This window comes from Callithrix jacchus, chromosome 4, assembly GCF_049354715.1.
Source record: "Callithrix jacchus isolate 240 chromosome 4, calJac240_pri, whole genome shotgun sequence".
In the NCBI taxonomy this organism is placed as follows: Eukaryota; Metazoa; Chordata; class Mammalia; order Primates; family Cebidae; genus Callithrix; species Callithrix jacchus.
Window position 1 is genome coordinate 166,765,207 of NC_133505.1, and position 263,285 is coordinate 167,028,491.

At 45.3% G+C, this 263,285-nt stretch overlaps 2 protein-coding genes and 1 pseudogene across 4 annotated transcripts; all 3 read left to right on the forward strand.

Annotated features, from left to right (window-relative positions):
- The first annotated feature begins 36,030 nt into the window (after positions 1-36,030).
- Positions 36,031-158,964, forward strand: IGF2R (insulin like growth factor 2 receptor). Its single transcript, XM_078370419.1, has 48 exons — positions 36,031-36,353; positions 60,031-60,170; positions 76,353-76,477; positions 78,042-78,140; positions 85,468-85,600; positions 88,068-88,197; positions 90,417-90,522; positions 93,415-93,577; positions 93,808-93,973; positions 95,264-95,367; positions 99,269-99,433; positions 102,055-102,195; positions 103,433-103,576; positions 104,650-104,787; positions 105,403-105,550; positions 106,060-106,237; positions 107,002-107,117; positions 107,583-107,751; positions 109,620-109,799; positions 114,429-114,530; positions 116,129-116,230; positions 116,985-117,177; positions 118,312-118,482; positions 119,262-119,405; positions 119,512-119,687; positions 119,976-120,063; positions 120,531-120,746; positions 121,495-121,625; positions 121,898-121,995; positions 125,216-125,352; positions 126,522-126,712; positions 128,682-128,808; positions 129,559-129,678; positions 130,008-130,264; positions 130,556-130,774; positions 132,745-132,894; positions 135,115-135,276; positions 136,520-136,727; positions 137,074-137,220; positions 138,299-138,533; positions 139,341-139,477; positions 142,056-142,170; positions 143,132-143,278; positions 143,955-144,142; positions 149,370-149,556; positions 155,053-155,205; positions 156,216-156,285; positions 157,146-158,964. The coding sequence occupies exons 1-48, from the start codon at positions 36,208-36,210 to the stop codon at positions 157,560-157,562; spliced, it is 7,479 nt and encodes a 2,492-aa protein (XP_078226545.1). The 5' UTR covers positions 36,031-36,207; the 3' UTR covers positions 157,563-158,964.
- LOC144582235 (calcineurin B homologous protein 1 pseudogene) lies at positions 147,157-148,175 on the forward strand (annotated as a pseudogene).
- A 14,208-nt stretch (positions 158,965-173,172) lies between the features above and the next one.
- SLC22A1 (solute carrier family 22 member 1) lies at positions 173,173-209,157 on the forward strand. Of its 3 annotated transcripts, XM_003732769.6 has the most exons (11): positions 173,173-173,628; positions 180,588-180,691; positions 182,467-182,621; positions 184,267-184,435; positions 186,280-186,394; positions 186,596-186,702; positions 189,656-189,870; positions 193,641-193,749; positions 205,243-205,355; positions 206,417-206,516; positions 208,957-209,157. In XM_003732769.6, the coding sequence occupies exons 1-11, from the start codon at positions 173,218-173,220 to the stop codon at positions 209,021-209,023; spliced, it is 1,665 nt and encodes a 554-aa protein (XP_003732817.4). In that variant the 5' UTR covers positions 173,173-173,217; the 3' UTR covers positions 209,024-209,157. The 3 variants fall into 3 exon arrangements, with proteins under 3 accessions (XP_003732817.4, XP_078226546.1, XP_002747211.4); XM_078370420.1 differs by lacking the exon at positions 206,417-206,516; XM_002747165.6 differs by lacking the exon at positions 205,243-205,355 and having other exon boundaries at positions 208,957-209,110.
- Positions 209,158-263,285: the final 54,128 nt, after the last annotated feature.

Genomic DNA, 263,285 nt, shown 5'->3' on the forward strand with positions numbered 1-263,285 from the left:
ATTTATATTAAGTCAGAAAATTCCCTCTAATCTATGGGGACAGAAGGCAGACCAGTGGTTGTTCACAGCAGGCAGAAAGGTATAGAAAGGAGGGACAAAGGACAGTTTTGCGGGGGATGGATGTACTCACTATCTCATGGTGCTGACAGTTTTGTGGGTGTATGCATATGTCAAAACTTACCAAGGTGTTCAGTTTAAATGGACAATGAATTGTTTGTCAATAAGCAATTCATCGCATGTTAATGATACCCCAGTAAAGCTTTCTAAATTTAAAAAATCCCTTACTGAACCATTGCCAAGAGCTTTTCAGCAAAGCTCCCTTTATCAAAATCAGAGATAAGGCCGTGCCAAAACTGCAAATAAAACGGAGTCATTTGTGCTAAATAAGAGGAAGTTTTCCAGTCACATGAGTTTTCTCTGGAGGGATTCAGTCAGTGGGACTGGGCAAGGGTGAAAGTAGGGCTGGCAGGTCAACAGGTCCAAGAGGCTTCTCATCGCTAAGATGGCAGCCTTGGATAAGGTAACCTTTAGTACTGAGACTTCATGGCGGTGGAAACACTGAGCATTTTCTATTGGTCTGACTTGGGTTCATTCTCCACTGGGCTCTTGTGTTGGCCTGCATGTCCTTAGGGTCAACACCGGAGGTTATTAGCCCCTCGCACCTGAGGGGAGGATTCATGGAGTGGTGTTGAAGAGTGTCTGGCTTGTTTTCTTCCTTTTCCTTATTCTAGTGGGAATAAAGTTCCGTCCAAGTCAGACATGCCAGAAATTGATTTTTTTCTTCACTTTTCTGGTACTGAATTTAATTTCTACTTTGAGCCATCGACCCACTGTTGAGTAGAAATCGATTAATTTGGTTGGTGCCCTTCCTCAGAGTAACTTCTAAGTTGAGGAGGATTCATGTAGGGGCCTCTGGGCATGATGCTCGCTGGGGTACGTTCCTCACTGGGGGATACTCAGCAGTCGTTGCCCCCGACCTTCCTCTGGCTGACCTCCCGTGGCTCACGATTCTGTCTTCCCTGTGCAGTTTCAAGCCTCTTCAGGCTCAGCTCTCTTTGGCATCTTCCACTCACCGAAGTCAGAGGCATGTGACCCAGTGAGTGGCTCAGGCCTGTAATCCCAGCACTTTGGGAGGCTGAGGCAGGTGGGTTGCTTAGGGCCAGGAGTTTGCGACCAGCCTGGGAAATATAGGGAGACTCTATATCTATAAAAATTAAAAATAGATAAAAGAAGTTAGAGGCGTGGACTTCAGAGACTGTTTGGATGGGAGGAAGGTCCCACATTTCCCAGCGAAGGCAGGAACTTTGTTTTTGCATGTGAAAACAGCAGTGGACATTAATTTAAAATAGTTTGACTCAGGCCAGGCATGGTAACTCATGCTTGTAATCCCAGCACTCTGGGAGGCTGAGAGAATCACCTGAGGTCAGGAGATCGAGACCAGCCTGGCCAACATGGTAAACCCATCCCTACTAAAAATACAAAAATTAGCTGGGCATGGCGATGCACACCTGTAATCCCAGCTACTCTGGAGGCTGAGGCAGAAGAATCGCTTGCATCCAGGAGATGGAGACTGCAGTGATCTGAGATCACACCACTGCACTCCAGCGTGGGCGACAGAGCAAGACTTAGTCTCAAAAAAAAAAAAAGTTTGACTCATAGGGTTCTTGTGAAATGGAAAGGAATTAGTACTTAGAGCAGTGCCTGAATACAGAGAGTCTTCAGTAAGTGACATTTATTTTGTCACACTGGAGTCAGGGGAGCTTGTCTGCCTTTATTCCTGGGCTCCTGGTTCCTTCAGGCTCTACCCAGGAAAGGTGGCTCTTGTGCCTCTGATCCTTTCTCTTCAAAATGATCCGGGGATTCTCGGGATGGAGTGGGCAGGGCCTGGGGCCTCATCACAATCTACGTGCTTACAGCTTCCATCTTTAGAGAGGTCTAGCCCCAGAAATCTTCATCTAGACTTGGGGAGAAAGTGTAACAGCAGAAAGCCTTGCTACTCCTTATCGTGCATTCTCTGAAAAAAATACATTAAAAAATATCTTCACCAGTCTCTTAAAATGCAAGGCCAATTACTACTCCTTTTCTGTCTGCATTCTGCTCTACCACCCTTTGAGTGAGCCACAGGTGGGCATGCCCTGGGTGACTGCATGTGGGTGGCTCAAGGGCACAGGGATATGGAGGGGGAAGCCCCGGCCAATAGGTCCAAATGTTAACTTCCACCTGGTTCTCTGTGGGCTAAGAAGAGGCAGTGCTGAGAAGGTGCCGGCAGAAGATGCCCTGCCACCCTGACCACCCACAAATCCTGACACTCAGATGGCGACAGTCTGCTCCTCCTGCAGGAGACAGGACGTACTGCATCTGAATGTCTTCTGGCAGGTGCTCTGGAGATGAGCATTACCTGTTCATCTACTGCCCTTTGCAAAGATCGGGGGACACAGGTGAGGATGGCCTGGAAGTCTAATCAACTTCTCTTCTGTTTTCTCCTGCGGACATGCGATGTGCTCTAATAGCAGCTTAGTGGGCAGGCTACCAATGTTTTGGAAGATAATTCAAACCAAAAATGTTATATTGAAGAGCGATGTCATTCTGCCATCTTGTGGCAGTGTCATTCTCCGGGTTCTCTGGTGATTGTGGTCTGTGGCTGTTAGAGACATGGAATTGTCCTGATGTGGACAAGTGCTTAACCCTGCTTGATGTCTTACTAACTACCATTATGCTTTCTATGAAGAATGGATTATTTAAATAGGAAAGCCATCGTTAAGATGAATCTTTGAGGTGTATGATACTTTGAATATTCATTCAGCAAACTTTTATCTTCCTATATGCGTAGAGCAATCCTAGGCTCTGGTGAAAAATATAATTATAGTTTATGTCTTCAATGAGCTTAAAATATGCTAGAGAATGAGGACAGTTGACACACATACCTGTATTACAAGACACACAAAAAATAAGTGTGTGTTATATGAGGAGCTCTGGATAAATGGAAAGAAGTGAACAGCATTGGAAACTGGGAAGGGTGATGAAGAAACGGGTGTTTGAGTCCAGGGAGTCACCAAATATGAGTAAAGGAGGGACGTAAGAAGATCTGTGTGGCAGGAAGGTCACGGGGCAAGTCGCACAGAGCAGTGATCTGGAGACTTTGTGATTATGCACCTCTAACAAGCCAACCAGCCAAGCAAAGTGAGCATGTATCCAACCAAAGTATTTTACTCCTAAAATGTAAGCAGTTAGGAATCTAGCATGTACAACTTAAGACATATATTAAAAGAAAGAGACTAGGCCAGGTGTGGTGGCTCACACCTGTAATCCCAGCATTTTGGAAGGTGGATCACCTGAGGTCAGGAGTTCAAGACCAGCCTGGCCAACATGGTGAAACCTCATCTCTTAAAAAAAAAAAAAAAGTGGGAGAAAAAAAAAGAAAGAGACTAAAGTGATTAAAAAAAAAAAGTAGCCTGAGTATTTTCTTCTTGCATCCTATTGGACATCAGGCCCCCCTGATTTTGAAGATTGCTGTTGTAGACCAGTATGGGCAGAAAAATGGAGAAAAGAGAATCAGACAGACTCTTGCAGGCCATGATGATAGTGCAGACAAGAGATCACCCGGACTCAGGTAAGGTGGGGAGGAAGGGAATGTAAGGAAATGGACAGACATTCAGAGATAGAAGTAGAGAATTGCCAGGAGTTTAGGGAGAAAAAACTGTTCAAGGTCATTCTGGGTTTGAGGTTTTTGTTTTGTTTTAAAGTCTTATGCTGTTGGAAAGATGATGATTCAGTTTAGAGAAAGGACAGGGAGAAAAGGCAGGTTTGTGAAGAAGATGGTGAGTTTGTTTTGTTTAAGGTGAGTTTTATGTACCGGTGAAATCTATTTTTCTGTCCCCAGAGATCTGGAGATTTAGAATTGGACTCAGAAAAGGAGTCCCGAGTGGAGCAGTGTCATCTGATTTAGACATGATGTCAAACTGCAGGAATGTGAGGGCACCAAGGGCAAGAGTACAGAGTGAGAAGAAAACAGAGCCAAGGACGAACCCACAAGGACGCTGGCATCTAAGTGTGTGATAGTTCAGGTTCCTTGAGAAGTAGACTATGAGATGGAAACTTACAAGCAGGAAGTGTACCGGGGGGTGTTCCAGAATCAACACCTGTAAGGAGGGAGCAATGCTGGGTGGGGTGGAGAAAGGAGTGGAAGTCTGATATGGTTTCAACAGGGGCCTCAACTGATCTTGTAAGCAGCTCTGAAACCAAGATGGCTCTTCGAGGGTTGGCTGTGGTGTGCTGAGCTGGGTTCCCACAAGCTGGGATCCTGAGTCAGCTGTGTGCATCTCCTCCCAACTCCTCATTCAGTCATGTCAGGTTGATCTTGACATTGGCATGGTGGGAATACTTACACCGTGAAAGTTGCCCAGTATTACAAACCAGGACTTCCCCCCTGCACCAGGAACAATTTGTTAAATATTTACCAGTATACACATTTACATCCCTAATGAAGAGGGGAAGTAAGCCTCTGCATCTTTGCATCACCTGATCGTTGGATGCAGGCTGCCCCTGGGGAGAAGATGTTACCTTGGATGGGGCAGGCCCATTCAGCTGAGGACTGTAGAGAAGATCACAGATGTGAAGCAGAAAACATTTGCTAAATCTGGAGAAGTTAGTGCCTTTGAACGTGAAGGGTGAGTATGAACAGCATACCACAGCATCCACTACAGCCCACCTTTTGCCCAACTGCTTCCTATAGTAATTTCATCTCATCTAGAAACAGCTACTCCAGGATCTCAGTTACTCTCTTTTCCTAGGTAAACTTGCGACCATAATGTTGGTTGCTATGGTTTGAATGTCCTCTCCAAAACTCATATTAAAATTTAATTGCCATTATAACAATATTAAGAGGTGGGGCCTTTAAGAAGCTATTAGGACATAAGGGCTCTGCCCTCATAAATGAATTAATGCTGTTATTACAGAAGTGGTTTTACTATTGCAGGAGTTTGGCCCTCTTTCCCTCTTTTTTCACATGCACCCACCCTTCCATTTTCTGCCATGGGGTGACACAGAATGCCCTCGCCAAATGTGGGCCACTTAACCTTGGGCTTCCCAGCTTCCAGAACTGTGATAAATAAATCTGTGTTCATTTAAATTACCTAGCCTGTGGTATTCCATTATGTCAGCATAAAACAAAACAAAACAAAACAAATAAATGAAAATTGGTGCCAGAAGTGGGGTTATTGCTGTAACAAATACCTGAAAATGTAGAAGTGGCTTTGGAACTGGATATTGGGTAGAGACTGGAAGAATTGGATAATGGGTAAAGGCTGAAAGAATTGGGAGGAGAAGGCTAGAAAAAGCCTAGATTGCCATGAATGTAGTACTAAGGGCAAATCTAGTGAGGGCTCACAGGAAGACCCCAGAACTAGAGAGAGCCTAAATATTAGAGATTACTTAATTGGTTATGATCAGAATGTTGGTAGAAACAAAGATGGTAAAGGCCATTCTGATGAGATCTCAGATGGTATTGGGAAGTAGAGTAAAGGCTATATGACTGCAAAGAACTTGGTAGGATGGCCGGGCTCGGTGGCTCACGCCTATGTTCCCAGCACTTTGGGAGGCCGAGGCGGGTGGATCACGAGGCCAAGAGATCGAGACCATCCTGGTCAACAAGGTGAAACCCTGTCTCTACTAAAAATACAAAAATTAGCTGGGCATGGTGGTACGCACCTGTAGTCCCAGCTACTCGGGAGGCTGAGGTAGGAGAATTGCCTGAATGCAGGAGGCAGAGGTTGTGGTAAGCTGAGATCACGCCACTGCACTCCAGCCTGGGTAACAAGAGTGAAACTCTGTCTCAAAAATAAAAAAAAGCACGTTGCAGGGTTATGTTCTTGTCCTAGGACTTTATGGAATGCAGAACTTAAGAGTGATGAACTAAGATATTTGGTAGAAGAAACTTCTAAGCAACTGAGCATCAGCTTGCTGTGTAGCTACTTTTAAACACATACAGTGAGATGTGACAGGCAAGAAATGACTTAAAGACAGGCTTTTGTAATGAAAAGAAAAGAAGAATGGAAAGATTTGGAAAATTTGCAGCATGGCTATGTGAAGAGTAAAAAGACATTTGGGAGAGCAAACCAAGGGTGTGGTCCAGCAACTGTTTGCTTGAGAGAGTAGTATGAATAGGAAGGAAGCCAGGTGCTATTTATTCATCAAGACAATGGGAGCAATATCTCAAAGGCATTTCAAAGATCTTTGAGGCTGCCCCTCCCATCACAGGCCTAGGGCATCTAGGAGGGCAGAATGGTTTCACAGGACAGGCCCAGGGCACCCTCAATGGGCTCTGCCTAGGACCACTTCAGGACTCTGCTCTCTGCATTCCAATATAATACCCCTCATCTGTCTCAGCTGTGACTCAAGCAGACTCAGGCACAGCCTTTGCAAGGGGCAAGCAGTAAACCTTGGTGGCATTCACATGGTGTTAAGTCTGCAGGTTTACAGAAGCAAGACATGTGGGAGCATGGCAACCTTCACTTAGGTTTCAAAGGATGTTCAGACAACATGAGGGCCTGGGCAGAAACTTGTTTCAGGAATAGAGCTACTACAGAGAGTGCCTACTAGTGGAGCCATTGGAACAAGGCCAACAGAGAGATTCCTCACAAGGGTAATGCCTGATGGGAGTGGAATTACCACTGAGACCCCAGAACTGTACCTACCAGTGTGCAACACCAGGCTGGAAGAGCTGCAGGCATGAGACTCCAACCTGAGAGAGCTGAAGTGTGGACTGAACTCAGCAAAGCCATGGGGGTGAGGCTGCCTGCAGCCTTGGGGGCTCAATCTCCCACCCTCTGTGCTCTCTGTCTTGCCTGCTCATTCACCCTTTCATCTTCTGTTATTAGAGATACAGCAAGAAGGCCCTCACCAGATGCTGGTACCTCAATTTTGGATTGCCCTAATGTAGCATTCCCAACCTCGAGATCTGTGAGGAATGAATTTCTTTTCTTTACCATTTACCCAGTCTGTGGTATTCTGTCACAGCAGCACAAAGCAGACCAAGACATGAGTCTCCTTTGCTGCAGGTGAGCCATGATCACTATTCATCATGTCTCTTCTTTACTGGCTATTCTAGATCTCCCGTCCCTCGGCCAGCACCTCTGCTGATCTGGTTACCTTACCTGACCTTGGTAGGTTGATCTAAACCCTCATCTCTAGGGGTTGGAAATCTCAGTCATCACGCCCCTCTCAGGCTATGGCAGTTACATGATGTCTAATCACTGTTAGAATTGGGCAAAGAAATACCGAGAGACACCCTCGTGAACTGCCAGTATACAAATAATTCTTCCACAACCTTGCCATGTAAGGGCCGACCCTCCTGCTGGTCTGATGAATCCTTTTCTTTCCAGCAGCTCTCTTGGCACCAAGAGACCTGATGGTAGCTGTGGCCTGGGTGAAAGCATTCCTTCTCTGGGAGCCAGGGCCTCTCACTCCACAGATATAGGATCCTCTTGGAGTTCATTCATCCAAACTTTAGGAAGTGTGTTCCATGCACAGCGCTCTTCAGGCTATTAGAAAATGAGCCTGGGATCTGTTTGGCAGGAGTTGACCCATTAGGATGTGGTTTGGACTCAGAACAGACACACTAAAGTATGCCCCCAAAGTGTTGCCTGTGTTGAGCGTAGATTCTCCTCTCTCACTAAGAAGACTAAGAAAAGGAGCATGAAATATGTGATTTCTTCTGTCCCAACAGGGCCTAGAAGGGAGGTATTGGGCCTGCTCTAGAATTAACATCACTGCATGTAAAATTAGGGATTTTCAAACAATCCTGCCTAGGTAAAATGCTTCCTTTTCCATTAGTAAGTAAAGCATATTCTCTTAAGTAAGCTCTATCTTGGATACTATGGAATTTTTGTCATAAGCCTTCCCTGTTCATCATACTCCCCAACCCTGTTTTAGATCTTCTAGTCCTGCTTTTCAGATAATTCAAGGTGCACTATCTCAGAGGTGTAAAAATTCCCCAAATGAAATTAATTTTAATTCATTTAAAATGCCACACCACGTAGCTATTAAGGATGGAGAAGATTAGAGAGGAAAGAGGAAAATTATCTGCATATACCAGAGAAAGGTGCCATAATTTCCAAAATATTGGGAATGATAATGCTTTGTACTCCCTAATTGCAATTTCCCAGGAGCTGTTATTTTTAACTCTGTAAGTGAATTGTTGATTCTTTAGTGCTTCCCCGTGACTTTCCATGGTGTTTACCATAACTTAGGAATGGTAAGGGGCTGGCGAATAACAAATGATGAATTGAATCACTTGATCCGAGAAAAGGTCACAGAGAACTTGCTGTATGAACTTGATTTTCAGCTCTATGATGAATAGGCCACACGATAGATTATCCTACGGTATGATCCAATCTTGATGTTAGGCCATGTAACAAATGCCTAATTTAAAAATTTTCTCCTGGCATTTCTCTCTCTGTGCTCAGGAAAAGTGATAAATAATCATTCATTGGACATTATCTTCTTAATTTCATTGACTTATTATTTCAATGAATTCCTCATGCACATATTACACTAGGCATTTGCTTATAATCTCATGAACCAAACATATAGTAAATAAACAAGTAACTATAAAGTGTGAAATGCTATGAAGTTAAAAAAAAAGAGTGATAAAAAATGAGATTTTGCCAGAACAACTATTTAAACCATTTGTAACCGACCTCACCAAACCTGAGAAGGAGCTGGTACAGGAAATAGCAGTTTTGCCAGAAGAAACTACACACATAAGCCCCAAAGTAGGAAAGGGCTTGGCAAGTGTGCCCGTCAAAAAGGAGACCCAGTGGGACAAAAGCTTTGTCAGAGATGGGGAGGTGGAACCAGAGCCTTAAAAGCCAGAGGCCAGAGTTTGGATTAATTTTCAAGTGCAAAGGAAACAATTACAGTATTTTTAGCAGGAGATTGCTAAGAACCCACAAAAGGCATAAATTTCTCCATCCACAAACTCAGGTGTGCAGAAATGTGACTTCTCTAAAACGGAATCAATTTAGCCAACAACGGTTTGTTTTTTCTTCTGAGGGAGGAGACCTATGTCGCACCATGCTTCGATTGCCTCCAGTTTACTAGAGTCTCTTTTGAGAAGCCACTTGGCTAACCCAGGATTCTTCCCAACTTCTGCCCCTTCTTTGTTTTATCCCAGGTGGTGCCTGAGTTCAGGTGATGTGACTACAAAGGGACCTGAAATGAACCTCCAGAGATACCCTTGTTTTGTCAACAATCAGGGCCTTGGAGCCAACATGAACACATTTGTGTTCATTCAACCTCACCAAGTGAGCGGGAGCCTCTGTGGAGTCTCTTCTCAAATTTTGAATCTCCCTGATTTTTGGTTTGAAATTCAAACTTTATTCAAGTGACCTGACTTCACACTTGACAGAGCTGGAACTGGAGCTCTACTTCAAGGCTTTAAGGGGGAGTTTTGCTTCTTAACCTCTAGAAATTCTGCTGACTGCTGTTTGTGCTGTTCTCTTTTCTCTGAGCTTCAGGTTTTGTTTGTCTTACTCATTGAAGTTGACAGCGTTTACTCCGATTCAAAATGTGGTCAAACAGAAAATGTTTTCTCTGAAAAGCGAAAGTGATATCCTTGTAAGCGTAAGTGAAAATTTTGTAATATTGGAAACTGGCCAGATTTTGAGAGCTGTCAGTTCTCAGGGTGCAACTGACACATGTAAAATTTCATCTGGAGTGACCGAAATTCCTCCCACTAGGTCTTTGTGGTCTTTCAAAGGAAAATCGAGATTATGGACAATTGTACAACTAAAGGAGAGATCTGCCTTCAGAAAAGCTACCTGGATGCATGAACAATAGTAATGACACCTCTTCCTGCATATATTTAGAAAAATGGTCTCAGATCTTATGAAGACCCCAAGTTACAATGGCCAAAATGGGGTATCTTTAAAATACCTAAAGTAATTTATCTGTGCACTCAATCAGAAAATGCTGGCCAAGATGAAACAAAATGACTGACAGAGCTATCTTCAATGTACTTAGAAGCTTTTAGGCCAGGTGCGATGGCTCACACCTGTAATCTCAGCATTTTGGGAGGTTGAGATGGGAAGATCGCTTAAGCCCAGGAGTTCGAGACCAGCCTGGGCAACATAGTGAGACTCCATCTCTATTTTAAAAAGGCTCTAATAAAGTCATTTCTATTGCAAGAGGAAAACAATTATCTACAATAATTTCTGAATTGAAAAAAGACTGCCAAAATTGATTTGTAGTTAGGTTCTCTGTTGGGAACATATTTTTCTCTTGATTCTCTCAGCTCCTATCCACCTAATAGGCAGAGAGTTTTTTTTTGAGATGGAGTCTTGCTATGTCACCCAGGCTGGAGTGCAATGGCGCCATCTCCGCTTACCACAACCTCCACCTCCTGAGTTCAAGCGATTATCCTGCCTCAGCCTCCCAAGTAGCTGGGATTACAGGTGTGTGCCACCATGCCAGGCTACTTTTTCTATTTTTGGTAGAGACAGGGTCTCACCATGTTAGCCAGTCTGGTCTCGAACTCCTGACCTCATGATCCGCCTACCTCAGCCTCCCAAAGTGCTGGGATTACAGATGTGAGCCACCGCACCCAGCTGAGACTTTAAAAAATTATACAATACCCCTATCTTTCTCTCCAAAGGGGAATAGTTATCACCTGTGTGGATGTTAATAAATTGCAGGCCACTCCCCTCATTAATCTCTTTTTGTGAGTTGATGTTTTTCAGTGAACATTCACAGGGTGAGGGGAAAGCTTTGCCTTGGCCCCTACAGCCTTAGCGCTATGAGCAGAGTACCCAAGCTGCTCTGCTTAAAGCCACAGCGAAGAGAACTCAGGACCTGACAGGCCAGCAGAAGGGTAAGAACTTCTTACCAGCCAGCCTCCCTATCTCTCATTTTGTGGAATCTGGTTGAGTGGACAATAAACCATGTTTGTCTCTTTTTCTCTGCAAAATTTTGACCAACGGGAGAAAAGGATTTGTATGACTAGTCTTGGGTAGAGCAACCTTGGTGTACTTCTTGGTATACAAATTGAGATCAAGCTGCTTTTAGAATAAGTACACCATTAAATGGATCCTTTGAATTAGAATAACTTCTAGATTTATCTATATCTATATCTATATCTAGATATACACACATATTTATTTATTTATATTTTAAAGATCTCTCATTCTAAACAAATTGCCTTATTTGTATTTAAGGGAAGATCAGTTTCTTTTTTTTTTTCGTTTTTGAGACCGAGTCTAGCTCTGTTGCCCAGCCTAGAGTGCAGTGGCATGATCTCAGCTCACTGCAATCCCCACCTCCCAGGTTCTAGTGATCCTCCTGCCTCAGTGCCACTAGTAGCTGGGATTACAGGCACATGCCTGGCTCATTTTTGTACTTTTAATAGAGACGGGATTTTATTATTTTGGCCAGGCTGGTGTTGAATTTCTGACCTCAGGTGATCTGCCCACCTCAGCCTCCCAATGTCCTTGGATTACAGGCGTGAGCCACCACACCCAGCCAAGATCAAATTTTCTAAAAGATACATAATGGTATCACAGCCAGCCTTCGAAGTGCTCTTAACAAAAGTAAAGAGCAAAATTTGACCAAAAAGAAAGTTAAAATCCTTTGTAAGCTCAAGGTGCCCGCTTCAGACGCCCTGTGGGATTCACAGTGAAGGCTGCTCCACCTGGAATTCTGGTAGGTAAAATCCTGTACCTTCACTGCCACGGCCTGGGTTTGGTCCCTGGTCAGAGAACCATGCCTTTGGTTTGGTATTGTGTGACTTTTGGCTTTGGGGATTCCTGTTTGTTATTGATGCTGTTCCCTTTCATAGGCAGCTTTTGGTTTCCCTACTTTCCATCGGTGGGATATGTGAGGGCCTTGAGGCCTTCAGGTGTCGGTGCTCAGCTGTGTACATGGCTGGACAGAAATGTGAGTTGTACTCCGTTTGTGGTTATTGAAAGTATCCTTTCATTGAGCTGTCTTTGGAGTGGTTCTGAGTCTTTTGAGGACTGCTTCACACCTCTTTGGAGATACCACATGTGTTCTCGATTAAATCACAACATTGGTTAAGCCTTAGTGGTTTTGGTGATTCACTTGGGAGGGTACCTGGGTGAAAAAAAAAAGCTCAAAAGCCAGTAATCTCATCTGTTTGTCTCAACAATAATCTGATAATAAGAGATTTAAAAGAGTTTTTTAAAAAGGAGCTCTGGTCAGATGCAGTGGTTCATACCTGTAGTCCCAGCACTCTGGGAGGCTGAGGTGAGAGGATTGCTTAAATCCACGAGTTCGAGTTCAGCCTGGGTAATATAGTAAGACCTGTCTCAAAAAAAAAAAAAAAAAGTTTAAAAATTAGCCCTGTGTGGTGGTGTATGCTTCTGGTCCTACATACTCAGGAGGCTGAATGGGAAGGATGATTGAAGCTGCAATGGGTTGTGATCATGTCACTGCACTACAGCCTGAGTGACAGAGTAAGACTCTGTCAAGAGAAAGAAAGAAGGAAAGAAAGAGCTGTCTGGAAATTCAAACTGGGGCAAAGTCCACCACAAGTTGGCAAAGCCTCTGTAGCCAGTCTGCCTCTGTAGATTCCTCCTCTCTGGGAAGGGCATCTCTGAAAGAAAGGCAGTAGCCCCAGTCAGAGGCTTATAGATAAAACCTCCATCACCCTGGGACAGAGCACCTGGGGGAGGGTGTGGCTGTGGGCACAGCGTCAGCAGACTTAAACGTTCCTGCCTCTGGAGCAGTGGATCACCCAAGACAGCGCTCAAGTTCTGCTAAGGGATGGACCACCTCCTTAAGTGGGTCCCTGACCCCCATGCCTGCTGACTGGGAAACACCTCCCAGCAGGGGTTGACAGACACTCATACAGGAGAATTCTGGCTGGCATCTGGCAGGTGCCCCTCTGGGATGAAGCTTCCAGAGGAAGAACCAGGCAGCAATTTTGCTGTTCTGCAGTCTCTGCTGATGATACCCAGGCAAACAGGGTCTGGAGTGGACCTCCAGCAAACCCCAGCAAACTTGCAGCTGAGGGCCCTGACTGTTAGAAGAACAAACAGAGAGCAATAGCATCAATAAGAACAACAAGAACGTTCACACAAAAACCCCATCTGAAGGTCACCAACATTAAAGACCAAATAAATCCACGACCAGGTAAATCCATGAAGATGAGGAAAAACACGTGCAGAAAGACTGAAAATTCCAAAACCAGAATACCTCTTTTCCTACAAAGGATCACAACTCCTCACCAGCAAGGGAACAAAACTGAACAAAAATGAGTTTGACAAATTGACAGAAGTAGGCTTCAGAATGTGGGTAATAACAAACTCCTCTGAGCTAAAGGGGGATGTTCTAACCTAATGCAAGGAAGCTAAGAACTTTGAAAAAAGGTTAGAGGAATTGCTAACTAGAATAACCAGTTTAGAGAAGAATATAAGTCACCTGATGGAGCTGAAAAACACAGCACGAGAACTTTGTGAAGCATACAGAAATATCAATAGCCAAACCAATCAAGCAGAGGAAAGGATATCAGAGACTGAAGGATCAAATTAATAAAATAAAATGTGGAGACAAGAATAGAGAAAAAAAAAATGAAAAGGAACAAACAGAGCTTCCAAGAAAAGACCAAACCTACATTTGATTGGTGTACCTGAAAGTGATGGAGAGAATGGAACCAAGTTGGAAAACGCTTTTCAGGATTTTATCCAGAGAACTTCCCCAACCTGGCAGGACAGGCCAACATTCAAATTCAGGAAATACAGAGAACACAACAAAGATACTCCTTGAGAAGAGCAACCCCAAGACACATAATAGTCAGATTCACTAAGGTTGAAATGAAGAAAAAATGTTAAAGGCAGCCAGACAGAAAGGTCGGGTAATCCACAAAGGGAAGCCCATCAGACTAACAGCAGATCTATTTGCAGAAACCTTACAAGCCAGAAAAGAGTGGGGGCCAATATTCAACATTCTTAAAGAAAAGAATTTTTAGCCCAGAATTTCATATCTAGCCGAAATAAGCTTCGTAAGAGAAGTAGAAATAAAATCCTTTAAGAACAAGTAAATGCTAAGAGATTTTGTCACCATCAGGCATGCCTTACAAGAGCTCCTGCAGGAAGCACTAAATACAGACAGGAAAAACCAGTACCAGCCCCTGCAAAAACATACCACATTGTAAAGACCATCGACACAATGAAGAAACTGTATCAACAAACAAAATAACCAGATAGCATCATAATGACAGGATCAAATTCACACATAATAATATTAACCTTAAATGTAAATGGGCTAAATGCCCCAATTAAAAGATCCAGACTGGCAAATTGGATAAAGAGTCAAGATCCATTGGTGTGCTGTATTCAGGAGACCCAACTCACATGGAAAGACACATAGGCTAAAAAAAAAAAGGGATGGAGAAATACTTACCAAGCAAAAAAAAAAAAAAAAAAAAAGCAGGGGTTGCAATCCTAGTCTCTGATAAAACAGACTTTAAACCTACAAAGATCAAAAGGGAACAAAGAAGGGCATTATATAATGGTAAAGGGATCAATGCAACAAGAAGAGCTAACTATCATAAATATATATGCACCCAATACAGGAGCACTCAGATTCGTAAGGCAAGTTCTTAGAGACCTACGAAGAGACTTAGACTCCCACACAATAATAGTGGGAGACATTAATAATAATAGTGGGAGACTTTAATACTCCACTGTCAATATTAGACAGATCAACAAGACAGAAAATTAACAAGGATATTCAGGACTTGAACTCAGCTCTGGACCAAGTGGACCTAATAGACATCTATAGAACTCTCCACCCCAAATCAATAGAATATACATTCTTCTTAGCACCACATAGCACTTATTTTAAAATTGACCACATAATTGTAAGTAAAACACTCCTCAGCAAATGCAAATGAATGGAAATCATAACAGTCTCTCAGACCAGAGTGCAATCCAAGACAATCCTAAGCAAAAAGAACAAAGTTGGAGGCATCACACTACCTGACTTCAAACCACACTATAAGACTACAGTAATCAAAACAGCATGGTACTGTAGCAGGAGTGGCCATGGGAAATGGATCCCTTAGACACCGAATGCAGGAGGAAGGAATTTATTCGTCTGTGAGCAAGGTGATATAGTTGCCTAACAGCCAAGCTCGCCTAACAAAAGAAGGTTCCATCTTTATATAGACTTATACTTTAGATGTTACACGTGGAAGAATCGTAGGTTTATATCTTAACATATAAAAAGGGTCTCAGTTTACAGTCTTAGGAATTACATATGAAAACGGTTTCAGTTTACAGTCTCAGGAATTACATATGAAAAGGGGAAGTTGATCTGAGATGCCTGGGTCTCCCTCTTCAGTACTGGTGCCATAACAGAGATATAGACCAATGGAACAGAACAGAGGTCTCAGAAATAATGCCACACATTTACAACCATCGGATCTTTGAAAAACCTGATAAAATTCAAGCAATAGGGGAAAGGATTCCCTATTTAATAAATGGTATTGGGAAAATGGGCTAGCAATATGCAGAAAACTGAAACTGGACCACTTACTACACCTTATACAAAAATTAACTTAAGGTGGATTAAAGATTTAAACGTAAGACCTAAAAACTATAAAAACCCTAGAAGAAAACCTAGGCAATACCATTCAGGAAATAGGCATGGGCAAAGACTTTTTGACTAAAACACCAAAAGCAATGGCAACAAAAGCCAAAATTGACAAATGATATATAATTAAACTAAAGAGCTTCTGCACAGCAAAAGAAAATATGACCAGAGTGAATAGGCAACCTACAGAATGAGAGAAAATTTTTGATATCTATCCATCTGACAAAAGTCTAATATCCAGAATCTTCGAGGAACTTAAACAAATTTACAAGAAAAAAATAACTTCATCAAAAAGTGGGCAAAGGATATGAACAGACACTTCTCAAAAAAAGACATTTATGTGGCCAAGAAACATATGAAAAAAAGTTCATCATCACTGGTCATAAGAGAAATGCAAATCAAAACCACAATGAGATACATCTCATGTCAGTTACAATGGTGATAATTAAAAAGACAGGAAACAACAGATGCTGGAGAGGATGTGGAGAAATAGGAATGCTTTTACACTGTTGGTGGGAGTGTAAATTAGTTCAACCATTGTGAAGACAGTGTGGCAATTCCTCAAGGATCTAGAACCAGATATACCATTTGACCCAGCAATCCCATTACTGGATATATACCCAAAGGATTATAAATCATTCTATTATAAAGACACATGCACATGTTTGTTTATCACAGCACTATTCACAATAGCAAAGACTTGGAACCAACCCAAAGGCCCATCAAAGATAGACTAGATAAAGAAAATGTGGCACATATACACCATGGAATACTATGCAGCCATGAAAATTTCATGTCCACTGGGCCCGGTGGCTCACACCTGTAATCCCAGCACTTTGGGAGGCCAAGGCAGGTGAATCACGAGGTCAAGAGATCGAAACCATCCTGGTCAACATGGTGAAACCCTGTCTCTACTAAAAATACAAAAAATTAGCTGGGCATGGTGGCGTGTGCCTGTAATCCCAGCTATTCAGGAGGCTGAGGCAGGAGAATTGCCTGAACCCAGGAGGCGGAGGTTGTGGTGAGCCAAGATTGCGCAATTGCACTCCAGCCTGGGTAACAAGATTGAAACTCTGTCTCAAAAAAAAAAACAGAAAAGTTCATGTCCTTTGCAGGGACCCGGATGAAGCTGGAAACCATCATTCACAGCAAACTAACACAGGAACAGAAAACCAAGCACCCCTTATTCTCACTCATAAGTGAGAGTTGAACAATGAGAACACATGGACATGGAGAGGGGAACATCATATACCTGTCAGGGGGTGAGGGGCTAGGGGAGGGATAGCATTAGGAGAAATGCCTCAGGTAAATGATGGGTTGATGGGTGCAGGAAACTGTCATGGCATATGTATACCTATGTAACAAACCTGCACGTTCTGCACATGTACCCCAGAACTTAACATACAAACAAAACAAAACAAAAAGCTCAGAGGTCAAAGTCAACTGAATTAAAAGCTGATTTTTAGCTACTGTTTCATCTTGCTGTCTTCGGTAGCATATGAAGAAATCTAGAGGGGGATTCTAGCAACTCAGACCCCTAAAAAACACAGAAAAAAAGTGTGATTTACCCCCTTTCTGGGATCTTCTGTCTTCCTGTGGAGTCTGAGGAGTCGTGGACAGGTAGATTCCTCTTAGGCCTAAAGCTGGGCTTTCTTTTGCATCACGTGACCTGATCTCTTTGGCTTTTGGGGTACCAGGGATCACTTTGTACTGTGAGAGAATTACCCTCATGTGTTCATATTCAGGGCAACTTGAAGCTTTGCTCCTGGGTGGCTATTGTCAACCACTGTGCTTGAATAAACTTTTTAAACCGGGTTCTGACCTTTTTGATTATTTTAGGTTGAAACCTCCAAAGACATGCACTGCCCTGCAGGACATACATTACTGGGGAAATTTTATTGGTCCTCTTTGTCCCAGTTGGAAGAGCCTCTTCAGGACCACTGGCCCCCCAGGTACTGTAGTCATGTCCTTTCCCCTCCGATCCTCCTCCACCCCCATCCTCCTCCACCCCCATGCGAAGCCTCTCTCAAGCCCATCTGCCAGAGCACCTCAGGACTGGTGCTACCCAACCACTCAGATGCTCTGTGGGTGTGGGAATTCTCTTTGGGGTTTCCAGCCTCAAGAGCTAAGCACTCTTGAATTTTCCTGAAGTTTCTATCTAGTGTTTATTCTCCCCACACAGCCTTGGAAGGTAGGGGGCTGGACTCCTTCCCCAGAACTTCCTGCAACTATATTCCGAATGACCCTCAGGTTCCCTCATCACACTTACAGGGTGAGCGCTGCCTTGTGGTGGAAAATGACTCTGATCGTTATACACATTTCCCACGCTGAAGGTGGAGTTTCCCCATTCCACAGGGGGATGTGTAACTCTGCACTTTCCTGCTGGGAGTTAAACACTGCTTCCAGCTAAGCTCATCTTGGACAAAGCTGAGGTTTCCCCTCCTCCTGCACAACCTTCTTCCCCAGAAGTTCATTTCCACAAGCACCTCTGTCTTCTGCCCTAGGGGGATTTTGGAGCATTTTGGGCTCTTGGGTGATGGACTGGAAAGTCTTGAGGCACAGGCTGAGTCAACTAAAGCCAGAGGATTGTCAGGCAACGGGCTGAGTCAACTAAAACCAGAGGATTGTCAGGCAACAGGCTGGGCATACTCCCCAGGGGGCTAGAAGTGGGTCTCTCTGCCAGCTGGTTCCTTCACCCCTTTCAGACAGGGGACTGCCTGACCCTCGCTCTGTGCTCTCTCAATCTTTCACTTCCTGTAGAACAGACTTCTTCCTCCTATCCTCCTCTTGTACCAGTGCTAGGAGCAGCAAACCTGCTCTGTGAATCTGCATCTGAATCTTCTATCTGGCCCTGAGGCCTGTGGCTTCTGGGCCACATCACCAAGTATTTGCCAACTCTCTGGTCTTCGAGGAGGAGCCCTCAGATTACAAGTGAAGGACTTTTGGGTGGGGTTGGGTTGGAGAGCTGAGTGAGGAAATTCACTGATGAAAGCTTTGAAAACCTGACTCTAAAGCATCCAAACGCTATAAAACGTGCCCGGAGGCTGCAGTGTAGGTGAGGCATAGAGAAAGGCGGAAGGTCGTCAGGAGGCTGGAGCTGATGGAGACCTGGCCTGGGGGCGGCTTTGAAGTCTGGAAAGAGCAGAACTGTAAAGACTTGTTTTGTCTCTGGAGACTCTGGTGTTCTGTGTGTGCTCTAAGTTAAGGACCTCATTTCATCATTTCGAGGACCCTCCCAGACTAGTTCTGCACATTTGTGTGACTTAAAAATTCTGTTTCAGTCCATACACATTTTTCAACCTTTCGGGGTCATCTGCTTTTGTTTGTGTTCTGCCGAGGACTAGCCATCCCACAAAATCTTGATGAATGGTAACAGCAAGGGAAAGAAAGCAGATGTCTTCTCTCAACAGACCCGGGATCCCTCTTGTCTGCTAACAGTAATCCCCAGGGGGAGACTCCCAGGAAGGGGGTCCCATTTATAAATGATCAAACAGTTAATGACACCTGTACAGGTAAAGGGAAGTGTGCATTTGCTGTTCATTTGTAAAATGCATCTGAATTCTCTCCTAGCCTAAAGGGAGCAAGTTCCAGCGATGGGAACCCCTGAGCCCGATTCGCCTTGGCAGAGGCCACACAAGCTGCCTTCCTCATTCACCAAAAAGGCGAGATTTGCTGGAGGGGCGCCAAGGTCAGTTGGGGGACACACCCCTGGTGCCCATGTGCCTCCCGCCAAGATTTCCTGTCCCTTTGATGGCAAATCTGCCCCCGCTGTGTGAACAATCACACCATCTGCACGGAGTCTGTGGGACAGAAAATGTAAGGCAATAATCCACAGATAATTAGCCCCCCTTCACTGCCTCTGGCCCTTTGCAACTTCCGTGACCACAACTCCTATAGTATACTCTTGGGAAACAGGAAATCCTTGTAAGAGCTGCTCAGTAATCATACTGGAGCTATTTCGCAAATGCGAGAACTGAATTGCTTAACAGCAAAGCACAGCTTTAAGGTTCAAAGTCAAATGAAGAGCACAGGGGCAGTTAGAAACAACTACCTTTCAGGGACCATTTTCTGGAGTAGTAGCTGTAACCAAAGACTTTTTCTTTTATAACCTAAAGAGATTGATACTTCCTTGAGAGTGTCTGTGAGCTTGGCATGCTGGGAAGACCTTGTTCCTGCTTCTTTGCCAGCTGTTGTTTTAATTAGGAAGGTTGGTAGGACTGACTTAAACAGACCCATCAGAAAAATGTGTCATAAAATCAAAGGGCACCCTCCTTGCTGCTCAAATGGTTTTGTCACAAAGATTATGGGGACGGTGGAGTGACTTATGGATATAGTTGAGCTGATGTCGAGTGACGCTAAGTTCAGGGAGGCACAGGAGCTTCCAGGTCCAGGGTTCCCACACCTTTTGGTTTCAGGACCGCTTTGTACTCTTAAAATCAAAGAGCTTTTTAAAGGTGTGAGTTGTATCTTGACAATTACCATAGTCAAAATTATAATGGAGAAAATATCAACACACAGGAATAAGCCTGTGTGCCATTAGTGGAGAGGTGACATCATTACACATCAGATTGCCTCTGGGAAACAACCCTGTTCATATACCTGCAAATGAGAGTGAAGAAAGCAAAAGATGTCTTACAGTACTATAAAAATAGCTTTGATCTCACAGATGCCTTGAAAGGGTCCCGAAGACCCTGAGTGTCCCCAGAGGATACTTTTCTTTTTTTCTTTTTTTTGAGTTGAAGTTTCGCTCTTGTTACCCAGGCTGGAGTGCAATGGCACGATCTCGGCTCACCGCAACCTCCTAGGTTCAGGCAATTCTCCTGCCTCAGCCTCCTGAGTAGCTGGGATTACAGGCATGCACCACTGTGCCCAGCTAATTTTTTGTATTTTTGGTAGAGACGGGGTTTCACCATGTTAACCAGGATGGTCTCAATCTCTTGACCTTGTGATCCACCTGCCTCGGCCTCCCATAGTGCTGGGATTACAGGTGTGAGCCACCATGCCCTGCCCAGAGGACACTTTTCTATGTCAGTCAACATCTAGCACTCCAGCCGGGGCAACATCGTGAGTGTCCTTGGCACTTGGAACAGCAGCCACTGGGGCCTAAGGGGGGGCAAGCAAGGTATCTAGGAGAAGGAGAGTTTTGTGCTGGGCTTGAAGGAAAGATAGCTGGTTTATGGGAAAGAATGGAATTGGAGTCAGAAACTAGGATTCCCCTAGGTCCCAGTTCTGTCATTAATCAAATGTGTAAACTGGAGCCCAGTTCTGCCATTAATCAAATGTGTGACTTCCTTGGATGCAAAAGCAGCTGTGACATTTCCAGGTGGCTAATCCCAGGTTGAGTTTACCCCTCTCCCTGGCAGACAGCTTGCTGTCCCTTTGCCCGCTCGTGGTCCAACGTGCACTTCCCCAGGGCCCTGCCTGCCTCCCCCAGTGTGGCATGTCCCACCCTGGAACTCAGCACTGCAGCCAGTAGCACTGGATAAGCACAAACTCCTGACAGGTGCACACTTCCTGTTGTTTCCAAACTGAGGGGTTCTCTCTGTAAATGCCTTTGACTTCTTGCAGACCTGGATATAAGTTCAGGCCCCTCCACTTCTTTGTTCTATAACCTTAGGCAAGTTGCTTAGCCACTTCTTTTTTTTTTTTTTTTGAGACAGAGTCTTGCCGTGTTGCCAGGTGCCGGGCTGGAGTGTAGTGGCGTGATCTTGGCTCACTGCAACCTCTGTCTCCCAGGTTCAAGCAATTCTCATGCCTCAAGCTCCTGAGTAGCTGGGATTACAGGCACACGCCACCACACCCAGCTAATTTTTTTTTTTTTTTGTATTTTTAGTAGAGACGGGGTTTCACCATGTTGGCCAGGATGGTCTCGATCTCTTGACCTCGTGATCTGCCCACCTTGGCCTCCCAAAGTGCTGGGATTACAGGCTTGAGCCACCACACCCAGCTGCTTAGCCACTTCTGAACCTCAATTTGTTTATGTGTGAAATAAAGGGATTAATACCTTACAGGGTTGTGGGGAGGGTTGATTGTCAATCACTCAGTCCAAGACATATTGCAGTGCGGAGACTTCCAAGTGAGGCCCGCAATGTATCATCCATCTCTGGTAGGCTGTACGTACAACATAGTTGCAAGCAACATAAGTTATGAAATGTGATATTGAATTATTTTATTTCTTTGTTTCAAATTTTAAATCATGACAGAACTGGGTCATCAGAGAACGATAAAAAATAGGTAGAAAAACAAATACTACTGATCCTACTAAACCTCCCTAGGAAGAGAGAAGGCAAGAGAGAGAAAAAGACTGAGTGTTGTAACTTTATAAGGTTTTCAGCACTTTTTGATTTTAATAAATAACCACAAATCCTTATGTATGCCTTTTTTTGATACTATGGAATATTACTCATGAGAACTAGTAATACCCGGTATGTCATGATTTACTCAGAAGCCGAAGTTGGAAAGTCACAAAAGACCTGTTTTTATTACAGGCCCACATTCCTTAAACTCAACTTTACCCATTGCTATTTTTCAGAAAAGAAAGATAAAAAGGAAGGAGGGAATGGAGAATGGAAGGAAGGAATGAGGAAAGAATGAAGAAAAAAGGAAGGAAGAAAAGAAGAAAGAAGGAAAAGAAAGAGAAGAAAGGGAGAAAGGAAGGAAGGAAAGAAGGAAGCAAGGGAAGAAGGAAGGAAAACAAAGAGAAGAAAGGGAGAAAGGAAGGAAGGAGGAAGGGAGAAAGGAAGAAAGAAAGGAAGGAAGGGAGAAAGGAAGGAAGCAAGGGAAGAAGGAAGGAAAACAAAGAAGAAAAGGAGAAAGGAAGAAAGGAAGGAGGAAGGGAGGGGAGGGAAGGAAGGAAGGAAGGAAGGAGGAAGGGAGGGGAGGGAAGGAAGGAAGGAAGGAAGGAAGGAAGGAAGGAAGGAGGAAGGGAGGGGAGGGAAGGAAGGAAGGAAGGAAGGAAGGAAGGAAGGAAGGAAGGAAGGAAGGAAGGAAGGAAGGAAGGAAGCCACAGAATGGCTTAGGCAGGCCTGTTTCTATACTAATATGGCCCAGGGGTTAGATATCTTGATTGCCTTAGACTCATTTGTTGGGTTACAATAGATATTGAGCATTCAACCACAATGTCGTCTACATATGTCACTTTCTAGATCAGAGGTTGGCAAACTATAATCTTTGCACCAAATCTGGCCAGCTGCCTGTTTTTGTAAATAAAATTGTATTGGAGCACAGCCATGTTCACATGCTTACGTATTGTTTATAACTGTTCTCCTGCTACGATCGCAGATTGAGTGGTTGTAATGGAGACCATATGGTCCACAAAGCCTGAGACAAGTATGATCTGTCCCTTTACAGAAAGTTTGTTGACCCTTGTTCAAGATGAAGAAAGTGGAGTCACGGTTAAACAACCTGTCCAATGTCATCGAGCTGGTAGGCAGAGGCTAGAGTCTAAGCCGGAAGCCCAAAGCTCTCTCTCCTACCAGCTCCACTGGGAGAATGTCTTGGGCTAGGCTTGCATGTTTCGTGATGTGTGCCAATGCTACCTTTTACACAGAGCAACACTGACATAGGCCTGCTGAAATTAATAAGTCCATAATGATGATTTCAGTCCTTAGGAGCTGCAATTCTACATGCTAATGTGAATAGAGGGGTGAGGAGGAGCATGAGAAAATGGAAGGGATATTGTATAATTTGTCATAAAACATTGGACACTCCATTTTATTTATTTATTTGAGATGTTTCACTCTTATTGCCCATGATCTCAGCTCAGCAAAACCTCCACCGGCCAGGTTCAAGTGATTCTCCTGTCTCAGCCTCTCAATTAGCTGGGATTATAGGCATGCGCCACTACACCTGGCTAATTTTGTATTTTTAGTAGAGACCGGGTTTGTCCATGTTGGTCAAGCTGGTCTCGAACTCCTGACCTCAGGCGATCCACCTGCCCTTGGCCTCCCAAAGTGCTTGGATTACAGGCGTGAGCCACCATGCTCGGCCAGACACTCCACTTTAAAAAGACATACAAACAACAACTACAATAGGATTTAATAAGCACTGGGATTAAATTACAGATTTTCTTTCTTTCTTTCTCTTTCTTTCTTTCTTTCTTTCTTTCTTTCTTTCTTTCTTTCTTTCTTTCTTTCTTTCCTTTTCTTTCTTTCTTTCTTTTCTTTTGAGGCAGAGTCTCACTCTGTCTGGAGGACAGTGCAGCGATCTCAGTTCACTGCAAACTTCACCTCCCAGGTTCAAGTGCTTCTCCTGCCTTAGCCTCCCAGTAGCTGGGATTACAGGTGCCAGCCACCACACCTGGCTAATTTTGTCTTTTTCATAGAGAGGGTTTTGCTATGTTAACCAGGCTGGTCTTGAACCCTTGACATCAGGTGATCTGTCCACATTGACCTCCCAAAGTGCTGGGATTACTGAGCAACCATGCCCTGCCAAAATTATGGATATTCAACAGAAAACTTCACACCGATGAAATGTTGATTCATGTTTACTTTGACGAGTTTAATTCACAGAAAGTTTTTTAAATGAAGTTTAAAAATGTGAAATGAATATAGAATCACAAAAAGGACACACCTGTAATGTCTGTTGCTCCTTTTGCTCCCCACTTGTTCTTCTTCGGCCCTTCACCTACCCCTCATCTTTCTGTGGTACTTCACCTCCAAGGTGGGCCAAGTCCCTCTGGCCTTCTGGAATTCCTTCTGTCATAGAGTTTCCTCCCACATCATCTAAGAGTTGGTCTATGACCAATGGAATATGGCTGACATGATGACCTGCAACCTCTTAAAAGACATCACAGAGTCCACTTTAGTTTCCTGGCTTGCTGGCTCTGGGGAAATTCAGTCACCATGCTGCGAGGATACTCAGGTAGCCCAGTGGAGAGTCCCCACGGAAAGGCACTGAGACCTCCCACCAGCAGCTGCACTAACTTGCCAGCCATGTGATTGAGCTCGCAGAAGCAGTTCCTTCAGCCCCAGTCAAGCCTTCAGGTTACAGCAACCTTGGCTCCCCAAAGATAGTGTGAGAGATGATAAGTGCTTACTGTCATTTTAGTCATGTTTTGGGGGTAATTTCTTATGCTGCAATAGGTAACTAATATTGATATGCCTGCCTCTTATATGATGCTCTTTTTCTTTCATTTTTGGTCAAAAGTGATGGTGGAGGAGGCAGGCAGTTCTGAAGGAAGAGTTAGGGATGAAATGAAGGACAAAAGAGGGAGCCAAAAAGATGTCAAATGAAGGGAAAAAAGTGTCCCAGATTTTTCAGAATAGCACACATTCAATTCTTCTGATAACAATAACAATAGGTAGCTTTTACTGAGCACTTAGTAGGTGCTAGGGACTGTGGTGGTATCTATAATTTTCTTTAAGGGGTCATGGGTCCTGTGTTTTGACTTAAAATATGCACCTTAGAGGGAGGGAGTAATAAACATGAGAAATAAAAGCTGGACAATGGAGAACATTACAAATAAGGCTATACAGAAAAAAATATATATGGAACTTTTTTTTCTTTTGAGATGGAGTCTCACTCTGTCACCAGGCTGGAGTGCAGCAGCCCAATCTTGGCTCACTATAACCTCTGCCTCCCAGTTCAAGAAATTCTCCTGCCTCAGCCTCCTGAGCAGCTGGGACTACAGGCACATACTACTATGCCTGGCTAATTTTTGTATTTTTAGTAGAGATGGGGTTTCACCATGTTGACCAGGATGGTCTTGATCTCCTGACCTTGTGATTCACCTGCCTCAGCCTCCCAAAGACCTGGGATTACAGACGTGAGACACTGCACCCAGCCAACTTTAAAACTTGGTAGGGAAAGGGGAAACTTGAAAAGATCTATGTTTATGTTATGGATATAAAAAAGATATTCTTCCTCTTTTCTGTCTTTTAGTCATTTTTCATTCATTCAATAAATATTTGTTCTAGGTACCAGGATCCAGTAGTGGGAAAAACGCAATAATAGAGCTTGCACTCTGGGGCCATTTCCTCTTTTCCAGAGGATGGCATCACCAAATAATCATGTTTCCAGAAACCTGAGAGTCATCCTAACTCCTCTTTCTCCCTGCCTCCACCACCAATCAACCCTGGGGTCCTGGCGAGTGCCTCTTGCTGTTTTCTGTCCCGTTGCTGCTCCCTCTCCTTCACTGGGCACTCATCATTTCTCCCCTGCTGCACCACTTCACAGGGCTGCTGTAACAATGTGCCACTAACTGGGTGGCTTAGAGCAACTGACATTTATTGTCTCACAGGTCTAGAGGCCAAAAGTCCAAAATTGAGGTCTGAGTAGGGCAATGCCTCCTCTGAAGGCATAGGGGAAGAATTTACTCCAGGCTTCTCTCCTGGATCCTGGGAGTTTCCTGGCTTGTGGGAGCCCAACTCCAGTCTTCATTCACATGGCTCTCTCACTGTGCATGTGCCTGCCTCATCATGTGATGCTCTTTTTTTAGGGACACCTGTCATGTGGGATTAAGGACCCTCTTTAGAATCACCCCATCTGAACTATTATATCTGCAACAACCCTATTTCCAAATAGGGTCACATTCTGGGCTCCTAGAGATTAAGACCTCAACATCTTTTGCGGGGAGTGGTCACAATTGAACCCATACCACCTGGGTTTTGGCACAGTCTATCGGCCCCCGTCTCTTGAGTCCCTACCTCTGGTCATCCTCTCACTGCTCCCCACACCTGTCCTGCACATGGTGGTCAGTGTGATCCGCCTAAAATGAAAACTGGATTCTGTGATTACTCAGCTAAAAAGCCTCTGTAGTTTCATTTGTCTTTAGCAAAACACAAAGTTCCCTCACTAGCTCCACCTCCCCACCTCTCTCACTTTTACCTGTATTTTAGCCACATAGAACCAGATACATTTCCCAAAATCTATCACAGGCCCCATTCCAAGGCAAGCTTTCTCTCATTTTCATGCTGTTCTTTTAAACTAAGTTCCCTCCCCGCAACCTCCACCCCTGCCAAACACTCCTCTTCACAAGACTCCACTTAGATCATTTACTTTGGGAATTCCACTCAGATTCCTCCAGATTGAGCTAGAATTAAAGGTATTCTCTGTTTCCCTTAATGGCCAACCTACTAATCACACTGAGTTGTGAATAATCTATTTGTCTCTCTGTCTGTCAGTCCCTCCAGGGAGGGACTGTGCATCCCTTGTATTCCTGTGCCTTCTTGTCTTCGGCTCCCTAGTACCAAGTATAACATTGTCTTAGTCTGTTTGTGCAGCTATAACAGAATAACTGAGACAGGGTCATTTATAAAGAACAGAAATGTATTGGCTCACAGTCCTGGAGGCTGTGAAGTCCAAAAGCAAGGTGTCAGCTTTGGGTGAGGGCTCTCTTACTGCATCATCCCATGGCTTAAGGCAGAAGAGCAAGAGAGAGTGAGAGCAAAAGATTATGAGGTCAGACTTGCAGCCTCTGACCCTTTTAGAATTGGTATTATTCCATTCATGAGGGTGATGGCCTCATGACCTAAACACCTCTCCTTAGGCCCCGTCTCCCAACACTGCTGCATCGTGGTTTAAGTTTCCAACATATGAACTTTGGGAGAGTTCATACGTTAGAAACCTGACATACGAACATGGCAAGTATCAATTAAAAATAAATATTAAAGGCCAGGCGCGGTGGCTCAAGCCTGTAATCCCAGCACTTTGGGAGGCTGAAGCTGGTGGATCATGAGGTCAAGAGATCGAGACCATCCTGGTCAACCTGGTGAAACCCCGTCTCTACTAAAAATACAAAAGGTGGCGCGTGCCTGTAATCCCAGCTACTCAGGAGGCTGAGGCAGGAGAATTGCCTGAACCCAGGAGGCAGAGGTTGCGGTGAGCTGAGATTGCGCCATTGCACTCCAGCCTGGGTAACAAGAGCGAAACTCTGTCTCAAAGAAAAAATAAATAAATAAATAAATATTCAGTATATGTTTGTTGAACGAACTTTACTGCCTTCTCTTTGAAGTGTGCCTTTTGCAGAGTGCAAATAGAAGAGAGAAAGGTGGTGGTTCGATAAGCCACCTTGTTCTTGTTATGGTTTCATGAAGGAACTTAAACTAAATCTTGCAGACAGAGATCTAACGGGCTCTATTTATTCTGAGCTCTTTGACTCTACTGGTATGAAACTTTAAAAATAAGGAACCTGAGGCACACATCTTGAGTTAGATAAGAGTCTGTTTTAAAAGACACTGTATCTTTCCCTAGCTTCTCACTTACATGAGGTGGTCTTGGCTCCCCAGCTGGAGAATTTAAGTAATGATTGTCTCTAATTAATCTGGGGGCTTTTCTTGAAAACCACCAACCTAAAAGTGGCATTTTTGCTGGTATTGTTCACATCATGGCCACCACCATCTTTTTCACATGTTTCTCATAACTGAGCTCCACGCGGTCCCCAAATGTCTCTTCACCAAAACTTCCTCTTTCCTCTTGGCTCCTGTAAATCCCCTTGGTTCTCTTTCTATGTCTCTGCTCTTTTTCTAGCTCATTTTCTCTTCCCCATAACTGTGGTGCTCTTCGAGTGTGGCAAGTTGTGCTTTCCAAAGATAGCCACACCTGGATATTTATTCCATTCCACATTTTCTTATGATGTGAATGACCCTCCCCCATTGAGAGCTAGAGTCTATATTTCCTTTTTTTTTTGTTTTTTTTAGACAGAGTCTTGCTCTGTTGTCCAGGCTGGAGTGCAGCAGCATGATCTCAGCTCATTGCAACCTCTGCTGCCTAGGTTCAAGCAATTCTCTTGCCTCAGCCTCCCGAGTAGCTGGGATTACAGGTGCATGCCACCATGCCCAGCTAATTTTTGTATTCTTAGAGACGGGCTTTCAGTATCTTGGCCAGGCTGGTCTTGAACTCCTGACCTCATGATCCACCGATCTCGGCCTCCCAAAGTGCTGGGATCACAGCCGTGAACCACCACACCTGGTCAGGTTTTCTCTTCTTGAAGCTGGGTAGGGCTTGGTGACTGCCCTAATTATAATGGCAAAATTGGTATCCTGTGATCCAAGGCTGAGGATCACATAGAAGGATGCAGCTTCCACCTTGCTTACTCTCCTTCTCTCTCTTCTTGCTTGACTTAGAACCCAGTGACCACAGTTGAAGAAACTCAGCCCATATGTGAAGCCTACATGTAGGCATTTCAGCTAAGGTCTCAGCTGACAGCCAGCACCAACCATCAAATATGCAAGTGAAAAGCTTTCAGATGATACCAGTTTCCAGCCTTCAAGTCTTCCAGCTGTGGGCCCAGAAGTCATAAAGCAGAAATGAGCCATTCCTACTGGGCCCTGTCTAAATTCCTGACCCACAGAAACTAGTGAGAATAAATGATGGTGGTTGTGTTACACCACTAGATTTGGGGGTAATTTATTACACACCGATAGGTAATACCAAGGGTCTCTTATCTCTTTTGTTCTCTCCCTGGCAATGTCTTTCACTACGACAACGTCTAGTTATCTTTCTCATCACCTTCCTCCCAGTGTCAACCCTCCCATCCTGGCCAGTGCCTCCCTGTAATTACTTTCCACCACAGCTTCCCGCCTATGTTCAGTGTTGCATTAGCAGTTGTCTAGTGGTCACCTCTGAATACTCAGACTTGCTACTGCACAAAAGATACTTAGCATCTTGCTCCTCAAATTCATCTCTCTTCTGTTCTCTGGAACCAACCTACCTATCTAGAAGCGTTGATTATCATTGACTCTTTCTTTCCTGTCTGTGCTACCCAACAAGTTGCTAAGTGCTGCACTGAGTCAGTTGGTATGATTTTGGCTGCAAGCAATACACAAGCCAGCTAAACATGGTGTGGCAGTTTGGGGCCAATCAGGATGTAGAAACGGAGGAGGTTTTTTTTTTTTTTTTTTTTTTTTCTGAGATGGAGTCTTGCTCTGTCACCCAGGCTGGAGTGCAGGGGTGTGATTTTGGCTCACTGAAACCTCTGCTTCCCGGGTTCAAGCAATTCTCCTGCCTCAGCCTCCCAAGTAGCTTGGAATATAGGTACACACCACCATGCCTAGCTAATTTTTGTATTTTTTTTAGTAGAGACCAGGTTTCACTATATTGGCTAGGCTGCTCTTGACCTTGTGATCCACCTGCCTTGGCCTCCCAAAGTGCTGAGATTACAGGTGTGAGCTACCACACCCAGCTCAGAGAAGTTTTAATATAGTTACTATGATAAAGGAGTAACTATAAGACATAAGAAAATTCTATATAGTCCATCAGGCTGATGGAAAGGACCCAAGGAAGGACAAGCATTTAGATCTCAAGGCATTCAGATCTCATGGGAAAAGGGGTGGTTCAGCTTGTTGGTTAGCAGACTGGCCAGTCTGGAGCTGGTCTGCAGTAGTATGCAGATTGGGGAGCAGGTGGTCAGCACCTCATGGTATGGATATCCTGGGAACAGCAGGAGAATCTCTTCTGCAGTTTCTCTCCAGCATCTTCTGCTCAAAAAGCTCAATATCACTTAGCAGAAAGGAGAACTGCCTAAAGGAATTCCTTTGTTTATCATAGAGCATATACTAGAAGGTGCATTCAAAGCAGAGAGGCAATAAAGTAATAACACACGCTCATGGCTGAGGCAAATTTATTTATTTTGTCACAAAACAAAAGATCAGATACTAGAGTTTTGGTGAAGTGGTCCAGAGTCATTGAGGAGCCTGATGTGGGCCACACATTCCCTCACAGTTATGGGGGGATAGCAGTTTGGTATGGAAATTACTGCATCCAGAAAACAAACACAAAAAACAAAAAAGGGGGAAGGGATTTCTGCTTTGCATCTATTATTGAAGAGGAAACATTTTGCAGAAGATCTCAGGAGACTTCCCATTGAGTTTCATCATCAGGATCGGGTCGTATGCCCTTGCTCTGGCTGTAAGAATGTCTGGGAAGTGGGAATCTCACACCTGCAGCCTCTGGTGGAGGTCGGCTTTGCCAGCAACCAAGGGCATCAGATGCCTGCAGGATGGCAGCCAACCACACTGGCCTCATGACTCTAACCCCATTCCCTTCTAAATTCCCATGCCAAAGCCTTAGGGCATTATATTTGATAGTTAACCTGGCCAGGTATTAACTAACTGGGAACTGGGTGCTTTTGAAGGACACAAGGCTTTCTGTTGTTGATTTTGTCACCTTAATTCTGATACTTGTAATAAATTAGCTTCCAGTCTATCTTAAAACCGGATAGAGTTTCCTGATGTGTCACCGAGAACATCTCTCTCTCATTCTTCAAATCTCTCAATGAGGAGGCAGTTTATGAGTTAACAGCATGGGCTTTGGTCCCAGGTCATACAGCTCACATCCAAGCTCTGTCACTTACTAACAGCATGACCTTCGGCAAGGTACGTAATTTCTTTATGATTGAAATTTTCATCTTTTCAATGAGGGTAATAAAATTACCTATTCTGTGGGATTACTATTAAGAGTAAATGACATAATACAGGAATGATATTGACAGAGCGAGCCTTCAGTATGTATTATTGCATCTGCTGTTACTGTTCCCTACTTCATATCTGGTCACATCTAAGCTTATTAGATGACCATTTAAGAGCCTCTAGGAGCTGGGCACAATAAAAAATTTCAAACTTACGTAAGAATTGACTATCTCCTAAACTGGAGCTCCTTGAGGGGAGGGATTAAATTTCATAAACCCATGATCTAGCTGTAGCACAGTTTTTGGCCAAAAGTAGTTTCTCTCTATTCTCATGTGACTTTTGCTCAAGCAAAAGGACTTACATAGCAAATACAGCTTCTATATTTTACCATGGCCTTGCCCTTGCTCTTCTTTTTGCCTGCAACATCCTTTCCCTAAATTTCCACCTATCCTTCCAGGTTCACTCAAAAGCAATCTCTTTCATGATGAGGTCTCTCTCCCAATTCTCATTTTGAAAAATGTCAAACCTACAGAAAAGTCGAAAGGATAGCACAAGATGCACTCTTCACCTACATTTGCGATTGCTAATTTTTTTTTTTTTTTTTTGAGACGGAGTTTCGCTCTTGTTACCCAGGCTGGAGTGCAATGGCGTGATCTCGGCTCACCGCAACTTCTGCCTCCTGGGTTCAGGCAATTCTCCTGCCTCAGCCTCCTGAGTAGCTGGGATTATAGGCATGCGCCACCATGCCCAGCTAATTTTTTGTATTTTTAGTAGAGATGGGGTTTCACCATGTTGACAGGATGGTCTTGATCTCTTGACCTCGTGATCCACCAGCTTCGGCCTCCCAAAGTGCTGGGATTACAGGCGTGAGCCACCGTGCCCGGCGATTGTTAATATTTTTAATGTGCTTGCTGTCTATACATATATTCTTTTTTCCCCCTCAAATCATTTGAAAGTTGCCAACATCATGACACTTCACTTTCAGCATGTATCACATAAGAACAAGCTCACTGTCCTATATAATCACAGCAGCTTTGTCTTACGCATGGAATTTAACATTGATTCAGTATTAGCTACTGTACATTTTTTCTTGGCAGTTTATTTGTGATCTAAGGAATCAAGAAATGCCCCAAATGAATCACAACGTGTTTGAGGGTCTTTTGGTAGGTTCATACTCCCTTCTGGGTGTTCTAAAAAGTCCTGGATCTTTGGGGTGAGACTCTGGGTTTCAGAACAATATGTCATGCCATCAGTTTGATAGCTCATGGTTTGTGTTCCAAAGGGGCAGCTATTAGTGTCACCTGCCCCTGCTATTGTTGACACCATGCAGGGACATCGTCAGTAGCTGCTATTTCTGTTCTTGAGCTTGTGTGTCAAAAGTCAGACCATATGTCATGTGCAGGAAGAATGGGTCATGACAATAGAGCAGTGGTTGGAGCACCTGGATGCCAAGCCTGGATCTGTACTATCAGTTGAGGGTCATTTGTGTTCTTGGCTATTTGTGTTCTAGGCTGCCATAACAAAGTACCTATGGGTGGCTTAAAATGACAGATATTGTCTTACACAGTTCTGGAGGCTAGAAGTCCAAAACCAAGGCATTGGCAGGGCCACCCTTCCTCTGAAGGCTCTAGGGGAGAATCTGTTCCATGACTTTGTGCCAGCTTCTGGTGTTGCTGGCAAGCCTTGGTGTTCCTTGGCTTGCAGATGCATGGCATCTCCGTTCTCACAGGGCTGCGTTCTCCTTGTGTGTCTCCTGCCCCTTCTTATAAGTACACCAGTTGTCCTGGATTAAGAACCCACTCTACTCTAGTATAACTGCATCCTAATTAATCTATAAGGAATGACCCTATTTTCAAATAAGGTCACACTTGAAGTACTGGGGGTTATGAGTTGAACATATCCTTTTAGGGGACACAATTCAACCTATAACAGGGGGTCTAAGGCTGACATCTGTGAGTCTCTGTTTCCTCACAGGTTTTCCAGAAAATTTAAATGAAATACAGGAAAATTATGTCCCACAGTATTTGACTTTAGAGCAGGGGTCCCCCAACCCTCCAGGCCATGGACTGGTACTGGTTAGTGGCCTATTAGGAACCTGGCCACACAGCAGGAGGTGAATGAGGGCATTACCGCTGAGCTCCGCCTCCTGTTAGATAAGTGGTGGTGTTCGATTCTCATAGGAGTGTGAACCCTAGTGTGAACTGTTCATGCGAGGGGTCTAGTAGGCACCATCCTTGTGATGCCTGGTGCAACCATCCCCCACAACGCCCTCCATCAACCGTAGAAAAGTTGTCTTCCACGAAACTGGTGCCTGGTGCCAAAAGGTTGGGGATTGCTGCTTTGAAGTCTCTTACATATGATTTATATTAAACATTTTCCAGTGGTCTCCAAATGTTCCTTATACCTTCTATTTTTGGGTCTAGGCTCCAACTAAGAATCAGGCATTGCATTTTGTTGTCATGCCTTTTCAGTCTTCCTTAATTTAGGACCATGGTTCTCAAACTTCCACGTGTATGAGACTCTCCTGCAGAGCTTGTTAGAGAAATCTCCTGGGGCCCATCTCCAGAGATTTTGATTCAACAGGTTGGGGCAGACCCATGCCTTGGCATTTCTAACAAGCTGGCAGGTGACACAAAAGCTGCCAGCCTAAGGACCACATGTTTGAAACCACTAATCTAGAACAGAGGTTGGCAAGCTTTTTCTGTGGAGGGCCATTTGGCAAAATACATTAGGATTTTCAAGTCATACAGCCTCTGTGGCAACTATTCAACTTCGTCATTGCAGGCAAAAGCAGCCATAGACAATACAGAAACACGGGTGTGTCCATATTCCCACAAAACTTTATTTACAATACGGCTGCCTTACCAGGTTTGACCCGAGGGTTATTGCTTGCTACATTGATCTAGAATAGCACTTCCACTTTTTTATTTTGGAAGAGGATTGTTTTTCAGAGCATTAATGTTTTGCAATCGTCCAGTTCAGTTTTCCTGTTGTATCTTTCACAATTTGAATGTGATTGTTTTATCTCAATTAGATTTAAGTTAAACTTCTTGGCAAGACTACCACATAAGTGATAGTGTGTACCACAGGGAACAACTATGAAAGACTTTGAAATGGACCAAAAGTATCAGTGGTCAACTGTAATGGAACGCTAGGTGTCTAGTACATTCTTTTGGGTTATCTGACTTTATGGGGTCTTGTGCCTCCATTGTTTTTGAGGTATTTTCCAACTCTGTATATTGTAGAATACTGATCGTAATATATATGATTTTTGTCTTTAGAAATGCAAATTGTGTCCATTGGGTATGCAGTTGTTTTCTGACGTATGGCTACTGACCAATTTTCCATCTATCAGGCAACCTTATTTCAGCATTCCTAACTGCCTGGATATTTGCTGGATTCTCTTTGGATTTTCCTTTGAACCAGCTGTGACACGTTACTGTTCTCACATTATTGAATGAGTAAGGAATACCTTTGACACATGTTCATTCTACATCTGAGTCATGATTATACCATCTTTTAAATATTATCCTTTAGCACTATTTTTTATTGCATCACTTTAGAAACCAGAAAATGCTAGTGTTTAAAAAATTGGTGTTACTAACTTTAATCACTTGATTAAGGTGGTTCTACCATATCTTTCCACTGTGAACATATATTTTGTCTTTATTAAGGAAATAAACATACTTTAAAGGTGATACTATGAGACAAAGTGAATATTCTGGTTCACAATAATTGTTCACCAGATGGTTTTAGTATTCACTGATGGTCCTTGCCATCAGTGTTGTATCTATTACAACACTGGAGTTGCAAACCACAACCCTTTTTTGATGTGCAGTTTACACCTGAGCTCTCCTTTGAACCACTACAATACTTTCGTTTCTTGGGCAATATATTAATAGCACAGTGCTTAGGTCACAGGCTTGTGACTGGCTTTGCCTCAAACCTAGCTTTTTCACTTACTAGCTGCAAGACTAGCTAGTTATTTAATTTCTCCATTCCTCACTTTCCTTATCTGTAAAATGGGTGCAATAAAGGTACCCCTCTTACAGGACTGTGTTAGGATTAAATGAACTAAATCAGTGTCAGAACACTTCAGTACTTGGCGCATAATTACGTGCTCAAGAAATATTAGCTATTATTGGGTCACGATTATCTGTATGTGTTTGAATCCCAGCTCTGCCACATCCCAGAGTGTCTCTGAGTACCTTACTCAATATCTTTGTGCCTCAGTTCCTCATCTATAAGTCAGTTCCCACCTCATAGGTTTTTGCAGATTCATGCTTAAATGCTTAGCAGTGTTTGGTATGGAATAAGCACTAAAAAAAGATGAGCTTTTATGATGATGATGATTACTATTTTCAGTAATGATTATTTTGTATCTGTTTGCTCTAAAAGAAAGTAAATTTTTTTAGTTGAAGCCGTTTAGATTTATCGTTCTACTTTCATTGTGGCTAGCTCATGACCATCCACACAGCGAGTTAATAGAGCTTTGCTGAGCGGCACTTAGCGACACTTCGGTCCACTCTTTCACCTTGCTGTACTTGTGTTGCCTTCCTTGCCGTAGGAAGCCCACGCTTGGGAAATAACATTCCCACAGAAGGTCTGAGAGGCTCTGATGGGCCAAGGTTGGAAACCTCCATGATGTGACTCCACTGGGCAGGAAAAGTGTGTTCCCACCCCCCTACGGATCCGCTGGCACGCGGCTATGCCAAGGTATTTACCGCCCGGGCACTTCGATCCAAGTTCCCTATTTTTCCCTACCCGTCGGTCGAGATTTGGAACAGTTGCGGTAAGCTGGTAAGCGCCCGCCACGATCCAGCAGGGCGCGGTGGGAGGGAAAACTGAGGCCCGGCTCGGCATCCCCATCGCGCCCAGCCCTCCGAGGGGACTCAGGCCCCGGGAGTCACCTGGAGCCCGCGCCCCGCCCGCGCTGCTTCCAGTCCGGCGCGTGCTGCGCTCACGTGACCCGGGCCTGGGCGGAGCCGGGGCGGGCGGGGGTCACCTGAACACGAGAGTCACGTGAGCGGGGGGCGGGGGTGGGGGGCGGTGCCGGGCGGCGGTCACGTGACGCGATTCCGGGGCCGCCGCTGCCGCTGTCGCCGAGCCCAGCCGAGCCGCTCTCACCTCGGGCTCCCGCTCCGCCTCCGCCTCCGCCTTTGCCCTCGCGGCACGACCCCTTCTCGGGCGCTGCCCGCAGCAGTCGCGCGCCGCCAGCCCCGTGCCCGCCGCGCAGCCCGGGCCCTGCGAGATGGGGGCCGCCGCCGGCCGGAGCTCCCACCTGGGGCCCGCGCCCTCCCGCCGCCCGCAGCGCTCCCTGTTCCTGCTGCAGCTGCTGCTGGTCGCGGCCCCGGGGGCCACGCAGTCCCAGACCGCCCCGTTCCCCGAGCTGTGCAGGTGGGTGGTCGGCTGGGGCGCAGGCTCGGCTCCGGTGCCCGGGGCGAGCGGCCGGCGTGGGGGGCGGGGAGAGCTTAGGGAGCTCCCGGGTCTCCTAGTCGCCTCGGGTCCGCGCCGGGGTCCGCCCCGTCCCCGAGGGAAAGTTGCCTGCTTGGTGGTCGGGAGTCCCGCGGGGTCTGGTGTGTGGGCAGGGGGCGCGGGGGCACGCGCGGTCCTGGCGGTCCTGGAGCCCCGCGCCCGGCCACTTGTGGCTGTCACGGAGTCGAGGGCGGCTTTGTGCGGAGCGGCGGCCCCCGGCCCTCGGGGTCGGCGCCTGCCCTCGCGCGGCCGGGCGGCGGGGAAAGTTGGAGGCACGAACTCCACGTCGCTTTGTTCCCGCTGCGCGTTTGCAGAAGAGTTTCGCCAGCGGGGCACCGGTGAGGCCCCTCGGTGTGGAGAGGCTCGCCAGGGCGTCGGAGCCCGCAGGAATGGCCCTGAAGTTGGGTGTTCTTGGTTTCATTTGCTGATTTATTTCTTCTTCTTCCCTGTGGGTTCACTTTCTCTTTAAGGTAGTTTTTTTTTTTTCCGCTGGCGGTGACTTTTGTCTTCTTTAGATTGGGGGCCAGGGGTTGTCCTCCAGGGTGAGCTTTCAAGACTTGACCCTTCACTTCTCTGAGCCCAACTTCCTGCCTGGTTGCTCACATGATGTCATTGTCTCCGGGCCGGATTATTCTAGTGGATCTTGCTCTGGGAACCATGATTGTATAACCCATCATCCCACCGAAGGTTGTTCCCGTCCTGCGGCTGCTAGCAGTCCAGGACCTGGGGAACTTCGAATTTCAGGAATTTTCTGACCTTTTGTGGACTGTTTAGGATAATGGAAAATCCAGCTTTTATTTACTTTTTTTAAAACTTTGGTAAGAAGGAATCAGGATGAAAAGTTCTCAACAGTCATCAGTTTGTCCCTTGGCAACAAAAAGTTACTTTTCAGATTGAAACAAAGTTGAACCTATTTTGGGCTCAATTTGGAGTTCGCGGTTGGGTTTATGGCGGTTCTTATTTTTCCCTTGCATCAGAGATAGTTTTATTAGCACCGTGTGTTCAGAACACGCAGAAATTATTCTTAGGAGGGTGAGATCGATCTCATAATAGAAACTCCTTAGAAAGGCCTGCATTTTTTATTCTCCCTTTGATGGAGAGTTATGTAGTTTATAGACCAATTGGCTACCCTAAGATACGTAGTTACTCCAGTAATTAGCATGATACAGAGAAATGGTGGCAACTTAAACGAGGTCAGGCTGCGACCAGCATTTAGAGGAAGGCATTTTGGAGTAATGGCTGCTGGGACCAAAAGTAAGAAATTAACTTGCCTGGGTGTGGTGGCTCATGCCTGGAATCCAGCACTTTGGAAGGCCGAGGTGGGTGGGTCACTTGAGCCCAGGAGTTGGAGATCAGCCTGGGCAGCATGGTGAAACCCCGTCTCTACAAAAACTATGAAAATCAGGGCCGGGTGTGGTGGCCCACTCCTGTACTCCCAGGTAAGGAAGGCTGAGTTGGGAGGATAGCATGAGCTTGGGAAGTCAAGGCTGCAGTGAGTTGTGATCGAGTCAAGTTTCACTCTAGTCTGGGGGACAGAGCGGGACCCTGCCTCAAATAAATAGAATAAGAAATTAACCCAGCTGGCCTAGTGAGGTTGAAGTCTTGGTCTTGTTAACAAATTGAAATTTATTTATTTATTTATTTTGAGATGGAGTTTTGCTGTTGTTACCCAGACTGGAGTGCAATGGCACGATCTCGGCTCACTGCAACCTCTGCCTTCTGGGTTCAAGCAATTCTCCTGCCTCAGCCTCCCGAGTAGCTGGGACTACAGGCGCACACCACCATGCCCAGCTAATTTTTGTATTTTTAATAGAGACGGTGTTTCACCTTGTTGACCAGGATGGTCTTGATCTCTTGACCTCGTGATCTACCCGCCTCAGCCTCCCAAAGTGCTGGGATTATAGGTGTGAGCCATCGCGCCCGGCTGTGAAATTTATTTCTTAACGCTTAAGATTAAGGTTGGCTTCAAGGGCAGACTGATAACTCTGGCTGATTCATGGGGCCCTTTTGCGTTAGGTAAGTCATGGCAGTGCCTTGAATCTGTGTTCACTAACCTCATCTCCCGGTGGAACACAGCCTCTTGGTCCAGTAGGAATGGCTTTTGTGTCTTTACATATTTTTGGCCACTGTCCCATGTGCGCATATTAGTGCATGCTGAAGAGGTTTCTGAGGTTGATATGCATTGTGAATATAATAAGATGTGCCCTCTGTAGTCTAGAATATCTTTAAATTTGTGTTGAATTTTTCTGCCAGATTTCCTTAGGACAGCAAACCTGTTGGTCATTTCAGAGGTGGATTTTCGTCCACCTCTTCCCCTATCTGTTACTTTCCTGTAGTTGCACATGTAGACTTCTCCAGAGCCATTCACAATCTCTACTTTAAACCCAACATGTGCAAAGTGAACTTCCTATCTGTTCCTGTATTGTAATTTTTTGAGGCAGGATCTCACTGCATTGGCCGGGCAGGAGTGCAGTGGTGCAATCATAGCTCACTGCAGTCGTGAACTCCTGGGCTTGGGCAGTCCTTCCGCCTCAGCCTTCTGTGTAGCTGGAATTACCAGTGCGCACCACCCGACTTGGCTCATTTTTATTTTTTTATTTTTTGAGATGGAGTTTCACTCTTGTTGCCCAGGCTGGAGTGCAATGGTGCAATCTCGGCTCACCGCAACCTCTGCCTCCTGGGTTCAAGCAATTCTCCTGCCTCAGCCTTCCCAGTGGCAGGGACTACAGGCATGTGCCACCATGCCCAGCTAATTTTTGTATTTTTAGTAGAGACGGGGTTTCACCATGTTGACCAGGATGGTGTCGATCTCTTGACCTCGTGATCCACCTGCCTCGGCCTCCCAAAGTGCTGAGATTATAGGCGTGAGCCATGTGCCTGGCCTTTTTAAAATTTTTAATAGAGATGAGTTCTTGCTATGTTGCCCATGCTGGCCTCAAACTCCTATTCTCAAGCAATCCTCCTGCTTTCAGCCTCCCAAAGTGTTGGGATTACAGGCATAAACCACCATGCCAGGTTTATGTTCCTGTTTTAAATTGATAGACTTTCCTTAAATAGTTTTATTTTTTATTTTTTGAGATGGAGTCTCACTCTGTCGCCAGGCTGGAGTGCAGTGGCATGATCTTGGGTCACTGCAACCTCCACCTCCTGGGTTCAAGCAATTCCCCTGCCTCAGCCTCTGGAGTAGCTGGGACCATGCCCAGCTAATTTTTTGTATTTTAGTAGAGACAGGGTTTTACCCTGTTGGCCAAGATGATCTCCTGACCTTGTGATCCACCTGTCTTGGCCTCCCAAAGTGCTGGAATTGCAGGTGTGAGCCACCATGCCTGGCCTTCTTAAATAGGTTTTTAAAAATCTTCTTGGGGCAGGGATGGCGTCAATCATCTGTACTTATGAGATAAAACTGGCTAAAATTTCCTTAATTGTATCATGTAGTTGAGGAATAGAAATATAAGTCGATTTTTTAAAATTTGAAACAAAAAGTTCTACCATGTGTCACCAACGTGTGAAGCTACATTTTAATTTTGTTCCTGGGCAACAGTTTGCTGAAATGTAAATAACTCGGCGAGGTCTCCACTGTGAGCCTGAAAAGTCGAGTCCTACAAACATCCCCATTTGTTTTTGCTGCTTGGTCACATGGAGGCAGTCCCAATGTACAGAAGGATCCCATTTCAAATGTTTGTAAATTGACCATTTTACAAACGTGTTCCACGTTTTTCCATTGATAGTGTTCTCATTCATTGTTGTACGGTCCCTAGAAAGTCATTATCCTTGCAAAGGTTTTGGAGTGCCCAGACACCATATGGCTTTAACAGAATTCTAGCAGTAAATTCTCATTGTCTCTAAAAGATGGAGTTGGATTTCCAGAGAAACAACCTCTCCTCCTAAGCCCAGCTCTGTAGAACCTAGAGAGAATATTTTTTTGTCTGCAGTCCCTTATACCAGTAAAGGGGACACCCGGGCCTGCTTTGGGGGTACCTGTCAGGCACCTTGTGAGGACAAAGCTTTCAGGTGACCTTTGGCTCTGAGCACTCCTGGGATGGGATGCAGCTCCTGGTGCAATTAGTTATTGGGAGGGATGAAAGAGAGCACCGTTTCAGCAACCGCTTTGACTATGTTTATGCACGTGGAGGGGCCTGCCCTCTGTGAGTTGGGCATTGAACAGCAGGCACAACAAAGGCAAGTTTCCCAAAGTGTATCTGGCTTGAAGCAGCATTTTAAATAAGTGCTTGGTTTTTGGAGAGACTAAGCAAAGCGTTTTTTAAGTGTCAAGTACTGTGCCAGGTGATCCCTGAGCTGAGTTAGAAGTTAGTGATTCTTATGCAGGTATTTCTTGGGAGGTGATATGTGAGTGTAAAGTTAGTAGAAAACTTGTTTCCTGAGGCCACTGTGATAGACTTTAGGACTGGCCTGTAGAGGAGGCCTGGGGCAGGAAGGAGTGTCTGAAGGTCAGTGGGACAGGGCCAGTGAGCAAGAAGAGAGGGCATTCAGGAGGAGAGGAGCAGAGGCCAGGCCATGCAAAACCAGCAACAGTGTCTGACATGATCTCCGCTTGGCACTGATAGTGTTCTCATTCATTGTAAAGCTTGTCAGTAGCTTTACTTATTACCATATGCTTTAAACTTTGTAAAATGTTGTTTTATATATGTAATATCCAAGTTTACACCCTTTATTTACTTATGTGTTAGCAAGATGCTTAATGGGGGAGGTCTTAACAGTGTGCATTAATTATAAAATAATGCATTGGGATGGCTAGATTTAGGTAGTTAAGAACTTTACAATTTATATAGAAGAAGTTTTCCCCAGATTGTTTAGGTATAAATGCTAGAAAGTTTTTATTATATTGAGGACAAGAGAATAATGAAGCCAGCTGGGAGTTGAGGTTGGTTTAGTTACTATCTCTGAGGAAATTTTTTCCCCTGTAATTTTCCCAAAGGAACAGTGCATGTATGCCTAATTTGGGCCACATGTTAAACCTGGATCACATCCATTTATGTGTGTGCATTTCTTTCAACAGTAAGTGTATGTGGAAGCCTAAGGTTAATTATGGTTACATTAGATCTCATGCATTAATTTCTTAGAGCAGCATCCTGACAGATTCCCAGGAAATGAATCTGCATTTTATAGAGAGAATGATTTTTATCAGCATTTTATAGAGAGAATGATTTTTAAAAGATGGGGCTGAGAGAAATAATTGAGATGTTTCCTCTATTTTGATCTTGGTGTATAAATTGTTATATTGCGCAGAGAGAATTGAGCGGGCGCTAGAACTGAGGATAGTGGCAGAGAGGAAGTAGCTCATCACTTTGCAGGGGCCATTCTTTTTCTTTTTCCTTTTCTTCTTTTGATTGTCCTAGTCATGGAGAGCTCTCACTAATGCCCTAGCTGGTCATGAGTGGCATTTGAGGGGGTACACAGAGCTGTTTGACTTTATGGGAATGGCCAAACGATAATGCTGAATTACCATTTTGCATTTCCACCAGTGATGAATGGGAGTTCCAGTTCTACATCCTTGTCAACGCCTGCCAATCTTAGTTTTAGCCGTTCAGGTGGGGTTGAAATGGTATCTCAGTGTGGTTTCAGTTTTCATCTCTCTGCTGACTCATGACATTGAGCACGAAGGGAACGTCTTTTCTTGTATTTGTTGAAATCCTGGTGATGTGTGCTTTATTGACTGTTTGGGTATTTTTTTTTTTTTTTTTTTTGAGACGGAGTTTCTCTCTTGTTACCCAGGCTGGAGTGCGATGGCACGATCTCGGCTCACCGCAACCTCCGCCTCCTGGGATCAGGCAATTCTCCTGTCTCAGCCTCCCGAGTAGCTGGGATTACAGGCACGCGCCACCATGCCCAGCTAATTTTTTGTATTTTTAGTAGAGATGGGGTTTCACCATGTTGACCAGGATGGTCTCGATCTCTTGACCTCGTGATCCACCCGCCTCGGCCTCCCAAGGTATTTTTTTGTAGTGTCTTTTAAAAATCATATTTTGCCCCTCTTACCCCTTAAAAATTGTTTTTGGGGTCTTCTCCTTATTGAGCTTTAAGAGTTCCTCATGTCTTCTGGGTACAAGTTCTTTCTTAGATATGTGTAAGGTATGAATATTTTCTTTCAGTCTTTGCCTTGCCTTTTAATTTTCTCAGTGATATCCTTTGAAGAACAGATTTTTAAAAAATTTGATGGACTATAACTTTTTATGGCTTGTGCTTTTGGTAGCTTAAGAAATCAACCCTAGAACGAATGATATTTGACCTGGGTAATTTTTTGTTTTGAGAAATGTCCTGGGCATTGTAGGATGTCAGCCAGCATTCCTGACCTCTACCCTAGATGCCAAGACTATATTCCACCTCTCCCCCTCCCCCAGCTGTGACAAATAAAAATGTTCCAGACATATCAAAGGTCCTGGCAGAGAGGGGGCAAAATCACACCCAGTTGAGAACCACTGGCCTACCCCCAAGATCACAAAAATTTTCTCTTATGTCTGCTTCTAGAAGTTTATAGTTTTAACTTTGATTCCTTAACTCTAGGATCAAATTTTGATTTAATTTTTAAGTATGATATTGTTTCCAAAAAACTCAAACCGCATTTTCCCTTTGCTCTCATTCCATCACAACGGTCATCAACACAGAAGACTTCTGTGATCAACTGTGTTGTTTTTTCCCCAGGCACCAAGCAGTGACCACTGGCCTGCTGTCCTCCCATTCAATTCCCCACCCTGTCTACCTGGAGATAGTGTCAGGTTTCAGGCTTAGTTTCCAAGACCTCTCTCCACCCCACACCAGTCACAAGTCCGGGCCTCTGGAACTTCTGACCAACCGGCTTCAATTTGGGGTTCTCACTGTGCTTCTTTGGGTCTGATTAATTTGCTAGAGTGATTCACAGAACTCAGGAAACACTTACTCATGATTAACAGTTTATAAGGATATAGTACAAGGGATACAGATGAAGAGATGTGTAGGGCAAGGAATAGGGGAACGGAGCTTCTGAGACCTCCCTGGCTCACTGCCCTCCAGGGGCTTCCATGCACTCATCTATTTGGAAGCTCCCCCAACCCAGTTTTTATGGAAGCTTCAGGAGGTCAGCATTTCTTCTCCTAGGGTGTAGGGTGGGACTCTCACTGGGGAGGATCTTAAGACCCACAGGGAAAGTGGGGAAGATGAGAGTCCTGCCTTGGGGCAGGTGGAAGATTGTTTCCTGAGGCCTCACACACCCAATATTATAACGAAAGGCTGTCATGAGGACTGTGGGAGTTGCCAGCCAGGAACCAGATGGAAACATTATATATACAAATATATGTTATAGATAGATAAGCAACACCACAAAAAGGACTATGGTTTTTTTCCCCATGAATATATCTAGTTCTGTTTACTAATATTTTATGAAATGTGCTTGCAGCTCTGTTTTTTAAGTGAGATTGGCTACAGTTTTTTTTTTTTTTTTTTTTTTTCCTGCTGTGCTGTTCTTGGCTGATTTTGTTATCAAGAATATGTTTGCTTTGTGGAAGGAGCTAGTTAGCTTTTAGTATTCTTGTATGTGGTAAAACAGTTGGTATATAAGATGGACATTTTCTGTTTCTTAAAGTTTGGTGGAACTCACCAATAAAACCATGTGGGCCTGGTGCTTTGGGGAGGTAGAATATCACTGGGGAGGTGTTTTGATTATGGTTTCAGTTTTATCTACTTTATTTTTCTATTCAGATTTTCTACTTTTTCTTGGGCCAGTTTTGGTAATTATTTTCCTAGAAAATTGTCATTTTGATTTTATAGTCATATATAAATAAGTAGCATGCTACTCTTCTTTTTGATATGCTATAGCTCTAGGTGAATTTAAAATATTCCTGATGTATACTTGTGTACTATTTTCTTAATTATGTTTACTAAAGATTTATTTGCCTTTTTAGAGTCTTTTCAGAAGAACTAGTGTTTTGTTTTTTCATCATCTTTATCACCATGTATTTGTAATTTTATTAATTTATCCACTCAGTAATTTCTATATCATTTTTCTGTTTCTAGTTTGAATTGAAAGCACTTTTATTTTAAATCATTTTGCATAATTAAGAAATTATTTAAAGCTTCATGTTTCTTCGGAGTACCATACTACTCTCATGGATTCTGATTTTTTTTTCTTTTCTGTATTTCAATTCTGCATATTTCCCTTTTGAATTCAGAAGTTCTGTCTGTTTCAACTTCCTGGACCCACTAAATTTTTAGATTTTTATTTTTTTCAAGTAAATGGACTTTGGGGTTTTTTAAATTTCTTTTTTCCATTGTGCTAGTAAATGTGGTGGAACTTACTGACATTTCCCTTGTGGCCTAACACCTAGTCAGGTTGGGAGTGCATTATGTGTTTAGAAAAATGTTCTCCGTTTGGGTCAGAGTTACTCATGGTGCTGTTCAGCTTTCGTTTGTCCTAACCCTTCTTGTACTGCTTGATTTGTCTGCCGCTTTTATTCTTTGTATCTGGCTGCCGCTGTGGACAGGGATGTAGGCGGATGTCGTTTGCCCCCGTTGCCCAGCTTACCGAGTTCTCCTGATGTTCAGACGCTCTTCCACTTCCCTGTTATCTTGTTTCAGGATCTCAGCTGATGTGTAGTCACAGCTGCCTGTTCTTTCTGCGTGGACGCTATAGCTTCTGTCATCCCACTGAAGATCTGTCTTAAAGTTCTGCTCTGATTTTTCTAGTAATTATTTTTCAGGGCTGGGCATGGTGGTTCATGCCTGTAATCCCAGCACTTACAGGAGGTGGGATTACCTCGCCTCACAGGGGAGGCTGGGGCGGGTCAATCACAAGGTCAGGCATTCGAGACCAGCCTGGCCAACATAGTGAAACCCCATCTCTAATAAAAATACAAAAAATTAGCCAGGTGTGGTGGCGGGCGCCTCTAATCCCAGCTACTCGGGAGGCTGAGGCAAGAGAATCACTTGGACTCAGGAGGCGGAGGTTTTGGCGTGTGGAGATCGCACCATTGCACTCCAGCCTGGGTGGCAGAGCAAGACTCCGTCTCAAAAAAAATTTTTTTTTTCCTTGGGCTCAGTGTCTTTGGTTTGAGTTTGTCACCTCGATTTCGTGGTGCTGGTGCCCTTGCAGTGACAGGGGACTCCTGATCGTACTCCCTGCGGTGGGTCTCCACCCGGCCTTGGCTGCCTCCTTGTGCAGCTGCACGGGGTTGGGCTGTGAGCTGTTGTTGGAATTTGGCTGTAAATTGTTCTTTGGGAGCCCGGGGGATGGGCAGAATGTGCCTCTGTGGCTGATCTTGGCACCTTAGGTCCTTTCCACCCTCCCGATGTCACCCCCAGGCGCTGTTCCTGCCAAGAGACAGCTGGTAAACCCCTGGTGATTGCTGCTGGCCGCGTGTGGCCTGGGACGGGGGATCTGGATTGTTGAGTTGGCTGTGTCCAGTCACTTCTTTTCTCTGGATCTCATTTTCCTCCTCCAGAGAGGTGGGACTTAGTTTTCTTTCTCTTTTTCTTGCTTGAAAGCCTCTCATTAGGGAGTTAGTTTTGGAAGTCACCTTCCTGGTTTTGAATCCAGACTCTTCCCCTCACAGGCCTTGGGCAAGTCACAGACCCTCTGAGGTCTTCCTTTCTGTGTGTGTCCAATCAGGATGATAACCACGTGTGTAGGTAGGTGTGGGAATTAGGAGGCTTTCCAAAGTCTGGCACGTCCGCGGTGTTCATCGGTGCTATGGTGGTAGCAGTCGCTTTATCTGTAAGTTACAGACGCTGTAATAAATCAGGGATGTATTTCTGTAGCCTGTTTCTCTACCTCCCAGAGCGCTCCATTAGTGTCTTGGGGTTTCTGCCTCAACCAGAGAGCATTTCTTCTTCATCAATTTCATGTTTTCACTCCATGTAAGCTTCCTCATGAGGAAGAAAGGTTTCCACTGTTAAACAGTTTCAAAACCACTGGGTTCTGTGGTTTCCAGGTCTATTTTGTATCCCAAATTCTGCCATTCTGAGGTCTGCAGCCTTGAGGAGTCCTTCCTGGCTCAATGCTAGGTGTGGAGTTCGGGCGGGGGCCGGGGGTCACCCTCCTTCCTGCAGTGGCTTGGTCTGAGGCTGGGAGCAAGGGAGCTGTCGTGGTTCCAGGGTAAGAAGAGGCGTCCTCCCTGTTTCCCTATGGTGGGATCAGGACATCTCAGCTAACTTCTGCACACGATTCGGGGGCTCCTGTCCTCAGTTAGACCTCCCCAGACCCCCCTGGAGGGTGGAGGAATGGGTGCTATTGTAGGTGGGAACAGAACGAGTGTGCTGGCCAGTTGCTTGGGTGTCAAAGTGCTTCATAAATTCCACCTTGCTGTGCAACTTAAAAAAAAAAGTACTGTGGCTTAGGTTTTCGAGGTGCCAAAAGCAGTATGTCATAAGCCTATTTTTGTCTCTGTGTTAGCCAGGGAAGAGGGGCACTTCCCTGTGAATCATCCAGGGTGGGGAAAATCCCAGGCGCTCTGTGAACCTGGCCTTTTAGCCAGCTGCAGACCATTGGTGGGATTTTCTCATTTTTTGTGTGTGTTCGAGGTTTTAGATTCCCTGGGGTCAACCATTGTTCAGTAAGTTGTCCAGGATGAGGAAGCCGATCCTAGGAACTGGCTTCACCTGGAGAGGTGTAGGAAATGAGGGAGATTGTGGAAATACTGGCCGGAGCTCTGTTTTCAGGAATGTGTGGCAGGGAAAACTGGCCTTTGCAGTTCAGTTGCCCGTGGGCAGTGGGTGGCTTAGAGGGGAAGTCAGGAGGGTCTTCCAGTCAGGGCTGCCGCCTTCTTCACACCTGCTGTGTGCTGGGAGGAGGAGAGCGCTCCTTCAGAGCGGATGACCGTTGGATTTTGAGTGCATGTAAAATTAACTTGTTGCCATCTGTATGGTTGTCTCTCCTCCAGAGTCAGTTATACATTTTAAAACAGCTGTTTAGTACTTGAAAAACTCCCCCACCACTCCCTTCGTCCCACCCTGGCTGGCGAATCAGAGTAAGCCACCAGAATAGAAATGCTGAAGAAGTGGGTTTCCTAGAAGTGGCAAGCCTATGACTCCAGTGTGTCACCCGCATTGTTCCCCTGAGGCACCCTCCCTCAACCTGGCCTCTGCTCCTGAAGTGTCAGTTATGCCAGCACTTCTCCCTTTTCTGTCTTTTTAGTCACCCCTTTAGAGCAGGCAGCATGAGTTCATGGCCTTGACTTTGCTGGGTGTGTAGAGGGAGAGGAGAGCTGGTGGCAGAGTCCGGGGGCGGCGGGGGGAGGGGTTGCACGTGGTCGCACCTGTCCTGTCTTCTGCTGGAAGCTCTGGACTCACCCATCTCTGCTGTGGTTGGTGCAGGGTGGGTGGGCCCAGAGTTGTGTGCCTGTCCGGAGAAGTTCCAGGAGGCAGTTGAGTGTGTGTGTGTGTGTATGTGTGTGTGTGTATATGTGGGGGGGTGGCGGGCGTGCATATGTGTGAATGCAAGCGTGTGTATCTGAGTGTGTGGCTGAGTGCATGTGTCTCTGTCTTCATCAGCTCCATGGAGATTCCTCCAGACAGGGCCCTGCCCGCCTCTCCCTCCAGTTCCTTGTTAGTGTCATGCGACACTCCTTTCAGAGGCCCCTGCCTCCCAGCCAACTCACTGTTTTTTGTAAACTTAGTTTTTAAGCAGTCCAGATCTCTCTCTTGATTCAGATAAAAGCTTTAGATCATGGTCTGTCTTGAAAGCTCTATGTTCCTGTTGGTGTTTTTTTCCTCACAGTGACCTTGTGGGCTAGCTAAGTTTTGTGGAGGAAGTTGAACTGGGAGAGACTGTGAGCTGAGAGACAGCCTGTTGGTCAGTGCTAGGGCAGGAACTGGGCCTAGGTGCCTTCATGGCACTTTTCGTAGGATAGCGTGCCCCTCTCTATTTCAGGTCACCTCTGTTGCTTTCACTCATGGTGCTGGCTTTAAAAGCACTGTTGAGTCCCCATTGCCTGCCCTGGTTCCCTAGGCTCTGACATCGACTTAGATGCCATGTTTGACTTAGAACTTCCAGCTGGGTCTCTCTCCATGCCCCGAGTTTCCTTCCAGACTCTGCATACCTCTCAGGGAAAACCAAAGGCTGACGTCTGTCACTTCCCTGATTGTATTTATTTATATTTGAAGGCCCTGTATCTTTGTCCACAGCTTTGTGGGTTTGTTAGAATAGGAAGTGAAGTACTTCCTATATAAGATCTGGCCGTGCTGTGTCAAACTCATGTGCTTCCCCAGCCTTCAGCTTGGGGTAGGAATCTTCATGCAAATCAGATTGTTTCTCTTCTCTTCTTTTTTTTTTTTTTGAGACGGAGCTTCGCTCTTGTTACCCAAAGTGGAGTGCAATGGCACGATCTTGGCTCACCGCAACCTCCACCTCCTGGGATCAGGCAATTGTCCTGCCTCAGCCTCCTGAGTAGCTGGGATTACAGGCACGGGCCACCATGTCCAGCTAATTTTTTGTATTTTTAGTAGAGACGGGGTTTCACCATGTTGACCAGGATGGTCTCGATCTCTTGACCTCGGCCTGCCTTGGCCTCCCAAAGTGCTGGGATTACAGGCTTGAGCCACTGCGCCCGGCCGTTTCTCTTCTTTTTTTATGGAGACGGAGTCTTGCTCTGTCGCCCAGGTTGGAGTGTGATGGTGCAATCTTGGCTCACTGCAACCTCTGCCTCCCAGGTTCAAGCAAGTCCCTTCCTCAGCCTCCCATGTAGCTGTGACTACCGACCACCATGCCCGGCTAATTTTTGTATTTTTAGTAGAGACAGGGTTTCACCATCTTGGCCAGGCTGGTCTTGAACTCCTGACTTCGTGATCCTCCTGCCTTGGCTTCCCAAAGTGCTGGGATTACAGGCATGAGCCACAGCGCTGGCCGGATTGTTTCTCTTTTAGTGTGGGCAACAGAAAGTTGTTGATGACAGTGGCTCTTGACATTCTGCTGCCAAGGTCCAGTGTGGGAACCCTGCCTCTTCCTTGCTCCTCTTCCTTGCTGTTTTTTTCCTTGATCCTTAGTTTAGGAGACTGGTCTGGATTTCTGAAGGTTACTATGATGGATGTATGAGCTGAAACACTGTCTGATTCCAATAAGGGGGAGTAGTGAGGCAGGTGATTTCTTGAATATTCTGTTAGAGGACTTGGATGCATGCCAAAAGTAGGAAAATCTTTTTTGGATATTCAAGTTGGAAAGACTTCACATTCTCTCCATCTCCAACATGTTAGATTTGTTGCTTGCTATAGACTCCGAAAAACATTTCTCTAGCTAGTGACCACATATGTTGTTATGTGAATCTCCCTTATATGTCACCAATTGGGTTTCTATTCTTTAAGGAAACCAAACTACCGATTCACACAGGCTTACTTATGTTATTACTGATTCCATCCTGCCTTTATCTTGCTTTATATGCAGGCCAGTAATAAAATATTTAATAGTTAAATGAGCATTAGTATAACCCCAAGATTTGCAGGGACTGAGGAAACTAAGGTATATTTTAAAAGAGTTTGGATATATGGCAGTAAGGGAAGGGACAGAGTGAGGGTTGGTGGAGATGTTTTGTGTTGAAGAGAAGGAACCCAGTTTTCTAAGATTTTTTTTCTTTAAGAGATTGAGCATACCATATATTTTGATCAGAGAATTTTGCATACTGTAGATGCTAGCTATTTTTAAAATGAAAGAACTCCGAATTACATCTTGCAAGGTATTGTGGTTTTGCAGGCATTCAGTAATGGCATATGTGAAAACTCTGAGAGGTGTCATATTAAGATACCAATGTCAGCTTAAAGATATAGCTGTATTCCTATGACATTGTATTTTGAATTTTTTCTTTTTCTTTTTTGGATAGATAAAAAAAGAAATTTAAAAAAAAATCTCAGTGGAGATGGCTCTGCATCTCTCTGTATTAAGCTTTTTGAGCTCCAGGCAGCCATGTCCCCTGGAATTAGATTCACGTCTTCATTACTGCCCCTTGATTGGTTTCGTCTTGACCAGGGTGGGTTTTGATTGCAGCCCTTGCTGGGACAGTAGCAGGAAAGTTGAAATATCCTCCTGTCTCTGGGTTGGCCGACAGTCTGTTACTTGTGTGCTTCCTTCTCATTGGTAATATGCCAACACCTTTCAGGATATTATGAAATTTCAAGCAAATGAGGTTAAAATGGAGCCTCTGTGCTGCTGAACAGACGTGGACTGACTGCAGTTCTCCAGGATCGTTTCAGCAGAAGCAGTGAGATTACAGTCGGGAGCAAAACAGTATTTGAGCTTTCTTTATGCGGAAGATTCCGATTAGGTGCTTGGTTTAAATGGTTAAATTAATTGCACTTGTTAAATTAAAAAAAATAGGGTATGTTTCAGCCACAGACTTCGCTTTAAAATCAGAAATCTTCTGAAGTCATTTGCCTCGTGGGTGACTTCTGCTCCTCCCTGTTTCCTGCTGGGCCTGATGGTCTGATTGTAGAACGTTTCTGAGTTGTGAATAACACTTCCTGTTGGACTCTGCTGAGCTGAGTAGTCCGATTAAAGGAGAGTGTGCATCTGAGCTGAGGAAGATAATATAGATGTGGTCCTTGTTTGTGGAGTTCACAACCTGCTTGGATAGAAACAGCCAGTGGGAAGGAGCGGGCTGAGGGAATTGATATTATTTCCATGGAAACCAGTTGGGTGTGGGGAGAGAGGTTGTGGAAGGCAATGCTCTGGTGTTTGGCAATTCACACCGTGCAGAAGAGAAAGCAGAACTGGACTGGGAGTAAAGAGTAGCAGAAGTGTACGCTTGGGGAAGAAGTTGAGCAAGGAAAAGCATGTGATCTCTTCATCAGCGTGATGTGATGTGGTCTGAATCTTCAGACAGTTCACAGCTTTTTCATAGAGGCTGTCCTCAGATGGGTGTAACCACTCTGAGAATTTTGCCTTTACTAAGTATCCATGACATTAAAAATGAGAAGAGAAGCATTTTGGTCAATGGTGGACTGCATAAACTACAGTCTGCATGAATGACCTTCGTCCCAGCGGATGATGATGATGATGAAGCTGAACAGTTCCTATTGCCTACTGATGCTGTAGCCATTGTAACGCTGTAGCACGGTGCTTAGTCACGTCTGTGGTAATGCTGGTGAAAATGAAGCCACTGCGCTACCAGTCTTATAAAAGTGTCACGTCATGTCCGAGGCCTTTACACCCACTCACCTCACTCACTGACTCACCCAGAGCCACTTCCAGTCCTGCCGGCTTCATTCATTGCCTTAGGCAAGTATGCCATGTTAATCTTTTATACTGCACCTTTTACATGTTTAGATATGTTCAGGTACACGTACTTACCGTGTGTTACAGTTGCCTGTGGTATTCCGTGCAGCATCATGCTCTGCAGGTTTGTAGCCTAGGCGCCATAGGAATTACCATATAGCCTAGGTGTGTAGCAGGTGACACCATTTATGTGTGTGTGAATACACTCGATGATGTTTGTGCAGTGACAGAATCTCCTCATAACACATTTCTGACAGTGTATCCCCATTATTAAATGAGTGACTGTAAACCAGTCCTCCCATCAGCAGTTACACCTCCCAAGGTTTTAGTCTTATGAAAGTGGTCATCTGAAGTCTGAACATACTAAAAGATTTTGAGAGAGAGATGCCACATTCACATACCTTTTATTACAGTTATTGTCCCATTTTATTATTAGTTGCTGTTAATCTTTTACGACAACTAATTTATAAATTAAACTTACATAGGTTTGTATGAAGAAAAACCATACTTCTGGTTTCAGGCATCTACTGGGGGTCTTGTATCTGTTATTACGAGGTGCTGTGAAGGGATGACTTTAATTTTTCTGTATAATTAACATTTTATTGAATCAAATTGTATGGATGGTTGGCAACACAATGTAATAGGAACTCAGAGATCTTCGTGCCATACAGAATATGTCATTTTAATGGCATTTATTGTGACAAGATTTAAACTAAAGTTTTGTGGAGTGTTTTGCCAGTTTTTGTGTTGTAACTGAAACTAAATGTTTTCTGAAAAGTTAAAACCATTTCTTTCAATGGAAAAATCAATGAAGCCGTTTACCTGAGTGGTTAGGGACTCACCGCTGGGTCTCACACTGCCTGGGTTTTAGTCTTCACTTTGTTACTCTGAGATGTCGGGCAAGTTCTTCATCTCCCAAGCCCTGGGATCTTTGGCTTCAAGCTGAGGAACTACGGAGGGTCGGATAATGGTGCCGAGCTCTGCGGGGAGATTTGGCTCCCACATTAGCTGTGTGGGTGAGAGCCTTGCTGTCATGCATTCTTAGCCACTGGCCAGTTTCCTTCTGAAGCCATCCATAGGTGCTGATCCTGCATCTGACAGTCGTTGATCCAGGGAGGGCGTTCCTGTCCCAGAGTGATGGTGTTGTTGGGGATAACAGACACCTCAGAATATGCCACCACTGACCTATAGGAAGTGCCACTGCAGCTAGTAATCTAGCTCTGCAGTCTAGTGCCAGAGCTGTGGACTCGGCGGGGGAGCACGGTCTGGAAGACTTGCTGCCACATGTGTGTGTATCTCCACCTGTCAGGCCGGCTGCAGAATGCATTTGGATTTTTTGAGAATTAGAGAGGGACCATTGCCTAGCTGTTTTACACTCTGAAAAATGACATAGAATAGCAAGGATTTTACCTACTTTTGCTAGTTTTCTAGAAAAGTCTCTGTCTCAGAGCGACGGTTTTGAAGAATGAATGGTTTTGAGGAACCAAGGTTCTTGCACAGATGGTTTTGCATCCAGAAGAGCGATTCTGACTGAAATCAGGCTGCCTCCCTTGAGGATGGTAACTGAATTTTGCAAGGCTGGGACAATGAGCAGGGATCCTGGGTTGTTTCCAGTGGACAGGACGCTTTTGTGGGCCTTTCAGTTCTCCCGGCTCCACCTCCTGTGTCCCCTGTGTCCTGCTGGTTTCCTTCAGTCGAGATAGAATACGTTTCTTACCTGTCCTGCTAAAGAAGGTTTTTTTTTTTTGAGGCAGAGTCTCACTCTGTCACCCAGATTGGAGTACAGTGGTGGGATCTCGGCTCACTGCAATCTCTACCTCCTGAATTCAAGCTATTCTTGTGCCTCAGTCTCCTGAGTAGCTGGACTATAGGCACACGCCACCACGCCTGGCTAATTTTTGTATTTTTTAAGTAGATACAGGGTTTCACTATGTTGGCCAGACTGGTCTCAAACTCTTGACCTCAAATGATCCTTCCACTTTGGCCGCCCAAACTGCTGGAATTACAGGCATGAGCCACTGCTCCTGGCCTGAAGTTCTTTCTTTCAGCAAATGTATTCACATTCGTGTGTGTGTGTGTGTGTGTGTGTGTTTGGGTGAAGACTGCGTTTCCACACAGCTCGCAGATACTTTCTTCCAGAAGCTTGTTTGTTGCTAACATTTAAAGTCTTAATATTACAGCTTAGTTTTCTCTTTGATTGAATATGTTGATCTCTTTTTTTCTTGTTGTTTTTTTTTCTTAAGTCTTTACCTGTGTAAGCTCAGATAATTTAGTCTGGAATGTAAGCTTGTTCTGAGAATCTCAGCTGAATGGTTTCATTTGCTTGACGGTTAAATGAACCATACTGTTGTGGAATAGTTTCCTAATTCTGGCTGTACATGTTCACTTCAGGTAGAGAATTTTCTCATAGAAAAACTTTCAGACAAAAAAATTATTGTTCCTCAAAGATATCATTACATTTTATTTAGGCTGTAATATTTTCACTGCTTCTGAAGCTGTTCTCCAGTTCTATAATGTGATCATGGTGCTTTTAAACTTTAATATCAATTTAGTTTTAAGAATGATTTTAGCTTAGGCCATGCTGGTGGCTTGGCCTTTAATCTGGAAAGAAATTTAGAATCATTTAGTTTCAAACATGTGATTTCTTAAAACTTGATATCAGGTAATTGTACGATTTTCAAGTTTGTTATGAAATAGTCTTTAAAAATGCTTAGTGGAAGCATATCTAGATGATCATTTAACCAGGGTGCATGCCAGAGTACATAGTAGTTTTGGGAATGCTCCTATAAATTTTCAGAGAGATTATTTCAACCGCGTGACTGTTTATGAACTCTTACCAATAATAGAGGCTAGGTGTATTAGTTTTTTTTTTTGAGATGGAGTTTCGCTCTTGGTTACCCAGGCTGGAGTGCAATGGTGCGATCTCGGCTCACCGCAACCTCCACCTCCTGGGTTCAGGCAATTCTCCTGCATCAGCCTCCTGAGTAGCTGGGATTACAGGCACGCACCACCGTGCCCAGCTAATTTTTTGTATTTTTAGTAGAGACGGGGTTTCACCATGTTGACCAGGATGGTCTCGATCTCTAGACCTTGTGATCCACCTGCCTCTGCCTCCCAAAGTAGTTTTTTTTTTTTTTTTAAGATGGAGTCTTGGAGAGAGATCCAAGATGGCTGATCGCTAACAGCTCGGGATTGTAGCTCCCAGTGAAAGCGCAGAGAATGAGAGGATGCCACACTTTCAGACGAATTTTCGTCACTCAAGGACCAGAAGATTCCCAGTGGAGGAGCCCCACGGGTCTCCAGTGCGACTCTGTGGCTGGCGCAGCGGTTTTGCCGATGCCTTGGCGCGGCAGCTCTTGGTGCAGAGTAAGTAAAAGGGACTGGTTCCCCTTCTGACCGATGTTTGGAGCTCTGGGAAGGCAGAGCCACTTATTACGGACTCAAGAAGAAAGCCAGACTGGAGATTCCCGGGCAGAAGAGCACCATTAGTCTTAACACTGCTGTTTTGGCTGGCGCAGCGGGTTGCTCGGATTCCAGCACTGGGAATCAATAAATTGGACGTCCACTCAGAAACCTAATTAGAAAGGTGGTAATTGTAAAGATGACAGATGGATAAATGTAAAACAAAGGGAAGAAACCAGCCTAAAAAGGCCGAGAATACCCAAAATCAGAACCCCTCTCCCAATACAGGGGATTACAGTTCCTCATCAGCAACAGAACAAGCTCTGATGGAAAAGGACTGTGTTCCATTAACAGAAGTAGGCTTCAGAAGGTGGATGATAAGAAACTTCTGGGAGTTAAAAGAACTTGTTCTAACCCAATGTAAAGAAACTAAAAACTTTGAAAAAAGGTTTGACGAAATGCTAACAAGAATAGACAATATAGAGAGGAATAGAAATGAACTAACGGAGTTGAAAAACATGACACGAGAACTTAGCAAAATATGCACAAGTTCGAATAGCCGAATTGATCAAGCAGAAGAAAGGATATCAGAGGTCGAAGACCTACTTAATGAAATAAAACGAGAAGACAAGAATAGAGAAAAAAGGATAAAAAGGAAGGAGCAAAGTCTCTAAGAAATATGGGACTATGTGAAAAGATCTAATTTACGTTTGATAGGTGTACCTGAATGTGACAGAGAGAATGAATCCAAGTTGGAAAATACTCTTCAGGATATTATTCAGGAAAACTTTCTCAATCTAGCAAAGCAGGACAATATTCAACCCCAGGTAATACAGAGACACAAAGATATTCCTCAAGAAGAGCAACTCCAAGGCACATAATCGTTAGATTCACCAGGGTTGAAACGAAGGAGAAAATACTAAGGGCAGCCAGAGAGAAAGGTCAGGTTACCCACAAAGGCAAGCCTATCAGACTTACAGCAGATCTCTCAGCAGAAACTCTACAAGCCAGAATAGAGTGGGGGCCAATATTCAACATCCTTAAGGAACAGAACTTTCAGCCCAGAATTTCATATCCTGCCAAACTAAGCTTCACAATTGAAGGAAAAATAAAATCTTTTATGAACAAGCAAGTACTCAGAGATTTTATTATCACCAGGCCTGCTTTACAAGAACTTCTGAAAGAAGCATTACACATAGAAAGGAACAACCAGTATTAGCCTTTCTAAAAATATACCAAAAAGTAAAGAGCATCAACATAAAGAAGAATTTACATCAACAAATGGATAAAATAGCCATTTAACATCAAATGGCAGTAACCCTAAATTTAAATCGACTGAATCCCCCAATCAAAAGATACAGCCAAAACCTAACGATATGCTACATCCAGACCCATTTCACATCCAAAGATACACCAAGACTCAAAACAAAGGGATGGAGAAAGATTTGCCAACCAAATGGAGAGCAAAAATAAATAAATAAAAATGCAGGAGTTGCAATTCTCACATCTGATAAAATAGATTTTAAAGCAACAAAGATATGGTGGTAAAAGGATCAATGCAACGATAAGAGCTAACGATCCTAATACCCAGATACATGAGACCAATAAAGAGATTTTGACTCTACGAGATTGAAAATTAATAAGGATATCCAGGACTTGAACTCAGATCCGGAACAAGTAAACTTAATAAATATTTATAGAGGTCTCCACTTTAAATACACAAAATATCGATTGGCCATTATTAATACCCATTTTTAGAATAAAGCAGTATTCCCATTCTCCCTCTTTTTCTTCCTCTTTCTTCCTCTCCTTCACTCCTTTTTGTTTCTTTCTTAACTTCAAAAAAAAAGAGATTATGTCTTAAGTTAACTTGTATTTCTGTTTGAAAAAAAAGATGGAGTCTTGTTTTGTCACCGAGGCTGGAATGGCACTGCAGCCTTCACATCCCCAGTTCAAGCGATTCTCCTGCCTCAGCCTCCCAAGTAGTTGGGACTACAGGTGCATGCCACCATGCCCGGCTCATTTTTGTATTTTCACTAGAGACAGGGTTTCACCATATTGGTCAGGCTGGTCTTGAACTCCTGACCTCAAGTGATCGGCCTGCCTCAGCCTCCCAAAACGTTGGGATTACAGACATGAGACATTAGCTTGTTTTAAAGGAGACATAATTTCCATGGAAACATCAGCATGTTTCAAGTACTGACAGCTTGCAGGTGTCTTTGTAGTGAAGTTTAGAAACCTGCTGTGACCATTCTTCATTCTAAAGTTGTGACTGAGAACTCAGATATTGGTGCCTTCAACCCCAAGTGCTGCTGATGGATTTGAATGGCATTGAGGTTGCCAGGCCTGGAGGAGGGCTGCCTTGTGTTGAGTGGTTCAATCAACCCCCTGAAAAGTCAGTGTTCAAGTACTTCCATAGGATCCTCCTTTCCTACTCCCATAACCACCTACCTTTGATAAATCTTGACAAAACAAGTATGCAATTCAAATAGAGGAAAGAATATAATTGAGTAGAGCAACAGCTTTTCTTTCTAGCAACCCTGACTTCCAGGTTATCAGGACAGTATACCTCATTTTATTCTTTTTTTTTTAGTGTTGTTTCTGCTCCCCAAGTACACACACTTTTTACATTTACCTTATTTAAATATCCCCTTTGCAAAAACGGTGGATTTCTGTTAAAAAAAAGGATAGCGTTTTAGGTCCTGTGTGGATCTCTTTAGTGTTGATTCCTACCAGTTAACTCATTTGGAATGACACCTCTATGCGCCACTGTCATGCACGTTAGGATTGTGACATACTTTAATCATGCCACTGCTGCGTCTTGAAGCTTGTCTCCGGTATCCTGGAGAAACTAGTCGTGGCTCCTGAATAAGAGATTAGCATTTTTCCCGAGTGAGCCAAGTCTTTGTTTACTTGTTTATCTTGTATCCTGCAACCTGGAATATACACTCCAGGAGGGCAGGGCCTCTTCGTCTGTTTTGTTCATGGCTGTACTCTCCTGTGCCTCCCGCAGTACGTACTTAAGAAATACCTGTGAAACACATGCATAGAGGGTAATGAAGGGCAAGGGAAACAAGGCTTTACTGATGATTTCTCTCTGTGCCCACTAATACTTGGGTTATTTTCTCATGTCCTTGAACCGTCCTGACTCTAGGAGATAACCCTTCCCATGTTCTTGAAGAAGCTGAGTCGAGGATTAACACCCCAAGGGTGTCACCCAAAGGCTGGGCCCCTGGGTACCCCAGCCTGTTGTTCAGGTCTGTAGCCGCCTAGTGGCCATCAGACCTTCCAGGTCTCCCTGCTTTTGAAGGCCTATGTATGCGATTTGGTTTCTTGGCAGGTGGGTCTGATGGGTTCCCAGACCTAGGAGTTCTTGGCATCTTGTCTTCCAGTGACCCCAGCAGGGCTGCTATGGCTCCTCCATTGCTGGAACTAGTTCAGAGTCATGGAAGACAGGCATGTTGTGGGCGGCCTGGTGGTTGGTTTTGTGCTGAGTCATTGTCTTGGTGCACTGTGGAAGGGAGCTGTGGGAAGTGGACGGCTCCTTCTGTGAGGGAGTGCTTCTGCCCTCAAGGGAGTACTGCATAGGGTAGATAACACTGTTTGATAGATAAATATGGTGGTCTTGCCCCTAGGCACTCCATGACTCCTGTGGGCCTAGCCTAAGCAGTTCTCATTTAACTTGTTGTCCCTCCTTTTACTAATACTGTTGAGTTAAATAACAGTGTTTGCATTTAAAATTAAATTTTTTTTTTTAAATTTTGGTAGAGATATGCGATCTTGCTATGTTGCTCAGGCTGGCCTCAAGCTCCTGGCTTCAAGTGGTCCTCTGGCCTCAGCCTCTCAAAGTGGGATTACAGGCATGAACCACTGGCCTGGCCTTTATTTTTGCATTTTGCAAGGACATTTAAGTCACTTCCTTCTTTGTTTTTACTCTTGCTGAGGAGATGATCCTCATTTTACAAAATGAACGAAACATTCGTCAAGGGAAGAGCAGACATTGGGGATAATTGTTTTCACAGAACTGGCAAACTACCTCCTTTGTCCCAACTATACTGCTTGGTGCATTAGCAATTACTCACTGTCTGCTTTGCCGGAGGTTTGGACAATGAGTGTTAATGCTTGGTGTGGTGAATTTTGTGTAATTTGGAATCTGATGGTTGACTCATTGCACAGCCCTGTCTTGCAGGTTGAGATCTAAACTGTAGCTATACAAGGTAAAAGCAGAAGTGGAGCTGCCTTTCATGCCATTGCATGAGTTTTTTAATAAAATAGTTAAAAGTCCTTTGGCTTCAGCATTTTGGTGTGATTGGAAAGGCTATTGCTATCTTATATTCAGCATGAATTTTGAGCAATTACTGATTGATATGGTTTGGCTGTGTCTCCACCCACATCTCATCTTGAATTGTAGTTCCCATAATCCTATATGTCATGGGAGGGGCCTGGTGGGAGGTAATTGAATCATGAGGGCAGTTAACCCTCATGCTGTTCTCGTAATCATGAGTGAGTTCTCACCGGATCCAAGTGTTTTAAGGGGCTTTTCCCCCTTTTGCTCTGCACATCTCCTTGCTGAAAAAGGACACGTTTGCTTCCCCTTCTGCCATGATTGTAAGTTTCCTGAGGCCTCCCCAGCCAGCCTGAACTATGAGTCAAACCTCTTTTATAAATTACCCAGTCTTGAGTATGTCTTTATTAGCAGTATGAGAACAGACTAATACACTGATCTGAGTTGATATTCTTAAATTAATGGTAGGATTTTTTTTTTATTTTAATGATCTTTGAGTCCTGAGGTGGCTTCAGAGTGGATTTAACAAGAGACAGATGGTGTTAGTAGTTTCTGCCCTGGCTTCTTTGCAACTTAACATACTTGAATTTTAGTGTTTTTGGCTAAGGAAAGTGTATCTTCTAGTTCGTGGTAGTTTTAAGCAAATGTGGCTTGAGTAAAACTAGAGAGGAGTTTAATTATTGGTAAATCAATGACAGTGACAAGTTGTTTTTCTTCCTTTCCAGTTATACATGGGAAGCTGTTGATACCAAAAATAATGTTCTTTATAAAATCAACATCTGTGGAAGTATGGATATTGCCCAGTGTGGGTCATCAAGTGCTGTTTGTATGCATGACCTGAAGACAGACAACTTTCATTCAGTGGGTAAGTAAAACTACCCTTAACTTACTGGATTGGCAATATAATTCCCCAATTTTGCAAAAATGACTGTGTCTAGCTATATGTATATACCTATACAAAAATCATAAATGTTTAGAAATTGTAAATGTTTATAATACATAATACACATTTTTTTAGTGGTTAAAAATGATAACAATTTGAATGTGTAGTATGAGCTAAAAGTAGGTTAGCTCTGTCTAGTGGATTCTGTGCAGGCAGTCATTATGAAGAATTATGTAGATGTGTATTTGATATTGAAAGATGTTTCTTAGATGACTCTCCCTTCTCACATTTTTCTTAAACCCTGTTTTTACATTCCCTCCCAGCCCTGCATTTCCTTTAGTGCTCCCCCCACTCCCACTCCTTTGTACTTTCCAGTTTTTGCTGTGGTTCCAAACACAGCGTGTCTGCATAGTCCAAGATAGTCACTGGCGTTAGGCTTACATTAAAGGGTTAAATAGTCCTGAGGATTGGCAGCCTCAGAGAAAAAGGTGCAGCCCCTTCTTTCCTAGGTTTCATTTAGTTTCCTCAAATGTGTACCTTTTGGGTCAGGATCGCTTGCCTTCTGTGAAGAATTTGAGTCCAAGTGGATTGATAGCACCAGGTTACATGGAGTGGGGTCAGCGAAGCTGCCAGAAGGAGGGGATGCAGGGCAGACAGAAAAGCAGAACGCATTGCCCTTGGGTTTGGCAACATGGATGTCTGTGGTGACCTTTCACTAAGGCAGTTGGAATAATGCGATTTGACCACAGTGGATGCTCATGACATGGAGATGATATGACTGGGGACTGTCTGGTAACTAGAAGAGGATGCTAGCTAGGCTTTTGAGTTTGTGAGGGAAGCTTATTGTGGTAGTTCTCTCTGTCATTTTGATTTGTGTTTTAGAAATTTTTATGTTTTTATAGATTTGGCAGTTCATGTACAGTTTTGTTACGTGGATATATTGCTTAGTCGTAAATCTGAGTTTTTAGTCACCCAGATAATGCACCTTGTACTCAGTAGGTAATTTCTAATTCCTCACTCCCGAACCGTTCTGAGTCTCCAGTATCTATTATTCCACTGTCCCTGTCCATATGTATATATTATTTAGTTCGTACTAATAAATGAGAACATGGTATTTGATGTTCTCTTTCTGAGTTATTTCACTTAGATAATGGTCTGTTGTTCAATTCATGTTGCTGCAAAACATGTGATTTGATTCTTTTTTATGGCCAAGACGTGGAATTCGGCCATAAAAAAGAATGAAATGGCAAAGATATCCCCCCCCACACCCACACACACATTTTTGTTACCCAGTCATCCATTGATGGACACTTAGGTTTATTCCATGTCTTTGCAATTTTGAATAGTGCTGTGATCAACATATGAGTGCAGGTGTCTTTCTGATGTGACTGTTTTTCCTTCAGGTGTATAGTCAGTAGTGGGATTGATTGCTGGATGGAATGGTAGTTTTGTTTTTAGTTCTTTGGTAGATCTCTATACTGTTCTCCATAGAGGATGTCCTAATTTACATTCCCACCAACAGTGTCTAAGTGTTCCCATTTTTCTCCATTCTTGCCAACATCTTTTGCTTTTTGACTTTTTAATGATTGCCATTTCAGTGGGTATAAGTCGGGATCTCATGGAGGTTTTAATTTGCATTTCTCTGATGATTAGTGACCTGGAACATTTTTACATATGCTTGTTGGCCATTTGTATGTCTTTAGAGAAATGTTGGTTTATGTCCTTTGCCCTCTTTTTAAAGGGGTTCTTTTTTTCTTACTGAATTGTTTGAGTTCCTTGTAGATTCTAGATGTTAGCCCTTTGTCAGATGCACAGTTGGCAAATATTTTCACCCATTCTGTAGGTTTTCTGTTTGCTCTGCTATGCAGAAGCTGTTTAGGTTAATTAAATCTTATTTGTCTATTTCTGTTTTGTTGCATTTGCTTTTGAGGTTTTAGTTATGAAATCTTTGTCTAGGCCAGTGTCCAGGAGAGTGTTTCCTGGGTTTTTTCCTAGAATATTCATAGTTTCAGATCTTATGTTTAAGTCTCCAAGTTTTGTATATGGTGAGAGATATGGATCTAGTTTCATCCTGCATATAGCTGCCCAGTTTTCGCAGCACCATTTATTGAATAGGGTATCCCTTCCCCAGTGTTATGTTTTTGTCAACTTTGTCAAAGATTAATTGGTTTCAAGTATGTGGCGTTGACTCTGGATTCACTATTCTTCTGTTCCATTGATCTTCGCACCTGTTTTTATATCAGTACCATGCTGTTTGATTACTATAGCCTTCAGAATAATTTGAAGTCAAGTAACATGGTGCCTCCAGCTTTGCCCTTTTCATTTAGTATTGCTTTTACTATTCAGGCTCTGGATATTTATATGGCTCCATATGAATTTTAGGATTGTTTTTCTAATTCTGTGAAAAATGACACTGGTACTTTGACAAGAATTGCATTTTATCTGCAGATTGCTTTGGGCAGTACGGTCATGTTAACAATACTAAATCTTCTAGGCCATGATTTTCGCATCTGTATTCATTAGGGATATTGGCCTGCAGTTTTCCTTTTTTGTGTGTCCTTGCCTCTCTTTGGTATCAAGGTGTTACTGGCTTCATAGAGCAAGTTAGGGAGGATTCCCTCCTCCTTGATCTTTTTTTCTTTCTTTCAGGGAACAGTTTCAGTGGGATTGGTACCAGTTCTTTATGCCTTTGGTGGAATTTGGCTGTGAATCTGTCTGGCCCTGTGCTTTTTCTTGGGATATTTTAAAATTACTTGTTAAATCTCACTGCTTTTTATTGGACTTTTCAGGATTTCTGTTTTTTCCAATTCAATATTGGGAGGTTTTATGTTTCCAAGAATATATTCCAGTTTTGGAATGTAGAGATGTTTATAGTAGCCTGTGATGATCTTTTGTCTCTCTGTAGTATCAGTTGTAATGTCTGCTTTCATTTGTGAATGTGTTTATCTGAATTGTTTCTCTTTTTTTTTTTTGAGTAGTGGTTAATCTGAGTAGTGGTCCATTAATTTTATCTTTTCAAAGAACTGACTTTGTTTTATTGATTCGTTGCTTTTTTTTTTTTGGTCTCAGTTTCATTTAGTTCTGCTCTGATCCTTGTTGTTTTCTTCTGTGAGGTTTCAGTTTGGTTTGTTCTTTTTTTTCTAGTGCCTTGAGGGTTACATTAGGTCATTAATTTGTGATCTTTCTTTTTTACGTAGGCATTTAGTGCTATAAATTTCCCTCTTCCCGCTGCTCTGCTGTATTCCAGAGGTTTTGGTCTATGGTGTCTCCGTTTATATTCGTTCCAAAAATATTTTATATTTTCATCCTAACTCTGTCATTGACCCAATGGTTATTCAGGTGCAGGTTGCTTAATGTTCATGTGTTTGCGTAATTTTGAGAGCGCCTCTTGGAATTGATTTCTAGTTTTATTCCTCCGTCATCTGGGAAGATAGTTGATATGATTTCAGTTTTAAAAAAATGTATTGAGACTTGTTTTGTGGCCTAACATATGGTGTATCCTGGAGAGTGTTCCATGCACTAAGAGGAATGTATATCCTGTGGTTGTTGAGTAGAATGTTCTTTAAATGTCTTTTAGGCCCATCTAATCCTAAAAGTTCAGTGTTTTATTGTTGATTTTCCGTCTCGATCTTTCTAGTGGTATCAGTGAAGTGTTGAAGTCTCTCATTATTATTATATTGCTGTCTGCCTCTTCTTAGGTCTAGTGGTAATTATTTTATGAATCTGAGTATTTTGGTGTGCATTTATATTTAGGATGGTTATATCTTGTTGAATTGATCTCTTTATCATTATTTAATGGTCTTTTTTAACAACGATTATTGATTTAGAAGGGTATTTTATCTCAGTATTGCTTCTCCTGCTCACTTTTGGTTTCTTTTTGCATAGACTTTCTTTTACTACCTCTTTACCTGGAGTCCTTGTTTTTATCAGTTAAGTAATTTTCTATGAACAACATATGGTTGTATCTTTTTTTTAAAAAAATCTACAGTTCACCAATCTGTATCTTTTATGTAAAGGATTTAATCTATTTATGTTCAAAGTTAATATTGATATGTGAGATTTTGTTCCTGTCATAGTGTTGTTAACTAGTTGCTTTTTAGTGCCAATTGTGTAATTGTTTTATGAGATCTGTGAGTTTCATACCTTTTGTCTGACTGGGTTAATTCAAACCCGTCTTTAAGCTCTTAGATTCTCTTTTCTGCTTGTCTAATCTGCTGTTAAAGCATTCAGCTGTATTTTGTAATTTCTACAATGAATTTTTCATTTCTAGAAGTTCTGTCTGGTTTTCTAAAAAATAACTACTTCTAGTAAAATTTTAATTTAGATCCTGTGTTGTTGTTCTGATTTCTTTGCATGGGTTTTCCACTTTCTCTTAGATCATATTGAGATTATCTAAAATCAGTATTTTGTATTCTTTATCTGGTATTTCAAGGGTTTCATTTTGATTAGGATCTACTGCTACAGAGTTAGTGTGAACCTTTGGGGATGTTGCAGCGCTTTCTTTGTTTTTTTTTTTTTAAATGCTTCTAGAGTTGTTACTCTGCTTCCTTCCCATCTGGATAAGCTATCTCTTTTATTTTTGAATCTACTTTAGCTTGGCAGAATTTTTTTTCCCTTGAGAATGTGGATATAATGTATGTTGTATTTGGTTGTTTGACTTCAGTTCTGGGTGCTTTCAGTGGCAAAGACTGAGTTTCTTGGTTATAGACGGCCTGTTTGTGATAGCTTTCTCAAATGCTTGTCACAGTAGTGATGTGCTGGGTGTGTGGGCAGGCTCCTCACTGTCTCCCGCTGGCCTGGAATGCAGACTTCTCAGGAAGTTCATCTTGTTCTCTGTTGATTTGCACTTGTGGCAGCCGAATTCATGTCGGGTTGTGCAGGACAGCAGATGATATTTATGGGTAAAAGCCAGCTGCAGTGGAATTCGATGGATCTATGCGTGACCTTTGTTTATGGATGAAGCTCTGCTGCTTTCAGGCAGTAGAGTTGTCTCTGTGGAATGTGCAGTGGCCTGAGCTCCCTGCTCAGCCCCTGAGTGGGGGACTAAGCTGGACAGAATTGAACTGCCAGTTCTGCTCTTGGATACTCCAGTGGCTCAAGCAGCCCTAACGGGGGCATAGGGGGAGCCCTTTAGAAGGTGCCAAGGTGTCCATGGGGAGGCGTGGGGGCTGCCCCAACTCCATGGCCTGGGCAGGTGGGAGCACACGCCACCTGTCAAAGCTGCCTTTCACAGGGTTCCACCTCCAAAATCTGCCTCTTTGTCACAACCCCTGTCCTGGTGCTGGGGACATTCGGAACACAAGAATATTGCTGTCTGTCTCAGGCTGCAGTGTAGTGAGTGCCATGAGAGACACCTGTCCCATGGCTTACCACCAGCATGTCTTCCTCAGGGAGTCTCTTCCCTCCGCCAAAGCACACAGATGTGCAGCTCTCCTGCTCTTTGCCGCAGAAATGCTGTGGCTTTGTGTAGAGAGGTTGGGGCGCCCACCTTTCATGCAAGTCCTGGCCCAGTGGGCACACTGCCAGTGGAAATGCAGCTGCCCCTAATAGACCCAGAATGGCCACTGTCCGGTGTGCATGTGCCAACCTATGGAAGTAGCCACGACTCTGCCCACAGTAGTGGGTGGAGGGTGGGGGAGGAGTAGTCCCACTCTCCACATCCGTGCCCAAGCATTGAGACCACCTGGGTCCTGGGGTGGAACCATACACCTCCCTTGCAGAGCTGAGTACAGCACCCCTGTCTCCCCTGGAGGTGGCACAGTCACTCTCAGCCCACAAGCCTGTTTTTGGGCACAAGAAAGTGCATGCTCTGGTCTCCTTTGTCCCAAGGGCTGTCCCCTTGATGTGCTGCACTCTTTCTTCCCTTAGGAGCAGCACTCCCCAAGGGTAGGTCTCTGAGAACCCTGCAGCTCCCCTGGGTCCAGCGAGCCTTGTGTGGCGGCCGCAGTCCCAGCAGGTGCCAAGGAAGGTCTGCAGGGGCTCTGGCGATATGGAGACATCAGTGCTGAGCTTCCCCAGGCAATCCTCCAAGGGCTGTGCTCTTAGTATGATGCCACCCAGGTCCATGGGAAGGTGAGCAACCTGGCACAAGTGGTAGTCTGATGTAATGCCCTCAGGAAGTCCCCAAATTGCTGCCTCCACCCAGTGTTTGGGTTTGTGAGGGCAGAAAAGCTCTCCCACAGTTTGTGTACCAGCAGTCGGCCACAGGGGCAAGGGATGGTAGCAGCATTCCCGCCGCTCCTTTCAAGTAATACCAGGTCTCTCAGGGCTCCTAGCTGCTCTCTGCCAGCTTCTTGTTTCCTTCTTTTTTTTTTTTTTTTGCCCTGGCGTCATCCCAGGGGTTCTCCGCTAGGCTCCAGTGCTCTCTACTTGATACTCCATTCCAGCGATGGTTGCTCACCTGTCACTCGGGTTCTTCTTTCTGAGAACTGGCCTCAGACAACCCTGTTGAGCTGTCTCGAAACAAAAGAAACTCCCACTTGTCATTCTGCATGGAAATTCCTAAACGCAGCTAAAAGAGCTTTGTAGAAAGCAGTGTCTAGACTAAGAAGATAAGGCAGTGCAATGTCTGCTGGTTGAGGCCCACTTCCTGTTTGATTTCCCTCTCTTTCTAGAGATGGTCCAGACCGAAAAACCTGGCGAGAGGGATTTGAGGCCTAGGATTGAGATCTGAGAAAGCATCGGGTTGTTGTGAATTTGTGGGTCTGACAAATGTTATCCTTTGGTGATATACATAGGAAACTGACAGGTGAGGTGGCCAGTTTCCTTGTGATGCTCTTTTGAGAACTCATAGAGAAAGGCCACAAGTAAGCCTGTTGTTGGCCAGTGTTACGTAGGTGTTCAGAAAGAAGGAAAAGCAGCTTTCTTCTCGATTTTATTATAATACTTTAATATATTTGGTGGACTAAAGTGTGTCTTGAGTTTATGGTAGCATAGTATAGTATAATACCACATAGACTGATGCCAGATGGAGTCAAGGACTTGAAGAATAATTTGTGAGCTTGGCCTCACTGGACAAAGTTTGAGTTTGACCAAGTTCTGTGGGCTTTGAAAGCCAGGGAGGAGGAGAGTTGGTATATTCTGGTAGGGAGTGGATTCATTACAGACCTTTGGTGATGGTAACGGGGGAGGTGATGTGGTGGAAGGTGTTTGGGGAAGCTGGCCCCATGGAACAGGAAAGGATGCTTACAGGGGAGATACCAAAGGTAATTAGATGACTAAAAACTAACTTACAGGTTAAGTTGATGATGATACTATTATAAACCAGCAGTTTCCAATCTCATTTTTCCCCCCAGATACACATGATAGATCCCTTTCCCAGAGCTTGAAACTTCCAGAGGGGGTCATCATAAATACTTTCAGGACTATCAGTAATGGCTCCATTTCTTCAACTGGAGAGAGCAAATTGTATGAGTGAATGAGGGTAACATTGACAGTAGCATAGGGATAATCCTGAATCAAATTTAATTTGCATATACAATAAAAATACCTAAATTTGTTGCACATTCATGTGCAAGGCCTAATGTTTTAAAGTAAAATATCTCATTTAATTCACTGGGCAATCCTTTAAAGTAGGTGATTTCATTTCCCTCATTTTATAAATGAAGAAACTGAAGCACAAAATGAGTCTGTGTTCCGCAATGGGCAGGTCTCTGCAAATCTGCCCTCGAAGTCTGAGAAAGTTGAGAGGCCAAAAAAAGAGGCTGACACCCAGTTTCTCAGAAAGAAACATTTTCTAGGAACTTACAAATTTAGAAGCCACATCTCAAGAAGTCATGAGATGAGATCGATCCCTGCATCATTACCCCACCCCAGACCAAGGGCTCATATAGGAAGGGGTGGTTTAGAAGGGATGTGTAGGACAAATGAAGTCGGTTTTTTGACCTAAGGGGAGGATTCATGATAAGTACCTTCTATTACACAAGGAACAGTAGATAAACTGAAAATCTTGAGGGCCTTTCTGGAACTGGGGTTAATCAGAAGTCAGAAGGGCTGATAGGCCTCCAGAATGGAGTTACTTCAGCTTCCACAATGAGCATCTTGCCAGAAGTGGTGTGGTTATAGATTTGAATGCAGACAGGCCAGCTCCAGAGCCTGTGTACTCACTCAGGGCTGTGTGGTTAATGTGAGTCATGGGGTCACATCAGACAGATTGGAGCTGAAATGGAGACCAGCATAGGAGATCTGAATGTGTGGCTCTGAGAGGATATCTGAGAAACGAACTTCTTTTGATCTTGCTAGAAAGGAAAAAATGTGAACCTTCAAAACAACCACAAGAACTGGAGCTCCCAGCAGATCAGAGGAACAGAAGAGCTAGTATAGCAATAGATCCAAATATAGATGGGACCTTAAGATAACTTAAGGGAACTTACAACCAAAAAATTGGGTGTAAGTAGCCGTTGTCTCTTATGAAACTAAGTTCAGTCCTAGATCACATACAGAAATTACAGCTCAGTTAAGATTTGAAAGTAAAAAGACAATAGAACATTGAAAAAAAATTAGTAACAGAGATATAATCTGGAAGAGCCTTCCTTCAGGAAGCCTGGAAGCCATACAGGAGAAGAGGAACATTTATGACTACATATCTTTTTTTTTTTTTTGAGATGGAGTTTCGTTCTTGTTACCCAGGCTGGAGTGAAATCTCGGCTCACCACAACCTCTGCCTCCTGGGTTCAGGCAATTCTCCTGCCTCAGCCTCCTGAGTAGCTGGGATTACAGGCATGCGCCACCATGCCCAGCTCATTTTTTGTATTTTTAGTAGAGATGGGGTTTCACCATGTTGACCAGGATGGTCTCGATCTCTTGACCTCGTGATCCACCGGCCACAGCCTCCCAAAGTGCTGTGATTACAGGCGTGAGCCACCGCATCCGGCTGTATCTTTTAATGCTAAGAGTTGTTCTAAAGACAAAAGACATATGCTAGACTGGGAAACTATTTTCAGCATGTGTGCCAATGTACTATTAGGGTGAGAGCTTTTCTTAGAAATTGATAAGAAAGACAACCTAGGAGAAAAATGGCAAAGTTAAAGAACAGGCAGTTCACAAAGGAAGAAATCTAGATGGTCAATACAACTTCAATAGTAAGCCAGGTGTCTTAGTCCTTTCTCATATTGCTATAAAGAACTACCTGGTACTTGGGAATTTATGAAGAAGAGAGGTTGGATTCACAGTTCCAAAGGCTGTATAGGAAGCATGGCTGGGGAGGCCTCAGGAAACTTAAAATCATGGCAGCAGGTGAAGGGGAAGCAGGCAGCTTCTTCGCATGGCAACAGGAGCGGGGTGGGGAGATGCTACACACTTAAACAAGCACATCTCGTGAGAACTCTGTCATGAAGCAGCACTTGGGGATGGTGCTGAGGTAGGAGGATCACTTGAGCCCAGAAGTTTAAGACCAGCTTGGAAAACATAGTAGAACTCTGTCTCTGCAAAAAATAAAAAAATTAGCCAAGCATAGTGGTGCATGCCTGTAGTCCCAGCTACTTGGGTGGTTGAGGCAGGAGGATCACTTGAGCCCAGGAGGTTGAGGCTGCAGTGAGCTGTGATCGGGCTACTATACTCCCCCACCTAGGTAAGAGACCCTGTCTCAGGGAAAAAAAAATCATAAGGAAGAGAAAATATGTTTATTATTCATTAAGTAGAGGCAGATCATCATATAAAGGTCTTCATCCTCATTGTCTTCACATTGTATAAGGTGAGTAGGAGGAAGAGAAGGGACTGGTTTTGCTGTTCTGGGGTTCCAGAGGTGAAAGAAAATCTGTGTGTAAGTGGAGCTGTGAAGTTCAGACTTGTGTAGTTCAGGGGTCAGCTGTATTTGATTTCCTTTCTAAGTACCTCAGATGTCTGGTTTAACAGTTAAAATTTCAGTGTAACAATAATTCTTACACATTTATCAGTATTATTATAGATTTAATCTTATATATTTACTAGTTACGATAAATCTAAAATTCTCTTAGAAGTTCTAAATCAATTGCTGAGTTATAAACTTTGAATTGGGGTTTATATTAAGCATTGCAGTAAAAATACCAAATATGTTCACATTCCAACACACCAAATATTAATATGATTTTAATTTAATTAATCTGAGGTTTAAAGCTCTATATCCTCTTCAGGAAGCCTGTTACCAGCCCGTTTGACTTGCGGTAATATACTCACCAGGGAACAGTGTTAATAGAGGTTACCACCAGAGCCTGGAATTCTGTTTGGCTTTTTGTTAGTGACCAGGTAGGTCACAGTGAGTCCCAATGTAGTTGCTGTTTCAGGTGATTCGTTTACTCCAAAGAGCCTGGCCCCTGACTTCCAGTGATTTTTATAATGTCTGATTCTTGTATGTACTCACAGAAATCTACAGCAGGAATCTGGATTGATCATTGGACTGTGTTTTTCATCTCTTTGATAGGATGTGAAACTGTCTTTTCCTCTTAAGTCTTTTGTTCTTTTATTTTCTTAAAACCTAGAATTCTGTTGGATATTTGAGTTGCTACCTGGTTGAGTTTTGGATAAACTCATGTTTTTATCTGATTTATGATCTCTCCTGATATTCTGGCAATACCTGTAACATTTTAAAACATATATTCACATAATCTTTTGTGACTCAAACCAATAGAAGAAATAGTACTATATGTAGATGTTTGTACAAAAGGTTTTTTGTAGTATTGTTTATTGTGGCAAATATGCTGGAACAATCTACTGTATGGGTATGGTTCAGTAATTTATAGTGTATTTTCTTATTTACTTGGTTAAATCATATCTAAAATTTTATGTATACATTTTATTAAAACATAGCCAACAGTTAATGTTTATAATAAATATTTGACTACCAGACATGTGTAGGTACTGGTTTAGGTACTGGAATTGAATCAGTTGCTACAACAGTCAAGAATCTCTTTTTTCATGGAGCTTACATTTTAGTAGGGTGGGAGACATGAAAAAAATAAGCTAAGTAGTATGTTAAACTGTGATGACTGCCGTGAAAAAGGAAAGAAAAGGTAGTCAGGAGTACTGGGGCTCAGGGGTATGTGGGCAAGGACATTAAATAGGATAAGTGTCACTGAGAATGTGACATGTAAGTAAAGACCTAGAGTTGAGGGAGTGAGCTGTGTGTCTCTGGGGGGGAACAGCCAGTTCAGGGGACAAGAGGGGTAGCCAAGGAGTGTGTTGGTGATAGCAAGAAAATAAATCTCTTTTTAAGAGAGTGTCCATATAGAGAAGCAGATAGCTGGAGGTAAAAAAATTGGATTTTTTTTTTTAATTTGTCAAAATAGCGTGAATAGTGTATACTGAAGGAAAGAATAAGTGGGTGGTGCAGGGAAAAGAGGAGAAACTTGCTTGAGCCCATCAGGAAGTAGCATAGGAAGGGTTCTCTGTCTGCCTCATAGGTTCTAATTGCTGTGTCAGGAGGGCTGCCTGTGAAGTCAGATCACCAGGCTTTGTAGCTTCAAGGAGGCGGAGTCACTGTGGGGCTTGGAGGTTCGAGTTGGTGGTCTGACTGAGCTGCATCTGTGGGCCCGTGCAGCCAGGCATGGTGGTACAGGTGAGAGCGTGGCCTGGAGGGCTCCAAGGTGCAGCCTGGCCAGCGAGGTGTGGAAGGCCCTGGCAAGCGCTCTCTGGAGTTTTCGGAGGTGTGGCCTGGGAGTCCGGGAGGGTCTAGTGAGTGCGGCTTGGAATGCTGGGCGGTGTGGCCTGGCTGGCACCGAGGTCCCTGCGGGGGTTCTGGAGAACCTGAAGCGGCGGCCCCGGGGGTGCGGCCAGTGTGGCGTGAAGGTCGGCGTGTGCAGCCTGGCCTTCCTGTGAGCATGGTTTGGAGGACCTGGTGAGTGTGTCCTGGCGGGCCCTGTGAGCATGGCCTAGAGTGTCACCAAATCAAACTGGACTCATCTACCTGTGCGCCAGGGAAGGCCAAACACCGAAGCGTAGGGGGTTTGCTGGAGAGTGGACCACGAGGAGACAGGAGGAATGTTCAAACCTGTCTACCTAAGCTTGGGGCTGACTCAGGTTTTATAAGCTTAGGGTAATGAGTGCGTTCTGATTGGATCTTGCAATGAGGTGGACACCAGGGCTCTATCTGATTGGATCATGGATCTTGATCTGATTGGATATTGGATCCGGCCCCGCCGTGTGTGCTTCTTAATTCAGTCCCGCTCCTCAGTTCGGTTCGAGCGCTTAGGTTCCGCCCCTGTTGCGAGCTTGGTTCATCGGGTGACATGACCTCAAACTGGGAGCCATGGCTGCCGAAAGACAGCGAACATCTTTGTACACGCAAGAGGATCCAGCTTGGTCGAATGTGGTTCTATTCAGGCTCTGCCAGCGAGTCTTAGGGGGTTCTTCTAGCGGGCAGCCCCGTGGGCTTGGAGCCTGGGGTCAGCAGTGCTGGGAGGCTGAGGCTTGGCCTGTTGGGCACAGGCCTTGGAAGCTGGCTGGGGGCCAGTCCTGCCCGGCCCTTCTCTGGGAGGCCGCGGTTCTCTGTAGTCTCTCACCGATGTCTGCTCTTGGCCGCTGGGCTGCGAGGAATCCTCAGAGGGCTGGGTGCGCGCCCTGCCTGGGATCTGCCAGCAAGGGCTGCAGTGGCTACCCACATGGCTGTGCGGCTGGGTCCCTCTTCCCGCTTCCATGGCCTGTTACAGCGTCCTTTTCAGGATGTGCTCCGTACATTATGAGGGACCCACAGGAGCTCTTGGCACCCTGTATGTGAACAGGACACGAGGTTTGGGACTTGGCCTGTGAAGCTGCCAGGAGATGCCGCATCCCTCTGGCTGCTGCGGCTGATCCCATCCCCCACCCGAACTTATTCCCCTCCCCATTCCCCTCGCCCTGCAGCCCTCTCCGCCTCCTGGGCTTCTCGAGTCTCCCCGGGTCCCTCACGCCTCCTGGACCTCTCGTGCCTCCCTAGGACCCCTTGCCTCCTGGGCTTGTCGCGCCTCCTGGGTGGCGCCTCGCGCCTCCTGCCGCCCCCCACGGCGTCTCCTGCCCCCTCCCCCAACGCCTCTTGGGTCTCTCGAGTCTACCCGGTCCTCTGCGTGTCCCCGCGCCCTTCGAGCCTCCTTGGTCCCCGCGCCTCCCCGCGCCTCCCCGCGCCTCTGCGCCTTCGGGGCTCTGCGCCTACTGCGCTCCGCGCCTACCAAGCCTCCTGTGCCCTCGCCCCGCCCCATCGCTTTTCTTCTCATGCTCCTCCACTCCCCACGCCTTCCTACCCTTGTGCCTCCCTGCTTTTCCCCTCACCACCTGGCGCCCTTCGCGCCCTCCTGCACCATGCACTCTGCATGCCCCGTGCGCCTGCTGCACCCCCCCCCCCACGCTTTCCGCGTCTTCAGCCCTCGTGCACCCTCAGCTGCGAATCGCCCCAGGCGGGCACCTCGGACGCGGGCACCGCTGAGTCTGCCCCGCCCTGCCCCTGCTCAACGCCTCCCAGACACGCCTACTGCGGGCGGAACTTGGGGAGCTGTCCAGGCATGGGAACTGTCCAGGCCCGCAGGAGCTGTCCAGGCGCACGGGAGCTGTCCAGGCGCGCGGGAGCTGTCCAGGCGCGCAAGAGCTGTCCAGGCGCACAGGAGCTGTCCAGGAGCGCAGGAACTGCCCACGGGGCGCTGTCCATGGGGGCACTGTCCTTGGTCCTAGCGCCTCTGCAGGGCTTCTGTGTCCTTTTGGCTGAGCCGAGTTTAAGTCCGAGGGGGAAAGGTTTTAGAAAAGACTCTGGGCGTTGCAGATTGCAAAGGATGATCCTGGCCGACCTTTGCACGTAGGCAGAAGAACCACCGGACCGTCAGCCTAGTGCTGTGGAACAGCCCTGACTTCTGGTCCACTCCTGCCCTTCTTCTGCTCCTGTCCCAAGACTTCAGGTGTATATGGAATTACAGTGATCCATGTGTTAATCCATGGACTAACCTTTTTCCTTTTAAAAATTTAGTTGTTTTGTATAATGTAGTGAGCCCTGTTTTCGACAGAAATCTAGAATCTTGGCGGTAACCACGATCTGACTATTTTACTCTTCTCTCTTTCACTTTCTACTAGAAGTAATCATTAGCCCACTTTTATATTAATTTTTTTTAACTCCGTCTAATTTCCAAAATAAATCTGTGCATATACAACTAGCTTTATTAAAGTGTATATCTTCCTTTGTATAGCTTTTTGGGACCAAAGTCATAACAGCAGTATTACTAAAAATCAACCATATTGTTGTTTTTCATTGTAGTTTATTCCTAGTTTATTGTGTGGACCTGCCAGAGTTAATTGATCCACTCTTCTGTTGATGGGCTTTTGGCTATTTCCAGGTTTTTGCGCTTATGAAGAGCATGAGATATTCTTTCACGTTTTTTGCAGTGCATGTTTCATGTGTGCATAGTTTTCTCTTGTGTGTAGACCTGAGTGGAATAACTAGGTCACAGGGCACACAAGTATTCAATTTTAGGGCATAATGTCCTGCTGACTTAAATAGTTGTTGAACCAGTTAACATATCACTAGCAACACAGGAGAGCTCTGACCCATCTCACCTCTGACACTTGGTATTCAGTTTTTTGCCAGAGGGATGACTGTAAATGGTGTACCATTTTGGTCTTGATTTGAAATTCCTTGATTACCAATAACATTGAACATCTGTTAGCATATTTATTGATGTACATTTTTCTTCAGTTTACTTGATCGTGTTTTGTTCATTTTATATTGGGTTATCTATTACATGTGACCTAGATTAGAATTTTTTCTTTTTATTGGATATTAAAATCCACCGTTATGTAGGTAGGTGTGGGTTTTTCGTTTTCTCTTTTTTCTGGCATGGTGTGTGCTTTCTCAGTCAGAGGTAATTTATCGTCCTTTATTTCCTGGAATTATATATAAAAAATTCTTATTTGTTTGCATGTGAATGTATGTAGAGATTCTTGATGGTGGTTCTTTGCCAGTTCTGTGTTTTTCCCAGTTTATAACTTACTCCATTTTCTTGAAGCTATTTTCTGTTGAGTATGAACCCTTAAATTGAAGAGGTTAACCTTATTAATCTTTTTAGTTTTAAGAAATATTTTCTATGTTAATATTTCTACCGTGACTTGAAGTTTGGATTTTGTTGTTTACATCTTGAATCCATTTAGGCAGAGGTGTCTAATCTTTTGGCTTTCCTGGGCCACACTGGAAGAAGAATGCTGTCTTTGGCCACACATAAAATACACTGACGCTAATGATACATAGTGAGCCCCCCCCTTTCTCTCTCTCTCTTTATTTCTCTCTCTCTCTCTCTTTCTCTCTCTCTCTCACACACACACACACACACACACACACAATGCTTTAAGAAAGTTTACAAGTTTGTGTTGGGCTGCATTCAAAGCCATTCCGGACTGTATGTGGCCCAGGTCCGTGGGTTGGACAAGCTTGCATTTAGAGTTGATTTTCGTACCTAGTTCCAGGATAGGGATCAAATTTTATCTTTTTCCATATGGATAAGCATTTTATTTCTAGTTCTGTTTTGTTTATTGAACAACCTCCTCTTTTCCCTGACTATTACTTCTGCCGTAATCAAAGTTTAATTCATACTTGTGTCTCTGTGCTCTCTCTTCTAGTTGATTGGTCTCTTTTCTAGCCTTTGATCAGTTTATTCCTGTGCCAACCCCTATCATGTTGATTTTTATATAGATTTTTAAATTCTGGACTGTTATAGTAATGTCCCAGAGAAACAGAGATGTGGTTACTCTACTTGTGGGCCTTTCTTAGAGAATGTTGATTTTGTAGCATATGTGATGGGAAATATTGACAAATTTCAGTGGCTGAGTTATATATTCTGATTTATATTTTTGAAGATCACACTGGTACAATATGGTTGAGGAAATGGGGCTGGTGAGGGGTGAGACTAGCATGGAGACAGGGGGATGAGTTAGGTGGCCAGTGCTGGAGTGCAGGTAGTAGTTTTAGTGGGAGTAGAGGTGGAGAAATGTGGACAGATTTGAGATGGGTGCACAGCTGTGGACCTTTCTGATGTATAGAATGCAGCAGACAAGGGAAAGATGGCGCTCAATGTAATGTAATGAGGATGCCACTCCTGAGATGGAAAATTCTGGGAAAGGACAGTTTCATAAATTTATAAGCTATCAGATACATTGTAATGCACTTCTTATTTGCTTTCCTTGGAAATAGCTTTCTGGTTATGTATGTTTTATAGCCTGTTCACTCTATTTTCTCTCAAATAGGTGACTATCCTCTGAGAAGTGCAACCAGATCTCTTCTGGAATTCAACACAACAGTGAGCTGTGACCAGCAAGGCACAAATCACAGAGTCCAGAGCAGCATTGCCTTCCTGTGTGGGAAAACCCTGGTGAGTCCACAAAGCCACTTTATGTATTTCTTAAAAAAAAAAAAAAAAAAAAAAGTCTGCTTCTTGGTGCTCTGGCTGTAGAGGTATTCCAGGAAGAATCAGTGAGCAAACTTAGAAACACAAATAAGAAAAACCCTACCAAATCACTGTCACCATCAAGAACCAATAAGTAAACAAAGTCTAAACTCGTTACAGCTTTTAAGTAAAACACAGACCACATCTTTCGTAAAACTGCAATTCAAAGTGATTAGTGTGTTAGAAATCAGAGTACTGTTTAATGTTTATTTTGTAGGCATTTTTTTCTCCTAAAACCTCTTTTAGCATTTCATTTTGATAGGCTTTAGGGCATTGTATTTAATTCTTTTTAAAAATATTTTTCTTTCCTCATTTGTGTTAAATTAGAGATACCCACATCTGCTTAGGAGAAGTCTTGGCCCGTGGGTATGGGATTCTCAAGTTTTTTGGATATTACTTGGTGTTTAAAGGGGACATCATGTGTAAATTATTATGATTGTTCTTATATTGTAGGTAATTTGTTGATTTTAATCTTTAGTTTTGTAAAGGAAGTTGCAGTAAATAATTGTTTTAGCTCTTGGGAGAAGGAATTGGTATACAAATTCTACTAATGTTCTTGAATCAGAGTAAGAATCCAGTCTTTAGGAAAATCAGGTTGAGTGAAAGTCTATGGCTACTAAATTGCTTTAAAATATCATTTTAGAGTTTGAGGCTATGACTGTTGCATCTTTAGGTCTACTTTGAAAATGAAACTAATATTGTTAATTTTGGATCAGCCTATGAATTGCATCGCTGTGCATATTGAGATCTTTAAAAAAATAAATCTGTAGCAGCATGAAATGAGAAGATTTATATTTCAGAATAAAATATATCGCTGCTATTTTTAACTTGAACTAATTTCCTTTGTGAATTCTGTGTTCACCATTCCGAAAATAGAACTGTGAAGGATAACTCCCTAGACTTGCATGTGGGAGGGCAGAGGCCAGTGCCTGCTGTGCCCGTGTCATCCTGCGATGCTGTGGTCGACTAGTTTGTCTAGTCAACCTACTCTAATGTCCTTTTCTAATGTCCTCTAGTCCACTCTGGTTGTGGTTAACAGGAGGGGCTGCCTTGGAGACTGGGTGTCTGGTGGGTGTTCTGACTTGGTCAGATGTGGATGTGCTCCTCCTGGGAGCCTTTTCACGGGGAGCGTGAGGTCACGTTTTCTGGCTTTGGTTTGCTGGCATGTGCTTGAGAACATTTGGAGTTTGAAAGGAGAATGACTGAGGATTTCTTCCCATGAACTCACTCACTATGCTCGCATAGCTGAGGCGGTAGAACACTTTTGGATTAGTTACACTAAAATCCCAGCATGATTTTATGAAGCTTTTGTCTCAGAATTTTCAGATTTGGGAACCTCTCAATGACCCCATTTAATTAAAGCAGTTGTATCCCCTGCCCTTCTTGCTGCTGCTTTCTTTGAATTTTAGTAGCCTTTACTGCATTCTAATTTTAAAGAAGAATTTTTAAAAATATGTGGTATGGTAACTTATAATTTTTTTTTTAATAGGGAACTCCTGAATTTGTAACTGCAACAGAGTGTGTGCACTACTTTGAGTGGAGGACCACTGCAGCCTGCAAGAAAGACATATTTAAAGCAAATAAGGAGGTAACATGGGAACTTCAAACTTACGTGCTTATGAAATATACACTGGGGACCTTTATCTTTCAAATACTGATTCTAATCTTTTGGGGTGAAAATCTTTTTTAGCTTTCAAATTGCATTTGAGCAGATAAACCATGTGAATTTAATTTTTAAAACTTTTCTGAGTCGTTCTTATTTTTAGGACAGGGCATTTAAAATATCATAGGATGTGATTTTTGGTCCAGATTGGAAATAGAATGGCTCATCCATATAGGGCAAGTTAGTTTTTGGTTTCTGGTGCTATGCAGCTCAGTAAACTAAGTGACATGGTTGGACTTGGGCTTAGAGTATTCACTATACCTGCGGGAGAGATCTGTTTCTGACCTTGACTGCTTCATCTTCCTTTGCAACTGGCTTTCCACCTGTGCTGCACCCGCTCTTGGAAGTCTCCTTTACCTGTTTGTATTGTTAAATCTCTCTGTCCCTCTCCGCAGCCTGGGGTTGACTTCTGGCTGCAGTGTGAGTCCAGGCCAGGTGACCCTTAAATTCTTTTCCAGCTCACCTCAGAGACGGGATTGCTAGATTTCTGTTATTGTTATGTCTGCTGCTTGTTATTTGAACCCAGAATTCCTTGGTCAAGATATATATAAACCTACACACACCTATATGTGTTTGTTATGTGCCCCATGATGTTTTGAAATAGGTATACATTGTGGAATGGCTACCTCGGGCTAATTATGTGTGCATTATGTCACATACTTACAGTTTTTGTGTTGTGAGGACACTTAAAATCTACTCTTTTAGTGATATGCAAGAACACATTACGTTGTTATTAACTTGTGGTGTTTAATGGATCTCTCGGGCAGGTCATTCTTGTGGAATAATGAAATGTCCTCTTCCCCAGCGTGGGCACTCTGATGTTGCTCTGCTACTTGATTCTCCCTGGCCCTGGGGAAGATCAGACTGTTTCTTCTGCCACTTCTCCATGCCCACCACCCTAGATCCTAAAGGGAGTTTCCTGTTCTCACCTTGATAACAATCTTAGTTAATTATCTCTATTCTGTTTTTAAGAATTTTCAAAGATTGTAAGGATTCAGGAACTACTGAATGGTTGTAATGAGTAATTTTTACTGGTAGCTTAATACCATGCAGTTTAATAAAGCAAAAGGAAATACTTATTTTTAAAAAATTAATTCAAATTTAATTTTGAATAATAACTCACTAATTTTTTCGAATATGGTCATCTGTAAAGGGAAAAGCAATTTCATATGGAAGTGGAAGTGGAAAAATATTGCCTCCCAGAAAAAGACATAAGGAGCAGTCTATGAAAAATAAAAGTTTAAAGTGGTAAGAATTAAGGCTGATATTTAGAAAGTAGTGTCAAACGTCAACTTTCATTTAAAAACTTAGGTAAAGCTGTTAGATGACATTGTTAGCTGTAGGAAAAGCATCTCAAAGCAGACATCTGTTTCAGGGGTGGGAGTGAGGGTGGGAGTACTGTGTGTTCATTCTCACATTGCTATGAAGAAACACCTGAGGCTGGGTAATTTATAAAGAAAAGAGGTTTAATTGGCTCACTGTTCTGCAAGTTGTACAGGAAGCATGGCAGCATCTGCTTCTGGAGAGGCCTCAGGAAACTTACTGTTTGGCTGGAAGGCAAAAGAGTATCGAACACCTCATGTGGCCAGAGCCCAAGGGAGTGAGTGGGAGGGGGAGGTGCCACCTACTTTTAAATGGCCACATCTCAGAAGAACTCACTGTCATGAGAACAAGCAAGGAGGGGTACGTGGTATCTGCCCCCATGATCCAGTCACCTCCTCAGGCCCCGCCTCCAACGTTGAGGATTACAATTTGACACGAAATTTGGGTGAGGACACACAGTCACGCTTAAGTGTCCATTTGGCCAAATCTGAGTTTGCTTCCTGTGAGAGGTTGGAGGCTGCAACCACAGCGGTGCCCTCTGCTCTCCTGTTAGACCCCAGACCTTTCAGTCCCACAGATATTCTTCTGGGCTCTGATTTTCCGACCTGATCATGATACCCTTTTTTTTTTCTGTTTTATCTGAGTATACCTCTTACCTCACGTTGCTGAATTGGCAGTTGTGTCTTCTACCACCTAGGAAAAAATTGCTTTAAAAATAAATGAATAGCAGTTTGTTTTCTCTGGGTCAGAAATCACCAACTACAGCCCATGGGTCAAAGCCTGCCCTGGCCCTTTTTTGTACAACCCCAGGACTAAGAATGATTTTCACATTTTTACAGGATTGTTACAAAACAAAGAGGAATATGCCACAGGGACCTATGTGACCTACAAAACCCAAAATGTAGATACCATATAGCTCTTCGTTTAAAAAAAAAAAAATGTGTTGATTTGTGTTCTAAATAGTTTTTGGGGTGGGAGTGGGGAGGTATAGTCTGTGGTTTTCTCAAAACGAGGACATTTAATTTCTCTTAGGAGCAGATGGAAGATGCATGAGAAATGTTTGTAATTTGTTCTCTTATCTCTTCAGGTGTAGTTGGCAGCTGGTGCTTTATTCATTGAGTTTTCACTTATTGAGAGCCTATTGTGAGCTAAGCAGTAGGAATTTTGTTAAGTTTTGGATTGCTTTCAGAGAGCCCATAGACTAATGGTGTGGAGGACATAGCCATATTCACTAACTCAGTTTTTTTTTTTTTTGCCTTAGGGATAGATTAATTAAATAGAAAGAACTGAAAAGCATGATGACTGCTAAAAATGTAGTGCTGTCACTGTTAGCAAATCTTAATAAAGTATATGCCCTTTTTTCTGTTTTCAGTTTGATTTGATTACACCTTACGGGTGATGGTATGGTAACTTTAAAACATATTAAGGGTTTATTTACTTACAAAACGCTCATTCCCTAAGAAAAAATATCTCAGTTTGGTTTAGTGTCAGTATAGTCTTGCTTTCTACAATGTCTACAGTTTTTACTGATGTCTCATTTATTTATTAGTTTTGCTCTGTCACATTTAGAATGATCTTGATTGGCAAAAATTATGTTAGTTCCAAATAGCACCTTTAAACTTATTGTTATAGTTTGTTCAGTGGATTCTGGTAGGGGCCTGTAAGATAATTATTTTTTTAAAGCATTGTGTAAATATACCTCCTACCATAGTGCCCTTGGGAGCAGGCAAAATTCAGAACTAGCCTGCTGGTAGTCTTACCAGGGTTATAAAAGTAAGATTATTATATAAAAAACAGCATTAACTCAATGTGGGTGTGTTGCAGCTGGCAAACAACCTCGCTCCCCAGGCTGCTAAATTCCTGGTCTTATGAATGTCTCCATTGCTGTGTTTGCCGTAACAGGAAGTGGGAGGACGTTCCGCAGTAGCCTTGACTGTTTTTCCGATGCATACTCCAATCTGTGGAGTGTGGTATGAGGCATGTCTTCTCTTCCTTTTTGGAGTAGGGAGACAGCCAGAAGTTACTACCTGCCCCAAGCAGGGTGCCTGCCAATCTTGCCAACTTGGAATCCTCTAAGTGTCTTGGTGAAATGGAGCTATTTTCAGAGTGAAGAGGTCTTTGACTTTCCCTTCTTGCCATATGCCGTCTTGCTCCCTTGCCATCATAGCCTTTCATTTTGCCGGCTAGAGAGTTGCATCTTTTCTTGCGTCTTAGTGCACTGACTCAGTTCTTGGTTAATGTTTTTGTATAAACTTGCTGGGGATGACAAGCTTTAGATTTGCAGGATAATGGGCACTTCTGGCTTTTTACTGTAACCCAATTATAGTCTGTGGCAATAACTTTCTTTTATTTTCATTGCCTTTCTGTGTCAGGGTGGTTGGTGGTAGGCTTAAGCTCCGTGCGCCGATACCCTCTGAGCACTAGAGGTTCCAGCCTCCTCCATTATTAGTAGAAACACTTAGGTGTCTGAGAAGTATTTTAGGCGACACGCGACTTCGCTTTGAGGATATGGTGCCCCTGAGGCTTGTGAGCAGGTGTAGGTCCTTTGTTCACTCTGTTAGCTCTCCACGAATCTCTGACAGCAGGACTGGGAAAAAGGTTAGTGGATTACAGCATCCATGCAGATTTGATAGCCTATTTCTAAGAGAAATTTGAAAGCTAAATATGAAGCAGTTAACTTTTGTAAATAGACCTATCTGTGAATTGCTTCAGTCTAAAAGATAACATTTTAGGAAATTTATCCATGGAAAATAAGAAAACTGCTTTGAAATGATTGCAGAGAACATGAAATTTTAGAATATTCTTTGGAAGAGGTAGTTAAAATGATGCGTGTATTATTTTGGAAATAAGACTTATAGGGATGTTTCACATAGTCATGGTTCACTTGGTGACCAGGGCCTTTTTCACTGTGGGAGGGTTCATTCTTGGGCTTGAGTTCTTACTGTGATGTGGAAGTTGGGTGCCCCCACTTCATGAAACTGTACCGCAAAGATGTGGCCTCAGAGCCATGGTTTCTGTCCAGGGCAGGGAGTCTTGCAGTCTGGGGCAGTTTCACCATCTGAGCACAGATCCTGATATAGTTTGGATTTTTTCCCTGTCCAAATCTCATGTTGAATTTTAATCTCTAATGTTGGAGGTGGGGCTTGGTGGAAAGTGATGAAATCAAGGGGGTAGTCCCTCATGAATGGTTTAGCACCATCCCCTTGGTGCTGTCCTCATGATTGTGAGTGAATCCTCTTGAGATGTGATTGTTTCAAAGTGTGTGGCATCTCACTTTGCTCCTGCCTTTGCTGGGTGACATGCTTACTCCCACATCACTTTCTGCCATGAGTAAATGCTTCTTGAGGCCTCCCTAGAAGCTGAGCTATGCTCAGCTAGATGACTAGATAAAGAACGCATACACACACACACACACACACACACGTGTGTGCGCGTGCACACACGTATACCTTGGAATACCATTCAGCCTTAAGACAAAATGAAATCCTGTGTTTTGCAGTAATATTGATGGAACTTAAGGCCATTATCTTGAGTGAAATAACTTAGTCAAATACCACATACTCTCATTTATAAGTGGGAGCTAAATAATACATACATATGGACATAGTGACTGAAATAATAAATATTGGAGCTTCAGAAAGGTGAGAAGGTGGGACGGTGGTAAGTGATGAGAAATGAGAAATTCCCTAATGGGTACAATATATGGTATTCCAGTGTTGGTTACACTAAAAGCACAGACTTCACTACTGTGTCCTATCCATGTAATACAACTGCACTTGTTCCTCTTAAATCTATGTAAAACAAAGAAAGAGGCGCCCTCTTAAAGTGCAGGGTCTTACCAACTCTAACAATGGACTTTCTTGATGTTTTTAAAAAGACTGTTAGTTCATAGGTATGAGAGACTGGTCATAAATTAGAACCGGGTAAGGATGGATTGAAATACCCAGAGGAGGAACTCATCTTCACGGTTTATGGAACCAATATTTACTGAGCTCTCACTATGTTCTAGGCATCGTCCTTAGCCTTCAGTGACAAACCCATGTCCTCAAGGAGCCCCATTCTAGTGGGGGGAAACTGACAAGTCAACGGATAGCAGTACCTGGTATCATATATCACAGCACTGTAAACAAAAGTGAGGCTGAGTATGGGAGACAGAGAGAAGTGGAGAGTGCTGTTTCAGGTAAAGGTGTCAGAAAAGGCCTCACTACGAGTGGTGTTTCATCAGAGACCTGAATGAAGTAAGGGAAAGGGCCATGTGTATATCTGGGGAAGCACATCTCAGGTAGAGAGGACTTTGAATTTCAGTGGGGCAGAACTGCATCAAGAGGTATGTGTGGCTGCATAGAGTGAGGAGAGGGTAGGGCGGTGAGGGCGGTGTCATGAAGTAGTTTGAATTTCCTTCTCAGTGTAATGGGAAGCTGCTTTGTACAGGGAGATTTAATTCTAAACGGCCAGTCCTGTGCTTGTGGAGACATGGGCTGAGGTAGTAGGGCATTGAAGATAGAACTGGCGGGGGGCAGTGAAGATGCTATTGCAGGCAAGAGATTACGGTACCTTGGACAGGGTGGCAATGGTGGAGGTGGTAAGAAGAGAGTGGATCCAGGATTTAGTCTGAAGGGAGAGCTGGTGAGACTTGCTGCTGGTTGGATGTAGACTGTAAGAGAAAGTGGCAGTGGGGCAGGGGGACCTTAAGGTTTTGCCCAAGTGACTGGTTGAATGATGGTGCCATTTGTTGAGATGAGGAACACGGGGGAAACAGTAGGTTTTGGAGGAGAAATCAAAGGCTCATTTTAAGTATCTTACATTTGAGATGGTTTTGTATACCCAAGTGATGATGATAAACAGCAATAAACAGCCCTTATGCCAGCCAGCCAGGAGCTGTACCTCAAGCTTCATATACATTAGCTCACTCAGGCCTTACAGAAGCCCCATGAAGGAATAACTGCCATTATTCCAGTGTGACATGTAGGGAAGCCGAGGCACAGAGGTTAACTTCATTCATGGTCATGCTAAGTGTTCATGCCAGAGTTTGAACCCCAGGCTTTCTGCTTTGAGTCTGTGCTTATAAACATAGCTTCTGCTATTATTGGCTATGCAAGCCTACAGTTCTGTGGAAAGGTCAAGGCTAGTGACATGAATTTGGGAGTCACTGGCAGACATTTATAACCATGCATGAGGTCACCAAGGGACTGAGCATAGACAGGAAAGAGGGCTGCTCAGTAAGCTGTGGCACACTTTTGCATTTAGAGTCAGTCAGAGGGAAGGCAAGAGGTGTTTCCAGGAGGCTGAGAAAGAGCAGGAAGTGAGGCAGAAGAAAACTAGGAGCCTGTGGATGTGAGCCACAGGAAGAAGGGGTTTCAGATGCGGAATGATCAGTAGCATCCAAAGCCACGAGAGACCATGTAAGGGGAAGGCTGGCACATGAGTGCTGGATGTGTCAGCAGAAATGTTGTGGGTGACCTGGTAAGTGGGGTTTTGAAGGAGTGGGAGACAGCAGGCCGATGTGACTGTGTTCAAGAGAGAAGGGAAGGTCGGAAGAGGAGGAGATGTGTAAGGACAGTTGAAGGATTTTTGCTCTAAGTTGCAGAGACATGAGATGATAGCTGGGGGAAGTAGGGACCCAGAAGGACATTTGTGAGGTAGTCAGTCTTCTGGCATGCTGATGGAGATGATCCAGTGGAGAGGGAAAACCTGGTGATGCAAGTGGGAGGAGACGATTGCAGTCCTCATGTAGGTGAGAAGAGATACTGAAAACACAGAGGAGCGAAGGCATTTATTGACCTTGGCCTGGGTACTTTTGTTATTAGGGGACACCATGGCATGATAGTCCCTAAGGAATGAAGAGCGGTATTGTGTGACATTGGCTATAAACTTTTCTGATTGACCAAGATGTATATTGAAGACTTGTTTTTCTCTTCCTCCCTTTCAGGTGCCATGCTATGCATTTGATACAGAGTTGAAGAAGCATGATCTCAATCCTCTGATCAAGCTTAGTGGTGCCTACTTGGTGGATGACTCTGATCCGGACACTTCTCTATTCATCAATGTTTGTAGAGACATAGGTATGAATCTTTGTGGAGCTGAAGGGGTGATGGTGAGGGATTTCTTATATGGCTTCAATATCTTTGCCCTTCTACCTTTATTTCTCTTTGCATGTCCATGTTACTGATGAGGTCCTCTAAGAAAGCTTTTGTCCCAAAAGATGTTCTCTTTGCACAACCCACCTCTTCTCCCCTAATAGATTCCATGCCTCCTCCCCAACCCTTGCACATTCTGTACAAACTGTTGGTCCGTTCCATGTGGGTGTTCTCTCGGCCAGACACCTTGGGTTTCAAGATTCTATAGTAGTGAGGGTTGGTCTTGTTCTCTGTGTGTGCCCGAATCACTTGGCTCTGAGTCACAGGCTGGGTCAAAAAGAAGAAGGGATGATCAAAGACTTGAGTACTTGATCAGGATGCATATTTTGACCGAAGCTGACTTTTTCCTGACTTTTTCTGTACTTGCCGGAACTGGTGTGAGTAGCTTTAGCATCTTTGATAAATTAACGGAAGGCTGTAAATAAATGCTCTTTATCTAAAAAGGGCCATGAAAAGTTTTACTAAGCCTTTTACTGGCCTTTAGTTGGTTTTGCTAAGCCAGGTTTCTAATACCTGGCTTGATGTTTCCCTCAAGCTCTGTGAATTGTTAAGTCCTGTAGGCCAGGACTTTCCTTCTACAGTGCTAGCCATGAGTAAATTCTGCTAGTGATTAACTAATCAAAAGGTCATTTTTAGTGTTTTTCTTTGGTTTTTATTTCTCAAGTAGTACATAATGCTTTGCCCTTAGAAAAGTTTAGAGAAAATTCTAAAAAACTCAGTATGTGGAAGTCTTGCTGGATAGTAGATGAGGGTTAACTTATAATTATTCTTTAAATTGTACATATACATTATACTATCTTGTTTGTGTATTATTTCTAAACAGTTAAAAACAGTAAATATACCCCATTCTGGGCTCACCAAAAGTAACCAGTGATAACTAGATTTTTTGGGGGGTTAGAGTATTACATCTTTCTTTTGTTCTCCAAGGGTAACTTTTATGGGTCTTTGGAAAAAGACTAATACAGTCTTTGTCATAAAAGGGGTCTGTAACTCAAGTTTGGTTATAAAGTCGATGAGCTGTGGATTATTGATTTCTGAATTAATATGCTATTTTGATTTGGAAAACATTTAGGTTTCTGGTCTTTTAACATTTTGCAGATCATCTAAATTTGCTGGATATTTTCTTATAAAAGTTTTTTCTTTGCAATTTACTGGCAATTGGAGCTGAGCTTGAATGACTTTGATTCATAGGAAAGGTGCCCCAGTTTTGACTGAGACATTCTCCATTCCCCAGAAATTGCCCCAAATCTCAAGCCGAGATTGCATGTGACCCTCAAAACCTCATGGATAGTTTCGGTCTTGCCACCACGAACTTACCTCCTTGCATTCTCAGGGTGCTTACTGTATATTATGCCTTTGGTATACCAAGTGGTTTGTCTGAAATTGAGTCCCCTTGAGGGCAAGGAGCCTGTGGCACAGCAGATACAATAGGTGGAACAAAGCAGCCCATTTGTGAAATTTCATAATTCCACCCTGTGTTTGGAGGGCTTGGGAGTTAAAGATTTGCTTACCTCTTCACTAGCTGGTGCCTCCTTACTGCAGAAGGTAGATAACTCTTCCCATCTTTGATTGATATGGCAGATAAAACTGAAGAGAGGTGAGATTATTCACACACTCATTCGTGGGAAAAGGGTTTTTTGAATCCCTCCTATGCGCTAGGCACTCATCCAGGCACTGAATTATAGCACTGAACACACCACAGTTCCTGTTTTCCTGGAGCTTTAGTTAGATAGGAGAAAAGATGCATAGTAAACAGGTAAATCCCGAAGTATACTATTATGTAAGGTATTGGGTCATGACCATAGAAATGTGTGGTAGAGAGCAACCCAGCTGTAATCATAGCTGTTGCTACTGCCAGTCTCTCAAGCCTGCGTGGTGTTCGGGACATAGTCTCGGTATGTTCTCATCTTTAATCTTCCCGAAGACCTGTGCAGTAGCACGCTGGCAATTGGATAGTTTTGTAGTTAGACCGATGTTATAGGGATAGTAAGTGGTTGATTTAGGATTTGAACCCAGAGCTGTGGTTTCTTTAATCTCCTGATTGTTCCAGTGATCTGTGGAGTGCCTGCATTTTCTAGTCTCTGTAGCTTGAAAGAGGATAATGCTAACATTGTAGCTCAAGCCAGAGGATGGGTACATCTCTTAACTACAAACAACATAATAGCCTGTTTCCTGGACACCTCTTCTATACCCGTGCAGACCCAGTACTTTACATTCCTTCATCCTGAGCTTTGTTTGGGGAGGGTTAGTGGTTTGCCCAAGATTTCAGAATGGTTACTTAGGGAGACTTTTAGGAATTCAATAATTTATTTAAAGGGACCCCAGATCTAAGGGTACATGTGATTACCACTCCTGACACTTAATCTGATTTAATGTAATACGTGATTTTCAGACACACTACGGGACCCAGGTTCACAGCTGCGGGCCTGTCCCCCTGGCACTGCTGCCTGCCTGGTAAGAGGAGACCAGGCGTTCGATGTTGGCCAACCCCAGGAGGGACTGAAGCTGGTGCGCAAGGACAGGTCAGTTGAGGCTGCCACTGCTGTTGGCGTTTTTAATCTCCAGCAAGGACCTGACTTTCAGGGAGCTGCAGGAACATCTTTTGTAGCAGGTCTTGAGATAGTCCCTGCAGTTACTGCTTTGCATGTGCTTGTGAGATCATTGGTCATTGCTGTGAGTCAAATATGCTGGTGTGCTTGATGTCTACTTTCTAATCATTCGTCTCTCACAGCAGTAAAAATACATCTCATGATCCAGTCCATACTACATATCTTCATTTGCCTCACGAAATAATGCCTGTCTTGAGGTGCCTTCTGATATTTTTCATTCTGTGGCACCCGTGAAATTGATTTTGTGTCTCTTGTTTTCTCATCTTGGGAGGGCAAGGGACAGGAGGGACAGTTTGCTGGTGACCTTCACTGAACATGACAGACACCCCCATTCCCAGCGGGAAATGGCATTCCTTTTAATCTGCTGTGCAGTTTACATATGCTCTGGTACTGCCTTTGTAGCTCGACTTGGCAGACATCTGCCTTACCCCAGTGTGTTGCACGTGACCATATACTGAACTTAGATGAAGCATTTACATTTTCTCCCCATTTAGGGGCCTGTGGTAGGCACCTTGTTGTGCTTACTCTACTCTGGAGCTCATGGCATGTCTGGGTGGTTATAGGGTGCACTCTGTCCAAAGAAGTGTCTGCATGTGCACTCTGTCCAAAGAAAATACTTGAGCATAACCTAAGGAGAAAAATGTTTGAAATTTTCTATATGTGTGTCTGTATTAGTTTGCTCAGCCTCCATAAGAAAATATGACAGACTGGGTAGCTTAAACCACAGAAATTTATTTCCTACACAGTCTAGAGGCTGCATGTCTGAAGAAGGTGGCACCAGGGCTGCTTTGTTCTGAGGCCTCTCTCCTTGGCTCGTTAGACGGCCATCTTCTTTTTATGTCTTCACATGGGCTTCCCTCTGTGGGGGTCTGTGTCCTGATCTCCTCTTCGGATAAGGACAAGTCATTTTGGATTGAGGCCCACCCACATGACCTCCTTTTTCCTTGTTTACCTCTTTAAAGGCCCTGTCTCCAAATAGAGTCACATGCTGAGCTGTTGCTTAGGGCTTCAACATACCAATTCTGAGGGGAAACAGTTCAGTCCATAACAGTGTCTTTACGTGATACACTGGCAATTCTTAAAACAAATGAGTGTGAGTGACGATTTAGTAATGTGGGACACTGAGCAAAAGTGTGAGCTTTGCTTGTTGGAAAAGGCAGGTCATCTGTGATGAGCTGTTCTCTAGTGGGCAGCCAGAGGCACTGGGCTCATTCCCCACTGAGTGCAGTAAACCCTGGTGGTGGGGGCTGTGTTGGATCGCGGTTTGGGTGCTGGAAGAGAACCCTAGTTCCGCAACTGCCAGGCAGGTGCTGTGGGGTTAAGACAAAACAAAACTTTGGCTTGCACTTAGGATTTGTTGTATAAAGAGGAATGATTGACTATACTTGTGAGCAAAAATGCACTTGGCTTGCTTGTGTGCTTTTTTTAAAAAAATTAATTTTGTTATCTCACAACATTTTTTTGTTTATTTTACTCAAACGGTGTTTCTTCCTTTCTTTTTTTTAGAAATAATTTTTATATTCCTTTTTTTCTTTCCTTCTTCTGGGACATGAAGCAGATCAAACAGGTTTGCTTTTTCCTTTTTTTAAATGTTTTTGAGACGGGGTCTCACTCTGTTGCCCAGGCTAGAGTGCAGGGGTGCAATCTCAGCTCACTGCAACCTCTGCCTCCCAGGTTCAAATGATTCTCCTGCCTCAGCTCCCTGAGTAGCTGGGATTACAGGTGCACACCACCATGCCCAGCTGATTTTTGTATTTGCAGTAGAGATGGGTTTTGTTATGTTGGTGGTCTCGAATTCTGACCTCAGATGATCCATCCACCTTGGCCTCACAAAGTGTTGGGAGTACAGGCGTGAGCCACTGCACCCAGCCAGCTATTCCTAATATATCATATTTATTTGCTGGTTACTTTATTTGATTTTTAACAAGATAACACTCATTGGAGTTTACTTAAAACTTTTTTTTCAAATGGAAATGAAATGAAATCATTTTATACCATAGCTTCTTTTATCTGTTAATATTTTTTCTGTACCCTCTCCCCCTAAGTGAATGTGCTGGATGCTCAGGGCAACACCTAAATTTGGAGGCACTTTCTACTTTTGTAATGCTTGTCTCTCAATGTGGCTCTCCCAGGCTTGTCCTGAGTTACGCGAGGGAAGAGGCGGGAAAGCTAGACTTCTGTGACGGTCACAGCCCCGCAGTGACTATTACGTTTGTTTGCCCATCGGAGCGCAGAGAGGTAAGTAGCTTGTCTTCTGGTGACTTTAGAGGGGCACACATCGGCCTGGGTTGTGCATGCGAGTGTCTGGGCTTTGCACAGGGTGGGCCTGGATGCAGGAAGCTGGGAGCCATGACGGAGGTACTGGTGGGCTCTCAGGAAAACATGAGCTTCCTGGAATAGCTTCTGTCACATGAGGCTCACTCAGGGAGAGCCGTTTTCATTTTGCCTTTTGCTTTTTTACACCAACCCAGAGGGGCCTCCCATATAGTGGGATGGTGTTTTGTTCTAGTCTCTGTGAGATGATTTTAGGTGGTTCATGGACAGGTATTTTTATTTTTGTAGTTTGGTTGATTTTAGTGAACAGTGGAAAAACGAAGTATAATTTCAGGCCTGTGATTTCTTATGAGGAGCATTTCCCTTCCTGTCTCTTCCCAATCTGCCCCTAAATCCCCCCACCTGTGCCTTTCCCCTGACCCCCATGAAAGGCCGATTTATTGCTGTGCACTCTGCTTTTGATGAAATCTCCAGCAAAGTTGTAAACTCTTTGAATGTGGCTGCTGAGACTTACTTGTCTTTGAGTCTCCAGTGCCTCTTTAAGTGTTTTAACCAGGGGTAGGTGCTGATGGAAAGGAGGTGTCCCCCAGGAAGGAATGGGTAGGGCATGGCTTTCCTTTAGTTTATTTCTGCCTTCTCAGTAGTCTGGCGAAGTAGGGAGGGGCTGAATTCTTTTGCCAGAGAACCACACTCCCCTGCCCCCAAGCAAATGTGGAATGTGCTCTGATGTCAGACTGGCAGCTGGCCTAGTGTGTGTGGGATATGGAGACAGTGCAGGGCTCAGCTTGCTACTTTCTGTCCCCAGCCTTCCACGTCCATGTGCTATCAGCTGAACGAAGGCCTGACTGTCTGATGTTTGTTCTAAATATGAATGGAGAGGAATATTTATTGATACTTTTTATTTGTATCTACAGATGTGAGTTGAAATCTTTTAAGCCTGGTGAGATGTTCTCAGGTGGTAGTGCTTTTAGTGTTTTCCCTTTTTACTTGTTCTGCATTTGGTAAGAATCATTTTATACTATAATAGTCAAGAGAATTACGAGTTTTTCTCCTTTTTCCTCGAAGAGGTATGGGACATTTTTTGGTGTTAGAAGAGGCTGATTTATTATTAGTGGGGCAGGATGTTCCCCCACCAACACACATTTGTTTTTCCTTTTTCTTTTTTTTAAAGACAGGGTCTTACTTTTTCGCCCAGGCTGGAGTGCAGTGGCATGATCTCACCTCACTACAATCTCCGCCTCCCCAGTTCAAGCAGTCCTCCCACTTCAGCCTCCTGAGTAGCTGGGACTATAGGCGTACACCACCATGCCTGGCTGATTTTTATATTTTTAGTAGAGATGGTGTTTTGGCATGTTGGACAGGCTGGTCTTCAGCTCCTGGGCTCAGGTGATCCACCTGCCTCAGCCTCACAAAGTGGTGGGATTACAGTGTGAGCCACCACACCCAGTCAGGTTTCTGTTCAGGCTTCACTGTTCACTGGGCAGACTGTGTGTGGCATGTGCTTGGACTCTGTAATGCTTGGGCAGTTTGTTTAAGCAGTTTCTAATGATTTTAGGAGCTGGTATTTAGTAAACACTTTGTCATATAGATCTTTAAAAAAATGCTTTATCGAATTTGTTGAATTTACATACCATGAAATTCAGTTTTTTTAAAAGTAGAATTCAGTGGTTATTAGTATTTTTTTTTAGAACTGTGCAATCATCATCGCAGTCTAATTTTACATTTCTGTTACCCCAAAAAGAAACCTCAGGCCCATTAGCAGTCTCTTCCCAGTCACATCCCAAGCCCTGGCAACTGTGCACCTTCTTCCTGTCTCTGTGGATTGGCCTTTTTTGAATGTTTTATGTCAGGGGAATCCTGCACGGTGTGGCTTTCTGTGCCTGGCTTCTCTTACGGAGCCTTGGGGTCTGTGTCACTGTGTGTCAGACTGCACTGAGCCAAGGGGGCAGAAGCATCGATTTTGAGTCAGGCAGAAGAGGGTTGGACCAGCAACTCTGCAACTTACTAATTGGGTGCCACCTGTTTGTATACCTGGGACTTAGTGCCTGGTGTATAGCAGGTGCTCAGTGAGTATTTACAGAATGGATGGTGCTGGGAAGCAGCACTGCTGTGCCTGGTGCTAAGCCCAATTAGAAAGACGTGTCTCCCAAGGACAATTAAAAAGATGGCAGTGACTTTCCTGGTGAGCAGGGATCCCATCAACCCCCTTCATGGCTCACGTTGAAGATGAATGGTGGAGCTCCTGTTCTGTAGTAGCAACACAATGGCAGAGTCAGGTTTGTGTCTGGGTGGTGCCCTAGCTTCACCCAGGAGCAGAAGTGGGTACAGATTATGGTGGTGCCAGGACCCCAAAGGGGCTGTGGACCTCATCCCTGGATGTGCACACACATGATGATGTTTGCTCAGTGTCGGGGTTTCACCACTCCAGTTGAGCACCTTGTGGAAAGTGCTGAGTGGACCATGCAGTCTGCATAGCCTATTACTGCTTGCCAACGTCCTAGTGATAGCCACATGCCACTGAGTCTAGGTGCTCACTGGCCGAAGCTTGAGTGTCTCTCTGAAAGTGACCAGAAAGGAAATAGAGTATAAAAAGTAAATGGAGGTGTTACAAGTCACATGGAAAAAAATATGAGTTTAGGAAAATAATTAAGATAAAAGTAACTTTACCGAGTTGTTAGAAGTCAAATAATCTTAATGTGTTACAGGCAATTATTAAAAAACAGATTTAAGAAACAGAAACAGCAAAAATGTAGAAACTTAACAGCCTGTCTTTGAGCTTTTCATAAGTGTGGAAAATCTGCATTTAAGCCGCATGAAACATTTTTTATTTTGCTTCTTTCACATTGTTTCTGATAGGGCACCATTCCCAAACTCACTGCTAAATCCAACTGCCGCTATGAAATTGAGTGGATTACCGAGTATGCCTGCCACAGAGATTACCTGGAAAGTACAACCTGTTCTCTGAGCAGCGAGCAGCAGGATGTCTCCATAGACCTCACACCACTTGCCCAGAGCGGAGGTGAGCAGGTGCCTTCTGCCTCCTGGTGCTGCTTAGGAAGAAGGGGTTGGAGAGAGGGAATGGAAGAGTAGGGGCCGAGTCACTCCATGCATGCTCCTGGGTGGAGAGAGCCATAGTCTGGGCTGGTGTTGCAGAAGTAGGATTCAGGTTTGACTAAGTAAGACTGTAACCTTCTAACGCCCGTTGATATAAAACAAACCTCTTCTTGTTAATATCCTCCTTGTTTCTAGGTTCATACTATATTTCAGATGGGACAGAATATTTGTTTTATTTGAATGTCTGTGGAGAAACTGAAATACAGTTGTGTAATAAAAAACAAGCTGCAGTCTGCCAAGTGAAAAAGAGCAATACCACTCAAGTCAAAGCAGCAGGAAGATACCGGAATCAGACCCTCCGGTACGTCAACAGCCTCTGTGTGATTTTCTTTTTTCCTTGTATTTTTTGGTACAGGATTGTGGTCTGTTGCCCAGGCTAGAGTGCAGTGGTGCCGTCTTGGTGCATTGCAGCCTTGACTTCCTGCCTCAAGTAATTCTTCCACCTCAGCCTCCTGAGTAGCTGGGACTACAGGCACACACTGCCATGCCTGGCTAATGTCTGTGGTTTTTGTAGAGATGGGGTTTTGCCATGTTGCTCAGGGTGATCTTGAATTCCTTGCTTCAGAGATCTTCCCACGTTGGCCTCCCAAAGTGTAGGGATTAGAGGCGCATGCCATGGGACCTGGCCTGCATAATTTTCAGATGAATTTTGTGTATTCTTGTGAAACATAATTCCCTCTCCTCTTCTTCTTTTTTCCATTTTCCATAGGTACAGGAAAATCAGTTATGTCTGCATTCTTTCCTATTAACTTCGGCAAGTTGCCATTTGTCACTAAACAATCAGATGTTTTTCCTGACTTGAGAGTAAGAGTGCTTCTGTTAGAACGGTGTGCTTTATAAACTTTCTGTTTGTACGGCCCCTACTGTAGGAAAATTATTTAATGAGTTTACAGTTGATAGGGCTTTTTTATTTTAAAATTTGTTTTTAAGGAGTTTTGATTTTTTGCTGGCAGTTTGAGAATTTGAAGTACCATCAGCATTATAGAAAATTTTAAACAACTAAAAAAATGCATTTAGTGCATTTCTGTTGACCTTGGTAGTTAACCTTCATAAAAACAGGATGAAGATGCACTTACCTGAAAATGTGTTATGGGCAATTACGATTCCAGAATTAGGAATAGAAAACTAAAACCCCAAAAACTGGTCTTGGAGCTTTTTAAAAACGTGGAATATCTGCCAAAACACTGCATTGTAAACATTTTATTTTTGCTTTTTTCAAGTTGTTCAGGATCAGTATTGTTCCCTCAGGGATGGTTGTGTTCATGGCGGCTGTTACGAAGGCTGATTCTTGGGTGTTACTTATTTTGTACAAAATCTAAAAGTGAGAACAAGAGAAGTCTTCATGCTCACAGCAAAACCTTCAGCTCTTTCTTCCAGCCAGTTACTACTTTGAAGCAAGAGGATGTCAAGCCCATACATTTGGAACTCATTTCCTGTAGATATTTTTTTTCCTAGCGGCTAGAGAGCTTGCTGTTTTATGTCAGTAGTGATTTGTTGGTCTATGCAAAAGACTTACTGCGAACATTTAAAAAGATTCAAGTTTCTTTCTTGGTTCTACCAAACACATTTGTCTCTATTCACCAAAATCTAGGTATTCGGATGGAGACCTCACCTTGATATATTCTGGCGGCGATGAGTGCAGCTCAGGCTTTCAGCGGATGAGCGTCTTAAACTTCGAGTGCAATAAAACTGCAGGTAGGTGTGCACTGGAGTTCAGCCCTTCCTTTTTGCGTTCATGGGCACGTGCTTGTGTGTGTGCACAGGCGTGTTCTTGGAAGTGAACGTCGAATGGAAGAGTCAGATGTCCTTCTTCGGACTGGCCAGTTTTAGCCCCGGACTGAGTTTTCTCTCCTGGAGTAACGCTTTCCCTACCCCCACTGCCCCAGTGGACACACACATCCTGTTTGCATTTTCCTCGGATCTCTCTGCTTGTTTTGGGAATGGGCCCAGCGCTGAGCTTGTTGGGAAAGTTTTCGTCTTGAATTTTGGTGCACACTAAACTAAAGCAAGGACAGATTCAGCAGGGGTGGGATGGCTTGCCAATTTCGATTGAGTGACCGCTTCTTTTATGTAATGAGTATCAAGATTATCCTTTTTGCAAAGTGGTGGCCCTGTGGTAGAGTTTGGATCTGGGGATTGCAAAACAGCACTGGGGACATTGAAGCTGAGGGCATGGCTTTCTCTTGAGTGATGAGAAGCACCTTTGAGTCCCCAAGGCACTGGCATTTCAAAAAGCAGCACCACTGTCCATATCTTGAAGATTGTAGACTCAGTTGTAGCTGTAGAGAAATAATGGGATTCCATCATCATCAGAGACCTGTGTTATCTGTTGACCCCAGGCTGTGACCCCAGGCACCCTGTAGGCCAACCCACTACTGCTCAGAGCACTTGTTCTAGAGCCCAGCCCAGTTTACAGCCCAAGTGCTGCCCTAACCGGAGTGTCTTTCTGGCCCTTGCTTCCGTGTGTTTTGTATGTTTTTCTATGGCAGAGCTTTGGATGGCTTGATCACAGGGTGGGTTCCTACAGCATTCACTGTGGGATGTGGGAGAGGCAGCTGGACATGATGTGAATTGTGCTCTCGAAGCCCATGAAGATCATGTCTGCGGTGGGAGAGACAGTCAGGCACCCCTGCACTGGTGGCACCATGCCCCTGTGAGCATCCTAGCAAGCAAGCAAAGAACCAGCCCAAGCCCAGGCTCTTGCTGGGAAGGCTCTCGAAAATGCCTCAACAACTGCCTGCCCCGGGGTGCCCTTCTTTACAGGTCTGCCATTGCTGTCCTTGTTTTCTGTGTGGCTCTTTTTGTTACTTCCACAATACACACATTTTTTTAGTACGTATTTGCTTAGGCCCTACGAGGCTGGAGGGTGATGTGAGGATAGATGGCTCTCTAGGTGTTCACATACTAGAAGCAGAGAGAGGTAAGGAGCATGATGATGGAAGTTTGGGGCAGTGCATGCCACAGTAGGGCTAGTGCTTCGTGTCGTCACTCTGCTTCTTTACCAGGAGGAAGGCATCAAGGTCAGCTGGCTGGGATTTGGGCTGGGTGCAGGGGTCAGGCAGTTAAGAGAAGAGGAAGTGCTTCTTGAGCCATGCTACATGGGAGCATGCCGGTCCTGTGTTGGGGTGGCTGTAGGTCTTGGGCCTTGAGACATTCAAAGGCATGGAGTGGGGAAGCTGCAAGCAGGTCAGAGGTCACATGCTGGGAATGTGGCTGAAGATGACCCTAGAACGATGAGTGTGCAGGATTGTAAGCAGCTTGTATGTTCTACAGAGGAGCTGGACTATATCTGGAAATCTGTGAAGTCCCAAGGATTTTCAGCAAGGGTGTGACATACATCTGACCTGTGAATGAGAAAATCAGTATGGCCTCTGGATGCACCTCCCATCTGGTCTGAGCATTCCCTGCTTCCCTCAGCTTCTTCATCATTTCTCATCGTTCTCACCTTCTAGCCTACTTAGCCATCTCTGTACTCTGAATCACATCTCCCCTACTCTTAGTCCCCAGTCCCTAGGGTTATAGCCTGGGTCTTCCCCATGTGCCCAGCCCCTCTGGTGCCCGAGCTTGGTTCTGGCTCCCACATCACCCCAGCTGGCTCACCTGGACTTCCTGCTGGCTTGGGCTGCTCTGCTGTGGTCTGAGTCTCCCTCCAACCTTGTGATGCCCTCCTTTGGCCCTGTTCTGTTCAGGGCTTTTTATTAATGACTTGGCTGAGATCTTTGAGAGTGTGCTGATCTCATTTGGGGATGCTGGGAAGACAGAATCATTATCCAAAAAGATCGAAATGGATGAGGAGGATATGAGAAGGGCATTATATTGTCTCAGACTTACAGGGAAGAGGTGTGGACATTGAGGGGCTGCCAGCCAACCAAAGAAAAAGCACAGGAGAGGAAAACCGAAGAATAGGAAGAAAAATAGAAAAAAAGAAGACCCGCAGTGGAGTGGGGAGATCTTGCCTTGTGGGTGTGAGCGTGGATGAGGCCAGATCCTTGGGTCTGATTCCCAGCTGCCCTAGTTTTTAGTTATGAGACCATAAGCAAATTATTTAGCCACCCTAAATGTACAAAATGGTGCTAAAATTGTACCTTTGCCATAGGGTTTTGAGGATCAAATAGATTAATATATAGAATGATATAGTCGTATGTTACTCAACAATAGGGATATGTTCTGAGGAATGTGTCAGGCGATTTTGTCATTGTGTGGACATCATAGAGTGCACTTACACACACCTAGATGGTATAGCCTACTGCACACCTAAGCTATTAGTGGAGCCTATTGCTCCTGGGCTGCAAGTGTGTACAGCATGTGAGTGTACTGAATACTGCAGGCAGTTGTAATATAATGGTAAGTATTTGAGTATCTAAATATAGCTAGACATAGAAAAGGTACAGTAAAAATACAGTATTATAATCTTTTGAGGCCACTGTTGTATATGCGGTCTGGTGTTGACCAAATGTTGTTAGGCAGCATGTGACTATATACAGAAAGTACTTAAACAGAGCCTGTTTTTCTGCAGCTTGCCCTTATACAGCTGAGATGCCGAGCTCAGTGCCTGGCTGAGATTGTGCTGTGGCCGGTTATTAGAATTATAATGATGATAATATTAAAGATTTGGTAGAAATTACAATCGCGGTATCATTTGCTCTTGGTACAGAATCTTCCTTTCCTTTTTCTTAGATCATTACATAGCTCATGACACCAAACCTCAAGGAGGCAGATCGCGTGGTGGGAGGCTCAGACGAGGATTATCAGACTATCAGGGGTGGGAAAAGGAGTGTTGTGCCCACTGCCCCCTAGCTTGGAAAGGCTCAGGGATAGGATTTCCAACAAGGAGCAAGTCAGTAAAGCCTGCGGAGTCTCAGCGTCGGTGGGATGGGGACATGGCCTGTGAAGAGCTGGTTTTCAGACTTAGACCTGAACTGCTCTGGCTGTTGGATGGGAAGCCTGGGGGGCTCACTCTTGGTGGTAGAAGAGGCTTGATTGGAGGAGCAAATTATAGACAGGTGAACTGACGGAGCCACAGAATGCTGGTACTGTAAGGAGGTGTGTCACTAACATTGCGGGGTTGACATAGGACCTTGGCGTGCTTTTGCTGGGAGTGGCTGACCGTAGATGTTTTCCACTCTTGCTTTCACTTTAGGGATGAGCCCCAGAGAACTTGTCTTGTTCAGCGTCACATTGTTAAGTCAGCGGTGCTCTGGGAACTAGAGCTTCATTTCTGTCCTCCTTTCTGTGAGTCCCCAGTGTCACCTAGAGATGTCCAGGAGCCTCTGGGAGCCGACCACAGCCTGGGAGCAGAGGGTTCCACTCACTGCTCTTGCGTTCCTCCCCATTTTATCTTTCTTACACACAGCCTTCTGTCAGCATCTCCCAAGGTGAAAGGCATCCTGCCTGCCACTGAGGGCTTAGGGTTAAACATCTGAAGCTTCATAGAAGCATCTCTCATCTCAGACCCCCATGGTCTCTAACAAATCTGGACCTGAATATTTTAACTGGGCAGTTGGCATTGGTCCTGTTCAGTTTCTTCTTTGCTCCTTATCTGTTCTTCAGTTTGGGTCATGTATGGAGTTTAAATTTCTCCTCTTGAATTGTACAGGTAACGATGGGAAAGGAGCTCCTGTATTCACAGGTGAGGTTGACTGCACCTACTTCTTCACTTGGGACACGAAATATGCCTGTGTTAAAGAGAAGGAAGACCTCCTCTGCGGTGCCACCGATGGGAAGAAGCGCTATGACCTGTCTGCGCTGGCCCGCCATGCAGGTACTGCCCTCCTTGCCATGTGGGTCTCAGACCACGTGTTTAGGGAACATTTTCCCAGGAGTACTTTTGAAATGCTGTTACTATTTTCTTTGTCAATGGACTGGGTCACAGCCCTCCCCCCCCACCCCCATTTTTCATGTAGCTGTATGAATTGTTAGAGGGAGCATTGGGTGGGGAGGTGAAATATCTGAATTTGAGACCAGCATTATTGTTTTCTGGTCAGGTTACCTTGGGCTCATCATAGTTGCATGTAAACTGCCCTGCACCTACACGGTGTCAGGCCTTGTTCTCTGTGTTTAGAAGCTTGCTGGCTTTTTTTTTTTCCCTGTAAAAGTTTTTTTCTCTCTGTAACAGCCTTCCCATATTCTCCCCTAACTCTCAGGCTATATTCTCTCGTAACTCTCAGGCCCACAGGGTGGAGCTGTGGTTCAGTTGCTGTCTTTTGACCTTGAGTTTTCACCCGTTTACACACTGCCTCTCTTCCGTCTCTAAAGTGGGATCTGCAGCCTCTGCCCCAGGATTCTTCTGTTTGGATCCTATAGGCAGAAGGTGTGCCTTGGGCCGCTGTTCAGTGCTGCCCCAGTGTGCAGCAGGCTTGTCCTTGAGACTGAGCTCACTGCTGCACAGCAGGCACTGGAAGAGATGCCCAGGGGGCAGCAGCGCCCCCCAAAGCATGTCCCCTGCCCTCGGGGACTTGGAATTTAGCAGGAAACAGAGCAGATGGAATAATAAGAATGGGAGTCTCGAACGGGGATAATCTGATGCGGGCATTGCTGGTTTTACCCTATTGGCAGCTCAAATTAGGTGCAACTGGCCTGGAAGCCAGTTGCCTTCATAAGGCAGAGATGACCTGAAGCAGAAAGAATGACTTGCTTCACGCAGTTACCACCTAGAAGAGTCACAGAACTGCTGGCGGCATGTTCTTGCTCGTAAGTGGTAGTTGAACATTGAGAACATGTGGGCATGGAGGGGAACAGCACACGCCAGGGTCTGTTTAGGGTTGGGGGTGAGGGGAGGGAACTTAGAGGGTGGGTCAGTAGGTGCAGCAAACCACCATGGCACATGCATACCTAGGTAACAAACACGCACGCTCTGCACGTGTATCTCGGTTTTTTTTTTTTTTAAGGAAAAAAAAAAAAAAAGCAGTGGTGACAGGATTGCTGCTGCTGTCTTTTGAGTCCCACCTGGTCTGGAAAATACTAGGTTAGAAAGAGGAATCCCTCTTGCGGAGGGTTTGAGAACCTGCCTCACTGTGAACCGCCTGGGCAGTGAGTGCTGTCAGTGTTGTCGTGGGTAAACACCCTGTGCACTCTTGGGAATGCTGCTGTTGTTAATTCTGGCACATGTGTGCTAGTGAAGACGTTAGTTTTTTGTGAAGCGGAAGAGTTCTAGCCGCAGAGTCCGAGACCTGGCTGACGACTGGTATTGCCGTGTTTGCTTGAGCGAGCTGTTCTCCAGGCCTGAGTTTCTTACAGTAAACCGGGTGGTGCTGTTAGATCCTTAAGTCAACATTTTTTTTTTAAGCATCACTGTGTATAAGAGACAACCTAGGATCTGTGAGATATGGAGAGATACATTTTTTTCAATCTACAGACTTCCTAACATAGCTCTGGTCTCTTGGAATCTGGAATATTTTGTGGCATTTGCATGTAGATAGCCCTAAGGAAATTATGAGGTGAGAGCTGAAACCCTTCCTTACTGCTTGTAATAAGACTATACAGCCCCCCTGGCTCCACCCCAAACTTCCAGTGTTTAGGGCAGGTCCTTGTTCACATGCCTAGTCTTGTATGTTTCTTCAGGCTGTTGACATTGGAATGTACTTCTCCAAATGTACTGTATCACCACTGATGAGTCATGGGGTTTTTGCCTTCCAAACCCTAGTACCCAACCCGCAAAATGTTTCAAATGAGAATGTGTATTTTTATATCTTTACCTCCTCCTTTACACACTTTCCAAGAGCAACTCCTTCAGCGACTGTTTGCGGTGTGGTTTGCTTTTTGTGGCCACGCCCTCGCACTTGCTTGCTGTGCTCCTGACACTCTGTTGGTGCCCCCTCACCTCCTGCAGGCGCCTGATCAGCGTCTGCTCACACTGACCGGCTCACGAGCCTTGTGAGTTCAGCGGCCACCCACGGTACCTGCTTGTGTTCTGTGGTACCACGCATCCTGTCCTGTAGTCAGTCTGCAGATGTTTAAGAGGTTGCTGGTTTCTTTTAGCTGCACAGGCCTTCCCAGGGGCTGAGCTGGGTGCATTATCAATGGTGTACCACTCTACCAGGTCCCAGGACACAGGCTGGCTTCTTGATCGGGTTTTCAGTTTCTAATTTTGTACTGTGGGTTTGGGAGAATTTTGCTATTTAGTTCTCTACCCCCAAGTTGGGCGTACTCTTCTGAAGTGGTATTGGGGTGTAGTTTGTCTCTGTCACATTGAATGAGAAGCCTGAGAATCATGGTGAGTTTTTGTGCCTTTAGTCTGCCGGGTTCCAGAACGTGAGTGCTGGGGATTGAGTGACTAAGCGCTTTGGGAGCTTTGGGCCCTTGACCTTTGGCTTAATCACCGTTTGTGACTCATACAGAAATCAGCATTGCTTCTGGCTAAAATACTCCTTTGTTTTGTTACAGAACCAGAGCAGAATTGGGAAGCCGTGGATGGCAGCCAGACAGACACAGAGAAAAAGCATTTTTTCATTAATATCTGTCACAGGGTGCTGCAGGAAGGCAAGGCACGAGGGTGTCCCGAGGACGCGGCAGTGTGCGCAGTGGGTGAGTTGTGCCTGGAGGGAAGATCTAGGTGATGCTTTCCAGGGCGTGTGGCGCTCAGCTGCTTCCAGTTTGGAATGAGTTAGACCATCCTGTGGTCATCTAAGCCTCCTTTTTCTGCATTCACATAAAGAATGGTAAAACATTGTTATTCCTAACTCAAATGTCGGTAACTGCTTGATGCCCTCTGGAGTCCTGAAGTTGGCTGAAACTTCCTGACATGGGCTACAGCCATAACTGGGAACCGAAGGAACCATGTGGAAGATACAATGTCATCTTTTTAGTTTGTAACCTAAAGAATAACATTGCCAGCATTTGTATCCTAGTGATGTTATTTTTTTCAACAACTTTATTGCCTAGAGTTGTTTAAAAGTTATGGCTTAAGGGAAGTGTAATCTCAGCTGTAGCCCTAGTGATCGGAGGGGCTTGTATGCTTTGTTTCCTTGTGCTGTCATTGTTTTGGTCCCATCAGTGTCATGCAGAGACTTCTCAATTATTTGATACAGATATTTAGCACATTCATTTTTGTCATTTATGACTTCACCTTGAAAATGCCAGGCTATGAGAGTAGTGAGAATCTGTTATAAGCATTCAGAAAGGAACTATGAGCCTTGGGTGGATTTTAGGAATTAGCCCAGTATTCAGAATTGCTGATGTGTCTCTCACAGCAGGTTCAGGCATGTCCATGTCTTTACGTAAGATGGACTTTGGAACAGAGTTTTAATCCTTTATAATAAAAAGCAAATGAACCAAGAAGTAAGTGGCCTCCTGCTTGGGTTGCTAAACAGGTTTTGTTAGTTTCTGCTTTGGTCATGAGACACATTCTCACCCTTTGGCTGTGCTTTCAAAATACTTGGTGTCTTGGGGTAGCTAAAGCCCTGACAGTAAGGGACAGTGTCACATTACGGTTGGCGCTGATGCATGTTGCAAGCCATTTGGTCTTTCTTGCCCTGGGAGTTCACGGAACTTTGCTGCTGAGCCTATGGATGACCCTGTAGGACCTTGATATGGCTGTTAACATCTAGTCAAATGTGGCTCTCTAGGGAAACCTATCGACTGCCCTGATGGGTTAGGTAGGCTGGAGAAGGGCTGCACCTGCTGGGTTTGGGCTGATTTATTTCCCTCCCCTCCCTCTCTCCCTCCCTCCCTTTCTTTCTTTTTTTTTTTTTTTTTTAACACATTTTGTCTGCATGATAATTTTTAACCACATCTTCTGCCTTTTTCCCCCTTTCTCTTCCAGATAAGAATGGAAGGAAAAATCTGGGAAAATTTATTTCTTCTCCCATAAAAGAGAAAGGAAACATTCAGCTCTCTTATTCAGATGGTGATGATTGTGGTCATGGCAAGAAAATAAGAACTAATATCACACTTGTGTGCAAGCCAGGTAAAAATTTAAAAAACAAGATGAAATCTTCTACTGGCTTCTGCCAGAGGTCCTGCATTCTTCCTATCTCTCTTCCTCATTGGTCACTGCAAAGGTGATCAGACAGATTGGCATGGTGTTAAGCATTTTGAGTTCGAGAATCTTTGGTAATGGGAAATAGGTCATTTGGATTTTTCCCCCATTCGCTTCCCCAAACCAAACCAGAAATGGAGAAACCAGATTGTGTCAGAAGGGAGTTGTGGGTCTCAGTGCTGCATCCTCTTCCTTGGGACTGATACAGGGCTGAAGTCTTGTGGTTACTTAACTTCCTCCAAAGGGGGAAAAATCATAAATGGTTTAAAACATTGTCCATGATGTCACTACTGAAACATAATGTTAATTTTTACTTTTATTTATAGGTACATGTTGTTTTTACCAAGTCAGAATTTTTATATGTTAACAAATCTTAATGTTTCTCAAAGTGTAGTATTTCGTAAATACTCTTCTATGTTTGACAGTTCTATTAATAATTTTTAGGAACTTCCTTGTTGACATGGTGTGGTTTTATTTTTTTTAAACATTTTCCTTATTGTTGGATTAACAGGGTTGCTAATTGTGCTCTTATGGATCCTCTCTCTACTTCCCATTGAAATATTTCCTTAGGATAAGTTCCCCACTTGTAGGATAAAGTCAAAAGCTAGGGTCATTTTATTTGTTTTTTTATGGTGAAATATACAACATAATGTAAAATTGACCATCTTAACTGCTTTTAAGTGTGTAGCTTGGTGACATTGTGTAATCACCACCACCGTCCATCTCCAGAACTTTTCACTCTCCCAGACTGGCACTCAGTTCCCTTTCAACATGAGCTCCCCATTCCCTCTCTTTGACTTTGTCTCTGTGGATTTAACCATTTTAGATACCTCATATAGGTGGAATGGTACCATATTTGTAGGGCTGTGTTTTGACCCTTCATGCGTTATACCTCATTTCCCACTGTCCCTTCTAAGTTTACTTCTGGCAGAGTAAGAATGCGGTAAGATTTTTAAGGAATGAATGGGTTAGTGATCCCCATCTCTTTTCCCCATTGACAGGTGATCTAGAAAGTGCACCAGTGTTGAGAACTTCTGGGGACGGCGGTTGCTTTTATGAGTTTGAGTGGCACACAGCTGCTGCCTGTGTGCTGTTTAAGACAGAAGGGGAGAACTGCACGGTCTTTGACTCCCAGGCAGGTATGTGTCTGAGCAGCACCTCTGGTTTAATGTGATTTAGAACCACTTAGGGTTTTTCCTAAATATTCTCTGTGACGGTTTTCAAGGTAACCTGCCTTAGAATTTTATTAATGCTGTTTGAACAAAATTCTGAACATCTGATGTTCGGGGCTTATTTGAGATATTGAAAATACCATCTTAAATTCATTATTGTGGTGGGTTTGCTGAATGCAGAACTTTCCGAACACTGGGAGTAAATTCTGTTTGAAAGGCTTCCACGTGAATTCTAGGCAAGAAACTTCTCTGAGGGAGACCTTACAAAAAGGCCATAATATTGTGCTCATCCTACTGTGAACATGCTGCTTGTTTATTACACCAGCAGTTATGGGCTTTGAATAGGGCTCTAGGCTAACGCAGTAGAAGGGAATGGTGGAGGTGGATCCATCTCTAAGGGAAATGTTAGTAATAGCAGTCCTGGTAGCCTCAAGGGATAGTGTCTCTTCTGCCTCCTCTACCACTTCCTGCCATTGGGAACCTCCTGGGAATAATCTCTCCCTTTCAGACTATGGAGTGAAACCACCCTGTTGACTGTTCTGACTGACCTTCCATACTTTTATTGTTTTCATTATTTCTTAGGATTTTCTTTTGACTTGTCACCTCTCACAAAGAAAAATGGTGCCTATAAAGTTGAGACAAAGAAGTATGACTTTTATATAAATGTGTGTGGCCCAGTGTCTGTGAGTGCCTGTCAGCCAGACTCAGGAGCCTGCCAGGTGGCAAAAAGGCAAGTAGCTTCTCAGTTCTGGTTCATCGTTAGGCATTATATGCCAACAGATATTTTATTCAGGAATAGGCGTGCTCTCAATGTCATTGCTTTATGACAAGCATTTAAATACTGATGAGACCTGCCTGAAAACTGAAGGATGTTAGGAGCTTAATTTCCCAGAGAAAGAAGCAGGCCACATTTTTGGGAAAGAAGGGTGGGTTGAGGTCATGCCTCACTTCTGTGCATTTTGTACTTCTGAGGTCCTAGATATTTATGTGTGTATTTCTGCATTCTGCATGGCATTAGTTCAGATGAAGTGAGTTGTCTAAACCAGTGGTGCTGAGGGGAGATCCGGGTCCTGGTGTCCCTGCTGCGGTTAGAGACCTTGTGTGGGTTCCTCTGGTCTGAAGCCTGGGCCTAGGCCTGGCGGCTCCCTGTGTCACTCACAGGCCCCTCCTTCAGTATGGCAGCCTTGGAGTACTTCTGCTCCTCATGTCTTTGCTGAGAGAAACGTGTGTTTATTTTAGTGATGAGAAGACTTGGAACTTGGGACTGAGTAATGCGAAGCTTTCATATTATGATGGGATGATCCAGCTGAATTACAGAGGCGGCACGCCCTATAACAACGAAAGGCACACGCCGAGAGCTACGCTCATCACCTTTCTTTGTGATCGAGATGTGGGGGTGGGCTTCCCTGAATATCAGGTAGGAATGTCTATTCCTCATTGCGTTCCCTGAGGGTACACATATCCGTGGTAGGCCCCCTCACTTTTTTTTAGATGGAGTCTTGCTCTGTCGCCCAGGCTGGAGTGCAGTGGTATGATCTGGGCTCACTGCAGCCTCTGCCTCCTGTGTTCAAGTGATTCTCCTGCCTCAGCCTCCCAAGTAGCAGGGATTATAGGTGCGCACCACCATGCCTGGCTAACTTTTGTATTTTTAGTAGAGACAGGATTTCACCATGTTGGTTAGGCAGGTCTTGAACTCCTGACCTCGTGATCTGCCCCCTTGGCCTCCCAAGGTGCTGGGATAACAGGTGTGAGCCACTGTGCCCAGCCTAGTGGGCCTTTTATTGAGAAGCAGAGCTTGTATCAGTCTGGGTTTCTGGCTAAATCATCACTGTAATTAGATTTGCCAGGGCTCCTAGGCAGTATTAGTTTTTAAGCTGTTTATTTAGTGGGTTGTGCACATCAATAACAGCCCACAAGCTTTTCAATTTTGGGTATGAAACATACAAAAGCATTTAAAAAGTCCTGAATTAACCCCACTTAGCAGAGGCTAAATTTTCATCCCAATTTATTATTCAACAATCTTTCTTTTAATAAAATAGGGAGAGATGGGCAGAGTAAGCTCTTTTTTACACGGTTTCTCATTGGGAACAATGCCCTTGTCCTTTTTTGAATCCTGGTTTATGTCACCTGTCTTTCTCTTTTTGCCATCCCTCCCCCTATTTCTCTGCGGCCATGGATTAGGAAGAGGATAACTCCACCTACAATTTCCGGTGGTATACCAGCTATGCCTGTCCGGAGGAGCCCCTGGAGTGCGTGGTGACCGACCCCTCCACCCTGGAGCAATATGACCTTTCCAGGTGAGGCAGAGTCAGCTGCCCTGTTTTTGGCCTGGTGCAGATGCTGAGGTTGCAGATGTTGCTGGTGAGCATGTGACTGAGCTGATGACAGGGAGTGATGCTGGCTCTGGGGCTGCAGGACCAAGGTGGGCCATTTTCAGCAGAATGAATTCTAATAACGGTCTGGTTGCCTTTCGGATAGCAACCAGTCTTGGCCACAGCAGAGCCTCAGCCTTTAGCGGCATCATTTAAAACAATGACTGTCAGTGCGGAGACACGGGGACAGTGAAGGTCCACGGCATACTGAGTTTAGTGGAGGTTGAGTACAATCCTGGTGCATCGTGAGTCCAGGCAAGCCAGCTTCTTGCAGTGTGATTAGTGGAGCATGTTTTATTTGATATCTTTACTTTCCAACTACATAGAAATCAGTTAGACTGAAATGTGTAAGCTCTTTAAAAGTGTATACATTTTGCTTTGAAATTTTAGTCTGGCAAAATCTGAAGGTGGCCTTGGAGGAAACTGGTACGCCATGGACAACGCAGGGGAACATGTCGCATGGAGGAAATACTACATCAATGTGTGTCGGCCTCTGAATCCGGTGCCGGGCTGTGACCGATACGCATCTGCTTGCCAGATGAAATATGAAAAGGATCAAGTGAGTCTGCTTTCACTGCGTAACTCCTTTTCCCTCCTAACTCCATGACTTAGTGGGAGGAGGTGGTTATTTTGGGATACCCAGATCAAAGGGGGCACGGCTGCTTGAGAGAAGCCCTCTGAGCAGGAGTGGGGCCTCCGTGTGAACTCATCTGCCTCCTGTAGGAACAGAAGTGTGTCATACAGGAATCATCCTTCACGTGGAGAATGCTGTGTTGGAGACCTTTGATCACACAAGGGGCAGAGGAAGCACTGAATGTTTATGTCTCGCCTGAATTCGAAAGTGTCTGAGGTGCTTTCAGCAGACACCTGTGAAAAAGAGCTTTGCTTTGAAAAGCTCTTGCTTCTAGATTGATTAGGGGGAGAAACCGGTTTGGGAGAGTGTCTGTGGATGAACTGCATTCAAGCACATGTGCTCTCATTCGCTGCGGTTCGTCACTGGGTTGAATGAAGTCACCACCAGAACGTTTGCATGTCTCCTGTAGTTGTTGTACATGGTGAATCTTAAAATAGAGATGTCTCTGGAAGTTGGCTTCTGTAATAATAGCATGTTGGGAATGTACTTTTTTTGGTGTGTGCTAATGGCAGCTTAGAGGTTTTTAAAGGAAGGTGGCAAGTGTATTATGGAGTCTCTGGTTGTGTTTACCTGTGCACATGTGTGTTCTTTATTGGAGCAATGACTTCAGTGTACAGTCAGTCCTCATTATTTACAGACTCTGCATCTCTGAATTTCCCTGCTTGCTGACACTTGTAACTCCAAAATCACCAGGCGTAGTGCTTTCACAGTCATTGTTGGAACGAGTGTAGTGCCTGACAAGTGTGTTCCTGGTTGAAGTTGAACAAGGTGATGCTCTGGCCTCTTATTTTTCTCACTCTGAGATGAGCAGAGGATGGAGAGGGTGAGGCAGTGCAGCGCAGAAACTCCAGCCCTGGTGCTAGTTGGACGGGGTCTGAATTCCAACTCTGGCATCCCACTCAGAGATGCCCCAGAGCTGGAGCTTCCACGCTGCATTACCTTGTAAGGTTGTCCTAAGAGAAGTTTCTTGCCTAGAATTCACACTAAAGCCTTTTCAAACATGGTTTATTCCCGTGTGTTCTGAAAGTTTAGTGAGGTGGCCTTAGGTAAGCCACTTAACACTCCTGAGCCTCATTTTTCCTTTTTAAAGAGAATAGAATCTGTCAGCATGAGTTGTCTTGGGATTTAAGATTATAATCTGTGTGTAATAGGTTTGTTTGCCTGATGCGTAGCTAGTCAGTACGCTGAGATACTGGGGATTACAGCAGAGAAAGAGTTTAATTGTCGGGCAGATGAATGAGGGGATGAGAGGAAACCTCAAATCCATCTCCCCAAGGAGTCTGGGTATAGCGATTTTAAAGGGGTTTGGAGTGGGCCAAGGAGTGGGGATTGTTTATTGGTGGAAGAGTGCAAGGTGAAGTCATGGGATGGGCAGATAAAGAAACTGCATTTGGTTCCTCTGTAGGGGAATCTTCAGAGTGGTCAGTGTCAGCCATTCCACTGAAATTCAGGGATCTGAAGAACATCTTATGCAGTTCTTAAATGAAAGCCTTGTGACTAACGGCAGTGATTCTTTCTATAGCGATAATGGGGATGCAAGTAGTATCTAGTGCTATGTGACTTTCAGTTACAGGCCAGCATGCAGCCTGATTAGTGCTTAATTGCATGCCCGGAACCCAGCGTGCCGTTCTTGTTAACTCTGTGTGAGGATGGTTTCCTATTCCTTATGTAGTAAGGGGATTTCTAGATTTGATAATTTATTGTGTGCTGCAGCTTTAGAGAGTGTAAACGTCACCAATAATGATTCCACTATCTTCAGAGGGAAAAGCCTAACAAGACTGGTTTTCTTGCAGGGCTCCTTCACCGAAGTGGTTTCCATCAGTAACTTGGGAATGGCAAAGTCTGGCCCGGTGGTTGAGGGGCGTGGCAGTCTCCTTCTGGAATACGTGAATGGGTCGGCCTGTACCACCAGCGATGGCAGACGGACCACGTACACCACGAGAATCCATCTTGTCTGCTCCAGGGGGAGGATGGTAAGGCGCTGCTGCTGGCCGGTGATCGTAACTGCTGCGTTTTTTGACTGAGCGTTGCCTGATGTATCTCTTGACAGAAATGAACAGTCTTGGGGTGGATGGCAGAGTTAGGCCAGCCTTAGTTCTGCTTAAGGTCAGTGTGCAGTATATATGTACACAGGCAGGGAGTGATTTGTGCTACCTTCATGGCTGCGGTTTCTGAAGTATAAGCTTCATCTTTTGCTGCGGAGTTTGAGGCTATGGTGTGATGTCTGTTGTTCTTTCTGAGTCACACAGACATTATCTTGCCTCTTAGTTCTTGTGAGTTGATGATCTGAGGATTGTGGGAGTGGAATGAAACTTAGACATAGTTTGGTCCTGTAGGGGCCAAGGGAAAGCTTCCCTTTCACTCTTTGAAATTTCCCTGGAAATCAGCTGTCAACAGGAGAAAAGACATGTAAAATTTTAACATGTATAGCACCGGGGAATAAGTAGCAGGAGAAAGATGACCCAGCAGCCTAAAGCAGCACCGAAGTTACATGCCTTATTTCACAGGGGAGAGAGAGATGGGGGATGCAGACAGTTCTTTGGAGGAGGCAGCAAGTGATTATTAGAAGAAAGAATAGACAGAAATTAACTTGCAAATGATTCTCTTTGGAGCCTGAATGAGGCAGGCGTTATCTTGTGTACAAGTCTGCCCAGGTGTGATTGCTGTCCTCAGTCTTTTTTTCTGGGATAGATAATGAGATTTCTGAGTTTCTTTGGAAAGAAGCCTTTTTTGGTCAGGTAAGGAAATTCCAGAGAAAGTCTCTCCCTGTGCTTGGGGGTGGAGGTAACAACACACGGTTAAAAGGACGACCTTGATTCTCAGGCAGCTTCTCAGCATGTCAGAGCGCTGGTCCTTGGGGTATTGCTTTCTGAGCCCCAGCAGTCCAAACTCCAAAGTCCACAGACAAGGTATCTGAGGCTTGGTGTAGCTTAGGCCTGTGGGTGAACAGTGAGGGCTATATGTATAATACAAAACAGGAATAATAAATTAAGGCTGGGGGCTTGGCATAGTGGCTCAGATCTAACCCAGCACTGTGGAAGGCTGACTTGGGAGGATCACTTGAGGCCAGGAATTGGTGACCAGCCTGGGCAATATAATGAGACCCCATCTACAAAAAATAAGAAAATTTAGTCAAGTGTGGTGGCATATGCATGTAGTCCCAGTTACTCTGGAGGCTGAGGCAGGAGGGTTCCTTGAGCCTAGGAAGTTGAGGATTCAGTGAGCCATGACTGCACTGCTGTCTGGAAGACAAAGTTAGCCCATGTCTTAAAGAAAAATAAAAAAATTGGGAGGCAGAGATGGGAAGATAGTTTGAGCCCAGGAGTTTGAGACCAGCCTTGGCAACCTAGTGAGACCCCCATGTCTACAAAAAAATAAAAAAATTAGCCAAATGTGGTGGTGTGTACCTGTAGTCCCAGCTACTCAGGAGGCTGAGGTGGGAGGATGACTTGGGCCCAGGAGGCAGAGGTTGCAGTAAGCTGAGGATGTGCTACTGTACTGCAGCCCCTGGGTAACAGTGCAAGATCCTGTTTCAAAATAATCGTCATCGTAAAACAAATTAAGGCTAGGAGATAGAGGAGGTGAGTGGGGTTGCTGTTGATCCTGAGTTCCTTAGCCAGGGGAGAACGTCAGACCATGTGGAGTTTGCTCTGCTCTTCTTCCCATGGAAATGCTTTGGGGCCACTTTGTACAGTACCAATTGTTTCTGTTTTTTAATTGGGGTAAATATATATATAACATAAAACTGACGACTCTCACTGTCTTTGGGTTACGTACATTAGGCACGTCTCTCATGTCGTGCATCCATCACCAGTATCTATGTCCAGAACTCTTTTTCTTTTTTTTGAGACAGGGTCTTACTCTGTCACCCACACTAGAGCACAGTGTATGCACTCATTGCTCACTGCATCACTGCAGCCTCGACTTTCTGGCCTCAAGTGATCCTCTCACCTCAGCCTCCTGAGTAGTTGGAACTCAGGTGGAGTTATCTGTAGTTACCAAAATTGTTCTTAAATATTTTATAGAGAGGGGGTCTCCCTATATTGCCCAAGCTGGTCTTTAAACTCCTAGGTTCAAGCAGTCCTCCTGCCTCAGCTTCCTAAAATGCTGGGCTTATAAGTATGAGCCACTACACACAGCCTAGATATTTTTTGATGATCTTAAATCTAATTGCTTTTGTCAGCTGAAGAATGATGAGATTCCTGAATTTGGAAAGGAGAGTTTTGTTTTTCATAAACGGTTGCACCCTACAGGGTGGCAGTTTCTGACAGGCTGGGAAGCATAACCTGAGGCCAGAAACCAGAAACAAGCACTTGGAGGGAGGAAGACTAAGACAGGAATGGATGCTGAGCAGGTTAGCCAAGTATACATATTCAGCAGATTGCAGGGAGGAGCTATGCATATTCACGAAGAGGTGGCACACACGTGCATGGTAGGCTAACATGTGTAGCATGTGTCCCACGTTCATTTTCGGTTGGAGACGTAACATTTAAATGTGTTACAATTAGGCCCTGTATGTCAAAAGGTGAAGCAAAGGACACAAAAGCCCTCTATGTGGAGCCTCTATAGACGGCCAGGACCACCTGGGAATTGTGGTCTCTTATCAGGAGGAAATGCCGGTCAACTGCAGTGTTGTCAGAACCACAGAAAGGATGGACATTGGCAGGCCGCGGTATGATACCAGCAGCGGAGTCTTTCAAACGGGATGGCTTCTGATTAGCACTTAGGGAAGAAGGCCTAGCAGTTAGTGAGGAAAGGGGTGTAATGAGATGTGTCTCCCCTCCAACCCCGTTATGGACAGGAATGCCGTTTTTAAGGTTTCTCTGGGGTCTCCTTGGCCAAGAGTGGGATGTGTTCAGTCAGTTGTGGGGCCAAGGATTTTATTTTTATTTCTTACCTTATTGCCTGTAGTTTTAGGTTTATACCAGGGTTATGTGTTTTTGAGAAATTATCCAATGGTTAGAATTGCGGAGAGAGTAAGCCATGTTCACCATCAGCTACATTATTAATAGTCCCTTGTTAAGTAAGGGTGAGTGGCCGCTTCCTCCAGCCCAACTGAAATGAGACAGGAGGATGCATACTTGCCCTGCAGTGGCCCAGTGGGCACTGTGTCACTCACGTGCCTGGTCCACTTTGTCATTGGCTAACACACTCTTTTCCCTAAGAGATACTTACTTCCTTTAGAGTTGAAGATCTCTGTGATCAGGGAATGCATGACCGGCAGGCTGAGCCTGGCCCGAGCTCTCTGCAGGAGGTATTCTCTTGAGGTTGTGCATACTCTCCTTAGGTTCACCTTGAGCTTGGGCCGCCCACTTCTCTCAGTCGCAGCAAAGATCCAGGTTCCGTGGGGATGTGGCCAGGTTGTCGAGTTCAGCCTGGCAATCTCTGTTCTGGGCGCGTCTGTGCCTGCCCTGCCTGTGGACTGCTCCCTCCCTCTCTGGTTTCTTTTTGCTATTGAGACCCTGGGTAGTTCCAGAAAATTCTTGGACCCTGAATTTTCCAGCTTTTCTGTGATACCTGATTTAGTTTACAGAGTAACTTCACATTGTCATCGTGTCCGTCAGCACTCATATGCGGCCTGCTACACAGCACGGCCCAGGAAGACACTCACTGAAGGAAGAAGGGCCGTGCTCCCAGGTGATTTGTAGTCACAGAACTTTCACAGATTAAAGCTCAGTCACTTTCACAAGCACACTGTGAAGTGGAAGGAGCAGGTGTGTTTTTATTCTACTGCTAGTGTTGGTGAGGCCTAGAGTGGGCAGGGGCTTTCCAGTGTAGGAGCCTGTGAGGGGCAGGGGTGTGGACTCAGTGTTAGTGGCTGTTGTTCCTGAACCCGTGACCCTGGGCAGGTGTCTTTACTTCTTTGTGCCTCAGTTTTCTCATTCATAGGCTATGTTTGTGGGTCACTGTGAGGTGCAGTTGAGAAATGCTAACAAAACTCAGTGCAGTTCTGGTGTGTGATAAACACTCAAGAATCGGCAGCTACCATGTGGTGGTGATGCTCTCACAAAGGTAATGGCTCTCTGGGGGAACTTTTTATGGAAATGTACACATGGAAGGGTATGGAGATGATAACGAGATACAGCTGGGTGAGTTTCTGCAAACTGAACATGGCTGAACAGGACACACATCAAGAAAGAACATGCTACCTCCTAGGAGCCCTCCTGTGCCCCTTCCTGCCACTGCTCAGCACCTTCCTGACCTCTGACAGCGCAGGCCACTGTTGCCTCATCCTGCGCTGATGTTGGTGAATCCCATGTACTGTCACTTTTGTGTATGGATTCTTGCATTCAACTTATTGTGTAGGGTGCTTCTCAGAAGCATATACTTGGATTCAGACCTAGGTTTGGATCCAGATTCTACCATTTACTGCTGGCATGATTTCTATATTTCTTAATATCCAAGTGTAAGAGATTATTTTGCCTTCATAGGGAGAATGAGAACATTAAATTCTAATTAGGTAATGCACATTAAGTGCCTAGCATATGGCTGACTCAACATCCAGCAGATTTTGGCTATTTTTATGTCACAGGCTAGTATTCTTTTGGTTAGATATAGTTCTATGATACTGTTTTGATTTTATCCTGGATTTGCCCTTTCAGAACAGCCACCCCATCTTTTCTCTCAACTGGGAATGTGTGGTCAGTTTCCTGTGGAACACAGAGGCTGCCTGTCCCATCCAGACAATGACGGATACAGACCAGGTATGTGTGCTGTCACCTGGCCTCATGCTGAATGGCCTATTGGACATCTTCAACTCACCCAGTGTCCCAGCTCTGAACTGACCCTGTCCCTGCTTTCTGAATCAGTTACTGTGTTGCATTGACAGTGGGTGTCTGCAGGTCACCCTGAGTTCCTCTCCACCCCCAGCTCCCGGATCCTGGGATAAGAACCAGGTCCCTTAGTCTTAACTCTCTGCTCACTGTAGTTTCCTTCCTTTTGTCTCCATTCCTTTGTTCCTCACATGTGACAGTGGCGTCCTGGTGGGCTCTGGGGCTTCTGCATCACTGGCAGACATCTGACTAGTTGACACCCAAACCATCTTAGTATGTTTTAATGTGACCCTATCCATAGAGCAGAGCCCACAGGTGTTAATGTGATCCTGTCTGTGGGGTGAGGCCTGGCCCTGTGCATAGGGCAGATCCCACAGGTGTTAATGTGATCTTGTCTGTAGGGTGAGGCCTGTGAGTCTCACCGTGGCCCTGTGCGTAGGGCAGATCCCACAGGTGTTAATGTGATCCTGTCTGTAGGGTGAGGCCTATGAGTCTCACCGTGGCCCTGTGCATAGGGCAGATCCCACAGGTGTTAATGTGATCCTGTCTGTAGGGTGAGGCCTGTGAGTCTCACCGTGGCCCTGTGTGTAGGGCAGATCCCACAGGTGTTAATGTGATCCTGTCTGTAGGGTGAGGTCTGTGAGTCTCACCGTGGCCTTGTGCATAGGGCAGAGCCCACAGGTGTTAATGTGCCACTTGAGGCACTCAGTGCCTGCTGTGTTCTCTGGCTCCTCCCGCCCTCTGCCCAAGTCTGTGCTCTCCCCTTGTTGAATGTGCCCTGCAGGCCATAGCAGTAAGCTGCTCAGTGATGTTCTCTCTGACCTCTCCAGGGTAGTGAGTTGTTCACACAGCACTGTGTATATTTCTTTATCGTGGGACCTGTATGCCTCCCTGCTTCCTCTAAGCCACACTGTAGACTCTGGCAGCAGAGACCAGGGCTTTTCCAAACTGTCAGACCCAGCACAGGGTCCTGGCTTTGTAAGTGCTCAGTGAGGGCAGGATGCCAGGCACCCTTATTCATGGACAGTGTTTCTGGGGCTGTGGCCACTGTCCCCGTCTCTGCATTCATTGGACAGAGGAAGGCCCAGAGCAAAGTTAAATTTACCAAGGAGATGAGAGGATATTGTTGGACAGTCACCCAATCATACTTCCCATGACTACCTTAAGTGAATAATTAAGACAGAAAACAGAACATGAGATTTCTTAAGATGTTTATTTTCTTGAAGAAATTAATTTATGGGCCTTATGTTTCCTAGTCTTCTTAGTCAGGGAGGTGCAGTAGCTTTAACATCTTTCAGGTGAATGTAATTTCTGAGTCTGGACTCATACTTGGTATACTTCAGGGTGGTATATTTCAAGAGGCTGCTGAGTACACGTAGGGCTACATTTTTGATTGGGATTTTGAAAGTAAGTGGAGAAGCAGCTTTGTCGGGTGCATACATGCAGGTGTCTGGAGGTGCTGGGTGTTTGTCATGTTCCTGTGGAATTGCTTTGAATGCGCCTCTTTTTCCCCATTTTGTTTCCTGTAGGCTTGCTCTATAAGGGATCCCAACAGTGGGTTTGTGTTTAATCTTAACCCGCTGAACAGTTCACAAGGATATGTGGTCTCCAGCATTGGGAAGACTTTTGTGGTAAGAGCAATGTGATGAATTTCCAGTTTGCTTTGAAACAAGGAGAGAGTCACTTGCACCAGGTGATTCAGGAGACAGAATTTCCCAGGGCACCGGTGACAGCTTTCGCTCAGAAGGCGATAGGAAAATCCAGGTTTAAGGGAAGAATGGAGTAAAACCATTTACCACTGTTCTGGTACAGTTCAGACATGAAGACTGTTATTCTTCAAATAATAAGTTCTCTTTAAGGAAACACTTTCTGTATGTAGTCCTGGAGCCTGTACTCGTCCCTCGGTCTCTCCTTACTGTGTCATCACACCAGAGAGTACAAATGACTTCATTTTTGCAATTATAATTTTAATGGGATGATACCAACATTTTTAAGACATATAGGATACTGCTTTGTATTTACTTGTAATTAACATGATTTCAATGATTTGTACTTTCTGATAATTGAAAATGTTACAACATTATGACTCCTGTGTCTTCCCTCCCTTACGTATGGTACATTATTAAATGCAATAGATCTTACGCATTGATAGATCCAGGGCTATATAAGTAAAATGATGGATGTACTAAACCTTAGAGGCAGTTTATAGATACTGCTCTTAGGACTTACGTACTAACTGTACTAACACGCTGGAAGGTGGGAAGTCGGTAAGATGACTAGCAAATAACAAACGTTTGACCCAGTGGGATTTGGAGTTGCTGGGGTTCTTGTCGGTGGTGAGATGCATAGTACAAACTCGTTCGGCTCTTACTGTCTGACCTGCAGTTTAATGTCTGTGGCACAATGCCCGTCTGTGGGACCGTCCTGGGAAAACCTGCTTCTGGCTGTGAGGCAGAAACTCAAATTGAAGAGCTAAAGAATCTGCGGCCAGAAAGGCCAGTTGGAGTTGAGAAAAGCCTCCAGCTGTCCACCGAGGGCTTCATCACTCTGACCTACACAGGGCCTCTCTCTGGCAAAGGTGAGCTCAGAGCCGTGCTGTTTTTGGAGCTAAAAAGGGCCCCGGTGGTTTTGTGGCTGGCCGTGCACCTTTCTGAGTGTAGGATGTGGACACTTCCGCCACCTGGGCTGTGCTGTCCACCTTGCTGCTGGAGCCACCAGATTGGTCTTCCTGCATTTGACCTCACAGAATACAGGAGTCCCATTGTCCATGGGTTCACTTTGTGTGGTCTTACATGGTCTGAAAATAATAAGGTATTTTGAAAGAAAGAATGAGAGACCACATTCACGTAATTTTTATTACAGTGTATCGTTACTGTTGTTCTGTTTTATTGTTAGTCTCTTGCTGTGCCTAACTTACAAATTAAACTTCATTCTTGGTTGGTGTGTACAGGAAGCAGCATAGTATGTAGAGGGTTCTCAATTTCAGGCATCCACTGTGGGTCTCAGAACATATCCCCCTGCAGATAAGGGGGCCTGCTGTAGCCTGTATTCAACACAGCAGTCAGAGTGATGTTTCTGAAATGTCACATAATGTCACTTCCCAGCTCAGAGCCCTCGGAGGCTCTGCACTACACCTAGAGTACAAGGCAGCATCCACAGTATGGCCATGGGGCACCCATGGGGGCTCTCTGAGACAGTTAGCCCCTCCTCTTCCCGCAGTCTGCTGGCCTCCCTGTTTCTGTTATGAATGAAGCGCACTCTCCCTCACCCTCCCCTCCCGAGTCTTTGTACTTGCTGCTTGCTCTGCAACCAGCACAGCTGCGGGCAGGGGTTTTCTTCTGCTTCATTCATTCCTGTATGTGGTAGGAACTTAGTATTTTTTGAGTAAACCAACAAATTAGAGTGACGTTATCTTCTAATGCTTAGATTGATAAACTCATGTGGGATTTAAATATTTTCTGGAAGAGTAGGAATGCCAAGATGTTAGGCTCATGGTATAAACCTGTCACAACACAGGCCACTGTTGCAGTGAGAGTGGCCACTCTGTTCATGTCGAGTCCCCTGTAGCAGACCTGGTGCCCCGTGTCATTGTTCTCATGAATGGCTGCAAAGCTTGTTGCCAGTGGTGGCCCTGTCCTGTTGCTGACTTTATTTGTGGGCTGCGTCATGAATACTGTGCTGTTTCTTAAATCTGGGCCTTCTTGCTCTCCAGGGACTGCTGATGCTTTTATCATCCGCTTCGTTTGCAATGATGATGTTTACCCAGGGAACCCCAAATTCCTGCATCAAGACATCGACTCTGGGCAAGGGATCCGAAACACTTACTTTGAGTTTCAAACTGCATTGGCCTGTGTTCCTTCTCCAGTAGACTGCCAAGTGACTGGTAAGGCCGTGTAGCAAGAGTCAGCATGTGTGTGTGAGTGGATAGGGAGGTGTGTTTCTGTGTGTGTGTATTTTTGTGTGCATGGTGTGTGTGCTTGGTTTTGCAAGCAGCATGACATTTCTGTCACATACTTCCTTCGAATGATGCTTAGAGTTGTAATATTTTTCTTGAAGAGAATCTGACTCTATAGTTAATGGTTTTAAACCAGCTTTTGGGATCAGATGCATCTTAAGAACAGAGAAGAACACGCAGAGGAAACAAATTTCACAAACACTGTCAGAGCTTCTTATTTGAGGATGAAAAAAGAAAAAGATATTAAAACTCCCTAAGCTGTGCCCTGGAAGCTGACAGAGCATGCAGGAGCCCTCGACCTCTGGGGTTGGCCCTGCCACCTCTGCAGCAGTGGTAGTTCCTTGTCAAGGGCAGTGAAGGTTTAAATATTTGTTTGTTTGATTGTTTTTTTAAAGAGTCTTTAGGGTCTTACTATGTTGTCAGGCTGGCCTTGAACTCCTGGTCCTAAGTGATCCTCCTGCCTCAGCCTCTGGAGTATCTGGGACTATGGGTGCATGCCACCATACCTGGCTGTGAAGGGCCGTTTTGAGGGATAGAGGGGGTGTGTTTCTATAGGCAAAGCCTCTCTGCCTCCTGTGGATTTCCTTATTCCTCACAGTTAGCAATGCCAGGTTCATGCCCCACAGTGTTTACTTAGGGTGAAAGGCAGTTCTTGAGAGCTCACAAGGAGGCAGAGTTCTCCAGCTTGATTTTTCATTGTCTTTCAGACCTGGCTGGAAATGAGTACGACCTGAGTGGCTTAAGCACAGTCAGGAAGCCTTGGACAGCTGTTGACACCTCTGTCGATGGGAGAAAGAGGACTTTCTATTTGAGCGTTTGCAATCCTCTCCCTTACATTCCTGGATGCCATGGTGAGTTCTGTTTGGTCTCTTGATCAGCGTCTGTTCATACTGTTCGAGCGTTTGACTCAAGGTCATCTCCTTCTGTATGCCCAAGCTACGTATTCTGTTCTTCCAGGCAGCTCACTGGGGTCTTGCTTAGTGTCAGAAGACAATAGCTGGAACCTGGGTGTGGTGCAGATGAGCCCCCAAGTTGCAGCGAATGGATCTTTGAGCATCGTGTATGTCAACGGTGACAAATGTGGGAGCCAGCGCTACTCCACCAGGATCACGTTTGAGTGTGCTCAGATATCGGTGTGTGTACAGACCAGCAGTGAGATCTTGTCCCTGGGTCACTCCATTTCCCATTTCCCTTTCATCTCAGAATCTTCTATCCTGTGTGAAACTTGCCCGTGTTTTCATGGAATTTCAGCCAGTGCTAAGGTTTGACGAGAATACACTCATTTCTTCAGGTCTTAAATGTTTAATAAATGCTGTGTATTTTGCGCATGGAGGTCAAAGATTGGGTACTAATAATGGCTATCATTTGAGTAATTTTAAAAATAAACAGGAAACAAATCAGGCTGCTGGTTTGTATTACAGGGCTCACCAGCATTTCAGCTTCAGGATGTCTGTGAGTACGTGTTTATCTGGAGAACTGTGGAAGCCTGCCCCATTGTCAGAGTGGAAGGTAGGACTGGGCCTGTCTCTCACGGTCATTGTAGATGTATAGAGTAGCAGACATTCTGAACGATGCCTTTGATGTGAGACCGTGTGATAACGGCCTCAGCTGGGGTCATGAAAAACATGCTAGGGGGTGGATAGTTTCTTATCCTTGAGCTTTTTTTACCCAGGTACATTGCTAATTTTACCAGTGCCATTTTCCTTACGCGCCTGGATCAGTGGGATTTTGGCATCTGACACTTGAAGACACTAATGTGGGGTTTGGTTTTGTGGTGTTTGATGAAGCAGGTCTTTATTCTGGGACCTAGACTTTTCTAGAAAGCTGTTTGCCAGGCGAGTTGTATTATATATAATGGCTTTTAATGCCCATTTATCGTTGGTATTTACCTAATCAACCATTGTAAAGCGTTTTGCTCGAAAACATGAATGCGTGTGTGGTCACAGTTGCCCCTCACTTCTTCCATGTTCTTGAAGGAGACAACTGTGAGGTGAAAGACCCGAGGCATGGCAGCTTGTATGACCTGAAGCCCCTGGGCCTCAACGACACCATCGTGCCTGCTGGTGAATATACCTACTACTTCCGGGTCTGTGGGAAGCTCTCCTCAGACGTCTGTCTCACGAGTGACAAGACCAAGGTCGTCTCCTCATGCCAGGAAAAGCGGGACCCTCTGGGATTTCACAAAGTGGCAGGTACCATCGTTTGTCCTTTTCCTTTTGTTGCAAAAGAATGGAATTAAAATATTAAAATACTTTGCTAAAGATGAATTTTTTCTTGAGTCAAAAATGTGAGTATTCTACTGTAAAAAAACAGAAACATATTAATGATATTTGGATTTTGCTTGATTTTCTTAATCAGAGTACATGCTGAAGGATGTGGGTAGAGCGTATCTATTTTCTCAGCCGTGCCAGTTACCGACACTAAGATCACATTTCTCTTCTTTATTACAATGTTGGGACACAGTGAGGTAGCCAGTGATGGATATTCTGAGGTAGTACTTGATAGAATTCAGTCAGAGGGAATGCATTTAGTATGAGGTTTGGCTATAAAATTGTAGGGCAGGCTGTTGGTCATTCATGCTGTTTCAGCAGTTGAGCAAGATTTAAATATATTTAGGAACCTGTAAAAATGAAGTTGAAGTAGCCGGTGGTGAGTGGTAAATGGACAGCCCTCAGGCACAGTGGAGAAAGTGACATTCCCTTAGGTGATGAGGCTAAGGAATGCCACGGGTCAGTCTGTGACGCCGGAGCAGCCTTGGACAGGAGGAAGCGTGAGTTTATTCCCAAGTGTAATATGACAGGGAGTGCATGGTACGGTGCCAGGAGGCCAGAGAAACTTTGTCTGGCACCCTTCAGGACGTGTGGCATCACATGTCTTCAGCTAAGTTTGGCAGCCTCGGGAACTGAAACAAACCTTATTTAACATCCTCCTTCTTTACAGGTCTCCTGACTCAAAAGCTAACTTATGAGAATGGCTTGTTAAAAATGAACTTCACTGGGGGGGACACTTGCCATAAGGTTTATCAGCGCTCCACAGCCATCTTCTTCTACTGCGACCGCAGCACCCAGCAGGTGAGTGAGCTCTGATGGCCCTCCGCGGGGTCTTCTCCTACCCTCAGGCTGCTGGGATCATACTAGAAAGAATCTGTCCTCAGATCTCATAAAATCTTCTGGTCAAGCGAGTTTAAAATATACAGTTTACAGAAAATATGTTGAAGCTTTCATCATTTAGTATTGATTTTTATGAACATCGCCATTCTTTACTATTTGTATTCTTTAAACTCAAAGCATAAACTAAAGTTTCACATTCTCACTTTTATATATGTGCATCTTAACTTTTTTAGCCAGTATTTCTAAAGGAGACTTCAGATTGTTCCTACTTGTTTGAGTGGCGAACGCAGTATGCCTGCCCACCTTTCGATCTGACTGAGTGTTCATTCAAGTAAGTCGATGGATATGTTGTCTCTTTTGGACAGACTGACTTGGTATGATTTTGCTTTAATAATTAGTGGTCTGAGAGACAGGGATAAGATTAGTTGTTTTACCTAGGACTAGGTTTGCTACTATTAAAATGAGGAGTCGGGCTAGGTTAACTCTCAGCCCCGTCACCACCTTGAGCTGCTGTGGTGCCTGTGCGTGGGGAGGGGATTGGAGGCAAGGCAGAGAGTGGATGCCTGGCACGCTCGCGCGAGCCACACGTCAGTGAGCAAAGTGGGCCAGGAGTGGTGTGGTGGCCCCTGTGATGAAGGGAGGTCTTCGTTGCATATGATCGTCCTCAGAGCTGCTCTCACAGCTTTGCCAGATCGACCTCTGGACACCTTGGGTCCTATCCTTGGAGATTTTGGTTTTGTAGGTCTGCGGTTCTGTTTTTTGGAGGGATGCCCTAGCAGTTCCACCATGTGAGAGACCGAGTACGAGCCATTTGGTCACCACTGACTTTCCTGGGGAAAGTTGATTCTGTTTCCTTCCAGCCTTTGTCCTGTTGTCCATCTGTTATTTATATAGGTGAAATCATCACTGAAATTTTAGTAACATATGTAAATTCAGACATTTAGTAATTTATGTTCAGTGACCTTAAATCATAATTTTAGTATCTTTACATTTCCAATTAACATTTTGTCAATATTTTCATTTGAAATTTGTTTCTCATTTCTAGTGGATGTGAATTGTTCTCTGTCGATATCCCTGGTTCACTTAGCATTCTTTTTCTGCCATTTGAGGCTGACTTCCGTTTTCTAATATTTATATACAAGGGATAAAATTTTGATTTTCTTTGCACATAAAGCTTTTTTCCTAAAGATACACACACACACACACACACACACACACACACGTATGACACACACACACACACACACACACACGTATGAATGTATGTATGTATTTTTTTTTTGAGACTCTGTCACCCAGGATGCAGTGCAGTTGCATGATCTTGGTTCACTGCAACCTCCACCTCCCTTGTTCAAGCAATTATTCTGCCTCAGCATCCCTAGCACCTGGGATGATAGGCACCACCATGCCTGGCTAATTTTTCTATTTTTAGTAGAGATGGGGTTTCACCCTGTTGGCCAGGCTGGTCTTGAACTCTTGACCTCAGGTGATCCTCCCACCTTGGCCTCCCAAAGTGCTGGGATTACAGGCGTGAGCCACTGTGCTTAGCCTTCCTAAAGATATTTTTATGCTAAGTTTTTAAAAGTTGAATTAAGTCAGAGGAGAATTTTGTAATTCTTATAATAAAAGTTAATACTTGTCTACTGTAATTAATTGAGAGTCCAAAAATACTAATATATGAAATAAAATTACGCACCTCACCTCTTCCTCCCCTACCCCTGGCTTCATTCCACTTTTACCATTTCTTCTCGTTCTTTTTAGAACCTTCTGTAACTCTAAACCTCTGTTTGTCAGCTTCTATTGGTGTCTGTTGACTCTGTTTTAAAAGATGAAAGATGTCTTTCACTGCTGCTGTTCTTGTTTCCTCACTCCTGTGCCCTAGCTTCATTAATTCTATTTTTAGTTCTTCTTTTTTTTCTGAGATGGAGTTTCGCTCATTACCCAGGCTGGAGTGCAGTGGTGCGATCTCGGTTCACTGCAACCTCCGCCTCCTGGGTTCAGGCAATTCACCTGCCTCAGCCTCCTGAGTAGCTGGGATTACAGGCACGCGCCACCATGCCCAGCTAATTTTTTGTATTTTTAGTAGAGATGGGGTTTCACCATGTTGACCAGGATGGTCTCGATCTCTAGACCTTGTGATCCACCCGCCTCGGCCTCCCAAAGTGCTGGGATTACAGGCTTGAGCCACCGCGCCCGGCCCTATTTTTATTTCTTCTATTGAATGCTTTTGGAGCCGGTGGTGATACACACTAAATTCTGTTCTTGCCCAGTCACCTTTAGGCAGCCTTCCCTTCCTGCTGCCTGCCCTGGTCCGGGCACTCCTCCTCTTGTGCCTGCAGTGCTGCAGTCACCACTCCAGGGTCTCCCTGCCACACCCCTTGTCACGTGTTTGGTTAGTCCCTCCCAGTAATTAGAGCGATCCTCTTGAGATATAAGTCCCACCATGTGGCTCTTGCTGAACCCTCCAGCACAGCGAGCTGTGCTGTTTAATACAGTACCCTCAGCTTAGCACATCGTTTTTGAATGAATGAATCTCATGTGGACCCACGGGCTGAAGTTCTTAGTCCGACGGATGTAACCCCCATGTTATCTCTAGCCTCACTTTCACTCTGTTCCAGCCACAAGGGGCTTCTGCCGTTCTTAGGCCATGCTGGGCTCGGGTCCCCTTCTTGGTCGCGCCTTCTCTGGCTCCTCTGTCTAAAATTTCAACAGCTCCTTTCCTCTACCCCTCAAACTTCATATCCCACTCATCTGCCTTTTCTTCTTCAACTCTTTATTTCCATCAAATATACTATATATTTTTAAAAATCTGTCTCGTTCCTGGTCATTTTCTTTCACGGGTAATTTCTGTAACTTTGTAAGATTAGTGATGTTTATCTGTTTTGTTTAATACAGTACCCTCAGCTTAGCACATCGTTTTTGAATGAATGAATTTTCATTCCCCTCTGAGGTGCTAGGAGCTGCCGCTGAGGGGGCATCTGTAGGTGCTCCTATCCCTGCTCCACAATGGCAAAGTGTGTGTCTCACTCACGGTTATTACTGCGCCTGGCATGGGGTTGGTTCCCAGTTATTGTCTGTATTTGGGATTTCTGTAGTTAGGGAACCTTCAGCCTGCACAGAGAAGTCAAGCCCATTTCGATTTCAGTAACCAGCAGCCTTGGGTTTAAACAGCAGGTGGCCTGTCTGGCCACCCTGAATGTGGCCCCTGCTGTGTGTGCTCAGAGCATCTTGGCTTCCCACCTTTGTCACCAGCAAGTTCCACTTCTTGGTGGCCTGAGCAGACAGCACTTACTTTGCAGACTTGTGTTTTTCTGTTAAAATTAAAATTTTTTTTAAGTGAGTCTAATAGTTTTCTGAACTGAAAGTTATGTTGTTGCTGATTCTGATTGTGTGTGTGTGTGTGTGAGAGAGAGATAGAGAGAGAGAAGGGTCGAGTCTAAAGTTCTGTCAGGGTTAGGCTATGTTTGAATACTTGAACCTTTCTAAATAGAGTGCTCAGTGTTTAATTAGAATCCAGCTGAGCCTAACTAACTGCAGTGTTTTCTTTTCAGAGATGGGGCTGGCAACTCCTTTGACCTCTCATCCCTGTCAAGGTATAGTGACAACTGGGAAGCCATCACCGGGACGGGGGCCCCAGAGCACTACCTCATCAATGTCTGCAAGTCTCTGTCCCCGCAGGCCGGCACTGGTGAGAGAGGGCCTCCTCATAGGGTGGTGGTTGTAGTGAGTGTATCACAGGCTGGCACTGGTGAGAGAGGGCCTCCTCATGGGGTGGTGGCTTGTCATGAGTTTATCAAGGAGGATCAAGTAGAATGGGAATTCTTTGGAGGCACTTTAGTCTCTGCAGCATGGAAGTGGTTTGGCCAAGAAGCAGCAGGAGGAAGAATGATTTAAGGGTCTTACCTATTGACCCCTAATATTGCCCAGGATAAATAGTGCTGAGGACTGCTGGGAACATGATAACCCTTTGTGAACACGAGGAGCTGGAGGTATAATAGATGGAAATAATAACCTTCTTAGCAGGTTGGAGATGGGAGGTGTGACGTGGAGGGCCTGGTATGTGCCTGCACGTGGTGAGGGTTGTATGGTCCGTCCTTTTGTGATGAGGGACCCCTCACTTAAACCTGCAGTGCTTGGCTGAGACTGGATATCAGGTGCACGTGTGAAACCAAGGGCGTCTCCAGGGATCTTAGTACCACTCATGGCCCCTAGGAATCCTGAAGATGAAACTCATCCCCTGTTCGTGGGGTTTCATACAGCCCCACTTACATCTTGTGTGGCTCACCTCAAAGGGGGTGTAGTTATTTTTAGCTGCAGAAGCTGGTTCCATCTTCGGCTGGTTTGAGGCTGTGGGTCCACTTCCCCTTGCTGTGTTGTGCTGCGCAGACTCTGACACAACCGCTCCACCCCTGTGGCTTGGGACTAGTTCTTCACCCAGGGCACATGGCACAGCCATTTCAGGGACTGAGAAATGGGCAGAGTTCTCGGTAATTTCTTGAATAATGAAGGTGCGTGGATGTAGGCCATTTAAAGTGTTCCTCTGGTTTAATTTGGGAATATGGGCTTCATCCTAAATGGGGTTCAGAAAGAATTTCGGCTGTTGTGGCCTGGCTATCCCTCCATACCTCACATCCGCCTGCCCCAGTCCATCTGTGGCCAAACAGCACCCAAGTGAGTAAGAACTAATGTGATGTCATTGTCATCTGACTTAACATGAAAGAAATAGCAGATATTTTGGAGTGATTTTTAGAAAGCATATGAAGTTCCGTAGCATGTGTGACATTTCTTGCCTGATGAAGTTGTGTTCTAGCCTGGGGAGTCACTCAAGGCAACTCTTTCCTGTGTATGGTGCTGCAGAGCCGTGCCCTCCAGAAGCAGCCGCGTGTCTGCTGGGCGGCTCCAAGCCCCTGAACCTCGGCAGGGTGAGGGACGGACCTCAGTGGAGAGATGGCATAATTGTCCTGAAATACGTCGATGGCGACTTATGTCCAGACGGGATTCGGAAAAAGTCAACCACCATCCGACTCACCTGCAGTGAGGCCCAAGTGGTAAGGGACTGCTTCCTGGCCTTCGGCTGCTGCAGCTCTGGGAATTGGCCCATGTGCAATTGGGCTCATCTGCCTTGGAACCAAAGTTCTGGAGCCTGGGATGATGCCCCCTTACCAGTGGTTGGGGGAGCAGTGTCACCGTGGCCTGCAATCTGGGGAACCCTCGTGCTGTCTGCCTCCTTAGATGCTTGTCCGGGAGTTCCCCTCTCAGAATTGGTTCTCTTCGGAGTTTGACTCTGATCCCCTACAGCCTGTGGAGGAGATTGTTGTTTGACAAAATGCCCTTTTCTTCATGGTGGCAGCTTGAAAAGTACGAGAAGGTTGGCTGGGCCCAGGTCACAGGTAGCACTGCCACTTCCCAACCATGTAACTTGGTTAATTTCTCGATAGTCTGCACTACTCACCCGTTCATAACACGAGGTATACCTGTCTTGCCGGTCGTGGGGTTTTGAGAGAAGAGGCAGGAAGTGCTAGGTGTCATTTCTGACACATGGGAGGTGCACAGTCTGTGGGGATGAGTACCTGGGATTACTTCTTCCCTTACTGGTTTGGCATGCATGTAAGTAGGTATTGACTGCTGGTGTCTCTGTGTGTGAGATTATGGTGAGCCCCGGTGCTAGTGTACCTGACGAGCTCGGTGGGCTGACTTGGGCAGGACCAGCTTGCTGCATGTCAGGATGGCTCTTCCCATGTTCTCCAGCGGTGGGCAGCAGTGGTAGGGGAGCTTGGGTTGGGGGTTCCAGGAACTTCAGTCCTGTCCTCTTGCCTGGAGTGGCAGTGAAGTTTTCTCCTGGGAATATTGTGCAGAGGCTTAGCCCAGACTCACGAGCTGCTGGGCCCACGAGGATTCTCCTCTCTGAGCAGGGAGGCTCATGGCTGAGAACAAAAGGGCTGCCCCACATGTTGGGGACAAAGGCGATGGGGGCTGTGTGGGGGCTCTGAGCACAGGGCCTGGGAGGCTGGGAGGAAAGGTGAGGGGGTGTGTGGGGCCCCCATGCCCAAGGTCCAGGAGGCTAGGAGGGAAGGATTAGGATGGTGGTTGAGGTTCTCCATTCCCAGGGCCCAGGAGGCTGGGAGGGAAGGATGAGGGTAGTGTGTGGATGTCCCATTTCCCAGGGCCCAGGAGGCAGGGAGGGAAGGATGAGGGGTATGTCGGGCCCCCATGCCCAGGGCCCAAGAGTCTGGGAGAGAAGGATGAGGGTGGTGTGTGAGGGTCTCTGTTCCCAGGCCCAGGAGGCTGGGAGGGAAGGATGAAGGTGGTGTGTGGATGTCCCAGTTCCCAGGGCCCAGGAAACTGGGAGAGAAGGATGAGGGTGGTATGTTAGGGTCTGTTCCCAGGCCCAGGAGGCTTGGGAGGGAAGGGTTAGGGATGTGTGGGGGCCCTGTGCCCAGGGCCTGGGAACTAGACTGCAACGTGGCTTATCAGTGTGCACAGTAGGAATCATGGGGTTTACCTGGGAAGGAGGGTGCTGCTGACTCTGTGGTGGACACGAAGCGTTTTGAGATGAACACAGTAAGCCTTAGCCAGTGGGTGGATGGTTAGAATTGGCTACTTCTCTAGGTGGGTCTTTTTGTTTTGACTGTGATAATGGATTTTACTTCATTTGGGTTTTAGAATCTTATCAGTGATTTATACATTTGTGTCTCCTGGCAGCTTTTCCAGCATCCTTTGCACCCCCATCCCCAGCCCCTGTCCTGTTCCTCAGCCTAAGGGACCTTTCTGGTCCCCTAGGTGGATTGCTGCCTGTGTGTGTTTCACTTACTTGCATGGGAAGCCCATAGTCGCAGCTCAGGACACATTCTAACCCTTCGCTTTTCCTAATCTGCCCCTCATCCCACAGGCCTGTGGAGACAGAAGTTTCACATGCTTGTGGAGTTTTTCAGAGACACTTCCACTTGTAAGTTGAAATCATGATAGACATCAAATTTTTGCATGATCCCTTCAGGACCTGTCTGTGCTTCGTTGTAGAACTCCAGGCCCATGTTCATCAGTGCTGTGGAGGATTGTGAGTATACCTTTGCCTGGCCCACGGCCATAGCCTGTCCTGTGAAGAGCAACGTGCATGATGACTGCCAGGTCACCAACCCAAGCACAGGTGAGAGATGGTGCCAGTCGCCAGCCCCAGCTCAGGTGGGAGACAGTGCCCTCACCAAGCCCAGCTCATGAGGGGAGAGATCCAAGGAGAAGCCGTGGGCAGCACCCTGGGCAGAGGTGTCATGGTGTGTGCATGTGTTTGGCTTTTCTCTGGATGGGCCACTGTGTGTTCTCCTGGCTCTCCTTTGGTGGAGGAGAGAATGCTCCCTCAGACTCCCTCAGAGAATCCATCTCCCTGTCACTCTCCTGGTGTGAGAGGTGCTCCTGGCTGGGGTTACTGACAGTGTCAGCCCCAGTAGCTCTAGGCTTTCCAGGGCAGGTTAGAGCTAATCCCCTGCCTGCCTTTCGGCGTCAGTGTGGTGGGTGGCCAGGAGTCTCTCACCTGCCCTTGTGCTGGGCACCTAGAAAGGTGCAGGCGCAGTCATCGGCAGTGAGAAGTGCATGCTGGCAGGCTCTTCCCACACCCATGGGAATCTTAGTGGCCGCCGTGGTATGGCCCAGCAGAGGGTGCTGTGAGCCACAATCTTCTGGGGGAAAGATGGGACATCTGTTGGATCTAAGGACTGACAGCCTCATGATACAGCCTGGCTGTTGGAGGATTTAGACAGTGTTGACAAATGGGGCACTGGGTCGTGGTAAGAAGTCAGAAGTCCCTGTGCTGACATGATCTGTGCGTGAGCTCGCCGGCGATGAGCCTCCCAAGTCTGAGCTCCCTGGAGTCACTATGTTGCCATCTTCTTCCACCCTACAGGACACCTGTTTGATCTGAGCTCCTTAAGTGGCAGGGCAGGATTCACAGCTGCTTACAGTGAGAAGGGGCTAGTCTACATGAGCATCTGTGGGGAGAATGAAAACTGCCCTCCCGGTGTGGGTGAGTACTGTGGTCTCTGGTGTGTTGTCTGACTCTCCCGACCCCTGGGGTTGTCCTTGGCCTGTTTATATGTCAACCGCAAAAAGGATAAGCAGAGCCGGGAAGCCAAGATGCTTTTGTCTCCTGTAGCAGTCAGCCCATGTCAGGGATACGTGGGCGTGTGATGGAACAAACAGTCAATGTAAAACAATGGTTAAAGCCTGATTGGAAACTTGAAATTACAAGTGTTAGCTATGAAATAGATTGTCCTGATTTGCAGAACGTTTTAATCAGAAAATTGGCCATTGAGTCTGTGATTGTGTTTTGTCTGCCTTTCCCTTGTGGTGCAGGGGCCTGCTTTGGACAGACCAGGATCAGCGTGGGCAAGGCCAGCAAGAAGTTGAGTTACGTGGACCAGGTCCTGCAGCTGGTGTACAAGGACGGGTCCCCTTGTCCCTCCAAATCTGGCCTGAGTTATAAGAGCGTGATCAGTTTCGTGTGCAGGCCTGAGGCTGGGCCAACCAACAGGCCCATGCTCATCTCCCTGGACAAACAGACGTGCACACTCTTCTTCTCCTGGCACACGCCGCTGGCCTGTGAGCAAGCAGTAAGTTTGGAGATGGGCGCGGGAGAAGTGCATGTCCAGTGCCCGGCTGCACCCAGGCCCCTTAATCAGGTTCACTTGCCCACTAGGAGATGCCCAGCTGACCTTGTCCACTCCTGATGGCCCCAATGATAAAGTTGACTGGAAGTGCCCAGTGCTATGTGATGAAGCATTTTGACACCTTTCTGCTTTTCTCTTATTGTTATTCAGCCTTTTTTAAGTTCTTATGTATGGATAATGTAGTGATTAGCAAATTTTTTTTGTAGACTTAAAGCAGTTTTTCCTACTTAACAGACGGAATGTTCTGTGAGGAATGGAAGCTCTGTTATTGACTTGTCTCCTCTCATTCATCGCACGGGTGGTTACGAGGCTTACGATGAGAGTGAGGATGATGCCTCCGATACCAACCCTGATTTCTACATCAACATTTGTCAGCCACTAAATCCCATGCACGGAGTGCCTTGTCCTGCTGGAGCCGCTGTGTGCAAAGTTCCTATTGATGGTCCCCCCATAGTAAGTATGACCAATCCAAGGCTGGAAATAATATCTGCAAGACTTTTGGCAATAACCTTTGCATTGTTTCTTGCTTTCAGTGGAAATTTGCTCAAGCATAACAAAATGGAGAAAGTAAGTGGGATTGTGTGTGTTCTGGGTCTACTATGGGAGATTAAAGGTTTGCACATTGAACTGTTAGTCTTTGAGCATGTGAGATAACATGAACACGTGTGTAGGGATTCTACCTGTCGTGAACCTCAGAGTTGACCCGAATCAAGAAGTTTTTAGGTAAAGTGACAAAAAAGTACATTGGCCTACCCTGGTTTCTTTGTGTGAAATGCTTGTCTTCTGTAGTTCAAACACTTGTGAAATGCAAAATCTTTCTTTGTCCAGGATTATAATTGAGGGCAAGAGTACATTTGATAATGGCTAAATATTTTGCCTTGAAAGCTTTGGTTCTATGCATTAAAAAATTATTTTGTAGAGATGTGAGTCTTGCTATATTGCCCAGCCAGGCTGGTCTCAGGCTCCCAGCCTCAAGTGATCCTCCCAAAGTGCTGGGATTACAGGCGTGAGCCATGGTGCCTAGCTTGCTAGTATGTTTTAATAGAGGTTTGGATCTTTAAAAATTGTCTCAATGAGTTACATTCATATTTTGTCAAATCCTCGATAGGTTTTAGTACTTGAAATGTATCTCACAAGTCATCTGTATTTCTATCTGTATTATCTATTATGCTTTAAAGATGGGTCCGCTTATAAAATATCTAGAGGTCCTTTAAAAAATAAACATTATATATGGCAGTGGTATGGGGAGATGTTGGGAGTGGGTAAGTTGGGCCACAGCATAAATTAGCATAGCTGCAGCTCTGCGTGACATGGAGGCCTGGACAAGCCGAGTCTCCCCAGGACGCTCTTTGGTAGCATCCTTTCTGATGGGAGAGGTCTGATCTGCTTGACCATCCATTGTTAGATGTTAAAAAGTGTAGGAAGTTCTTTAACTGGAGAAGATGTGGTGCTGCGTGGTGTGAACGTGCCTCACAGTGACGAATGAAGAATATTGTAGCTGAGAACCAAATCATGGGGAAGCTGCTTACACACACACACCATACACACATTCATCATACACACCATTCCAGGCCATTCACTTTTATTTACTTTTTAAAATTTAAAAACAAAGTTTTTTTCTCATAATACGCAGACTGGTCTTTCATGTATTTGTTTATTCACTCAAAATTATCTATTGAGCAGCCACTATGTGCCAGGTGCTGTAATAAGCAATAAAAATGAACAGTGAACACCACTTATCCCCTCTCCCAAGGGCACAGACAGTGGGTACTGCTGGGCAAGCAGCACTGGGCAGAGGGCGGCAGGTCAGCATCGAGGTTCTGGCCTTCCCCCATCAGGTGGTGGGAGGACTGTGTAGCATCCCTGATGTGAGAGAGAGATTCCTATTGCTTAGGATCTTTGAAACAGAACCAACCTTAAAACTAACCTTAGGGTCAAAATGATCACCACCAACATAAGGAAGTTATGTGGCATCTGTCAAGGCTTCTTATTGGGGTTGGTATAAACCCAGTTCCTTTTTTTTTTTTTTTTTTTTTTTGAGACGGAGTTTCGCTCTTGTTACCCAGGCTGGAGTGCGATGGCGCGATCTCGGCTCACCACAACCTCCGCCTCCTGGGTTCAGGCAATTCTCCTGCCTCAGCCTCCTGAGTAGCTGGGATTACAGGCACGCGCCACCATGCCCAGCTAATTTTTTGTATCTTTAGTAGAGACGGGGTTTCACCATGTTGACCTGGATGGTCTCGATCTCTTGACCTCGTGATCCACCCGCCTCGGCCTCCCAAAGTAACCCAGTTTCTTTAGCTGCTGCTCATTCTCAGAACCTATAAAGTCTGGGTTTTCCAATTCTGTATCAATTGTTAATCCCATTAACCTTGGGAACGGCTTGTTTCCTGAAATACTGTTTACCTTTACTCTTTGTTTAGGATATCGGCCGGGTCGCAGGACCGCCAATACTCAATCCGGTAGCGAATGAGATTTACTTGAATTTTGAAAGCAGTACTCCTTGCTTAGCGGACAAGCATTTCAACTACACCTCGCTCATCGCATTTCACTGTAAGAGAGGTGTGAGCATGGTAAGTGTGGGCCTGTGATAATCTAGATGCTCAACTACAGGTTAGAGAGCCAAGGTTAGACAACAGGAAGTGCGCATCAGGTCCAAGGATACTCTTATTCAAAATGTCTGCCTTGGTTAAGATGGTACACTAGTAGTGTGTCTGAATAATTTAAACCACTAATTGAGGGCTGAGTGAGCTCCCCCAGAGCTAATAACATATAGAGACTTGCTGTAATTTAAAAACATAGAACACGAGTAAAGAAATGACATTCAGCTTTGGCTGCTGATGCATAAAAGTGTCGTAACTTCTGTTTTTACTTGAACAATTACTGATTTTATTCCTACTGGGAAGTCAGAAAGACATTTGGGCAGCTATACATTCAAGACAAAGCCCAGAAGTTAGCAAGTAACAAAAGACCTCTGGAGTCAGAATAGCTACATCAAAGCAGTGCCTTTTACTTATAAGGAGAGATTGACTTCCATTTTATATGCATTGAAAAAAGTAGCTTCCATTATAATGAATTCTGTATTGTTACAAAGAGTTTTTGAGTACCTTTTCTTTTGACCCCTACTCTGTGAGATAAATTGGTAGATTATGGTCCCCATTCCACAGGGACTCTGAGTGGCTCTGTAGGGGCAGATCTGGGTCCCAGCTGCCGCACAGGGGAACAGCTCTTTGCTCCAGGGCCATAGCACCATAGCCTCTCGCCTGTGCTTCTGTAGTCTCGAGGTTCTGAAAACTTGGGACTCCTTTAGGCTATTTATGGTGTGGATTTGTCCCACCTAATGCAGATATTGATACATCTAGCTGCAGAAATATTAATATGCTTGATCACAGGATCTGGGGGGTGGGTGTATGTGTGCATGTGTGTATTACATAATATAAATAATATATCTAGAATTGCCTCTTAAAATCCTAATAAAGGTGATGGATTCCAAGGCTCATCTGACCCCTAGGAGTTCAGGTGATAGATTAGGATCTGTTGGGTGTCTTAAAATTCTGATAAAGATGTCTCTCTGATGTTTGAGCTTGGAGCAGGTTTGTAAAGGGACTGTTAGACATGGGTGTATTGACAGTGACAGAAGGTGACCTGGCAGCCATCTGACCAGTAGGAGAGACAGTATTTGAGAGGGAGGAGAAAACAGTCCTGCTGTTTGGGGGTACTCCATAGGGGTCCAGAGAACCTCAAAGCCCTTGGATCTATCCCTGTTTATGAATCTTAAAGTGTATTGACAGTCCTAGTTAGCAAGGAAAGCCAGAGCGATATTGAGTCCACCCATTTCATCTGTTTATAAGCATATCTGCCTATTTATATGGGCGTATCTGTGTGTGCCTCTGTAGATACATGCAGCATAGGGCAACATGGGCTTCTGCTTTAAATTCTTCCTTCTTTAAGGGATGGTCTTCACTTCTAAGACCCGCCTGATCATGAGCGATGCTGTTATCTCACACCACCAGCTAGAGAGTGTGGAACTGCACTTTGCTTTCACACTGCTGCCAACTTGACAAATCGAATTAGCTAATGTGATTTTAGGTAATTCTCAGCAGCTGCACATTGAGGGTGATTAGTGTTTACTTGATTTTAGAAATGAGGCATCTCATGCTGAATGTGTATTCCAGTGTTCCAGAAAGACTTTTAGAAGATTTTTCCTCCCCAGCAGTTTTCATCTTCAATGGAAGTACTTTTACCCCTGAATCATAGGAGAAAATATGCTTAACAGTAATTACAAATGGAATTCCTGAGAGCTGCCTCATCTTTTTCTGTTGCTGTTGAAGGAGGGAGGGAATAAATAAAGTGATTCCAGAATATTTGGTCTATGAAACATCTGGCCATTTGACAGCTTGCCCCGGTAATAAATATCCTCTATGTCTTGAGATAGTGGATTGGAGCACTTGCGGGTCGCGGTCTCAGTTTCACAGATTTCTCTCTCATGATGTTTAAGCCCTCCCCCTTTCTTCCTTTGAACCTGTAGCATAGAACATTGAGGCTTTCTCTCTCTCTCTGAGTAGAAGACAAGACCTGGATTCAGCCAGGGAGTTCCTGGGATATGTGGGGGGTAAGGGTGGGGTGATGTCTGTGGCTTGAAGATAGCATTGGGCCTTTCAGCTGCTGTTGCCCAGTGTCCCTTCCCTCTGAGAGGCCGCTGTGGGTTATGCACAGCCTGCATAGGGGCACGGTGTGTTGCTGTTGTCCCTACACCATGGGGTTTTTAAGACCCATGCTCTTCCTGGCAACAGGGAACACCTAAGCTGTTAAGGACCAGCGAGTGCGACTTTGTGTTTGAATGGGAGACTCCGATCGTCTGTCCTGATGAAGTGAGGACTGAGGGCTGTGCCCTGACAGATGAGCAGCTCCTCTACAGCTTCAACTTGTCCAGCCTTTCCACAAGCACCTTTAAGGTAATGCGTTCACCCTGGGCTTTGCTGGTGCAGGTGTACCAGGTGCCAGGTGCTGTGAGGCTGCTGGGAGTGATTTGGATAATGTGGTACCCGTGAGCTGAGAGGGTATGTGTGGCCACTGGGCAGCAACTGGGGGCTCTCGTAGGGCATGCAGGGTCTCAGGAAGGTTCCTGCATTGTGTGGCCAACTAAGCACAGCTGACACTTGGTTGTACCTCGTGGCTTGGGCAGGGTGTTTCTGCACCAAGGCTTTTTGAGGATCGAGTAACCTCATGAGGCAGGTAGTAGAACCCTTTGTGTTAGACAGAGAGCAGGCGGGGCAGTCGGGGACATGAATGTAAAGTACTCATGGGAGCAGGCCAGCTCTCGGGTGGCCAGCTGAAGTCTATGGGGAGTTAATTCCTCCTACTTGGCTGAAGATAGAGGCAGTTATTTGCTGATTGTGGCAGCTATGGGTGGAGGGAGGTAGGAGGTGCCCCTGGAATTGAGAGGCACTCAGGTACGTGCCTCCATGTCATGCCAGAGCTCTGGCCTATGCTGTGTCTGTGGGCTCTTGGTCTAACTGATGTGATGTTGTGGTCACTGGTGCCTGGCGGCCCCTAACCCCCTAAGCCTAGGGATACAGACATTACCATGCCAGTTCCAGGACTGGGGTACAGAACCCCAGCACCTGCCGCAACACGGTGGCTGGTGAGTGATGAGCTTGGAGTTTTGGGCCCAGGTGCCAAGCCCTGGCTTCTGTGATGGAGCCCTTTGCCTGGGTACAGGTCCTCCCGACAGGTGTGCAGCAGGCATGAGCCTTCTGGGGGCGGGGCGGGCCAGGCCAGGAGAGGCAGATCCACACTTCAGTGTGTGGCGTTGGCTCTGCTGGTTCACTCGCTTGGCCCATACACCTGCCTCATTACACAGGTGAGGGATGTGGGGTGAGCCTACGGCCCCACAGCTGGTTCCTTCCCACAGGTCTCTGACTAGAGACAATAGCCAGAGCAGTGGCCGGCCAGCGAGGTTGACCCAGGTCCCCAGTAGGGAGCAGGGGGAGCAAGCAAGCTGGGCCTAGGGGTTGCAGGAAGCCCCCCTGGGGAAAATCTAGGGCCAAGGCTATTGCATGACTCTGATGCACACAGAGGAGCCTCTGCTCTTCCACATGAACCCACCTCCTGTGCTGGCTGCAAGAATGGTTTGAACAACTCACCTCGAGACCCAGGCGCTGCCACTGCTTACGGCCATGCATGGTGTTTGTCCAGGTGACTCAAGACTCTCGCACCTACAGCATTGGGGTGTGCACCACTGCAGCTGGGCCAGACCAAGGAGGCTGTAAGGATGGAGGAGTCTGTCTGCTCTCAGGCACCAAGGGGGCATCCTTTGGACGGCTGGCATCGATGAAACTGGATTACAGGCACCAGGATGAAGCTGTCCTTTTAAGTTATGTGAATGGTGACAGTTGCCCTCCAGGTAAATATTTGCAATGAGTTAAACTTCAAGCTGATGGTAAAGTAGATGTTAGACATAGCAGCAGAAAGAAACTGAGGAGTGGAGCTCGGCAGTCCTGAGTGCTGTAACCTTGGGTGTGAATGTGAGCTGTTCCTCTGTACCCCGGTGTGAGTGCTGGCATGTGAATCACACTGTCTTCTTTCAGTTGCCTGTTGAGTTTGGCAGGTGAATGCTGGTTGTCATGTAGGTGGTTTAGGATGGGCAGCTCCCTTAGGGGCTCCTGATGCCTTCTTAGGCGATTATGCCTGGCTAGGCACAGCTGTCACACTGACAATGTGGATTATTCAGATGTTATTCTTCTTTCTAGAAACCGATGAAGGTGTCCCCTGTGTCTTCCCCTTCATATTCAATGGGAAGAGCTATGAGGAATGTATCATAGAGAGCAGGACGAAGCTGTGGTGTAGCACAACTGCGGACTACGACAGGGACCACGAATGGGGCTTCTGCAGACACTGTGAGTAGCATGGCTCTGCCTCCGCACATGACCTGGAGCCTTGGTACTCTCAAGGGTTCACTCACACTGAGACGTTTCTGGATGCTCCAGTCAGTGGCAGGAATTCTCCTGCATAAGGTATTTGGCTTGATTCACACTGAGACGTTTCTGGATGCTCCAGTCAGTGGCAGGAATTCTCCTGCTTAAGGTATTCTCTTACTCAGGCTGTTTCCCACCGAGAAACATTTGAACTGCTGTGGGGATCTATAGACCGCAGTGGAGCTGCCCTGAAGTCCTGTGCTGGGTGGCTGGCTAGGCCCACTCACTAGCTGGACCTTGTGTGTTCATACCTGTTTTTAGCCCTGGTGGTTCACATTATGCCTCAGCAAGATGAATGTCTGCCATGGATCTTCAGGATTCTGAAGCTAGTGAGGATTCCAGTAACCCAGGGGCCTCATTTATTGACTTTCTGCTATGTGGCAGCCCAGGTGGGGATGGGCTTTCTTGGTGAGCCACACTCAGCGCCCTTGCCCCTGTGGTGCCAGGAAGTTTCATGAGAGGAGCCCACTGCTGTGACTTGTGTCTGCAGACCATGAGATGAGAGAAATGCATGAAAAGTTTCTAATTTTCATAAATGCCCAGGGACCAAAATGGGAAGTATTCAGGAACCAAAGAGATTAAATTTACAGAGGATTACTATAGCTTTGTTTTGAGGCTTGTTTTGAGGAATAATGTTGACAGAATGTTATTCCCTATTCTCTGAATCACACTTGGGTTTTCAAGTACCTATAGTATTGTTTTATCATCTTATTTTGTTGATCATTATTGGTCAAATATTGACTACCTGTCTTAGGAATTGTGCTAGGGCTATGAGGTTATTGAAAAGTACAGTGAAAGATTGTGTGCCAAGGAGCTGGGTCTCTTTGGAGTCAGGATACACATGAATGAATCAACATGAGATGTGGCCAGGGCAGCACGTGGGGCATGGCCAGATGGCGGATGGAGTCTGCAAGTGCTCCTCAGGCAGCGTGGGGAAGGCGTGTGGAAACACGCCCTGGTGCAGGCCTTGGTCTGATGTTCTCCTGCCTCTGCTCCCCAGCAAATAGCCACCGGATGTCCACCATCATATTTAAGTGTGATGAAGACGAGGACATTGGGAGGCCACAAGTCTTCAGTGAAGTGCGTGGGTGTGAGGTGACATTTGAGTGGAAAACAAAAGTTGTCTGTCCTCCAAAGAAGATGGAGTGCAAATTCATCCAGAAGCACAAAACCTATGACCTGAGGCTGCTGTCCTCCCTCACTGGGTCTTGGTCCCTGGTCCACGATGGAGTCTCGTGAGTCCCTTCCCATCCACCTGCAGTGACATACCCTCAGCAGGCGAGCTTCAGACTGCCTGATGATGGTTGGCTCTTTGGGATTCTAAAGATGAGAATACCACCCCCATGTGAGGTGGGTGGTGGTTGAGCTGTGACTCTGCTCCTGGAAGCTGCCCACAGTGTCATTCCTGGCACACAGGGTGGCTCTGAGTTCAGAGTTGGGACTGGAGCTTTGGTGAGTGGAAATGGAGCCTTTGAAGCTGAAAGAACCTGGGCTGACTAAGTTAGGCTGGGTTTGATTTGCGGTTGTGTGTAGCTCAGGTTGTGGGAGGTGTGTGGGTTTTCTCAGGTCTTTGGCAGAAGCTCCTTAGGTGTTGCTGGCTGGTATCAGCCCACAGTCCTGACCACTCTGTGTGGGGAGTGCCCTCTTGGCCAGGCACTCTTGGCAAGGCATCACCGAGGAGCAGGGGCATGATCTTGGAGGGTTTAAATAAGCTCTAAGTAAGAGGGGAAACTTGCCAGGACTCCAGCCACTGCCTCTCCCAGCTCCAGAGCCTGTCTTTCTACTTCACCGGGCTGTGTCCAGGGTGGCCACAGGCGTGTGGATGTTCCACTCTGGGTGTGCCTGGTTGGTCAGCTCCCTTCTTCAGTGATGACTTCCTTTTGCCCTTTTTTTTAATTGAAAAGTATTTTAGTGCTACATTCAGTGACAGAATGGAGCCCTTAGCTGTCCTAACTTTTCTCTGAAAGCAAAGTGAAGAGCCTCTCCTGTGTCAGGGCAGAGACATCACTTGCATGCCTGTTTCCCTTTGTGTCATTTTCTAGGTACTATATAAATCTGTGCCAGAAAATATATAAAGGGCCCCTAGGCTGCTCTGAAAGGGCCAGCATTTGCAGAAGGAGCACAACTGGTGACGTCCAGGTCCTGGGACTCGTTCACACACAGAAGCTGAGGGTGACAGGTAAGGCCTATGGGTCCTGGTCCTTGGTTCAAGGAGCGGCATCTGAACTGGGAAGGTGAGGGTGTTCTGAGGATGGCAGGGAGAGTGAGTAGGTGCTTTGGTGGAAACCTCGAGATATGATTGCCTGTCACTGTGTCACAGGCAGTTTGGCTATGAGATAGTGACAGGCAACCATATCTGGAACATTAAAATAAGTTCTGCTTCGTATTTTGTGAGACTGCAGGTCCCAGTCCGTGTGTTTAGAGCGTTTCAGCTGTCTTGGGAAAGTGCGTCTATCCAGGAGGAAGTCTAAGAATGTTCAGAGTTTCTCTGACGTTCATGTTATATCTGTAGATCAAGTGCCTAAGTTGACGTAGATGCACGTGTTTGTTTAGGAAAGCCAGCTACTTACATGAGGACTTGGTACAGGTAGCTCAGGGGTACGTCTTTGTAAAATGTCTTAACTTTGAAAATAATGGCGATGCCTTTTAATGGAAAATTCATCTTGTAGTTTGTTGGTGAGTGAAATATGTTTTCTTTCATCATTTAAAGGAAGAAAATAGAGGTTTCTTAGCTTAAGAGCAATTAGGGTGTCTTGGAGGGGCCAGTAAAGGAAAACGTTCGCCTTTTAGGTTGGAGTGGGGTTTCCTGAGCTGTCCTCATTCAACCACAGGATTATGTCAGATTAGCTTGAGATGGTAAGGTGGAGAAAGGGAATTCCGGGGAGACCACTGTCACCCTTGATAAAAATCACACCCAGACTCTGCAGGTTGGTAGTGGAGGGAGAGTTGGCATACAGGAAGTGGCACCCAGACCTCCAGCCTGAGACTCGCCCTCCCCGGGAGGTTCTTACTGCTTTGGAGGTCAGTTATTGCTGCCACTCCCACACTGCCCCAGAAGGGCGAAGGAGGGAGGGTAGTGGGAGCGTCGCTCTTTCCCCAGTAATCTCGCAGTATATATGCATATTTGCCTAGTCTTTCCTGATTTCAGCCAACGGAAACAACTAAAACACTTAAGGCCTCACTACAAGTTTGAGGCAAAAGGCGCAGGAGAATAGTGAACACAGGGAGTGACATGGAACTAGATCACCTGACTTCTTGGTGGTGTTGTCATCCATTGCACAGGCTGGGCCCCTCGGGTGGGGAGGTCGAGCCTCCTGCCCAATCCGTATGGGCTGTCTACACAATTAAAGTCTTCACTTGTTTGATCCCATATGCTAGAAGTTTAAAAATGTTTCCTTAAAACAGTGGAACTCTTTCTTCCAGAATTTTACAGAGAAGCCCAATCTTTAAAACAAATTCAGCCAGAGCAGCTTAGAATTTGGGGCAGGGCTGAGAGCCTGGAGTCCCACCTCTCACCTCACCATCCCGCAGCCCCCAGTACCTTGGCCTGTGTCCTGTGGAAAACACTTGGGGGGGGGGGGACACTGTACCTATTTTGCCTCCACTGCATGCCCCTGCCTGGAAGGATGTATGTGTGTGTGGTCAGGGTGGAAGGCACATGCTCCCCCAGACACCCTGCGCCATGCATACCTTGGAGTCATGGTCTGTCCATGCAGTCAGGCTGGGCCTGGGCTGTTCCCAGAACAGCCCCCTGGGCAGCCACGAGCAGCCTCTTGGTGGTGGCTTGAGAGTCAGAACTTGGTGACCATGCTGCCCCAGTGATACTTGCAGCTTAAAACATGTACTCACTTTTTTTTCAGACCCTGCAGGTTCAAGGGCTTAGGTTTTGTTTTTTTTTTTAATGGGTCACTTTTAAAAGCAGACAGTGCTTGACTTGAAGCCAGAAGACCCTAGAAAACCACAGTTGATCTCTTCTGCCTTTTCACTTTTTCCAGTCCCTGCCCTGTTATTATTGGGAGACTCACATGAGGGTACCTATCAGGAAAGCACCTAATCCGATACAGAACTTTTACACAATTGGAGCAATAGGGAAGGCTGCCATTACCCGAGGTCCTCTTCTTCATGAGTTTTTCAGGCAGTTTCTATACATGCCTGAAACCTGCCCACTTTGGACAGTGTCCTGTTCTCTAGGTAAGGCCCTTGAAGCTCAGAAGCTCAGCAACCCGGGGTCACAAAGTGTGGGAGTAGGAGGGTTTGGGTTTGACCCCAGGTCTTGGGCTGTGGCAATGGTGCGATAGGACGGGTCTGATCATGGTAATGCGAGAAGAGGTGGATAAACTTGTAGGGAGCCAAAAATTTATTTTTTCCTGGCCTTTAAACCAGATTTTGACTTCTAACATTGAGGCTTTGTTTGTTTGTTTTGAGATGGAGTTTTGCTCTTGTTGCTCAGGCTGGAGTGCAATGGCACGATCTCAGCTCCCTGCAACCTCCGCCTCCTGGGTTCAAGCCATTCTCCTGCCTCAGCCTCTCAAGTAGCTGGGATTACAGGTGCCTGCCACCGTGCCCAACTAATTTTGTATTTTTAGTAGAGATGGGGTTTTACCATATTGGTCAGGCTGGTCTCAAACTCGTGACCTCAAGTGATCCACCCACCTCAGCCTCCCAAAGTGCTGGAATTAACAGGTGCGAGCCAGCGCGCCTGGCTGAGGCTTTTTATAATGCACTAGAAATAATGTCATTTCAATTGTGTGTTTCAGGTGACAAAGTTGTTGTCACGTACTCCAAAGGTTATCCATGTGGTGGAAATAAGACCGCATCCTCCGTGATAGAATTGACCTGTACAAAGACGGTGGGCAGACCTACATTCAAGAGGTCAGGAGACTGGGGGTACAGAGGGGGAGGCACAGACTGGGGGCACAGAGGTCAGGAGACTGGGGGCACAGTGCAGCGAGCACACTGGGGAGGTTCCTCCTTGGGGTTTTCACGTGCAGGTTTTGACTGAGTCTTAGGAGCTCGGGGCTACAGTGGCTGATTGTGCTGTATTGGGCGCGGCTGCTCCAGGCAGGGAAGATCCCGGATACAGTGCTGAGATAGTGTTACAAGATCAGTGCAACTTCTCTGGCCTAGCTTGCCTCTTGAACTAGGTTTACTACTGGCTGAGCAGTGTTTAACTGGCCTTCATCTTTGAATGTCATAGTAGAAACAAAGGGACATTGATTTGTCCCACCCAAGGTGTTCAGGCAGCCTGCCTGGGACTCTCAAGCAGGTGAGACCTGCCTCTGGACCTAGGATGTGCTTGGATTGTATTCAGGTTTTCCAGGCAACATTGCAGCTGGCACCAGGGAGAGCTTGGCCAGCAGAGGGTGCATGTGAGCTGCTGTCTGTGAACAAAACTGATTCCTTCCAGACGCTCAGTTTGGAAAAGGGGAGACTTAGAAATTGCCAAAGGATTTATCAGTGTATGAGTCTGAGAAGCTTATAAAACAAAAAACCAAAAATCTAGGAGCAAATATTTCCATGTTTTAAATGTTACATGGTTTACAAACTTTAAAAAATTGATACTGAGTGCTCTGCTTTGTCACATTACTGACACAGTTGTCTTCCCTATCCACTGTGGCGATGAAGAAGAGTGAGTAAAATCGCCATCCTAGCTCAGAGCCGCTGTCAGTGTTGAGCCTAGGCCCATGCAGCCCAGGGAGTGGGGGTCTTGGGACCGAACCGAAATCTCAGTGCACCTTGACTGAAAGCCAGTGAGCTGCCTCAAGGGTTCCGAGTGTTCCCTGTTTTGCAGTCTGCCCTGTGAAGACCGCAGTCTGCGCTTTCCCCTCCCTAGGTTCGACATCGACAGCTGCACCTACTACTTCAGCTGGGACTCCCGGGCTGCCTGCGCCGTGAAGCCTCAGGAGGTACAGATGGTGAATGGGACCATTACCAACCCTATAAATGGCAAGAGCTTCAGCCTCGGAGACATTTATTTTAAGTAAGTAAAGCGTTTTCCTTTTGAGCTGTGAAGTGTATTCAAAATTAAACCAGCAATGCAGCTCTTCCCCTACTGGGGAGCACTCCAGGATAAATAGGTCTGTGTGTTTTAGTTACTGTTGCTGGAGTTGTCGTCATCTTTTGCTTAAACTGAGAAAAAGCATTACTCAACTATCAAATTTTAACACCAAAGATGGTGAGGTCTTGTGAGTGTAAAAATAAATCCCCCCACTTCTCCCTCACTTCATGATAAGCTCAGGGGTTGAAGCAGAAGCCTTCTGACATGTTTGAGCAGGAATCTTCTGGGATTGCCAGTCTGTAGAAAATAGATTTTTCAGCAGTGCTACTGAGGCTGCTCTCGGGCCGGTGGCCCAGGTGCCTGGCCATGTCTTCTGCCTGTGCATGGACAGGGTTAGGGCCATGCGGTGCAGGACGCGGTGCTGGACACGGCACCTGAGGAAGGTGGATTAGCACTCAGAGAGCAGAACTGGTTGAGGAGAAAGCCTCTTGAGTGGAAGCTGGTGTCCTCAGAATCTCTTTGGGGTCACAGATGTGCTGCTGTAGCTTAGGACGGGAAGCATCCTGGGCCCTGCAGTGATTCTGAGGACTGTGGGTTTATGTAATGAATGCCTTCTTGAAGGACTTCAATGTCAGTGTGGTCTTTTCTGTCTCTTTAGGCTGTTCAGAGCCTCTGGGGACATGAGGACCAATGGGGACAACTACCTGTATGAGATCCAGCTTTCCTCCATCACGAGCTCCAGAAACCCGGCGTGCTCTGGAGCCAACATATGCCAGGTGAAGCCCAACGATCAGCACTTCAGTCGGAAGGTCGGAACCTCTGACAAGACCAAGTACTATCTTCAAGGTAATCCGTGGCTTCCCATGACAGGTCCTCATTTAAATTCCTCCAAGGAAGGGCATTAAAATTTTCAACTAACTCCCTTCGGTTGAAATCTCACATCACTTTTAAAACAAAAACCATGGTCTAATTCTTTGCTTTCTTATGAATTTAATCAGAATGGATCAGATGATATGTGCCAGACCTGAGCATTTCACTGTACATAAATTGTATCTCAGTTAACAAGTAGACAAATGTCCAAAAAACGAAAACTTGGTCTGATCCAGTGGTTTTGCGGTCAGGTGGAGGCTGAGCTGTGCAGAGTCAGAGTTACCTTTGATTTGGTTTTAGCCATGACACGTCCTCCTTTTGGAATACCAAATAATATTAGAGAAGGGAAGGAGATTTCATATTTGTAAGAAGGATGAAAGTGTTAGGATATAGGTTAAAATCAACCGGGATGCACATAGGGCAGACTCCAGGGTGTGAAGGAAGGTTTTTTACTGGCACTAATAAGGGTGCCACTAATATTGCCCTTTGTTCCCTCTCGTCCTTGAGGGAATCATCCTGAAAGGCTGCTTTTGTTTTGAACAGCTAGTCTTAACTATATACCTTCCGTAATTTGATTTTTGAACCATGTGTGGATGTAATAACTCTTTAGAAAATCAAGTGTGTTTAAAGAAAACCCCAGCCTTCTCTGATGTTAAACAGCTGCTGAACGGGTCCCGTGGGAGGGGAGAGTAGTGATAGCCAAGAAGGACTGGGGGTGCTCCGTGCCCTGGTGCAGTGTGCATCTCCCCAACAGCAGCACCGCTGGGTCAGCATCGCTGCTCACGGACACAGATTGGAGACAGCGCCCTGGTGCATCTGCTCATAGCACCTGTGGGCCATGAATAGAGCTGGGAAAGTGAGTGTCCTGCTTCTGGGCGGCTTGATGATGGGAAAGTTGATCAGCCTCATTCACTTGCATAATTCCACAGCACAGAGCAAGTGCTCTGTGCTTCTCTGTTCTCTGCCTTCCTCATGCTTCGGTGAATCCTGCAGTCATTCAGAGTCAGATATTGCACGTCACAGGTTGGCCTGCTCTTGCTCTCCTGTTTCGCAGTGCCTGGCCCATAGGAGGTGCTCGGTAAATGTTGATGAAAGGAAGGAAGGATTGTCATGCCTCAGCCATCGGGTTATTCACCAGCTCCCAAAGTCACTCTGTAACCTGGTGGCTTTACACGTGCTGTTCCTTGTGCTGGAATGCCTCGACCCGCCTTCCTCATCCTTCCAGTGCCCCTCCCTGGAAGGCCCACCTTCTCGTAGCAGGGTGGCGCTGCCTGGTGTGTCTTCAGGAGTCTTCAGGCTCCACAGCACAGCACTGGCCACTTGTTCCACATAAGCACCTCCACGTTCACAAGTGGTGTGCCAGGCAGCCCTACAGGGATCCACGTTCACAAGTGGTGTGCCAGGCAGCCCTACAGGGATCCATGTTCACAAGTGTGTGCCAGGCAGCCCTACAGGGATCCACGTTCACAAGTGGTGTGCCAGGCAGCCCTACAGGGATCCACGTTCACAAGTGGTGTGCCAGGCAGCCCTACAGGGATCCATGTTCACAAGTGGTGTGCCAGGCAGCCCTACAGGGTTCCATGTTCACAAGAGTGTGTCAGGCAGCCCTACAGGGATCCATGTTCAAAAGTGGTGTGCCAGGCAGCCCTACAGGGATCCATGTTCACAAGTAGTGTGTCAGGCAGCCCTACAGGGATCCATGTTCACAAGAGTGTGTCAGGCAACCCTACAGGGATCCATGTTCACAAGTGGTGTGTCAGGCAGCCCTACAGGGATCCATGTTCACAAGTGGTGTGCCAGGCAGCCCTACAGGGATCCATGTTCACAAGTAGTGTGTCAGGCAGCCCTACAGGGATCCATGTTCACAAGAGTGTGTCAGGCAGCCCTACAGGGATCCATGTTCACAAGTGGTGTGCCAGGCAGCCCTACAGGGATCCATGTTCACAAGTAGTGTGTCAGGCAGCCCTACAGGGATCCATGTTCACAAGTAGTGTGTCAGGCAGACCTTTGAGGATCCCCAGCTTTCAGAAGGCTGGTGCATACACATTTAGTCATTCTTGGTAAATAAAATAGCTTTCAGACCTTTTCACTGTCTTCATTCACCAGCCCCAGAAAGTAGCTTTAGTTTTAAGATCTCTTTTCATCTTTCATGAAGAAATGAAGTTTCTTTCTCTTCCTGAGGCTTGCCGTTCCTTCAGGAGGGCAGAAGCTGTCTTTTCGTCAGGATGTGGGGCTGCTGGGCAGTTTGTTCCCTGCCACCAGCCCTGTGGAACGGTCCATTCAGCAGCCCCTGCTTTAGCCACTCCCAAGCGAGAATGCAGGACCCTCCCCAAGCTGAGCTGTACCGCCTGTCTCTGGGCCCCTGTGTGTGTGGACACGTCCATCTCATACCCTGCACTTTTGCCTCTGCATTCCTGGTACCCAGCAGCGCCAGCCACAAAGATTTTGAGTCAGTGACAAAGGTTGGGAGGAGCAGAGTTTATGCAAGGTGTCCACGCAAGGCTTCCTCACTTCTGACACCAGCGGCACACTGAGGAGGTGTCCAAGCCAACTTTATTTTTATTTATTTATTATTTATTTTGAGACAGAGTCTCACTCTGTTGCCCATGCTGGAGTGCAATGGTGCAGTGTTGGCTCACTGAAACTTCCACCTCCTGGGTTCAAGCGATTCTCCTGCTTCAGCCTCCCGAGTAGCTGGGATTACAGGCGCCTGCCACCACAGCCAGCTAATTTTTTGTATTTCACCATGTTGGCCAGGCTGGTCTTGAACTCCTGACATCAGGTGATCCACCCATCTCAACCTCTCAAAGTGCTGGGATTACAGATGTGAGCCACAGCACCCGGTCCCAAGCCAACTTTATATTCTCCCTATCACCATAACCCACAGAGCTCCCTGAAAGCAGTTATGCTCACAGTTATGATCTACTGCAGCAAAAGGATATAGGTTAAAATCAGCCAAGATGCACACAGGGCGCAGTCCAGGAGGGAATCGAATGCAGAGGTCCTGTCGGACTCTCCTGTGGAATCAGATGTGTTGTGTTCCCAGCACCCACATGTGGCAGTGTACATAGAGTATTGCCTGCCCGGGTGCTCCCCTGAGCCTTGGTGTCCAGAGTTTTTCCTGGGGCTCCATGACATGGGCAGAACTGGTTGGCTGATTGCTCAGGTACTGCATGGCCAGCCCCTGCTCCATATCCTGTCGTTAGCTGAGGACCAAGGCCAGCCCTCTTTTTGGGAAAGGTTAAATTCTTGCCTTCCTTCCTGTCACTGTCACTTCTGGTGCCGCTACTCCTGGAGGAGCCCTGGCATAGTGAGGGGATCTCAGGCCTCCACATTATTGAAAAATGAAGAGCTCGAGGAGATCAAGAAGGAGACCGGCCTTTCCCACCGTCAAATCACCCCCTCTACAGCTGGTTCACCAGCCTGGACAAAGGAGAGAACGGAATGATTTTCAGAGGATTCCAGAACTTGCTGTCAACCCAGTGGGGGACTGGGTCATCAGTGCCTTCTTTCCAGAGGGAGAGGACCAGATAAACTCTGTGGATTCCTGCGAACTTTGGCTTATATCCGAACCATTGAGGATAATGAAGAGAGCAAAGATGTGAATGGACCTGAACCACTCAGCAACAAATAGCACTTTGCTTCTGGACTATATGAGTTGGATAAAGATGACAAGACCTCCTGTGATGAGCTGTTAGCAGGCGCCATGCGTGATGGTCCAAGTTAATGTCTCAGATGAGCAGCTGAGCGGCGGCGCAGACAGGACCATTCGGGAGGCTGATCCGCGTGGGGACAGTGACATATCTTTATCACAGACTTTGCTAAGGTTTTGGAGAAGGTCGATGCAGAGCAGAAAATGAGCATTCCATTTCTTCGCTAAAGGACGGACAGCAAACTGTTCCTTGTGGTCTAGTATTTAAGAACTGGAACTTGACAGTCCTCCTGTCCACCAGCCCCACCTCCGCTCCTTCAGTCCCTTTCTCCCAAAGTGCTACTGCTGTATCATGACAACCCCAAGTATGTTCTGTCAACACAAACCTGCCTTTGGTCTATAAACAGGGCATTACAGAACGGTACACCCAGTCTGTTTCTGCTCTGTATCCATTCACCAGTTCTTCATTTACAAATACCATCTTTCTGTGTTCTGCTGCCGAATGCCACACATCCATCAAGTCTGAGAAAGTACGATGGAGAATCATGCTGAGAAACAGGCCAGCAAAGCTCTTCCACTGGATGTAGACTGCGCCCATGCTGCCTTCCCTCTGGCGAGTTCGCCAGCATGCATCCTTTTTATATGTCCGTTGCTTCCTATTTCTGTGTCATTCAGCATACTGTTCACCGAGTCATGCAGTCTTTCTGCTTTTCGTTAAGCCTCAAAATCTCCTCTATTCTACTTGGCACCCCAAGCTATGCCTGGTATATGTATTTCTGACTTGGCAGGATAGTTCGGTGGTGTGGTAGTTTTTATCTACCTTCATTAGACTTCATGAATCAGGCTATTGCCGTCCTAATGTATGTCTCTGTGAGTCTGTTCATTCACATATCTGCCCTTGGCTTTCGTGACTCATTGCTTGCTTGCTTGTTTCCTTGATTTGGAAACTATTGAAGGTGTGTACATAATTCTTTAGGAAGGGGATTGCTAAAAAATACCACTGCAAAGCAATGGAAAAAGGTGGAGAACAGGGAAGTAGCCAGGCTGGATGGCTCAAATAGAAATGAACGAGGAATTCTTTATGAAGTATCAGTTGGACTTTGTGATTGAGTGATGTAGTACAGGAATTGTGTAAAAGGGAAGACATCTTACACTGATCTGTTAGAAAGGTACTTCAGAGGCTCGTTGATTTTCATATTTAAAGTTCCTAAGATTATAGCTTTTCCCCTCTTTTGGCTGTATAGCAGACTGATTTAATCCACAGTTGTGCCTTATTGTTCCATTAAAATTGTATCTTCAGTCCATCAGTAAATACTTGTGGTTATAACAAAACAAAACAAAAATTCTTTACTGCGTGCTGAGGGCAGGGCTCTGTCAAGGTGTACCGAGTGGCTTTGTAAGCTGTGAACACAGTGCACGTGGGACATGGGATGAAGTCTCTTCTGTGTGATTTTAAGTCTTTGCAAACTCTTTTAGACCATAAGGAGCTAAGCTCAGTCTGCTCTTGAAAACTGATAGTGACACGCCGTGTTGCCCCTTCCTTTTTGATAGATGGCGATCTAGATGTCGTGTTTGCCTCTTCCTCTAAGTGTGGAAAGGATAAGACCAAGTCTGTTTCTTCCACTATCTTCTTTCACTGTGACCCTCTGGTGGAGGACGGGATCCCCGAGTTCAGTCACGAGACTGCCGACTGCCAGTACCTCTTCTCTTGGTACACCTCGGCCGTGTGTCCTCTGGGGTAAGTGTGACATCAGGATGCTTAGCACTTGGACCCCACATCCTCTCTTGAACCTTATCTTGAGAATAAGTGTATGCATGCTTTTTCCCCAATGTTCTGTTGGTAAATATTCAGGACATTCACCAAAAAATAGAGACACTGATAGAGGTAGACCCCCCACAGCCAGTGCCGTGCTCCAGTGCTGTCAGCGTCCTGCCACTCATTTTTGGTCCGCGCCTGCGTCACCCTCAGGAGCAGTGCTGGCACTTCCTTCGTGAGTACTGTGCCCCAAGTAGGGTCCAACCAGGGTGTCCCAGCTCTGTCCCTCCACCCCTTTTCCCTTGCTGCTTCCCTTTCCTTAGCTCCTTGGAAGCCGGTACTGGCTGTGCCTCCCTTTGTAATCCCGGGATGTCTTCTCTTTGGTCCTAATACAAATGATTGTACAGTAAAATTTCGCTTTGATGTGCGTGCAGTATTTTTACATTTGTTTAATGAATGAAAAGCTTACTCTGCAGATTTTGAGAACTATCGTGGGAACAGAGGCAGCAGTTCTGCTCTGAAGGAAGGTGGCACTTCCATTGGTTGTCTTGTGTCCCACAGCCGTTTCATACTTTGCCACGAATAACATGTTGTCAGCTGCTTTTTTCTTAGATTTATTTTCTTATGTCACCCGGCCCACCATTTTATTTATTTTTGTTTTTTATTTTTGGGGGACAGTCTCGCTCTGTCACCCAGGCTGGAGTTCAGTGGTGCCATCTTGGCTCACTGCAACCTCCGCCTCCCAGGTTCAAGTAATTCTCCTGTCTCAGCCTCCTGAGTGGCTGGGATTACAGGCACGCGCCACCATGCCCTGCTAATTTTTGTATTTTTAGTAGAGATGGGCTTTCACCGTGTTGGCCAGGCTGGTCTTGAACTCCTGACCTCAGATAATCTGCCTGCCTCGGCCTCCCAAAGTGCTGGCATTACAAGCATGAGCCACCGTGCCTGGCCTGGCCCACTATTTTATATAAGCTTTTCATTCTGTCTTGAGACTTTAAGATCGGGGGAACATGAATTCTTGCCATGTAATTGTTTCCTTCATGTCCTGAAAAAGAGACCGTACAGTCAGCAGACGACAGTGGTAGGGGTCATGGGGGAATGAAGATCACACATTTTTACATCTTAAATCAGCACCCCCGATTCCCCCATCAACCCTTACCTGTGGGCATCAGCTCAGCAAAAAGCAGCTTTGTCCTACGCCATTCAGGGGCTGTGTACCTAGGGACTCTTAGCTGCACAGTCAGGGAAAGAGGCTTTGGTTAAAATTTCACTTGTGGTACTTTCAGCTTTTGAATGTTTATGGTGTTCAGTGAGATCATTACAAAATGAAAGGACTAAAACTGGAAGTTCTTCCTGAAAGAAGCAAAATGTGAATTTTTTAAAAAGATAAAACCTAGAAGCAAACTTTCCCTGCATTGTCCGTCACTGAGAGTCTAGAACTGCCATGAGGTAAATCCTGCCTCCGGACGTGGCTGCTGGTCTTACACGTGGGTCTGAGGGAGACCAGCCAGGCCTGGGTCCTGTCAGTGTTGATGTTTAGAGTTGGACTTCTGTGAGTGGGAAAGGCACCGTTTATAAGGCTTTGGTGTTTTACTCTAAAACCAGAGAGGAAAATTCCCCAGGAAAGCTCGGTTTCATGATGTCATCAGGAATGGTAGTTGTTTAAATCCCTTAACACGTTGACAGGTAATAAGGACTTTTAAAAAAGGAAACAGACGTTGAAACCAACAGCAGAAACTCAGTTGGTGGATTATGAGGGATGCAACCACCACCTGGGGGTGACGTGGAATGGTGCCTGAGATTTTTTTTCCCCCAAATATTATCAGTGTTATACATTTTAAAGGCATGTAAATATGTCCAGGTGTGGTGGCTCACACCTGTAATCCCAACGTTTTGGGAGGCCAAGACAGGCGGATTACTTGGGGTCAGAAGTTCTAGACCAGCCTGGGCAACATGGTAAAACCCTGTCTCTACTAAAAATACAAAAATTAGCCAGGTGTGGTGGCACATGCCTGTAATCCCAGCTACTTGGCAGGCTGAGGCAGGAGAATCACTTGAACCCAGGAGGCAGAGATTGTAGTGAGCTGAGATGGCGCCACTGCACTCCACCCTGGGTGACAGAGCGAGTCTCGGTCTCAAAAACAACAACAAAAAATCATGTAACTATAACAAACAGGTAGCAATGATTACCTTAATAGATGATAATTTTTAGTTCTTTTAGATATTTCTTTTGGAATTTACCTCAGTCTTTAATTAACATCCTTTATTTCATCTGTTGACTTCCTGCAATAGATGAAGATTGCGCTCTCTTACACCTTCCTTGACCTCTCTTACACCTCCCATATTTTCCAAAAATGGTTATTTCACAATATTCGGTTAAAGCAATAATCAAAAAACGTGCACAGTTAAAAGACATCTGCAGATGGAAGGGGCGTACTGTGTGCCCAGCGCAGTTACTGATGACAAGACCCACCCGCTTACGACATGCCAGGAGAGCACATGCAAAGGAAAGTCTGTAAAAGCTGCGGGGGAAGCTGATTTGTTGTATTAGAAAATAATTTAAGAAAGATTGAAATACTTTTAAGTCCTCACTTCAACATCATCATTAGGTTCTTGGAAACTGCAACTTTTGTGAAATGATGTATAACGAAACCGATTTTTTTTCTCATCAGCATTAATAATGAGACTGTTTTGAAGGAAATGATGTTATTCAGAGACCTCCTGTAGTTGGTTCACGGAAGGCTGCAGTTTGAGGGAACCTGTCCGCCACCTTGTGAGGACTCAGTGTACTGGACAGGTGGTGTCTAAGCTGAGTGCGGTGGCAGAGTTCCCAGCTTTTAACATTACTTCCAGCAGTAGCACCATATGAAAGGAAAACCATTTTCTTAAAAGAAAGGAAGGAAGAAGGAAAAAGAGTTCCTGATTGTTTGGAAGACATACTGTTAGACTCTTTGTCTTAGTATGCATGCCAGTATTTAGAAAATAACCACTAAAATAATAGAAATACAGTATATAACTTCCAAAACAGTAGTGAAGAAAAGGAGAAATAAAAATACTTAAGTCCCCAAAGAAGACAGGAGAAAAGGAAAACAAAAACCAGACAAGTGGAAATCCAGCCTAACGTAGTAGAAATAAATCTGACTGTATCTATAATCATGATAAGCATAGCTTGACTAAACTTGTCAGTTAAAAAAACAAATTGTCAAATTGGATTTCAAAAACAACTCTGTATCCAGGGAACACACCTAAAACAGGGATACAGAAAAGACCAAGATGAAAGGATGAGAAAAGATATGCCGGAAAAGAATCTGCAAGGAAGCTGCAGTAGTTATATTAATATAAGATAAAATAGGATATTAAAGAAAAATATTAGCAATAAAAAGGGTCATTTTAATTTTAAAAGGGCAGATTTCCTGGAAACATACAAGAATCCTAAACTTCTGTCAAGCCAGTAAAAAGCCTCGATATGTAAAGCAGAAATTGACAAAACCACACACAGGAAACAGTGACAAATGCCCCTCACTTAGTGATTGCTGGGTCAAGTAGACAAAGAGTAAAGCTTTTTTGGAAGATTGGGACAGCACAGTGCGAAAGCATGATTTAATAGACATGCTTAGAATGCTATTCCCTGCAGTGGGAGAGTACCGTTTTCCCAGGCTCACATGAAACACTTAGAAAACTTTATCAAAAATTAGCAACGAAGCAGGCAAGTTAGCAATTTCGTTTTTTTCCCTTTGAGACAGTCTCATTCTTTTGCCCAGGCTGGAGTACAGTGGCATGATCTTGGCTCACTGCAACCTCCACTTTCTGGATTCAAGTGATTCTTGTGCCTCAGCCTCCCATGAAGCTTGGAATTACAGGTGCATGCCACTACCTCCTGGCTAATTTTTTTAGTTTTAGTAGAGATGAAGTTTCACCATGTTGGCCAGGCTGGTCTCAGACTCCTGACCTCAGGTGATCCGCCTGCCTCAGCCTCCCAAAGTGCTGGGATTACAGGCATGAATCACCGTGCTTGGCCTAAGTCAGCAGCTTTCTGGCTGATGCAATTAAATGCATACATGGTGCAATGCGGTTAGGAATCAAGAACAAACAACTGAGAAACAAATACATTTGAAGATTAAAGCCCACTTCTGAACAATCCGTGGTCCAAAGAAGAAATCAGAGGTAGAAATTAAAATACGCTTAGAACTGAATGATGATGTGTCTCTCGGACGCATGTCGAGTGTTCCTGAGTGGCTGGAGCTGCTTCTGGGTGAGTGGGTTTCTGGCTTGGAGGGAGAGGTCTGCAGAGCTCTCAGACTTGTCTGTGGAGTGTGGTGGCGCTTCTGCCCGAGCAGAGGTCAACCCTCACAGGTCACTTAGAACTGGATGCCAGGCTCTCCCTGTGGTTTCTTGTCTTGCTGATGTTTTGGATCAAGATTGTTTGGCTTAAGCTGAACTTTGAGAGCAGTAGCCCTTGCGGCCATGCCACAGGTTGGCCGGTTGCCCTCGACCTCAGTTCTTTGAGCAGCCGGCGTCTTCAGCACCACAGGATGAGCCTCGCTGGGGTGGCCTCTTATCTCGAGCAGTGCAGGAGGCATTTCGGTGATGTGATCCTGTTCCTGTGTGTGTGGCCCCAAATGACAGAGGGCCTGAGGTTAGAAGTGTCTAATCGTTATACCCTTGAGTGTAATGTTGTTCTCTGAGCACAAAGGGAAGTCTTCATGGTTGTTTCTCATTTTCTATTATTATTTTCTCAACTCTGCTTGAGTGGTGAATGTCATGGAAATGCACTTTTCCCCACAAGTGTGCATGTGGGTCTTGGGTGGGAATTGTGAACTCTGCTGTGAGGCAGCAGCTGTGTTCCATGAGCCCCGTTCTGGGATGGAGCAGGCTTGAAGAGAGGAGGTGTGTCAGGGGCTATGCTGGGTTGTGGCTGTTCCCTGGGCCCTGTCCTGGCCTGTGACTGCCCCCTGGGGCTCCTTCTGGTCTGTGGCTACCCCTGAGCCCCATCCTGACCTGTCTCTAAGGCCCCCTGGGCCCCGCTGGTTTGGAGGTTGTGTCCCACGGTGGGCTGTGGTCACCGTTTCCAGAAGAAACTCCAAGAGGACAGAGTTCTGACCTTGGAGAGAAGTGTGGTGCTCTTCTCCACACTGGGACAGCCTCTGCCCCAGCCTGGTTCTGCTGTGGGTCGGGCCACCTGGAGGGGGCCGCGTCCCTCCTGCCCGTCTCTGCTCTGTTTGGTTGAATGACAGTTCATGGAGCTGGAAGCAGTGCCTTCTTGTCTGCTTTCTGACAACCCTGCCCCAAACTCATCAGGAACTTTTTGCAGCCGTTTTCCATGTGGAGTGGGCCTTGTGGCCTTGTTTTCTGGGGCAGGAGTAAGAATCACATGGTATGGGGAAAATGAGAGATGCTTTTGCCTTGGGGACTCAGGTCTCAAATTGTGGCTGTGTCACTGCCCTGTGACATGGCTTCTTTCCTGTGACATCCTTGCAGGGTGGGCTTCGATGGCGAGAATCCTGGGGACGACGGGCAGGCACACAAGGGGCTGTCGGAGCGAAGCCAGGCGGTCGGCGCGGTGCTCAGCCTCCTGCTGGTGGCCCTCACCTGCTGCCTGCTGGCTCTTCTGCTCTACAAGAAGGAGAGGAGGTGAGCGGGGGGTGGGGGGAGGGGACAGGCAGGCAGGTGCATGCCTCCCACATCTAATCATAGGCTCAGTTTTGTGGGTTTTAATTTTACTTACTTATTTGTTTGAGCTCTACAACAGCAAAAGGCTCAAGATTCTTAGTTCAAAACTCTCTGGAAGCAGTCTCCAGCATTGTGGTTTTAAATGCCTGCATTTCTCTCTGACCAAGGCTGAGGCCCTTGCACAGCACCTATGCCTGCGGCTTCTAGGACCGTGGTCCTTTGTGTCCAAAGATGGGTAGAACGTTAAATGGCACCTTTCATGAGTGCATTTTCCCACTGAGCAGCTCATCCCTCTGCCCTCCCACGTCATAAAAGCAAGAGTTTATTAAGCGCCTGCTGTGTACCAGCTATGGTGCCATCTTTTTGCCCCACTTTGCTGGGTGCAAGGACACCCCACGTGACTGTCAAGCAGATTTTCATATCAGGTGTCAGTGATCGTGGCTCTGGCCTGGGGGCAGGGACTTGCCAGCTCAGATGTTCCCTGCTGCCACTGTCATTTGCCAGCTGAGCCACAGGCCCATGAGAGAGGTGGTCGGGGAGTACTAATCATGGCCCTGCTCACCCACATTGCAGAATGGGCAGAAGAAGGTCTGGGCCAGGAAGGCATGTGATGAGCATCTCTGTGACCCACCATCGGGCAGGCTTAGGGGCAGCAGGCAGGTGTGGTCCTGTTAGAGTCGTATGTGAAAAAGCCCTTGCCCAAATGTTAAATTGCTCTTGAGCGTTTTCCCCTGTTGGATTCCAAAGCCCAAGGTCTTTCCACTCAATCACAACAAATACATTAGGGTATAACCCTGTCACAGCTGCTCACTTGTCATTCAGAATGTCCATTAACCTGTGCTTGTGGGAGAAATGCAGCCGACACCAGCCTTCTGGTGGTGCAGAGTGGGGCGGTGCTGGTGGGGGCAGGGCTCCTGCCCACACTTCCTCTACCCTGGAGTAATTATGGTTTCCTTTTTTTTTTTTAATAGGGAAACAGTGATAAGTAAGCTAACCACTTGCTGTAGGAGAAGTTCCAACGTGTCCTACAAATACTCAAAGGTAATTTTCTGTGGAGTCTCCTGAGGGGCTGCCTCCCCCGCCTCCCATGCTGGGCTGTCCGTGTTCTCATCAGGAATGCCGAGGAGAGCAGTCACAGGCAGGCTGGAATCCAGAAGGGAAAGCATCACCCATTGCCTCAGCCGCTTACCCCAGCACATGTTTTTTGTTATTTTTTTCCTACAAAGTTTCTCTCATTGTGGTTGCAGCTAATTTCCTTTGGGGTATTTAATATTTAGGTTGTTTCCACTGTTTTTGGCTGTTCCTAAAAAAACACACGTGATAGTGAAGATAGTTGTGCACCTAGCATTTGGACGATTTGTTTCCGATAAATTTCCAGAAAAGAGGCATCATCTGGGTCAAAGGACATAAAGTCTGTGGGTCTCGATGAGTGTTGACTAATTGCTTTCTCAAACGAGGCTTTTGACTCGAGTCCCTTCTTTGACTTTCCTCCCTGCCATGCAGGGGGCACCTTTCAGTCAATGAGACACCTGGCAGAGCCCCTTCTCATTTAGCACTGCTGATAGGTCACTGGTCTGCTTTTCGGGTCCATGCCATCCTGAATGCCTTCTGCTTGGTCCCACCGTTGGCTGTGAGAATCCTGCCAAATGGCCCCACTGCCACCGTCCCAAACCCTCCTGCCTTGGTGCAGTCTCATTAGGAACAGGAAGGTGTTGCCTGCCCTTGTCTTCCTTTCCCTGGTGGGGACCTGGGAACCGTGAGGACAGTGTGCCAGATCCTCCCCAGCTCGTGCCCGCAGAGAGCATCCCTGATGTGGGGTGGATGGTGGAAAGAGAGTAAGAGAGGAGCAGAATGGGGTCTCTGAGGGGGGTCATGTGGTCTCTGCTATTGATCCCTGGCAGGTGAACAAGGAAGAAGAGACAGATGAGAATGAAACAGAGTGGCTGATGGAAGAGATCCAGCTGCCTCCTCCACGGCTGGGGAAGGAAGGGCAGGAGAATGGCCATATTACCACCAAGTCTGTGAAAGCCGAGGCCCTCAGCTCCTTGCATGGGGATGACCAGGACAGTGAGGATGAGGTTCTGACCATCCCAGAGGTGAAAGTTCACTCGGGCAGGGGAGCTGGGGCAGAGAGCTCCCACCCGGTGAGAAACCCGCAGAGGAACGCCCTTTGGGAGCGTGAGGATGATAGGGCGGGGCTGGTCAGGGGTGAGAGGGTGAGGAAAGGGAAGCCCAGGTCTGCACAGCAGAAGACAGTGAGCTCCACCAAGCTGGTGTCTTTCCATGACGACAGTGACGAGGACCTCTTACACATCTGACTCCGCAGTGCCTGCAGGGGAACACAGAGCCGTGAGACAGCCAAGCACCTCCAACCAAATAAGACTTCCACTTGACGATGCTTCTGTAGTTTGCCTTTAACAAAAACTATTTCAAAAGGGAAGAGTTTTTGTGATGGGGGAGAGGGTGAAGGAGGTCAGGCCCCACTCCTTCCAGATTGTTTACAGTCGTTGGAATAAGGCATGGCTCAGATCGGCCGCAGGGCAGGACCTCATGCCCAGGGTTTTGCCCAAGTCCTCATTTAAAAGCATAAGGCCGGACGTGTCTCCAGACAGGGGCTGCATTTGAAAAACCCTTGCTGCTTTAGGCCCGATAGGGTATTTGACCCCATTATATTTGAGCATTTTAATTCTCTCCTCCTATTTATTGACTTTGACAATTACTCAGGTTTGAGAAAAAGGAAAAAAAGAAAAACAGCCACAGTTTGTTCCTGCCGGCACGGGTGTAATGCACCGGTTTGTCCATCCCGAAACAGCGAGGCTGTCAGTGTGTGGGACGGTCTCTGGTGGGATTTTGAACTGGTCATTAATGTGTCCCCTGAGTTGGAGCTCATTCTCTTTTCTCTTTTGCTTTTTGTTTCTTAAGGGTGTATACACGTGCGTACAGGCGCACACGCACACGCGCACACACACGGGGTCCCTGAGTGCCTGGGTTTTGGAGAGTTCACTGTTCTATGCCTTTAGTCAGGAACGGCTGCAGCTTTTTGCATGACCTCTTCAAGCCTGGGTGTACAGAGCACATTTGTCAGTATTTCTTTCGCTGGCTGGTGAATTCAAACAACCTGCCCAAAGATTGGTGTGTGTGTGTGTGTGTGTGTGTGTGTGTATGTGTGTGTGTGTGTGGAGTTGAGGTGTCAGAGAAAATGAATTTTTTCCAGATTTGGGGTATAGGTCTCATCTCTTCAGGTTCTCATGATACCACCTTTACTGTGCTTATTTTTTTAAGAAAAAAGTGTTGATCAACCATTTGACCTATAAGAAGCCTTAATTTGCACAGTGTGTGACTCACAGAAACTGCATGAAAAATCCTGGGCCAGAGCCTGGGCCCTAGCGTTGCACTTGGCCTCATGCTGGAGGGAGGCTGGGCAGGCACAGCGTGGAGGCGGAGGGAGGCGGTGCTGGTGTTCTTCCTCTGGCGGCAGCGCCTTTCCTGCCATGTTGAGTGAATGACGTTTCTCGCGTTGTAGAATTGTCTGTAGAATCAGTGTCTGACGCTGAGAAGCAAACCTCCCCACAGCATCCCTTGGCCTGTACCAGTTTGGCTGGCTTGTTTGATTTCAACATGAGTGTATTTTTTAAAATTGATTTTTCTCTTCATTTTTTTTCAATCAACTTTACTGTAATATAAAGTATTCAACAATTTCAATAAAAGGTAAATTATTAATTGGGTGTTACCGTTTTTTCCTCGATAGTGAGACGTTCCCCAGTGACTTGCCAGGCTGCCTGCCCATCTTTCCTTCCTGTTGAGTGACTGGGTTTGGGTTTTCACGCTGGTGTTCTCATTGACCTTTTATGAGGCAGCACTTCCATTTTTCTCTGGAGTCTCCTGGTTGTAGTCGTTAACTCTGGGTCCAGGCTGCCTCCCTCGGCTCTTTCTAGATCTGATTTCTTTACCTTCTCCAGGCCAGCCTCGGGGTGTGTCCTGTTCATCATGGAGTTTAGAGTCCAGTGAGACAGTAAAGCTTTTTGGTATGCAACCTAATCTAATATGGGGAGGTTGTCTCTTGAATAAATGCACTGAGTCTTCCATCTTAAATTCCTCACCAGTGGCTGAGAGCTGCCTGTATGTTAACCTGGAAGCAGAAGATTCCTCCAGTGTTAAAAACAGACTTAGACTCAACATCCTAGCCTCCATCTCTTCCCCCTTCCCCCTCCCATAGAGTTCTCACTTTTCAATTATCCAATTGGAGTTACCTTTTTAAAAAAGTTACTCTTAAGGGCTTTAAAATACATGTCCTGAGGAGGGCATGTTGGGGTGTTCTAAAAGTTTACATTATGACCAAAGAGTCGCTGGTTCTCAGGCATTCTACCCAGGGGGTTTTCTCCAGGCCATTCCCATCTCCTTCTAAGGCCATGGGGAGCCCTCTCTGTAAGGAGGGCATATGCAGGGACCTGGCCGTCCCCTTGGTCAGCTGGATGGCAAAGAGGCGTGTCGTCTGCACCACTGGCTGCCTGCTAATGTCGCTCTCAGTGGGGAAAGAGAAGTGACGACATCTTTGAGTGCATTTGCTTTGACTTAAAAACCCAAGCCTCTGAAAAAAGAGTAACTATTTGCCAGCTGTTGTTACAGATGATATTTTTAGGGAAAGATGCCCTGACAGCAAATCAGAATTGGACTCTTTTCAGAGAAAGGATTTTATTGATAGAGTACGACCTTGGTATTTAGTTTCCTTTTAACATTTTCTGTGCCCCTTTTTTGAGACTGTCCATGAAAGGCAGAGATATGGAATAAGAATTGGGGTGCTAAGGATGGAATAGGCAAACCCCACGCCAAGTAAATCCATGGTAAAGAGGAGATCTGGTTCTTAGGAACATTTGAACAGCGTGTGAAGCCTGTACTTCACCAGCCCTAAAATAATACATGACGTGAGGTGATTCCTCAGGAGGAACGCTGGCCACCTGGTGATTGAAGAGTACTTTGGGCTGGTGCAAGTTAAAGGACTGATGGGGACATAGGTCTTGCCCCTCTTGGCGATCGGGTCACAAGGAGCCAGTGTATGTGTCACTGGGAGGTGCTATGGATGAGACTGGATTTCTGGAAATACCCTTTACCAACTTCGGAAGAATCCCATGGCTCAGGGAGGTGCACTCATGCCCTTTCTTAATTCTCGGGCTCCACTCTGTTGACTCATAGTGAGTTGGCCTCTTGTGCCCTTAAGCCAAACTTGCTGTCAGTTCTGGACATTGTTTTGTGAGTATGAGGTCAACTGGCAGAAGTGGTGCAGGTGAGCTGTGGGCACAAGGTGACAAGATAGCCATGCTGAGTTTGGGGACAAAGTGGCCCAGGGATGTTGTGTAGGTAAGGCAGAAGCAAACCCAGAACTTGGAGCGTGCTGTGACTTGCAGTAAGGAGTTTGAACTTGTCCTGAAAGCAGCTGAGAGCCATGGGAGGACCAGATTGGCTTTTGAGAAAGATAGTCTAGAAGAAAGTAAAGAGATGGAGACGCTTCTCCATCCAGATGGGAGGTTGGGCATGGGAGCCGTGGCTGTGCCAAGCTGAGAAGCCTTAGACTCTGCCTGCAAGCCTCTCTCTGGGAGGAAGTCAGGTCTTCTTCTTAAAGAGAGGTACAGACTGAAGTTAGGCTGTGAATGGTCAGTTATTTGTATTTCTTTACCTCTTAATGCTATTTTGTAGTTTGACCAGTTTGCAAATCAAATTGAATAAAAAGTAATTGATAATGTCATTTCGATGCTCAAAATGAACCTTGAACAGTGTTTGAGGGAAACACAGTCTAGTGAGTGGAGTTACTGGTTGTCACACCTGGGAGGGTAAAACGAGGGGCTCACACCCCAGGTGAGGTCATCTGGTGCCACTCAGCACCATCCTGGAGAAAACAGCCATGGGACGCTGGCCTTGGTGACAACCAAGAAGTGGTGGCAGGTTGCTAGAGACAGGGTGGAGCACAGTGCCCCAGAAGGAAGCGGGAGCTCAGGTTCAAGAAAGGACTCGTGACCTCGCCCTTGGCTTCAGGGTTTTATTTTTCTTTCTTTTAAAACATTTTGAGACAACATACAGACATCTGAACTTACAGGACAATTCTTTTTCCCTGAATCCTTTGAGACTAAGTTCCCTCCCATCCATCACCAGGCATTCCTACAGATGGGGACCTTCACATGACTAAGATGCCACCATCAAAACCATGATGTGTGGGAATGGTACTGCCAGCTAAGCCTCAGTGCTGCTCAGGTGTTGACAGTTGTGACAGTGCTGCCCTTTCCAGTCGAGGAGCCTGTGATAGTCACGTTTTGCATGTGATCACCACGCCATTTGGTTTACTTCTGTCTGGAAAGTTTCTCCTTTCTGTAACTTCCGGGACCATGACACACGAGGTCACTCTTCTCACCTGTCCCACCTCTGGGGAGGGGTGGGGTGCCTGCTTTGCTCTGCCCCACCCAGTGGCTTTAGGACTCAGCTGTTGAGGAACAACAAGGGAGAGGGCCCTTGGGTCTAACTGCAGAAATCATACTTGAACTAGAAAATCTTGTTGGCATAGGTATGGATTGTCATATAGCAACGTTTCCCAAAGTGTGCCTCGTGGAACACATGTTCCCTATGATGTTAACAGATGTTCTGCCAAAAATGAAAAGGACCAGTGCTCTAGTAAGTCTGGGAAATAATTAAAGTGAAACAGCTTTGCTTGGCATGAGACCTCTCAGAGTCTTTAAAGGAGAATTGCTGAGCACACATGAAATCACAGTAGAAAACAGCCAGCAGGCCTCCAGGTATGCAGCAATTCCTAGACATTTGCCCGTGTTCCCTGGGGGACCTGGTGGCCTGTGGACCATGCACAGGAAATTCCCTCCTGTAGTGAGGGTCTGCTGTTTTCCAGGGGCTCCCATGGAGCACGCTAGATGGGTGGTCTGTGTGAGACTACACCATTGATGAGCAGTGAGGCCCAAACAGGTATGTGTGTATATATAAACAAACGCTCAGCACCACTGATCATCAGGGAAAAGCACATCATAAACAGTTACCGCTTCACACCTGCTAGAATGGCTGCTGTCAGAAAGACAAATGATAGCAAGTGTGGGTGAGGACGTGGAGAAAAGTGAACACTTGTCCACCTTTGGTGGGACTGTAAATTGGTACAGCCATTATGGAAAAGAAGTTCCTCAAAAAAATTGAAAATGGAGCTACCAGCCATCCCACATGTGGGTGTGTATCCAAAAGAAATGACGTCAGTGCCTTGAAGCGATCTCTGCAGCCCCTGTTCATCGCAGTATTATTCACAACAGCCAAGATAGGGAAACAGTCTCAGTGTCTACTGACAAATGAAGAAAGATGCATAAAGAAAATTATGTGTGTGTGTGTGTGTGTGTGTGTGTGTGTGTGTACACACACAGTGGAACACTAAGTCTTGAAAAAGAAGGAAATCCTGTCATTTGTGACAACATGGATGAGCCTGGAGAACGTTATGCTAAGTGAAATAAGCCAGACACAGAAAGAAAAATACCGCATGATCTCACTTAGATGTGGAATCTAAAAAGGCTGGACTCAGAAGCAGAGAGAGGAATGCTGGTTACCAAAGGCTAGAGGTGTGGGAAATGAGCAGATGTTGGTGAAAGAGTACAGAGGTGCAGATGTGCTGCATGAGTGAGCTCCGGAGACCCGCCGTGCAGCATGAGTGAGCTCCGGAGACCTACTGTGCAGCATAAGTGAGCTCCGGAGACCTGCCGTGCAGCATGAGTGAGCTCTGGAGACCTACTGTGCAGCATAAGTGAGCTCCGGAGACCCGCCGTGCAGCATGAGCGAGTTCCAGAGACCTACTGTGCAGCCTAAGTGAGCTCGGGAGACCCGCTGTGCAGCATGAGTGAGCTCTGGAGACCCACTGTGCACCATTAGTGAGTTCTGGAGACCTACTGTGCAGCATAAGTGAGCTCTGGAGACCTGAGACCTACTGTGCAGCATGAGTGAGCTCTGGAGACCTGCTGTGCAGCATGAGTGAGCTCTGGAGACCTACTGTGCAGCATGAGTGAGCTCTGGAGACCTGCTGTGCAGCGTGAGCGAGCTCTGGAGACCTGCTGTGCAGCATGAGTGAGCTCTGGAGACCTGCTGTGCAGCATGAGTGAGCTCTGGAGACCTGCTGTGCAGCATGAGTGAGCTCTGGAGACCTGTGCAGCGTGAGTGAGCTCTGGAGACCTGCTGTGCAGCATGAGTGAGCTCTGGAGACCTGAGACCTGCTGTGCAGCATGAGTGAGCTCTGGAGACCTGAGACCTGCTGTGCAGCATGAGTGAGCTCTGGAGACCTGAGACCTGCTGTGCAGCATGAGTGAGCTCTGGAGACCTGAGACCTGCTGTGCAGCATGAGTGAGCTCTGGAGAACTGCTGTGCAGCATGAGTGAGCTCTGGAGACCTGCTGTGCAGCATGAGTGAGCTCTGGAGACCTGCTGTGCAGTATGAGTGAGCTCTGGAGACCTGAGACCTGCTGTGCAGCATGAGTGAGCTCTGGAGACCTGCTGTGCAGCATGAGTGAGCTCTGGAGACCTGCTGTGCAGCATGAGTGAGCTCTGGAGACCTGCTGTGCAGCATGAGTGAGCTCTGGAGACCTGCTGTGCAGCATGAGTGAGCTCTGGAGACCTGAGACCTGCTGTGCAGCATGAGTGAGTTCTGGAGACCTGTGCAGTATGAGGGAGCTCTGGAGACCTGCTGTGCAGCATGAGTGAGCTCTGGACACCTGAGACCTGCTGTGCAGTATGAGTGAGCTCTGGAGACCTGCTGTGCAGCATGAGGGAGCTCTGGAGACCTGCTGTGCTGCATGAGTGAGTTCTGGAGACCTGCTGTGCAGTATGAGTGAGCTCTGGAGACCTGCTGTGCAGCATGAATGAGCTCTGGAGACCTGCTGTGCAGCATGAGTGAGCTCTGGAGACCTGCTGTGCCGCATGAGTGAGTTCTGGAGACCTGCTGTGCAGCATGAGTGAGCTCTGGACACCTGAGACCTGCTGTGCAGTATGAGTGAGCTCTGGAGACCTGCTGTGCAGCATGAGGGAGCTCTGGAGACCTGCTGTGCTGCATGAGTGAGTTCTGGAGACCTGCTGTGCAGTATGAGGGAGCTCTGGAGACCTGCTGTGCAGCATGAGTGAGCTCTGGAGACCTGCTGTGCAGCATGAGTGAGTTCTGGAGACCTGCTGTGCAGCATGAGTGAGTTCTGGAGACCTGCTGTGCAGTATGAGGGAGCTCTGGAGACCTGCTGTGCAGTATGAGTGAGTTCTGGAGACCTGCTGTGCAGCATGAGTGAGTTCTGGAGACCTGCTGTGCAGTATGAGGGAACTCTGGAGACCTGCTGTGCAGTATGAGTGAGTTCTGGAGACCTGCTGTACAGCATGAGTGAGTTCTGGAGACCTGCTGTGCAGCATGAGTGAGTTCTGGAGACCTGCTGTGCAGTATGAGGGAACTCTGGAGACCTGCTGTGCAGTATGAGGGAGCTCTGGAGACCTGCTGTGCAGTATGAGTGAGTTCTGGAGACCTGCTGTGCAGCATGAGTGAGTTCTGGAGACCTGCTGTGCAGTATGAGGGAGCTCTGGAGACCTGCTGTGCGGTATGAGTGAGTTCTGGAGACCTGCTGTGCGGTATGAGTGAGTTCTGGAGACCTGCTGTGCAGCATGAGTGAGTTCTGGAGACCTGCTGTGCAGTATGAGGGAACTCTGGAGACCTGCTGTGCAGTATGAGTGAGTTCTGGAGACCTGCTGTGCAGCATGAGGGAGCTCTGGAGACCTGCTGTGCAGCATGAGTGAGTTCTGGAGACCTGCTGTGCAGCATGAGTGAGTTCTGGAGACCTGCTGTGCAGTATGAGGGAGCTCTGGAGACCTGCTGTGCAGTATGAGGGAGTTCTGGAGACCTGCTGTGCAGTATGAGTGAGTTCTGGAGACCTGCTGTGCAGCATGAGTGAGTTCTGGAGACCTGCTGTGCAGTATGAGGGAACTCTGGAGACCTGCTGTGCAGTATGAGTGAGTTCTGGAGACCTGCTGTGCAGCATGAGGGAGCTCTGGAGACCTGCTGTGCAGTATGAGGGAGCTCTGGAGACCTGCTGTGCAGTATGAGGGAACTCTGGAGACCTGCTGTGCAGCATGGTGATTATGATACCGCTTTGTATATTTAAATTTTTCAGAGAGTAGATCTTGTGTTCCTTCCCTTCTCCAAATAAAAGGAAATTATTTGAGGTGATGGACATGTGAACTAGCTTGATTGGGGCAATGATTTTGCAATGATATGCATCTCAAAGCATGTTGTACACCATAAATAATACAACTGACCCTTGAACAGTACAGGTTTGAACTCCATGGGTCTACTTATATGTGGAATTTTTTTTTTCGTAAAAGTTATGCCCTGTGTTTCTGCCCCTCCTTCTACTTCTTCCACCTCTGAGGCCCCTGACACAGCAAGACCAGCACCCTCTTCCTCCTCCTCCTCAGCCTACTCAAGGTGAAGACGACTAGGCTCAAGACCTTTATAATGATCCACTTTTCACTTAATGAATAATGTATTTTCTCCTCATGATTTTCTTAAAATTTTTTCTGTATTTTATTTTAAGAATACAGTCTATAATACAGCATCCAAAGTATGTGTTAATTAACTGTTTTTATTATTGGTAAAGCTTCTGGTCAGCAGTAGGCTATATTGTTAAGTTTTAGGGGAGTCAAAGTTATATGTGGCTTTTTTACTGTGTGTGGGGTCCGTGCTCCTAATCCCTGGGTTATTCAAGGGTCAACTAAATAATTTTTCTGTCCATTACACTTCAATAAAGCTGGATAAAAGCAAAACCCAAGAGACTATGAAGGCCAAGAGAAAATCAGTACGTGCCACGCCAGCACCCATTCTCCCCAGAGGCAGTCCTCACTTCCTCCCCTCAGCTTCGTTCCCTGTCAACTTAAAATCATGAGGTTCATAAATTTGGAAAGGAGAGCTTTATTTCTTACAAAGGGTCACAGCCTGCAAAGTGGCCATCCTGGCAGGCTGGGAAGTGTAGCCTCTGGCAGAGACCAAAAGCAGGCACTTGGAAAGAGGGAAGGATGGGACAGGAATTTATGCTGAATGGTACATATTCAACAGATTGTAAGGGGGAGCTATGAATATTCATGAAGGGGGCACATGCACATGAAAACAAACATTCCTGTTACATACATCCCATGATCACTTTGGGGTGGAAACTTAACATTTAAATGTATTACGGTTAGGCCCTATGTGTCAAACAGTGAAGCAGGGACATGAACGCCTTCAGTGCATTCCTCAGTAAACTGGATAGAACCAGTCCATGCTCGGTGGTCTCTTACCTGGAGAAAGTCCCTGAAATCAGTCTCTTGTTCAACCAAAGCTGTAGTTATGGCTGGTGGAGCAGGCGATCAGCTAGCATCTGGCCATAGGTGGTGAGCTGCAATTGTTGCAGTATTGCTGATCTCCAAGCCCCTGTGTATTTAGCTGCTAGAGAAAGAGAAAAAACAAACTTTGTGGTAGTTAGAACCTTTTTTAAATGTAGGAGTGCCTGACTTAACCCTTGCCTGGCATGGCCCTAGGTCATGTTTATAATTTGGCACCTTATTGCCACGAAGAGTCTGATCTGCCACCTCATGGTCTGTTCTGCTGCCTTATGATCTGTATTTTAACACCCCTAACAGAGTGCTCTCTCCTTCGGGTCAAGTTCTCTAAGTTAACCTTGGCATTGACACTGCCTAAATACTGGAGCCATTGAACTGATGCTTCTGACCTGTTCCCACACTTGCTCTCCCACCTTTGGGTGCTGGGGCAGGTTGCTATGGGTTGAATGGCATTCCCCAAAATTCACATGTTGGACTCCTAACCCCAGTACTTCAGAATGTGACCTTATTTGGAGATAGTGTCTTTAAAGAGATAATTGAGTTAAAATGAGATCATATGAATGGGATGTAGTTTAATACATGTGTCTTTATAAGATGAGAGATTAGGACACAGACACACAGACATGGCCAACTGGAAGCCAAGGAGAGAGGCCTCAGAAGAAACCAAACCTGCCCACACCTTGATCTCGAACTCCCAGCCTTCAGAAGTGTGAGAAAAAAATAGTTGTTTACCCAGTCCGTGGTACTTTATGGCGGCCTGAGCAGACCTTCCCAGACACCCAGCCACCTTCCCATCGCCAGTCACAGCATGTGCGAACATACGTGCTGGGCACTCCCCAAGGCCCTGTGGAGTCATCCATAGCATGATTCCTCCCATCGGAACTGAAGGAAGACAGAACATGCTCACCTGCAACATGCCACTTTAGCCTGAGGAGTATTTGGCACTGGACACAGTTAAGCAGCAGCAAATGTATTCACCTGAAAGCAGGACATACATTTTGGAAGATGTCTCTCCTTTGCTCTCTTAAGAGTTGATCAAAAAGACAGCTGCAGACCCCGCTCAGCTTGGAGATGGCAGCAGAGGTGTTCACGTAACCAGCCTCCCTAACTCGTCTTCTCTACCCTCAGCTCCCTACATGGTACAGATGCCTTCCTGCAGCACCACCCCGGAAGCCTGAAGCCATTTTCCTTTGTCCTCGCATTTTTCTATAAAGAATTTGTTCTTAGTGAAGATACCGCCTATACCAGAGCTCAAAGCCTCTCTTTCAGTTGCTGTTTCCTGAGTTTCTCTCGTGCCTGTGTGAGATGCACATGCTAGAAACTAGATTTTCTTTTATTAATCTTTTAGTTTTTGATAGGGGCCCCAGCGGAAAACTTAGAAGTGTACACAGAATAGGATTTTTTCCTCCCCTGCACAGTTCCATGTAGGAAGGCATGAGCATTTCTCTTCCTGTCACAAGTGTCTATGTTATGGAACCTGGGCTAAAATAGACATTCAGGACCATGTTTTTGAACAGCTAGAAAAATGAGTGGATTTTCTGCATCACGTTTTCAGTAGCTCCTGGGAACAGCTGGCATAATGGGCCATGAGGGCATGGAGGATGGTGAGTGGACCTGGTGGGGGCCGCCCGGATGACCGGCCTGGCCTGGAGCTCCTCATGGCTGCAGGTCAGTCTCCCTGTGTGAGCTCTGCTTGCAGGTCCTGGGCCTCATCTCTGGATTGGTTTGGTAATAAAGTATCACAGACTAGAAGCTTCACCACAGAAATGTGCATCGTCCAGTTCTGGAGGTTGGGAGTCCAACATCGAGGTGTTGGTGGGGTTGGTTGCTGCTGAGGCTGCGAGGGAGAATCTGTTCCAGGTTCGTAGGACCACAGTGTTCCCTTCCTGATAGGCACAAAGCAGGAAACAGCTAACCCTGGGGGTCCATAGAGGCCAGAAGCCTAGGACAGGCTGCAGGACCCTGAGCACAGCCTCAGGGGGAGGGGAGTGGCAGGAGCAGGAGTTTCCACCCCTGACAGCTGCCCCGTCTGCATCTGAAACCACCAGGTGGGCAGCAGGCCCAGTGCCCAGTGACTGACTTGCTCAATCATGGCTGATTTTCTCACACCTACTTGCTTCTCCAGACCTCCATCACAGCCCTCAGAGCCAGGACTGGTCTGCCCTGTGTGCTGGCAGCCACTTCACTGAAAGGCACCTGGATTCATGTGCACATCTGGGCCTGAACCCAGCTCTTGCCTTCTCTGTTTCCAGGTGAGTCCTGCCTCTGCTCTGGCTCCAACAGCTGGCTTGATCCCTTCTCCTCCCTGGCATCAGGGGAAACTGAGGCCTGGGACAGATGAGATGTCCACCGGGAATCTGTGTCTAGTTGGACATTAGGTGAATTGGGTTTCAGCACAGGGCATTTTGGAAAATCAGTTCCTGGTGACAGGGCTTTGAGTGACTTGATTTATTGAGACTTGACAGTCAGGCATGTGATTTTGGGCAGGTCACTTGCCCCCTTGGGCCTTGGTTTCTCATCTGCAGTAGATGGGGTATCATGGCTTCCATCAGATCAGGAGAGGGTGGCTCACAAGGAGCCTGGTCTGTCATTCTAGATGCTCAGGTTGTTGGCAACAGCTTGTTCTCAGTTGGCCATGGCCCTTGGTCTTGTCTCCCCTTTGCAATTTTGATTGACTGGAATGTCTGGCCATCCCTTCATGGATCCAAACCATGGGGCTGGGAGACAGTGGAAAAGGAAGAATGCAGGGGTGGGTAAGGGCCCCCCTGCTCCCTGGTCCAGGCCAAAGAAAGGAGGCCTGAGCCCATTGAACAACCAGAGCCAGGGGTAGCTTCTTTCTCCATGGAACAGGTGAGCAGTGGCACCAGGTTGGGCCTGGCCTGGCCGCTGGGGAGGTGGTACCACAGAGGGGCCTGGCTTCTCCTCAAAGTGTGCTGAAAGTGGGCCCCTCACACCCTGGCTGCTTCCCAGCCATGTGCCAGGCACTTGTATCAGGGCTGTGGGCACACTAGGGCTGGCACTGAGTGTATACCACCATCAAAGGGAAAGAAAGAAGAAAGGAAAGAAAAGAAAGAAAGGGAAAAAGAAAGAAAAGCGGGAGGGAGGGAGGGAAGGAAGGAAGGAAGGAAGGAAGGAAGGAAGGAAGGAAGGAAGGAAGGAAGGAAGGAAGGACTGGAAGTCATAGAGCCGACACCCTAATGGGCAGTTGGGGACTGTAGTTGGTCCGGGGCCTTTGGGTAACCCTGAGGTGTAGCCTTGGCCAACCCTCAGTTGCCCCAGGACCTCTTGCCAGTCCCACATGAGGGCTAGACCTCCGTGAAGTAAAACTGGGTTGGAACAAAACCAATATTGCCAACACCCAAGGGTTATGGGGGTAGACAGCATCTGCCCCAGCAAGCCTGTCCTCTGTGTCTTCAGTCTGGCAACCATGCTGGTAGTTTTTAATTAGCTGACACAAGCCTAGTATTTTTTCTTGACTATTATAGACTTTAGAGACTCTGAAAAAAGGACAGAAAGCAGATTCACTTTTACGGACCCTTCCACAGATCCCAGACAAGCCCCCCAAATGTTACAAGATCTTTGAGGTGTCTGGAAACCTCTGTGGCCACTGTGCCTTTTCCCAAATTCTTGTCCTGCATCCAGGAGGAATGAGGTATGTAGGCAAATGAAGGGTGAAAAAGACTAAGACAAGCTTTATTGAGTGTTACAACAGCTCAGAGGAGGTTCACAGTGGGTAGCTCCTCTTGTCGGCAGGTCATCTGGTGAGTGTTCAGTTCTCAGCAGAGGGGAGGCCCTGGAGAGGGTAGCTCCTCTCTGCAACTGGTCATCCCAATGTCTGCAGCTCTCAGTGGAGAAGAGACCCTGGAGAGGGTGGCTCCTCTCTGTGGGCAGGTAGTCTCTGCAGCTCTCAGCAGAGACAGTAGCTTCTTTCCACAGGTGGTGGTCCCATCATCCCATTGTCTCAAGCTATCAGCAGAGAGGCTAGCTCTTCTCTGCAGCTAGTTGTTCCATCCTCTCCAGCTATTAGCAGAGAGGGTGCTCCTTTCTGCAGCTGGTTGTCCTGTCATCTCTCTGCCCTCTTCATCCTCTGGCTGTCCTTTGCTCTGCTCTGGCTGAGCCCAGGGCTTTTATGGACTTCAGAAGGGAGGAAGTGTATGCTGATTGGTCCATAGGCAGCCATGGGTGGGTTTGGAAGAGGTATCACGAGTCTCTACTCAGTTCACTGGATTGGCAGCCAGGCCCCCAGCCTTCAGGCCTTCCCTGTCTGCCTCCTGCTGCCATTCATGGCCTCAGGGCTCAGTTCCAACAGCTGCTCTGAGATCAGAGTGGGCACCAGGAAAGGAGAGAGGCTAGGCAGTGGGAGCAGACACTTCTGAGCCTGCAGGGCCTGGGGTGGCAGGGGGAGCCTTCCTGGGTCCCTGAGAGTGCAGGCTGCAGAGATGCCCAGGTCCTGCACCTGGGAGCAGTGCAGCAGCTGCACGCAGAGTTCCTACCCTTCCAACTTGGAAGGGATGTGCTTTCTGCTTGTCTTAGGCTTCTGCCTGCTCTGTGGAGCAGGATGCCCAGGTTTGCAGTGGTGGGTCAGGCAGTTGTAGCTGCACCCAGGCAGGCAGATCCTGCCTGCTCCTGGCCCCCTCCAAGAGTGGAAATTTGGGTGGCTGTAGTCCTGCTTAGGAGGGCAGGGCTCCCACCAGCTCCATGGAGTGTGCAGCCCCAGCCAGTGCCTCCCTGCTGCAACTGGCATGATCGCAGCACCTATTGCCATCACCTTTGTGAGTATCTCCCCCACTGGACCATAGGCTGCTTGGAGTTGACCTGTCCCATCTCTGTGTCCCAGAACCTGGCACACTGCTTGACATATTTAGGGACTCAGAGGATAATTGTGGAACGAACAAAGGATCCAGCACGCGAGCTGGTGAGGAGTCCCTAGGTGGGCAAAGGTGGCTTAATAAATCCAGAGAGCTTGCTCTGGAGAAGAATGAGGTTCAAGTACAGCTACTGCACACTTTGAAGGCTGCTTTTTACCTTTCTAAGCCCCTGCTTTCCCAGCTGTGGATGGGGCCAGTCACAGCATCTAGCTTGAAGGCTGCTGTGAGAATGAAGTAAATCGTGCCTCTTTAGACCTGAGTAGGTGCACTCCAAATGGAGGCTGATGTCTTTATTTTTGAGGTTTGCTGATTGGCTTGCGTCTGGCAGCAGCCCTTTCTTGGGGTCTGTGGCTGTGTGATGATGCTCCCATGTGTCCCACTGCCCGGTGGCAGATCTCTTGGGACCTGAGTCAGGCCTGAGGCTGGGGCATTGAAGCAGGGCAGGGCAGGGCAGGGCTAGGGCTGGCTGCAGGGCTCCAAAGCTTGGCCTGTGATTGCCCCACTGCTCCCCTTCCCACCGGTTTCTGGCCTGAAATCCCTCAGACAAATAGAAGTGGTGCCTGAAGGACAAACAGACTGTGTCCCCCCAGCAGCTTGGCGGAGGTCAGCAGAGCAGGCTTTGGACTGTCCCCACAGCAGCTCGGTGGAGGTCAGCAGAGCAGGCTTTGGGCAAGGGGGTGTGGGCTGCAGGATCTCCAAGAACCAGTGCTGTGCCGAGCAGTCAGTTTGCTATTTTTTATTTTAACTTGTCTGGGTTATGCAAAATTCTTTAAAATGACACAACGGACTTCGAGGACTCGGGGGAAAGGGTGGAAGGAGTGAGGGATAAAAGACTACAAACTGGGTTCAGTGGGCTGGGCGTGGTGGCTCACGCCTATAATCCCAGCGCTTAGGGCAGCCTAGGTGGGCAGATCACCTGAGGTCAGGAGTTTAAGACCAGGCTTGCCAACATGGCGAAACCCCATCTCTACTGAAAATACAAAAAGTAGCTGAGGGTGGTGGCACATGCCTGTATTTCCAGATACATGGGAGGCTGAGTCATGAGAATCACTTGAACCAAGGAGGTGGACGTTGCAGCGATCTGTGATTGAGCCACTGCACTCCAGCCTGGACCACAGAGCAAGACTCCGTCTCAAAAACAACAACAACAGAAAAAACAAACCCCATATTGGGCGCAGTGTATACCTCTTGGGAGATGAGTGTGCCAAAGTCTCAAGAATCACCGCTAAAGAACTTATGTAACCAAATAACACCTGTTCCCCCAACACCTATGGAAAAAAACTTTAGAAAAAGTCTTAAATGGTATCACATAAGTAATTAGCCAAATACAGTACCTAGTACCTGGCTGTCACCCAATACTTGCCTCATATCATCACATCTAGAAAAAAAAATTCTCTTTGGAAGAGCCCTGAGGGGCTGCTAGGAGCTTCGCTCCGCTGCTCTCCTGCCCTCCTCTCGCTCTGTCTGAACTCCAGTTCTCTTAGGGCTTAGATCCCACTGACTCACTCCCTGGCAAAGCAAACAGTTGGATCAGGCGGCCACCTGCATTCTCCCTTTTCCTGAAATCAGCACCGTGGGGTAAAAGATTATTTCTACTTGGTTGCCTTCCAGATGTTTCACTCTTGGACAGCAAACTGATTTCAAACCCCTCCTTTTCAAAGATCTATAAGAGAGACATTGCACCTGGGCACTGCAGCCCAGAGCAGGTCTGGCCACAGCCATGAGTGTGCTGCGTCATCATGCCCACCGTAGATGACATTCTGGAGCAGGTTGGAGAGTTTGGCTGGTTCCAGAAGCAAGCCTTCCTCACCCTATGCCTGCTCTCATTTGCCTTCGCACCCATCTGCGTGGGCATCGTCTTCCTGGGCTTCACCCCTGACCACCGCTGCCAGAGCCCTGGGGTGGCTGAGCTGAGCCAGCGCTGCGGCTGGAGCCCCGCAGAGGAGCTGAACTACACCGTACCTGGCCTGGGACCCGAGGGTGAGACCTTCCTTCGCCAGTGCAGGCGCTATGAAGTGGACTGGAACCAGAGCGCCCTCAGCTGCGTGGACCCCCTGGCTAGCCTGGCCACCAATAGGAGCCATCTGCCCCTAGGCCCCTGCCAGGATGGCTGGGTGTACGACACGTCTGGCTCCTCCATCGTCACCGAGGTAAAAGAGCCTCCATAGCGTGGGGTTCCTGGGAGAAATCTAAAGTAAATCCTACCAGGCTCAGTTCCACATCAGGAAAGAGGTGGGGCCGTGTTTTACTGGGTATCTGACTGTGTCCTGGGCATGGGGCATTCTTTTCTCTAGTTAATCCACCACGAACTCTGGGACTTTGATGGGGAAGCTGAGGCAGGAGAGACCAGCCAGCACTGCGGGGAGCCAGGTTGCTGGGTTGCTTGAACGGGAGTTGTCTGGGAGACCGGGAGCCTCTCTTACCACCCCACTTGCTTCTCCCAGAACTACAGACTTGCTCTGGGCCCTGTTCCCCACCAATAGTACAGTGGCCCCTCCTTCCACTCAATGACAAGTGCCCTAAACGATGGTGCTGAAGTGGCCTGGGAACTGCCCTGGCGTGGGAGTCAGAATATCCCAGCTGTGTCCCTCATTAGCTGAGCATCACTGGGTAAGTCACTGCCTCTCTGAGCCTCATTTCCTCATCAGTCAGCCAGAGGTGATGACAGCTGCCTCACAGTGGGGTGAGGTTCAGCTGGGATCTGTGAAAGCACTGAGCAAATCCAAACTAAGTCACCCCATGCAGTACGATGGGGCCCCTGGGACAGGGCGATGGCATCACAGCGCCCTTGCTCATGATGGGAAAACAATGTGGTAGCACTTTTTACTAAACACCAGGTTATTTGAGCATTTTGCATTGAGAATTTGGTAGTAAAAAGTACCACCACATTTTTTCCCCATCATGACCCCTTTTGAAAGGGATGTATGGTAACAAGTGTGGACACTGGGTCAGTTGGAGAAGCCGTGGGCCAAAGCCAGTCAGAGGCTCTCTGTTAGTAGGGAGCAATGGCGTGGTTCTGGCACGGGCACTGCTCCCCTGAAGTAAGAGGTAAGCGGGTCCCCCTTGCTTCTGTCTGCCCCCACTACCCTCACCCAAGCTCCCAGGGATTTTTGGGTCTCCCTTCTTCGTCTCTTCCCTTTTCTGAATGGCTTGAGTGGTGACACATTTAGGGATGTTACTGGAGGATACAGGGTCCCTCCCCTCTGGGCTTGAGCATTGCTCTCCCTGCTTGCCTGGGGCAAAAATGTGCCCAAGCAATGCGCTTTACGATGCTGAAGAGACATCTGGTCTCCAAGGCATCCTCAAACAATGGATGACAAGTTAGGCAGCCCACCTTCCAGGGATCTCCAACCATCCGACATGCCCAATGGGAATCTAGAAGAAGACCGGGATGGGGATGCATTTGTTCTCTGGGGCTGAGACAGACTCTGCTTTGAGGAGATCAGTTGCAGTCATCCTCCCGTCACACATCCATCCAGCATGCCCTGCACGCTCACTCTGTTCTGGCGCTGGGTGTGATGCCGCGAGGGAGACACAGAAGAAAATTGTGAGGTTCCTCGAGGAGTCTGCAGTCTTTCGAGGACTGAGAGGGGACGGGGGAGGGTGGAAAGAATGAGACCAGCGTCCATTTAATGACAGCCCCAGGCCACCTGTGGTGACTGCCATGAGCAGAGTGGAAAGGGGCTGGTGGGCTCTAAGGAGGCCAAGATCTCAGCTGCTGAGCTCTGAGCTCATCATGGACATCTTCCTGGAGGAGGTGGCTTTGAGCTGAGTCTCCGGTGGTATTTTGACCAGTGAGGAGAGGGGGCAGGTGGGAGGGGAAGTAGATCCCAGACTACGGGGAGAGCTTGAGCCTAGGCTCAGGGCCCAGGGAGCGTTTGGTGCGTTCAGGGTGCAAGGAATCCTGATATGAGGGTCATGTCTGGGAGTCGTGGGGAGAACGCTGGTATCTAACCTTGGGACCAGAACATGGAGTGCTTGGTGTGGGGTTGCTAGATACAACACAGGACGCCCAGTGAAATGTGAGCATTTGAACTTCAGATAATCCAGTTGGATAGGATACTTACATCCCAGATACAGCATGATACTTGATTCTGATAGCTGAGGCTGGGGATGCAAATACTGCATGAACATACTTACTCTAAAAGAACAATTGTTTATCTGAAGTTCAGATTTATCTGGGCATTCTGTATTTTTCTCTGCAAATCCTGGCAACCCTCCCTTAGTGCCCAACGAAGGATTTTGGGTCTTATTTGGGCAAGCAAGCAGGGCGATCCCAGCTGGACCTCGTGAATGGATGGGAAGGGGTGATGGTAGGATTGGAGGCTTCAGGAGAGGTAGAGAGATGCATGAGGGGGCCAAGAAAGAGCCCGGGTGAGAAGCGTGAGCCAACACGGTTCTTGTGGGAATGAAGGGAAGAAATGATGTAAGAGGTGCCCGTGTTGTCAGGGCTGGGGAGAAAAAGACCAGCTTGGTGGAGGGCTCTGGCTTGAGGGGCATGGGAAAATGGAGCTTCTGAATACCGATCTGGGAGCCCCTGAGAGGCAGCTGTGTGGACAGGTGGAGGGGCCTGGTAGGAGGGGACCTTGGGGGACAGCGGGAGTGGGGCAGCTGGGACAGATGAGAGCGGCCCGAGAGGGCTTTAGAACAGCTTGCCTGTCTGTCCATGACAGCTGTGGAAGGGGCTTCCGATAACCCAAGATAGAGAGCCCTGGGGAGGACTGTGGAATCCTGGAACTCTGATTGGCAGAGACAGTGAAGGGGATATGGTTTTAGGAGAAAGCGTTCATTTGGGGCCGTGCTGAGGTGGAAGGGTGGTGGCGTTCAGGTGAAGATTTTCCGAGGTGACTGGAAGCCTGAGGGTAGGTGGCAGGGTGACGGAAACTGGCTCCTGCGTAGGGACTGTCTTCCACTTTAACCCAGCTGCCTTGGCCCCAGCTCCTCCTCCAGAACTGGGCCCCAGCTCCTCCTCCGGAAAGTATTGTTGGGGAGTCCACCTTGGTCATTCACTTCTGCGGAACTAATTTTTAACCTAGCCTTGCCTTGGACTTTGGAACGTGTTTTAGGAGGGAAGAGGAGCTCGTTTGTTTAAACACCGAGTTTAACTCCCACCCCAAGAGCAGGGCTAAGGCCATGAGGTCCACTGGGGGAGGAATGTGGGTATTTTCCTGACTTTTGACTCTCCCAGTAAGAGGATCTCCTCTGCCAGTCCTGGCTTCAGTCGGCCCCGACACCAGGCCAGGTGTCTTCCATCAGCCATGAATGCTGAGCAAGCGAAAGGGGTCTCAGGCCAAGGGAGATGGAGGTGGTTGTATCAGTGTTTCCCAAACTTGCGGGATCCTCAGGATCACCTGGAGTCCTGTTTGTGACTCACTGAGGCAGAATCTGCAGGGAATCTGTGGTTTCACCAGGCCCCTGACTGGTTCTTGTGCTGAAGCAAATTGGTTGCTTTATAACCATCCTGGAAAGAGCTGCTCCAGCCCTGGTGAAATCCCAGCAGGAGATTCCCACCTTCCACCCCATCCCTGCCTTAGTGCAGCCCCAGCTTCTCCCAGGGCCCGGCCTATCTTCTCAAGGAACACAAATGTGTCAGGAGACTCGTGGTTGGGCTCGCATTTGGGAGCAGAGGAAGCATGGCAGTTGACAAACTTTGCAGGTGGCTCTAAAAACTAATCCTCAGGGTAGCCTGGGGGCAGAGTCAGTTCTCCATGGACAAGGCGTCAGAAGGTGGGTTGTGCTCTGGCTCCAGGAACTCCTGGCTCCATACACAGTCCTGGGGCAAGATGGCAACCAGGTGTTTCAGGAAGGCGGTAGGCACATCTTACAGAGACGCCAACTTGCAAAGATTATATTGAAAACCAGGCAAACAATGGCTGTGAGGAGAATAACCCGGACAATAATTCCACATCTTTCCCTGACCCCTGCAGCTTGAGTGAAACCCTGTGCAGCAGATCACGGGTGGAGGCTGCAAAGAGAGCGTTGGGTAGTTGGAGACACAGACCCTGGGACAGCCAGATAAGCCCAGGGAGGATGTGTCCTGTGTATTCTATGGCAGAACACAGGGCAGGCTGTAAAGAGTTACACATTGGGTTGGAAACCTGGGAGGCGCTCCATGGAGAAGGTGTGTTTTAAGCTGAATTTTAGAGGAAATCAACATTGGAATTGGCAGAGGACACGAGAGTGACACTGAGCAGTAGCTTGTCACATGCCCCAGAGCTGTACCACCCACCGGAGCAGACACTGGGATCTGGGCAGAAGACAGTTACTAGGAGAGGCTTGTATTTGTTTCTGAAATTCAAGTGATAACACAGAGTTTAATCTATATTTCAGAAAAAAAATGTGGTCATGTCAAGGAACTAGTCAGTCCATCAGACAGAATCCTGGCTGGCTGAGTTCAGAGTCCTTGAGGCCTTGAATGTTGTTTTCTTTTTGAGACAGGGTCCCACACTGTCATCCAAGCTGGAGTGCAGTAGATTGAACACAGCTCCCTGGAGCCTCAACCTCCCGGGCTCAATCGATCTTCCCACCTCAGCCTCCCACGTAGGGAGGTGTTAGCACATGATACCACATCTGGCTAATTTTTAAATATTCTGTAGAGACAAGGTCTCACTCTGTTGTCTCAGCCTGGGCTCAGGTGATCTTCCTGCCTCGGACTCCCAAAGTGCTGGGATTAAGGTGTAAGCCACTGCACCAAGCCAGCTCTGAATGTCTGACCCAGGATGGGGCATAGCATGGCTCAAACTAGCAAGTTTACAGATTTGAGGGTTGGAAGTAGGGTAATAAAACCAGTTTCTAAAATAAAAGGGCTTATTATTTATTAAAGCCATTTGCACGTGATTTCTCCCCTCCAATGCACACAGCAGCCCTATGGGTGTGATGGAACAGGTACGACATGTGTTTCAGGCTGAGAAACTGAGGCCCAGAGTTGTGAAGTGACTTGCTGCTGTCATACTTGACAGTGTTCTGGTTAGGGGAGCTATGGACCTGATGCAGATAGAGCTGTGCAGAGGGATGGGGGCGGGAAGGGAGGGTGTGTCCACCACCCCGGACTGATGCAGACAGAGCTGTGCAGAGGGATGGGGCGGGAAGGGAGGGTGTGTCCACCACCCCGGACTGATGCAGACAGAGCTGTGCAGAGGGATGGGGCGGGAAGGGAGGGTGTGTCCACCATCCCGGATTGAGGCAGACAGAGCTGTGCAGAGGGATGGGGCGGGAAGGGAGGATGTGTCCACCATCCCGGACTGATGCAGACAGAGCTGTGCAGAGGGATGGGGTGGGAAGGGAGGGTGTGTCCACCACCCCGGACTGATGCAGACAGAGCTGTGCAGAGGGATGGGGCGGGAAGCGAGGATGTGTCCACCACCCCGGACTGATGCAGACAGAGCTGTGCAGAGGGATGGGAGTGGGAAGGGAGGATGTGTCCACCACCCCGGACTGATGCAGATAGAGCTGTGCAGAGGGATGGGAGTGGGAAGGGAGGATGTGTCCACCACCCCGGACTGATGCAGATAGAGCTGTGCAGAGGGATGGGGCGGGAAGGGAGGGTGTGTGCATCACCCCGGACTGATGCAGACAGAGCTGTGCAGAGGGATGGGGGGGGAAGGGAGGATGTGTCCACCACCCTGAGGGGCTGCACCAGAAACTGAAAGGTCAAGAGGCCCCCACCACCTTCTGTTCTCTCTGGAGTCTACTCTTTCTGCCTGTGTCAGCTCTAAAGAGGATGGGGCCATTCATCTGCCCTCTGGCCTCTACCATGCCTAGGCATGTGTGAGTGTCACCACGCTCTGTGCTGGGGGAGGTGGGACTCTTGGATCTCCCTCTGCTCCTGGTTTTCTTCCTCAAGGCCTCTAAAGGCAGGGAGCATCTGCCTTCTCCAAAAACCCAAACAGAACAAGCCCTTCCCAGCAGCCCATACCTGTCTTTTCCTCTGTCCCCTCCACCCTGATATCTCCCTCTCCTGGCTTCTGGTGTAGGGGAGCCTCTGATGTCCTCCTAAACCCTGGTTGCACCCACATGTGACCCTAAAGCACAGTCTATCCCCAGGCACCCCCACTGTCTTTGCTTCCCTCCTCTGGAGTTGCCACTCACAGCTCCAACAGCGACAATAGAACAGTCAGAACTGTTGGTGGCATTTATATAACCAAATATATAATCACAAATACGTAATTAATGAGGGATCTTCGGCCAATTCTGGAAAACATGTCATATTTCTCTTGGTACATTTCTGTTTTAGAAAAATTACTTCCTTGGCTATATTTCTTTTAGAAATCTTACCTAGAAGCCATGTCTCTTCTGAGAAGACATTTTGCTTCCTTTTCCAAAGACATTTTGTCCTTCTATAACCAACTGCCAATAGCAAGGCTCCTGACAACAGCCTCTTTAATTCCTGTGTGATGAGAGTGGTACATGCTGTTAGGAATACAGTCAATCCTAGAACAATGCAGGGGCAGGGACACCAAACCCCTCCAGACAACTGGAAATTCACGTGTAAGTTTTGACTCCCCCGAAACTTAACAACTAACAGCTTACTATTGACTGGAAGGAAGTTCTGCCAATTACACAAAGAGCCAATGAACACATACTTTGTTGTCACATGCATTACATACTGTATTCTTACAATGAAGTAAGCTAGAGAAAAGAAAATCCTAAGGAAGAGAAAATACATTTGCTATTCATGAAGTGGAAGAGAATCATCATCAAGGTTTTCACCTTCACCATCTTCACATTGAGTTGGCTTGAGGAGGAGGAAAAGAGGGCTTGGTCTTGCTGCCCTGGAGGCAGAGGCAGAAAAGGTAGAAGAGGTAGAAGGAGACACAGGCACACTCGGTGTAACTTTTATTGAAAAAAGAGTCTATTTATAAGTGGACCCGTGCAGTTCAAACCCATGTTGTTCAAGGGTGAACTGCATTTGACATTTGCTGAGCGATTCATCAGAAGCCTTCTATTGTGTCTTATGAAAATGTAGTAGGAGAAAGCTCTGTGGAACAGCCTGGGGATACTGAGTTTCATGAAATGCATTTGCTTTGCTGAAGGGGATGGAAGTGGGTAGACCTGACTCACACATGGTTCTGTGCTTTTGCTTCCTCTCCTGCTGTGGTGTGACTGGCAGTTCAACCTGGTGTGTGGTGACGACTGGAAGCTGGACCTCTTTCAGTCCTGTTTGAACGCAGGCTTTTTCTTCGGTTCTCTGGGCTTTGGTTACATTGCAGACAGGTATGTAAAGGCCAGTCCAGGTAAGCCTCCCCCAGTGCCATGAGAACAGGTTCTAAGGGACAGTGGTAGGGAGCATGAGCAGTTGGAATTGACCGCAGAAGCTGCTGGAGACAAGACACAGCGGTCCCTGCTTTGGGCTATTGTGGGGCTGCCAGGGGAACGGTGGAGAGATCTAAGGTGTGTTTCAGAGTCAGAGCTGCATGCAGATTGTCCCGTCAGGGGGCTGAGAGAAAGCGGGGATGGAGCCCAGGTTGATGCTTCCAGCAAGTGCCTGGTTGTGAGGCCATTTTGAGATGGAAGGTAGAGGGTTCAGAATGAATTTTGTTGCAGCTGTTTATAGGGGAGGGGGCATGAAGGAAGCTAGAGCTCTATCTCAGAGGTGTTAGGTTTGGGGATGTGTTGCATGGGCTGAGACATCTACGAAGAGATGCCAAGGAGCCACTTGGGTATGTGATTGAGCTCTGGGAAAGGGTCTGGGCTGGAGTTCCATGTCGGGGGTTTGTCACCAGTACTTGGTATTTAAGACTATACAGCGCTGGACGAGAGTGTCAAGAGAGAACTGCAACGAGGAAAGGAAGGCAGGGAAAGCGCCCTGGCAAAGGAGCCTTCGGAGAAATGGCAGCGAGATCGCAGGACAACTGTTCTCCAGGGCACTGTGGAAATGTACCAGGAGCTCCTGAGGGGGAGTGGTCAGAATCTGCTGTGGGGGCCTGGGCACCCAGGGCAGGTTGGTTGGAGAAAACAGGAAGGTCGGAGAGTGGAGTTGTGTGGACAACTCTTTAAAACAGCTGGGAGGAAGGTCCAGAATGAGGATGCCAATGGGGGTGGGAATCAGGGATGCAGGAGGAAGAGACAGGCCAGGGGACCCAGGCCTGGGTGTGGGTCTGGGGCTCTGATTAGAGGAGGAGACAGGGAGAGGGGACAGAGAGCCAGGTGCTGCCCCAGGACACAAGGAGAGGAGACAGAGCCAGATGCTGCCCCAGGAGACAGGGAGAGGGGAAGGAGCCACGTGCTGCCACTGGGTCTGAGCCCCCCTGGTGAGAAGATGTGGCTTCTGGCAGAAGTTCCTATGTTTTCATAAAGGGCAAGGGTTTACTGACCAGTGTAGGGCCGTGCTGAGGAGGGGTGGAGGTTTGAGACCAGGGGACGCAAAGTGGACAAGTGACGTGGCCTGGTGGGGGTGGCAGAGGGGACTGGGTGGGCAGGTGGGTGAGGAGCGTGGGCAGGCAGGCATAACCCGTGGCCTGGCCTTGGCTTCTTTGACTCTTGGTTGAAAAGATCAGGTGGGAACAGTGCGATCCTAGCAAGTAATTTGCCCATTTCATTCCCCAAAAAAGGAGAAGAGAAACAGCCCTGTATGGCTACACTATCAGAGCTGAATATGGCACAGGAAAGCTTCCATGATGGGTGATAAGACTATAGGAGGAAGGAAGCCTGATTTTGGCACAGCCTTACCAGTGGTGATAATGATGCCATCTGCTAAATATAAAGTTAAGGCGAGGGGACAGGTGTGAGAACTGGAGAGGGGCTGTGGGCACTGCTTGGCTGAGCTGTGATGCTGCTGAGAGCACACAGACTCCTCTTCAGACCCGGCAAGGGCTGCAGGGCTCGTTGGGACAGATGGGCTGGGCGGTGCACTGGGCACTGCTATCCTGATAGTTCCTGGAGACAGTGGTGTGGTGGCCCCCGACTGCGACCCTTGGCATCTCACCGTGCATGTCTGACCCCAGATTTCAACCTCACTGCCTACCCTCCATGTCTCCTTGTCTCTGAAGGTTTGGCCGTAAGCTGTGCCTCCTGGCCACCGTGCTAGTCAACGCCGTGTCGGGTGTGCTCATGGCCTTCACGCCCAACTACATGTCCATGCTGCTCTTCCGCCTGCTGCAGGGCCTGGTCAGCAAGGGCGCTTGGATGTCCGGCTACACCCTGAGTAATTATGCATGGGGCTGAGGCAGGTCCGGGGTAGAGTGGGGCTAGCCTAACTTGGGTGGGGGGCTTGTTGGTGGGGTCAGGGAGCTTAGGGAGCACCAGTTCCTTGTTATGTGACTAGGGCAGGACATGGGGTATATGGCCTCCTCTCCTCTCTTTTTGTGTCTGAGATACTTAAATGATCATTTAGATCAGTGATTTACTAATCAACTAATCTCTAGGGGGAACAGAAGACCCCATGCTGATGTGCTCACAGCGGTCAGGAAGGGGTGCAGAAGAGGAGACAAGTGAGAGAATATTCTAGCATCTTACATAATAGCCAACAGCTCCTTAAAAGAAATACAGCAAACTTGACAGGCTTAAGTGGCCCTCAAGACTTAGGAGAGAAAGCAGGAGCCAATAACAGAAGAGCCAGCCATCAGGGTGTTGAAAAGTTGAAGTGTAAACCAACACGAGGAGGTCTACATGTCAGCCTTTTTTCCTTTCAAATATTTTGTGGGTGAAGGGGTGAAAGCAAACAAAACACACTGCCATGTGTGTACCTATGCAACTGTATTGCATGCTCTGCACATGTACCCCAAAACCTAAAATGCAATAAAAAAGTAAGAATAATAATAAAAAAAGAATACAAAACAAAAAACCCTTTCCCAGAGGGAGGTACTCTGAGTCATCTGTACTCCCCAGGCCGGTGGACAGGGCACATTTTTACTCTTTAGTGGAGAAGGAAAAGGCAATAGCCATGTCTTGTCGTCTTTGTAAACAAGGTACTGTCACTTGGCATTCGGGAAACTCATTCCCCAGGGCCAAGAGGATCCACAGTCCTGCCTTGAGAAGCCATGAACAGGCTGGTGAGCTGAGCTGGCTCAGCCCCATGCGTGTGGAGCCTGTGACAGGCTCTGCTGCTCGGCACCTTTCCACACATGGTTAGGGGGCCGGCCCAGGGCCACATTCACGCTCCAGCACCATCTGTAGCCCCTCCTCCCACGACTCTCCTGATTTCCTTTCCCCCTGTTCATTTGTGTTCCCCATAACACGTATCACGCTCTAACATAGGACTGCATTCACTTATTTGTGACATGGATCGTCTGCCATCCCTCATGGGAATGAGGCCTCCAAGGGCAGGACTCTACCTCCTGTGCTCACGATGTACCCCAGACACCCTGAACAGTGCCAGGACCCCAGTAGGCACTCAATGATATTTGCTAAATGAATGAACACCCCTGGGGTCCTGACAAATATTCCAGCTGAGTCTGGAGCTGGAGCAAGGCGTTGGGGAGGAGAGACCCATCGGCTGAGTGCTGACGCAGGCAGAGGGGAATGCAGATGGTGAAGGAGCAGGTGCAGAAGGGGACGGTCAGGGAAAAGCCGGAGAGCGAAGCAGCCTGGTGGATCTCCCGGGCCTTCTTTTGTTGGGTCCGCGGCCCCAGGGAGAAGGGGAGGTGTGAGCGCGGCTGTGGTTTGGGGGAAGGAGAAATGGGAGACACACAAGAGAGAAGCCTGGGAGCAGGTGGGGCTGGGCCAGGCCGGGTGGGGGCTCCTGGTGGGGAGACTAGCTAGAGGGGCCAGAGCTTCTGAAAGCACCGCATCGGGCTCCTGTGCTCCTCTCCTGCGAGAAACCCGCATAACGACCACGCCTCCTGTTTCAGTCACAGAGTTTGTTGGCTCCGGCTCCAGAAGAACGGTGGCGATCATGTACCAGATGGCTTTCACGATGGGGCTGGTGGTGCTGACCGGGCTGGCCTACGCCCTGCCTCACTGGCGCTGGCTGCAGCTGGCCGTCTCCCTGCCCACCTTCTTCTTCCTGCTCTACTACTGGTGAGGCCCTTCCTCCTGCCTACCGGGAAGGGGCACCGGCCACCCCTCCGGCTGCACTTTCTGTCCCCTCGTGGGACTGGGCTCATGGAGTGGGGGGCGCCTACAGGCCATCCTACAAAGGCTGTGGTGTCCACACACATGACGCACGAGGCTGCACAGAGCGTGGGGTTTCCCACATGCATGATGCGTAGGGATGAGCGGAGCCCAGGGTTTCTCGCTCACCTGACATACTGGGCTGCACCGAGCCCAGGGTTTCCCACACACACACCACATGGGGCTGCGCGGAGCCCGGGGTTTCCCACACACACACCACATGGGGCTGCGCGGAGCCCGGGGTTTCCCACACACATACCGCGTGGGGCTGCACGGAGCCCGGGGTTTCCCACACACATACCGCGTGTGTGATATTTGCTAAATGAATGAACACCCCTGGGGTCCTGCACGGAGCCCGGGGTTTCCCACACACATACCGCGTGGGGCTGCGTGGAGCCCGGGGTTTCCCACACACATACCGCGTGGGGCTGCGCGGAGCCCGGGGTTTCCCACACACATACCGCGTGGGGCTGCGCGGAGCCCGGGGTTTCCCACACACATACCGCGTGGGGCTGCACGGAGCCCGGGGTTTCCCACACACATACCGCGTGGGGCTGCGCGGAGCCCGGGGTTTCCCACACACATACCGCGTGGGGCTGCGCGGAGCCCGGGGTTTCCCACACACATACCGCGTGGGGCTGCGCGGAGCCCGGGGTTTCCCACACACATACCGCGTGGGGCTGCGCGGAGCCCGGGGTTTCCCACACACATACCGCGTGGGGCTGCGCGGAGCCCGGGGTTTCCCACACACATACCGCGTGGGGCTGCGCGGAGCCCGGGGTTTCCCACACACATACCGCGTGGGGCTGCCCGGAGCCCGGGGTTTCCCACACACATACCGCGTGGGGCTGCGCGGAGCCCGGGGTTTCCCACACACATACCGCGTGGGGCTGCGCGGAGCTCGGGGTTTCCCACACACATACCGCATGGGGCTGCGCGGAGCTGGAGCTTCCCGCCACTTGTACTGTTCAGTGTGTTCCGTTATTACCGGGTTATTACTTAGTTGTGCTGAGAGCAGACGTCATCTGTGGGTGACACTAGCGTAACTCAGTCTCTCTAAATGAAAGCTGGCCTCTAAGAGTTGTACACTCTCGGCTGGGGAGTTCTGAGGAGCCTGCCCTCCCCCAGCTTCGTCAGTGTGAAGCAGGGGTCTATCTGGCAGAAAGGCAGTGTCTGTATGGTCAGGCGGGGTGAGGCAATCAATGCCTGTGAGTTTTCAGAAGATCCTTCTGCCAGAGAGGCCCAGGCTTTGAGTGGTACCCTCCCCATCCCATTTGAAATAGACAGTGTGGTGTTGATCTGATTTTAAGGATGGTAAATACACTTTATTTTGTTTGGGAAGTACTTCGAAAAGTGTTCAACAGCCCTTGTATTGCCTGGAGACATCTTATTGTCATTGGGTGATGTACATGGAGGTCTCCTCTGTGAGTGTTTTTTCCCTTGGGGACAAGGGTTGCCAGCATCCAGGAGAGATGAGACCCCTGTTTCACAGAAGGAAGACTCCGTAGGAAGTGATGGCTCCCTTTTGGTCTATAAATCTTAGGTGACACTAGGAACACAAGTGACCTACAGAGCTCCCATCTGGGCCACATGGACAGCGCACAGTGACCCCAGGTCCTCAATTTCTTGAGGGATTACAGTCCCAATGTGGGGACGGCAGGCTGCACTGAGCACCAGCATCTCCCTGCTCAGGGCTGGATGTCAGATGAATTCTGGGCAAATTGCCGTGTAGTGATGAGTGGTGTCCACAGGTGTGTGCCGGAGTCCCCCCGGTGGCTGTTATCACAAAGGAGAAACACTCAAGCAATAAAGATAATGGACCACATTGCTCAGAAGAATGGGAAGTTGCCTCCTGCTGATTTAAAGGTAAAGTCCAGGAAGGGGTGTCTCATGGATTGGGCTGAGCTCTGATGCAGAAGATTCATCTGGGGCTGCCAGGGGAAGCGGTAGAGCCTCTCCCTGTCATGGGTGTGAAGCACAGCAGTGGCAAGGCTGACCTTGCTGGGGCTCCCGGGTGGCTCTGCTCGCAGCAGCATGGGTGTGGCTGATGCTCTCCCTTCCTCCTAGATGCTCTCCCTGGAACAGGATGTCACCGAAAAGCTGAGCCCTTCATTCGCAGACCTGTTCCGCTCGCCACGCCTGAGGAAGCGCACTTTCATCCTGATGTACCTGTGGTGAGGGGCGTTCCTGTTTGCTTTCCGAGGCGGAATCAGCACACTCCCCCAAACACTGGGCTACAGATTAGAGACAGTGGAATACTCAGGTCGGAAAAGAGAAAGGAAAAAGGAATTTTATTATAGTTGTGAGTGGTCAAATAGCTCATTTTACTTCTCTATTGGGGATTGAATAATACGATAAAGGCTTCATTTTAGTAAGGAGAATTTGTTACCCATGAGAGGGCACCAGTGGGATGAGTGAAATATAAGAAAGGGTTTTTGGGGCTGCCTCCATTCCACGTGGCCTCATCTTCTGGGAATAGCCAAGTCCTGACCCAGTGTCAGAAGGTGGATGAGAGCTCCTGGAGCCTTCGAGGAGGAAAGTTCCATTCCTCATATCTAAACACCCTACAGACCCTACCTGAGTGTCTCTGTGCATTTGTTACCTGTTAACTAGAAAACTCACACCCATGTGGACCCACTCACACACGTCTTGCACAGTCCCAGGCTTTGCATGCTCCCCCAGCTGCTGTCACGAGCAGGAATCCCCTGCCCTCCTCCCTGAGAAGATGCTGGCTCACCTCCTCCACACAGGGCTTTCCCCTCAGCAGTGAGGGCCCCACAACCTCGCTCTGGGCCTCAGCCCTTTGGCCAGAGCAGCTCGGCTGACCAGGTGCCCTTGTTTGTACTTCAATGTGAGGTTTTATTGTAGTAATGTCGGTGCCTGGCATACTGCAGACCCTCAATCAATATTTGCTGGAAGTTGAATGAGTAACCACTCTGCCCCAGAATCTGTCCAGGTTCATGACGCCCTGTGCTGCTCACCCGTCACCCTCCCTGTCTCCGAGTTTGCCCCTGGGGTCCTGCACACAGCCACATGCTGTGCCCACGAACCTTTGCAAATGGCCCCATGTACCTGGCAGGTTTCCATGGATACTCAGTGTTGGACTCAGCATGGTGGCTGGGACTGGCCACTGCGATGGAAATAACTGCCTGCTCGGTTACGCTGTTTAGCTCCCCTCCCCAGCCCTGAGAGGCCTTGCAAGGAAGCGTTTTTGACTTCTGTTCTCTTACCCCAACCTCCAGTCCTCTGGCAAGTTCCATCAGCTGGCTTGGAACTGCCTTCAGAAGCTGCTGCTTCCCATTGTGGGCACCCTGGGTTCACTTGCTGGGGTTGTAGCCTTGTCCTTGGCACTAATTCAGTGTATAAATGTCAGCTGTTGCATGGGCATTTCTGCAGCATGTCTTACCCGCATTGCTGCAGGTGCCTTCTGGGTGGCCGGCTGGCTTCACCTGCACTCCTTGGTGTTCCACAAAGCAGGCAGAAGCATTCCTTAGAGCTCGGCGGGCCTTGTCTCTCCCTGTTTACCCTCCACTGGCTTCCTAATCACTAAGAATAAAGCCAGATACTTTTCTGTGGCACATAAGGACTCACACCACTGGCCCCAGACACCCTCTCCTACTGTCCTACTGGGTGTCGTGACTGAGACTTGGAGAGTCTATCCACCATGTCCTGGCTGTGTGACCTTCCAAAGGGCCTGAATCTTTCTGTGACGCAGTTTCCTCCTCAGTAATGGGAGTAGCGATAGTTCCTATCTCACAGACATGTTGGGAGGATTAGTGAGATTATACGTGTAGATGACATGGAGGGTACAGCAGATGTGGGAAATGTTCAGTGTCAATGTTCCTTTTTTTGTTAATACGCACATGCAATTCACGGGCTCTGCCCACAGGTGGCAGCCCGGCACATATGTTAACCGGCTTGTTAAGGGAACATCAAGGTTGTACGTCCCTTCCTAATCGGTAAATGACTGTTGTCTTTAACTGGCTAAATGGTACAGAGGCACTCAGGCTAATCGAAATGCACCGAGGTGCAGGCAAGCGCCTTCTTCTTGTTCTCTTGACCTTTGTCTAATCAGGAATAATTTAGGACTAGAAACGAAAGCGTCCCAATGCTTCTTTAGGTGAAATTTTCTCAAACAAGGCAATATACTTCTTAGAAACATCCATTTCATCTCGGTTTTGGAGCTGATAGGCGATTTGCATGCTGGGATGAGAGAGTAATTTCTTGTTCCCAAATCTCTTCTCACAATATAAATATGACAGTAGAAGCTTTCCAGCTTCCAAATGATATTTCCCCCCCAAAGTGACACATGAGCTGCTCTACATTTGGCTCAGGTGAGAGCGATTTAGCTAGGCCTCAGGTCTGTGTGCCATATTCTGTAATGTTGGTATATTTTCTCAAATATGGACTGAGGGGATGTGCAGTGGATGGAAGAGCATAGGTGAATCAAGGGTGCCCACCAAGGACAGCTCAGTGAGGGGCAGGGAACGCCATGGTGCAGTTGGAAAGACCTGGCCCAGGCCTGTTTGCTGTGCCCTGGGTCCTCCACCTTGGAAAGAGGATGGTGATGATGACTGAGTGCATGCTGTGTGCTGGGAACTATAAACTGGCATTTTTGTACACTAACTCAGCGCGTGCTCAAGGCAAACCGTTGTGGTAGGTACTATTACGATCCCATTTACAGGTGAGGGAACTGAGGCCCAGAGAGGTTAGTTAACTTCTTCAAGGTGACACAGCTCATAAAGCAGTCCGACACCTGAACCTGCTCCCTCACTTCCTGCCCTCTCCTGCCCACCTCCTCATAGGCCTGTTGGAGTGCCAGATGAGGTGACACACGTGCAGGGCTGGGTGCAGAACCAGACGTCTAAGTGCAGTGAACAGTAGCCATCACCACGTGCGATCTCTAGGAGACTTGGGGGCATGTCCTACAAGTCACACTCTCACATCCGTCATGAAGAAAATGTATCATCAAGGGCCCTTGTAGACACACTTTCTCATATTTACTCCCCTCTTCTCACGTTGCTCTAGGACATTCTAAACCAAGTGGCTCACACTCCTCTCCCGCTGGGAGGGGCTTCTTCATCAGTCTCTGACTCATGCCTTTGACTTGAAACCCCCCTGGCTCAGGTTCACCGGCTCTGTGCTCTATCAGGGACTCATCCTGCACATGGGCGCCACCAGCGCGAGTCTCTACCTGGATTTCCTTTACTCCACTCTGGTCGAATTCCCTGGGGCCTTCATCACCCTCGTCACCATTGACCGCGTGGGCCGTATCTACCCCTTAGCCATGTCAACTCTGTTGGCGGGGACAGCCTGCCTCGTCAAGATTTTTATCTCACCTGGTGAGTTGTCTGTTTTCACAATTTCCCAGGCAATGGAAGTGTGGGGAGAATATTGTAACTCTTTGATAAGCTTCTGGAATGAGAACAAAGATGTGGTGCTACCTTTGTCTATAATTTTTAAAATTTATTTTAAATTGAGGGGCCAGGCACAGTGGCTCACACCTATAATCCCAGCACTATGAGAGGCCGAGGTAGGTGGATCACCTGAGAGCAGGAGTTCAAGACCAGCTTGGCAAACATGGTGAAAACCTGTGTATACTAAAAATGCAAAAATTAGCTGGGCTTGGTGGCACGCGCCTGTAATCCCAGCTGCTTGGGAGACTGAGGCAGGAGTATGGCTTGAACTCAGGAGGGGGAGGTTGCAGTGAACTGAGATTGTGCCATTGCACTCTAGCCTGGGCGACAGAGATTTTGTCTCCCCCCCAAAAAACCAAAAACCAAAAAACAACAACAAAATTAAATTGAGGTTTAATATACATGCAATCAACAAACTATGAGTGTATGACTCCATAAGTTTTAAAAAATGTATACACCTGGATGACAGGATCCAGATAAAGATGGAGACCATTTCCACCTCCTGCGAAGCCTCCCTCATGCTCCTTCACAACAACCCCTGCCGCCCCTGCCAAGGTCATCACTACTCTGCCGTCACCACAGATGGTGTCTGTTCATGAGCTTCATACAGATGGAACCATACCAAATACACGATTTTTGTTGTTGTTGTTGTGTTTTGAGACAGGATCTTGCTCTGCTATTCAGGCTGGAGTGCAGCGGTGCAATCACAGCTCACTGTAACCTTGAACTCTTGGGCTCAAGGGATCCTCCCATCTCAGCCTCCTCAGTAGTAGCTGGGTCTAGAGGTGTAAGCCACTATGCCCATTTAATGTTTTTATTTTTTGTAGATATGGGGCCTTACTATGTTGCCCAAGCTGGTCTCAAGCTCCTGGGCTTAAGCAGTCCTCCCACCTCAGCCTCCCAAATCCTGGGATTACAGGCATGAGGCATTTGTCACTGCACCTGTGCGATCCACCCATGTTGTCCCATGAGAGTGTAGCTGGCACTTCAGAAAAAATGATTGTGTAGCATTCCATTGTGTGAATATGACACTCTGCATCCATTCTGCTGTTGGTTGTCACTTGCGTTGTTTCCAACATTTGCTACTCATTGGGACTACAGTCATCCTTGCACATATCTTTGGGTGGGCACATGCTCTTATTTCCCTTGGGTACAGGTCTGTGAGTGCACTTGCTGGGTCCCAGGGAGGCATATGTTTAGCTCTAGCAGACACTTCCAAACAGCTTTCCAAAGCAGTGAAGCCATTTTATACTCTTCCCAGGAACACATGGGAGTTCCAATCATTCCAGATCCTCCCAACGCTTGATGTGGCTCGTCTGTTTAAGTGTGGCCATTTCGGTGGATGTATACTTTAGCCTGTAATTCTTACAATCAAAGATAAGCCAAGCTACATTTAAACCTAAAGCAATGAACTTCAGTCAGTTTCAATTTGAGTACATAAATTGCCTTTCACATTCATTGCTTCTGGATACATTGTAAAATAAATACAAGGGCAGATTTGCTCTTTTCTCAGTTTTTATTGCTTGTGCTATGCACTTGTTGGTTTAGTGAGTCATTCTGGCAGGCTTTCGTGCAGGGTATTGTAGAGACTGTCCTGTGAAGTCTGTATGCCCAACAACCAGGCTGTGTAGATCAGGCTGGAAAGAAAAAGTGGTGGGGAAAGAAAGCTGTTTTCTTTTTTCCTCCTTTTGTGGAGAAAGAACAGAGAATGCAGGAAAAGGGGAAGCATGGATCTGAAATAGATTTTACCCTCTTTCTTCCCCACCTCTTGGTTTCTGGAATCCTGGGTAAGACATGATGGATGGGCAAACTTTTTAAAAGTTAACAGCATTGAGTGCCAAGAAGGAGGGTGACCGAGGGCTAAGTCCATTCAGTTGCCACCTGGACAGAGCCCAGGCATCGTCCCCTCCCTAGCCCTCTCCTCCCAGCTCTTGCCCTCCCCCCATCCCTCTGTCTTAGTCCTTATCACATTTTAGGACAGTCATTCATTTCTCCTGCAGGAAATATCTCCAGGCCTTCTGTGTGGCTGGCAGATATCTAGGTCCTAGGATCTCAACCATGAGCAAAGCAGAGAGTTCTTGCTCCATGGAGCTGACATTGCAGAGGGAAAAGAGAAGGATGTCAGTGCTTTCTACAATGGGCAAGGGAGGCCTAAATGAAGAGGGAACAGCCAAGTAAAAATCTGGGGAGAGTGTTCTGACATGTGCGAGGCCCTTGGGGTGAGAAGACTGTGGTACTGGAGGGACTGCTGAGGATCTGGGGACCAGGGTCAGGCGAGCATGTAGGGAGCAGTGGAGTGAGGTATGGAGTGAGCTGTGGACTTTATCCCAAGAGTGGTAGGAAACCACTGGTAGCTTTGAGCAAGGGTGGACTTGATCTGACTTTAGTCTTAACTGGATTGCTCTGGCTGCTGTAATGAGTGGCCCTGGTGGTACAGAGTGGAGACATGGTCAGTTCTCTGAGGGCAGGGATGCTGTGCACCTCTAGTCAAGCATCACCAGGCTAAAGACCTGTGAACCAGGACCTCCCTCGAGGCATCAGAGTGAACTCCTTGCCTTTTATCTTTTAGAAACTAGATGGGATGGCTGGGCATGGTGGCTCATGCTTGTAATCCCAGCACTTTGAGGCTGAGGCAGGTGGATCACCTGAGGTCAGGAGTTTGGGACCAGCCTGACCAATATGGTAAAACCCCGTCTCTACAAAAAACAAAAACAAACAAAAAGACTCTGGATGGGGTGTGGTCCTTAATGGAAGGCTCAGCTTGGCTTCTCCACCAGGGCTGAGAGCTGCAGGAGGCAGTGACTGTGTTGCACCCATGAGATGGGTGAGGGGCACTCTCGTTTGGAACCTCCTATTGGCTGAGTGAAATAAAACAAGACTTCCATAATAGCCAGTATCTGGGGACAAGAGTCAAGCTGACATCGTGGCTGTGACCCCAGAGGCCTTTATAGTGAGCTGTGTGTCACAGGGTCACTTACATTTCAGTGCTGGGGGTAACCCATGCAGAGCAGATGATGGTGGTTATTAAGGAGCTGAGGTTCTTTCCAATGAAGCCCAATTCTTTGATCAATCTCAATAGGGAGAGGGCTTTCTGGGCCTTCGGGTGGTCAAGAGCCCTATAGCAGCCTGCCAGGGTGAAACAAGGGTGCACTTCCCTAATTCTCAGCCTCTGAGACTTATGAAGGACATTTTGGTTAAAACTGTATTGGAAATGAACATTGGATTGAGGATTAGAAATATGTTTTGTTAATTCGAGAACTACTGTTAGGGGGATTATGTTTATTGAGTTCGTTCTGTGGTTCAGGAACTGAACTAGCAGTGGATGCTATCATATAATAAATGAAAAGCCAACTTCAAAATTCTGTGGTCATAGTGGACGTTTGACACACATCAGCTCTAAGTCTCATGACGATAAGCTGAGTGTCATTATTCCCATTTTACAACTCAGGAAACCAAGCTGAGATTCAAAAAGCTCCTTCTTTCCCCCACACAATGGAGTCTTCTTGTTATCATCAAATCCCCAAATTTCTTGAGACTCAGTTTACTTATCTCAAAATGAAAAAGTTGGATAAGACACCCTTCCAGGCTGCACCAGCTCTAACAGTCCAAGCATGACCCACCGTGGCCTATCACTAGTAGCCTGGGGAACAAAACCCCCATCCACCACCCACACCCTCTTTGTGCTTCCCTTCCAGATCTGCACTGGGTAAACATCATGATCATGTGTGTTGGCCGAATGGGAATCACCATTGCAATCCAAATGATCTGCCTGGTGAACGCTGAGCTGTACCCCACATTCATCAGGTGAGTGCATAAACAGGGATAGCCAGTGAAGCAGCTGTGAACCCACCAGCTTAGTGGGGAGCCAACATTTCCGAGATGCTTCCTCAAGATGTCCCCAAGCATTGCTCAGTTTGGACATTGAGTGGCATGGTCAATAAATCCCATTCAGAGAGATGGGGTTAAGCATCAAGAGAGGGTCAATCCATTATTATAGCTGAGAATGTGAAATGGGACCTTGTGAGCTGACGGATGGGGTCAAGGTTGTTCGGTACATACAGCAAGTACAAGAACAAAAGGCGGCTAGTGTAGAGAAGTGAGCACTGGATAGGGAGCTGGGAAACCTGTGTTGTAGCCCTGTCCTTGGCACTAATTCATGGTATAAATGTCAGCAAGTTCCATTGACACTTCTGGACATCTTCTTAACCAGCTGACATTTGTACGGGGACACACGAGTGTTTCCACACGCGAGATTCCATTCAGCACTTACATTTGTTCTTGGGTATGGTTATCCCATTTTATATATGTGGAAGCTGTGATTAGGAAGGGAAAGAGACCTTCCAGGGCTCAGACAGCTAGAAAGAAGCAGGGCTAGGGTAAGGATCACATCTTCCTGACCTGGAAACCTGTGGTTTTCCCATTATGACATGTTGCTGTTCTGCAAACTGAGGAACTTTTCAAAATTGTGGTAAAATATACGTAATATGAAATTTACCATCTTAACCCTTTTAAGTGTACAGTTCAGTAGTTAACACTACCTTCACTCGACCAAGCTCCAGAACTCTTCATCTTGCAAAACAGAAACTCTGTACCCTTTAAACAGTAACTCCCCATCCTCTTCACTCTCCAGCTCCTGACAAGCACCTGTTTACTTTCTGTTTCTATGAGTTTGGTTACTTTAAGAACCTCATATAAGTAGAATCATGTCTTTGTATGACTGGCTTGGATCACTTAGTGTAATGGCCTCAAGGTTCATGTATGTTGTAGCATGTGTCAAGATTTTCTTCTTTTTAAAGGCTGAGTAATATTCCATTATATGTATATTTACCACATTTTGTTTATCCATTCATCTGTCAATGGACACTTGAGATTCTCTACTTCTTGGCTATTGTGAATAATACTGCTATGAACATGGATGTACTAATATCTCTTCAAGACTTCTTTCAGTTCTTTGGGGTGGAATATCCATAAGTGGAATGACTGGATCATAATGTAATTCTATTTTTAGTTTTTAGAGGAACTGCCATACTTTTTTCCATAATGGCTGCATCATTTTACATTCCCACCAACAGTTCACAAGCGTTCCAGTTCCTCCACATCCTTGCCAACACTTGTAATTTTCTGTTTGTCTTTTTGATAGTAGCCACCCTAATGGGTTTGAAGTGTTATCTCATTGTGGTTTTGATTTCTCTGAGGATTAATTATGTTGATCATCTCTTCATGTGCTTGTTGGCTGTTTGTATATTTTCTCTGGTGAAATGTCTACTCAAGTTCTTTCCCCATTTTTGAACTGGGTTTGTTGTTGTTGAGTTGCAGGAATGCTTTACATATTCTGAGAATAACTCTATCAGACACATGATCTGCAGATATTTTATCCCGTTCCATAGGTTGTCTTTTCATTCTGTTGATTGTGACCTTTGATGCACAGAAGTTTTCAATTTTGACGTAGTCTAATTTATCTTTTACTTTATTTTTGTTGCCTTTTCTTTTGGTGCTGAAGAACTTATTTTTTAAAAAATCAAGTTTATTGAGATATAATTGACATAGAGTAAAATTCGCCATTTCTAACATGCAGTTTCATCAGTTTACATGCACACACACACACACACACAGACACACACACACTCACACACCACACACAGCCATCTGTATATAGTTATTTAGCCACTGCCACAATTAAAATAGAGACTATTTCTATCACTCCCAAAAGGTTCTTCACATCTCTCTGCAGTCAGTATCCTTTTCTTCTCTCCTCCAGACTCCACAGGTTTAGCTTTTCCACAATGAGCTGTAAATGAATAATAGGGCATGAAACAATACGGTGTTTGGCTTTCTCACTCAGCATGCTGACCCTCACCCAGTTGGTGCATGTATCAGTGTTTTGCTTGTTGCTGCTGCATAGTACTCCAGCATGTGAATGTCAGTGTGCCACGACTCATACACTGTTTAGCTGTTCACCGCTTGAGGGACATTTGGACTGCTTCAGAGTGATTCCGATGCAGATGCTGTAGACATTTGGGTATAGTCTTTGAGTGGATGCATGTTTTCATTTATGTTGGGTAAAAACTCAGGAATGGGATTGTTAGGTTATATGGTAAGTGTGTGCTCAACTCTATGAGAAACTGTCACACTGCCTTCTAAAGTGGCCGTGCATCTTGCGTTCCCACCAGCTGCGTTTGAGGAATCCTGTAGATCCTCGTTCTCATCAGTGTTTGGTGTTGTCAGCCTTTTTTTCTTTTCTTCTGTCTGAGTTGGAGTTTCACTCTTGTTGCTCAGGCAAGAGTGCAGTGGTGTGATCTTGGCTCACCGCAACCTCTGCCTCCTAGGTGCAAGTGATTCTCCTGACTCAGTCTCCTGAGCAGCTGCAACTACAGGCATGCGCCACTGTGCCTGGCTAATTTTTTGTATTTTTAGTAGAGATGGGGTTTCACCATGTTGGCCAGGCTAGTCTCGAACTCCTGACCTCAGATGATCCACCCACCTTGGCCTACCAAAGTGCTGGGATTACAGGCATGAGCCACTGCACCCAGCCTGGTGCTGTCAGCTTTCTAAAAGTCGTTTTGGGTGGTAATGGTATTATTGTAACTTTACTTTTCCTAATTGCTAGTACTGTTGAGTATCTTTGCCTGTACTTATTGCCTTCTGTATCTTAGAAGACTTAGTATTAAATGGAGATTATTTTAATGATAAAAGAAACCACTTTATTTAAAGTTTTTAAAAATTGTAATTTGGTAGACATTCTGTATGTTACCTTAAACTCTTTTTCCTCTGTATAAATTGTTTATTTTCTTTATGTCTTCTATGTCATCATACCAACAGTTTCTAAAAAATGCCCCAGCTCCCCAGTCTCATCTTATACCTGCACAGTGCTCTGAGCCCTTCAGTAAAGCCAGAAGACACCAGGATGGTCTTGATCGACTCTTTCCTGACTAATCCTTTATTAAGAGGCCATGTCTGAGACTCTCACTTATAAAACATTACTTGGACTGAGTACAGAGATGAAGGCAAATTAAAGAGAAAGCCTTCTATATTTGGCAGTTCTGAGCCCGGAGTCTAAAATAGCCGGGCCAAACAATTCCATTGTCATGGCCACCGGTCACAGGGGACTGACTCAAAACGTAAACCATGCAAGGTATTGAGTGCGTAGTTCTCTAGGGAAAAAGGCCGAGTAACCCATCCCCGAGGAACCCTTGACCGCTTGTGGAAAGCTGTGTGAAAAGCATTCTCACTCACTGGGGAGGGGAGGCTAGATGTTCAGAAAAAAGCTCTCAACTTGTTACGTACACACACGTGCACACACAGGTAAGGCAGTCATTCAAGTTCCAGTATTTCTAATCGATCAAATCAAATTTAAATTGCAGAAAAGGGATAATTTCTGTGACTTTATTGCTTTATAAGCAGTCCAAGTTTAGACAGTCTCTATGTAAACCATTTTGACCCTGCCTCTGTTCCAGGCAGCTTCAGAGTTCGACTGCTCTGCTCCCCCTAACTTTGTGCAGCACGTGTTGTAAGAAGATTCATTTGGCATTAATACCCACTGCCTCACTTCAAAAATGATCTTTCCACTTTTATCTCTTCACTGGCTTATGAGGTCCTTGAAAACACAAACCACATCATCCTTCTCTGTACCTCACAAAACCCTTCCATAGCCCCACTCACTACATGCTGTAGAATGACTCAACGAATGAAGTACCACAGACATCTAATTTTAAATAAGGGACCTAGTTCCCTACTTCTTCTAGCTTCTCTATACTTGCTTGCCATTTCTTTTTCCTTTTTTACAGTAATCTTTTGTTAATAGTAAAAATAACGGTTTCTTTTCTTGCACCTCTTGGAAATCACACAAAAGCTGTCAGAAAAGTGGGAGAAAATGCAAATGCGTTTGAAACTAAGATAACATGAGAAGACAATCTATAAGAGGAAGGGCTGCCCAGTGTGTGAGGTCTAAGGGGGTCTGAGAAGACTCCAGGAAGGGACACCTGTGACAGCAAATCATAGATGAGGCCACCAGCTTTCCAAGGGTCTGAGAAGACTCCAGGAAGGGACACCTGTGACAGCAAATCATAGACGAGGCCACCAGCTTTCCAAAGTAGACAGTGTGTCTTGAAGGGTGTGAGCCATGATCTCTTGTCTGGAGGAACAGAATGATGGGTGCATGGGCTGGAGGTGGAAGCTCCCTGCCCTGGATGTTGTGTGGCTGAAGGAGAAGCAGGGAGGGAGAGGCTGCCAAGGAAGACGTGCAGGAACTTTCAGACAGCAGTTACTGAGAGGCGTGTGGAGGAGACTAGTTCCACACCATCAGCCCCTGTAGATCAGGAATGAGTGAGCTAAAAGCACCTAATCACATATAACTCTGGTTAAAAAAAAAAAAAAGGATTTCTACTAGCCCAGAATATGGCCTGGCTGCTTTCCCACGAATCCTTCTAGAAATGGCTGAAAGACGAAGAAATCACAGTATGAAAAGATGAATAATCAACCAAAAAGTAACTCACTCAGGAGCTACACAAACATATCATGAGAAAAAGAGGAAAATGAGCAGAAAAAGCAAAAGTCAAATGAAAAATACTTACCAGAAAAATACCGTCACTAAGTAGATCAGAGTTCTAACCAAATACACTACCCAATGCAAAATACTGATAAATCAGTCATCTCTATAAAAATAAGTGTTTAAAGCAGAGATACAGTTCTTCCAAGACTATCTGTCAAGACAATAGAAGACACTGAAGCTGTCTTTTTTTTTGAGATAGAGTTTCGCTCTTGTTACCCAGGCTGGAGTGCAATGGCGCGATCTTGACTCACCGCAACCTCCACTTCCTGGGTTCAGGCAATTCTCCTGCCTCAGCCTCCTGAGTAGCTGGGATTACAGGCACGTGCCACTGTGCCCAGCTAATTTTTTGTATTTTTAGTAGAGACGGGGTTTCACCATGTTGACCAGGATGGTCTCGATCTCTTGACCTCGTGCTCCACTTGCCTTGGCCTCCCAAAGTGCTGGGATTACAGGCTTGAGCCACTGCGCCTGGCCCCTGAAGCTGTCTTAAGAAATAAAAAAGAAAAATTAAGAAGTGGAGAAATTTTCGCATTTGAGAAATGAAAACCAATTTATGCACAATGCAAAGAAGAATAAATAAAGTGAGGGAAAGACAAGACAGGACAAGGAGTTGCAAAGTAAAACAGAAATAAGAAATAAGCAGAGTTTAAGCTGGGCACAGTGGCTCGTACCTGTAATCCCAGCACTTTGGGAGGCTGAGACAGGTGGGTCATCTGAAGCCAGAAGTTTGAGATCAGCCTGGCCAACAGGGTGAAACCCTGTCTCTATTAACAAAAATTAGCTGGGCATGGTAGCGTGTGCCTATAGTCCCAGCTATTCAGGAGGCTGGGGTAGGAGGATCACTTGAACCCAGGAGGCAGATGTTGCAATGAGCCAAGATAGGGCCACTGCACTCCAGCCCGGGGCCACAGAGGGATATTTTGTCTTTTGAAAAAAAATAGAGTTTAAAAGGTTCTATGTATGCATATATGTATGTATGTATGTATATAGTCTGTAGCCCTTTTGGTAAGAAAAAAAAGAGAGAGAGATATATACACCCCCACTCACCCACACACAATCAATATACTTCAGGAATACATCTGAGAAAAAAGAATGCTTGAATCTATAAATTAAAGGGACACATGTAACAGGGAAAACTGACCCAGTGAACAATATTAGGACATATTTTTATTTGGTTGCTATACTTTAAAGACTGAGAAAGAGTCATCAAGTAGCCAGGCTGCAAGTTTGTCACCTACATAAGGAGAACAAGTTGATATCATTTGATGAAGACAGTCAATGCCTGTAATGATTGCAAGAAAATAAAGCGTAATTTTACCAATGACTTTTATTATTATTTTTGAGATGGAGTCTGTCACACACGCTGGAGTGCAGTGGCATGATCTTGGCTCACTACAACTTCTGTCTCCCTGGTTCAAGCCATTCTTCTGCCTCAGCCTCCCCAGTAGCTGGGATTACAGGTGCCCACCACTATGCCTGGCTAATTTTTGTATTTTACAAAATACAAAAGAGACGGGGTTGGTCAAGCTGGTCTTGAATTCCTGACCTTAAATGATCTGCCTGCCTCCGCCTCCCAAAGTGGTGGGATTACAGGTGTGAGCTACCATGCCTGAATCCAGTGAATTTTATTTAACCAAGCTCTCATTTCTATATAACAGCAATAGCCAAACATTTAAAATTATCTCAAAGAATATGATTCCTACGATCCTTTCCCAAAAAAAGCTGTTAGAAAAAAATTCAGTAAGTATAGTGACAAATGGAGTAATGTGTCAGAATGATTGGTAGTGATCATTGAATTTGATATTAAAATGAGTGCATTCTTGTCTACAAAACAGAATACAATATCACAAATATGACAATAAAGAAATGTTGTAACTAACAAAGATGGAAAAGGAACAGGAAAGAATGTTGGAGATGGTGTAATACACTGATTTCTTCAATACGCTTTTTTTGGTGGGGGGAAGCATATGATTAAAAACTGACAAGTTTAATTTGTTCAGCAGCAATATATTTTTAAAAACTGATAAGCAATATCTTAGGTATATTTTAAGATGATATAAAGGAAAACACTAAAAGTAATGATATAATCAATGAAATCAGGTCATGGAGGGATGGTGTGAGGAGGAAGTAGAACTATACTAATCTTGTGATTGTTCATAATGGAAAGTTAATACTGTCTGAAGGAATATGGCATTAATTATATTATATAAGGTTATACAGGTAATCACTTGAATCAAATACAGCCCTTCCTAATTACCAGGAAGAAATACACATAACCAACACATACTGAAAATGAAAGACACCAGAAGCAATAAAAAGCTGTGGTGTGAATAGAAGCTGGAATATGAATAGATGATAGCATTAATATGACAGAATTGACATGATGGAATTAAGACCAAACATTTCTGACATTTAAATAAATGAAAAGAGGCTTAAATCCTTTATTTGAAAAAAAAGATGAGTGCCTGACTTGATTATAAAGCAAAATCCAACGATATACTGCATATGTGAAGTACAACTGTTCCTCAGAAAAGCTGAGAAGGAAAGAATGCACAAAAGCATACTAGGGAAACATATAGCAAGAACCATATCTAATCAAAATTGAGTTTATGGGAAAAGGTACTAAATAAGATAAAGAGGGCCCTAAATGATGATAAAGAAGGAATCCACAATGATTTTGAAAGGGGATTTTATAAAATATTTAATAAATAGAAAATTCCAGTAACATTTAAATTGCTGTAAACCATAGAAAAAGGAGAAAAATTTCCAAGTTTAAAAAAATAAAATTAGCGTAATATTGGTATCAAAGAACAACAAAGATAAAGGAAACTACAGACAAATATTTATGAATGTTGTTTTAGAAATTCTAAACAATATATTATCAAATAGTGGAGAACATTAAAATAATTACTATACTATGTCTAAGATGAGTTACTCCAGGAGTGCAAAGATGGCTCAGTATTAGAAAATCTCACAGTATAAATCATGTTTATAAGTAAAAAGAGAAAATTATATTGTTATCTCCATAGATACTGAAAGGCATTCAATAAAATTTCCACCTCTCCATTTGTCTTAAAATTTTCTAAGAGATGATATAACCAAATACATCATCAAGATATAGGTCACAGAGGGAGGGATTGGGAAGGAAATATCAATATTTGAAATTTGTAATTAGTCATTGTAGAGAGTAATAAATTATGCAAATAATTTCAATAGAAGAAGCTTAAAATTAGTACTTTAGCCTGGGCGCGGTGGCTCACACCTGTAATCCCAGCACTTTTGGAGGCTGAGGCGGGTGGATCACAAGGTCAAGAAATCGAGACCATCCTGGTCAACATGGTGAAACCCCGTCTCTACTAAAAATACAAAAAATTAGCTGGGCATGGTGGCGCATGCCTGTAATCCCAGCTACTCGGGAGGCTGAGGCAGGAGAATTGCCTGAACCCAGGAGGTGGAGGTTGCAGTGAGCCGAGATCACACCATTGCACTCCAGCCTGGGTAACAAGAGTGAAACTCCATCTCAAAAAAAAAAAAAAAAAAAAAGTAGTACCCTAAAGGATAGAACTTCTCCTGATTTATTATTCCTAATTTAATCATGTCTTCAAAACAAAGCTCAACATTGTTTATAGGAATACAAAATTGAGCACGAACAAAGTGAAATTTACAATTTTTCACATCCAATCAAAAGTTACCAGACATACAAAGAAGTAGGAAAAGAGAACCTATTTTGAGGAGAAAAATAAATAAATTCAAACTGACCTAGAAATGGCATAGATGATAGAATTAGTAGACAAGAACACTAGAACAGTTGTGATACCTATATTCTCTATGTTTAAGACCTAGAGAAAAGATTGAACATGTTAAGTAGAGATTAGGAAAAAAAATGTTTTTAAGTCTCAAATTAAACTTCTAGAGACAAAAATACAATGTCTGCAATGAAAAATACATCACATGAGTTAACAGCAGATTAAACATTATGGAAGAAAAGATTAGTGAACTTGAAGATAGCAGTAGAAATTATCAAAAAGGAAAGAATCAGTGAGCTGTGAGGCAATTCAATGCATGTAATTGGAGTCTGTAGAAATGAGTAGAAGGGGTTAATAGAGAGAGAGAAATAATGTTTAAAACTTCTTCAAATTTGATAAAAACTTCAAATACATAGATATAAGAATCTCAATAAATACTAACCACAAAAAACATCAAGAAAGGCACATTATAAAACTCTTAAAAAGGCCAGCCTGGGCAATATGGTGAAACCTTATTTCTACAAAGTATACAAAAATTTGCTTGGTATGGTGGTATGTGTATGTAGTCTCAGTTACTCTGGAGGCTGAGGTAGGAGGCTCGCTTGAGCTGGGGAGGTGGATGAGCCAAGATCACGCCACTGCACTCCAGTCTGGGCAACAGAACAAGACCCTGTCTAAAAAAATAAAATAAAAAAAAAATTAAAAAAAAAGCAGAGAAAAAAGATATCACAAACAAGAACAAAGATAAGAATGACAGCAAATTTCTCATAGGAAATGATACAAACAAGAAGATGGCTGAGTAACATTTTTAAAGTGCTGAAAGAAAGAAAGAGAAATTGCCAATCTAAAATTCTTGACCCAGCAAAAGTACTTCCAGAAAAGAATGGAAAATAAAGACTTTTTCAAACATACACAGTCTGAAAGAATTCATCCCCAGCAGACCTACACTACAGGAAACATTAGCCTTGAACGCCTTTCAGAAAAAAGGAAAACAGCATCAGATGGGAACTACATCCACACAAAAATGAAGAGCACTGAAAATGATAACTACCAAGGTAGATGGAAATATTTATTTTTTCTGGTTATTTACTTGAAAAGACAATGAACTGTTTAAAGCAGGGAATGGCAAACTTTTCCTGTTTAGAGCTGGATAGCCAATGTTTTAGGCGTTGTGGATCACATGTGGTCTCTGTTGTGTATTATTCTTTCTTAAAAAGAAACCTTTTAATCATGAAAAACTAATTTTTTACTCCAAAGCTAAAAATGCTATCCTTATAGGCCTGTGGGCGATAGTTTTCCAGTGAAAGCAATAATCACAATGTGTTGTGCAAAGGCTGGAGGGAAGAAATACAAGTGTACTCTTGTAAGGTTGACATATAATCAATGAATGTTACAATATTACTTGAAGGTACGATGATCAAAGAGTTAGGTTTAATGTAAACCTAAATCAAAAATTAAAAAACAAAATAATTATAGCTATTAAGCCACAGAGAAGATAAAGTGAAATCATTTAAAATAATTTATGAGAAGGCAGAAAAAGAAAGTAAGGGTTACAAAGGACAAACAGAACAAAAAGAAAACAAATAGCAAGATGATAGATTTAAACTCAATTGTATCAGTAATCACAAGAAATATAAATGATCTAGACACTCCAGTTAAAAGGCAGAGATTGTCAGATTGGACAAAAAGTGAAATCCAACTAGAACATGCTGCCTATAAGAAACTCACTTTAAATAACTAAGGGAGAAAGATAGTTTAAAAGTGAAAAGATGGAGAAGAATACTTTATGCTAATACTAATCAAAAGAAAGCTGGAGAGGCTATAGTAATATCAGATAGTGTAGATTTCAGAGCAAAGAACACTACCAGAGATAAGAGGGTCATTTCAAGTAGACAGTTTCTCTACATGTTTCTCCACTAGCTTTCTTTGGCCTTGATGCCTCAATACCTTCTGTCCACCCTTCCCTATCTTTCCATGCATGGGGGTGGGGGGTTCCCTAGTGGAGACTCTTTTCCTCCCATATCTTAACACCTGCTCTGAGCATCCCCAGCAACCCCATCAGGTGGAAAAAGCAACTAGTCACAATGTAAATCTCATTTCCCTAAGAAAATGCTTGTGTTAGCACAGACCAAAGCTTGCAGCCACAGGGAAGGAGCTCTAAGAATTTCAGTGATTAGTCTTATCTTTCTCAACAACTACACATTCAGCACCAGAGAATCCTCGTCAAAACTGCAGATCCCCCATGGTGCTAGAAGCTAGAATCCATGTTTTTCTTGGGAAGATCTATTTAAGGCCTGTTACCCTGTGCAACAAATCTCTGGGTCACATGCATAAGGAACCACATTCATTGACCCTTAACCAATGAATGCCAGTGGCGGATCCCTCATTCTGATGAGGTCTCCTGTCTTCCCCATGTGTCTCCTCTAAGGGTCACTTGCTGGTTATTGATGGTTAGTGATGGCTTGGTTAGTTAGTCCGTGGTATAAATCAGCCAGGATTTCCCTCCTGGCTTGACCCCACTCCCAGGGTCTTAGGGCTTGGATGGGCCCAAATCCCGCTAGACTCAGTCACTCCCAGACACTGCTTTCCTCACAGGTGATGACAGATCATGGAGCTAGGAGAGGAGCGAGGTGAAATTGAAATTTAGAGCAGGGGGCACGAGTTCTTTTTATCTTTGTAAGGCTCATAGCAAGTCTTCAGGAATTACACACCTAAGAGCTAAATATTTGAATGGATAGTTACAAAGAGGTAGGCTCTCTTCCACTGCATGGGCAATGGATGGCTCATACCCACTTTCAGTTTAGCCTGGTAACTCCTCTCAACACCCTCTGGGCTGGTCCTCATGGCTCCTCCTGAACCCTGCAGTTTGCTTCTGAGGTACTAAGCACTGGACACCCACAGCAAGCTGCAGGTACTGGTATTGTGTTTGTTTTAGCAGCAGGTTAACATTTGGAAAAGTGAATCACAGAATTATCATACTCTTTGTCCTCTGTATTTTATCAGGAACCTTGCAGTGATGGTGTGTTCCTCTGTGTGTGACATAGGTGGGATACTCACCCCCTTCATAGTCTTCAGACTGACGGCAGTTTGGGAAGACTTGCCCCTCATTTTATTTGGTAAGACTTTGTGAAGCATATATTATTCCTTCTTTTCCAGCTTGGCAGTAGGCTCAGCATGGATGTGACTGAGTGTGAGTACTTGGTCATATTTGTTGAGTGAAGGGAATGATAGCTCTCAATGAGTTTACTGAAGGCTAGGATGGTGCATGCTCTTGGGGTGTCTCCTGGCTTATTCCATCTTGCTTCATAGGAAAGATAAGAAGCCATTCCTAGAAGGTGCGTCAGAGATTTCTATCCTCTGGCTCTGGACCCCAGTCATTCATACTATAGGACAGAATCTGAGAGACCTTTTGACACAGTCTCCTGATAAATCTGATCACCAATTCTTACATATTTAACTCATAATTGCAAGTCTTGAAGGTGCTGAATTGTTACCTCTCTCCTATATCTAGAGCTTAACAACTGAGAACACTCACGAGGAGCTGAGTGGGAATCAAAGTTCTGTATCAGCTTTCTTCCTGATACAGTTGGATGTTAGAAGGGAGAGGGGACTCCTACTTCTCTCTCTGAACCCGGGCCAGGAAACTTCCAAGACCTTGCTTACCCACTTCATAGAAGGCAAAAATGGTTGGTTGGTTGCAGAAACTTGCTATGCCTGGGCACCAGGTGAATACAAAAAGAGGGGTGGAGGAAGAGATAGGGAAAGGGAGACAGGAAGAAGGAGGGAGAAAGGGAAGTAGAAGGTGAGGGAAAAAAAGAGGGAGAGAGTGATGGGAGGGGTCCACCCTGCCCACATGTAGAATACAGACTGTGCTCTATAGCTAATTATATGTGTATATGTGCCCCAATCAACAAATCCCCTAATACTTAAACATCAGTTACTGTGGAACTTTGTACTTCTATAGAAGTAAAGCGAAGGCGATGTTTCCTTTACTTTTACATTTCACCTGCTATCCTATTGTTTTAATTTTCTTTTATAAATGTTCCTTACTTAAAAAAAAAGATAGTATCTCTCCCATCTGTGTTGTCTCTTCCTCTCTCTGGCTGGCTGTGATGATTTCTGTGAATGGCATTGGCTGTGCTCTAATGGCTCTGTTTGCAATGTGTTTCCTTTGAAGCGGTGCTGGGCCTGCTCGCTGCAGGTATGACGCTACTTCTTCCGGAGACCAAGGGGGTCGCTTTGCCAGAGACCATGAAGGACGCCGAGAACCTTGGGAGGTGAAGCCCGTGGTGCCCAGGACTCTGAGGCCCATGAGTCTGACACACCCTCCAAAAGGGGTCTAATTTCACTCCACATTCTCCATTTCCTCTATCTTAAAGGTTTAGGAGAGCTTTACAGATATTTGCGTGTCTTTTTATTACTCCCAGAACTGCTATGAGGGGGGAAAAAAACACGACAGCCACTGACTTTATGTAAGGAAATAATGAAGAGCGCGAATTGACAGTTACCTGTTCTCAACTGCATGGAAGCGAATGACTTGTTTGTGATGTTGGCTGTGGTGCACCAAGATCCCTAGCTCACCTGGGAGTTCACGACTCTGAGTGGGGAACATTTTAAAATCAGTCTCTGTCCTCTGAGCAGTTGTCTCAGATTCTTTAGTGACTTTCTTCACAAAATTCTTTTGACAGAGAGCAAGATTTGCTGGAATTTCCTTTTCTAGTCTTAGAGCAATAAAAAAGGAAAGGAAGGAACAGTGCTTGAGGAGGTGATCTCTCTCCGGATCCCTTACAGGCTCAGTTCTCCGGATTCCACAGCAAGGATGCCTGTGTCCTTGTGAATAGAAAGGAAAGTCTATGCCATCCCAAGGATCTAGATTTGAACCTAGGTCACCTGACTCAGCAGCTTGTGACTTCAGGAATGTCATTGAACCCTATGGTTCATTTAATTTCCATGCCTGCAAAATAGGCACAATAACACTTAGTTTACGGAGTTTCTATGAAGAGCCAATAAGATTAAGTAGGTAACAGTGACTAATCCATTGCCTGGCATGTAGCAGGTGTTCCACAGAGCTCAGATTTTCTCCATTCTTCTTGCAAACTATACGATTTCCCCAGTGATCCTCAAAACTGAGTGTGCAGAAGCAGCACAATGGAACTTGCTAAAATGCTAAATTCCTTGGCCTTCTTGGTTTTTGACTTAGAATGTGAGCCATGCAACTCAGGAATCTGTTTTAATAATCCCTGCCAACAATGCCCATGCAGATAGGCACTCTGTACACCTCACTTGGAGAAATTCTAGATTTCTCCATAGTGATAAAGGTGAAACACTTATTTTAACAGTAAATACATTTTCTAGTTTCTGATGATTTCCTTCTTTTTGATCCCAAATGTTGTGTTATCTGATTTAAAAATATTTCATTCTACTTTTTTACAGGCACCTTTTTTTTTTTTTTTCTTTGAGAAGGAGTTTTACTCTTGTTGCCCAGGCTGGAGTGCAATGGTGCAATCTCAGCTCAACACAACCTCCACCTCCTGGGTTCAAGTGATTCTCCTGCCTCAGCCTCCTGAATAGCTGGGATTACAGGCATGTGCCATCACGTCACGGGGTTTCTCCATGTTGGCCAGGCTGGTCTTGAACTCCTGACTTCAGGTGATCTGCCTGCCTCAGCCTCCCAAAGTGCTGGGATTACAGGTGTGAGACACCACGCCCTGCCTGGTCGTCTTCTATGATGTTTTGTTTAATCCCTTCACTACCTCATCCTAACCATTCCCACCCTGCCAGGGGAGGCAGGTACTGTTGCCCAGAACCCTGCACCCCCTGTGCATCCTGGGTTCTTGGCAATACTCTTCACACTTCCTAATATTGGTTTATTTCATTGTCTGTCTTCTCTACTATACTATACCAATTCCATATATAGGAGCCATAGTCTATGGCCAGAGTGATCATGTTGATTACTCCTCTTCCCCTCTTGCAAAGGGAAAATATCAGGAATGGAAGTGACTGTAACCCTAGCTCGGCTTCATGGGGTGCTTACTGTGTGTGTGTCCACCTCCCTGAAAGCTCCATGTGCATTTTCACTGAATCCTCCCAAAACATTAGGAGGCAGCTTCCATGGTTATCAGACCCATTCCACAGACGAAGGAGATAATGACCTGTATCCCAAAAGTCACCAGATTCCAAATGGGATGCTTCTTCCAGTTAAGTGACTGGGTTAGGCAACAACATGATCCACCTTCTACTTCACGGGTTGGCTGTCTCTTCCTGGAAAGGGCCAGGTTGTAAATATTTCAGGCTTTAGGGTCCTGTGGTCTCTCTTGCCACCACTCAGCTCTGCCCCTGCATTGGAGAAGCAGCTATAGACAATGCTTGAAGGAATGGTTGTGTCTGGCTTCCAGTAAAATGCTGTTTATGGATGTTGAAATTTGAATTTCATGTAGTTTTTTAAGTGCCATGAAATGTTTTCATTTTTTCCAACATTTAAAACGTAAAAAAACCATTCGTAGCTCACAGGTGGTACAAAAACAGGCAATAAGCCTGGTCGGGGCCACGGGCTGTAGTTTGCTAAGCCCTTTCCTTCTTTGCTGTTTGCTGTCCTTATTTTTTATTTGTCTTGACACTTATTCATTTCTGTGTACAACTTTGTAACAGTTTCCTCATGAACCTACCAATGGCTTATGTATTTATTTTAACTTCAACTTTTATTTTTCGTTGTTACAGAAAAGTGAAGCCCAAAGAAAATATGATTTGCCTTGAAGTCCAAACATCAGAACCCTTGTGCACCTGAGAGAGATGCTGTGTGGGGGATGGAGTGTTGGAGGGATGAAGACGGAGTTATCCTCTGCAGAAACTCTCAGATGCCTTCACTTCTCTGTATTCTTTCTCATACTTGCCTACCCCCAAATTAATATCAGTCTTAAAGAATGTTTTGCGTGGGCTTTCTTATTTTGCTTTCTTTCTTTTAAGTTATCCGAAGCCCTGGCTATCTTCACCTGTGCATTCGTTCTGGGGAAAGCTGTTGGTGCTATTGGTACCAAATACTTAATTATCTAAAGGCTTTTGAAGATCAGTAGAATTTAAATATTGCTATAGAAGAGGCCTGTGTAACTGGATTCCTAGAATAAGTATTCTGGAAAAAATTTTTTAGAAAGATAATTGGTTTGATTCACTCTCTGAAAGAAAGTGTCTTTGAATTTGTAGGTATCTATGTTGGTGAAAGTCTTTCAACATGTAGATTGCTTGGAGAGTACCATTGACCTTCCATATCTGTGGGTTCTGTATCTGTGGATTCAACCCACTGCAGATTGAATATATTTGGGTAGCTGGGGTTGGTGGCTCATGCCTTTGATCCCAACACTTTGGGAGGCTGAGGCAGAAGGATCACTTGAGCCTAGGAGTTTGTGACCAGCCTGGACAATAGTGAGAACCTGTGTCTACAAAAAATAGAAAATATTCAGCTGGACATGGTGGCACATACCTGTAGTCCCAGCTATTAGGGAGGAAAAGGTAGGAAGCTCACTTGAGCCCAGGAATTCAAGGCTGCAGTGTGCCATAATTATGCTGTTGCATTCCAGCCTGGGCTGTTGCATTTTTTGAGAAAAGGTGAATGAGACCCTTTCTCAGAAAAAAAAAAAAAAAGAAAGAAAGAAAAAGAAAAGAAAATATTTGTGGAAAAAAGATGGTTGCATCTGTGTGTACAGACTTTTTTTGTCATTATTCCCTAAACAATACTGTATAGCAACTATTTGTGTAGCATTTACATTATATTAGGTATTATAGTTAATCTAGAGATGATTTAAAGTATACGGGAGGATGTGTGTTCGTTATATGCAGAAGTGACGTCATTTTATATCAAGAACTTGAACATTCTCAGATTTTGGTGTCCATGGGGGTCCTGGAACCAATCCCCATGGATACCGAGGGGCAACTGTCCTGGTTTTTAGTATGGTGACTCTGCCAGCAAACCATGTCTTTGTGACATTTACAGACACATGATAGACTAAAACATGCTCCTCATTTAAACACCAGAAGCACTACGGCCATTTTAGGGAAGATGTTTCTGCCCTCTGGTCTCAGGAACATTTTATGCTATTTCACTCTTGGTTTTGGTTCTCCTTGGTGCTTCTAGAAGGTAAACTCCTGTGCCAACCATGAGATATCACGGTAAATATATCAGAGACAGTTCACTTCACAAGGAGTTATGTGCTTCCTGAATCCTACAACATGATCTTGTTCCTGAAGGACACAAAAACTTTATTTTAAGATTTCTTTACCTGTCAGACAAATCACAATGATAACAACAGCCAGTCTTCAGGGTATATCAGGAAAAAGCTTTTAATTGAAGGCGCGGTGAAATACACGCGGTTGAATTATACAAGAACATGTACATGGAAACTATGGACTCATCCAGCTGAGGTCAGTGATGGCCGCAAAGACTTGAGGTCGTGGAAGTGGGTCCCCAACCGCACTTCGGTTGTCCTTTGAGACTAGACATTCCTACTTGGAAAGTCCAATCTTTGTCCTTGGCAAAAAAAAAAAAAAAAAAAAAGAAAAGAAAAGAAAAAACAGATTCTCAATAGTGGAGTGAAGCTAGCACTTCATTTCAGTGTTGGAAGCAAAGCCCTTGTCCTATATCTTATACTTTATGATGATAATTATCCCACCATTTACCGGTAACCAATATGTAAATTGTAGGCTTTGAATGATGTTTTTCAAGTGTGTATTAAAAATGTCCTCGCTAATCTTTCTTAGAATCCTCTTGGGAAAACTTCTGAGGAAGACCTTAAAAAGGAGGTTACCATTAAAAACAGGGACACTCCATGGCCAAGCTTCCCTACAGCTCTGTAGACATGTGTGAACAGATCAGCACCTGTGCTGTTCTTACAGGATAAACAGCGGCATTGGTGTGGGTCACAGTGAGGTTTGTCTGACCATTAGGGAAGTGGATCTGGGAGCATGGCAGGTTCCCCGCAGGTGTGTCTGCTTATGCTCTCCCAAGGTGGGGAGAGAGCTATTCCCATTATAGAGTGGTTTAAAAATGGAGCCCAGTAGAAACAGAGTGTACTTCATTGTTGCCTGATTCATCATGAAGGCGACACTGGGGACCCTTCCCTCCCTGCCTTCCTCATGTTGCTGTGATAGAGCCAAAGTCTATCTTGATAAAATGAGGGGTGGTGAAAGGCGTCTGGCAGTGTGAAGGCACCAATAGGTGGGTGGGGGGCCAGATGGCTTTTAAATACTTGGAAAGGCTGGTAACTGTGACTTGGGCATCAGTAAACACACAAAGCTCCTGGTCAGGGCTTTGCTGTGAGATACCCAGGCCCCTCCTTCAGGGGCAGTGCTGTGGAGTCACCTGACATTCGACAAGTGTCAGGTGCCGAGCACCAGGGGATGCCTCAGTCCTCCTGGACTGATAAGAGAGCCCGAAGACAGCCACAGCAATGAATCATGCAGGAATTCCCATAGCAGTGGGGGGCACTTGGGTGGTGCTGTGAATATCAGGGAAGCACAGCTGACCCTATGTGTGGACGGAGGGGATCTGCAGATCTCTGCAACTGCCTCCTCAATCCCGTCCCAACATGTTTTCATGTGGATCTTGCAATGAAAGAAGTAAAATTTTACCTTGGTCAGCAAGTGATGGGTGTGGGGGCTACAGACCAGGAAAGAGCAGGATGGGGTGGTAGCAGGGGCGTCTGGCAGTCCAGGGACAGGTGTCTGACTAGAGCAGGAGGGACAGTGATGAGAGGAAGCTGTCACTTTCTGCCTTGTTGCTGAGGACACAATGTGGCCTTAGAGAGGCAGTTTTCTATCCTGGAAGAAGACTGGACCCTGACATGACCTGGACGTAGTTCCAGGGTCTCCTCCATTACCTGTTGACTTTATGGCCTGGAGCACTCTCTTTGACTGTCTGGGACTCTACTTCCTTATGGCACCCTGCTCCCAGTGGTTGCGAGGATTCCAGGAGCTGCAGGCTTCCCCAGGCAGAGCCCCAGAGTCCCGTGTTCAGGGGCTGCTGAGGCGTCAGGTGGCCCCCCAACCATATGGTCTCATGATCAGCAGCTTATGGTGAATCCAGCGGTCTCCAGCTGAGGAAAGAATGACTGTCCCATGATGCTTATTTTCTATACTAGGTTGCTAAGGGCAACAAATCCTAATGTCCATCCCACCTGCACCTCTTCCCAGCAGGTGGCAGGTGAATGTCTGATGTTTTGAGACCTATTTGAGTTAATTTAAGAGATCCCTTACAAAAGGTCATTTGTGAGACACACTGATAAAGACTCAGTTATCGCCACATGGGGAAGCAGATGGTTTCTGCACTGGGAAGTTTAGGAAGCTAAGATCAGAGATGCCAAATGACTTGCGCTGACACACATGCAATGGGACCTTGAATTTTGATCTTCCGGGTCAGGCTACAGGAGCAGCAAGTATAAGCTTGCAAATTAAACAGGAAGGAGGGAGGTTGCAGGGAGCTGGCTTTAAAGGCTGTGTCCTCTTCGGGACGAGCTTCCTGGCATTACTGATTATGCATTTTTCCCTCACCCCATGCCGCTGAGCAGGACACAGGGAACCGGGCCCTGGGTACCATTTAAAGATCCCATCCCGGAGCAGTGACACTCTTGGCATCCTGTGCTCACTCGCTGATTCTGCTCTTCAGCCTGGACGGTGGCATTTATCCTCTTCTGGGTTCCTGTTTGAGGAGAACATTTCATCTTTTTATGCAATTTGTAAAAAGAATGTGTACATGGAAACTACATACACATCTACAGACATTCACATACACAGCTACGTCCACATGGTCTGGTTTAGGAGGGTACTGGACTAATTTCAGACCTCTCAGAGTACACGCTGCTTTCCTTGACCAATTTCATCATTCAGTTAAACACGAGAATCCGGTTGTCTGGGAGTCTGGAGGATTGGCAAATCTGTGACTATGAAATAGCAATAGCTCTGATGAATTCAGCACTTGCTGTGTGCTGGCTGCTGTCCCAAGCGCTTTCTTAGATTATCTTGTTAAATTCTCATTACACCTCTATTATATTGGGTGATATTGGCTAATTGTAAAGAAAAGGAAAGTGAGGCACAAAGAGGCTAAGTAGTTTGCCCAACATCACCAGGTAGCAAGTGGAAGAACCTGTAGTCTCATTCCAAAATCCAAGATTTAAAGCAAGATACTGCATTTTCCACTGACATCTGGGCAGTAGCATCCTTATGCATTACCAAAAAAAAACCAGAAAACAAAAAACTCAAAAAACCCAAAGCCAAAACAAATTCATTCTTTTGTAGAAAAATCATTCTTTTTTATTCTCTTTGTTTCACTCTTGTCACCCAGGCTGGAGTGCAATGGCACGATCTCTGTTCACCGCAATCTCTGCCTCTCGGGTTCAAGCAATTCTCCTGCCTCAGCCTAGCGAGTAGCTGGGATTACAGGCCCCCGCCACCACACTCAGCTAATTTTTGTATTTTTTAGTAGAGACGTTTTCACCATGTTGGCCAGTCTGGTCTGTAACTCCTGACTTTAGGTGATCCGCCCATCTCAGTCTCCCAAAGTGCTGAGATTACAGGCATGGGTCACCGCACCCAGCCTACTTCAAATATTTGTTAAAACACCACTGTTATTCCTCAGGACAAGAGCAAAGAACGCCTCCCAGAACATAGCTCGTGGGGTCCCAGATGACAGGCTCTGTTTCTGGAAGGTTGAGGTACAGCTTGGGAGTTCATTTATCTACTTGGCTACACCCCTGGCTGAGGTGCCAGGGGGTCAATGCCACTCAAGTTCCTGGCAAACCAAACTCCCACAAACAGTCCGAGCTTGGGGATCAAGTTCTGCTGGAATCATTCCTATCAATGACAAAGAGGTGGACACCACACGGCAAGATCCCTGTTGTCAGGAATTTCAGGAGCTTCACTGGCTGAGTTTGCAGCATTTATGGAAACCTGGCTGGAAGCCAGAGTAGTTGAGAATCATTCTTTTGGAGATAAGACTGAAAAGCGGTTCCTGGCTGGTCTGAGCAGGGAGTTCTAAGGATGACTGCTCTTTGGTGGGGTGAGAAGCACATTCTCCTCAGTACTGCAATAACGAAGCACCTAGCTGCACCTGGGGCTACGTGAGCTTGCCTCGATTCTTGTTAAATTGCAGTTTACCTGACACCTCACTTGTTATTTCGTTTAAAAATTTTTAAATACCGAGAAACATGAAAAAAAGTAAAATTCACTTTAAATCTCACCACTTAGAAGAATTCAATGAAGAATGAAGGTTGGTCATCACCCCATCTCCCCACCGCCGGGACTCAGTGTTGACAGGTGGTGAGTTTCTACCCTTCCTCTCCACAGATGGAGCTTGCTGACTAAGGGAAAAAAAATCAAGCTTTTAATGAATTAAAGTTAGTTTTATTCAGAGGTCTTACTGAGGACTATAGCCCAGGAGAAGTCTTTCAGAGAGTTCCCATTAGGCTGCTCCAGAACACCCTTTTGGCTCAGAATTTATATGCAGGGCGTGGAGGTTCAGTGCAAAACACATCAAACTTGCTTGCAAGTTACATGAAATCAGACTCGCATCAAGGCGTGCACTAGGAACACATCTGGTTATACAGTTGCACAATCACCAACCCCGTCAGACGTTATCTTCCGTGTGGGAAAAGGCAAGGCAAGGGGCGTTCAGCATTTTTTTTTTTTTTTTTGAGACAGAGTCTCACTCTGCCATGCAACCTGAGTGCAGACAGTGGCATGGTCAGGGCCCACTGCAGCCTCTGCCTCCCAGGCTCAAGCGATCCTCCCACTCAGCCCCCCTAGTAGCTGGGACTACAGGCATGCGCCACCATGCCGGGCTAATTTTTTGTATTTTTAGTAGAGATGGAGTCTCTTGCCATATTGCCCAGGCTGGTCTCAACTCCTGGACTCAAGTGATCCACCTGCCTTGGCCTCCCAAAGCTCTGGAATAACAGGCATGAGCCATTGCACCTGGCCAAGTCACTCAACTTTCGAGGAAAGAAGAGACTCAGGCAAAGGCATGGGGGCCTCTTGGGCTCCACATGCTCCGTTCTGCTTTCTCTTCAAAGCACCACTCCAGGGAGCTGCACAGCCTCCTGCTCAGGGGCTTTGTGAAGTGATGTTGGCAAACAGAAATGAGCACACCTGGCTTCTTACCTTTCTTACAAGCCATAAACACTAATATCAGGCGGAATGACCTTCTGAAGCGCCAAGAATGCATGTTTCCCCCACACTCTTCCTTTCAACCTCTATTCTGGCCACCATTGCCCAGTGCTGAGTGGCCACAGGGGAACCAGAAGACAAAGGCTGCAGATCCCTGGGATTAGGCGGCAGGCCAGTTATGACAGAGCCTCGGGAAACCAGCACGGTCAATGGAGGAGGTAGAGTTGTTGGGGTCAGGAAGGCTGACTCCTGAGGGGTGCATTCGTAGGAGTGAAATTTGCCTGTGAGTGGCCAAAATATCCAAAATATCAAGGGCTTAACCAAGATAAGATTTCTTTCTTTCTCAAGTTCAAGAAGCTTGAAGGACAGAGTGCAGAGCTGGTGTGGGAAGCGGCAGAGACAGGCCCAGGTGCCTGCTGTTTCATTCTGCAGACAGAGCTTCCTCTCCTGGGTCCATGCTGGCTGCTGGGCTATCACAGCAGGAGATGGGGACCACGAGGAACACAGATCCTCCCTTTAAGGACATTTCTGGACACTGTGGACCTCATGGCCAGAATATCTGAAGCCACCCATGAGCCACAACATTAGATCTGCTCTGAAGAGGATGCAGGGACTAGATGGCCTTGGTGCACAAAAGAGATCGCAATAGCCAAATGGCCCCCCAAATCTCATGGGTGGCTTTGGGCCCTTCCTAGAGTCGGGTTTCTTTACTGCAGAAGTAGGTGAGAGCAGATGGCAGATGCCGCATGCCTCTGCTCTGGCTGGAGGGATGGGTGACCTTGAGGATCTGAGTAGGGACCTGCCTGGTTGCTGTAGGTGGCCATAATGCTGCCCACCTGGAGCCCCTGAGCAGGTGAACCTAAGGCAGAGATTCCTTGTGCCATGGGGCTAGGGGGAACAGCAGGATGTGACTTAGGGCTTGTTATGGCTGGTGATATGGCTTGGCTGTGTCCCGACCCAAATCTCATCTTGAATTGTAGCTCCCCTAATTCCCAGGTGTTGTGGGAGGAACCAATGGGAGGCAATTGAATCATGGGGGTGGGTCTTTCCTGTGCTGTTCTCATGATAGTGAACACGTCTCCTGAGATGTGATGGTTTTATAAAGAGGAGTTCCCCGAACAAGTTCTCTCTTCCCTGCCACCATGTATGATGCCCCTTGCTCCTCCTTGCTCTTCTGCCATGATCATGAGGACTCTGCAGCAGCGTGAAACTGTGAGTCCATTAAACCTCTTTCCTTTGTAATTACCCAGTCTCGGGTTTGTCTTTATTAGCAGAGTGAGAATGAATGAAACAGCTGAGATGAAGTTTCCACCCACAGTTAGGGCATGGACTGTATAGCTGGGACCATGTGGGGAGAAAGACACCCCACAAAGGCTGGCGTGGGCATAAGCTGTCCAGGGAGGGACACCGCCTGCAGAGCCATGGCATAAAGCAAGCCTCCCGGGACCTGTGTGCCCTGCTCTGGGGGCACCAGAGGAGGGGAACAACTTGCAATTCATGAAATTTACATGAATTCATGAAGGGGAGAAAAACCGTGAAGACACTGAGCTTACCTTGAATTAAGAAGAGTCAGTTTCCCACTGCCTGCGGTAGTAGGGGCCTGAGATAAGAACGAAGTTATACAGGGTCATGTTCCTTGCACAATTAACTCTTTTTGAGAATACTTTAAGTTCTGGGGTTCATGTGCAGAACATGCGGGTTTGTTACACAGGTATACATGTGCCATGGTGGCTTGCTGCACCCACAACTGACTTTTGTAGCCCGGGAATTCATGGAGTTGTGCCATCCGTACTGGTCTGCAGCTTGGTTTTGCAAGTTTACGTCTTTCCACTTCAGCACGCGGGGTCTAACTGGTTTGAGCAGCTTCATAGCAATGCACTGAGCGCCATCCCGATGGAACCATTTCTGCTTTCTGTTCCTAGAGTGCAGTCCCCTTCTTGTGAATGTCAGTGGTGGGGTGGTTAGTTGGTTCTCCCGCCTCATCCTGTTTGTCGCATCCCCCGTGCCCTTAGTGGTCCAACTCTCCTTGGGGGCAGCCAGTAGGAGCAGTTAGGGCAGCGGGCTGTCCCCTGGCTGGTCACCCAGGCCCTCTGCACCGCCTGGCCCAGACTCTCTTGCCTGCAGCCCAGCAGGATGGGTGGATCGGCTTGGATTCCTGTGTGTCTGGGGTGCTTATGGCACGTGGCCCACCACAGACCGACAGCAAGGGGGGCGCTGTTCCGTGGGCTCCCGGATGCCCCGTGCTTGTTTATCCTCTTGCACACAAACTCTTCCCAAACCCCACCTTAGCACCTTCCTCTTTTTTGTTTGTGTAAATGTCAAAGCTGTAGACCCTGTGTGCGAAACATATTTTTCTTGCTGAACCAAATCCTGTTTCCCTCATCTTATGTATTCATTTTGTTCTATTTCTGTATACATAGAACAAACTATATTTTACATGTTCATAAATACATTTTAATGTATTTTTAAATGTATTTTATAAATTTATTCAAAATGTACTTATTACATAAAATACATACATTACATAAATACATTTAATACATAAAATATATAAATATATATGTATTACATAAATACATCAATACTATGTATTTATTACATAAAATAAATTTATTTATTTTATGTAATACACTTATATATAAATGTATAAATACATTTATATATATATATCACATTTTATATTGCATATAACAGGTCTTATAAAATGATCTCAAACTTGCATGACTGTATTTGAAACCTCTCAGAAAGGATGTTTCCTAAACATGTCACTTAAGCATTTTGAACTGACTCACTTCAATAACTCTCCTCTCTACTAGGCACTATCCTTAGCCCTCAAATGCAAGAGACATGTTTTAACTTTTTGACATTTGAGAAGTACACAGAGGAGGGGACCTGTACTATCTCCAGTGCTGCTGTCCCCTTGGGGCAGGGGTGAGTGACAAAATATATCTCAGGGACTAGATGGCCTTGGTGCACAAAAGAGATCGCAATAGCCAAATGGCCCCCCAAAAATTTACTGCCTGTTTCTGTGGCTCTCACACAGACCCTGGCTGGTGACACTAGATGAATTCTTTGCTAGTCTCAGGAGGGTAAAATGAGGACCCTATGGGGTAAAGAGCAGCTGAGAGGAGACGTGAGTTTCCATGGCCCCGCGTTCCATCCTCTTCAGAGCAGATCTAATGTTGTTTCAGGCTGGCCCTGGACAAAAAGGCTGAACTATTCAGAGCATCGTCCTTGGGCATTCAGTTACCCTAGTTTAAGAGAGGCACTTCCAGTTTTCATTTGTCCCTCAGGGGAGCCTCTGACTGTGGCTTTCTAGGATTTCTACCCTCCTTCCTGGCCTGCAGTATCTATCAGCACACGCTTCGTTTCCCAGCTGCTCTCATTCTTCTCCAAGCACAGCGGGCATTTTCTTTCTGGCCCGAAACACTGGCTGCTCATAAAACCAACCCCTGCCATTTATTGTCCAGCTCAGAGGTCTAGACCTCTCTCTAACTGTTCCAGGAATGTTCAGGTTTTATCAGCTCATAGTCCCAGGCATGGGCATGATTCACAAAATTCACAATTGCTCTTCGTGACACAGAGCTCTTTAAACCCTGGATAGTTTACCCGTGGGAGGCAAGGCTTTTGTGGCCTCATTTTTGTCTCACTCTTAATTTGTACTTTTAGCAAATGTCTTGAAAATATTTGTCAGTTCACCCCGATTTAGTCATGATGATGCTGGCTTGTTTAACTATCTATTTGTTGGACATGCACCACAGCGATTGAGATGATTGTCCAGTTTATGGGCGCCCAGATAGAGCCCCTTCCAGTTCAGGATATAGAGAGGAGGCCTTCTTTTGCTTATGGCTGTGGCCCCCCAGGGTCCCTGGGGTTCATCTAAGTCTCACAAATGGAACTGTCAAACTTTACCTCTCTCCTCAAACCCAAGTATTAAACTCCTCCCACCCATGTATTCATTGAGGCCTTTAGGTAGAGAACACTCATTAGTACCGTTATGTGCCAGGCATTGTCTTAGATAATGAGGATTCAACAGTAGATTAAAAACAAAGGCAAAACCAAAAAACCTCCGCCCTCAGAGAAGTTACTTTCTAGTGGGGGAAAACAGACCAAAGCAAAATAAGGAAATGATGTATTATTAAATCTTTAGAAAGGATCAGGCCTGTGGATAAGAATGAAAGGGAGGAGTTCAGCAGTTCCAGTCGGTAAAAGCTGGGGAGGAGAAATGTGGAATCTTTTCCAGGACTTGTTGAGTTTGAGCGAACATGGCCAATGGGTGGTGGGAGATGGTGCTGGGGTGTGAGCTCACGTCTAGAGAGGGAGAAATGCAGTATCCATCAGCATTTGATGCATACTGAAGACAGGAGAATAGATGAGCAGTCTGGAATGAGAAAAGATGGCATTCAGAACAAAACTCAGGATGGAGGAGAGAACAGAGATTTCATCACAGACTTGGGAAACTGCTGAAAACAGATGGTCGTGTGGGATGGAGGGCAGCCGATGGTCATCATTTAGCTGCCATTTGGGCAAAACCCTGTGCTCACGGGTTCGTTCTCACTTAAAATCTAGTAGAAAATATGATGGGCACCTAGAAGGAAATCCCAATGTGTTCAGCAATTTAGTGACTACAATATGCTAGGCAGCTGGAGGCTTCGTCCTGCCATATGTAATTTGCAGGATGGTCTTGGTCCTGTCTTTGTTCTGGAGGGGATGAGGAACAGGATGCCTATGTTCTAGTTCTCATATTTACACAATGAGGAGGGGCTTTCCACCTTTCTTCCAAGGAGGAAAAACTACTGGAAGAATTATACTAGCTTCTGTTTGTTTACAATCTCATTTTTTTTTTTTTTTGAGACAGAGTCTAGCCCTGTCACGGAGGCTGGAGTGCAATGGCACGATCTTGGCTCACTGCAACCTCTGCCTCCCGGGTTCAAATGATTCTCCTGTCTCAGGCTCCTGAGTAGCTAGGATTATAGTCACCCACCACCGCATCCAGCTAATTTTTGTATTTTTAGTAGAGACAGGGATTTCACCAGGTTGACCAGGCTGATCTCAAACTCTTGACCTCATGATCTGCCCTCCTTGACCTCCCAAAGTACGGGGATTACAGGCGTGAGCCACCATGCCTGTCCTATCATCTCATTTTCTTATATGTGTTATAAACATACACACAGTTTAAGCAATGTTGTGATGGAAACTTACTTTTGTCTTTAAAATTTCTGCCCATTCCCATATATGCCAGTAGCTGGCCACAGTGGCATCCCTGCACCCTTGAATAGTTAAGTTGCTCACGGCCTCTGTCTTGCTTAAGTATTTTTAAATTGCTGGATGATATCCTTTTTAAAAAAATTTTATTTCTAGAGACAAAGTCTCACTATGTCTTTCACCCAGACTGGAATGCAGTGATGCAGCTATAGCTCACCACATCCTCAAATACCTGGGCTCACACGATTCCCTCATCTCAGCATCCTAGGAGCTAGGACAACAGGCACACATGCCATGCCTGAGTAGTTTCATAAAACTTTTTTCTTTTTTGTGTAGAGACAGAGTCTCGCTATGCTGCCCAGGCTGGTCTCAAACTCCTGGCCATAAGCGATACTCCCACCTTGGCTTCCCAAAGTGCTGGGATTATAGGCATGAGCCACTATGCTTGGCCTACTCTGCTCTTTTTTTTTTTTTTTAAGAAAGAAAAGTGAAGATTGATGAAGCTTTGGATAATACTATAATGTAGAGATGTGGTTTGGTGGGAGGAAATAAAGCATAGTACAACCAAGTTAACCAAAAGGATCTTTTATGTAAGAGAATTAAATAGTAGAGAAGAAAAGTTGAGAGTTCACTAGGGAATTCATTTTCACATGAGAACATGCTACCCAAGGACTTAGTAAAATCAGTCGAATGGGAAACTCCACATGTGCTATGACTTTGAAGGCGTCCGTAGTCCCTTCAGTGGCTGGGGCTGCCTCTGATGTGGAGCTGCTGTGACTGGTCCTAAAGACAAGAAAAATGCAAAGTTCACGAAGGTCAGGGAAATGTTTTTGCCGAAGAGCAAGGGCTCTTGGAGACGTCTAGGGTAGTGGCAAAAGACAAAGATGCCTAAATATGGATGGTGCCCAATGCCAAGCAGAGACAACTTCAGCATCCTGACGACAGTGGCTGAAGTCAAGCAGAACAGGCTGAGCCTATAAACAAGTCTGATAATACTCACATGGAACAAATAGCAGGTGTGCCAAGGAAAAAGCACACGAGTTTCCAATAAAGTTTACAAGACGTTCAATTAGTTCAACAAGACTGATGTGACTCAAGGTTAGAGAAACACCAAAGTTAACCTTAAATAAGAAGCAGATGCAGAGAAGAAATAATTAAAGCATGCTTAAAACATATGGTGTCTATGGTTTGATCATTTAAAATCACAGTATTTTGGCCATCCAGTGTTATAGTGACTTGGAAGCCAAGGTTAAATCTTTCAGAGGCTCAATCCAAATTGAAGGTGATAGATTTGGAATTGAGAATGTAGACCTGCTTAGCCCACATGGGAATAAATGACCTGCAGGGTCTGGGGCTGGAAGCTAGTGGGCGCTCTAGAGGCCCTGAGGCGTTTTTCCCTCGCTGTGGCTCTCAAGGCTCAGATTCAGCTGCTGGTCAACAAGCCAGGGAGTTACGCCTTGGGCAGAAACAGTCCCAGAACTGTTGATCACTTTCAAAGGGTTAAACAAAAAATGAAAATGGTGTCTTACAACTTTTTAGTTTAGGCTGGGCATGGTGGCTCACGCTTGTCATTCCAGCACTTTGGGAGTCCGAGATGGGTTGATCAACTGAGGTCAGGAGTTTGAGACCAGCCTAACATGGTGAAACCCCGTCTCTACTAAAAACACAAAAATTAGCTGGGCATGGTGGCGGGTGCCTGTAATCCCAGCTACTTGGGAGGCTGAGGCAGGAGAATTGCTTGAACCTGGGAGGCGAAGGTTACAGTGAGCCAAGATTGGGCCATTGCACTGCAGCCTGGCTGACAGAGCGAGACTGTCTAAAAACAACAACAACATCCACCACCTTTTAGTTTATACCGAAAAATCATGAATTACAAGACAGTTCTTCCTAACTTATGTGTCATACTTCTAATGGTAATTACAGTCAACCCTTCAAATGGTACTTTAAATTCCAGGCTGGAACTCCCACAGCCAGTCTCCCTCCCAACCTGTCCCCTGCTCAGGGAGGGTGAGGTCAGGTGATGACCCAACCCATACAGACCTGATACAGCTACCAGGAAGGGACCTGGAGACTGACCGCTGAGGAGGTCAAAACGGTCACCATTGTCATTGAACCGGAAAACAGTGATCAGACATTTGCACTGAAAACAATAGGTATTTGGGTTTTTTAAAAACAAAATTTGAGGGAATTATTTGATGCTGATTTACTGATTATACTTAGCCCAAAAGGTTACTGAAATGATACCCTCTAGCCATGAGGTGGCTGAGCGGGGAAGAGGTGTGGGGGAAGCAAAAGCGTTCCTGAACCAAACTGAGGGTCAGGCTGCTTGTTGGCCCAGCGATAAGATGCAGATGAACTGGAAAAGAAGAGTTTACTTCTGTAACTAGGTACAGGGAGAAGGCCGGGAAAATATCGCCAGACCAACTCAAAATTCCAATGTTTTCCAGAGCGTATACACCTTCTGAGCCATATGTGTATGTATAAGCGTGCATTCATCTGAAGATGTAAGTGGTTAACTTTGTCTCATCTCTAAGGTCTGAGTCCGAAGACATTCCTCTGGAGCCTCAGTAAATTTACTGACTCTAAAGTGCTGGGGTGATTATCCCTATCTTGTCTCCTGCTACATCATGGAGGTTTGGGGAATTCCTTTACACCCCAATAAAACTTGTTTGTGGAGCTCTGGCAATTTCTTCAGACCGTAATTAAACTCGTTTAACCCTAAATAGGTCCTGTTAGGAACTCCTTTGTTATCTTGTCATGCTTCAAGGCCCAGGAACAGCCTAGGCAAAACCGTTGGTGGGCTTTCGCGACGTTCCAGCCTTTGTATAAGGACACTGTCTCTATCGGCTTTTCGTATGTAAGTTAAGCACTCAGTGCGCAAACAGTTGTCCAGGCAGTCCGTCTGTTCAGCTATCGGTGAGACCCGGCTTGCCGCAAAAGGAAGTGTCTATGACCCAAACCAAGGGCATGAAGAATATTGTCTGGGGAGTTGGGAAATATAACTTGTGACCCACAGTCATTTACAACGGGGAGGTTCTAGAGGCTTCCTTTTTCAGGGTGGTCCTAAGGACCAGCTGCTCTTGACAGGACTGGCAGTGTTCAAAGCTCAAGACACTGCCCAGCGCATCCCTAACGAATGGCCTCTGAGGTTGCAGGCTCCAAATCAAAGGCTGCTCTCTTTGGATGAGAAAAACAGATGTGTACGACAAATGAGCCTGGGGCTGATACCCCTACCCCAAATGCCAATATGCATACGAGTGGCCCTTGAAACCTTGTTCCTATACTGGCTTTGTTCTAAAGAATGGTTGTGCGTCCGGGCACGGTGGCTCACGCCTGTAATCCAAGCACTTTGGAGGCCAAGGCGGGCAGATCACCTGAGGTCAGGAGTTCAAGACCAGCCTGACCAGCATGGTAAAACCCCGTCTTTAAAAAAAAAAAAAAAAAAGTTGTGCGGCATCTGACTACCACCACCAAGGAAAAGGCTAGGTCATTCCAACATTTGGTGCAGAAACCCTGGTTAATTTGGTTCAAGGATCATGTTTTCTGCCAGTGAGAGCCACTGTGTGAAGGAGGCAGAGACTTGAATCAATGATCAGTTAAAGAAAATGGTGCACTGGGTAATTTTAAAAAATCAACGAGGCAAATGTAGTTGGTGACTTAATGACCTGTTTAAGACCAATGAATGATGATCTTCTGATAGCAACAGTAAAAAATGCTCTTACTTGGGTATTCTTAGGTCAATACAAAATTAACCATCTTTGTGGGGCTACACAACCAACCATCACGCCCCCCCCCCGATTTTTATTTTGTCTTAGGTAAAGGTCAAATAAAGGAAAATGATGACTTGAGAAATTTCTTACCTGTTTTCATTCACTGATGCATCCATCATCCAGCCATCCACCATGAATTCAGTTAGTAGTTGTTAATTGACCATCTATTATGTGCCAGGCACAGTTCTAGGTGTCGGGCTTTCAGTTAGAGAACAACAAAGGCGAGATCTCTTGCCTTCATTTAATTTACATTCTAGTTGGGGGAGACGGACTAAAGACATCAAAGAGATGATCAAAATACTTTCAGAAGGAGATAAAGTCACTCAGGATGACAGGATGCAGAAAGACTTGAGTGGATCCCCAGGACTCGTTTAGTTTAAATGTTTGTGTAACCATTTTTTCTTTTTCCTTGAATAGAGAGGGTTACTACAGGATTACCGTGGCTCCTGAATGAGTATATGTCCCCCTTTTTCTACTGAAGAGGATGAATACTATGTAAATTCATTGATTTGAAGTTCTTTTCGTAGAGACCCTTCTGGCTCTTGGTTGCAATACTCCTCCCAAACCTACTTAGGGAGAAGTTCATGACCTAGTTTAAGGCTCTGCTCCTGTTCAGTTACTGACATTAAGCCCCAGCAAGGCTGTGAATAAATTTCTTTATCAAGTTACAGTTTCTGCTTCCTTAACCGTCAGTTGCTGAAATGGAATGCCCCCCAGATTCATAAATTTCAACCCTCGCCCATGGGCACCCTGTTGTATTTGTCTGCCTCTAATAGGAACAGCAGCTGAGGGCCCTAGCTCTGCTCAAAGGCTTTAGATTTCCCAAGAAGGAGCTGAAGGAAATGCAAGTGATACGGAGATGTTGTTTGGGCGTTGCATTTTATCAGGAAAAAAAGTGGGTGGAATCCTCTAACCGGTACTGACACTCTCTCAATGCCAGGAAATTTCCATTTCATTGTGAGCAAGAGAATCAGAGCAGTCTGGCCCAGAAACAAGTAGTAAATGCAATTTGCATGTGGCAAAGAGAAACTAGAGCAGATCTAAACTTTTCTATTATCCAGAGGTCTGTGCCCCAGACATCTGAAGTGTGATCCACACATTCTGTGTGTGTGTGACTGTGGCATTTGCCTTGTCCATGGGTCTTGTACAAAATCATAATTTATGTATCATCAAGAAAAACACCTTATCTACTAATTCTGAAAAATGTGTAGATTTTGTCTACAAAAAAAATGATGGATTAGGGAAAAGTTAACCAACCATTAAAACCATTTTAGGAGTTCAATACAACATGGCAAACCTGAGATATCGTAAAGTTATATAAGAGTCCCCCTATGAAAAAGAACATTTTTGAAAATCTCTAATGCATGCTCTTTCCAAGATTCTAGAAGGCAATGAAGTCACAGAAAGGAAAGAATTTGTTAATACCTATATTGTTTTTAGAAGAAAAATCATCAGGAAAAGCAACAGAAGCAACAAAGAGTAGATTGACTATTACAGAAACCAAATTTGGGTTTTGGAAGATAAGCTTGAGAAATTCTGCTGGCACGCAGAGAAAAGACATCACAATGAATATGATGAGTAAAAAAGTAAAACCCAAGGAAGCAGATACAGTAGATGCCATGTGCGTATGGAGAGGGGTGAAGTTTGAAATGAACTCCCATTTGTCTTTTTACTGTGCTAGAGGCTTAGCTTGAGTTTCCACAGAAGCAGGGGAGAACTGGATCGGGGAAGGAATCCCAGGGATGCCAGGAGTGTGGGAAGAGGGAGGGCATGGAACTGACAGGAGAATGCATTATTTTGTGATCTCCAGGGACATCTGATCAAGTCCCAAGACCATGTAGTTTATTATTTATTTATTTATTTTTGAGACAGTCTCACTCTGTCATCCAGGCTGGAGTGCAGTGGCTCACTGCAACCTCTACCTCCTGGGTTCAAGCAATTCTCCTGTTTCAGCCTCCTGAGTAGCTGGGATTACAGGTGCCTGCCACCACACTTGGCCTGACCATGTAGCTTAAGCACACCAGGGTTATTCCTTGAGCTTGGGAGAGCCCGGAGCACGACCTAAATGTTGGAATATTCCATCAATACCTTCCAATTTACATGAAAATATTCTGGTAGACTTATTTAAATGTAAAACATAAAACCATTTGAAATACTAGAATATGATACAGGTCATTTATGTAATTTTGATTCAAGCAAGACTTTCTAAACATAACACCAATTAAGAAACCACAAAGGACAACAAGTATAGATTTGTCCACTTAAAAAATATAAAAATTGCCTGTAATCCCAGCACTTTGGGAGGCCGAGGCGGGTGGATCACGAGATCAAGAGATCGAGACCATCCTGGTCAACACGGTGAAACCCCGTCTCTACTAAAAATTACAAAAAATTAGCTGGGCACAGTGGCGCGTGCCTGTAATCCCAGCTACTCAGGAGGCTGAGGCAGGAGAATTGCCTGAACCCAGGAGGCAGCGGTTGTGGTGAGCTGAGATCGCGCCATTGCACTCCAGCCTGGGTAACAAGAGCGAAACTCCATCTCAAAAAAGAAAAAAAAGAAAAAAAAATTTAAAAATTTATCTCTACGAAAAATACCAAGTAAAAAATGAAAAGGCAGATGACCAACTCTAAGAAACCATTTGAAGATTACATGCCAGTCAAAGGGCTGCTGTCTTAAATATATAAAAGGTCAAGGAAAACAGAACATTCCAGAAGGAAAATGGGCAAAGAACAAAAATAGTCACTTCACAATTAAAAAAAAAATTAGTGGCCAGGTGTGGTGGCTCACACCTGTAATCCCAGCACTTTAGGAGGCTGAGGCAGACAGATCACAAGGTCATGAGTTCGAGACCAGCCTGACCAACATGGTGAAACCCTGTCTCTACTAAAAAATAAAAAAAAAATTAGCCAGGCATGGTGGCATGCATCTATAATCCCAGGTACTCAGGAGGCTGAGGCAGGTGAATCGCTTGAACCCAGGAGGCAGAGTTTACAGTGAGTTGAGATCATGCCACTGCACTTCAGCCTGGGTGACAGAGTGAGACTCTGTCCAAAAAAAAAAAGAAAAAAAAGAAAAAGAAAATTAGCAATAAACATGGAAACATGTTCAACCTCACTACTCAATGAAATTCAGATAAAATGGCCATGAGATATTATTGTGTGTGTGTATGTGTGTGTTGTGTATGTGTAAGACAGAGAGAGAAAGAGAGGGAGAGGGAAAGTGGGGGGAGAGAGAGAGAGAGAGAGAGAGAGCAAGAGCTCTGTGTGTTTGGCAATGAAGACATGAAAAAGCCGCTCTCTGGCATTGTGTTGGTGAGATTAATTTGTAACACATTTTGAAGGACAATCTGATGTTTATAGCAAAATTCTTAAAATGTTCCAGCACATAGTAAACAGAAAAAAACACTCCCTGATTTCCACAATATCTGCACTCTTAACCACTTCTCTCTCCTGCCTCAGCAACTGACTGCAAGTGAAAATGTAAAGTAACTGCAGTAGACAGTTCAGTCTTTCCCTCTTTCCCCCCTCCCTGTCTTCCCTTCACCTTCTACTCTCTCCCTCACCGCAGCACAATGACAGACTTTGTTCCATTTAAGAATCCCATTTAATGAATTCATGGGACTCTATTCAACTAGGGACACTGCATTTTGTACTGCTTTTACCAACTCTTGCCTCTTATGGAATACTTTAGAAAGAATCACTCTATTAGTCTTAGTTAGCAGAGTTCCTTAGAGCCAAATTTCAAAGCAGGGGTTGCGGGACTCTCCTTTTTTTTTATTTTGAGTTTCCCTTGGTCCTCTCATCAAGTTAATTACTATTCTGGGTATATGTCACACTGAACAGTTATTCTCTTGTACTAGAACAGAGGAAATCTTTATTTTAAAATGTGAGCTGAGATAATGATGTGTCAGTGTCTGACCTTGGGCGGCTCATTTCCCAATTAGGAAAACTGGAGAAAGCCAGGCATGGCTTTGGGGGAGTTCTCTGAAAGCACCGTAGCTGGTCTCTCTTGAATATCCAGGTAGAGACATTTCCCTGGTCTTGCCTTGGTCTGCTTGGGCTGGTACAACAAAATACTTTGGACTGGGCAATTTATAAATTATTGTAAACAGAAATTTATTGCTCACAGTTCTGGAGGGTGGGAAGTCCAGATCAAAGTGCTGGCAGGTTTGTTTCCTGGTGAGGGCTCTCTGCTTCACAGGTGACAACTTCTTACTGCATCCTCACGTGGTGGAAGGGCAGAGAGAAACTGACAGGCTCCCCCAGGTCTCTTTTATAAGGGCACTAATCCAATCATGTAGGCTCCCACCTCATGACCAAATTATCCTCAAAGGCCCTACCGATTAATACCATCACTTTATGGTATTAATGAATTTTGGAAGGATACAAAACTTCAGACCATAGCACCCCCTAACATGCCAGGGCTAAAACAAAAAAGCTACCTACTGTCTTGGCTGTGAGAACACATTTCTGTGCATTTTGTACTGACCCATGTTATTAGTGGCCCCACACAGAAAGCCGGCTGCAGTGGATGGAGTGTTGAGACCCTGACTCACCCAGTTAAGTCCTGGTGTGAGGATCCCAGCCAGGGAACATGGGGACTTGGGAAATACTTCTTGAATGACAGCAGCCTTCAAGACAAGAGTCAACCAACATCATAGTTAGGTCTCAAGGCTGACGCTCAGAATCTAAATGGCTTTTGTACATGGCCTGTTGTAAAACACACATTTGCACAATAAATACTGTGAAACAAAGTTAGAACAGGGCTGTTTGTGGCTTCTAATAGTAAAAATGGGAAACTGAAGAAAAATTGTGATTCATTTAAAAAGAGTTTTGTAAAAGCCTTTGCCTTTTCTGGAGTGTGTCTCTTGATGATACATAATGATTCTGTCCAAGGTCTATGACTATTAAGTGAAAAACTACCATAGTCACACACACAAATGTGTCAAGTTAATAGGAACCTTTCTGTATTGGTGGTGGGGGGAATGTAAAATGTTGCCGCTACTGTGCAAAACAGTATGGTGGTTCCTCAAAAAATTAAAGATAGAATTACCAGATGAGCCAGTAATTCTACTTCTAAGTACGTACCCTAAAGAATGGAAAGCAAGGTCTCAAAGAGATATTTGTGCACTTATGTTCATGGCAGCATTATTCACAATAGCCAGGAGGGGCAAGCAACCCAAGTGACCACTGACAGACAAATGCATGAACAAAATGTGATGTATACATACAGTGGAGTATGATTCAGCATTAAACAGGAAGGACATTCTGACAAATACTACAACATGGATGAACCTTGCTATGTGAAATGTGTGAATCATGCTAAGTGAAATAAGCCAGTCACAAAGGGACAAACACGATGAGATTCCACCTATATGAGGCACCCAGAGTAGTCAAAGTCATAGAGACAGAGTAGAATGGTGGTTGCCAGGGGCTGGGGGAAGGCAAGAATGGAGAGCTGTTGCTTAATGGGTATAGAGCTTCTGTTTTGCAAGATAAAGCGTCCTGGAGATGAATAGTGGCGATCGCTGCACAACGATCTGAATGTATTGAATACTACTGAAGCGTACACTTAAACATGATTCAGATGCTAAACATGTTGTGTGTATTTTATCACGATAAAAATACATCAATGCCCCACAGTGCTCTGGCGAGTTATTTCTACACATGGCAAGACAGTCTCAAGTAACAGATAAAGTTAGGTTATCTCTCACACATTTGACTTCCATCTGATGGATTCTCATTCATCCTGCAGATCTCAGTGGAAACATTGCTTCTTCAAGAAGTCCTCCTTGGCTCCCAGCCTAAGTCAGGCCTCCTTGTAACATTCACTTCTCCTTCTGGGCTGCCATTTCTTTTTTTTTTTTTAATTGCATTTTAGGTTTTGGGGTACATGTGAAGAACATGCAAGATAGTTGCATAGGTACACATGTGGCAGTGTGATTTGCTGCCTTCCTCCCCTTCACCTATATCTGGCATTTCTCCCCATGCTATCTCTCCCCAACTCCCCACCCCCTGCTGTCCCTCCCTATTCCCCCCAACAGACCCCAGTGTGTAGTGCTCCCCTCCCTGTGTCCATGCGTTCTCATTGTTCAACACCCACCTATGAGTGAAAACATGCGGTATTTCATTTTCTGTTCTTGTGTCAGTTTGCTGAGAATGATGTTCTCCAGGTTCATCCATGTCCCTACAAAGGACACGAACTCATTGTTTTTGATTGCTGCATAATATTCCATGGTGTATATGTGCCACATTTTCCCTGTCCAGTCTATCATCGATGGGCATTTGGGTTGATTCCAGATCTTTGCACATTTCTTAAGTGCATTCTTTGTGTCAGTAGTTGCTCTAGTTGAGTGTGTTCAATGAACCATTATAACCAGAACTATAACTTCTTGCTTACTGTTTTCTCTTCTGCTACAACATGAATTCCATGATCCAGGAAAAGAATCTGCCCTGTTCTATGCTGCGTGTCCATGCTCAGTACAGTACCTGCACATAGTAGACACTTAATGAGTATTGGGCAAATAAACACTACTATGAATGTCAATAAAATGTCAACTTTTGCTTGTCTCTCTGTAGATTTTAATACTGTTTTTCTCTTATGCATTGATATTGGCAGAGATTTTTCTGTAAGATCTATAGGTAACACCGAGAATAGCAGTTTTAAAACCAGAAACTCTTAAAAAAAATAATGGCAAATCCCATTTAGCCATTCTTGGTAGCTATGAGAACCCCAAACATGCATTTCTAGTAGGTTCTGGGGTTTGCTTGTTTCTGGGGACTGACTCTGTTGTGTTTTTTCTAGGCTTTTAAGGACTTAACCGAATAGAAGATGGCCATTAATGTCCCTCCTGGCGTTTTCATATAACATCCTTTACTTTTCAAGAACAGAGAAGGCTTGAACTTTGGATGGTGTAGCAGCCAAAGGTAGATTGTCTTGATTTAGACTGATCCTCAAAGTGTTCCCAGAAAGTCTGGGATTCACCCCAAGTCTATTGGCCAAGCAGTATTTGTGTTTCTCCCTCTGCTTTTTTTTTTTTTTTAACTCTACTCTTAAAGCTGTTTCATCTAATCCCACTTTAATGACTGCTTCCTCCAATAGCTCTAGACTGGCTGCAATACAATAAGCATTTCGGGGCGTTCATAGTATCGTAGCTTTAATCCCAGAATCAGCTGTCAGAATATTTATCACTTTAGTTAATTGGAGCTGGCCATTCAAAACTTTGTTGGTGATTGCTTGCTTTTTTGTAGTTTCTGAGGTTGGCAGAACTCTTAGTATGTTGCTTAATCTTATTGACAGAGTTAGATTGCAACAGATGCAGTGAGAGTTGCTTTCCATTCTACATACTGGAACTTTACTATTTTAAACAAATGTCAAAGGAAGGAGGTATGTTATCGCAAATCCCATTTTCAAAAAATTACTACCAGATTTATACTGTTGTCATCTGCTTCGAATGAATGAAAACAAATAGTCAGTTTCATCCGCTTACTTTCCAATTTTTAAGATTACTTATTGGGCCAACTGAATTAACGTTTCCTAACACATCAAAAGAGCTTGGATCTTCAATAACCAAAGAAACCTCAAGTACATGCTGATGTGTTTCTTTTCTTAGATAAACATTTATTGAGTTACTATAGTTCCTTTGCTCTCATAGAACAGGAACTTGCAAGATATTTCCTTGGTTACTAACTGGCTTAGTTAGTAATTAAATTATACTTTATTCTGATTGGGGAAATACATTTTCCTTCAATAAAATAGAATGGTATATACTTGCTACAATGACTAGATCAAATACGGCCAAGAAAGACCCAGAATTAGGTATAAATACAATGACATATAAACTTCAAAGTGTATAGCCTGAAAAATAGTGCTTCAGATATTTAAAACTCCAAAGGGTGAATGGTAATAGAAGTATCAGCTTTGTAAATGAAATAGATATTTAATTTAAAATCAAACCTCTTTCTTTTAAATGTATTATATTTTTTCTGGCATAGATAAATGATATACAGAAAGGCTTTTGCTTCTGACAGCATGGAATAGAGAATTAGAAAAAGGACCACCAAATTTACTCAAAGTAAGAAAAATGGAGAAAAAGGGCAGAAAATAATGAAACACAAAAAAAAAAGAAAAAGAAAAAAAAAGTGAAGATAATTTCAAGAAATCCAAAAGTAGCTCTTTGAAAAGATTGATGAAGCAGACAAACCTCTGGTGAGATGGATCAAGAAACAATGAAGAAGGCATGAATAGACAATATCAAAATAGAAAACGGGCAAAATTACAGATCTGGGAGGTATTTATTTTTTCTTTTTAAATAGCCAAGTTCAGGAGCAAGTATCTGGGAGATACTAAAAAGCTAAGAGAAAAGTATCCACAACTTTCTGCCTGTGCACTAGAAAACTTCATGAAATGAACGAATTCCTAGAAATGCCTAACTACCAAAATTGGTTCCAAAAATAGGAAGCCTAACTCATACTGCAGCAATAAAATAAAATGAATGAGTGGCTCAGTGCTTCACCACAAGAAGACATCCGCTAGATGGCTTGGAAGGCAAGCTCCACTGAACTTTCAGGGAGCAGACTTTTCAATCCTTTGCTAGCACTTGTCTCGATTTCTGTTAATCCAAGTCCTCTGAGAAGCAAGTTCCAAAATGGAATTAAAAGTGATAATTTTATTGGGAAAAATTTCTGTGATATAAAATGGTATGGACCTGGGAAGTACTGTCAGAAAGGAAAGGAGAGGAAAGGAAGATGCACAGAGGCATCCAGACTCCTGGGCAGTCAAGGAGAGGTTTGGCAGAGTTGGTGGACAGATGAGTCACTCGGGAATGGACATGTGAGTGTCCCTGCAAGCTCAGTCATCATCTAGGAGCAGCCCGAGGGAAGCAAGGGCTTGGGCACACACATCAATGACGCTCCGAGCCCAGCCCTGGCCCTGGGTTAGTTTTGCTCCCTGTTGATGATTTACATGTACTCATAGCAGCCTCAATTCTAAAACCAGAACTGGATGAGAAAGGAAACCTTGAGGCCATTATTATTTATTATATAGATCTAAAAATCCCAAACACATACTAGCAAACTACATCCAACAATCAACAAAGATGATAATGCTATATGACCAAATCAGGTTTGTCACAGAAACGCAACAATAGTTTAACACTAGACAGTCTATAAACATAATTAATCAAACGAGCAGATCAAGTGAAGAGAAACTCGTAACAAATGAGAAACATAAGGTAATTTCTTAACCTGATAAAGTGACTGGTTAACAATCTACAGCAATGACCATTTTTGATGATGCAATGTTATAATTATTCCCTTTAAAATCAGGGCGAATGTAACGATACACTCAATACTGGTTCAACACTGTGCCGAATCTCCTAGCCAGTGTCGTTGAAGAAATACCGGGAAAGAGGAAGCAATACTGTCATTATTAATAGATAGCATAATAGTTTGTGTAGAAAATAAGAAACAATCTACAAAGTTTTTGGAATAATAAGACAAGTACACAAATGTGAATTGCCTTTCTATGTGCCAGCAGCAACAAAAAAACATAGTTTCATAAATACATAATTTCAAACAGTAACAAATAAAAGTTAGCTAACAATAAATCTAAGATGTGCAAACCTTGAAGGAAAAAATTTTTAAACTTACCCGCGAGATATTAGAGAAGATTTAACTTAAGGTATAAACATATAATACTCTTAAATAGGAAGATTTAATTTTACAAAGATGTTAATTAACTCAATATTGATTTAGAGGTTTAAAGCAATTCCAATAAAAATCCCAACTAGGTTTTTAGTTACTAGGGGAATCTGAAAAATTAATATGTAAGAGCAAAGGTCTAAGAATAGCTAATACACATAAGAAGGAGAAGGAGGAGGGCCAGGCGCGGTGGCTCACGCCTGTAATCCCAGCACTTTGGGAGGCCGAGGCGGGCGGATCACGAGGTCAAGAGATGGAGACCATCCTGGCCAACATGGTAAAACCCCGTCTCTACCAAAAATACAAAAAGATTAGCTGGGTGTGGTGGTGTGTGCCTGTAGTTCCAGCTACTTGGGAGGCTGAGGCAGGAGAATTGCTTGAACCTGGGAGGCAGAGGTTGCAGTGAGCCAAGGTCGCGCCACTGCACTCCAGCCTAGCACCTGGTGACACAGTGAGACTCTGTCTCAAGATCGTGCCATTGCACTCCAGGCTGGGTAACAAGAGCAAAACTCCGTCTCAAAAAAAAAAAAAAAAAAAAAAGGAGGAGGAGAAGGAAAGGGGAGGAGGAAGAAAGAGGAAGGGAAAGAAAAAGTATACTTGCTCTAGCAGATGTAAAGACTTATGATAAGGATATAGGTATTGACAGAGTCTTGTTGATGCAGGGGTTGAAAGTCAAACCTGGAAAGAGAGGCAAAAACAGCTGATATCTATCTCTATAAAAGCGGAATTTAAGACAGAGGCAGAGTAACAAGTAACTGGGTAAAGAAGAGACAGTTTTCTTACCATACACGACAGTTAAATCCTGAGAAATTAACAGCTTGTGTGTGAAAGGCAAATCTTCGTGACTTTTAGAGGCTTATACATATGCAGCCTCTGTGTAGTAAAGGGTTTCTTAGACAAGATATTACCTATGCAAATCTAAAAGATAAATTTAGCTGTGTTAAACTTAAGAATTTCCTTTCATCTAAGAACATTAAAAAGATAATAAAAGACATGTCACCAACTGTAAGAATATATTTGCAACATTTACAACTGATAAAATTAGTATCCAGAACATATAAAGAAGAAACTACAGCAACACACGATTCTTTTTTTTTTTTTTTTTTGAGATGGAGTCTTGCACTGTTGCCCAGGCTGGAGAGCAGTGGCACGACCTTGGCTTGCTGCAACCTCCGCCTCCCAGGTTCAAGCAATTTTCCCTTCCTCAGCCTCCCAAGTAGCTGGGATTACAGGTGCCCACCATCACACCTGGCTAATTTTTGTATTTTTTAGTAGAGACAGGGTTTTGCCATGTTGGCCAGGCTGGGTTTAAATGCTTGACCTCATGTGATCCACCTTCCTGGGCCTCCTAAAGTGTTGGGATTACAGGTGTGAGCCACCGTGCCCAGTCAGTGAGCAATACATGATTTGAGATGCCAGGCGCTTATCCTCCACACAAGAAAGGATGAAGGCAATGAATAGACAGCTAAGATTTGACTGGAGGTCAAAGGGAAAGTGCTGGAGTGTAGTGAGGAGTGGACAGACACCTCTGCAGCCTTGTCTTCCCCTGCCCAGATTAGGCTGGCCTGGAGTCTGGAGGGACTTCCTAATGTGGGGAAAAGGAAAGCAGAAGATCCCAAACAGCCCCCACTGCCATCACAAATGCTAACAGCTCTTACTACAGAAGAATCCCACAGTCCTTGCAAGCCCTGAGCCCAGTTTGGAGAGCTGCCAGAAATTCACACAGTTGCATTGCTCCAGATTAGAAGTGCAAAGTGTGCACTCCCCATCTCCCACCCACCCCGTGAGGTTACTTTAGCATGACACTACCTCTTGAGTGCATTCTACTCTGGCAGCCAGCAGCCACAGTGCTTTTCTAGCCCTGGGGCTTTGTCTTCATTCCACCAAGCCCATCCAGATGGCTGAACACAACTCCAGCCATGCAGATCCTGGGCCCAGGACCAGCTGTTCTAGTCCTGCACAGCAGGGAAACTAATCTCTGTGACCTCCACTTCCAATCACAGAAACAATCTGGCAGTCCCACCCAAGGCAAACTTGCCTTTGAGCCAGTCAAACTTCTATGTGCCTTCCCCCAAGCAGATAAGGGCCTCAAGCTACTGAGCAGCTGGCATGTCCCTAGGCTGTCTACATGCCCACACCCAGAGCCTGAGAAATAACACAGGCAGTTCTGGCCTGCCCAAAGTCCCTGTGCCCACAAGCAGGGCCTGAGTAACAGTTTTGTTGGTTGCCCCTGGCAGACACACCCCCAGGCTGACACACCCCCAGGCCACTTGAGTGGACTGGCACCTGTATCTGGTCCTGGGAAACAGCTTCATAGGCCACTCCTGGTAGACACCTCCAGGCTGGCTGAGAAAGCACATGCCTGTGCCTCCAGCCAGAATAACATCTCCGTGGCCCCAACCCCAGCAGGCTGACCCATGTTGGCTGACACACTATGTCCATGCACACTCCCCCAACCTGAGAAACAGCTCAGTGAGCCCACACTTGGCAAAGTTGCACCACTGCCAACACAAATGCTCACAGCCTAGGCCACTGAGACACTCCTAAACATCATGAGTGTGGATTATACTGATAAACTACACATAAAAACGCTATTGTGTCCACCTAGAACCGAAGCCAATGCACTCCACCAAATTGACACCCCAACACCCCCCCATATGAATAAGTCTTTCTCAAAAAGACCCACCCCACAAAATTGGAAGAGGTGAATTTTCCACCAGATGCACTGACATCAGTGTAGGTATACATCAGACATGAAAAAGCAATGAAGCATGACACCTCTAAAAGAACACAACAATCATCCAGTAACAGACCCTAATCATGAGGAGATATACAAGATGCCAGAAATAAAACTCAAAATAAGAATCTTAAGGAAACACAGTGAGATACAAGTGGACACAGAAAATTCTACAAAACTAAGAAAACAATTCATTATTTAAAAGAGAAATTCAACAAAGACACAGAAATTATAACAAAGAACCAAACAGAAATTATAGAGTCGAAAGAACACAGTGAATGAATTAAGAAATACAATCAAGAGCTTCAACAACACACTAGGCCAAACAGAAGAAAGAATTTCTGAACGTCAAGACAGATTTTTAAAAATATCACAGGCAGACAAAAAATAATAATAAAGAGTAAAAAGGAATGAAGAAATTTTGTAGGTTTTATGAGACACCAGTAAGTAAACAGATATTCATCTTGCAGTGTTCCAGAAGAAAAGGCAAGAAAAGATATAGAAAACATATTTAATAAAATAATAACTGAAAAGTTCCCAAGTCTTAAGAGAAAGATGGACATTCAGATTCAGGATGCCCAAAGAACACTAAACAGATTCAACCCAAATAGGTCCTCTCCAAGGCTCATTATATTCAAATTGGTAGAATGTAAAGACAGAGAAAGAATTCTAAAAAGAGCAAAAATCTTAAATGATACGTAAGGGAATAACATTAGACTAACAGTGGATTTCTTGGCAGAAATCTTACAGGCCAGGAAAGAATGGGATGATGTATCCAAAGTGCTGAAAGAAAATTAAAAAAAAACTGCCAACCTAGACTATTCTACCCAGCAAAGCTATTCTTCAGAAATGAAGAATAAATCATATCTTTCAGAATGAATAAAAGCTAGAAGGATTCCTCACCACTGAAAAATTCCCAAGTTTTGAGAGAGGGATGGACATCCAGATTCAGGATGTATTCCACAGAAAAGAGAACACAAATGGCAAATATGCACATGAAAAGATGCTCAACTTCCTTTGTAATCAAGAAAATGCAAATTAAGGTCATGCTGAGATTAAAAATGTCATATTCACTAATTGGTAAAAAGTAAGAAATATGAAAATACAAAATTTGTACAATAATACCAAATATTAGTGAAGATGTAAATTGACAGGACATTTTTGACACTGCAGATGGGAGTACAAATTGATACACTTTAAAAAATAATTGAGAATTCTATTATGATGGTGAACATTTCCACAACTTATGATTAAGTAAATTCTAAGTGTGTGCTCTATAGAAATTTGTAGACAAGCCCTGGGACATCACAAGAATGTTTAGAACTGCATTGTTTGTAAAACCCCAAACTGAAAACAACTTTAATTTCAATCAGTAGAAGAGTGGAGATATGGATCATACTAAAAAGAATCACATGCTGGTTCCACAGTGAAACTTCCTGCATTAATGTAATGAGTAACTGTGCTCTCTGCAACAATGCATATGAAACACCGATAGTGTTTGGCCTCAGGAGCACTACTGGAGCTGGTGGATAACATTGTAACCTCCCATTCTCATTCTTTAAATAGGCAATTCAGAAGGTGTTGTGTCTGTTTCTCATGGCAGAATTCTCTCACTAGTGACCATGATGATTGCCCTTCAGTGAGTTTCTCTCCCTTCCCTCTCTCACTTTCCCTGCTCTCTCACTCCTGGTTCCTGTGGTTACTTCCTAAATAAACTACCTTTGCCCCATAATAGTGAGTATAAAGGCACTTCAGAGAAGACTATAATACAATGTATTATTTTTATAAATTTCAAAAACATGTTTATTTAGCAACAGAAAAGGAGGAACCATTGCTATATGCAAAAACATACATGAAAAATCTTAAAATAATTATGCTGAGTGATAAGAAAGTTTGACTGGTTTAATTTCATTTTCTAGAAAATGCAAATTAGTTTACACTGAAATAAAGCTGATCAGTGGTTTCCTGAGGGGGACAATAGGAAGTGTGAGTAGGATTACCAAGGGGCATTCAGAACCTTTTGGGGATGATGGATACAAATTCATTATTTTGATTATTGTGATAATTTTATGAGTATATAAATAATGGCAGAACTTATCAAAGTATACACTTTAAATAGATATATTGAATTATTTTATGTGAATTATACCTTAATAAAACTGTTTAAAAAGTGAAGTAAAACTAAAATATATTTCATTTAGATATACATACATACACATGAATGTGCATGCTTGTGTGTGTGTGCGATAAGAATAAAAAGCAAGAGCAAAATATAGACAAAACTGGAAGAGTGTTCCCTTTGGTGTCGGGGCTGGGTGAGAGATGAGTTAAGGAAAAAAAGATTCACTCGTGGCCTATGTGTGACATATATGCTTTTGTATGCGTCAAATGCTACCTAACAAATATTTTGAAGAAATACACACTCTAAAGAAAATTGAGAAAATTCTAAAGAAAATTGGGAAAATGCAAAAATTATAAAGAAGAAAACTAAAAATTGCCTGTACCTGAAATCTTACCTCTATTTCCATTTTAACCATTTTTGATGAAACTGTTTCCAAGAAGATGTCTTATACTTTTTCTTGCCTTTTGAAAGAGTACTTTAATATACTTATTAGTCTGTTCTTGCATTGCTAAAAAGAAATACCTAAGACTGGGTAATTTATAAAGAAAAGAAATGTAATGGGCTCACGGTTCTGCAGGCTATACAGGAAGCATAGCAACATTTGCTTCTAGGGAGGCCTCAGGGAGCTTACACTAATGGTGGCAGGTGAAGAGGGAGTGAGCCTGTCACATGGCAAAAGTAAGAGCAAGAGAGCAAGGTGGGGAGGTGCCACACACTTTTAAAAGACAAGATCTCTCGAGAACTCACTCACTAAGGTGAGGACGGCACCAAATGGATGGCGCTAAACCATTCATGAGAAATCCGCCCCGGTGGTCCAGTCACCTCCCACCAGGCCCCACCTGCAACAGTGAGGGGTACGTTTCAACGTGAGATTTACAGGGGACACACATCCAAACTATATCAGTACTTGAACCTATTTTTATGCTTTCTGATTATTTTCTGTACCAAAGTTACTGTATCGTGCTCTGTGATACTAATGATCTCAGAACATGCAGACCTCCAGATATTTGCTGAACATTTAGAGTTAGTTTCCAGTTTGTTTTCTTTTTGTTAGATCATTATGGAATCATTCTCATCACTAGACTTGTCTTAAATTCCTCATTTGACCTCTTGCCCCACATCTAATCACATTATTTTTTTTCCTCCTTAGATCTGTTTCTCATCTATTCACTTCTCTCCACCCACCCCACCTCCTGTTACTCCTTCCCTCCCCACCGCTATTCCCACAGTGCCAAGGCTGTGAAGTTCTGGTTTGCCTCCCTCCTTCCCATCTTCTGTTCCCCACCTCTGGCATGTACCCTGTCCCTCAACCATGATGGTATTCCCCCAAACCTGTCCTGGTGACATTCTCCAGTGCTTGTTTTTTTTTTTTTAATTTTTTATTGGATTTTAGGTTTTGGGGTACATGAGCAGAGCATGCAAGACAGTTGCGTAGGAACACACATGGCAGTGTGCTTTTCTTTCCTTCTCCCCTTCACCCACATTTGGCATTTCTCCCCAGGCTATCCCTCCCCACCTCCCCCTCCCACTGGCCCTCCCCTTTTCGCCCCCAATAGACCCCAGTGTTTAGTACTCCCCTTTCTGTGTCCATGTGTTCTCATTTTTCATCACCCGCCAATGAGTGAGAATATGCGGTGTTTCATTTTCTGTTCTTGTGTCAGTTTGCTGAGGATGACGTTCTCCAGATTCATCCATGTCCCTACAAACGACACAAACTCATCATTTCTGATTGCTGAATAATATTCCATGGTGTATATGTGCCACATTTTTCCAATCCAGTCTATTATCAATGGGCATTTTGGTTGATTCCAGGTCTTTGCTATTGTAAACAGTGCTGCAATGAACATTCGTGTACATGTGTCCTTATAATAGAACGATTTATAGTCTTTTGGATATATACCCAGTAATGGGATTGCTGGGTCAAATGGAATTTCTATTTCTAAGGCCTTGAGGAATCGCCACACTGTCTTCCACAATGGTTGAACTAATTTACACTTCCACCAACAGTGTAAAAGTGTTCCTTTTTCTCCACATCCTCTCCAGCATCTGTTGTCTCCAGATTTTTTAATGATCGCCATTCTAACTGGCGTGAGATGGTATCTCAATGTGGTTTTGATTTGCATCTCTCTGATGACCAGTGACGATGAGCATTTTTTCATATGATTGTTGGCCTCATATATGTCTTCTTTCGTAAAGTGTCTGTTCATATCCTTTGCCCACTTTTGAATGGGCTTGATTGTTTTTTTCCTGTAATTCCGTTTGAGTTCTTTGTAAATTCTGGATATCAGCCCTTTGTCAGATGGGTAGACTGCGAAAATTTTTTCCCATTCTGTTGGTTGCCGATCCACTCTAGTGACTGTTTCTTTTGCCGTGCAGAAGCTGTGGAGTTTGATTAGGTCCCATTTGTCTATTTTGGCTTTTGTTGCCAATGCTTTTGGTGTTTTGGTCATGAAGTCCTTGCCTACTCCTATGTCCTGGATAGTTTTGCCTAGATTTCCTTCTGGGGTTTTTATGGTGCCAGGTCTTATGTTTAAGTCTTTAATCCATCTGGAGTTAATTTTAGTGTAAGGTGTCAGGAAGGGGTCCAGTTTCTGCTTTCTGCACATGGCTAGCCAGTTTTCCCAACATCATTTGTTAAACAGGGAATCCTTTCCCCATTGCTGGTTTTTGTCAGGTTTATCAAAGATTGTATAGTTGTAGATATGTTGTGTTGCCTCCGGTGCCTCTGTTTTGTTCCATTGGTCTATGTCTCGGTTTTGGTACCAGTACCATGCTGTTTTGATTACTGTAGCCTTGTAGTATAGTTTGAAATCCGGTAGTGTGATGCCCCCCTCTGTGTTCTTTTTGCTTAGAATTGACTTGGCTATGCGGGCTCTCTTTTGGTTCCATATGAAGTTCATGGTGGTTTTTTCCAGTTCTGTGAAGAAAGTCAATGGTAGCTTGATGGGGATAGCATTGATTCTGTAAATTACTTTGGGCAGTATAGCCATTTTCATGATGTTAATTCTTCCTAACCATGAACATGGAATGTTTCTCCATCTGTTTGTGTCCTCTCTGATTTCGTTGAGCAGTGGTTTGTAGTTCTCCTTGAAGAGGTCCCTTACGTTCCTTGTGAGTTGTATTCCAAGGTATTTTATTCTTTTTGTAGCAATTGTGAATGGCAGTTCGTTCTTGATTTGGCTTTCTTTAAGTCTGTTATTGGTGTAGACAAATGCTTGTGATTTTTGCACATTGATTTTATATCCTGAGACTTTGCTGAAGTTGCTTATCAGTTTCAGGAGTTTTTGGGCTGAGGTGATGGGGTCTTCTAGGTATACTATCATGTCGTCTGCAAATAGAGACAATTTGGCTTCCTCCTTTCCTATTTGAATACTCTTTATTTCTTTTTCTTGCCTGATTGCTCTGGCTAGAACTTCCAGAACTATATTGAATAGGAGTGGTGAAAGAGGGCATCCTTGTCTAGTGCCAGATTTCAAAGGAAATGCTTCCAGTTTTTGCCCATTCAGTATGATATTGGCTGTTGGTTTGTCATAAATAGCTTTTATTACTTTGAGATACGTTCCATCGATACCGAGTTTATTGAGGGTTTTTAGCATAAAGGGCTGTTGAATTTTGTCAAATGCCTTCTCTGCATCAATTGAGATAATCATGTGGTTTTTGTTTTTGGTTCTGTTTATGTGGTGAATTACGTTTATAGACTTGCGTATGTTGAACCAGACTTGCATCCCCAGGATGAATCCTACTTGATCATGGTGAATAAGTTTTTTGATTTGCTGTTGCATTCGGCTTGCCAATATTTTATTGAAGATTTTTGCATCTATGTTCATCATGGATATTGGCCTGAAGTTTTCTTTTCTTGTTGGGTCTCTGCCGGGTTTTGGTATCAGGATGATGTTGGTCTCATAAAATGATTTGGGAAGTATTCCCTCTTTTTGGATTGTTTGAAATAGTTTTAGAAGGAATGGTACCAGCTCCTCTTTGTGTGTCTGGTAGAATTCGGCTGTGAACCCGTCTGGACCTGGGCTTTTTTTGTGTGGTAGGCTCTTAATTGCTGCCTCGACTTCTGACCTTGTTATTGGTCTATTCATAGTTTCAGCTTCCTCCTGGTTTAGGCTTGGGAGGACGTAGGAGTCCAGGAATTTATCCATTTCTTCCAGGTTTACTAGTTTATGCGCATAGAGTTGTTTGTAATATTCTCTGATGATGGTTTGAATTTCTGTAGAATCTGTGGTGATTTCCCCTTTATAATTTTTTATTGCATTTATTTGGTTGTTCTCTCTTTTCTTTTTAATCAATCTGGCTAGTGGTCTGTCTATTTTGTTGATCTTTTCAAAAAACCAGCTCTTGGATTTATTGATTGTTTGAAGGGTTTTTCGTGTCTCAATCTCCTTCAGTTCAGCTCTGATCTTAGTTATTTCTTGTCTTCTGCTAGGTTTTGAGTTTTTTTGATCTTGCTCCTCTAGCTCTTTCAATTTTGATGATAGGGTGTCAATTTTGGATCTCTCCATTCTCCTCATATGGGCACTTATTGCTATATACTTTCCTCTAGAGACTGCTTTAAATGTGTCCCAGAGGTTCTGGCATGTTGTGTCTTCGTTCTCATTGGTTTCGAAGAACTTCTTTATTTCTGACTTCATTTCATTGTTTACCCAGTCAACATTCAAGAGCCAGTTGTTCAGTTTCCATGAAGCTGTGCGGTTCTGGGTTGGTTTCTGTATTCTGAGTTCTAAGTTGATTGCACTATGGTCTGAGAGGCTGTTTGTTATGATTTCAGTTGTTTTGCATTTGTTGAGCAGTGCTTTACTTCCAATTATGTGGTCAATTTTTGAGTAGGTGTGATGTGGTGCTGAGAAGAATGTATATTCTGTGGATTTGGGGTGGAGAGTTTTGTAAATGTCTATCAGGTTTGCTTGCTCCAGGTCTGAGTTCAAGCCCTGGATATCCTTGTTGATTTTCTGTCTGGTTGATCTGTCTAATATTGACAGTGGAGTGTTAGAGTCTCCCACTATTATTGTGTGGGAGTCTAAGTCTTTCTGTAGGTCATTAAGAACTTGCCTTATGTATCTGGGTGCTCCTGTATTGGGTCCATATATGTTCAGGATTGTTAGCTCTTCTTGTTTTATCGATCCTTTTACCATTATGTAATGGCCTTCTTTGTCTCTTTTGATCTTTGTTGCTTTAAAGTCTATTTTATCAGAGATGAGAATTGCAACTCCTGCTTTTTTTTTGCTCTCCATTTGCTTGGTAAATCTTCCTCCATCCCTTTATTTTGAGCCTTTGTGTATCCTTGCATGTGAGATGCGTTTCCTGGATACAGCACACCGATGGGTTTTGGCTTTTTATCCAATTTGCCAGTCTGTGTCTTTTGATTGGTGCATTTAGTCCATTTACATTTAGGGTTAATATTGTTATGTGTGAATTTGATACTGCCATTTTGATGCTAAGTGGCTGTTTTGCCTGTTAGTTGTTGTAGATTCTTCATTATGTTGATGCTCTTTAGCATTTAGTGTGATTTTGGAATGGCTGGTACTGGTTGTTCCTTTCTATGTGTAGTACATCTTTTAGGAGCTCTTGTAAAGCAGGCCTGGTGGTGACAAAATCTCTGAGTACTTGCTTGTTCGCAAAGGATTTTATTTTTCCTTCACTTCTGAAGCTCAGTTTGGCTGGATATGAAATTCTGGGTTGAAAGTTCTTTTCTTTAAGAATGTTGAATATTGGCCCCCACTCTCTTCTGGCTTGTAGTGTTTCTGCCGAGAGATCTGCTGTGAGTCTTATGGGCTTCCCTTTGTGGGTAACTCGACCTTTCTCTCTGGCTGCCCTTAGTATTTTCTCCTTTATTTCAACCTTGTTGAATCTGACGATTATGTGCCTTGGGGTTGCTCTTCTTGCAGAATATCTTTGTGGTGTTATCTGTATTTCCTGCATTTGAGTGTTGGCCTGTCTTGCTAGGTGGGGGAAGTTTTCCTGGATGATGTCCTGAAGAGTACTTTCCAGCTTGGTTTCATTCTCTTCGTCCCCTTCTGGTACACCTATCAAACGTAGGTTAGGTCTCTTCACATAGTCCCACATTTCTTGGAGACTTTGTTCATTCCTTTTTGCGCTTTTTTCTTTAATCTTGGTTTCTCATTTTATTTCATTGAGTTGGTCTTCGACTTTAGATATTCTTTCTTCTGCTTGGTCAATTCGGCTATTGAAATTTGTGCATGCTTCGCGAAGTTCTCGTATTGTGTTTTTCAGCTCCTTTAATGCATTCATATTCCTCTCTAAGTTATCCATTCTTGTTATCATTTCCTCATATCTTTTTTTAAGTTCCTTAGTTTCTTGCATTGATTTAATACATGTTCTTTTAGCTCACAAAAGTTTCTCATTATCCACCTTCTGAAGTCTAATTCCGTCATTTCGTCACAGTCATTCTCCGTCCAGCTTTGTTCCCTTGCTGGTGAGGAGTTTTGGTCCTTTCTAGGAGGTGAGGTGTTCTGGTTTCGGGTGTTTTCCTCCTTTTTCGCTGGTTTCTTCCCATCTTTGTGGGTTTATCCGCTTGTCGTCTGCGTAGTTGCTGACTTTTCGATTGGGTCTCTGAGTGGACACCCAGATTGTTGATGATGAAGTATTTCTGTTACTTGGTTTTCCTTCTACCAGCCTAGCCCCTTTGCTGTACGACTGCTGAGGTCCACTCCAGGCCCTGCTTGTCTGGGGTGCACCTCTAGCAGCTGTGGCACAGCGAGGGATGCTACCCGTTTCTTTTTCTGCTATCTTTGTCCCAGGATGATGCCTGCCAAATGTCAGTCTTTTGGATATAGAGGGGTCAGGGAGCTGCTTGAGGAGATAGTCTGTTCTTTTTAGGAGCTCAATTTCTGAGCTGTGAGCTCTGTTGTTCATTCAGGGCTGTTAGGCTGCTATGTTTGATTCTGCTGCAACAGAGCTCATTAAAAAACCCTTTTTTTCTCAAATGCTCTGTGTTGGGGGGTTCAGGCTTTATTTTTCAATGTCCTTTGAGGTGTCCTGCCCAGCTAGGAGGCAGACTAGCCACTGTTTGCCTGCCGAGTCTCCGCCCTGCTGTTGTGTGATTCGCCCTGTTCCTGCAGGCTCTGCTGTGGTATCTGCCACGCCCTGCAGCGGAGTCTCTTCATTGTAGCATGTTGCCTCGGCAATGGCAGGCTGCGTCAGCAGTGGGCGTGTATCTCAGTAGGGATGGGTTGCCTCGGCAACGGCTGGCTGCGTCAGCAGTGGGCGTGTATCTCAGTTGGGGCGGGTTGCCTTGGTAGTGGTGGACGCCCCTCCCCCACAGAGCTTCTCGGACCGTCTGCTCGGGATAGTTTGAAATCACAGTTTTGTTCGTCCCACTGGGTACCCCGAACGCTCTGTCCCTGCAATCCCCTGGGCTGGCCTACTGTCCAAGTCTCGTTCAGTCTCAAGTCCAGCCCTCTCAAGTCTCACGTTGCCGGTTCAACAGGGCACCCGGACAAGTGCACCCTGTGGGGATTGCTGGGTAGGGCCGGCCGCCGCCGCCCCGGCTGCTGGCTTCACCAGGCAGACTTACTGCCTGGCGTCCCGTGTCTTTTTTATACTTGGGAGTTTCCCTGTTCTGTGGGCAACAAAGATCAGTCTGGAAATGCAGCTCGGACTCACCTCTTTGCGGATTCAACGAGAGCTCCAATCCTGGGTTGTTCTCACAGTGCCATCTTGAGTCCTCTCCTGCTTGTTATCTCTGTATGGAACATGCTTTCTCCTCTGTCTGCCTGGAAAAGCTTGTTGATTTCTAGTATTGCAGCTAAATGTCAACTCCCCAGGGAAACGTGTCCCCACTCAGCAGGCAGGACTCAGCTCTGACTCTGAGAGCCCAAGGCTCTTTCTTCCTGTTCCCAGCGTACATTGATGGTACTGCCCAATTCCTCGCCTCTATCCCCCTCTGAAAACAAAAGCCATATTCGTCTTGCACATCTTGTTGCAGTGCCTAGTGCAATGCTGGGGTTACTATGCCACTGTCAAGGATTACTGAATAGAAAAGGCCAAAAGCAACTCTTGCCACTGTGCTGTGGCTTGTAGTCTGATGTTCTAGTGACACTGCTCACACAGTGTAGTTCTGGTTCCAGCACTGTAATTTATTGATTTGGAATTGTTGTCTCACGCAATTGTGTGCTCCAGGACGTCAGCAGCTGTGCTTCACAGCTCCTGGTGGTGTCTCTGAGTCTGACATAAAAATAGTTACTGGACATCCGTTTTTTGGGTAAATAGCTTACAATCTTCCTGGAGATGAGAGATGGCTTAGAAAATGGGCAAACAACATATGAATACAGAATTTTTCAGAATTCTTCTTATAGAGATCCAAAGATAATATGTATTTGAAACATCTGCAGTAATATTCCAGGGGGAAATGGTGTCCACAGGAAACCCTCGGGACAGCTAAGTGTCAGTGCCTGGAGTCAGGAAGAGAGTTCAGGGCTCAAGTCATTGGTGTGAGAATCACAGCAGGTGCCTGGTGTGGAGAGTCACTGCTTTTTAGGAACCTCTGGGCACACAAATGCTTCAAATGATTTAAGGCCCGAGGGCTCTCTGGACTGTGACTTTTGGTTTCACAACACGACCAGGTTAGTTTACAGGGCAGCATCCTTGACTCCCATGTCACACTCTGGTGGAGTCCTCAGACTCCAGGTGGCGGTGCCTGCATCTTTTGATCACAAGCTCCGGGAGATTGCTTGGTGTCACAGGAAAAGGGCTATGGACTAACTGGGCCGGTGAGCTATGGACTAGGTGGGAAGGGGGCAGAGCACCCCGGGAACAAGGGAAACCGGGAGATGTATGCCTCAGTTTTGCTAGGACCAGTCCTTGTGGAAGGGGTGGCCTTGTGTGCTCTGTGATTGAGGAAAAGCATTCATGGCACAAGATTTATTATATTCTAGACCAGCCAGGGAAGATATAGACTGAGGCAAAATCGATGTCACAGAAACCTGAAAATTCCAGGAGCTAGAGAGGGAATGGACAAGGACAGCCTCTTATTCCACATCTTCCTGCCTCAAAGAATTGTTGCCAAGGACATCAGAATGTCAACTTGAGTCCAAGACCCATTTTTCTGATGATATAAAGTGGAGTAAAACTGTTTTGGAAAAGATGTCTTTGCCAAGTCGCTTTTGATTCCAGAACTTAATGGAGGCCACTCAGGCTGATCTGAGTCCTCGTTTTAGAATCCTTGCTAATCATGGATCTTGTGCTAAGACTTGCCAAACAGGGAAAGGGAAGAGTTTTATTCTTGGGGTTTCATCAGGCTGGTGTTTCATATACATGGTTCTCTTTAATGAGGCTCATGTGAGGAAAATAAAAACAATTGGGTGTTTTGTTTAAAATATCAGCATTGGGCTTCGGAGAAACTCACAAAACCAGTTTCTACATAGTCAACTGTCAGGACCACCCCCGCCCTGCAAAACCAGCTGAGCAGCCCACACCTCCTGCCAGGTGGCCACATTCTAGCGTGCTCAGCCACCCACAAAACCAGCTGAGCAGCCCACACCTCCTGCCAGGTGGCCACATTCTAGCTCAGCCACCCACAAAACCAGCTGAGCAGCCCACACCTCCTGCCAGGTGGCCACATTCTAGCGTGCTCAGCCACCCACAAAACCAGCTGAGCAGCCCACACCTCCTGCCAGGTGGCCACATTCTAGCGTGCTCAGCCACCCACAAAACCAGCTGAGCAGCCCACACCTCCTGCCAGGTGGCCACATTCTAGCGTGCTCAGCCACCCACAAAACCAGCTGAGCAGCCCACACCTCCTGCCAGGTGGCCACATTCTAGCTCAGCCACCCACAAAACCAGCTGAGCAGCCCACACCTCCTGCCAGGTGGCCACATTCTAGCGTGCTCAGCCACCCACAAAACCAGCTGAGCAGCCCACACCTCCTGCCAGGTGGCCACATTCTAGCTCAGCCACCCACAAAACCAGATGAGCAGCCCACACCTCCTGCCAGGTGGCCACATTCTAGCATGCTCAGCCACCCACAAAACCAGCTGAGCAGCCCACACCTCCTGCCAGGTGGCCACATTCTAGCTCAGCCACCCACAAAACCAGCTGAGCAGCCCACACCTCCTGCCAGGTGGCCACATTCTAGCGTGCTCAGCCACCCACAAAACCAGCTGAGCAGCCCACACCTCCTGCCAGGTGGCCACATTCTAGCTCAGCCACCCACAAAACCAGCTGAGCAGCCCACACCTCCTGCCAGGTGGCCACATTCTAGCGTGCTCAGCCACCCACATCTACCTGTTGAGTTACAGGCTGACCAAGAGAAGGTTGCATTTGTTCCCAGATGTGCTTTTTTCTCATTAAACTTGGTGTTGAAATTGCCCAATTTTATTACTTTTGTAATCTGATGAAATATGAATGTGAAAATGAGTTACATTTTTCTTGCACTTAATGTAAATTAAATGCTTTCTTAATATTTAATAAATATTAATCACTAAAAAATCATGTAATTAAATGTGAATGAATCAAATGTAAAAATAAAAAGTGCTGAAAAATCTCAAATTTGAGATTCAGAATGTTTCAAACTGTTTTGAGTTCTAGCTCTACTTTAAAGAAACCAAAATTACAAATTATAAACAATGAATTATGAATGTGGTATATGGAAGAAAGAGCACATGGAACTCTTACCAGAAGACCTATACTTAAAGAAAAAAATCTGTGTGCCTTATCAAAGACAAATAAATATGCCTTTTGAAAAATTTTAGGTTATATTCAAATAATATTGTTTTTGATAAATGGGCATTGAACCCAAGGGAATCTCCTGAGCTAGTCCTGAGTAGTCTGTTTACCTTCCATTCATTTGTAAATCACCGCGCAGATCTCAAGAGCAAGGGGGCTGCTGGGAATTCCACACCCTGAACAAACTCCAGGCCCTGGGACCCAGGGAGGTTTCTCCCCATATCCCTGTGGTAAGGCTATGCCGCCTTATCCCAGGTCACATCCACAGAGTACTGAGCACAGCCCACATTCCAGGAATGTTCATTTTTATTTTTCTTTCCAAACTGCCACCTGGCTACTTGGCTGCCTACAAAAAATGATGTTTAATTCCAGGCACATAGAAAAAGAAATACAGGTTTTAGAATGTTGAAGGCACTGCCTTCTCTGTTTGTTGTTGTTGTTGTTTTGTTTTGTTTTTGAGACGGAGTTTCACTCTTGTTACTCAGGCTGGAGTGCAATGGCACAATCTCGGCTCACTGCAACCTCCGCCTCCTGGGTTCAGGCAATTCTCCTGCCTCAGCCTCCTGAGTAGCTGGGATTACAGGCATGTGCCACCATGCCCAGCTAATTTTTTGTATTTTTAGTAGAGACGGGGTTTCACCATGTTGACCAGGATGGTCTCGATCTCTTGACCTCGTGATCCACCCACCTCGGCCTCCCAAAGTGCTGGGATTACAGGAGTGAGCCACCGTGCCTGGCCTCAGTTTTTTTCCTTATTCCAGTGTTTCTTCAGTTTATAGAGATGGAATATTACCTGGCAGTCGGCAAACTTTCTCTGTAAAGGACCAGATAGTAAATATTTTAAGGTTTGTGGGTCAGAGAGTCTCTGTGGCAATAACTCAGTTTTGTGTCTGAGTTACCGAAAGCAGCCATAGATAACACATATATGAATGGAAGTGGCTGTGTGCCAATAAAACTTTATTTAAAAAAAAAACAGGAGGTGGACTGGATTTGACCTGTGGACTTAATTTGGCTACTTCTACGTCTACAGCAAGAGTTCATAACTGGGTAAGATATCAATGAAGTCTGTGAACATTTGTATAAATTTTGGTTATGTATTTTTCTGGAAAGAGGAACTATATATTTTTTTAGATTTCAAAGGCATCATAATTTATAACTTTAAGACACATTGCAAAGAAATGGTCTCTTCTGGGCTCTCATAGCATTTAGTTTTTTAGAAATGCTGTATGTTTAGTCATTTATTTTATATTTTATTTTTATTTTTATTTTTTTAAAAATTTTTTATTGCATTTTAGGTTTTGGGGTACATGGGCAGAACATGCAAGACAGTTGCATAGGTACACACATGGCAGTGTGTTTTGCTTCCTTTCTCCCCTTCACCCACATTTGGCATTTCTCCCCAGGCTATCCCTCCCCACCTCCCCCTCCCACTGGCCCTCCCCTTTTCCCCCCAATAGACCCCAGTGTTTAGTACTCCCCTCTCTGTGTCCATGTGTTCTCATTTTTCATCACCCGCCTATGAGTGAGAATATGCGGTGTTTCATTTTCTGTTCTTGTGTCAGTTTGCTGAGAATGATGTTCTCCAGATTCATCCATGTCCCTACAAACGACACAAACTCATCATTTTTGATTGCTGCATAATATTCCATGGTGTATATGTGCCACATTTTCCCAATCCAGTCTATCAGCATTGGGCATTTGGGTTGATTCCAGGTCTTTGCTATTGTAAACAGTGCTGCAATGAACATTCGTGTGCATGTGTCCTTATAGTAGAACGATTTATAGTCCTTTGGATATATAGCCAGTAATGGGATTGCTGGGTCAAATGGAATTTCTATTTCTAAGGCCTTGAGGAATTGCCACACTGTCTTCCACAATGGTTGAACTAATTTACACTCCCACCAACAGTGTAAAAGTGTTCCTTTTTCTCCACATCCTCTCCAGCATCTGTTGTCTCCAGATTTTTTAATGATCGCCATTCTAACTGGTGTGAGATGGTATCTCAATGTGGTTTTGATTTGCATCTCTCTGATGACCAGTGACGATGAGCATTTTTTCATGTGATTGTTGGCCTCATATATGTCTTCTTTCATAAAGTGTCTGTTCATATCCTTTGCCCACTTTTGAATGGGCTTGTTTGTTTTTTTCCTGTAAATCCGTTTGAGTTCTTTGTAAATTCTGGATATCAGCCCCTTTGTCAGATGGGTAAACTGCAAAAATTTTTTCCCATTCTGTTGGTTGCCGATCCACTCTAGTGACTGTTTCTTTTGCCGTGCAGAAGCTGTGGAGTTTGATTAGGTCTATCTAATTTGTCTATTTTGGCTTTTGTTGCCAATGCTTTTGGTGTTTTGGTCATGAAGTCCTTGCCTACTCCTATGTCCTGAATGGTTTTGCCTAGATTTCCTTCTAGGGTTTTTATGGTGCCAGGTCTTATGTTTAAGTCTTTAAACCATCTGGAGTTAATTTTAGTGTAAGGTGTCAGGAAGGGGTCCAGTTTCTGCTTTCTGCCCATGGCTAGCCAGTTTTCCCAACATCATTTGTTAAACAGGGAATCCTTTCCCCATTGCTTGTTTTTGTCAGATTTATCCAAGATTGTATGGTTGTAGATATGTTGTGTTGCCTCCGATGCCTCTGTTTTGTTCCGTTGGTCTATGTCTCTGTTTTGGTACCAGTACCATGCTGTTTTGATTACTGTAGCCTTGTAGTATAGTTTGAAATCCGGTAGTGTGATGCCTCCCACTGTGTTCTTTTTGCTTAGAATTGACTTGGCTATGCGGGCTCTCTTTTGTTTCCATATGAAGTTCATGGTGGTTTTTTCCAGTTCTGTGAAGAAAGTCAATGGTAGCTTGATGGGGATAGCGTTGATTCTGTAAATTACTTCGGGCAGTATAGTCATTTTCACTATATTAATTCTTCCTAACCATGAACATGGAATGTTTCTCCATCTGTTTGTGTCCTCTCTTATTTTGTTGAGCAGTGGGTTGTAGTTTTCTTTGAAGAGGTCCCTTATGTTCCTTGTGAGTTGTATTCCTAGGTATTTTATTCTCTTCGTAGCAATTGCGAATGGCAGTTCATTCTTGATTTGGCTTTCTTTAAGTCTGTTATTGGTGTAGAGGAATGCTTGTGACTTTTGCACATTGATTTTATATCCTGAGACTTTGCTGAAGTTGCTTATCAGTTTCAGGAGTTTTTGGGCTGAGGCGGTGGGGTCTTCTAGATATACTATCATGTCGTCTGCAAATAGAAACAATTTAGCTTCCACCTTTTCTATTTGAATACCCTTTATTTCTTTTTCTTCCCTGATTGCTATGGCTAGACCTTCCAGTACTATATTGAATAGGAGTGGTGAAAGAGGGCATCCTCGTCTAGTGCCGAATTTCAAAGGGAATGCTTCTAGTTTATGCCCATTCAGTATGATATTGACTGTTGGTTTGTCATAAATAGCTTTTATTACTTTGAGATACGTTTCATCGATACCGAGTTTATTGAGGGTTTTTAGCATAAAGGGCTGTTGAATTTTGTCAAATGCCTTCTCTGCGTCAATTGAGATAATCATGTGGTTTTTGTTTTTGGTCCTGTTTATGTGGTGAATTACGTTTATAGACTTGCGTATGTTGAACCAGCCTTGCATCCCCAGGATGAATCCTACTTGATCATGATAAGTTTTATGATTTGCTGTTGCAATCGGCTTGCCAATATTTTATTGAAGATTTTTGCATCTATGTTCATCATGGATATTGGCCTGAAGTTTTCTTTTCTCGTTGGGTCTCTGCCGGGTTTTGGTATCAGAATGATGTTGGTCTCATAAAATGATTTGGGAAGTATTCCCTCTTTTTGGATTATTTGGAATAGTTTCAGAAGGAATGGTACCAGCTCCTCTTTGTGTGTCTGGTAGAATTCGGCTGTGAACCCATGTGGACCTGGGCTTTTTTTGTGTGGTAGGCTCTTAATTGCTGTCTCGACTTCTGACCTTGTTATTGGTCTGTTCATAGTTTCAGCTTCCTCCTGGTTTAGGCTTGGGAGGACACAGGAGTCCAGGAATTTATCCATTTCTTCCAGGTTTACTAGTTTATGTGCATAGAGTTGTTTGTAATATTCTCTGATGATGGTTTGAATTTCTGTAGAATCTGTGGTGATTTCCCCTTTATCATTTTTTATTGCATCTATTTGGTTGTTCTCTCTTTTCTTTTTAATCAATCTGGCTAGTGGTCTGTCTATTTTGTTGATCTTTTCAAAAAACCAGCTCTTGTATTTATTGATTTTTTGAAGGGTTTTTCGTGTCTCAATCTCCTTCAGTTCAGCTCTGATCTTAGTTATTTCTTGTCTTCTGCTGGGTTTTGAGTTTTTTTGATCTTGCTCCTCTAGCTCTTTCAATTTTGACGATAGGGTGTCAATTTTGGATCTCTCCATTCTCCTCATATGGGCACTTATTGCTATATACTTTCCTCTAGAGACTGCTTTAAATGTGTCCCAGAGGTTCTGGCATGTTGTGTCTTCGTTCTCATTGGTTTTGAAGAACTTCTTTATTTCTGCCTTCATTTCATTGTTTATCCAGTCAACATTCAAGAGCCAGTTGTTCAGTTTCCATGAAGCTGTGTGGTTCTGGGTTGGTTTCCGAATTCTGAGTTCTAACTTGATTGCACTATGGTCTGAGAGGCTGTTTGTTATGACTTCAGTTGTTTTGCATTTGTTGAGCAGTGCTTTACTTCCAATTATGTGGTCAATTTTAGAGTAGGTGTGATGTGGTGCTGAGAAGAATGTATATTCTGTGGATTTGGGGTGGAGAGTTCTGTAAATGTCTATCAGGTTTGCTTGTTTCAGGTCTGAGTTCAAGCCCTGGATATCCTTGTTGATTTTCTGTCTGGTTGATCTGTCTAATATTGACAGTGGAGTGTTAAAGTCTCCCACTATTATTGTGTGGGAGTCTAAGTCTTTCTGTAGGTCATTAAGAACTTGCCTTATGTATCTGGGTGCTCCTGTATTGGGTCCATATATGTTCAGGATTGTTAGCTCTTCTTGTTTTATCGATCCTTTTACCATTATGTAATGGCCTTCTTTGTCTCTTTTGATCTTTGTTGCTTTAAAGTCTATTTTATCAGAGATGAGAATTGCAACTCCTGCTTTTTTTTTGCTCTCCATTTGCTTGGTAAATCTTCCTCCATCCCTTTATTTTGAGCCTTTGTGTATCCTTGCATGTGAGATGCGTTTCCTGGATACAGCACACCGATGGGTTTTGGCTTTTTATCCAATTTGCCAGTCTGTGTCTTTTGATTGGTGCATTTAGTCCATTTACATTTAGGGTTAATATTGTTATGTGTGAATTTGATACTGCCATTTTGATGCTAAGTGGCTGTTTTGCCTGTCAGTTGTTGTAGATTCTTCATTATGTTTATGCTCTTTAGCATTTAGTGTGATTTTGGAGTGGCTGGTACTGGTTGTTCCTTTCTATGTGTAGTGCCTCTTTCAGGAGCTCTGGTAAAGCAGGCCTGGTGGTGACAAAATCTCTGAGTACTTGCTTGTTCACAAAGGATTTTATTTTTCCTTCACTTCTGAAGCTCAGTTTGGCTGGATATGAAATTCTGGGTTGAAAGTTCTTTTCTTTAAGAATGTTTAATATTGGCCCCCACTCTCTTCTGGCTTGCAGTGTTTCTGCCGAGAGATCTGCTGTGGGCTTCTCTTTGTGGGTGACCCGACCTTTCTCTCTGGCTGCCCTTAGTATTTTCTCCTTTATTTCAACCTTGTTGAATCTGACGATTATGTTCCTTTGGGTTGCTCTTCTTGCGGAATATCTTTGTGGTGTTCTCTGTATTTCCTGCATTTGAGTGTTGGCCTGTCTTGCTAGGTGGGGGAAATTTTCCTGGATAATGTCCTGAAGAGTATTTTCCAGCTTGGATTCATTCTCTTTGTCACATTCTGGTACACCTATCAAGCATAGGTTAGGTCTCTTCACATAGTCTCACATTTCTTGGAAGCTTTGTTCATTCCTTTTTGCGCTTTTTCCTCTGATCTTGGTTTCTTGTTTTATTTCATTGAGTTGATCTTCGACTTCTGATATTTTTTCTTCTGCTTGGTCAATTTGGCTATTGAAACTTGTTCATGCTTCGTGAAGTTCTCGTATTGTGTTTTTCAGCTCCTTTAATTCATTCATATTCCTTTCTAAGTTATCCATTCTTGTTATCATTTCCTCGAATCTTTTTTCATATCTTTTTTCAAGGTTCTTAGTTTCTTTGCATTGATTTAAAACATGTTCTTTTAGCTCACAAAAGTTTCTCATTATCCACCTTCTGAAGTCTAATTCTGTCATTTTGTCACAGTCATTCTCTGTCCAGCTTTGTTCCCTTGATGGTGAGGAGTTTTGGTTCTTTCTAGGAGGTGTGGTGTTCTGGTTTTGGGTGTTTTTCTCCTTTTTGCGCTGGTTTCTTCCAATCTTTGTGGTTTTATCCACCTGTCGTCTGGGCAGTTCCTGACTTTTCAGTTGGGTCTCTGAATGGACACCCAGATTGTTGATGATGGAGTATATCTGTTACTTGGTTTTCCTTCTACCAGTCTAACCCCTCCACTGTACAACTGCTGAGGTCCACTCCAGGCCCTGCTTGTCTGGGGTGCACCTATAGCAGCTGCGGAACAGTGAGGCATGCTACCTGTTTCTTTTTCTGCTATCTTTGTCCCAGAATGATGCCTGTCAAATGTCAGTCTTTTGGATATAGAGGGGTCAGGGAGCTGCTTGAGGAGACAGTCTGTACTTTATAGGAGCTCACTTGCTGAGCTGTGAGCTCTGTTGTTCATTCAGGGCTGTTAGGCTGCTATGTTTAATTCTGCTGCAACAGAACTCATAAGAAAACCCTTTTTTTCTTAGATGCTCTGTTTGGGGGCATTGGGGCTTTATTTTTGAGTGTCTGTTGTGCTGTCCTGCCCAGCTAGGAGGGAGTCTAGTCACTATTTGCCTGCCGAGGCTCTGCCCTGCTGGTGTGAGGTTCGCCCTGTTGCTGCAGGCTCTGCCCTTCTGCTGTGGTCTTCACCCTGCTGCCACGGGCTACGCCCTGCGGCGGAGTCTCTCTGTTGTAGCGAGTTGCCTTGGCAATGGCAGGCTGCATCAGCAATGGGCGTGTATCTCAGTAGGGGCGGGTTGCCTCGGTAATGGTGGACGCCCCTCCCCCACGGAGCTGCGTTCTCAGGGAACCTCTCCAGTGGGAGCGTTTGGAATCGCCGTTTTGTTTGTTGCACTGCGCTATCCCAAGCGCTGTGTCCCTGGAATCTCCTGGGCTGGCTCATTGTCCAAGTCCTGTTCAGTCTTAAGTTCAGCCCTCTCAAGTCTCAGGTTGCCGGTTCAACAGGGCACCCGGACCAGTGCACTTTGTGCGGAGCGCTGTGTAGTGCTGCTGCGTTACAGCGTGGGCCACCGCCGCACCGGCTGCCGGCTACACCAGCCAAAACCTCTGCCTGGCGTCCTGCATCTCTTTTATACCTGGGAATTTCCCCGTTCTGTGGGCAACAAAGATCCATCTGGAAATGCGGCCCTGACTCACCCTCTCCACTCATGCACCGAGAGCTTCAATCTATTTAGTCATTTATTAAAAACAAATTTTTTTTAAATAATTAAGGGTTTATAGGAAGTTGCAGAGATATTACAGAGAGATCCTGAGTAGCCTTCACCTCATCTCCTGGTGGTTACAGCTTCTTTAATTATAGTACAATATCAAAACCAAGAAACTGTCATTTGTGCAGTATGTGAGTATACAGTTCTATGTTGTTTTATCATGTGTAGATTTATGTAAGCACTACCATAATCAGCCACCAATCTGTTTTCTATCTCAAAAATGATCTTTCCAGACTGGCTTTTATCATTCAGCATAATGCCCTTAAGATCCATTCTAGTTGTGTGTGCATTGAAATTTGTTCTTTTTTCTTGGTAAGTAGTATTGCTTGGCATGGATATACAACACCTTGTTATACCAATCACCTATAGAGGATCATTTTGGTAATTTCCAGTTTTTAACTATTACAGATAAAGCACTGTGAACAACTGTGTATAGGATTTGTGTGGACATATGTTTTCATTACTGGGATTAATGCTTAGGAGTGCAGCTGGTAGGTCGTATGGTAAGTGCATATTTAGCTTTTTGAGAAACTACCAAATTATTTTCCAGAGTTAATAATTTATGTTTTAAAGTGACATGAACATATGACGTAAATAGGCACATGAAACCATAAAACTGCAAAAATTACAGGAAGATCTAAAATGTCTCCTTGCACACTGCCCAGTCCCAGACCCCCTCTTCATAGGTCATCAGTGAGTGTGCATTCTTCCTTTCTCACACTGTCATTCTAAAACCTGCCTTTGCCACTTGTCTTGGAGGTCTTTCTATGGAGCATCTATAAAGCTTTTTCATTCCTCTTTAACTGAGGAGTGAATACACCATTATGTAAGCATTTTTCATGTTTATGCTTTGGTTAGTTCTAATTTTTGCTGTCATCAATAAATGAAGCAATGAATATCTCTGAAATGCCTCTGTGCTTACTATTGTGTTTTTCTGAGATAGATACCTAGGAGCAAAATTGTTGGGTCACAGAAATGCCCATTTGTAATAATAATGGACACTGCAAAAATGCCTTCTTAAAGGAAGTATTAGTCAATACTTCCATCAGCAATTATGAAAGTTTACTTACACCCTCGTCCACACCCAATATTTTCAATTTTATTAATTTTAAAATTTAATCTGATAAATGAAAACTATTTCATTGTTATTTTAATTTGTATTTTTCTGATTAGCAATAAGGATATACATCTTTCTCATAGCTTAATTGACCATTTTTATGTTATCTGCTATAAATATTTGTATTCTTGGACCATTTTTTCCCTGTCTGTTTCTTATTGATTTTTAGTAGCTCCTTGTTTGTATTAGACAATAGTCCTTTGGATATTTTTTATACACTGAAATGTTTTTCTAAATCTGTCACTCATCCATTACATTTGTTTTTGGTGTGTATGATGGTGCGTGTGTGTTACTCACCGAGCTTCATTTATTTTAGTCTTTTTTTGTGTAGCAAAATGGATGAATCTTTTAAATCTCTTGGATTTTGTTGTTAACTAAGAAGTCTTTCCTTATTATAAATTATGCAAGCATTCCCTTACATCTTTTCTAAAGCTGTTGGTCTGCAAACTACTGGCTCTAGTGGTCAATGGTTCAGCTAGCACGTTAAATCTAGAATCTTGCATTAGGGAACTCACATCATTAAATTTGGCTTGCTCCAACATTATGTTCACCCTCCTGGGTCTAGCGTCTTTACAATTTGTTCCTCAATCTCCCCCCTGACTTCTGCCAATGTAAGTTTAAAAATCTTGAAATTCTTTTTATAGTTAAGCTATCTCTTCCCTAGACTGGAATCATTTAACTTCTCTTGAGATGTACATGGGAATCTACTCTGGACTTATCTGGGGACCATAATGGGTGGGAGAGGTCTTAAGAAGCGCCAGTGTTCCCTCTCAAGGCAGCTGCCTCAGAGGAGATGATTACAAGCGTTCAAGTAAGGGAAGCTTGTTTCTCCCAAAAAGGAAAAGAGACGTTGCATCTTTTGGCAAAAGAGGTTCAAGGGGCTTGGGATGTATTAGTCTGTTTTCACACTGCTAATAAAGACATATCTGAGACTGGGTAATTTATAAAAGAAACAGGTTTAATGTAGTCACAGCTCTATGTGGCTGAGGAGGCCTCACAATCATGGCAGAAGGCAAGGAGGAGCAAAGACATATCTTACATGGCAGTAGTCGAGAGAGATTGTGCATAGGAACTCCCATTTATAAAATCATCAGATCTCACGAGACTTATTCACTGCCATGAGAACAGTATGGTGGAAACTGCCCCCATGATTCAGTTACCTCCACCTGGCCCTACCCTTGACACATGGGAATTGTTACAATTCAAGGTGAGATTTGGGTGGGAATACCAGAGCCAAACTATGTCATTCTAACCCTGGTACCTCCCAAATCTCATGTCTTCATATTTCAAAAACAATCATGCCTTCCCAACAGTCCCCCGAAGTCTTAACTCATTACAGCATTAACTCAAAAGTCCACAGTCCAAAGTCTTATCTGAGACAAGGCAAGTCCCTTCCTCCTATGAACCTATAAAATCAAAAGCAAGTTAGTTACTTCCTAGATACAAGGGAGAGGCATTGGATAAATACGCCTGTTCCAAATGAGAGAAATTGGCCCCAAACAAAGGGGCTACAGGCCCCATGCAAGTCAAAATCCAGTGGAGCAGTCTTTTTTTTTTTTTAAGTATTAAAGTTCTGAAATAATTTCCTTTGACTCCATGTCTCACTTTCGTGGTGATACAAGAGGTGGGCTCCCACAGCCTTGAGCAGTTACACCTCTGTGGCATTGCAGGGTACAGCCCCCCTGCCTCCTACTTCCACAGCTGGTGTTGAGTGTCTACAGCTTTTCTAGGCATACGGTGCAAGCTGTTGGTGGACCCACTATTCTGGGGTCTGGAGGACAGTGACCCTTTTCTCACAGTTCCACTAGGCAGTGCCCCAGTGGGTACTCTTTGTGGTGGCTCCAACTCCACATTCCTCTTCTACACTGCCCTAGCAGAGATTCTCCATATAAAGGTCCCACCCCTGTAGCAACTTCTACCTGGACATCAAGGCATTTTCATACATCCTCTGAAATCTAGGTGGAGGTTCCCAGACCTCAATTCTTGACTTCTGGTCACCTGCAGGCTCAACACCAAATGAAAGCTGCCAAGGATGGGGGCTTGCACCCTCTGAAGCCATGGCCTGAGCTATATCTTGGCTCATTTTAGCCACAGATGGAGTGGCTGGCATGCAGGGCACCAAGTCCCTAGGCTGCACAGAGTAGGGGACCCTCGAGCCTGGCCCATGAAACCATTTTTTCCTCCTATGACTCCAGGCCCTTGATGGGAGGGGCTGCCACAAAGGTCTCTGACATCCCCTAGAGACGTTTTCCTAATTGTCTTGGGGATTAACATTTGGTTCTTAGTTGCATATGCAAATTTCCACAGTGACTTGGATTTATCCTCATAAAATAAGTTTTTATTTTATCAGGCTGCAAATTTTCCTTTTATGCTCTGCTTCACTTTTAAATGTCAGTGCCAATTCCAAACCATATCTTTGTGAATAAATAAAACTAAATGCTTTCAGCAGCACCCAAGTCACTTCTTGAATGCTTTGCTGCTTAGAAATTTCTTTCACCTGGTGCCCCGAATCATCTCTCTCAAGCTCAAAGTTCCACAGATCTCTATGGCAGGGGCAAAATGCCACCAGTCTCTTTGCTAAAACATAACAACAGTCACCTCTGCTCCAGTACCCAAGTTTCTCATCTCCATCTGAGACCACCCAGGTCTGGACTTCATTACCCATATCACTATCAATAGTTTGGTCAAAGCCATTCAACAAGTATCTAGGAAGTTCCAACGTGTCCCACATCTTCCTGTCTTCTTCTGATCCCTCCAAACGATTCCAATCTCTGCCTGTTACCTAGTTACACAGTTGCTCCCACATTTTCAGGTGTCTTTACAGCAGCACTCCACTACCTGGTGAGGACTAAACTATGATTTTTTAAAAAATCTTACCCAAGTACCTATCTAAGGGGCTAGGGGAGTTATGCCCTACAAATAATAAATTTTCACCAGATAAGTTTTATTTGACCCTATATATCATGACTTACTTTCCAACCTGACTTTGGAATAACATTACAAAGCAAGGAAGAAAAGAAAATATTTTACCCCAAAACATGTTTCTTTGCCATATTTTGAAATGAGCCTGCAAAGCTGTTCTTGGAGGAGGAAAATTTGCATCTATAAACAGTCTCTGTTAACATAGCCAGATATTTTTCCTTCAGACCCTCCCAATCCTAAAGAGATTAACTAAGATCTGAACAGGAACATTTGTCATCTATTGTATCCACGGGCAGCCACTATAAGACTTCAAAAGAACTTTAGTTTCCACAATCTTTATCTTAATCTGAACATTCCCTTTCTATCAATTGCAGGTCTTTATACAAACCCAACCAATTATCAACCAGAAACTGTTTAACTTCATCTATAGCCTGGAAGCATCCCCACCCCCTGGCCTTCCTCACTTTGAGTTGTCCTGCCTTTCTGGACCAAACCACTATATTCCTTAAATGCATTTGATTTAGGTCTCACTCCTCTCTAAAATGTATAAAACCAAGCTGCACCCCGACCACCATGGGCACATGTTCTCAGGACCTCCAAGGGCTGTGTCATGGGCCATGGTCACTCATATTTGGCTCAGAATAATCTCTTCAAATATTTTATAGAGTTTGATACTTTTCATTGACACAGGTACCGATTTACTGTATTATTCTGTTCTCATGCTACTAATAAAGACATACTCCCGACTGGGTAATTTGTAAAGGAAAGAGGTTTGACTCACAGCTCCACATGGCTGGGGAGGCCTCACAATCATGGTGGAAGGCAAAGGAGGAGCAAAGGCACATCTTACATGGCAGCAGGCAAGAGGAGTTCCAGCATGTGAAGGGAAATTCCCCATTATAAAACCATCAGATATCATGAGACTTACCCACTATCATGAGAACAGCATGGGAAAAACCTTCTCCCATGATTGAATTACATTGCATTGGGTCCCTCACATGACACATGAGGATTATTATAATTCAGGGTGAGATTTTGGTGGGGACACACAGCCAAACCATATCATGGGAGTTCAAGATTTTCAGATTTATTTGAGTTCACTCAGTGTCTCCATTTCACTTCTGAGATTCCTTCCTTCCTACCCATTCTGTAGCTTTTGTTTAAGAGATCTGAAAATGAATTCAGCCTGTGATGCAATTCTGCTGCCCATAATATCAATGTTTCTCTTCTCTCTTGCTCCTTTCTTCCCATCACTAGCCAGTGTGACCCACTGGTAGAGCTATGTAGGAAGCCAGGTGAAGGCTCTAAGAAATGTCATTTGCAGGTTTCAACACTTGATGGTGCAGAAAAAAATGTGGAAGGATATGCATGCATGCTTTTTCTGGAAGCTATTGAGAGATATGCTTCTTTAAAATGTGACAAAAATCAAGAAAGAGATAGCATCCAGGGGGCAAGAGATCACACAGAGCAGAGACAAAAGGAATGCTCAAGAAGGTGGGGAAAGAGAGCCCAGGACAACAGTCCTGCTGCAGACCTAGAGATCCACCAGGCCAAAGTAGAGCAGGATGGTTGGAGGCTCCAGGTGGGAGGTCCCTCAGGACAAAAGAAAAGAAGATAAACCAATGCATGATTGAATATATTGAGGGAGAGCTATTATTCTGTCCGACAGTTTGGAAAAAAATTAACAATGGATATGTAGAAAACAAAGCAACAAAAACCAGTGTTCAGGAAAAGTGAGATACTGTAAAAGAAAGGAAGTACACTAATTGATGATTAGTGTACTAATAATAGTATACTATGTGGCTCAGTGTTAATAGCCATAATGATGTGAACATTCACTATTTGATTTAATAAAAATGTGATAAAGTTCAAAGAGAACAGAAAAACTGTGTTGGGAAAAGGGAGAGCTGAAGAGAGCTACATTTTTATCTTTTATATTAAAAACCATATAGATAATATTTAAAATGAAAAATAAAGAAATGCCAATATAAAGAAGTTATTTAGATGTATGGAGAGAAATCTCAGGGGAAAATTCACCT

What these genes read in the sequence shown, in the direction of transcription:
- IGF2R (XM_078370419.1), top strand. Translation starts at nt 36,208, where the DNA reads ATGGGGGCCGCCGCCGGCCGGAGCTCCCACCTGGGGCCCGCGCCCTCC. An exon ending in AGACAACTTTCATTCAGTGG is followed by an intron (nt 60,171 to 76,352) that starts GTAAGTAAAACT and finishes TCTCTCAAATAG; the next exon opens with GTGACTATCCTCTGAGAAGT. An exon ending in GGCAGACCTACATTCAAGAG is followed by an intron (nt 142,171 to 143,131) that starts GTCAGGAGACTG and finishes TCCCCTCCCTAG; the next exon opens with GTTCGACATCGACAGCTGCA.
- SLC22A1 (XM_003732769.6), top strand. Translation starts at nt 173,218, where the DNA reads ATGCCCACCGTAGATGACATTCTGGAGCAGGTTGGAGAGTTTGGCTGG. An exon ending in TTCATCCTGATGTACCTGTG is followed by an intron (nt 186,703 to 189,655) that starts GTGAGGGGCGTT and finishes CCCCTGGCTCAG; the next exon opens with GTTCACCGGCTCTGTGCTCT. An exon ending in GACGCCGAGAACCTTGGGAG is followed by an intron (nt 206,517 to 208,956) that starts GTGAAGCCCGTG and finishes TCGTTGTTACAG; the next exon opens with AAAAGTGAAGCCCAAAGAAA.